Source organism: Pinus tabuliformis, chromosome 1_2 (genome assembly GCF_031772625.1).
Source record: "Pinus tabuliformis cultivar Carrire ecotype Pingquan chromosome 1_2, CPIR1, whole genome shotgun sequence".
NCBI lineage: Eukaryota > Viridiplantae > Streptophyta > Pinopsida > Pinales > Pinaceae > Pinus > Pinus tabuliformis.
The window spans coordinates 324,712,179-325,000,536 of record NC_142298.1 but is presented as its reverse complement, the minus strand read 5'-3'; the positions used below and the strand labels follow the sequence as shown (position 1 = coordinate 325,000,536).

Sequence of the window (288,358 nt, the reverse complement as noted above, 5' to 3'; positions counted from 1 at the left end):
CTAATGTATCTTCATTCATATTAATAATGACATAATTTATTGTTGATGGATGTGTTTGTAATAATTTGGAGAAATATCTAAGAGTGAGGACTTGCAAATTGAGAGTATTATTGTGTATGTGAGGGATTCCATAAAATTATGCTCAATTTAGCATGAAGATGTTTGATAAATCATGCATGTACCTATGTGGTTATGAGGTTTGGGAATTAAGCAAAGGATGTCTAAGTATTGAGGTGTTTACAAGTGTGTTATTCAATTTCTTGTTGAAATATCAAGCATGGGTGTCTAAGGATTCTATATAATGAGTAAATGGTTTTCCATAGGTAAAAGAGGAGACGGATATTTTTTACCTATAATGTACTATATGCCCAAGAATGAGTTTGTTTTTTGATAAGATAACTTGAGATTGAGTTAGATGACTATTGTGAGTACCTTAGTGCATGGTAATAGTTTATTTTATTTACCTTCATTCATAGGGAGAATGAATGATGCCTTGAAAATATGAAAAGTTGTAGTCATATAAAGCCTAAGAGTATCTTATGATCCAATTAAATAAAATAAAAGTATTAATGAGAGAATAACACACTTTGAGGGACACCCTCCTTGACCACTTCGGGAGGGTATTCTCCTTTTACAACAAAATGTACTTGAAAGATATTTGACACCTTTACAATGAATGGATCTCCATATTAATGTAATATAAGGGTTACCTATTTGAATATCCATGATCTTTAAGTCACACCTATTTGTTATTGTTTTTATTATTTGTTATTTATTAATGTATTATTTTTCATATCTATTGATTCTACTTTATTGTTAATATATATGTACACATTACCACCCTCTTTAAGATGATTTGTCTTGGAAGTGTGATAAGGTTATTAGCATGTAATGTGTCTTGACTTATGGCTTAACATACATTACACCTTCAAGGGCAGCAGGAGTGAGGGGTGGTTGAGGGTGGGGGAGTGAGCGGTGGTTGTTTTTAAACCAAAGGGGACAAGGGTGTATTCATATGCATGGATCCTTGGAGTGACTTCCAACAATGTGGCAAAATCCTATACTCTTCTTTAGGGGATAAAATTGGCATCTCTCATACAGATTTCAAAGTTGACAATGATGGAGGACTTTGTTGAAATCATCAAATCAATGTTATTTAACTGCGCCTCCAAATACTATCTCTCGGATTCCATTCTAGAGAGAATCTTATAGGAAAAAACCACCATCCCTTCCATTTTTTACTTCTCTATTCCTAGGCTTCAAAATATGGAAGTGGATGTTATTGCCAACCATGCCACTAAGGAAAACAAGGGTGATATTAATTAAGGCCATAAAACATGCCCAACTAATTTTGTAACCACCCCATGTCTTATCTCAAATGACCTAATACATATCAAAATCATGCTTATTATATGGAACTAGGTCGAACAATAGTTTAATGAGAGATGATTAAACTCATCCACTACCTTTTCATGCTTCTTGCTACCACGTCCTCTACTTATGATTTCACTTCAAACACACGACAAGAAGCATTTGGGATCTTCCTCATGGCTTCAGTTCTCACCCCTATATAGGATTTTAATTCACCATTACTTGTCTCATGAACAACCACCATACCCACAATGTCCAAAACTCTTTTTCCCTTGTAGCAAGCCTTTCTTGCCTACCTAAGGAGGATTCTTTCTGATCTATGTGCTCACAATTTATCATTGATTCTCCACATCCCTACTTTCCTTAGTCCTACCTTTCTCTTTAAGTTCCTCATTTGGCTTGGATACCTTCGCAAAGCAATTGGAACCATTAATTTCTATCAAAACTAGGAATCCACCATGAAGTGGAAATTTCCTCAGCACCCCCTTAAAGTGTTTATTAGCAAACAATGTGATTTAAGGGGACTGGAACACTCGTAACAAGAATTCTAATTCAACTAGTAGGAACTCGGAAGTCTATCTCCATCATCCTCTCATGGATTATTTAGAATTAATATGGGCAAGCAAGTAATTGATAATTTTTCAAATTAGATTGAGGATGCCAAAATTCAACTAGAGGAACTCAATTCCAATTTCAATCTAGGGCTCATGAAACATGTAGCGTTCATGAGCTTGTGGTGTAACAATCTCATCGACTTTCAACTTTGGAAGTCCAAGTTAGGAACATCTAGCTCCAATCAAATTAGCGGGCTAGACAGAAGTAAGCTCGGTTGTACTATGAGCTTCATCCTCACAACTCTAGTGGTAATCCTTAGGCAAAGCACATTAAAAACATGATTTGACAACACCCGTTGTCTCCAACTCTTCCACCCCAGCACAAATGGAACAACCGAGACTCTTCCCCCCTAAAGAATAAGGAAGTTGATGTGTGATATGTTTCCTTTGTCTTCTTTATCAATGTACTTTAAAGTATGTCTATTATCGGGACTCTTTTCCAAAAAATATGCATATAGGCATTTTAGGTCTATGAGGAATTGGAAAATTCCTTGTCTTGAATTAGCGGGAGAATGTTTTGATTATTATTATACTCTAATAGTTAGGCTTGAAACCTCATTTTTGTTCCTTAGGTATGAATCGTCATTGCATTTTTTATATTAATACAATTTTTTTCCAATCATGGTTAAAAGAGAAGCATGCATCACCCCCCCTTTAATTATTGAACACGATTCTTGATTGGCTATGGATAATGTTTTATGAAGAACTCAACTTCCAAAGCCACATCTTCTATTAGCAAGTTGTCCACTTGATGAGGTACTCAATTTTTTTTTTTATTCCATAGTTTCTTAACCCTTGTTTTCATGACTATCTCTAGTTTGGGTATGGTTTTTCCCTCTTCATGCAATCCTAGTGAAATAGTTTGAAATGGGATCTTTTTTATTAATTACCTTCTTAAGAAAGAAACATGGAAGATTGTATGTACGCGTGAAGAAGTAGGCAACTCTAAATGTAGGCCTATATTGCCAATTCTCTATAACACCTTCTAGGGATCATATACTTGTGTGTTAAGTGTGGTCCTTTTTTTGTTGCTCAATGAACATTTGTTTGTATGGTTGTAGCCTCAAAAATACCCAATCCCCCACTTTAGATTTTATTTCATTGCAATGTTGATCTATTTTATGTTTCATTCTATTTTGTGTTATATTCTTCAATAGTTGTAGAACAACTTGATGGTGCTCGTTGTGATCCTTCACTACTTAAATCTTAATTTTCCCTCTCAAGGGTAATATGATTAGTGATGATACCCATTAAGTTCCATAAATGGGGACATTTTTTATGAAGTATGGAAGGAATTGTTGTACCACCATTCTAATCAGGGTAACAACTTGATTTGTTGTGTATACTTATCATATGAAAGGCAATGAAGACATCTTTCAAGCATTTATTCACAATCTTGGTTTGCTCATCATATTGAGGATGATAAGAGGAGTTGTAAGCTAATTGAGTACCCACAAGGGTATCCATACAATCTTATATTAGATGGAAGGTTACCCAATTACAAGTGTAAATTATGTTCATGCACTTGAGTAGGTGAAATTTCCTTAGGTATGCAAGCAAATACCTTCGAATTCGTGTTAGTGAACCTTTTGAGACTCAAGGGAACAAAGTTCTTAGTTGTTTAAACCTCTAGTGAGCAGACATGTGATTACACCATGATGTCCCTTTTTAATAATTTTGTCATGTTGTTAGAGCTTGTCACTTTGGATGGTTTCCCTTGGATAACTCTAATTTCAATTCTCTTCCCTTCCAAATAAATTTCACGAAGAGTTCATTAAAATCAAAAGACACTAATCCCAATTAATGTAGTCATTGGATCCCAAAGAAGTTGTTTGGATTAAAAAATTTGGTCTATCCAAGAAATAATCCACCATAGTGAGCTTAATAATATGGAACTTCCATGAACAATTTATGGTACCTTCATATGCAATCATTACCTAAAACTTTGATATTAGATATGCAAAGTAATTGAGTGATTTGGCCAATTTGTAGTTAATGAAGTTATGGGTACTACTAAAATCAATCAACTCTATTACCTTCTTATTTTTCTTATATCTTTATATCTGTAAAGTTTGAGGAATGGTAATTCCAACCAAAGCATGACAAGATATGATTAGAGTTATATTTTCCATTTCTTGAGATGATTCCAATTCTTATTCTTCTTCCTTTTCACAATCTATGTAGAATAATTTGTTCTCAATACACTTATGCCCCTTATTGAACTTGCTATAATAGTTGAAACATAGTCCCTTGCTCTTCTTTCATCATTTGTTGAGGTGTCAACCTTGTAGCTTGAGTGGGGTTAAGAGTGGGAACATTTCCCTCTTTACTAGTGATCTGTAAATGAGGGACTTATAGCCCAATCACTTGACCAACATGGATCCTCTGTGAAAGCCTCTTCTAAGCTTTTCTCTCAAACTTATATAAAGAGATATGTCTCATTATTGTACAAAGTGTTATGCTTTTAGAAAGGCTATTGGACTTATGTGATTTTCCATGTATAAGGATCTTGGTTCTTCATTATGTTGGTTTCAAGGTCTTTGTTCTCAATGTAGCCTACACACAATAACAAATAAGCAATGGAAATAAGAATATGTTAAGACCAAAAAGGCTCAACAAATACTCTAAATCTATGTTCTCAGTGTAGCTTGAACATTATAGTTCATTGTCAATGTAACTACTAACTGTACTCTAACTGACATAAATAATTGAACTTAGGGTTGTTATTTTCCTATCAATGTAAGTAGAAATTCTTTGCAGTCTCTGGATGTGTCTATCTCCAATCTCAAAACCCTAATGCTACAAAGAATAACTTTGATAAGATCTCAACTACTAGGCCAGAACTCCACCAAGAGTAAAGCTATATGTATTTAAATGAGATAGATAATACCATCTATTGTCATATTAAAGGTAGGTCTATAACCATAAACTAATGTAACATGTGCCTAGCAATATATTTTTTCCCAAAATAATATTAATTAAGTATGCAAAGTATACATGGTAAAAAAAGAGTAAATAGACATATCAAGCAAAATTTGTAACAAAATCTCATGTTTTATCTACTACGCACTTCGACAAAATATAAAATACAAAAATCAAAACTCCATTTAGTATAACATTAAAAAAAAATCAAAACCCTTTAGTGTTGTTCACCCGTGTTTTGGTACTCTAATTTCAAACCTTATAAATAGAGTAAGAGCAACCACAACAACAAATCCATAAAGCCTAAAGAGTGTGTAGAAAACTCAGTCCTGCCAAACATTCAAGTTGTTTACATCAACCCACTAGACTAGTGTTCCCTCTTACACACTTCCATTAGCATTGTCTACATAAAATAGTGAAGTATAACTTAAAACAACTCTCACATTTTTTATTCCATAAATGTTATGTTGGTTATTGAGCTTGACAAGAGATAAGCATTCAATGCATAATGTACAGAGAGAGTGAAAATGGATAGTAATATCACCTATCTACCTCAGGTGATCCAAAGTTTAAAAAAATATATATTCAATATATGTGTGACGAATACAATGGTCCACTTCTTGAATTAATTAGTTAGAGCCAATCAAATCTAACAAATTAATGAATCAACCAAACTGAAGGGGGTAAACCTCAAGGAGAAAGAAAGCCACACAAGGTACGTATAACCCATGGATGAGGAAAAACAACATAGGGAGAATATGATTCGCTCTACTAAGTAAATTACACTCCAATGTGGAAGAAATTTTCCTCAACAAATAGGAAATATAATAGGTAATTAAGAAACAACTCATACAGGAAAAAATCTAACAATAAAAAAAAAACATCTCAGGCAATTGAAAAATGGCATAGCAAATTGAATTTGACTAAGAGACAATGCCATCACTCTCAATAAACAAAGAATATTTATAATATAGAGATCATATTAGAAGGTTGGCTATATTGTAACAAAATTAAATGCTTCCATTGTCATCAATTCGGGCATTATGTCATGAAGTGTCCAAACAAAAATACAAGCAAGAAGACCTTAGGAGGAGCAGTGGGTGAAGTCTTAGCTTCACAGTTCGAGCTTGAATTTACCTTTATCACATGCATGTCTAGCATAGTGATGGGGAGCGTGTGGTACTTGGGCTCAGGGGCATCGTTCCACATGACATGGTGTAGAGACTTTTTCAGTGACCTGGAGGAGAAAGACTTGCATATGCACATTGAGCTGGGAGACAATGGAAGGTATAGTGCAACCGAGGTTGGTATAGTCACTTTTATAGGGAGTCAGGCTCCTCTCTCAGGCCTAAGGATGTCATGTTCGTTCCAGGAGTAAAGAAAAATCTCATCTTTGTTACAATTTTGAAAGACCGTGGTTATGATGTGATCTTCAACAAAGGAAAGGCATTCCTAAGACACATAGCCACGGGACAGGTGAAGCATATCGAGGTTAGTGTGAAGAACTTGTATAAGCTAGATGTGGCAGACTATGTTTCATTAAGCACAAAGGTGGAGAAGGTGTAGAGTCGCAATGTCAGTGAACTTTGGCACAAAAGACTTGGCTATTTTCATTATGGTGCCCTGAAGATTATGCAACAAATAACCACATGCCTCCACAAAGGAGCACTTGAGCAGCAGGATGTGTGAAAAATATGTACCTTGGGGAAGTGCACAAAATCCACTTTCCATGATCGGGACAGCAAAGCACATGCATTCCTTGAAAGGATCCACTCTGATGTTTGTGGACCTTTCTCAATAGCCTCCACTGCCAAGCACAAATATTTTGTCATTTTTATTGATGACTTCTCATGAAAGAGTTGGATCTTCTTTATGTGGAATAAATATGAGACATTCTCCAAGTTCATAGAATTCAAGGCACTAGTTGAGAAAGAAATCGACAAGAAGGTGAAGGCTCTTATGAGCGATAATGGAGGTGAGTATGCGTCGAATGAATTTAAAATTTTCTATGCAAAAGAAGGCATTCGATGAGAGTTGAAAACACCCCACAACCCATAACAGAATGGGGTGGATGAGAGAAAGAACCATAGCATTATGGGAGCAATGAGGGTGATGTTCCATGACCAAGGCCTACCTTTTCATTTGTGGGTTGAAACATGCAACACAACAGTCTATTTGCGTAATTGGAGTCCCCATTGGATTCTTGACATGGTTACATCGAAGGAGCTTTTCTTGAGGAGGAAGTGAGATGTGTCACACTTCATGACTTTTGGAGCCTCCATTTACTGTCATGTCACCAAAGAATCAAGGAAGAAGCTTGAGCCGATAGCATAATTGGGGGTATTTGTGGGTTACACAGAAACTCCCCACAACTACCATGAGTACTTGTCATCCCTAAGAATGATAGTTGTGTGAAGGGATGTAAAGCTTGATGAGGAGAAAGCGAAGTGGTGCTCTCTTGAGAGGGAGCTTCATATCCCACCAGAAGAGGAGCTTTTAAATCCAAAGGAGGAACCTCGGGAAGTTGTGGGGCAACAAAAAAATGAGGAGCAGAGAATGGAGACACCCACTCAAGCAGAACCATCTAGAGAAGGTATAAAAAGAAGCAGGGAAGTTTATAGACTTGTGCAGGATGTGAGGGAGAATGTGGATGCTCCTTCAAATCAACGGAGACAGAGAAGATCACTTGATTAGTACACGGGCTACATGGCTCTAATGACTGAGCTTGTAGAAATTGAGTCATCCTCTTTCGAGGAAGCAATAGAGCAACCTATATGGGTTGATGCAATGGTGGAGGAATATGAATCCATTGTAAACAACAATGTTTGGGAAGTGGTTCCAAGACCAATAGATAAATCAATTGTGGGTTCGAGATGGATCTTCAAGGTAAAGTAAGCAAAAAATGGAAGCATAGAGAAGTACAAGGCTAGATTTATGGCCAAGGGGTACTCTCAAGTTGAGGGAATTGACTATGAGGAGACCTTTGCTCCTGTAGAAAGGTACTCATCCATTAGATCAATTCTTGCACTGGTTCCGCAGATTGGGTGGAAGATCCACCAGATGGATGTCAAAACAACATTCCTTAATCGAGTTATTAAGGAGGAGGTGTACATCGAGAAACCAGAAGGTTTTGGGACATTTTATCGAGAGTCTCATGTGTGCAAACTCAAGCGAGCATTGTACAGTCTCAAACAAGCACCCCGTGCTTGGTACACTAGGATTGATAGCTATCTCACTGGTGTGGGATTCACCAAAAGTGAAGTGAATACAAACATCTATCAAATCTCGGTAGAAGGTAAATTTCTTATTATTTTCTTATATGTTTATGATTTGATTTTAACTAGTGATGAACAACTGATCAGATCTTGCAAGGAGGACCTTGCAAGGGAATTTGAAATGATGGACATGGTTCTCATGCACTACTTCCTCGGGTTGGAAGTATGGCAAGGCAATGGTGAATAGTTTTTCTCTCAAGGCAAGTATGTAAATGAGATACTATAGATATTCTGCATCGAGAGTTGCAAACCCATGTAGAAACCTCTAGCGACCAATTGGAGGAAGGATGATGCCACTTGAGGTGAGGAAGCATGTGCTACCATTTATCGGCAACTAGTGGGTTCACTAATGTATCTTGTGAAAATGCATCGAGATATGTGTTATGCAGTCAACCAACTGAACCAAGTTATGGTTAGGCCAACCAAATCATTTTGGAAGGCAACTAAGCATGTTTTACGGTACCTTAGAGGCACTACCCAATTTGGACTATGGTACAAACAGACAGATGGAGTGAAGTTGTGTGGATTCACAGACATAGATTGGGTGGGGATTCCATCAGTTTGAAAGAGTAAATCAAGTTGAATTTTCAATGTTGGGTCCGTAGTTATTTCTCGATATAACAAGAAGCAAAAATCTGTGGCGCTCAGCTCAGCAGAAGCAAAATATATGGCTGCAAGTCAAGCAACATGTGAGGTGATCTGGATGAGAAAGATACGTGTTAGACTGTTTGGTCAAATGATGGATCCAACTGTGATCTATTGTGATAATCATAGTTGCATCAAGCTCTCTGAGAATCATGTTTTTGATGATCAAATCAAGCATATAGATATATGGTATCACCATTTACGGGACTGTGTGTAGATGCGATAATGTTGCTACAATACATTCTAATAGAGGAACAAGATGCTGACATTTTGAAAAAGGCCTTGTTAAGAGGGAAGTTCGAGTTCCAGGGGTGTAAGATAGATAATCCCTCTCTTACTGAGAGGGAATGTTGAAAAATGCAACAAGAAATTCTCAATTTGTTTTTGCCTTGATTAAATTGAGAAAATTCGAATTTCCACATCAGCAGACAACTTGGATGCAGTTAACTTGTGTGACATCGCTTGTGTCACCTAGTTTACTCTGTAAATTTGAGTTGGAGGAGTTATATTTCAGTTAAGCATGTGCGATTGCTAATTTGTAGCGATCAAAATCAGTTATCTCAAGTTTTTTTTTAATTAAATTAGTTCCAACTGTTGGAGGAACTAGTGGAAGGTCAGTTGTGTAGTGGGACTTCAGTCAAACTCAGTGATCATCTAATTAACTTATTAATCAACCCAAAATAGCTAGTGCATATAGAGAATTCAAGTTCCCTAGCTGTGATGAAGATTCCAAGGTAGTGTAACATCAGTTGTAGACTAGTCTTGAGTGTATAAGTGTTGCATGCAATCTGATGATCAACCTTGGGAATTGTGCAATCCATTTTGGAGAAATTCCTACATAATAGAGGCCTAATTTCTCAAGGAATTGTGCAAGGAAATAGGGGCTCAAGCAGAGGCAGAAATTGACTAATTTTGGGTCAGAGCTTCTGAGTGAGCATAGAAATAGGTTATGCAGGCTTGTAGGTTGTGCTCAGTTGAGCAATGAAATTGTAATACATCTTTATTCATCATATTAATGCAAGAAGGCATTGGGATTTTTAGCAGATTGCTTTCCCTAGGAAAAATATTGTGTGCATGTGTGTTATTCCTTATTGCATGTCTGAAATATTTCTTCTAATTTGCGAATTAACTTCCACAGAGTAGTAGAGTAGGTTTGTGTCTTGTGATTTTCATTAAAACTTCATGAGAAATTGCAAATCTACACCGTAATTCTACATGAATAAAAAATAATATAATGGGGCTCAATTCTCATTTCAACAATCTCTACTACAATATAGCTCTTGGCTCTCTTTCCATCCTCCTCTCTTGTCTAATCAAATGGCCTTTGAGACTGAGATCCGTCAAAGAAATAAAGAGATTTAAGTTAAAGGGAAGGGCAACAGCCATGAGCATTCATTTCCCTTTCCTCATTCTTTCTCTCCTCTCCTATATTTTTTTCTTTCCATTTAGTTCTTTTTTTCTCATATTTGTCTCATTCAAATTTTATATTTGATTTTATTTATGATGTTTGTTAACCTTCCATGTTGATAGTCAAGGAAACCAAGTTGAACGTTGGTCTATGTTTAGTGTGACCTCATCATATGCTACCATCACGTAACAATTCCACAAGGGAAGTGTGGTATCCATTCTTCTACTAGGTTCATTTGCTTTCGAGCATGGAAATAACTCTCCAATGCTTTCACATGTTTGCAAGCATGTCACGGAGTTCTCAATATCTCTCCCAAGGTCATTAACCTCTATGCACCATTCTCCTACACATCCTCAAGATGGGGTTCATTGGATGAAACATCAAAAACAATAACTATGTTGTGGCTACCCTTGACATCACCATGTTGCCTACCTTGTTAATTCCATTGACCTCCTATATTACAATAGCTCCTTCACTAGCTTCTCCTCCTTGCAATGTAGATTCAAACAACTCTTCATCTTCTTCAATCTTCAGTCTACACACTCATCTCTTGGATGTGTGTTTTCTAATGTGAATCTCTAAATGAAGTTATTGGTGCTTTACTTCTCAATGGGGACTCAAATCATAGAGGTGGAAAAAGTTCTTGGTTTTTCTATAAGCAATACCTGATGTACTACTCCTTTCTATGTGTTTTTGAGCTTGTTGTTGGATTGGAGAATACTTATTGTCCTTCTTCCTCTGAAACCAACAAGGCATGTGGCATATGGCTTTCCTCTCCTAGCAAAACAACTCCAAACGAGAAAATCTTTGAATATTCATAGTTGACATTGTTGTGGCACTTCCTCTTGCAACAGTGATAAACAACTAATGTATTATGTGTTGAAGGAAATGTAACTAGGCTAGCTCTTAATAAATGTACTTTTGATATTTGTATTTATTCAATAAAAGAAATATTATTTTTATAATATATGTAAATGATTTTCTTGCTCATTGAAATAGGTCTAGCACATGTTAAAGTGTTATAGGTTCGTCAAAGAGTAAAAAGAAATTATGGAAGACCTTAAGGGAATGTTACACCATGTATATTTATGTATTAGAGTCAAAAGAATACCTCCAAGCAAAGTCAACAAGTCTCCTCCATGCAACGACACCTACAGAGAAGCAATCTAAATTATATATGTCAAGTCAGTCTGCAGTCTTCTAGTTGGCCTTCAAGTCAGCCTAAAGGAAGGACAATCCTCTATATATAGAGGTTGTCCACTCCATCATTACATCAAGCAATCACCTCTAAAATCAGTGAAGGTAGGAATCTGAGAAAAGGGTGAAGAAGGACAAAGGAAGAGTCCCCAAGTGCAACACAGGAGGAATAAATACCGAGCCTTGAAAGTATGTTCTAGGGCTAAAAGACATTCACACGTGCGAAGAAGGAGAGGGTATCTCTGCTATCATAGCAACCCTCTATCACAGACACATAAACTTCATCATTTAGGTTAATAACATAGGTCTAAAGAGCGTCCCACTCAAGTGAAGAATCAAGGAAGAAGAGTGAAGGTAATATCGTTGTTCTAAATCCTATTACAGTCACACATGCGAAGAGAAGGAGGTTGTCTTTGTTGTTATAACAACCCTCCCATTTCATTCATACAAGTTCATTGGTTAGTGAAGAGAAGGAAGGGATCATCATAAGGAAAGGGTCTCATCAAAGGTTTCTCTTCTAGAGCAAGTGAAACAAGATATAGCAACAGTTGGAAGGAGGATGAAGTGCCAAGAAACGAAGTGCCGGAAGAAGGAAGTGTCGGGGAACAAAGTGCAAAAAGGAGGAAGGACTTGACTTGTGCTTGGAGGATATTCTTGTCAAGGGTCTAGGGTTTGGCATTGATCAATAATAAGCATCAATAATAGAAACTTACTAAAGGGTTTTCCTCTCAAGAGAAAAGAGGTTTTGGCAGTGGCAGAGAGCCAAAATCTTGTGTTCTTGTTCTTATGTTTTTTGTAGCAGTTTGATGAAGCGCACACACATGCATTAATAAGAAGAAGAATGAGATTAAGTTAACAATAAAAAGTAAAAAGACTCCACAAATTGTTATCAAGTATAGAAAATCACACTACACCTATTTTCCGTTGATTCTTCAACATGGTATCAGAGCTAAGGTGACACATCAAGCAAAGGGCATCTCAATAACACTAATCAAGGAAGGACATCTACTAAAGTTGAAGCATCTAGCCAAGAAGTCTCAATCACTTAAAGGACAAGAAAGTCTACCATCTATCATTCATCAAGGAAGACTACAAAGCAAGAAGAAGAGAATTACATAAAGGCACCTACAAGAAGAGCAAATCAAGGAAGGACCTACATCAAGCTACAAGCCATCAAACACACTTCATCATCAAGCAAGTCCACAAGGAAAAAGCAACTTGAAGAACATTAAGATCTAAGGAAGGAAAGCCATCAAGTCTTCAAGGAGAAAGAAATTCCACTACATCTCAAAATATATCAAGTAAGTATATGTCCCCTTCTGAATATACATCAATGTCTTTTTTCAAGGAAAGAAACAAATTGGTAGGTACCAATAACTTTCTTGCATGGAAGAAGAGGACTGATTTACTTCTCAAGGAGAATGAATTTCTAAAACACATCAAATGGAATATCACTATCCCTTCTAAGGAACAAATTCAAGCCTTAGCCAAGTACAATAAGAATGATACAATAACCCAAAGGATTCTAATAGAATCCATCAAAGAGTATCTCATTCCTTATGTCTCCAAGTTGGAGACATCCAAAGAAATCTATGACAAACTAGTAGATCTATTCTCGGTAACCACGGCTGGAGAAGTGATATCTCTACAAATTGAATTGTACAAGATGAAGATATCAAGGGAAGGAATGATTCCCTACTTCATGAAGTTCTTTGGGATGAGGGGTCAACTTCAAGAGCTAGGGGAAGTCATTTCTGACATAGAGATGACAACCATAGTACTCAATGCTATACCTGAGGATTGGGGCAACTTCACATCAAGCATATATGCCAAAAAGGAATCCACCCCACTAAGTGAAATGTGGTCTATATTCAAGATAGAGGAAACAATACTTAAAGCAAATGAAGATGTGGGATCAAAGGAGCAATCATTTGCTATCATGGCTAAGAGAAAGGGAAAATTTCACAAATTTGGTCCACGAAGAACAAACAACAGAGATATGTCCAAAATCCAATGCTATGGATGCCAAAAATATGGAAACTACAAAAGGAATTGTCCTAAACTGAAGAAGGAAAACAACAACAAAAGAAAAAGGGAAGAAGCTCATGTGACTCAAGAAATGAGAGAAGACAAGAAGCAAAAAAGGAAGATCCTTCGAATCTCTACTATGACTAAGTCAAACTCTTTAATTAAAGTCTCCTTTCAAATTTTTGAGTAGTATAAGAGCATGTAGGAATAGAATAAAATTGCATGGCTAGAAACATCTTCTACAATCTAGAAGCATGATGTACATAGAGTTCAAAATACTCATGTAAAAGGAGCATTTATAATAGAACAAAATGCATGGTTAGAAATATCTTCTAGAATATAGGAGCATGGTAGACATAGCTCAAGATATTCATATATAAGGAACATACCTAGTATAGGACCTCATCCACAATGAAAGAAAATTGATCATGATTAAGAATCTTAGAAGACCTCCATCATCAAAAGGAAAGAAACTTTTGCAGGGTAAGGTTCTTCAAGATCCTATGATGGAATCTTCAAAAGGATATTCATAAACAAAATCAAATGTCTCATTGGGAATCCCATTCATGGGATTCAAGAAAAGGATGATATGAAGTCAACCTAAGATGAAACAAGTAGGGCCACATCATGGACAATCAATTGAAGATAAGATGATCAAAGGAGAATCAAAATGAGTAATGTATGCATCAAAGTTTAGTCATGTTATCATATGTATATTATTGAGTCATGGGAATATTTCTATAACATGACCAAGTGGGAAAGAATCTCTTTCACCAATGACATGCTTGAAGGCATGTACTACAATGAAGGTCAACAAAATAAAAATACTCTCATGAGTATAAAAGTGTTGACTAAGAAGCTAGAAGATATGTTGACTAGTCCAAGATGAAGAAGTGATTCCACAAGGAGTAGAAGGTGACTGGCCAATCTATCCATGTAGAAGAAAATGAAGAAAAATATCATGCATGTGAAAAACACCATGATCACAAATAATCTCTTTATCTAACAAAGATACTTTGAAGACATCTCCTGAAAGAAGGCATGACAACTCTGACAAAGGAAGAAAAAGATCAAAAGACCCTTGACACTTGTGAAGGCCTTGGAGATATGAAAGGTGAGGATAATTGATTCTACTCTACAAAGATGTCATGATGAAGAAGACATCCAACAAAAGAACCATTTAATGTTGAAGAAATATCATGATGAAGTCATGAAGGGCTACTAAATCAAAGCATGGGAATATGTTGAAAATAGCAACAAGAAATGATAAAAATAGAATCTGGAATATTCCAATTTTAATTTGTCCTTGAATTAAAATTCGAATTTAGTCTCACCAGCTACTTGAAAATTAATTAATTAATTCATCTTGAGTTAATTAGTTGGAGAAATTCAAGTTAGAAGTCTTTCTTAAGTCATGCAACAGTTATCCCTTAATTAAGAAGATAAGATTGAGTTGTAATTAGTTAGCTCAGTTTACTGAGTTGAGTCTAGTTAAATTAGTTCCAAATTGTTTGAGGAACTAATTGTGAGTTCAGTCAGTTAATGCATGCATGCATCCAACTAGTGTACTCCAGATAACTAAAGATTCTCTCATCAGTAACTCATGCATGTCTATTTTGAGAAAGAACCAATTGATATTAAAGACAAGGACAGTGTACTATCAGTTGCATGTGTTTTCCTATAAACAAAACTCATGTATGCAGAAGGAATTCATTCCTTGAGGATTGCACAGTTCTGATAGTGTGCTAGAGCAGTGTTACACTGGGTGAAGGAGATCATCCCAGAGGTATCTGCACAAGGAAATAGGAGCTTGGAGAGCAGAGGAGAAGGCTTGTGAGAAGCTTTGTTTGCCTGTGAGCATCCAGAAGGATTGTACTGAGAGCTGGCTAGCTGTGAGAGCTAAGGATTTGTATAATTCTGATGCATTTCCACCTTGTATGATAATACATATAGTGGGGTTTTTAGCTGAGGCTTTCCCCTAAGTATTTTCTGTGTTTCATGTGCATTGATTCTTCTTCTTCCGATTATATGTGCTCAGCTCGATCTTGCTCTATCTTCAAGCTTCCGCAAGTTTGATAGTAGAAGTAGATTATAGTATTTTGCTTTGGTATATTGCATTATCGAGTTAATCTACAGTAAGATTTTCTACATAGATCTCAGAGGTAGATTTTTAGAGAATTTGCAGGAAATTCTACATGGTATCGGAGCCTAGCTTATCGGAGCAGTGAACAGTATACAGAGAAGAGAATTCAAAGTTTGAAGTTCGGGGTTGCAGGTGCAAATCGAATTCTTATCATACTTCAAGGTTGGCCAATGGCCTTTTATGACTTGAGACTCGAGTATGCCTTGGAAGGAAGCTCGAATTACATAGCATGGAAAGATCGCATAGAGGATGACATATTAGAAGACAACGGCTTGAAGGATTTCATTGATCAAGAAATCCCAAAGACATGTTCAACTAATGCACAAGAGTTGGCTAAATGGAAGAAGTGTGTGGCGAGGGTGAGACAGATAATCCTTGAGGGAGTTCGAGACTATATTGTCTCGAGTATCCATGGGAAGGATACTCCATATTCAATGTGGAAGACATTGAAGGACCTCTACCAGAACAGTAGTGACCAGAGGAAATTGACGTTCAAGGATAAGCTTCAAAGAATCAAGATGGAGAAAGGCGATACTATTTCCACATATTTGAACAAGCTCACCACCTATAGAGATGAGCTTGGAAGTGTGGGAATAACTACTGCCGATGATGATATGGTGAGCCTCGCTCTCCTTGGCCTTCCAAAGAGCTGGAATAACTACTAGGACTCTGTGAATGGAAGGGAGAAATTGCCGGATTGGTAACGACTATGGTCGGATCTCATGCAGGAGGAGATCAGGAGGAGCACTCGAGATGGTTCTTCATCCAAGGATGATGATGAAGAAAATCTGGCCTTAGCAAGTAAGGCAAGGAAAGGGAAGGGGAAGGTGTCCCATTCCGAATCGAATTCTTCTCATGGAGGGAAGAAGGGTGACAAGTCTAAAGTGAGATGCTTTAATTGTCACGAGATGGGTCATTATGTGACTAATTGCCCATCGAAGAAGTCCAAGAATGGATCTGAAGGTGAGGCATTAGCCTCTCAGTTTGAGATGGACTTCATCCTCATTGCATGCATGGTGTCATCAATGATGGGTTGTGGTTGGTTCCTTGACAGTGGAGCCTCATTCCACATGACCGGTGATAAAAGTTTATTCAGTACCTTGGAGGAGAAAGACCTCAAGAGGCGCATAGAGATGGGTGACGATAAAAGGTATAGTGTTTTAGGAGTGGGCATGGTTGCTTTTCAGAGGGAGCTTGGAGCTCTTATCACCTTGACAGATGTGAAGCATGTGCCTGGACTGAAGAAGAATTTGGTATCGATCGCAATGTTGGAGGGCAAAAGCTACGATGTTGTTTTTAGTAAGGGAAAGGTTTTCCTTAGACACATCACCACGGGACAAGTGAAATAGATCGGTTCACGAGTTAAGAACCTGTATGCACTTGAGGTTCAAGATGCATGCAAAGCCTTGAGGATCAAGGCAAATGTTAGAGACTTGGTGGTTGAGAGAGAGAGAAAATTACCTCTCAACATGCAGTCCCAGAAGAAGTCTCAGACAATTGTGGAGGAGCCACAGTTGGAGAAGTGGGTAGAGGGATCACATGCAACCATACCTCCAGGTGTGAGGTGGGGCGATGTGAAGTGATAGTCTCAAGAAGGCTCAAATTGGGTAGGGTCCATTGAGAGGTTTTATCTCATGGATCGTACCTTGATATGGGAGCCCAAAGTACATATTAGCGGGAGGAATCAGTGGGATTGATGCAGTCAGAGATCAAAGTGACAGAGGCTAGAGCAGTAAGATATTGAAGAGCGCAGAGAAGGATTGACAACAGTGCAGAAAGGTAGAGTCAATAGAAGCGCAGAGTTTTTCAGTTGACAGAGACAATAGTAGTCAGAGACTTTGATGACAGATGCATCATACTGATTCAGGTTGGATTTTTTTTGTTTCTAGAGTTGTTGGAGCAACAACACTAGAGAGAAGTGTTGCATGCATAACATTCCAAACGTTCGAGATCGGGATCAAGTTGAATTCCTTTCTTGTTGAGAGGAAGTGTTGAAAATAGCAATGAGAAATGATAAAAATAGAATCCAGAATATTCCAATTTTAATTTGTCCTTGAATTAAAATTGTGAATTAAAATTCGAATTTAGTCTCACCAATTGCTTGAAAAATAATTAATTATTTCATCTTGAGTTAATTAGTTGGAGAAATTCAAGTTAGAAGTCTTTCTGAAGTCATGCAACAGTTATCCCTTAATTAAGGAGATAAGATTGAGTTGTAATTAGTTAGCTCAGTTTACTGAGTTAAGTCCAGTTAAATTAGTTCCAAACTGTTTGAGGAACTAATTGTGAGTTCAGTCAGTTAATGCATGCATGCATCCAACTAGTGTACTCCAGATAACTGAAGATTCTCTCATTAGTAACTCATGCATGTCTATTCTGAGAAAGACCCAGTTGAGATTAAAGATAGGGACAATGTACTATCAGTTGCATGTGTTTTCCTATAAACAAAACTCATGCATGCAGAAGGAATTCATTCCTTGAGGATTGTGCAATTCTGACAGTGTGTTAGAGCAGTGTGTGAGAGCAGTGTTACACTGGGTGAAGGAGATCATCCCAAAGGTATCTGCACAAGGAAATAGGAGCTTGGAAGGCAGAGGAGAAGGCTTGTGAGAAGTTTTGTTTGCCTGTGAGCATCCAAGAGGATTGTACTGAGAGCTGGCTAGCTGTGAGAGCTAAGGATTTGTATAATTCTGATGTATTTCCACCTTGTATGATAATACAGATAGTGGGGTTTTTAGCTTAGGCTTTCCCCTGAGTATTTTCTGTGTTTCATGTGCATTGATTCTTCTTCTTCTGGTTATATTTGTTCAGCTCGATATTGCTCTATCTTTAAGCTTCCGCAAGTTTGATAGTAGAAGTAGATTATAGTATTTTTCTTTGGTATATTGCATTATCGAGTTAATCTACAGTCAGATTTTCTACATAGATATCAGAGGTAGATTTGTAGAGAATTTGCAGGAAATTCTACAGAATAAGCAAGTACAAAGAAGCATGCATGTGAAGAGTAGCCTGAAGCATAGACAAGATGACAAGGAATAACTAGATGATAAGAGAACCTAATATATGACAAGAAGGCCACCTTCCACGAAGGAAGCAATGTCATGACAAACCAGGAAGGAAAGTGATCGATGGATGGTGCCCTACCAAGTAGAAGTTTGAACAAATACTTCATGAAATCAAAGTTGGGAAGGAGATCAAGTAATTGGAGGACCCACAAAGAAGAAGTTATTGATGAATGGACAAGTCCCTAGCTAAAAGGGAGTTATAACAAGTTTCCAATTATAAAGGAACTTGGACAAGTACCTTGTCAGAGGATACTTTGGCATGTCTTCCTCAATTGAGAGGAAGTGATAGACACAACATTCTTCTCTTCACTTGGGAAGGAATAATGGGAGGATTAGGTAATCATATGGCATCTAATACTCTTTGAGCATGTGTAGGGCATCCAAGATAAGAGTAGGCAAGAGGACTGATATTCTTTGAGGATTGGGAACCCAAGATAAGAATAGTCCTAGAAGTTCATACTCAGTGAACACCCGGGTGTGTATGTATCTTGAGAGACAATGACTAAGGTGTGTATAAGTCATTGGTCTCGCCAACATTGTGCTTTAATCTATTGAGAGATAGAGTTGTCAATCAAGGCCTTGTTGTGGAAACAATGTTGGTTACTATGATTCTATAATAGATGGATTGCCAATTTGGTTTCTATTATGTGAATTCTTCAAGATTGAAACATAGCCAAACACCTTGTAATGTTTTATGAATACCTCCCTAGTTAAGAGGGAGTGTTGAAGGAAATGTAACTAGGTTCGGTCTTCATAAATTTACTTTTGATATTTGTATATATTCAAGAAAATAAATATTATTTTCATAATATATGTCAATGAGTTTCTTGCTCATTGAAATAGGTCTAGCACATGTTAAAGTGCTATAGGTGAGTCAAAGAGTAAAAATAAATTATGGAAGACCTTAAGGGAATGTTACACCATGTATATTTATGTATTAGAGTCAAAAGAATACCTCCAAGCAAAGTCAACAAGTCTCCTCCATGCAATGACACCTACAAAGAAGCAATCTGAATTATATATGTCAAGTCGATCTGCAACCTTCTAGTCGGCCTAAAGGAAGGACAATCCTCTATATATATAGGTTGTCCACTCCATCATAACGTCAAGTAATCACCTCTGAAATCAGTGAAGATAGGAAGCTGAGAAAAGGGTGAAGAAGGATGAATAAAGGGTCTCCAAGTGCAGTGAAGAAGGAGGAAGAAATATCGAGCCTTTAAAGTTTGTTCTAGGGCTAAAAGACAGTTACACGCGCAAAGAAGGAGAGGGTCTCTTTGTTGTCATAGTATCCCTCTATCACAGTCACATAAACTTTATCACTTGGGCTAAGAACATAGGTCTAAAGATCCTCCCACTCAAGCGAAGAAGTAAGGAAGAAGAGCAAAGGTAATAAGGATGTTCTAAAGCCTATTACAGTCACACGTGTGAAGAGAAGGAGGTTGTCTCTGCTATTATAACAGCCCTCCAATTTTAGTCATACAAGTTTGTTGGTTGGTGAAGAGAATGAAGGGATCATCATAAGGAAAGGGTCTCATCAAAGGTATCTCTTTTAGAACAAGTGATCTAACAACAGTTGGAAGGAGGACGAAGTGCCAGGAAATGAAGTGTTGGAAGAAGGAAGTGTCAGCGAACAGAGTGCAGAAAGGAGGAAGGACTTAACTTGTGCTTGGAGGATATTCTTTTCAAGAGTCTAAGGTTTGGCATTGATCAATAAGAAGCTTCAATAAGAGAAACTTACTAAAGGGTTTTCCTCTCAAGAGAAGAGAGGTTTTGGTCCTGGCAGAGAGCCAACATCTTGTGTTCTTGTTCTTATGTTTTTGGTAGCAATTTGATGAAGCACACACACATGCATCAATAATAATAAGAAGAAGATTAAGCTAACAAGAAAAAGTAAAAATACTCCACAAATTGTTATCAAGTCTAGAAGAATCAAACTACACCTATTTCCCCTTGATTCTTCAACATTATTTGATGCAGTTCTCTTGGTCTTCTTCTCCTTCTTACCATGGTTGATTGAATTGTTGCTTGTTCTAAGTGATGGTGCCAGTTGAGTCTTCAAGTTATTGTCATTGTTCCCTTCTTTAATTTTCCATAAGAAGGTTGAGGTGGTAGTGGATTTCCACCTTCACTTATTGTCACTCTTTCTCTTAATGGGTAGGCCAACTCTGACATGTCTTTCACCTTCATAAAAGTGGTCTTCATGGCCATGGGATTTTCCCTCTACTGTCAAAGCCTAGATCTTCATGTTTGACCCACGATGTAGCTATAATGGGGCTTGATATGCCTTGTATTATCTTTCCTAGTCCTTATCCATCATAGACCATTTTCCTTAAGAGTGTGGAACCAATGCCTCTAGTTTTCTTTTCAAATTCACAAATTTTCTCTTAAGAAATGTCTATAAAAAATGAACTGCATAAATTTATCTTGATCATCGTGTTGTCTTTAATAGTGGAAATGGAAAGTAGCCTTACCTCCTAATGCTCTTGGACAGTTGCTTGGAGTCTTCCTAATGCCTCCTCCTTATTTGCTAACTCTTGTTATAGCTTTGCCATCATCTGAGTGAGCCTATCTTCTTGCTAGTTATCCATCTAGATGATATTCTTACGAAGATGTACACACTATACTCTATGCTTGTCCCATTCTATCGTGACTACAATGAGGGATTCTTGGCATTCTTCAAACTTCTTTTAGTAATGGCAACAAATTAGTAGAGGTCTCAAGGTACTTCTCCATATTTTCCATCCTTTATTTGAACATTTGGACTTGCTCCTTCAATTGTTCATTGTATTTTGAAAGCTAAGCATCAATGGCCTGTATGTCTTTCAACCTTTCTCTATTGTAGGTTTTAACCCCGTACAGAAATTACCTGCATACGAATTCTAAAACACAGAAAATAAACAATGCGAGAGCATAACACGTAAAACACATATACACAGGGATTTTCCGCAGGATCCCAAAACTGGGACTACCAGCTTGATTTTTCATTATATTCCTTTCAATGTTACAATACACACTTATACATGCCGAAGCATCCAATACCATGGACCGAAAACCATCGCATCCAAAACCATGGACTGAAAACCATTGTGTCCAAAACCATGTGCGAAAATCATGCACAAAACCATAGGTAGGTCCGCCCAACCTAATATAGGGTCCAAAAAAAAATTCCCGGGGCACTGCCGCAAACCCCCCTGTGACCCCCCCTGCGCAATCGGCACAATGAAACCCCCCAATTCACTACATGCGCTAGTCATGGAAAGAATAACACAACCCAACATTCATTGTATTTTGAAAGCTAACCATCAATGGCCCGTATGTCTTTCAACCTTTCTCTATTTAATTTATTCATATTGAGGTGTACAATGTTCTCTTCAAAGTTTTAGTAGTTGTGTCATACTGAGGACTACATCCCTGCTCACTGTACTTGCGACCTGTGACCAACCTGGCCTTCAATAGCACAAAGCGCACCTTTAGTTGACAACATGCAACCCTCTATTCACTATAGATGCAACATGTGCTCGCAAGCCAACCTCTATTCCTGCATGAGCACACTGCACATTCTCAATAGCTAAGCTTCTAATCACTACCTCTTTCTGATGTGACCTATACTCAAATCAAGTCTCCCTCCTAGCCTTAGTGCAGAGAGCATTTCTAGTGGCTAGTAAAGTAACCTTTGCTTCAAAATTGCTTTACTGTGCTCAGAACCAGAGTAATATTCCCTCATAGTGATTGATTTTTGCATTAATAAACAAGATATAATAGGTGGATTTTGTGGAATTGATTTTTCATGCCATGAGCGAATTTCAATTCCCAAATGCTGCAAATCTAGAGCACGTCAGCTTATCATCTTCCACTGAAACTATGCCTCCAGTCACACTCAAAGGACCAACAAGGGAGGCTACTAAAAGCAAGGTCCAAGATGTTGTGGACATCTCTAGAGCCAAAGCACCTATTTTACCAGATACAAAGTGCTTTATAGATAAGTCAACCACTGTAATATGGAAAATGATATACAAAACTTTCATTGAGAAAGAGTTCCCCGAAGACTTGGAGGATAGAGAAGTATACAATATCAAAAGGTCTAGATTCCACATAATTTCTAGCAGGTATCCAGTTTTACCTTGCACAGAAGTGATAGGATGGATATTATAGCATCTGGACTCCAAGAATATGATCTTATGCAGTGCAAGTGGGTGAGAGCTCACTATGTATCAGCCCCATGATCTTCACTTTTATTACAAGTTGCCAAGTCCAGAAGAATACTCGAATTCAAAGTTTTATGCGTCTTGTTATTCTCAGTATGTTACAAAGGATTTTCTTAAGTCATGGTGGCAACAACTAGGAAAATTTCGCCAGAAGCCTGAGGGAATTTACAGAACAAAGTCATTAGGGAAAGTGTATCAATATCTCATGGCTATGTGTTGCAGGTTGTATGGGCATGAAAACACAAATTTCTTTGAAGAAGGATGGATTTATATGGCCTACCAAGTTGCTTCAGAAGGAAATATCTTTAAGTGGTCAGACATACTAGCCCAACAACTGTAGATGAATGTGGCAAAGGTGAAAAGAGTTTCAAAAGGCAAGCAACCTTAGTTATATATGTTTTCATACTTACTTGATGGGATTTGTGCCTGAAATGAGTTCTCACGACTAGAGTGGAAATGGACTAGCCAACTACCATCTATCAACATTTATTGCAAGCTACTATTAGAAGTAAGTTATGGGGGAGTATATGAAAAAATAGTTGAGCATTTTATTGCCATGTTTTATTAGATGATATTTGAGATTGAGCCACCTTGCATTACTAACAAGGCCAAAGAAGTTGTTGCCAAAGTTGTAGATTGGTTTACTTTTTGTCAAGGCACATATATCATAGTCTTTAGCTCTTATAAGCCTCCAGGTCTTATGTTGAAGTATCTAACAGATAAGGAATTGATGCAAGAGATTCACTACCAGTTATGCGCAGGATTGTCCCAACAGTTGCAGAAGTCGAAGAAGTCGCCTTGGTCTATCTTCCCTCTACAAGTATGGTCATATGAACTAAAGAATTTGAAGGCAGCAAAAACATAGAATGGGGAACTTAATCGCCTCAGGTTCTCCGAGATGAGCTTCCATCGATATGGCCCTAGGGGTGTATGCAATCGACATTTTGCAAAGTTGAGGTACACTTGTCCATACACTTCTGACTCTCAAGAACACAAAGACAAGATCAAGAACTGGTATAATACTTCTAGAGCAATTGGATCGGGTGATGAGGCAGGCCCTTGTCACGGAACTCATGTACCAAATACTAATCAAGAAGGGACCCAATAGAAAGTGGTTTCTTAGGTTAGTTTTGAGCCAGGGAGGAAGTTGAGACATGATCATAAAGAAGAGAGGAGAAAGAAATTAAAGATTGATCTACACACCAAGGGCATAGTCCCGGCAAAAAAGAAGAGAAAGGAGTGGTAAGAAGTGAGGAAAAGGGAGCAGGAGAAAGAGCGTAAATAGAAATAAGAGCAAGAAAATAAGAAGTGAGAGGACATGTAGAAGAGGAAAGAACAACTGAGAATTCAAGAACTTGTAAAGGAGTCGAGGCACTTCAACCTTTGTTGATGGTTGTTTTAGGTTCTTGTGATCTTGACAAGATTTATGAATAAGATCATATCAAATTTCCCTCACAACATTCTCTTGATAATTCGGCTGCGTTGATTGCAAATTTACTCTTCGTGGAACTTCAATATTTTCAAATGGGTTGTTTTAAATATCATGATCCAATCGTTGATTGGCTAGAAGAATCCTACCTGGCAAGCTCCATCACTAATATTAAGTTTCAAAATTCTTGATGTTTGCTAAGAATGAAAAACACGAACGAATGTAAATTTGCGAGAAGCTTTCAAGGTTTGTATGATCATCATCTTAATCAACGAGGTATGATTGTAGACTAGTTAAAGGAATCATTTATGTCACATCTTTCTGCTAGTATGTCAAACCTTCGGTTTCTTCTGATGGTCGTTCAGGTAAATCATTTCATTCCTCCACATTGTTTCACTGTGATACTAATTGCTTCTACCCTCGTGCTTACAAGTTAGGAGCAACTATTGTGGCTACACTAGAAATTTTACTTTACATAGTCCTAACCTTCCATTTGATAGAGTAGGTGTAGGTTTAGTTTTGGTTCTTTGTTTTATTGAATTAGTTATACTTTCTTGCATTATTTTAGTTTTGTGTTTTCTTTGATATGCATTTGAGTTTTGTCTTTTGCACCCTTTGTACAACTTTGCATGAGAATAAGATTTTGTATGAATGTTGTCTCATTTGGATATGAAGAAATTTGGAAAAAGTTTAAAAGGGAATTGTGATGATTGACAATGCTTAACTAGCTTTTAGCCCCCTTCTTTTTTTGGGCCTAAATATCTTTAAGAGTCCATGATGCTTAGATGGAAAATATGACTCATTCTAATCGAAATCCTTAGCAGATATATGATGTCAATACTCATTATATGATCTTCTTTCTTTGAATCAGCTTTTGTATTAATTGGTCTCTAACATGTCAACTCAATCAAGTAGAAAAGGGAAATGAGAAAGCTTAAGCGAGAAAACTAATTTCAGAGGTGTAAATAAGAGTCTTTGCAAAACAAAGAACAACCTCTCTTGCTCACAAGATAAGCTGGGATTCCTCTTTTGCACGTGGAAACATAAATGCCTATAAAGTGCGAATGTGCATAATATGATAAAAATAAATAAAGGGTGAAAGAAGAGAAAGGCTTCTTGTGCAAAGAGTTGAAGTGAACAACTTTGTTGGGGTATTAAACTAGCCTGCTGGAAACCAAGCAATGCTTGTGATTCCTTGAAGTGACTCCATCAGGGTACTGAACAGGCCTACTGGCACTGAAGAAACACCTGAGACAATACTAAAACCCTGAAAATCTTAAACTCACAAAACTTATACACTCCTTCTCCCTAATCAAAACAATTGATATTTGACTAGTTTTTTTTAAGTGTGTTAAGCCAACAAGAGGAACAAGAGAAACTACATCTATAACCAAGCTAAGTAAGGAAGTTAGGGTCATCTATAGGATGAGAAAATACTTCCTGAAGGCTAGACCTTGTGTGTAAAGTTATACCTAACTAGAGAAGTTGGGGTTCTTCTAGTGAATCACCAAGTGATCCTTCATTGCCCCTTCCTCGACCTTTCTCTCCTCTCCTCTCCTTTTTTTTTCTTTCCAATTATTCATTTTTTTCTCTCACATTTGTGTCTTTTGAATTTTTCATTTTATTTGTTTTAAAACGTTTGTTAGGCTTCATAAATTGTTAAATTTCTCTCGCAAATACTTAGATTTACAGCAATTCACTAGTTCAAATCCATTTCAAATCACTAGGAATTAGTGGCAACACGTAAAGCTAACGTTTTTACTTTCAACTTGGCTTGCCAAATTGAAATCATTCTCTGATTATTTAGGCTCCCAAGGAACACTTCATGTTGATTACTATTTTTTAAGTGCCTATAAAGAGATCCAACAAATGATCCTCTAGAATGTTCTTCAATCTAAGACTAAATTTTGGAAGTGTTGAATGTACTCTACAATTGGACCTTTTTTCTTAAGATTTAATAATTGTTTAAATGAGATGTTGTTCTTAATATCACCATATTGTGCTTATCAACTAATCAATATAAATAGACCAATAGATAGTGGAGCCCTTTTTACATAACGCAACAATTGGCACCACACAAATTGATCATGTACAAAATATTGTTGAGAAACCAAGTATAGTGTATTTTAATGCTTGGTTCCTCTTCTTGATAATTACTTTTGAATGTTATATGTCTTCTTATTACTTCATATGTCTTCTTCATCAAGCAATTATACAAATTTTCAAAACACAAAGATCACAATGAGACAAAAGGACACCATAAATTAGGCCAAATTCCGAGCAAAACCAACAAGAGGAAAACCCAAAAATCCTTCTTATAGGATCATAACAAAATGAGAGATATTCAAGACCAAGACTAAGACCAAACTGCCACAAAGATACCAAGTCAAACCCTCCTCCAATAGTCAAAGTCAACACTGGTCAAACTTCTTCAAATTCAGTCAAAATCAGAATTTTGGCCCTGTAGTAGAGGCCAAATTTTGGCCCTGCAATTACCTCATATTTTTTGCCCTATTCCACAGAAAATTTCACAAGAGTGAGTTGCAGTAGAGTGGAAATTTTGACTTTCTTCTTTGATATCCTTCTCTCTCCTTTAACTTTGACCTTCTTAGTTGTTGTATAGGTGCAAAAGATACTTGTTGATGAGATGGATGAATGAGCTCTCCAAGAAGTTGAGTTGTCTCCTATATATAATTGTTGAGGAGGGTCAAATAGGTGCCACTAGGCCGACTTGTCCAAGGAGGACCAACTTGGTCATCTTGTGGGATTATGACTCACAAATAAATTCAAAATCCTTTTCTTACAAATTTTCAAATGGGACATGACTCAAATAAATTTCATTTTGACTCATAATAAAATCTTTTTAGCCCTCTAACCATGAAGAACATGCTTTCATAGAAATATAATAAATACAAATATGATAAGTACATCAATGATAAATTTATATTATGAAGACCGACTCTAGTTGCAACTTCAACACTCCCTCTTAACTAGGGAGGTATTTATAAGGACTCAATAGGATAATCTCAAGTTGAAATATTCATATAAGAAAGGATCTAGATTGATAACCATTAATGATGGAAACATCATCATAACCATCATTGTCAAAATACAAAGGTCTTAACAAGTAAGCCTTATCTCTCCACTAGATTAGAGCAAAATGCTTGATGCATTCAATAGCACACCACTACCTCTCGAGGCACATACTCCACCTAGGTTCACCAAAATATGTCCTCATATGACCATTTCCTAATCCATTGTCACAATACTTGACACAAGGGAATGTAAGTCCTTCGAACAATTCATATATTAGATCAATGTACTTGACTTTTGACTGTTAGTCCTAGTCACAATACAGATTTGAAGAATGTCAGTCCTGTTGTAGTTGCTACAACACCCTCCAAAATTTTGCCTTTATTTAAATTTTGGAGCCCCTTAATGATCATGTGAACTATAATTCTAAGTCATTGAGGTCATCCTTCGTCATATTTTTCTAAGTGTTCAAGCCTTCTTCTCAAAATCCTAAGTGTCGACATTCCATGCACTAACATTCCTAGCCTATGATGCCTTCATAGCACACTTCTTCTAAGTGTGCTTAACGCACTTCTAGGAGAGAGTGGAGCACACTCCTAGCCACTAGGTAGAGCGCACTTCCGTCACTTTTGTTTATTTTAGTTCTTGCATGTGTCATTTTTAGTGTCTCTTCGCATTCTTAGAACTTTTGCATTCTAGTTATGATTATGGTTGTATATATGTATGAGTGCACGACATATTCTTCATTCTTATGGTTCTCTTTCCTTGTTCTCATTCAACATAGTCAAATTTCAAGCAGATCTTTGTTTCCATGCATTGCGCCAGCTTCAAGCTTTATAATCCTTTCACCAGTGCATTGCACTCTTCCAGGAAGTAAACTCTCAAACCCTTCTCACTACAGATTCAACACGCGCTCATCAAAGGATTTGTCCCTCTGCAAAATCGCATTATGCATTTCTAGTCAGCAATCCTAACATCCCTGCTCACTGTACTTACGACTTGTGACCAACTTGGCCTTCAATAGCGCAAAGTGCACCTTTAGTTGACAACATGCAACCCTCTACTCACTATAGATGAAACCTGTGCTCACAAGCCAACCTCTCTTTCTGCATGAGTGCACTGCACATTCTCAGTAGCTAAGCTTCTAATCACTGCCTCTTGCTGATGTGACCTGTAGTCAAATCAAGTCTCCCTCCCAACCTTAGTGCAGAGAACACTTCTAGCGGCCAATAAGGTAACCTTTGCCTCAAATTTGCTTTATTGTGCTTAGAACCAGATTAATATTCCGTCATAGTGATTGCTTTTTGCATTAATAAATAATATATAATAGGTGATTTTTGTGGAATTGATTTGTCGTGCCATGAGTGAATTTAAATTCCCAGATGCTGCAAATATAGAGCACGTCAGTTTATCATCTTCCGCTGAAACTTTGCCTCCAGTCACACACAAAGGACCAACAAGGGAGGCTACTGAAAGCAAGGTCGAAGATGTCGTGGACATCTCTAGAGCCAAAGCACCTACTCTATCAGATACAAAGTGCTTTATAGATAAGTCAACCACCGTAATATGGAAAATGATATACAAAACTTTCATTGAGAAATATTTTCCCGAAGACTTAGAGGAAAGAGAAGTATACATCAATATCAAAAGGACTAGATTCCACAGGATTGCTAGCATGTATCCACTTTTACCTTGCGCAAAAGTGATAAGATGCATATTGTAGCATCTGGACTCCAAGAATATGATCCTCAGCAGTGCAAAATGGGTAAGAGCTCGCTATGTATCAACCCCATGATCTTCACTATTATTACAAGTTGTCAAGTCGAAAAGAATACTCAAATTCAAAGTTTTATGCAACTTGTTATTCTTAGTATGTTCCAAAGGATGTTATTAAGTCATGGTGGCAACAACTAGGAAAATTTCGCCAGAAGCCTGAGGGAATTTCCATAACAAAGTCATTAGGGAAAGTGTACCAATATCTCATGGCTATGTGTTGTAGGTTGTATTGAAAACACAAAGTTCTTTGAAGAAAGGTCGATTTATATGGCCTACCAAGTTGCTTCATAAGGAAATATCTTTAACTGCTCAGACATATTAGCCCAACATCTATAAATGAAAGTGACAAAGGTGAAAAGAGTTTCAGAAGGCGAGAAACCTTAGTTATATATGTCTGTATACTTACTTTATGGGATTTGTGCCCGAAATGAGTTCCCAAGACTAGAGTGGAAATGGACTAGACAACTACCCTCTATCAACATCTATCGCAAGCTACTGTTAGAAGTCAGTTATAGGGGAATATATGAAAAAATAGTCGAGCATTTTATTGCCATGCTTTATCAGATGATCTTTGAGGATGAGCCACCTTGCATTACTAACAAGGTGTTGTAGCGGCTACAACCACCCTCCAAAAATTTGCCTTAGCACATTTTGGATCCTCCCTACCAACCATACATAGCACTTTGTCTTGCTTCGTCAAGTACACAAGCTTCAGTGTTTTTCATGCACAAAGGCAGCCTATTGAGCACAGCTTGATGCATTCCCCTCACAGGTTATTCACCCGGACTTGGTCCAGCTGCAGGCTGAGCAGCTTCCCCAAGAAAATTGCGCATTTCTAAAGGGAAACCAGCCTTCCCTCTAGAAATTGTGCAATTCTGTTTGGCAACCTGCTAGGCTCCAGAATTGCGCAATTTTTCCAGCCAACACTCTCAGCAGAAATTGCGCAAATTTCCCCAACAGGGTTGCTCAGACCAGAATTTGTGCAAATATGGGTAGCATTCAGCTGCTCTACCCAGAAATTGCACAAACCTCCTAGGCAGTAAGCCCAACTCCCAGCCGGAAATGCACATTTTTCTCAAGCAGTTGAACAGCTGCATGCATGAGCAGTCCGGTTGACCAGTTCCACTCGGGACCAAGGAAACTCGACTTGCATGCATTCATGACTTGTTCTTACCAGAATAGCAAAAGGAAACATGCAAAAGGAATCCCATGATTCAGGGATCTATTTTTAACAGTTGAGGGTTACATGCAAAGTTGTTTTAGAAGTTTCCCTCCAAGTGTCGATTTTTCCTAGATTTGTGGCATGCGCATCATGAGCGCATCAAATCTCATTCTTTCACATCTTGGAGCTCTGACATCCCACAACACATCCAGGAATCTTCGACACATCGAGCTCATCTATTCACGGGTAAGTGACCTCAACTTGTTCTTTTCAGGATTTCTGTCGCTTTTTGTGTATTCGCTTGTATGGGTGTTGTTTGCTTGATTTTTTTGAACGCTTGTTGTTGTTTACATGTATACTAGCTTGTCCTAGCTTTGTTTCAGTTTTCCTCGCTATCTCACTGTTGTCAAATGCATGAAACTATTTTGCATGAACGTTCGCCCAACAGGCGAATCACTTCACCCACATGCATGTTGATCTGTTTGTTGAATCTTTCATTCATGTTTTGAATGCACTGTCAATCACTTCTGCTATCACTTAGTGTCACCATACATTCACTATCTTATTTGCTTTCAGTTTCCCGTTGGCGAGTCGGGCCAACCTTGGCCTGGACTCTACTTCACTTAGACTACATTGCGCAATCTAGGGAAGGAAGGCTCTGCCTTCCTCTCCAGAAATGCGAATTTTTGCCTAGCACTAGCCTCTAGGAATGTTTTGCGCATTTCTGTAGGATAGTGACTGCTGGCCCAGGAAATTGCGCAAATCAGTCCTTGGGCCTACAGTCCTTCCCAGCTGGAATTGTGTATAGCGCAATCCCAGTAGCCAACAACCAGTCTAGATTGTGGATTGCGCAAATCCAGTAGCCAGTCTTGCCTCACAGACAATCCATACTGCCTTTTGCATAGTTTTGGCAGCCAGTCACCTAGCCTTCCAGAATAAATTACGCAATCTTGCTCATCAATTTCCCAGGTATTTGTTGTGTCATTCCCCAAAATTTTCTTTGTTTTCGTTGACAGATTTCTTGCAATGCATGTTGCTTGTCTCTAGATCTTTCAGGTGTTCATCTATCTCAATGGCTTCCAAGAGAACAGGATCTCAAGACACTAATGGAAATGCAACTGGAGCAGCAGCTGAGCAAGTGTCCTCTAGTCTGTCAATTTATGAAGATACAAAGTTGTCTCTAGACAAGGACATCAAACTGACTTGGCAAGAAGTTAATGAAACATTTGCATGAACTTTTGGGAACACTTCGAACGTTGTCAGGTGTACATGAACATTCACAAGTCTAGCTTGTACCTGATTGCATGCAGATATTTCATGTTCCCATGTGTGAGCATGATACACTGGATCATCTCTCACACTGATCCCGAGACGATGACCTTGAGCAGTGTTAGTGGGACGAATCTTGCGACCTTATGGGATCATGATTATGATGATATATATCAGATGTCAAAGCCCGTGATCGTCGTGGAGACTCCATTCAGCTTACCCAACAACAATGCTAACTCCAGAGACATTCTGAAGGATTTGGGTAAAGGAGCCAACGCGTTTCAGGATGACACCCAACCAGGTCCACAAGACAAAGATACTGAGGAAGGTGTACCAATACTTGATCATATTTTCTTGTCGATAGTATGGCCAAGCAAGCACAGAAACCTTCCCACAGATTTGGGTGGTTGCACTGGACCAAGTGGCTAGAGAAGGAAAGCCATGTAATTGGTCCAGCATACTGCTCATCAACTAAACGAACTAGTCACGAAGGCTCAACAGTCACCCAGAGGTATGCATGCAAAGATTTACATGTCCGCCTACATCCTGGATGCGGCCTATGCCCGACAGGAGTTCTTGGGCTTGGAATGGGCATGGTCATCGGTAGAGACTGTTGTGAACACATATTTCAAGTTGTTGTCCGAATGCAGCTTCAAAGGAGTAATCACACGGTTGTCCGATCATTTTGTCATCCCCTTGTACAAGACGATATTTGAACAACATCCACCCTGCATGTCAAAGGAAGCAATGGAGGCATTGATATGTATTGCAGATTGGTATGCATCACCGTCCGACACTTTCATCTGAAGGTTCGATGCGGAGAAGCCTTCGCATGTTCTGCCAAAGTTTTCCTTGGACATAGTGGTCATGCAAGAAATAGCCTATCACATCTTAGCAGGATTGACAGCTAGACTACAGTGGAAGAAGAAGGCACCTTGGCCCACTCTTCCATTGTGGAGTATCAAGCAAGTGGATGTCGAAGCAGAATTGATGAAGAAGTATCCGTTCGACCTCCGAAGCTACAATCTGTATGACCCACATTGCATTGTGAAGGATCACTACATGAGAGTTCAGTTCAACTGGATTTATGGGGCATTTCATTGGGTTGAGGAGGACCCATGGAGATATTGTTACAGTTTCTCTAGACCCAATGAACCTGTCGAATTCATTGTGGAGTGGTTAGCGAAGCAACGTGAAGCAGCATCACGGAGAGCACCAACAATAGCATTAGTGGCAGCAGAGCCAAGCATACAAGTGCGCAACAAATGGAAGAGGAAGATTGTCAATCGCATGGAGGAGGAACAAAGCTGCAAGTTTCGAGCAGATCCACTTGTAGAGAAAGTAACTATGGCTATAGAGGCAAAGAGGCAGCAGTGCGACAAGCAAATCGTGTGAAGGCAGAAGGACAAGAAGAGAATGGAAGAAGCAGAGGAGTTGCATGAGCTAAGAGAGCAACTCTGAAAGGAACAAGAGCAGCGCAAATAGGAGAGGGAAGCGCAACAGTAACAAATACAACAGGGGGCACATCATGTGCAAACAAATGAAGCAGCGCTCGTACAAGTAGTTGATTCATCTGAACAGCTGGCATCAAGCGAACAGGGTGAACCATCACAGGGGCAAGACTTTTCTCATGAGATAGAACATGCACTTCAACAGTTGGATGTATACATGGAGCAACAGGAGTTGGAATAGGACACCAACCTCATGCCTCACCACAAAGAGGTCAACTCACCCACTTCAATGCATCTAGAAGAAGAGCAAGTCTCAGATGACCAAGGAGGCACTGAGATCCTTAGTGATCAGGCAAAAGAAGAAATGCACAACATCTCGTTTGATGAATCCCAACATAGAGTTGTGCAATCTCGCAGAGTGTCAACTCTGGAGGATCAAACATCTCCTGCGCAAGTTGAAGAACGAGTGATCGTAACTGATGTGTGTAAGCATCCAGCAGCTTTGGCCAATGCAACCAGAATGTATGTCGAAGCCACTAGCTCAAGTGTTCATTTTCTTATAGTTGAGAATGAGCGAATGGCGAAGGAACTACAGATGGCCAAGAAAGGAGGAGACTTGGTGAAAATGTCTGCCCGAGCTGAACTGAAGAAGGCAATACTAGATGAAGTATTGTCCCTTAACACAATTATGCGAGTATTGTACTCCAAGTTTGGTACCGTGCATAAGCCATTCGTCCATCACAACGGATGGCAGCATCGATGTGCTAAGAAAGCAAACATCTTGACGAACATACATGTTGTTGTTGATGACATGCAAACATGGACGATGAAGTACAAGGGAGCCCCACTTCACTTGCCAAAGATGATGAGGCCAAATGCGGTCGAGCTGAAAGCACGTATCCAAAGTCAGATCCGGAACTATGAGGACCTCCCACAACTCATCACTAGCATACAATATTCCCATGCATGAGTATTCAAGAGCATGGATGTTGTGGTGCGCACACATGCGATCCCATCACTTGGGACTTTCACCCAGGCGAAGACCAAGAAGTAGGTCTGACTAGAGCTTGACTCGTACTTCGACGAGTTAATGCACATCGCCACCAGCCCATGCCTATCAGTGCAGACATCATGCACAAGTATGTTGTTGGTCCAACCACATTGAAGACAATGATGTGCATGCTTTCAGACAAGTTGGACAGAGGAGCCTGAGCAACGTACCGAGATGATATGGAGGCGAAGGTCAGGTTTCAGATGGATGTCACCGTGGAACACACATACACTATTAGAGACTACAGAGCTTGGCATCAATATGTTACTATTGATCAGCATGAGGATGTTGAGCAGTTGGACTTCTATAGTTATCTAAGTGAGAGTGATGTCTATTTTGGCTTGCTCAAGCCATTGTGTTCACATGGGTACAAGTGCATTGTAATGTTGAGTCATGTCAAGTGTAAGTCAAGTGTCAATAATGGATGTAACAGTGATAGAGTAGGTGAAGAGTCATGAGGGTAGTTGAACAGTCACAAAGGGGAATGTCAAGGGCCACCGCACCCTTTTCTATACATAGTCCCTCATAACTCATTGTATAGGCTTTTGGTCATCCAAGCTTCTGAAAAGACTATCTTGGAGAAAGCTTGGACAGTATTTTAACGCACCTTGGCTTCTCCACTGCACGGAGCTAGTTCATCTCTTTGGAGGAGCAGGCGGATGTGGCTATAACGCTTCACTGTTGGGGCTCGCAGGTTTACATGGATGTATTGTATGATTGGGACATACACTTCTTTATATAATAAGAGCTAGCACATTTTCATGCATGTGTTTTTATTGTAGTTGGATTGCTCCGATTACTTAGCAATATATGTTGTTTAACTTATGTATTTGTGTATGGACGGCTTCGTATGCAATTATATGAATCTTGTTGCAAATGTGATAATGGTTTAAGCATCACTTTGGATTGTCGATTGATCTACTTTCCAGCTTGTGATGCATCTTTGCTCGTGTGTTCCCTTCTGTTGAAGCCCCGAAAATCGGGTCTACAACAAGGGGGATACCCACCCGGTCCGGACCTTGGTTGGCAGCTCCTTTTCTGTTTGGTATGGTGGGTCCGACTGGGGATATGGGACTAGTTTCCCAATTTGTGTATGTGTGTGTGATGGATTGATATTTCTCTTTCTAACAGTTTCTAAATGGAATACTTCTACTTTAACTCTAATCTAATAATATAGAAATTGTATTCTAATAAGCAGAAATATCTAAGTAGTGTAACCCGGGGTGTAATCTTTCTTTTATGCGATCTAAAATGATTTCAAATAACAACTGGTAATAAAGATCATTCAACTGTTATGAGAAAAGAATTCAATAAAGATGAACCACTTCATATAAAAAGTTAGACGAAATAGTTGTGAAAAACATATCGCATAATAATCTATTCATACATTAAGCATAAATAAATAGCTATCACCGTACAAAAGTGCCAAATGATAACTCAGGCATTCATACATCAATATATAAACAACTGAACATGAAAATCACTTTAACACAAAAGGCAGAAATAGTTAAGAGATAAAAGTACCATTTATAACTAGTCCTACTCATGAGCTTCAAGCAATAACGATTTATCTCTTCTTGATCTAACATCCACTAAGAGTACAAAAAAGCAACATCAGTAGCAGATATCAAATGCAAATATCAATAAATCATGTTCCATTCATTCATCAAAACCTCCTCAGAGGGTACAGAAGTGCATGTTCTGGGGATAAGTTTTTGACAAATTTCAGGACCCTTCTCTAAATGCATGAGAAGGGTTTAAATACTACTAACTAAATCTAAAAATAAATTATTACAAAAATATAGGATGCAGTTTAAATGACCGTCCTCATTTCAGGCAAAATAAAACAAAATTAAATCTAAAATTAAAACTACTTCTATATTTGCTCCTTAAAATCGCATGCATTCAGCATCTGTTTGAGAAGAGTCAGCTAGCCGACTTTCAATTTTAGCTGAGCTGTGAAAACAGAATCGGCGAGAGCTAGCGCCATTTTCTCGGCAGAATTGATGATGCACTTGAGAGTCATCCATTGGATATGTGGCTTTACTAAGTATGCCCAGTAATAATCCCAGTTCAACTTGGTTAACCCCTAGATTGCTTACGCCTTTTCTTGAGCTTTCTGCCTCCAATCTGTTTGTAATTGCTTTCTTGCAATTTTTGTAGTTTGCAGGCGACTGAGCAATTAGAAGCTTTCCTTTTCGAGAAATTTTCTCAACGATGCACGATTAGCATTGGAAACTGCCTCCGTTTCTTGATCCGGGTTTCCTTGATGCGTTTTTTGCCTTTTGCGCTTTTTCCTTTTAGGTGATATAAAGTTCAAATTTTGTGAAAATAATGATTCCGTAAGCTCTTGACCTTGAGTTTTAAACTGTCTGTTTCTAATGTCAACACTGTCCAGTATCCACTTTACCATGTCCTTGCATGGGAGAATTTTGGGCCTTGCTGCTATCCGGTGCAAGAATGAGCAAGCTAGCTCTGTGATGGATGCCTCAAAAGAACTATGTGAGCCCGCAGTAGCAATAACTTCCATTACTCCGGGATTCTCCTCTTCAAGCAGATTATACATGCCTTCCCACGTAGCGATTCCTGCGTCTTTGTTACAGGTTGTGTCTGTATACAAGGGCGCCATTTCTTTTTCTTCAGAGCTCGGAGCTTTTCTTTTCTTTCCCATAATATCCTGCGTATTGCTTTGTATCGTTTTCTGTTCTTCGTTCCTGCAATTCACAAGTGAAGTGAAAATAATGGTAAGTCAGGGTGATGGGAAATTTTTAAAGGCCAAAGACACATCAAATATACCACCTTACGTGAGATGATCTTTCGATAAGTACGAAACCATATTCCATTAATAACTAGAACCTAACTCATTTATTAGCATTAAAGCGCATAACCAGGTGTCTGTTTATGGAAAATATTTTTTTTTTTAATAACGAGCCCGAAAGATCTGCGATGAAGCTATTTTGCGATTTGCTTCGCAATATCGCAGATTGCAATATCACGGAATCACAACATCGCAGAATCGTAACATCGCAGAGTTGATCACTTGTGACATCGCATTCTCGCATTGTCGCTGTATCGCGAAATCGCAATATCGCAGATCGCAGGAACTATTATATGACAATCTTTGTAAACCTGTTTTCTGCGCAACGCGATTTGCGATCGGCGTCATCGCATATCGGCAAATTAAAGTGTTTCAATGTAAGTTGTGATTGATGTATGCGATGTGATAATGTTTATTATCGCGAATCGCGATCTTGCAATGTTGGAATTCAGCTTGTAAGGTGGTATCTTGTCATCCTTTTGCGATGCAATATTTCATAAGGAAAGATTTTGTCTTACCTTATCATAAAACTTAGATTTTTTTGGATTTTGCAAGGGAGTTTCCTAAGTTTGTGTTGGTAAGCTTTTATTCGAAAAGGAAATTTAAGCACTAATTGATTTTTAACTTTTTAGCTAAGGGCCCCCACTTATTTAATATTAGGAATAACACTAAATAAGAAGGGGGGTTGTTGCTGGCCACAACAATTGGCGATTCACTTGGGAGAACCAGTTATCTCTGCTGTTCTTTTGAATTTTCAAAACTTCCAAAACAGAAAATTTTCCAGAAAATTAAACTTTACTATAGAAAGACTAAGTACATTATGCTTTTGCCTATCAATGATATTTCATTTCTTCTTTTTCCCAACTTTGATTATTTACTCCCTCAAGCCAGTCCTTGTATCTACATCAGTCCTTACTTGGTTTATAAAGATAAAAACAAAGTCTTCTCTGTAAATCAGTTTTAAATATGCTCATTTGTCGTAGGTAGAGCCTCTACTGCCAGCAAGCGTTTATAGCTTCGACAGGGTTACCTATTATCCAGCAATGATCCTATATCCTACTTAGAGAAATTTACAACTTTTCAAAGAAAAATCCATTTCCACACTTTTTGCTTTCATTTTCTTTTTATTCTTAAAGAACAATGTCTTGGTTTGGTAGCCAATTCATGACACAGTCATTCACTGATTTATAACTTTGTTGAACAAGCTGGCTCGTGATGAGACCCCTTGTCTTTTGATTTTAACAATCTTGAGTCATTGCCCTGTTGTGGTATGCAGTATTTGGCAAAGTCAGCAAGCTATAACATCTATGATCATGATAAGTCGGCTCGTGATGAGACCTCTTACTCTTTAAGTTAAAGTGTGTCTTTGGATCATTCTACGAATATTGTAGTTTCCTAGGTGGGGAGGAAGTCATTGTTTCCTTAAGACAGCTCTGGACGATAATGATAGAGTTTTTTGGAAAGAGCCTTTCTATAGAGAATCTTCATTTTGTTATTGATACCTTTCATTCGACTGAAATAAAACAATTTCTAACTAAAGGTGTTTTTTGTCAAAGTTTATAAAGTTGAAACTAGTATCATTTCTAGGTCTCGAGTTTTTAACTATATCTTTCAATAGTAATGATCAATTTTTCAGAAAGAATTATATTTATACAAGTGAAAAAACAAAATCTAGAAGAGAATTTGTGTCTTTTTCGTGAATCTCAAATGTAACCATATACAACCGGTTTTATTATGGAAAATAAAAACAATTACTTCTACAAAAATAGAAGAATGATCTTCTATGGAAAATATTTCTTAAGGATCTGACCATTAACAAGTAAAGAATCTCTTTTCCCTGTTAAATCTTGTAACATGAAAGTAGACGGACCTATGACTTCTATGATTTGAAAAGGACCAAGCCACATTCTTTGAAATTTTGTATGTTTCCCTTTCTCCTCATGAGCCTTGTCCCATTTTAAAACTAGATCTCCCATTTGAAAATCTTTTTTGGATATCATATTGGAATCAAAAGAGGCTTTCACCAATGCTTGATGATGAGCGTGAGTAATCTTAGCCTGTTCTCGTTGTTCTTCTAACTTAATTAATTCCAGTTGCCTTAGTTGTAGGGAAGAAGTTGGTGCTTCATCAATATATTGAACCAAGGCTAAAGAGGGAATTGCCAGATGTGTTGGAAGAACCACTTCTTTCCCATAAACTAAATTAAAGGGAGAAGTGCCAATAGAGGTTTTGTGCGTTATTCGATCTGCCCATAAAGCATATATTAAAGACTTATGCCAATTTTTATGATTTTGGTCAATGGCTCGCTTAATGATTCTGATTAAGTTCTTATTTGTAGATTCAGCTAACCCATTCCCTTGTGGGTAATAATTGGCAGAGTATTTAAGCTTGAAACCCCTTTTGAGTGTAAATTCAGTCATTGCATTACCAGAAAAATATGATGCATTATCAAACATTAAAGCGAAAGGCAACCCAAACCTGGTGATTATGAACTGATCTATGAATTCGATGATATTTTCAGCATTAGCCGTCTTGAGTGGAACTGCTTCTACCCATTTAGTAAAGTAATTTGTCACTGTAAGGATATATCTATGATGTTTAGAAGAGTGAGGAACGATCTCACCTATTATGTCCAATCCCCACTGATCGAAAGGTTGTTCAATGGTAACTGGTTGCAGTGGCAAGGATGGTTTCTTTTGTCTCAGATTGAATGCCTCATGTTCGTCTTGGCCCCATTTAAAATTTGCGTTCTTTTTAATCATTGCTTGTAAAGGAGATACGATTCTTGAAAAGTCTGGAACAAATCTCTTTACAAAGTTAATCTGGCCAAGGAAAGATTGCATGGCTTTCTTGTTGTGAGGTAGGGGTACTGCGGAAATTTCCTTGATTTTGTCAGGATCTATGTGAATTCCAGATTTTGACACTATGAATCCTAGAAGTTTTCCTTCACTTAATGCAAAAAAGGATTTTTTCGGGTTAAGCGAAATCCCATACCTTAAACAACGTTGGAAGATTTTTTTTAAATCTCTGAGATGGTTGTTTCATTTCTTGGAATAAACAGTTATATCATCCAAATAGATTACCACTGATTTATTAACTAACCCCTTGAATGCGATGTCCATGGCTCTCTGAAATGTGGCACCCGCGTTAATCAAACCAAATGGCATCTTTTGATATGCGTATGTGCCCCATTTAGTTCTGAATGTAGTTTTTAATTGATCGTCGGGATGTACCAACACTTGATTGTATCCTGAGAATCCATCCAAGAATGACATTAATTTTGAGCCCGCAACTGCCTGCAGTATTTGTTCCATGGGGGGCAAAGGAAAATTATCCTTTTGGCAAGCCTTGTTAAGGTTTCGAAAGTCAATGCAGATTCTAATATCTCCGTTTTTCTTTCTAACAGGTACCATATTGGAGACCCATTTAGAATGTCTAACGGGAAAGATTATTTTGGCTTTCAATAACTTATTGAGTTCAGTTTTAATCTGATTTTCTAAATTTGGATGGATCTTTCTCAACTTTTGTTGGACAAGTTTTTCATTATCGATCATTGGGATAGTATGTTGGATGATGGAGGTGTCGTATGTTTTGAGTTCATCGTAATTCCAAGCAAAACACTTTTGTGTTGTTTCAAGAGACGGATATACGCTAATTTTTCTTCAGGGGATAAGCCAAGGCCTAGGTTGATATTCTATGGTTTGGCATCAGTTCCTAGATTTACTAATTCATAATTCAAAGTTGAACTTTGGAGTTTTGAATTGGTAGATCTTTTGAATCGATCTTTCAAATCATAAAGGTCTTCTAATTTGACTACTGATTTAGGTATAGCATTGTTAGTACTATCCTATTGCAATTGTTGGTCATGTTGGTCTTCGTCAATTATTTGATTGGTGTAGGATCCTTCAGATGTGAGAAAACTCACGATATCAGGATCGTCATTGAAAATCCTCCAATTGGTAATGTTATCAAGAATAGATGGTCTAAAAATTAACTCAATTGAAAATCGAACAGGGCTAAAATCTTCTGAAGGAATGAGCTTGGAAGCTATGTTGGCTAAGAGGTCTGCGCTAGCATTCTGGAGTTTGGGAATTGATGAAATATTAAATGCTATAAAGTGTTCAGTCAGATCTTGAACTAAAGATTGGTAATGCTTTAAATGACCTGATAAACAATGTATAGTATTACGTACCTGTCTAATTACAATTTCAGAATCTCTGAAAACTTGCAGGTATTTGACGTCTAATCCGATTGCTTTGTATAACCCTTGGATTAGAGCCTCGTATTCTGCGGTATTGTTGGTGCACTCAAATTTGAGTCTGCAAGTTAGCATGGTTTTATCTCCCTCTAGGCTTACTAACATGCATCCTGCTCCTGCTCCTTCGTTAGACTTAGAACCATCAAAAAATAGTTTCCAAAACAAAGATTTATTTACAGGACTATCTATAAAATTAATGCATTTAGAACTATCTGTTTGAGAGAAATTTTCTACTTGAGATAAAATAGAATGTTCTAAATAAGGTGAAATATGAGCATTAAAATTTCCTAGGAAAGAATCTACTGAATAGTTGCCAATGATGTTATAATTATATGTTACTGGTTCATTTTCTCCCTCGAGTTCTGTTACTATGTATTTCTGATGTTTTTCCCGTTCAACTTTTATCTGATTTGGTTTACCATTGTAAGGGAGCCACATGTGCGACCAGTCAGTTGCAAAGTATCCATGAAGTTTTTCTGACTAATCTCTGCTAAGAATTAAGCCATAAAATTCCGGAATATCAGCAACTAAAATGTCAATAACTTAACATACCTTTGGGTTGGATGACAGCCTTATGGTAACCTGATTTAATTCGCCAATCACTTTGACTTGCGATCGATCTAGCTGAACTATGCACACAGTGGATTTCTGTGGTTGAACGTTCAATTTTGCACATATTGATCTTGGTAAAATATTCGATGAAGCTCCAGAATCCACTAAGCAATTATGCACGTTTTTATTGAAAATTTCATAAGTAAGGAGAAATGGGGGAGTATGCGATCTCGATCTTCCTCCAATTAATGCGATATCATTTGGATCAACTTTATTAATCGCATTAGTTGGAGGTCTTCCCATATCATGGGAAGCTTGAGAGATTACAGCGACTAGTAAAGGTGCAACTGGTACAGCATGTAATTCTTTCAAAAGTACTTTTTGCTGGTGTTTTAACTTGCTCAATTCAAAAAGAGTAATATTGGCCCTAGTCTTTTTCATGTCTTCTATGATATTATACTCCATTTCATCTGAAACAATTAGCGTTTTAGATGGAGTTGATGTGTCTGTTTGGACTGGGCTGGTTTGAGTTGCTTTAGGTGATGTTTTCTTGGCTGCAACTTTATCCTTAGTCATCGAGCTTGCGCTCTTTGGCTTAGGTGTAGTTTGAGGAGGATCAAGTTGATTTCTACTGCAAGTACTAACCAAGAATGCCACTTGATCCTCTTCATCTGGGAGGATGAAATCCCACATACCTTGTAACTCTACAACTTCTTCTTCATCGATATGTTCTTCAGTAGCGTTTTCCTCTTCTTCTTCTTCTGATTCAACATTTGTAATAGCGTTAGGGGGTTTGGAATCGGTTGAAGGATTTCTTTTAAAAGGCCTGTATGGATTTTTAGAAGAAGTTTTTGCCACGTGTTTCTTAATGTCGATCATCTCGTTACACATGGTCTTCAAAACTTTTTGTAATCCTTCTAAATACAATGGATCTTTTGATTGTTTTTTCTTGGGATCTTCTTTGAAAGAAACCTTCTTAGATTTTCGTTCCTATATGGCATTTTTCTTTTCTAGGGCCATAATATGTTTCTCTACTGCTATTGCTTCTTTCATATTTTCAACTAAAGTTGTTTTGTTAGCCCTATCAACAAATATTGTTAAGTTTGATGGTAAAGCAATAATGTACCATTCACTTCGCACTTCTTCACTAGACTGAGAAGCAGTAGGAATTTTGTTTAAGATTTTATTGAAACGTAAATTGAAATCTTTGATAGGTTCTCTTGACTCGGCCTTAAGGTTAGACAAGTCATTGATCAGTGTCGTTGTAGATGTATCATCACCAAACTTGGTCAGGAATTGTTCTTGGAAGATGTTCCAACTAGTAATAGATCCAGATGGTAATGAGAAATACCATGATCCGGCTGTTCCTTGCAGAGTATAAGGAAACAATCGAACAACAACATCTTCGTTAACAACTCCATTGAGATTTATGGATAGCATAAAGTTATTTATATGTTCTTCCGCTAACATGCCTGCCTCAGGATTAAACTTAGGCAGCCATTTTTTAGGATGGGCCGGTAACTGACTCAAGGGTGCAGGCATTAAGACTGCCCTGGGTTATTCCATGGAGATTGGGCCATTGGTGAACTACTAACAGAGGAAAGTGTAGAAGATGATCCCTGCGGTTGAGAATATGAGGATATTACGACTCCAGATGGTTGAGAAGGAGTTCTGGAAGTTCCAGTAGGCTAATGGACAATGATCTGAAGTGGAGGAGTGGATGGTTGACTTCGCGGTGAAGAGGTTGAGATGTATGATGATGATGAAAGAGTCTCGCTATTGGATCCTTTAGGAGACTTTCTTGTTTTTCACTTTTTAACCTGGTAAGAGGATGAGCAGGGTTATATTGCGAAGTCACACTGCCTTGAGATTTATCAGATTTTTGAGGAGATATAGAAAATCACTGAATTTTGTGAATCAAAGATTCAACTTCAGGAGGTTCAATAGTAGATTGTTCTAAAATTTCAGGGTTTGTTGCAGTGGCTGTTACTCCAGCGACTTCTGACTCTAGATTTAAATGCAACGGAGAAGTCGGGGGAGATGGTGAGGGCGATTTACTCTTAGAATGGTATTTAGATTTAGATTTACTTGCCATTCACGGATTGAGGCCCTCCTTCTAGCGCCAAATATGTTGAAGCCCTGAGAACCGGGTCTACAACAAGGGGGGTACCCACCCGGTCCGAACTTTGGTTGGTAGCTCCTTTTCCGTTTGGTATGGTGGGTCCGATTAGGGATATGGGACCAATTTCCCAATTTTTGTATGTGTGTGTGATGGACTGATATTTCTCTTTCTAACAGTTTCTAAATGGAATACTTCTACTTTAACTCTAATCTAATAATATAGAAATTGTATTCTAATAAGCAGAAATATCTAAGTCTACACTAACCCGGGGTGTAATCTTTCTTTTATGCGATCTAAAATGATTTCAAATAACAACTGGTAATAAATATCATTCAACTGTTATGAGAAAATAATTCAATAAAGATGAACCACTTCGTATAAAAAGTTAGACGAAACAATTGTGAAAAACATATCACATAATAAGATATTCATACATTAAGCATAAATAAATAGCTATCACCGTACAAAAGTGCCAAATGATAACTTAGGCATTCATACATCAATATATAAACAACTGAACATGAAAATCACTTTAACACAAAAGGCAGTAATAGTTAAGAGATAAAAGTACCATTTATAACTAGTCCTACTCATGAGCTTCAAGTGATAACGATTTATCTCTTCTTGATCTAACATCCACTAAGAGTACAAAAGTGCAACATCAGTAGCAGATATCAAATGCAAATATCAATAAATCATGTTCCATTCATTCATCAAAACCGCCTCAAAGGGTATAGAAGTGCATGTTCTAGGGATAAGTTTTTGACAAATTTCAGGACCCTTCTCTAAATGCATGAGAAGGGTTTAAATACTACTAACTAAATCTAAAAATAAATTATTACAAAAATATAGGATGCGGTTTAAATGACCGTGCTCATTTCAGGAAAAATAAAACAAAATTAAATCTAAAATTAAAACTACTTTTGTATCTACTCCTTAAAATCGCATGCATTCAGCATATGTTTGAGAAGAGTCGGCTGGCCGACTTCCGATTTTAGCTGAGCCGAGAAAACAGAATCGGCGAGAGCTTGCGCCATTTTCTCGGCAGAATTGATGATGCACTTGAGAGTCATCCATTGGCTATGTGGCTTTACTAAGTATGCCCAGTAATAATCCCAGTTCAACTTGGTTAACCCTTGGATTGCTTACGCCTTTTCTTGAGCTTTCTGCCTCCAATCTGTTTGTAATTGCTTTCTTGCAATTTTCGTAGTTTGCAGGCGACTGAGCAATTAGAAGCTTTCCTTTTCGAGAAATTTTTCTCAGCGCTAATCGCGCATCAAAAACTGCCTCCGTTTCTTGATCCAGGTTTCCTTGATGCGTTTTTCGCCTTTTGCGCTTTTTCCTTTTAGGTGATATAAAGTTCAAATTTTGTGAAAATAATGATTCCGTAAGCTCTTGACCCTGAGTTTTAAACTGTCTGTTTCTGATGTCAATGTTGTCCAGTATCCACTTTACCATGTCCTTGTATGGGAGAATTTTGGGCCCTACTTCTATCCGGTGCAAGAATGAGCAAGCTAGCTCTATGATGGATGCCTCAGAAGAACTATGTGAGCCCGCAGTAGCAGTAACTTCCATTACTCTGGGATTCTCCTCTTCAAGCAGATTATACATGCCTTCCCACGTAGCAATTCCTGCGTCTCTGTTACAGGCTGTGTCTGTATACAAGGGCACCATTTCTTTTTCTTCAGAGCTCAGAGCTTTGATTTTCTTTCACATAATATCCTGTGTATTGCTTTGTATCGTTTTCTGTTCTTCGTTCCTGCAATTCACAAGTGAAGTGAAAATAATGGTAAGTCAGGGTGATGGGAAAGTTTTAAAGGCCGAAGACGCATCAAATATACCACCTTACGTGAGATGATTTTTTGATAAGTACGAAATCATATTCCATTAATAAATGGCAACTAACTCATTTATTAGCATTAAAGCGCATAACCTGTGTCAGTTTATGGAAAATACTTTTTTTTTTAATAACGAGCTCGAAAGATCTGCGATGAAGCGATTTTGCGATTGCTTCGCAATATCGCGGAATCACAACGTCGCAAAATCGTAACATCATAGAGTTGATCGCTTGTGACATCGCATTATCGCATTGTCGCTGTATCACGAAATCACAATATCGCAATATCGCAAATCGCAGGAACTAATATATGACAATCTTTGTTAACCTGTTTTCTGCGAAACGCGATTTGAAATCATCGTCATCGCATATCGGCAAATTAAAGTGTTTCAATGTAAGTTGTGCTTGATGTATGCGATGCGATATTTGTTTATTATCGCCAATCGCGATCTCGCAATGTTGGAATTCGGCTTGTAAGGTAGTATCCTGTCATCTTTTTTGCGATGCGATATTTCCTAAGGAAAGATTTTGTCTTACCTTATCATAAAACTTAGATTTTTTAGATTTTTCAAGGGAGTTTCCTAAGTTTATGTTGGTAAGATTTTATTCGAAAAGGAAATTTAAGTACTAATTGATTTTAAACTTTTTAGCTAAGGGTCCCCACTTATTTAGTATTAGGAATAACACTAAATAAGAAGGGGGGTTGTTGCTAGCCACAACACCTTCTCATCTGAGTATTGTTACAGGTTTCCAAGGGGAGCACTCATCTCACCCCCATGTGTTAGAACCTCTCATTTACCTTCCTTGACTCACTACAGCGGTCACACCCTTGCTACTGACAAGGTTATCTTACTTGCCTCTATGCGACATCGCGGTCAAGGCATTACCTTACGACCCACTACTGGGACTCCTACACCAAACGGTCTGAGGTCTAATTGGGACTTCTTACCGGGGAGATCCCCTTGACATGTTGGCGGGTCCGGCACCGTCAACGCAAGGCCAAATAAGTTGTTGCCAAAGTTGCAGATTGGTTTAATTCTTGTCAAGGCACATATATCAGAGTCTTCATCTCTTATAAGCCTCCAGATCTTATGTTGGAGTATCTAACGGATAAGGAAGTGATGCAAGAGATTTGCTATCAGTTATGCGCACGATTGTCCCAACAGTTGCAGAAGTCGAAGAATTCACCTTGGTTTATCTTCCCTCTACAAGTATGGTCATATGAAATAAATAATTTGAAGGCAAAAGAAACAGAGAATGGGGAACTTAATCGCCTCAAGTTCACCGAGATGAGCTTCCATCAATATGACCCTAGAAGTGTATGTAATCGACACTATCCAAAGTTGAGGTACACTTGGCCATACACTTCTGACTCTCAAGAACACAAATACAAGACCAAGAACTAGTATAATACTTCCAGAGCAGTTAAACGGGTGATTAGGTAGGCCCTTGTCACACAACTCATGTACCAAATACTAAACAAGAAGGGACCCAATAGGAAGTGGTTGCTTAGGTTAGTTTTGAGCCAAGGAGGAATTTGAAACATGATCCTGAAGAAGAGAGGAGAAATAAATTAAAGATTGATATGCACACCAAGGGCACAATCGAGGCAAAGAAGAAGAGAAAGGAGTGGTAAGAAGTGAGGAAAAGGGAGAAGGAGAAAGAGCGTAAACATAAAGAAGAGCAAGGAAAGAAGAAGTGAGAGGACATGTAAAAGAGGAAAGAACAACTAAGAATTCAGGAACTTGTAAAGGAGTCGAGGCACTTTTGCCTTTGTTGATGGCTGTTTCAAGTTCTTGTGATCTTGACAAGATTTTTGAATAAGATCATGTCAAATTTCCCTCGCAAAATTCTCTTGATAATTCGGCTGCGCTGATTGAAAACGTACTCTCCATGGAACTTCAAGATTTTCAAATGGGTTGTTTTAAATATCATAATCCAATCATTGATTGACTAGAAGAATCCTACTTGGCAACCTCCACCATTAATAATAAGTTTCAAAATTTCTTGATGTTTGCTAAGAATGAAAACACGAACAAATGTACATTTGCGAGTAGCTTTCAAATTTTGTATGATCATCATCTTAATCAATGAGGTATGATTGCATACTAGTTAAAGGAAGCATTTATGTCACATCTTTCTCCCAGTATGTCAGACCTTTGGTTTCTTGTGTTGACCGTTCAGGTAAATCGTTTCATTCCTCCACATTGTTTCATTGTGATACTAATTGCTTCTACCCTCGTGCTTACAAGTCAGGAGCAATTATTGTGGCTACACTGGAAATTTGACTTTACATAGTCCTGACCTTCCATTTGATAGAGTAGGTGTAGGTTTAGTTTGGTTCTTTGTTTTATTGAATTAGTTATACTTTCTTGCATTATTTTAGTTTTGTGTTTACTTTGATTTGCATTTGAGTTTTGTGTTTACTTTGATTTGCATTTGAGTTTTGTCTTTCACACCCTTTGTACAACTTTGCATGAGAATAAGATTTTGTTTGAATGTTTTCTCATTTGGCTCTGAAGAAATCTAGAAAAGTTTAAAAGGGCATTGTGACGATTGACAATGCTTAATTAGGTTTTAGCCCCCTTCTTTGTTCATGCCTAAATATATTTAAGAGTCCATGATGCTTAGATGGAAAATATTACTCATTCTGAAACAAAGCCTTAGCATATCTATGATGTCCATACTCATTATACAATCTTCTTTCTTTGAATCATCTTTTGTATTAACTGGTCTCTAACATATCAACTCAGTCAAGTAGAAAAGGGAAAGGAGAAAGCTTAAGCGAGCAAACTAATTTCAGAGGTATAAATAAGAGTCTTTGCAAAACAAAGAACAACCTCTCTTGCTCATAAGATAAGTTGGGATCCCTCATCTGCACGTGACAACATAAATGCCTATAAAATTCTAATGTGCATAATATGATAAAAATAAATAAAGGGTGAAGGAGAGGAAGGCTTCCTGCAGAGAGAGTTGAAGTGAGAAACTTTGTTGGGGTATTAAACAAGCCTGCTAGCAGCCAAGAAATGCTTGTGATTCCTTGAAGTGACTCCATCAAGGTACTGAGCAGGCCTACTGGCAACGAAGCAACACCTAAGACGATACTAAAACCCTTAACATCTTAAACTCGCGGAACTTATACACTCCTTATCCCTAATCAAAGAAATTGATGTTTGACTAGTTTTATTTAAGTGTGTTAAGCCGACAAGAGGAACAAGAGAAACTACATCTATAACCGGGATAATTAATGATGTTAGGGTCATCTATAGGATGAGACAATACTTCTTGAAGGCTAGACTTGTGCATAAAGTTATACCTAACAGAGAAGTTGGGGTTCTTCTAGTGAATCGCCCAGTGTTGTAGCTCTACAACACCCTCCAAATTTTTGCCTTCATTTAAATTTTGGAGCCCCTTAATGATCATGTGAACTGTCATTCTAAGTCATTGAGGTCATCCTTGGTCATATTTTTATAACTGTTCAAGCTTGGATTTACATAAGAAGGATGGATTTATATGGCCTACCGAATTGCTTTAGAAGGAAAGATCTTCAATTAGTTTGACATACTAGACCAACAACAACAGATGAATGTGGCAAAGGTGAAAAGTGTTTCACAAGGCAAGCATCATGAGTTCTATTTGTCTGCATACTTTCTTGATGGGATTTGTTCCTCGAATGAATTCTTAGGTCTAGAGTGGAAATGGACCATACAAATACCCTTTGTCAACATCTATTGCAAGCTACTGTCAAAAGTTAGCTATAGGGGAGTATATGAGAAAATAGTCGAGCATTTTATTGTCGTGCTTTATCAGATGATCTTTTAGGTTCAGCCACCTTGCATGACTAACAAGGCCAAAGAAGTTGTTGTTGAAGTTGTAGATTCTACCTCCACCTGATGATAATGCCATGGACATTTCCAACTTCCCCTTTGATGAGATGAAAAACAAGATCATACAAGAAAGGAGAAGGTACTTTCCAAATTATCATGATCCTCATGCATTAGGGGAGTTTTGAGGTCTAAAATGGGTCTCCTAAGGAAATTATAAAATAATAGTGGAAATAATAAAATAAGATTAGATTACATCATCAAATTTTAGAGGGAAAAAAGAAAAAATATAATTTTCAACTCGTATTTCCAACTTATCTCCCTATGGGTCCACTCAAATTTCGAGAGGCAACACTCGTTGGATGTAGAATTCGATTCCTCATCCAAGGAGTACCCATGTTGCATACTTCCGATGGACCCTGCTACAAAAAAAAAATGATAAATACATGAAAAACATGATTGCAATCATGTTTTCTCATGTATTTCTCATTTTTTGTGTAGTAGGGTCCATCGAAAGTATGCAACATGGGTACTCGTTGGATGAAGAATTAAATTTTGCATCCAACGATTAATCTTGCTCAATATTTGAGTAAAACCTTAGGGAGATAAGTTGAAAATAAGAGTTGAAAAAATAGTTTTATTATTTTATTATTTTTTAATCCTTTTACTTTTTTACTCCAAAAATGGTGAATCATCCCCCATGGTTGACATCATCATCTTGAATACTATTGGTTCTTATAAAGTTTATTTTGGTTGTACGTTTTTCTTAGGAGGTCCATTTTAGACCTCAAAATTCCCCTAATGGTTGCCATCAATAAATAAAAGGTGATTTTGTTAAACACCAAGAGCAATCTTAGAGCAGTCACCTCAATGAATGCAAATTTTGCATTAACCGCTAAGAAGAACACATATTTTCTTACGCGAAAGAAGGAATTGGTTGGTGCAAAGTAGTAGATTGATCTTCTCATCACCGAGAATCAAAGTATGTATTCAACTAGTGCGGGCATAGAGGAATTATAGGTAACCATACTTGAAGAACTCAAGCCACTTGAAGACATAATGAAGCAAGTGTACGAAGAGATGATCACTTTGCATAAGGAAATGGCGCCCTTGTATGAATTACAGGAGAATTTGAAATTCTTGAAGAAAACTTATGCAGTTATAGATGTGATCCAGGAATGGGGTGCGAAGTATTTGAATGTTCCTGCAGAGTTGATTAGAAAATGAAGGAATGAAGTTGAAATGGACAAAGTAGAGATAAGAATGTTTATACAGGTCTATGAGTAGCTCAACAATCATATAACCAACACCACGTCAGCATATGCATGGCTATACAATGGATTGGAGGCCTTGGTGCAAAGAAATTTGAAGTCGGTGGTGAAGCCACAAGGGCAGATATCGATATTTTGTTTGAAAAATTTAAAAATGATATCATTAGCTCTTTGTCTTCACAATTGGATGTTTTGCAGGAAAAACATAAGTGGAAAGCACTTCCAATATTTTGCACCAACTATAGGAAGAAGCACTCCCTTAAAAAGTGTCCACTTAGCAGTCTTAAAGTTTGTGATATTTGAAATCAGGATCACTCAATAAATCATTTCCCATCGTTGCCAGGATTAAAAGAAGTATTCAAGGAATCAAGTGAGGAGACATAGTAGACGTATTTTAGTGGCTCTAAGAATTCATGGCAAGCCCCACCACCATGCATAACTCAAAAACCTTCATCATTATTCAATGCCTAGACTAACCTGTATGATTCTCAACAGGTTTCTCAGCAAATTCAAAATCCTACAGTTCCATGGCAAGCTCCTAGTCCTATTCTAATTCAAAACCCCACACTATGCCCGTAATGACCCTTTACTGTGAGTTAATTATTCCCGTGGCCTCAAGGATGGAATGGAGCCTCCTTTCTAAAGCAATTCCCTGTACAAAATCATCCACCTATGCAACAACAACTACTACTACTACTCTCATCTAATGCACCACCAAGTAATCATCCTCTACGGTCCCAACTACCTATGCAACATAATCCAAATCCAAACAATAAGGTTGTACAACAAGACAAAGCACATTTCTTTCCCACTTACTCCCCCATTGAATGTAACGACATGTATTTCAGATAAGGGAGAGGAGTAAATTCAAGAATTTCCCTTGTTACCACAAAGCATGAAGAAGATAATTCATCTCGAGAAGAAGACTTAATCTAGAGATCATCAGAGGAACAACACATAATTGGAACTTATTCTAAAAATGTTTTTACAATTGATACTGTTGTTAAAACTGTTGAAACTGCTTTAACAACTGATATTGTTGTTGTTGCTTTTACTACTCAAACTGCTATAACAACTCATGTTGTAGTTACTTATGAAACTATTGTAACATCGGATGTTCTAACAATGGATGTTGTAATAGCTAATACTGCTAAAACTACTTAAATTGTTGTAACAACTAATGGTGTTACTGTTGAAATTGTTGTAACGACGAATGTTGTAATAGCAGATGTTGTAACAGTTCTCCCTTTGAATCTATTGAAATTGTGACCATCCCAATCGGAAAAATGTCTATCATAAATATATTTGTATCTCAAGGAGGAGGACAACAACAACGGACTTATGAACAACATCAAAGGGAAGATTGGAAGGTTCACGAACAATATTGTGAGGAAAGCCCAAGAATTTTGTTTGCCCATTCTTGCCAATTTGAAGGAGAATAAATCATCTTTGAAGAGCAGATATTAGAGCCCGAGATTGAGGAATTTCTTTCATGCTTATCATTAGATCTGTTGAACATTCAAAAGAGCAATGAACAAGTCATGCAAGATGTGCATAGCCTAACACTAGAAAGATACACCAACATTCTTTAGTAAACTAAAGAGCCAAGGATACATAGATTACATTAAATCTTGGTTCCAAACAATTGTCAGCATATAATATTCCTCCATCATTCCACAACTCTGGGCACCCTATCAATTAAAGCAGCTAGTTTTTCATGCTTCGGTATGCATTAAAGTTTATACTTCAACTCTGAGTATGATTGCATTTCTATATCTGTTACGCACATGGTTGCACTGGAATTACTCCTACACTTTAAGGAGATATTCCTTTCTTTAAGAAAATTAGGATAGGATAGTATAGAAAATTAAATAAATATATATCTCTTAAAATAATATTTTTGCAACGTTCTCTAGTTTACATTGACGAGAAAATTATATTTTTGGGGGATCATATCGGCCCATTTCTAAAACTTGTTTCTATCTAAAGTAGCCCTTTGGATTTATTTTCTAATGCATCTTCAATTTTTATTTCTATTTTAATTTGGATCCCAAACAAAAAAAATTATTACCAAAATAGTGGTTGAACATAAAGTAGGTAGCTTAGGAACAGAGTCAGGACAGTCGAAATTTGAGAGTCTAAAATTGTGAATTTTTGGACCCTGTTTCTAAGAGAGATAAACCTTGATGTCTACTTTATAACCCAACTTTAATCACTCAATTTGGATCTGAAACGAAAAAGTTATGACCAAAACATTGATAGGGTGTATAGTAGGTAGCTCAAGGACAAAGTTGGAATGGTTAGTTTTTGGATGCCTAAATGGACAGATCTTGAAAAATTGTCTCTACGGTATATTATCCTATGAATCTAGTTTACAAGGAAATTTTAATCACTCAATTTTGATACCATATGAGAAAATTATGACCAAAATATTGACCGCCTATCATAAATCACCACTCTTAAAAAATTGTTTTTTTTTCTAACTATTCATTGGCATATTTTACCCTTCAATTCTTCTTGTATTAAATACCTAATTTTATTGAAGATAGCTTCATGATTCTACTTTAATCTCCAATTTGAATCAATTCAATTGAAAATCGAACGAAAAAATTATGCTTAAAATATGGACTGTTGGTTTAAGCTGGAAAATCGAAAACAACTTTATTATGTAGGTTGTTCTGAACATGTTTGACATATCATATGGAAGCATTTTTAAAACTTGTTTCTGCTAGGGATAACACTCTGAATCTACTTTCATATGGATTTGGAGTCACTCAAATCAGGTTTAGAACAAAAAAATTATCAACAAATCGCGTAGTCTAAGGCAATTGCCACTCCTCAGTAAGTAAAAATGAACTTTGTTTTGATATATTTCTTGGGGTTTGTTTTATTAATACTTCTTGTTATTTAATTTTCTTGTTTGGGATAGTAGAGATTACACACCTCTCTTCTTCCATGATCTCACATTTTATTGCAAGAAAGTGTTACTTTTTTGCAGATCCCGAGAAGATAACTAAGTTAATTCACAAATAAAGAGTAATTCTTAAAGCCAAAATTTTTACAAATGAGGTAAATACTAATTCTAGAAATGTTCCAAGCTTATTCCCACCAATAAGAAGCTTCACAAGCACTAGGGGTCATGTTGCAACTTCCTACCTAGAAGCACCACTATATCTATTGCTCTTCTACCACTTTCATCATTGCAGAATCTATCAATGCCATCATTAGATTAATAATCATTGATTGTTGCTTGTGTTAAATGCTCTTGTGATAAGCCTTGTCAGGTATGATCCACTCTTAATTCCTCATTATTTTGTAAATGTCTATAATTGGTTATTTACCTTCTCCATGTCACCTGCCCAAGATCATCAATTGAGTCAGTTTGGGGGGGTTTGTCACTATCATTCTGCATACTTATTATCCATAAGCTTAAAATGATGTGGCAAATTAAGAGTTGTAACAAACAATAATGGCACTATGAGATGAATAAATCATACAATTATAGTTTCTCTAAAAGTTGTTATCTAAGAAATCTTTCCAAGTTCCTTTAAAGGGTATTGTTGAAAAGCCTCCTATGGTGGACCGTTCATGTAGAACCTCAATAGGCTTTCACGAGAACTCTAGCATGACCACTAGAGGGACCTTTTAGTTATTATCTAAGATGCTTCATTTCACTACACATTAAATAGTTGAGATTTAAAACTATTATGAAAGGTGTCGCCCATGAGCAAAACTTGAATAATGAGTTATGTGCCTAAGAAATCTGAAATACTCTCGTACCACCGACTTCCTTACACTCTAAAAACCACCAATGAGCAATATACATTATTTCAAATATATTGAGTGGTATATTTGTAAAAAAATCTTCATGTGAAGAAATAAAAAATAATAAAAGGGAAGTATCAAGAAATACAAGTAAACCCACTAGGGTACTGAACAGGCATGCTGGCAACGGGGCTATGTTGGGTAAGAGAGATGAGGAACACACATTGGCACACATATAACTCACTTTAAGTGAAGGATTTGGGTCACATACTGAAACAATTTTCATTAAATTTCAAGCTAGGAAGAATAAACCTCATATCTTGGCTTTTGGGGAATGGCATTAAGTTCCTTCAAGTATTATGCTTTAAAGTTTTATCTTTTAGAAAATAAAGGTTTTCATGGAAGTAGGGACCCCTAGCATTGGTGATTTACTTTACCCATATAAGGGGGCTCATTTTATACACTTGGATAATGGTAAGGCTTTGAGAGACAAAGATAGAGATAAATGGCTCATCTTAAGAATGTATCCTTTGTCACCCTTTTCACCCTATTTATAAGCTCTTTTCATACATCTTTAATGCGATGGAATTCAACATGATTATGTCACTTTTATTTATAATGAGGTTATTGAGGTGATGATTATGACATAGGTTCCTCATGAGGTGTTTTGTAGAAATTTTGATGGTAGGGAAACTGTCTAGTTTGGAGGAAGTACTGTTGCAGTCTATGGGATGGTAAAAATGAATTTTACAGTAGTTCAACAACACTCTTTCATTCATTTTCTAGCAGTTGTAGTTAATAAACAAATTGTTGGATAGTCAGAGAAGCAACAATTTTATCCTTCACCCCTTGAAAAGCTTCAACAACCAAATTACAATGATTGTCATTAGTCCATAGGTGTTATTACTTCATTAATTTCAGGTGTTGTTATAGGATGACTATAAATATGTTTGTTCAGATCTTCCATAAGAAACAAGGTTTATTGGTAGCCTTCATCATACATCAGTGCTCTATTTTGGATCAGCTTAACAACATCTATGTTTCATCTTCATATTTCCTTTATCAGCGTGCCTGCCAACATTAAAATGTTGAGGTGAAACATGAGATAAAAATTAGCTTAAAACTTTTTGATTTGTTGAAAATTTAAGGGATAATGATAAAAGCTTATTGTGAGCTTGGCATTTCATTTTGTTCATCGTGTCTTTGTCTTTCAAATCTGTTTCAACCCTCATCTCTTACCAACCCATTGGTCTACATCACTTAACAAGCATATTTAATTATTTCCCAATTCTTTTTTAGTATCAACAATTTGATAATTTTAACTAAAACTCTACAAATGCATTTCTGACGGTGTCTTCCAAAGACTCACTTGATTCAGGACTTGTTTTGGGATCCCCACAAGCTACAATTGATGTAAAAAATACCTCAAATGCAAACTATGTTGTTATCTTGGGTGTTATTGGTCATATATTGACAACTCTACCTTGTTTGCATGATGTTAAAATCCGAAAGTTCTATGCAAAAATTTAAAATTTATTTGCGGAAACTTGAAAGTTCTATGCAGAAAACTGAATGTACTTTGCAGAAAGTTGAATGTACTTTGCATAAAATTGAATGTACTTTGCAGAAAGTTGAATATACTTTGCATAAAACTTAATGTACTTTGTAGAAAACTAAATGTTCTAAGTTGTGACTTGAAAGTACTTTGCAGAAAACTAAATGTCCTATGTTATTACAATTACTTAGAATGCATATTTCTTCTGCAAAACTTTTCAAATCAGTAATTGTAGGTAGAACATAAACTTAAGGATCATATGAAGAGAGCCAACCACAAATATGACACATTGAGATTTAGGTCCAATGGCTAGGGAAAAACCCCTCAAGGGGGAAAGCCCAAATGATTCTTCTTTTATTAGATTTGTTCAATTGTTCTACACGGTATAGAGAGAATGAAAATGAATAAAGACACTAATGTCTGATCAACTTGCAGTAGAAGTGATCTTGCTCTTTGCATGAAGATCTCCTCCTTCTCTTGATAAAATCTTTCCCTTCACACTTGCTCCAACTCTTCCCTTTCTCTTTCCCTTCACTTGCTCTCACACTTCTCTTGCACACACCCAACACTTTCTTTCCTTCTTCACAATGAACATGCTACACTCAACTCTCACTTGCTTTGCTTAAATAGATGAGAAGGGAAAAGAGTTACAAAATGAATTCATGCCTTGAGCCAACAATAGGAGAATTGAATTCCATGAGGGAGGAGTTAACTGAGGAGAAACATAACTCATCCCAAGAATAGAGAGAGAGAGAGGTACACTTGTCTCAAGGAGTTACAATTCGAATTAGGGAGAGAAAGAGTTACACTTGGACATCAGAGAATATTCAGTGAGAGTAACAAATCGAATTGAATGAAGAAGTTACAAGTGCATTTAATGAGGAGTTACACTTTTTCCATACATCGAATTAGTGAGGGACTTACATTCTCTTAAGAGTGGAATTTCTATTTTATTCTAAGAGAGAGGTTCAATTTTCCAAGTAAGATATTCTCAATTTAATTGACTTATTCCATGAGACTATTAGGAATCTGTTTTTTATTAATCAATTGAAGGTGAATGACTTTAGATTATTTTATAAATAATAGTATCATAATAATAATAATTCTAGTAAGGATAAAATATCAATTCTTGACTTGTATAATCATAATTTATTTGATTTTAAAGTGGATTACATTTTTCAAGATCATCCTTGATCATTTAGACATGACTTTATATTTTTGAAAAGTCACTTCCAAAATGAGATGTGACTTACTATTTTTGGAAAGTCATATTAGAATTGTGAGCGATGAAATTTTATATAGGTGGTTCAAACTGTTGGAAAATCAGAAAGGTAGTGAAGATTTTCACGATATTCATAATTACTTGTGATGTTTCTTATTATTACGATTCTTAATATCTTCTTTCTTTAGTTCATCAAGCAATTAACAAAAGCAATAGCACATGAAATAATGGAGACAAGATGTAGGCACATGCTAGGGCAAAACCCCACTTGAGGGGAAAACACAGTCAAAGTAATTCTTCCTTTCAATAGTATTATTTGAGACTCTTCACCCTAGACCAAGACCAGAGCTTTCCTCCACACCAAGTGAGCCTCCATAAGATTGACCTCTTCGTAGTAACTTCGACTATGCAGCAACTTGGATTAGCCATCAGCTTTTGGTAGCAGTCCAACTTGGAAGACTTCGATCTCCCAATCTAGAGCATGAAACAGAGAGAGAACACCACCAAAATTTCAATTTTCCTTGACTCCTTAGACTCCCCAAACTTACATTCACTTTGGCCTCCCGGCAACAAACTTTCCCAGCTACCCACTTTGCACTTCTGCCCAATAAACAGATTTTCACACTTCTACCCAGTAGATAAAATTTAAAATTGATCAGAAGTGACTCTCCAAATGAATTCGATGTAATTCTTATTATAGGCTTCTTATGGGATCGAATAGGGTCTTAGGCTGACTTGATCTTCCCTTAGGCCGACATGGTGTGGAGGTTCTATAATTCATATTTGACTTAATACTAAACCATTTTACATGATTCGAAAGCCCAAGAAGGGTGTCTTTAAATGTACAATAATTCTATAGACTTAGAATAAATCCTAGAAGTCCACAATAGGCACTTTGACCTAAAACATGGTGACCCAAGCATGAAACCCATGCTTTAGTAAGTCATAATAATAATAATAATAATTCTTTTCTTTATTCTTTTGACAAGTACATTATTGAAGACAAAACGCAGTTATTTTTTCCAACACTCCCTCTTAACTAAGGAGGTATTCATAATGTACATATGCAACAGAAGATCTTAAAATATATGAACCATGAAGGACATTAGGCACCACAATGCCATGGACTATATTCCTGACAAGGGAAATCTATCCAACCAGTCACTCAACAATCTAGGCACCACAATGCCATGGACTAGATTCCTGACCATGGAAATTATCCAGGTGGGACTAAGATGGACTCAAGATTTTATCCCCTCTAGGTACCATCAGACATACTTGCTAACCATCAACCCAAAATCCAGGTGCGTATCCAAAACATAGCTCTTTAATCAACACCACCTTTCCAACTTCGAGACTTAGACATCACAACTAAGTGCCAGCCAGATGTTTGCCCAGGCAATGCTTCACTCGCAAAGCCTCAACCCCCTTTGATCCAACAAATAAGGAATAACCAATATCTCCCAATCAAACTGATTGGTAACTAGCATGCTATCAAATCCCTTGAGAGATTCACCTATACAAACACAACCCCAATCAATAACATACTTTCACATGTACATAATAAAAAACAAACCTTCGGGATCTTCTAGGTAACAGATGTTGCTTCTCAACTTTCCATAGTAGGACTATCAACCGAGTCTTTGACAAAAGATTCCTCAATCATACATTATTCTTCCTACTTCATATGCAGCAACATATTCTTAAGTCGGATCCTACTTTCCTTCTTTCAGCAGCACTTCAAAATAGATTCTTCAATTTCATTTTCCTATTCATTGCCTTCACTCAGACTTACTGTTGTTAGTCCTGGTCTAGTGCATGACACATGAAGCAGAGAACCATATATGTCACTCCCTCTCAACCAGGAAGCACCTCTTTATCCGGGCTCCCTCTTAATCTTAGGAAGATATCTTCCATTCATTCTTCCTCCAGGAGATCAGCTTTTTCTTTTCGACATTGGAGAATCTTTCGTGGCTTCCAACCATTTCATCAAAGTTATCATCATCAAACTCAACCAAAAATTCTAATTTCAACAGTATATTCACAAATCTCAAATTATCATTTATAAGAGATTTTTATTTCGACTAAGGTTCAACTCCAAAACCTTAGAATTCAACAATCTTATACAAATCTCAAATCATCATATTCCATATATTTTACTTTGACTAAGGTTTAATTCCAAAACCTTAGAATTTCATTTCCACAATCTCAACAATCATTATATACATAGATCTCATATTTTCACACTAGACAATGTCACTACTAGGATTTAACTACTAAACCCTATATTTTTCAATTTCAACAATCATCTAATAGATTTCGGATTGTTATATCGCACATACTATAAAATTTTAACTTCACTAGGGTTTAGCTATAACACCCTAGATTTCCAAATATCATCATCCTAGAATCTGAGATGAGGACTTCCAATGAATCCTAAAACTCTTGACCATCAATGACTAGATCAAGGCATATATAGGAGATCATAACCATACATAAGAATATCATATGTCCAATCATAAATACATTAGACCTAGAGCAACCTAGGACTTCAACCAAAAGGACATATCCATATATATGCCTAGATTTTATCATCATGCAAATATATATCATATCATGTGTTAGTCAAACCCAACTTATCAACAATATCAAATAAGAGTTAGACATACAATTATTTTGATTATACTAGGGTTTGATCAGACAAAACACACATACCAAGTAAATCAATTCTAAGATAATATAAGTGTCTTGTTCACACATTCCACCAAACCCTAATGAGTTACAGTTCCAATGGAAACGTACATTCCAACAAACCCCAATGAGCTAGGGTTCCAATGTAGAACACATAGTGAACCCAATATTACTAAAACTTCAAAGGTTAAGGGATTTTAGACCTTATCACTCAATCCTAACATGTTAGGATTTCCTGATCACACCAAAATCCCAAACGTGACATCATCAATAAAACTTTAACTAGCATTTCACAATATCCCTAATCAAATTAGGATTTCAGACATTCACATTAACATACCCTTTGGTTAGGGTTGTCCAAAACCTATCTAAGGTTCTATAAGTTCAGAATATGAGAGAGGGTGGGTACATTTATCAAGAGATGAATCACCCAAAATAATCACTAGGATTCAATACAGCTAGTCATAACACAGTTAGTAATAGATAATCAAATGAATAATCCTTCCAATAAATTTATTCAAATCATACATTTGTTTCTTGACTAACATTGTCTTGAGATCCTTCTTCTTGGGCATGTTTTTCCCTTTGTTTCTCGACTAACCTTGTCTTGAGAGATCCTCCTTCTTGTAGATGTTTTCCCTAATCAAGACAATAGAGGGAGAATGGTGATTAGTATTCAATATAATCAAAACTGAATGAATACATGAACCCAAAACTGAAAATACATGAGATACTTATCTTTGGGAGTAGTTGAGAGCTCCCTCCAAAGCTTTAGGGAAACCTACAAACTTCCAACTGTTAAGACCTGCAGAAAATGCACCCCAAGAAGGTGGAAATCCTAATAGAGCAGTGATCACCAATTCTTTGTCTAGAACAATCTCTTCGATGGCCAAAATATCATCCATGATTCTATTTATCTTCACAAAGAAGGTTGCCACAATATCTTCCTTTGTCATCTTTGTATTCCTTAGCTCATTTTTTAAACTTGTTACTTGACTGATGTTCTTAATAGTGAATAGATTCGACAAGGCTTCATACATCTCCTGAGCATGATCGACGTTATCAATGAATGGGACAAGATTGTCTTTTATTCCTTCTACCATAAGAGTCATAACCACCAATTCTAGATCCTTGAATTTCGCTTTGTCAACATCACTGCCTTCTTCTATAGGCTTCTTTACATTTACTTTAACCAAGTATAGCACCTTGTTCTTCTCGAGGATTAGGTCAATCCTCTTCTTCCAAGATCTGTAGTTAGGTGCTCCTTCAAGCTTGTTCTAACCCTTGATAGAGTTATACATCTTCCTTAAATATGATAGACTCCTTCCCTAAGATAATGCCTACGAATGGATCTGCCTTTTTCTTCTTTCTTCACCAAAGCTTTGATACCATGTTGGAAAATCAGAAAGGAAATAAATATTTTCTCGATCTCGATAATTACTTGTGATGTTCCTTATTATTACGATTCTTTATATCTTCTTTATTTAGTTCATCAAGCAATTACCAAAAGCAACAACACATAAAATAATGGACAAAAGATGTAGGCACATGCGAGGGAAAAACCCCCCTCGAGGGGAAAACCCAGTCAAAGTAATTCTTCCTTTCAATAATATTCTTTGAGACTCTTCACCTAAGACCAAGACCAAACCTTCCCTCCACACTAAGTCAGCCTCCAGAATATTGACCTATTCCCAGTAACTTTGACTATGTAGCAACTTGCAGCAGCCAATAACTTCCAACAATAGTCCAACTTGGAATACTTTGATATCCCAATCCAAAGCACGAAACATATAGATACCACCACCAAAATTTTGATTTTCATTGCGTCCTTAGACTCCCCCAAACTTGGATTCACTTCAGCCTCCCGACATCAAACTTTCCCACCTACCCACTTCACACTTCTGCCTAGTACATAAAATTCAAACTTGATGAGAGGTGATGCTCTAAATGAATTCAATGTCCTTCCTTTTGTAGGATTGTTGTGGGGTCGAATAGGATCTTAAGTCGACTTGATCTTCCCTTAGGCCGACATGGTGGGGAGGTTCCACAATTCATATTTGTCTCAATACTAAACCTTTTTACATGATTCGAAAGCCCAAGAAGGGTCTCTTTAAATGTAAAATAATTTATAGACTTTGAATAAATCCTAGATTCAACAATGGGGAATTTGACCTAAAACATGGTGACCCAAGCATGAAACCCATGCTTTAATAAGTCACAATAATAATAATAATAAATCTTTTCTTTATTCTTTTGACAAGTACATTACATAATGACTCAAGTACATTATTGAAGACCGAACATAGTTACTTTTTCCAACACTCCCTCTGAACTTGGGAGGTAATCATAATGTACATATACAATGGAAGATCTCAAACTATATGAGTCGTGAATAACTTTAGGCACCGTAATGCCATGGACTAGATTCCTGACCAGGGCAATATATCCAACCAATCACTCAAAAATTTAGGCACCACAATGCCATGAACTACATTCCTGGCCAGGGAAATTTATCCAGGTGGGACCAAGGTGGAATTAATATTTCAACCCCTCTAAGTACCATAAGGCTTACTTGCTAACCACCAACCCAAAAATCGAGGTGCGTATCCAAAGCATAACTCTTTGATCAACACGGCCTTTCCAACTTTGGGATCCAGGCATCAACATTAAGTGACAACTAGATGTCTGCCCAGGAAACGCTTCACTCGCAAAGCTTCAATCCCCTTTGCTCCAGCAGATCAAGAATAACCAATCTCTCCCAATCAAACAGATTGGTATCCAACATGCTATCAAATCCTTCGAGAGATTCACCTATGCAAACACAACCCCAATCAATAACATAGTTTCACATGTACATAATCAAATACAAACCTCTGGGGTCTTCTAGGCAACAGATGTTGCTTCTCAATTTTCCATAGTAGGACCATCAACCGAATCTTTGATAAAAGATTCCTCATTCATACATTTTCCTTCCTACTTCATATGCAACAACATATTATTTAGTCCGATCTTGCTTTCCTTCCTTCAACAACACTTCAAAATGCATTCTCCAATTTCCTTTTCATGTTCATCATGGCCTTCACTCAGACTTATGGTTGTTAGTCCTAGTCTAGTACATGAAACATGAAGTAGAGAGCCATATATGTCACTCCCTCTTAACCAGGAAGCACATCTTTATCTGAACTCCCTCTTAATCTTAGGGAGATCTCCTCTATTCATTCTTCCTTCAGGAGATAGGCTTCTTCTTTTCGACATTGGAGAACATTTCGTGGCTTCCAATCATTTCATCAGAGTTATCATCATCCTCGTCATGCTTATCACATCAACGAGCGTCTCCACCAAGTTGGAGATTGTGTACCTGCACAACTTAAATAAAAAGTACAACCAAATCTATAGAAGCATGACGTTAGCCATATCAAAATCACGGAAGCATTTCATCTTTATACATATCAGATACCCGAACTCAATTACAAGCAAGAGACATATACTCTTCAACATCTTGCTAGGGACTTTGATATACACCCTAGACTACTTCATACCACCTTTTATTCCATCTTAGGGTTTCAATATGTCTTCCAAAGGTATGACATACCTTACTACAACATATAGCAAACCCTAGAAACAAATCTACAAAGCATCTAACTACCTTTCAAAATACATATGTTAGACTTCTCACTAAGGATTCATACAAATCCCAGATTTCGTACAAAAGAGTCAGTCAAAATCAATCACAGCTTAGTCAATAACCTGACTATCTTCCACTAGGGTTAGTTATAACTCTTAGATTTTCAATCAACCATCAAACAATAACTAACATGACCAACCATCACTAGGGTTAGTTTCAAACCCTAGGTTTCTTATCAATCATCAAACTCAACCAAAAATTATAATTTCAACAATCTCTTCACAAATCTCAAATTATCATATAGTCATCATATATCAGAGATTTCTAATTCGACTAAGGCTCAACTCCAAAACCTTAGAATTCAAAAATCTTATACAAATCTCAAATCATCATATTCCAGATATTTTACTTTGACTAAGATTTAATTCCAAAGCCTTATAATTTCATTTCCACAATCTCAACAATCATTATATACATAGATCTCAAATTTTCACACTAGACGATGTCACTACTAGGATTTAACTGCTGAACCTTAGATTTTTCAATTTCAACAATCATCTAATAGATTTCAGATTGTTATATCACACATACTATACAATTTTAACTTCACCAGGGTTTAGCTATAACACCCTAGATTTCCAAATATCATCATCCTAGAATCTCAGATGAGGACTTCCAATGAATCCTAACACTCTTGACCGTCAATGACTAGGTCAACACATATCTAGGAGACCATAACCATACATAAGCATATCATATGTCCAATCATAAATACATCTGACCCAGACCAACCTAGGACTTCAACCAAAAGGACATATCCATATATATGCCTAGATTTTATAACAATCCAAATATATATCATGTCATGTGTTGGTCAAACCCAACTTATCAACAATATCAAATAAGAGTAAGACACACAATTATTTTGATTATACTAGGGTTTGATTAGACAATACACACATACCAAGTAAATCAATTGTAATATAATATAAGGGCCTTGCTCACACATTCCACCAAACCCTAATGAATTATGGTTCCAATGTGGAAACATACATTCCACCAAACCCGAATCTGCTAGGGTTCCAATCTATAACACATAGAAAACCTTATATTACCAAAACTTCAAAGGTTCCAGGATTTTAGACCTTATCACTCAATCCTAACATGTTAGGATTTCTCGATCACAGCAAAATCCCAATCATGACATCATCAATAAAATTTTAACTAGCATTTCACAATATCCCTAATCGACTTAGGATTTCAGACATTCACATTAGCATACCCCTTCGGTTAGGGTTTTCCATAACCTGTCTAAGGTTTTATTAGTTCATAATATGAGAGAGGGTGAGTAGACTTATCAAGAGATGAATCACCCAAACAAGAATCACTTGGATTCAATATAGCTAGTCATAACAGAGTTAGTAATAGATCATCAAATGAATAATCCTTTCAATCAATGTATTCAAATCATACCTTTGTTTCTTGACTAACCTTGTCTTGAGAGATCCTCCTTCTTGCACATATTTTCCCTTTGTTTCTCAACTAACCTTGTCTTGATAGATCCTCCTTCTTACGAATGTTTTCCCTAATCAAGACAATAGAGGGAGAACGGGGATTAGTATTCAATATAATCAAAACTGAATGAATACATGAACCCAAAACTGAAAATACATGAGATACTTATCTTTGGGAGTAGTTGAGAGCTCCCTCCAAAGCTTGAGGGAAACATACAAACTTCCAACTGTTGAGACCTGCGGCAAATGCACCCTAAGAAGGTAGTAATCCTAGAGTAGCGATCACCAGTTCTTTGTCAGGAACAAACTCATCGATGGGCAAAAGATCATCCCTGATTCTAGCTATCTTCACAAAGAAGGTTGAAAGAATATCTTCCTTTGTCATCTTTGTATTCCTCAACTCATTTTTCAAACTTGTTACTTGACCAATGTTCTTAATAGTGAACAAATTCGACAAGGCTTCATACATCTCTTGCGCATGATCGATGTTAGCCACGAATGGGAAAATATTGTCTTTTATCCCTTCTACCATAAGAATAATAGGCACTAATTCTAGATCCTTGAATTTCGCTTCGTCGAAATCACTGCCTTCTTCTGTAGGCTTCTTTACATTTCCTTTTACCAAGTCTAGTACCTTGTTCTTCTCGAGGATTAGGTCAATCCTCTTCTTCCAAGATCTGAAGTTAGATGCTCCTTCAAGCTTGTTCTCACCCTTGATAGAGTTATACATCTTCCTTGAATATGATAGACTCCTTCACTAAGATAGTGCTTATGAATGGATCTGTATTTTTCTTCTTTCTTCACCAAAGCTCTGATACCATGTTGGAAAATCATAAAGGCAGTAAAGATTTTCTCGATCTTGATAATTACTTGTGATGTTTCTTATTATTATGATTCTTTATATCTTCTTTCTTTAGTTCATCAAGCAATTACCAAAAGTAGCAGCACATAAAATAATGGACACAAGATGTAGGCACATGCCCGGGCAAAACCCCCCTCGAGGGAAACCCTAGTCAAACTACTTCTTCGTTTTAATAGTATTCTTTGAGACTCTTCACCCTAGACCAAGACTAGACCTTCCCTCCACACCATGTCAGCTTCCAAAAGATTGACCTCTTCCCATTAACTTTGACTATGCAGCAACTTGCAATAGCCAACAGCTTCCAGTAGTACAACTTGGAAGATTTTGATCTCACAATCCAGAGCACGAAACAGAGAGAGACCACCACCAAAATTTTGATTTTCCTTGACTCCTTAGACTCCCCCAAACTCGCATTCACTTTGGCTTCCAGACAACAGACTTTCCCAGCTACCCACTTCGCACTTCTCCCTAGCAAACAGATTTTCACACTTCTTCCTAGTAGATAGAATTCGAACTTGATGAGAAGTGATGCTCCAAATGAATTTGATGTTCTTCCTTTTATATGCTTCTTGTGTGGTCAAATAGGGTCTTAGGCCGACTTGATCTTCCCTTAGGCCGACATGGTGTGGAGGTTCCATAATTCATATTTGACTCAATACTAAACCTTTTTACATGATTCGAAAGCCCAAGAAGGGCCTCTTTAAATGTACAAAAATCCTATAGACTCTAAATAAATCCTAGAAGTCCACAATGGGGACTTTGACCTAAAACAAGGTGACCAAAGCATGAAACCCATGCTTTAATAAGTCACAATAATAATTATTATTATTATTTTATTTATGCTTTTGACAAGTACATTACATAATGACTCAAGTACATTATTCAAGACCAAACATAGTTACTTCTTTCAACACTCCCTCTCAACTAGGGAGGTATTCATAGTGTACATATACAATGGGAGATCTCAAACTATATGAACCATGAAGAACTTTAGGCACCGCAATGCCATGGACTAGTTTCCCAACCAAAGCAATCTATCCAATCAATCACTCAAAAATTTAGGCACCACAATGCCATGGACTAGATTCTTGATCAGGAAAATTTATCCAGGTGGGACTAATATGGACTCAAGATTTCAACCCCTCTAGGTACTATCAGACTTACTTGCAAACCATCAACCCAAAAATCCATGTGTGTATCCAAAACATAGCTCTTTGGTCAACACCACCTTTCTAACTTTGGGACCCAGACATCAGCACTAATTGCCAATCAGATGTCTACCCAAGCAGTTCTTCACTCGCAAAGCCTCAAACCCCCTTGATCTAGCGGATCAAGGATAACCAATCTCTCCCAATCAAATTGATTGGTAACCAACATGCTATCAAATCCTTTAAGAGATTCACCTATACAAATGCAACCCCAATCAACAACATACTTTCACATGTACATAATCAAATACAAACCTTCAAGGTCTTCCACGCAACAAATGTTGCTTCTCAACTTTCCATAGTAGGACTATCAACTGAATCTTTGACAGAGGATTCCTTAATCATACATTTTTCCTCCTACTTCATATGCAACAAAATATTCTTTAGTCGGATCCTGCTTTCCTTCTTTCAGCGGCACTTCAAAATGCATTCTCCTATTTCATTTTCCTGTTCATGGACTTCACTTAGATTTACGACTCCTAGTCCTGGTCTAAAGCATGACACATGAAGCAGAGAACCATATATGTCACTCCCTCTTAACCAGGAAGCACCTCTTTATCCAAACTCCCTCCTAATCTTAGGCATATCTTGTTTATTCATGCTTCCTTCACGATATCACCTTCTTTTTTTCGACATTGGAGAAGCTTTCGTGGCTTCCAACCATTTCATCAGAGTTATCATCATCCTCATCATGCTTATCACATCAACGAGCATCTCCACCAAGTTGGAGATTGTGTACCTACACAACTTAAATAACAAGTACAACCAAATCTATAGAAGCGTGATGTTAGCCATATCAAAATCATAGAAGCATTTCATATTTATACATATCATATACCCAAACTCAATTACAAAAAATAGACATATACTCTTCAACATCTTGCTAGGGACTTTGATACACACCATAGACTACTTCATACCACCTTTTATTCCATCTTGGATTTTCAATATGTCTTCCAAAGGTATGACATACCTTACTACAACATATAGAAAACCCTAGAAAAAAATCTACAAAGCATCTAACAACCTTTCAGAATACATATGTTGGACTTCTCACTAAGGATTCATACAAATCCTAGATTTCGTACAAAAGAATCAGTCAAAATCAATCACAACTTAGTCAATAACATGACTAGCTTCCACTAGGGTTACTTCTAACCCTTAAATTTTCAATCAACCACCAAAGAGTCACTAACATGACCAACCATCACTCGGGTTAATTACAAACCCTATATTTCTTATCAATCATCAAAATCAACCAAAAATTATAATTTCAACAATCTCTTCACAAATCTCAAATTATCATATAGTCATCATATTCAAAGATTTCTATTTTGACTAAGGCTCAACTCCAAAACCTTAGAATTCAACAATCTTATACAAATCTCAAATCATAATATTCCAAATATTTTATTTTGACTAAGGTTTAATTCCAAAACCTTAGAATTTCATTTCCACAATCTCAACAATCATTATATACATAGATCTCATATTTTCACACTAGACAATGTCACTACTAGGATTTAACTGCTAAACCCTAGATTTTTAAATTTCAACGATCATCTAATAGATTTCTGATTGTTATATCACACATACTAGACAATTTTAACTTCACCATGGTTTAGCTATAACACCCTAGATTTCCAAATATCATCATCCTAGAATCTCAGATGAGGACTTCCAATGAATCCTAACACTCTTGATTGTCAATGGCTAGGTCAACACATATATAGGAGATCATAACCATACATAAGCATATCATATGTCCAATCATAAACACATTTGACCTAGACCAACCTATGACTTCAACAAAAAGGACATATCCATATATATGCGTAGATTTTATCACGATGCAAATATATATCATATCATGTGTTAGTCAAACCCAACTTCTCAACAATATCAAATAAGAGTTAGACACACAATTATTTTGATTGTACTAGGGTTTCATCAAACGACATGCACATACCTAGTAAATCAATTCTAAGATAATATAAGTGTCTTGCTGACACATTCCACCAAACCCTAATGAGTTAGGGTTCCAATGTGGGAACATACATTCCACCAAACTCGAATGAGCTAGGGTTCCAATTTAGAACACATAGAAAAACCTATATTACCAAATTTTCAAAGGTTCCGGGATTTTAGACCTTATCACTCAATCCTAACAAGTTAGGATTTACCAATCACACCAAAATCCCAAACATGACATCATCAATAAAATTTTAACTAGCATTTCACAATATCCATAATCAACTTAGGATTTCAGACATTCACATTAACATACCCTTCTATTAGGGTTTTCTAGAACCTATCTAAGGTTCTATTAGTTCATAATATGAGAGAGGGTGTGTACATTTATCAATAGATGAATCACCCAAACCAGAATCACTAGGATTCAATACAGCTAGTCATAACAGAGTTAGTAATAGATCATCAAATGAATAATCCTTTCAATCAATGCATTCAAAGCATACATTTGTTTTTTGACTAACCTTGTCTTGAGAGATTCTCATTCTTGCACATGTTTTCCCTTTGTTTCTTGACTAACCTTGCCTTGAGAGATCCTCCTTCTTACGAATGTTTTCCCTAATCAATAAAATAGAGGGAGAATGGTGATTAGTATTCAATATAATCAAACTAAATGAATACATGAACCCAAAACTGAAAATACATGAGATACTTATCTTTGGTAGTAGTTGAGAGCTCCCTCCAAAGCTTGAGGGAAACCTACAAACTTCCAACTGTTGAGACCTGCGACAAATGCACCATAAGATGGTGGAAATCCTAATAGAACAGTGATCACCAGTTCTTTGTCTGGAACAATCTCATCGATGCCCAAAAGATCATCCCTGATTCTAGTTATCTTCACAAAGAAGGTTGCCACAATATCTACCATTCTCATCTTTGTATTCCTTAGCTCATTTTTTAAGCTTGCTACTTGACCGATGTTCTTAATAGTGAATAGATTCGACAAGGCTTCATACATCTCCTCAGCATGATCGATGTTATCTATGAATGGGACAAGATTGTCTTTTATTCCTTCTACCATCAAATTCATAGCCACCAATTCTAGATCCCTAAATTTTGCTTTGTCGGCATCACTGCCTTCTTTTGTAGGCTTCTTTACATTTACTTTAACCAAGTATAGCACCTTATTCTTCTCAAGGATTAGGTCAATCCTTTTCTTCCCGGATTTGTAGTTAGATCCCCGTTCAAGCTTGTTCTAACCCTTGATAGAGTTAGACATCTTCCTTAAATATGATAGACTCCTTCCCTAAGATAATGCCTATGAAATGGATTTGCCTTTTTCTTATTTCTTCACCAAAGCTTTGATACCATGTTGGAAAATTAGAAAGGAAATAAAGATTTTCTCGATCTTGATAATCACTTGTGATGTTCCTTATTATTATGATTCTTTATATCTTCTTTCTTTAGTTCATCAAGCAATTACCAAAAGGAACAACAAATAAAATAATGGACAAAAGATGTAGGCACATGCCAGGGAAAAACCCCCCTCTAGGGGAAAACCCAGTCAAAGTAATTCTTCCTTTCAATAATATTCTTTGATACTTTTCACCCGAGACCAAGACCAAACCTTCCCTCCACACCAAGTCAGCTCCAGAAGATTGACATCTTCCCAGTAACTTTGACTATGCAGCAACTTGCAGCAACCAACAACTTCCGGCAGTAGTCCAACTTGGAAGACTTCGATCTCCCAATCCAGAGCACGAAACAGAGAGAGACCACCACCAAAATTTAGATTTTTCTTGACTCCTTAGACTCCCCCAAACTCGTATTCACATCAGCCTCCTGACAACAGACTTTCCTAGTTACTCACTTGGCACTTCTGCCTAGTAGATAGAATTCGAACTTGATGAGAAGTGATGCTCCAAATGAATTCAATGTCCTTCCTTTTATAGGCTTCTTGTGGGGTCGAATAGGGTCTTAGGCCGACTTGATCTTCCCTTAGGCTGACATAATCTAGAGGTTCCATAATTGACATTTAACTCAATACTAAGCCTTTTTACATGATTCGAAACCCCAAGAAGGGTCTCTTTAAATGTACAATAATTCTATAGACTCTGAATAAATCCTAGAAGTCCACAATGGGGACTTTGACCTAAAACATGGTGACCCAATCATGAAACCCATGCTTTAATAAGTCATAATAATAATAATAATAATAATTTTCTTTATTCTTTTGACACGTACACTACATAATGACTCAAGTACATTATTGATGACCGAACATAGTTACTTTTTCCAACACAAATAAAATTGAAAGATATGATTTCTTCTAGGAGAAATTCATCCCTGAGTTGCCAAATGTTAACACATGAGGAGATGCAAAAGTGCAGGCATGGGGGAGAAGAAATGCTTGCAACACATGGTGGCAATTTCTCATTTATTTAGACTATTTTTACAATAATAATAAAAGTGCATAAATTAATCTAAATATATCTCCCAACCCATGCATTGGATTGTTGTGAAACTTGGAGGATGACAACATTATGGTTATACAAACAAACCCATAAAGCTTCAAGAAAAACTAATTTATAATTTTCGAGAAATTAAGCACTATCTCCTACAACCATTTTCCTTATTTCTCAAGATTGGTGCATCAAATTTACATGAAACTTGGAGTAGAGAAGCATTAAAGTAATATGAACATACTTGCAAATTTTCAACAAAAACTAGTTTATAATTTTTGAGAAATTAAGCATCATCACCTACAACCATTTTCTTGTATCTCAACATCTGTGCATCAGATGGCGCTGATTTTTGGTGTGGAGAAGGATTAAAATATTAGAAACTTGCTCACAAAATTTCATCAAATCCAATTTGTACTTTGTGAGAAATTGCTTAACAATTTTTTTCTTACACATGTAAAAGTTTGTTGAAATTTTTGTCGCAGTTTATCTATTATATCTCAGGATTTGTGCAATGGTTTGCTATGATTTTTAGTATATAAAGCCATAATATGGTTATGAACACACCCACTGAAAATTATCTCATTCTGAAATATTGTTTGCATGAAATGTTATGTCCTTGACATTGTTGCAACTCCATGTACATATTGTTGCAACTACATGTACATATTGTTGCAACTCCACCAGAATTGTTGAAAGATTATCTTTGAAGGTATGATGACTATGAGAATTGAGAATAAGATTTATAAGTTGATATAGGTAAACATGGATTGAAATATCATAAGTTATATCACTTGTTTTTGTTCATGATTGGCTAATGGAGACATGTTTATGAGAAATGCAATTTTGACAAAAAGGGACAACCATTGTTTGAAAAAGTTTTGGGGCAGAAATTATTGTAGAAAGGTATCATGTATGTATGCCCAAGACAAAGACAACATTGTCACATAAGAACCTGTTATGGGAATAAGAGAAATGATCAAGTTCATCAACATTATTGGAATCATTCATGGAAGGAAAATGGACAAACAACAAGCAAATCATTCAAGGTAATGGACACACTGTTGACAAAGGTATTGGGTTGCATCACAATGGCAGTTTTTCCTATGTAAAAAATAATATTTGATATACTTGTTGTTAATGAGATGCCCAGTACATCCATGAAGGTTTGGTGCTTTTGAAAAGTTAGGGGACCCTTTGTTGTCTATGCTACCATGTTTTCATGGGGACATGCAAGTGGGAAAGCGTGGGGGAGATGTTGGGTCGTCAAATTGTCCTATTTTTCACCATTCTAAACACCCATTTTCATCACTTTACTGCATTTATTTTCCTGTCTATTATCCATCGCGTTATGTTTCCTCATGAATGTGCCACATTAAGCTTACAATGTTAGAGCAGTTAATTATGATTATTTCCTTTATTTTTGATAAATCAGAGATGATTATTGTTGATTTTGCTAATGGTGGTTTTCCTAGTGTGGTTGCAGTGGTTCCCATGCAGTAACAATAACAACCTCCATGGTTGACATATTTTCATAGCTCCAAATGAAATTATAGGATGTGGGTTTTATTCCTAAGGATATTGACATGGATTTGTGTTGCATAACTCATACCCGGGTCAAATCTGTTAGGCTCCAACTCATGTTATATAATTCAGACAGCCCAAGCAGGCATAATCAGATGACCAACTTTGGATGTGATTTGCGGACAAACTAAGACGAATTTCAGAAATCTGCAACATGGGTTTTTCTTAGAACATCCCCAATTAGGTGACTTGTATGCGATTTCTCCAAAATGTTTGTGGATTAGGAGCTATGTGCAGTTCTTTCAGCCATACCTTTCATGTTGCGACTGTTGATAGACTACATTCCAAATAGAGCAATTAGTTGGAAACTAAAATAGATCCAGCCTATTTTCAGTTGATTCTATAGCAAATAAATCTATTGTAATCTGATTTTGAGTTGTTTTCCAACTAAGATTTCCTAAAAGAAAATAAAGTCAATATTTTGTAATCTGTTAATGACCGTGACAACCCAGATTTGGGGGATTTGTTCTAATTCATCCCCATGTCTCTTTGTATAAAATGTATGGGAAGAGAACATGTTGGGGGTTAGTAAGTAAGCAATAAAATGAATAAGTTATCTTAGGAAGGAGAGGCACCATCATCCATGTAACAACACATCTTGTAACTTCATTTCTAAAGCTAATGCAATCTCTGTAAGTTGTGGCTTATCTCTGAATTGTTGATTTATGAGCTGTGAATCACCAGCCCCCTGTTGAGGTGGAAGGGCCCTCCTCTTTAGCAGGGGTTGTTGTGTCAGTAGAGGTAGTTAGCTATTACATATTAATTTATTTATGGGTTATGTTAACTCAGTTATTGTTATAATTTCAATTCTCATTATCACAAATTCTTATTGATACATTGTTGCTATTGTTGGTAAATTTAACTTGCAAAATGTTTAATGCAAATTGCTCATGTTTCAACATAGTTACTCCTAGATCGATCCTTACCAACTATGTGTTGTTGTCTTGTTGCTATTATAACTTTATAATTCACTGCTGATTCAAATTGTTAGCTGGTTTTTGTCACAAGTTAATGAATGAGTTTATTTTAGTTGGCTTAATGGTTGTGTGGTTGTGATCATATGGCTTTGTGAGGATTAATTTCAAGGAGTGTTATTTTGTTCTTGCAAACATGATTTCATTTCCAGCATTGTGTGATGAGTGTTATTTTTATGCAAATGAGGGTTTGATAGTGTGGATTTTGTGAATTGATTTCCAATCCTGCAAGTGTGAAGAGTGACAACTTTGTTCATATAGGAGAAAGCTTAGCATTAGGAATCAGACAATGGCAGTTAACTATTGTTGCCTGCATATATTTTGAACGATAACCTTGAAATAATAAATAAACCTATCTGAATCGATAATTTATGTTTGAGTGAATTGACTTGTTTTATTAAGCAATTCGTTTGCCCAACACCTGTAACCATTTGACTCAAGGATGGAAATAAAATTTATTTTGTCTCCTTTATCTTCTAAACAAGAAATAGAAAGTAAAATCTTTTTTCAGACCTAAAACATAGAGGATGTTGTTGAGATGAATGTTCCCACCAGATTCCAACTCAATGGAGGTAGATCCAATGCCTTTAACTAGATAATTATTTTTGTCTCCAAGTTTGACCTTATGAGAGAAGACTCCTTTTGATGGAGTTTTGAGATGTCCACATTCTTTTGTCATGTGCCTTGAAGCTCCATTATCGATTACCCATGTGTTGTCATCTTCAAATGAACCTGTGAGAGAAGAGTAGAGACTTCCATCCTTGACTTTCTTAGATAGTTTTGAAACAAAATTGGTGATATAATGATCAGGTGCTCATAATTATGCTCAAAAATCAAAGTCGTCAGAATGGTGTGGAACCTGAACAGCCGTGTAGTGCTCGTCACCCTGAATCTGTCGCAACTCTTTTTGCGTGAAACGGACTCTGTATGACTCCAGAAATGAGTTTTATCCACTTTCTCAAAAAGGCAAATTCCCCGGATGCGGGTGTGTAGTTTGGTGAGCAGTACGAAGGCAACGTGGAGGGTGGGCACATGGCTAATCGCCATTGCCATCCGTCCTTGCATGAAGTATGAGTTAATGTCTCTGGCCAACAACTTTAATGCTGCATTAACACAGCTCCTTCCCTCTCTCCAGAATGCTAGTTTATTTGCGATGGCGCTATGCTCGGTTTTCACTCTTGTTCCTCCCCTGCGCTCATGCCGGTCAAGCGTTGCTAAATCTCCTCGCTCACGAGACAGCCCAGGGTATGGTCTGGCTCTAGATCACGGTGTTGATACTTCTCTGTGTTTTCATGCTTCAAATAGTCTGTTCTGCATCCTCCTCTGTCGCCCCCTCTCTGTCTTTTCCACTGCTATTTGTTTCGCTTCTCCAGCACATTTCAAAATGCCCAAAGTGTGCTCAAGGATGAGCTACAGAAGAGGTGGCTCCCGGGGCCGCGTCACCCGCCAACCTTCCTCCACAACCTCGAACCCTTCGTCTGAAGCCTCAGATTTCTGCTTTTACACATATCCTGTGACAAGGAGTGGTCGTGGCCGGGGACGAGGGCAGCTTCTCACAGAAACGTGCTCTCATCATTCCTAATCTCATACATCTCACTTTCATTTCCCCTACACACTAAGCTCTTCCTACTTCATCGTGTCAGTCACTATTGAGCTATGTGAGGATACTGTTGGTTCGGGTGCTGTTAATCTAGGGGTTCCTTTGGAGCCAAGGATGGAAGACAAGAATGAAAACTCGCAGATTGCAAATATGCAGAGAAAGGAACCAAGTGACTCTACTACCCAGGATACAACCAACTAAGCAGGTCCGAGCGCTCCTACAGGTGGTGGTTCCCCAAGCAAAAAGGGCCATCCTTCTGATATTGAAGATCCCTACTAATTCGGGTGCCACATTGTTGAAGAATCACCTCCAACCTCTCATGAAGATTAAAAAGGACTGTGCCTACTGGTTTTGTTTCGCTGCTATAAGAAGATGCTGGGTTTATAGTCATTTCATGCTTTATAGCTCTCAGGATGAGATCTGTTTCCAATTTTGCTTTGCTGGTTTCCCCTGCGTGGGCGGCATTCTCTTGTTTTTTGGTCACAGTCTTGGTTCAATCTGTTTATTGGTCAGATTCCAGTTCTGAAAGGGTTGCGCTATACTGAGTATTTGATATACTTCTGGTTAGTCTTCAGTCACAGTCTCTAGATATATCAAGTCTTTAAGCAAGTCATTAGGCAAGTCTTTTTGGTTAGTTTTCAAGCGAGATTTTGTAAGCATGTCGTTTCTCGGGGCTAGAACTCTCGAGGCCTCTGCCTCTCTGTAATCATATTTTTGTATCAATATAGGAGTAGACAAATTCAGAAAAAAGAAAAAGAAAAAAGGGACAGGCCAGTCAACAGTCCGTACTACTGAAGTGGCGCTGACTACGCAGGTGAGGTGGACGTTGACTTGGTCAACAGGCTCCGTTGGTGAATGGGGTGTTGGCAAGTGGCTTCTTTTCATTTGTTGAAATTCTGTGATTTTTATTGGTTGGTGGAGTGGCCAACCACACGCTGACACGTGGCCCAACCGGAGGCCGCCATGTGGTAGCCTGGGAGGCCACCAAAATGTTGCTATAGTCCAAGTGAAGGCAACGGGGGTCAGACCTAAGACCTCCCAACACACAACGGAGCCCATTGCCAGTTCACCACGGGGATACGACTTAACAATATATGTCGCTCATTTTTTATAAAGTTTAGCCTCGTCAAGCTTGGAGGTTAGGCGGACTTAACTGCCACATGTGAACACTTCTGTCAATGGCTGCCAACATTATGTTTAACCACCACCGCCTAACCACCATTTCCTGACTGTCGAGGTCCCTTCCATGTGAACACCTTCGTTAACCGCCAGCAGTTGATGTGACCGCCAGAGGGAGGGGGCCAGTGCCGAGGGCTAGCCCCTAAGCGCATGGCCCCGCATACGACCCTATTTTCCGATTTTTAGGCCTCGGTAGCCAAATTAATTGTCCAACAAATCCGCCCGAATTTCGGCGGATTTGGTGGCTCGTTAACAGAAAATGGGGCGAAAATGGGGGTTCGGTGCCACATTTTGGGCAAATTGTAGAGTGAATAGTGGAGAAACTAGGAGAGGTCAGAACTTCTCCAATTTTCGACCAAATTGGGTGCAGAAAGAGGCTAGGTAACCATTTTTGGACATTTTGGACCCATTCAAGTAGGTTTTAGAATCATTTGAGCATTGTAAACACATCTTTTTACACATTTGAGCATAATAGAGAGACCCAAGCCATTGGATGTTGGACCAAGGAGATGTAGCCTAGGAGGGGTGAACTCCTTCATCATGTTCCTGTTGTGATGTGTTTTTGGTAATGTTCTGTACATATATGTTGTTGTTCAATTTCTATTTTATGTTAAATTTCTCATAAAATTAACATAAAAACTCATTTTTCACTTGCAAAACTCATGAATCCTTAAGCACATGAATATCATTTTGTTTATAATATGAGGAGGATCTTAGCACAACAAACTAATATTCCTAATCAGATCATTTTGGTATCAGAGCACTAGGTTTGCTTTGTGCAAGAAGGATTTAACTGTTTGCAAGTTTATGTCATGCTTACAAGGTTAAAACTCAAAAGAGGAGAAGGGAAGCTGGTTGGAAGCCCTGAAGTTGGGTCAAGGGGAAGGAGGGCAAGGTTGCCACAATCTCCAACACCAGTTCATCCTCAAGTTGCAATTGAGACTCTAATGAGAATGTCTCATGAAGGAGAACCTACAAACATGACAAAAGATGAGAAGGTCTTCAAGAAGGCTTTCTTTGATATGACAGAGATGGTAAAGGTCCTCTATGAAGAGAGGAATACCAAGCTGCAGGGTGAAAGCTCCAAACCTCCCAAAGGAGAAGGTTCTTCAAGAGGAGGTAATGGAAATGGAGGTAAACCTCCACCCTCTCCACCATCTTCTTCATCTTCTTCTTCATAGGCATCTTCACCCTCTTCCACTAACATAGCCCTTACTCATACTCGTCAACATACCTCAAAAGGAACTGGTAAACCACCCTTACTAAAACTTGATGTTAAATTTGAGCTACCCATGTATAATGGTGAATTGAATGCAGAGAATCTTGATAATTGGATTCGTCAGTTGGAGGTCTATTGCATAATTCAAGACGATGACATAAAGATTCAGTTAGCTTCCTTGAGAATGGAGGGTGAAACTATAGTATGGTGGGAATCAAAGACATAAGAGGACATAAAAAACATTGTAAGATCTCAATTTCTTGGTCTGATTTCATTGCTGCAATTAAAAGACAATTCTACCCTCTAGCTTATATGCAGAAAGCCATCATGAATTGGCAAAACTTTAGACAACTTAAAGGTCAAAATGTGCAAGATTACACCCAATAATTTAGAAAAAAAGTCTCTAATGTTAGGTGTAGATTTGCAATCACAAGACACGTTGCTAAAGTACATAGGGGGTTTACACAGTTACCTTAGGCATATTGTATTAATGTTTAATCCCAATAATCTAGATGATGTGTGTGTGCGAGCCACTCATCTTGAGGCAAGAGGGAAAAACACTCTAGAAGAAGGTAGTAAAAATCCATTTAAGGGTAAAGGAAAAGAAAAGGGTTTCAAAGGGAAAGAAAAGAAAAATGCATCTATCAAGAAGGAAGGAGAGAAATTAACATGCAGACATTGTTCCAAAGAGGGTCACAATGAAGCTCATTGTTGGAAGATTCATCCTAAAATGAAACCAAAAAAAATCAATAACAAGGGAAAACAAAAGAAAACTGCAGCCACTCAACATGATTTGGGATTCGATTAAGGTGATGAAACTAAAATTACAGCCATGGGTATGAAAGAAAAATAATCCATTGCTAGCTCTAGTACTTCAAATTCACATAATGAAACTCCAAATGAAAAGAAGAGGATATAAATTTTTCACATAAGGGTGATCTCAAAACATAGCAAAATTGATACACTTTTCGACAGTGGCTCTCAAGCCAATCTTATCTCCGAAAACATTGTCAAAAGTTTAAACTTGGAAACCATTCCACATCATAAACCATATCCACTCGGATGGGTATGTGACAATGCACAATTGCAGGTTACTAGAAAGTGTAAACTGAAATTCGCCATTACTGTGAATTTCATATATGAAGTGGAGCTTGATGTTGTGCCATTAAACATATGTGGCATAGTTTTGTGCAGCCCATACCTCTATGACCAAAAAATTATCTTCCATATACATGAAAACAAATACCATTTGTTCAAATATGGAGTAGAATATACTGTGAGAGCTCATAGCAAGAAACTAAATCTTTCACTTGTTAATGCAGGGCAGATGAAAAGACTAGTGAATTCAAGCAATAATTTTGTGCTTCTAATGATCAAACCCAATAATGATGTTGATAATGAAGCTTTTAAAGGTTGTGATTCAAAATTGAAATATGAATTGGTTGATGTAGTTAACCAATATGATGAGATGTTTCAAGAACCAAAAGGATTACCTCCCAAGAGAAGAATCCAACATGAGATATAGTTTGCAACAAGATTGTCCTCTTCCTAACACTGGCATGTACAGGATGTCAGTGATGGAAAGTGTAGAAATTAAGAAGCAAATTAAAGATTTGTTGGATAAAGGGATCATCAGGCAATCTTCTTCGCCATGTGGTTCACCTATTGTCTTGGTGCCAAAGAAGGATGGAACATGGCGCATGTGTGTGGACTTTCGTGCATTGAACAAAATTACAGTAAAGAACCGTTACCCACTGTCTAGAATAGATGATTTACTTGATCAATTGAAAGATGCAAAGTATTTTACTAAGTTGGACTTAAGGAGTGGCTACCATCAAATTAGGATTGTTGAAGGAGGCATTTGGAAGACAACATTCAAAACAAAACAAGGTTTGTTTGAATGACTAGTTATGCCTTTTGGTTTAGGTAATGCTCCTACTACATTCATGCGTGTGATGAATGATGTGTTGAGGCCATTTCTTGATGAGTTTTTTATAGTCTACTTAGATGACATCTCAATTTTTAGTAAATCTCATAATGAACATGTCACGCATGTTAGAAAAGTACTTGATGTCTTAAAGAAAGAGGTGTTGTATCTTAAGATGTCAAAGTGTGAGTTTGGCAAAACTTCTTTATTTTACGTGGGTCATATTGTTGGAGGAGGTTAGTTGAAAATATATCCCTCCAAGGTTGATGTCATTTTGAATTGGCCAAGGGCCAAGACAGTTACTGAGGTAAGAAGTTTTTTGGGAGCAGCCCAATATTGGAGGAAATTCATTGCTAACTTTTCTTCTATAGCAGCTCCTTTGCATGCATTGACAAGTGTGAAAAAGGTTTTTTAGTGGGGAGGCAAACAACAAAAGGCCTTTGATGCATTGAAGGAAAAGATCAGTTCAACTCTAGTACTTGCACTTCCAGACTTGAGATAGTCATTTGAGATTCAGACTAATGCTAGTGACTACGCCATGGGTGCAGTCCTCATGCAACATGGTAAGCCTATCCATTTTCATCCGGAAACTTCCAATGGTGTAGTGATTAACTATCCTACATATGACAAGGAATTGTATGCATTTGTGCAAAGTGTGAAAAAGTGGAAACACTACTTGATGGGTAAGGAAACAATTATTCACACTGATCATCAACCATTGCAATACTTGCAATCTCAATCAAAGTTGCAACAATCAAGGCACTTCCAATGGATGGGTTTTCTTCAACAATTTCACTTGGTAATTAGGTATAAGAAAGGTATCTACAATAAAGTTGTTGATATGCTTTCTAGGCCTATTGTTAGTGCAACTACTTTACTCAAGCATAATTATGTTTTGCATGAAATTTATATTGAGTAATATGCATTAGACAATGAATTTCAAGATGTTTATGCAAGCTTTAGTCAAGGTAACCAAGTAGAGGAATTGGAATATCATTTGCATAATAACTTGTTGGACCATCTTGGCAAGCTTTGTATTCCACAGGGAGAAAGAGTCAACATCATAAGAGAGGCAAATACTTCTCTTATTATTGGTCATTTCGGTGTAAGTAAGACGATGGCACATCTACAGAGGTATTGTTATTGGCCTCGTATGCTTGAAAGTGTGTCACGTTTTATTAAAGGATGTTCATTATGTGCAGTCAGTAAGCCTGGAAATAGGAAGTTAGGATTGTACACGCCACTTTTGATTCCTTCATGACCATGGGAGAGTGTTTCTATGGATTTTGTAGGAGGTCTTCCATTGTTAAAAAGAGGTTTGTACGTAGTTGTGGATAGGTTCAACAAAATGTGTGTTTTGATGCCATGTAAAAAGCAAGTTACAGCTGAACAGACTGCTGAGTTATTCTTTCATAATGTATGGGTGCATTTTGGATTGCCCACATCCATTGTTAGTGATCGAGGTCTCGCTTTGTTGGGAATTTTTGGTCAAGCTTGTGGGGATTCATGCACACCAAATTGAAAAAGAGTACAACTTTTCATCCGCAAACAGATGGTAAAACGGAGGTGGTGAACAAGACAGTGAACATCTTCTTCGTGGGTATTGCAACAAGCATCCTAAGTTATGGGATGAACATTTGCACTATATTTAGCATGCTTACAACCGGGCCAAGCACTCTTCAACTCAAACATCACCATTTGAGGCATGTGTTGGGATACTTGCCTAAGTCTCCATTGGATTTCATTTTTGGCAAAGATGTTGTTGCTGATGGTCATAGTGACATAGAAAAAGCAAGAAAGTTCATTGAACAAATCCAATTGGTACACTAAAGAGTTCAAGAACAACTTGAAAAGAGCCAAGGCAAGTACAAGGCAAGGCATGCCAAGCATCATGTAGATTACAAGTTCCAAGTCGGTGATGACGTTTGGCTTCACATTAACAAAGAGAGGCTCCAAGGAGAAGGTAAAAAGCTAAAACCAAATAGATATGCTCCATTAAGAATTTTGGAAAAGATTGGTAACAATGCCTTCAAGTTAGATTTGCCTTATACATGCAAATTTACTCTATTGTTAATGTTGAGAACTTAAGGTATGAGCCTCCTTTGATTGAAGATCAAGGAGAGAATGTTAAAATTCCATATATTGAAGCCTTTTCTCCATAATTCTTCGATGAGCTTCAGTAAGACACTATACTTGACAAAAGAACAAGGACATCGAAAAGAGGAAGTGTTGATTGCCTTCGAGTGGGGCTCAAGGGAACAAATCCTTCAAATGCCAAATGGATCGAGATTGGAAAGGTGAGGGAATTGTACCCTCACCTGCTGGACAAATGAAAGTGATCTTTTGGGGTCCAAAAGACTTCCAGTGGGGAGGAATGATTAGGTGCTCAGAATTATGCTAAAATATCAAAGTTGCCAGAATGGTGTGGAACCTGAATGACTGTGTAGTGCTTGTTGTCCTGAATTCGACAGAACTCGTTTCGCACGAAACAGACCATGTACGACTCTAGAAATGAGTTTTTTCCACTTTCTCAAATAAACAAAATTTCAAAAAAAAAGGACAACCCAGTTAGCAGTCCGTACTAATGACGTGGTGCTGACTGGGTAGGTGAGGTGGATGTTGACTTGGTCAACAGGCTCCATCGGCAAATGGGGTGCTGACAAGTGGCTTCTTTTCTTTTGTTTAAATTCTGCAATTTTAATTGGTTGGTGGAGTGGCCAACCACGGGCTGACACGTGGCCCAGCTGGAGGCTGCCATGTGGCAGCCTGGGAGGCCACCAAAATGTTGCTATAGTCCGAGCGAAGGCAGCAAGGGTCGAATCCACGACCTCCCAACACACAACAGAGCCCATTGGCAATGCACCACGCGGATATGACTTAACAATAAATGTCACACATTTTTTATAAAGTTTAGCGCCATCAAGCTTGGAGGTTGGGCGGACTTAACCGCCCCATGTGAACACTTCCGTTGATAGCTGCCAACATTATATTTAACCACCATCGCCTGATCGCTGAGGTCTCTGCCATGTGAATGCCTTCATTAACCGTCGACAGTTGATGTGATCGCCAGAGGTAAGGGGCTAGCGCCGAGGACTAGCCCTTGGGTGCATGGCCCCCCATGCGACCCTATTTTCTGATTTTTTAGGCCTCGGAGGCCAAATTAACTATCTAACAAATCTGCCCGGATTTCGGTAGATTTGGTGACCCATTACCAGAAAATGGAACGAAAATGGGGGTTCGGCGCCGAATTTTGGGCAAATTGTAGAGTGAATAGTGGAGAAACTAGGAGAAGTCAGGAGAAGTCATAACTTCTCTAGTTTTCGACCAAATTGGGTGCAGAAAGAGGCTAGGTAGCCATTTTTGGACATTTTGGACTCATTGGAGCAGGTTTTAGAAGCATTTGAGCATTGTAAACACATATTTTTACACATTTGAGCATAATAGAGAGGCCCAAGCCATTGGAAGCTAGACCAAGGAGACGTAGCCCAGGAGGGGTGAACTCCTTCATCATGTTCCTGTTGTGATGTGTTTTTGGTGATGTTATGTACATTTATATGTTGTTGTTCAGTTTATATTTTATGTTAAATTGCTCATAAAATTAACATAAAAACTCATTTTTCACTTGCAAAACTCATGAATCCTTAAGCACATGAATAACATTTTCTTTATAATCTGAGGAGGATCTTAGCACAACAAAATAATATTCCTAATCAGATAATATAACATTTGATGTATTCAAAGAGAATCCTTAGAGCCTTGAGACCTTCCTTCATTTCCTTGGCCATTGGAAGAGAGAGAGAGTTGCTACAAATATGTGTTCAATCAAGAGGGCCAACAATTTTGTGATCTTAAAGTTTCCTTTCTTTACCTTAGTTATGAAACCATGTTGAGAAACCAAGTGTAGTGTAGTTTAATGCTTGATTCATCTTCTTGATAATTACTTATGAATGTTATATGTCTTCTTATTACTTCTTATGTCTTCTTCATAAAGCAATTATACAAATGTTCAAAACACAAAGATCGCAATGAAACAAAGGAAACTAGAAGTTAGGACAAAGGCTAGGGAAAAACCCACAAGGCTAAGGCCCAATAATCATTTTTATATAATCAAATCAAAATGAGAGATATCCAAGACCAAGATCAAGACCAAACTGCCACAAAGGTACCAAGTCAAACCCTCCTCCAAGTCCCTTCTAATAGTCAAAGTCAACGCTAGTCAAACTTCTTCAAACTTGGTCAAAATCAAAATTTCGGCCCTGCAGTATAGGTAGAATTCGACCACATTCCACAAAAAATTTCTCATGCGTGAGTTGCAGTGGGGTATTGAATTTCTTCTTCGAATTCCTTCTCTCTCCTTTGACTTCAAATTTCTTCTTTGTTTTATTGGTGCAAAAGATACTTGTTGATGTGATGGATGAATGAACTCTCTAAGAGGTCGAGTTGTCTCTTATGTATAGTTGTCCAGGAGGGTCGAATAGGTTCCACTGGGCCGACTTATCCAAGGAGGGTTGACTTGGTCATTTTGTGGGTTTATGACTCACAAATAAAATTCATTTTTTTTTCTTACAAATGTCCAAATGGGTCACGACTCAAATAAATTTTCTTTTGACTCGTAATATTTTTTTTTACTCTTTTTGACTCTCCAAGCATGAAGAACATGCTTTCATAGAAATATAATAAATATAAATACGATAAATACATAAATGATAAAATTATATTATGAAGATCGACTCTAGTTACAACTTCAACAATATAAGGATACAATAGTTACCTTTTCTAAAGTTGGCACTTGGTACAAATCAAATCATTGCTCCATCTGACATATTTATGCCATGGGATCATGACCTTCAATCTTCCTCATATCAATATTTGGAATTAAGTAGCTCCTTGGTCTTGAGTTGAACCCATGATGATGTGTATCTTGGAGTAATGAATAATCAAGTATCATATTTTCAAGATCTTCCCTCATTTCCTCCCTTATTTTTTCAAGGTCATCTTCCTTTATAATTGCATATTCCAGGCTATTTGCTCTTTCTTCCAACTTTTACATGTTTTATTCCATCTCTTTGTGCTCTTCTTGTATTAGAGATGAACCTTAAAATGCCTTCCCAGAGTTGTATTAGGCTTATTATGTCTAGGCCTAATTGCGAACTTGTATGGACTTCCACATGTCAATACTTCAATTTTGAATCTATGATTAGGACACATTGTACTTCTAAGTATTCTCTTCACCCTACAAACTTTGCACCCTCGTATTTCCATTAAAAATATCGGAGTGAAAATGGTAAATGACTCATTTGAAGAAGTTAAGTCAAGGATCGTTTGCTCTTATACCAAATGTTAAGATCCAATTAAATATAATAAAACTTCCAATGAGAGAATGAACCATTTTGAAGGAGCAACATCCTTGACCACTTCGAGATGGTATTCTCCTTTTACAACAAAATGTACTTGAAATATATTTGACACCTCCAAAATGAATTCACCTACATATAAATACAATCTAAGGGGTATGAATGTGAATGGTCATGACCTTTGAGTCATGCCATTTTTTTTTAAGATAGTGGGAAAACCTATCATAACTCATTTTTCAAACCAATAGCAGGGATAACCATCACCAGTTGCTAGCTGTGAATGCAGGTTGACTCGTCACTGTTATTCAAGGAAAACCATGCCACCTGGAATGACCCGTTGGTGGTCCGTAAGGGGAAGCTTTCACTCCTGCTAGATGCCTCTATGTCTTGGGTCATTAACCTATTTCATTATGAAGCTCAACATTTCAATCGTCAGTGGCAACTGCTTAAGTTTCAACTCCAACAAATCAAAATTCTGAGATAGGAGCCCGAATTGGGCACATGATTCTAACAAATGCGTATCCTTGAGCATGGAGGTCAATAAAAGGAGAAATTCCATGGATGTTTCCATATGGGCTACCTAAGGGTTAATTTCCTCTACACTAACTATGGTATGACTATCCATTATGAACTCTGCTCTCCTAGCCTTCTCTTTTCCCTGACAATCGAGCATCTTAATTTTCAATTTGGTGTTGGCATGACCACAATGTCGCTTTTTGTAACCATATTGAGTTGTATTCCTCAATTCTTTACTTCCTATCATGCGTTTAATGCCAATCACACTCGCATACAAAGCTCGTTTGGAAGGATCTAACACCAAATGATTCATTTTTCAATTTGATACAATCGCTGAGGAGATAAAATATTGTGAGCACATGAGCTTCATAATGATTAAAATGATGAGATTTCTACATGCTTAGGCGTATTTCTTATTAGTGCAATATAGCCTCTATCTTTCCTTTGACAATATATTCATTGCGTAAGCGGTCCAGGTGGAAGCCTGATCCCATATTTAAACATTGATTAATCTAATCCAGAACATGGGAGTATTAATCTCATTTAATGAAAATCCATAGTATGATCTGGCTATGGGACTGACAACGACCCATCTATTTATTCGGGTTATTAATCCTTTGAGTATCACCATCATTTGAGTTTTATCCTTAATTTTCATGGCAAAGGCTTTATGTTAAGATCCTTATCATCCAAGATCAATTCTCCTTGATCCAAAGTGATGCCTTTGTTGGCCAAGGAGTCTGATTCACTGTTAAGGCGTCATTTTATATGATAAAATTCAATCTTTTCAAACCTTGATATTTGAAGATTTATTCTATGCGGGATGAGAGCTTGGAACTCATCAAAATTCCCATCAAGTTTATTCACCTATTGGATTGTTATCATTGAGTCCCCAAAGATCGATATATGATGAATATGCCTAGACAATGCCAAATCTAGACCTTGCCATAATGTTAAATATTCCGCCTAGTTATTGATTGATGCCCCTAATCCCCAAGCAAACTAGATCTCCCTTGCTTTAAAGCGAATCAGAGCCTAACCTTGAGGGTGTTGAGGAGAATTGACCCTGTGACCTCCCAATGGCGAGGTGATTTAGTAATGAGACCTTAACTAATTAAGCTAACCCACAAGACTTTTTATTAATGTATTATTATGTTATATTTATTGGTTTTCCTTTATTATTAACATATATGTACATAACAAAGTATGGTAGTTGAGAATAAAGGGTTGAGTTTTTGCTTCTTCCATGGCATACCACATAGATAATTATTCAAGTTGGGTGTAGAACAAGAGTTTTTTCTTGTAGCAGTTGATTAATGTTGTTGAGTGAACAATATTGTTGTCTAGCACTTAGGTTCATTAATGGTCATGCTGCACTATGATATGAAAGAATTTATGGGCCTCTCAACATCATATGGTATGGGAGAATAAATATATTGTGGGCCAAAGAGAAGGAGTGAAGATGTAGACGAAAAGAAAGCTAATGAGAGGAATGAAACACAAGTAGAAGTTATCAAAATGAAAGGGATGTAATGGAGTGAAGACCATTACAATGAGATGCTAGAAAAAGTGAAAGAGAAGACAAGGAAGCCATCGAGGACATGAGGGCATTGCCACTAAATTCCTCAAGGGTGAAGCTACCCTAGATTAAGTAGAGATGTTGTAAGGAAAATGCATAGAATACTCCCTTCGTGTAATTTTTAGCAAGAGGAGTTGGATGTATTATAGACATCAATAATATGCACATTTTGGTCGTGCAAAGAAGAGAAAAATAAGATATTTAAGGCATGAGGTTGTTTTTTGGTTTTGTAAGAAAGGAGATTGATGTAGGAGCATCTCTAAGAGCGCTAGTGGAAATAGAAAGAAAAAATATAGAGCTTTCACAGAAAGTAAGGAGAAGTCACATTGGGAAGAATGGTAGCGGCCATGCTCAAGAAATACATGGAGGTGGTTTATCATTTCTATGTAATAGCTACATTGAAGAAGTTTTGAACAATTACTAACATAGGAGAAGAAAAATAATGGTCTCTGTGGAATGCACATGGAAGAAGTGAACACGCATCTATTGTGTCAACTGATGAGCCCCATGATTGTCCATTTTTTTCATCTTTTATGGCCATTCACCCCCCCTAAAAACCTTGAACATTACCACCATTAAGCTTGATATATATTGAACTTTCCAATTTTGTAACCATTGATGGTTTATTGATTATTAATTGCAAGTGGTTATTTAGACCTCATTTGATGAGTTTTGCTTTCAAGCTTTCTGAGTTTTCATGTATGCTAATGAACATGTGTTAGTAATAGGTCCATGAATGAATTATGAATGATATTTTTACATGTTGTAGAATGTGTATTTGGTGAAACAAGGTTACTTACTTATTTCGTTACCATAGATAGTCTTTCACCTACATAAAATTACCAAACTAATGAGAACCATGACCTCAAAACAATAACCTTGGCCTAAAAACCCATATTTTTTAGTAAAAAACACCACAATCAACCCTAAAATTGAAAAGTGCCTCTACAATAGCACACTTTTTCGAGGAATGGTTAAAATTATGACTTGTTTAAAATCATGACATTGACAATCAATATCGTTATTGAAAATCTGAATCGAAAATTGATGCTTCTAGTAGCACTACTTTTATTTATGGAGTTAAAATTATGATTTAATTGAAATCACGTCCTTGATAACTAGTACCTTCACAAATAAGAGACTTAAAATTAGCTCGTAAATTGAAAATGGTATTATTATTATATTTACATTAAAAATTAATTTGAGAAAAAAACTTATGTAACCAACACTTAAAAAATTTGCATGACACAAATAAAATAAATATATATATATGTGTGTGTGTGGAAAAAACTAAATAAAACAAAAAAATGTTTAAAACATTTATTTATTTATTAACAAGAATCAAGAATAACTATTATATTATAAGACATTGAGATAAAGCTTAGTTGAGATACATGATTTACATAAGCAAGTTGAAACAAGTGGGCATGGTTGGAATGGAGTATGTATCAATGACCATCTACATAATTCCGACTTTGAAGCCTTTGAACAAAATGCTACAATATTTATAGTATTCCACTTATACATTTGATAATTCTGACCTAACAAAAACCAAAATTTACAAAGAATCAAAATGTTACATTAAACCATGAGGAATTACTCCTCTGCTTTGATTTATGAGTATCTTGATTAACCATTAACAAAGAGAGACATAACCCTTTTTCCCCTACCACCAAAGTTCACCTTGATTTAACCTTGGCCCCAAATTAGCCATGTGATCAGCCTAGGAGTTGTTTGATCTAAGAACATGGAGATATTTCTTTTTTGGCATAAAATGATACAACTAATAAATTAGCTTGAAAATCTGACTTAAATTTGTATATGAGGGAAGAGATCTTGAATATAATGGTTAATTATATTCAAGGAATCACCTCCTAAGCTCCCATCATCTATTGCCTCTCTACTTGCTACCACACCCACCCCCAAGCCCACCCAAGTCTCCTCCTCCATGCATGATGCCTCTAAAGAAGGCAACACATCCCCATTTGCATGCAAATTTGTGATTTTACATACAAAAACTACTTTGGAACATTTGATAGGGTTTCTCCTTCTCTGCAATCTTTATTTAGTATTGATCCGGATCTTGGGGGAGGCCCCCAAGATCTAAAAAAAAAATTTGAAATGGATCTTGGGAGGAGAGACCCCCAAGATATGAAAACTTGAATTGCCAAAAGAAAAAAAGAGGAGAATGCCCAATAAACAAAAACCACAAAGAAACTTTTTATTAAAATCGATAATAACTGTAAAGGCTACATTGTGGCAGACAATCTGTCCTTTTACAAAATGTGACTTCTTACTTATAGTATTTTTCAGGTACAATACCACGGGTCAATTCCATGGGTGAATGAATACCATGGGTGGATTTTACAATACCACGGACGGATGCCATTTACAATACCATGGGTAAATTCCATGGGTGGATGAATAATATGGGTGGATGAATACCATGAGTTGATGCCATTTTCCATTCAGATCATTCCTCCCTCCTTAAGAAGCAATGGTCCCCATTGCGTAAAATTCCCTCCTGCAAAGCCTTTGTTGAATATGAAGAGCCACTGAAGATAAGGGTTTTATGTGGTTAACCCATAACCATGATGAACGAAGATCCGAGGATAGAGATACCCTGTAATGCTTGTGACCAACTGTGATTCTGATAGTGTGCGACCTAGAAAATGGACTTCGATAAAGTGTGGGTTTGTGGATGACCCATAACCATGATGAACGAAGATCCTAGGGTAGAGATACCCTGTAATGCTTGTGACCAACTGTGACCCTGACAGTGTGCGGCCTAGCAAATGGACTTCGATGAAGTGTGGGTTTGTGGATGACCCATAACCGTGATGTTGGTTGCTGATGAAGTAGCAGGTGCCTACATAGCCTGGGGTGGGAGGGCACGTCTCCAAATAACCCAAGTCGAATGTTGCTATGTTGAAACTGATGAATGTGAAGCAGGTGCCTACTAAAGTGGGGTGAGAGGGCACGTCTCCAATGGAAACCCACTCCGAATGCTGCTCCAAAATTAAAATGGACATAACTCGGCCAATATAACTCCGAATATTTATTATAACCTGTTTTTAGAATTAGAAGGATCATTTTACATCTTCCTATGAGTTGGAAATCCTTATCTGGACACTCTGAGATCTTAGATTCGCGCTGCAACAGTTCCGCCGTCACAAAAATTCTGATAAAATAGCTGATTTTAAATCAGCGATATCTCCCACATCCGAACTCCGATTCGACCCATTTTTTTTTGAAATTGGGTGATTTTTTGAGAGGAATCTAGATCTGGTATTTGTTTTTGTAAATTTTGTACCAAATGTTTCAGATCTGATCTGCAAAGTCGCCGCCCAAAAAAAATTCCTGCAAAAAAAATGGAAAAAAGAAAAATTCTTCCTGCTTGACCCAAGAAAGTGCTCTGTGGAGGTTGTAGCACATGCCTGAAGTTTGTTGAATATTGCTACAAAATTTGAAACTGAAATATGCATCAAACCCTCATTCCCATGGAATCATAACCTGCTCCGATACCACTGATCCGGATCTTGGGGGGAGGCCCCCAAGATCTAAAAAAAAAAATTGAAATGGATCTTGGGAGGAGAGACCCCCAAGATCTGAAAACTTGAATTGCCAAAAGAAAAAAAGAGGAGAATGCCCAATAAACAAAAACCACAAAGAAACTTTTTATTAAAACCGATAATAACTGTAAAGGCTACATTGTGGCAGACAATCTGTCCTTTTACAAAATGTGACTTGTTACTTATAGTATTTTTCAGTTACAATACCACGGGTCAATTCCATGGGTGAATGAATACCATGGGTGGATTTTACAATACCACGGACGGATGCCATTTACAATACCATGGGTAAATTCCATGGGTGGATGAATACCATGAGTTGATGCCATTTTCCATTCAGATCAAGTATCCTCGTTATTTGGTCATGATATTGATCCACACCCATATCAATGAATATGACATTGCCATTTTGCACATTTATCCAGTTTTTTGTTTGGTATTGTTGACTATTGGAATTTGCTTTTGTTGCTTCTCCATCTACAAAAGTGTTGCAACAACAATGATAAGGGTTGAATATATTACCATTGCTTGTTATTGTGTCCAAGTGTTAAAGGGTGAAGGTGTTGAGTGTGAACAAAATATTAGTGTGAGAAACCCATATTTGAGTGGCCAGAGTCATGGAGTGGGTTTAGACAACATGGGATTGATTTATGTTTACTTTTTGTACATTTTTGTAGGTGTGGTAGTGAAGTGTGGAGTTATAACAAGTTGTATGGAGTTTAGAGGCAATTTGATTTGTGTAACAATGGGTAGAAAACCACTTCTTTTTTGTCATTCCGTATGTTCAGTACTTTTCTTATAGATATCTATTATTTTATATGTTGTATTTCACATGTGGTGTCAATTACTTGCTTGTAGATACTTGGAGCTTGTTAGCTTGATTTATTATGCTTCCAAAATGTGTGTAACCAATGTTGTTTTCTTGTGTAATTAATACATATGTAAATTATGAGTTGATACAAATTTAAAGATCTTTATTAATGGTTTCCATGTTATGTGAGTGTACTTTAATCCAATAAGAAGGTTAGGCACTCACTGTTACACTTTGGGGTGCGTTTCTCATCCCTAAAGGAAAAAGTAAGAATGTTGATGGAGATAAACTTATATGTGATTAGGGATTTCATGAATGCCTTGTTGCTTTGACAATGAGAATGAGGTGGCTAAATATACTATAGTTCATCATATTTATATCAACACAAATCATTTCATAAGAGGTATATTGTTTGGGTTTGGTGATCTATGATGCTCTAATGGACATTGTTATTGTATTTTTAATATTTGTTAGAGTTTATTCATATCAGAATTCCCAAGGAGGTTAATGGAATCAAACGTGTCAAGAAGTTTAAAGAAGTCATTTATAACCATATTGAAACTTTAAGTGTAGTAACTCAATTGAAAGTTATGCAATTTTTATTTTTTTGGACCCACATGCAAACATCCTTACTCTGTATTTGCAATGGGTGAATACATTAACCAAAACCTGTTTTGCGCATAGTTTTAAATCATTTTTTTAGTTTACCTGTCACTTCATAGATATCTATCATCTTAAAGATCACTTAGATGACCATAACCCAACACATAACCCAACAACCTTACAAATAAACAATTACTCTCATAGATGTTTCCTATCATATTGAAGTGGGAAAGTGTCATGAGTATTTGGGTTATTTTCATTATTATTTTAAGGCAACCATTAGTTTGAGTTGACTTATCTATTTGTTTATCATTGTTGCTTTGGGTTTAGGATGATTTGGATAGATAGTTTGTCTTCATGAAATGTGTCTTTTTTAGGTTGTGAGAAATTCTTTATAGGATAGCATGGGAAAGGTGCAATGTGCCATCCATACACTAATAGTATGAGTCACCACACACCACTCTTCAGACCTTAATACTCTCTCTCGTCCTTTTGCAATTACACCTAGTAGATTTATCTTTGTTATAGTAAAAGTTGGAAAACACTTTATTTAATTTGATTTATTTTTGTGCATTCAACTTCATATTGAAAATTTGTGATGCCTATCCCATGTAATGTCACCTTGAATTAAAATTCTATACAAAATTAATATCTCTCTCTCTATATAACATATCCCATATAATGTAATGCCACCTTTAATTTAAAATTTGTGCATAATTAATAAGATACACATATTTAAAGTACATCAATGTAGATCCATTTTAATTTGAGATCTTTTAAACACCAATATATGTATATCTCAATTGTTTTTTTAATTTCTTTCATTACCCAATAAATTCAGAGTTAAGATGGATTTATGTTTTGTTTTTTTTTTGTAGAAACTTTTATTACTTTTTCAAAAAAGCAGGTATTACAAGATTAACATTAAGAGCGAGATGGACTCAACCTGCCAAGTGGGAAACCAGATTTGTTGGCCATCTAGTTGCATTATAAGCCATCCAAAATCTAAATTGTTTGAGATTGTCTAGCACAACAATATAAACTTGATAATCCTTATGACTCATATTAACCAAAAGCCTATGCCATATGTAAAAAAATTCCTCGCTAATCAACTAAACAAGGCCATATTGAAACATCAGAATAACCATACTATGCTAAAGACCATACTAATCATCAGAAGACTCAACTGGTGTCGGGTCTTTGGCACTGGAGCCTGACAAATCAGTTTGGGGCAAGTAAGGGATGTGCTTCTCCATGTGTGCAAGGAAAACGTTTTCTTACAGAATCTGGTGCTGGATTAATTGGAATTCCTTGTGAATTTCTTGGATATCACCTGCAAAACCTGAGTCACTTGTAATGTTCATCATCAAAGCCTTCGCTAGGAGAGTCTTCACCAACCAAAATAAATATAAAGAATGTTGGTACTGAGTGCGACAACCTTGGGTATGGCTCGAGTTTAGTATTAAGTCCCCCAACTCCTCAAGAATTTCCTGGTCACTAATATTAGCGTTATTAACTATCTTAGCTTCCCATTCACTGATAGTCTGGTAGGCCCGAGGACGAGTGCTGGTCATATAAGCTCCGGCTACACTCGTGAAAAAAGTGATGCTTGGTCCCTAGAACCTGGTCTTTGGTGGGTCAGGACTGCCCCCGCCCACGGCCTCGACCCCACTCCTGACATATGGAGTGCAACCACGTTGCGAGGCTAGACGAGCCATAATCTTCGACTAACTGTTGTTGGGGAGGAGGTTAAGAGTTGCCAGATAGGCTGCTATCCAACCTTCGAATCCAACAATGATAACTGCAAAGTTGGGTTCTCGAGGACAACCAAGATGGAAGATACCACAAATCAAGGTAAATAATGAGCGTGCAAGATGTATAGAGACATATACATCGCAGAGAGAAACATTAAACCACACTCAAAGGAGCATCTCCACAATATCTTCATGGGTTTGTTTTAAAAGACCAACCCAATTCTCTTGCAGATGCCTTTCTACCCAGTGAATGGATTCATAATGTATACAAGAAATATCACCTGTAAACCAGTCTTGAATTGACTCTCCCAAAGGTTGCATGTAAAAAGAGAAGGAAATAGAGGTTGCTAACTTGCAGTCTTCCAAAAGGTAGGAAGGATTCTTACCCCAAAGATTTGAAGCTCCCGAGCAAGGGAAGTTCCTAAATTCAATGTTGGGTTTCCTATTGCGAGGCCTCCTGACCCTCGAAAGGTGGGTATAAGAGAAAACCCCATCCCCCCCAACCTCCAAAGGACTAAACTCAACCTTATTCCATAAGGACATGTCTTGACTAACCATCGAAATCCATATACAATACATACATATCACATAAATCATTTTACTCAGAAGGTGGTTAGTGTGAACATACCAGGAAAGGTTGAGACGGAGAGGTGATACCTTGCCCTCGACAACTTGGACCCGGGAACTACTTTCGCCACCCAAAACCTCCCTGGAAGAACTCCTATGCCATTGGAAACCCAGTGAGGGAGTCTGTTTATGGTTCTCATAGATCTGCCAGCTGCAACAGATCTGGTGGTCGCCGTTTCATAGCTCTCCAAATGTCTTTGCTCATGGTAATTATACTTCCTAGACATCTCATGCATGATGAAGCTTGTGTGGGAGTGGCCATGACACCTCCCCCGCATTACGTTAATTAATTGCATGACAATGGTACGAATCCCACCATGTCCCTTGCCTCGACTTTCAACCTGATCGAGTGTTGGTTAGTTTTTTTTTTTTAATCGATTATTGTTCTATGCATGTAATAATAATAGTTTTAATTTAAGATCACAATTTAGTCAAATGTCAAATTAATGTCTAAGAGTCCCTTGTCTATAGCATAAAAGACCTCCTTCACACAATGATTTCACTATTTAGTTTATGAACATGTACATAATCAACAACACGACTTCTCAGGAAAAAACACATATTCTTAATACTTAGATGTACCCACATTATATACACAAAATACCAATATACATTAACTCTATTGACAAAACTTTTTTGTATTCATAAAAATGAAAATTTAACACCATTATAATATTATCATCATAGATCCATCTCAAGTGTGAATCTACCAAGTGTCGAGAGATCAAATCTTTCAAGATGCAAACGTCTTTTTGAGTGCAAAATTTGAGGGAAGGTTTATCACTTCAAAAGATTTGATTCCTCTCGGTTCTTGGTAAATCTCGAGTTAAGATGGATCTACGTTGATTCCTTTTTTTTGTTTGCTGGATTATGTGAGTTTTGAGATGACTGACATGCCTAACCTGTGACTTAAGTAGCTGGGAGCCATGTGCATCTAAGCTTTCAAAATCACTCGGGGATCACACCCAACTTGGGCCACACTAGCCCTTAGCATGACTGGATTTTTACCCACGAAGTTTCAAATTGCACCATAGAGTGCCTTAGCATAACACCTTGTCTCCGCCTACTCTACACCCCATAAGGGATCTATGATGATTCTTAATAATATTATTTACATTTACATAAATTTCACATCTTTATATACAAAAACAGTTTAATTTTTAATTTTATTAAAATCTTTGATAATATATATGCTTATCAATTAAATTTAAATATAAAAATACTAATTATTATTTTAATTTATATTTTCTAATTATATGTTTCATGGATTTTTTTTTTTTTCAATTTCTCTAATCCATGTAGAAATTTGTTTTTCACAGAAAATGAATTAACAATACATCTATTCACCATCAATTTTTCTAATCCAGATAAAAATTCGCTTTTCACCAGGAAAAAATTAACAATATATCCATTCACCATTAATTTAAAACATAATAAACTTTCTTGATTCAAATTGTGTACTATTTTGAATTAATCATATCTTTGTTTTTAATTTGAATTAAATTAATAAAATATAACCAATTTCTTTTTTTAAATAATTCAATTTTACATTTAAAGATTCCCCCACTAAACTAAGCTGTATAACACCTCTAGAACACCACTCACTATTCCCACCAAAAGAACACCTCCCAACCCAAACCCAAAAATAATCAAAACCCTATCAAGTTGTCGTTGTCAATTTAACTAAAACCAGTAACCTACCCCTTGCAAGTGCTTTCACCACTCAAGGTTGAGTGGTGATCTCGATATCTAATAGAGGTTTAATACCTTGAGTGGTGATCTCGATATCTAATAGAGGTTTAATATCTAGGAGATACAATGGAAATCGTTTTTATAATACTTTGTCTGTCGCCCGCGGCGGTAGATTGCGATTAAAAGTAACAAGAGACTTCACTCGGTGGGGCTGTTGCTCTTGTTCCTCTCGAGTTAGACTACCCCTGACAATTGCTTTTACCTTTCAAGCTACTCTCAGTATCTAATGGAGGTTTGATATTCGACGATACTTGATTTGCGCAAATACCTAGTATACATAACAAGATATTATACTCTGTTCCTCGCCCTAGATTGCGATTGAAAGCAAGCGAGACAGTCGGGGGGCGGGGTTGCTGCTGTTGAAGGCGCCTTGGGCTGTATAGTAACAACACAGCCACTGAAATCATTGCTGGGGCGTTGGTAAAGTTGCAGAAGCAGCAGGACGACTAACAGGATGAAGCAGAAGCGAAAGGGCCATCAAGGTGATGACCCAAAATATTCTGTCCAAACCCCTCAAGAGGACGACACACCTAACGAAAGCGGCCCTTCTTCGGAAGAAGTAGAGAGTAGTGACGAAGAAGGCGGCAATAGCAGCAACATCGAAGATGATACTATTTATTCTTCTTCCGAAGAAGACCCCGTTGTTAGTTCTGATTACGAAGAAGACGAAGACGGAGAAGGTGATGCAGAGGGCGTGACTGCAGAGCAAGAGTTGGAAGGGGACATCGACAATGCCCTCCAAAATTATATGGGAACCCTTAATGTTCTTTCCAATTTTCAAGGAGAGAACCTTAAAAATGCCCAAGTTGAAGATACTTCTGGGGATGATGATGATGAGGAGGAGATGCCTAAAAGAGCTGAAGAGTCTGATTCTCCGGCGGACGAGGATGATGAGAGGCCTAAAAGAGCTGAAGAATCTGATTTTTCGGAGGACGAGGATGAGGAGAGGCCTAAAAGAGCTGAAGAGTCTGATTCTTCGGAGGACGAGGTAAAATCCTTATCTACATAGTATATCAGATGTTGACAGGTTTGGTTTATATGCTGTGGTTTATATGAACTTTGAAGTTAACATTACGTGGATGATGGGTAGGTTCCTTCCAGAAACACTGTTGGAGATGTTCCCCTCCGTTGGTATAAAGACGAACAGCACATTGGCTATGATATTAAGGGTAAGAAGATCAAGAAGCAGCCTAAAAAGGACCAGCTAGATTCGTTCCTCGCTAGTACAGATGATTCCAGTGACTGGTGAGTTTGAAATTTATTTATTTTCAGCAAAATACTAACTTTGACTGTTGATACAAAACGGAGATGTACACATTGGCATTTTATAAGAATGACTGCGCTGCCATCCTGCGGCCAAAAACACTAGCTATGTTCGAAATTGGGCAGCCTACGACCCAGAAACATGCATAAGTCCTGTTAGATCACGCAGCAGCAAGAGGGGCTAGCAATGGACAGCGGATTATCGTTGGCTTTGAATGTTGGCCCCGAGTTTGTAAACTCTTGTGTTCATGATGCGAGGTTTTTAATGTTTTCAGATTAGTCGCTGGTATTGGCACTTCTCGGACCGTAAAAAGCGTTTACAGCAACAATGTCCTATTTTTCATTCAAAAATATTGTTTATCTGTCTTTTCTTGGGGCCAATTTTATGGCTCGGTGGATTGTTTTCGATATTGTAGTCTGATTTATCTCCTATTGACAACAAACGTTTCAGATATGAATCCTTTGTTCAAAAAACTACATGGAGCCAGATAAGATATGATAGGATAATTTTATTTATGCCTTATGGTAAGTCAACGGGACTTAAAAGTACAACCTGTGTAAGTACAATGTGGGAGTGCAAATGCAGCTCCTAACCCTATAGATAATAATAATCTAATTTAAAGTAACAGACAAACATACCTTAAATTGACATACGGGATTGCCTTGTTTGTGGGACAAGGGACCCCTCCATGCAGTGATTTGACTGCTTAGTCCATGAAAGTGTACCCTAACCCCTTTGGATATGGATCCATAACCTCCAAGGAAGAAATACATGTTCTTATCCATTAGGTCCACTTAGAGTGTGTTTTCACAAAACCTAGCACCTTAATGCCTTTGACAAGCTGCTAAGACTAGTAGAATATGGAAATGTTACCACTATCACCTAGGCAACAACTTCCCTCTCTTTAAAGAAGGATGGGTCCTACACAAGGGGGACTTCTCTAGTAGCTTTGAGGGTTCCTAAGGCAAGAATAAATCAAGTCTAAGGACATTTATCTAACTACTAACAAGACCACCACTTAAGATATAATATTCAAAGCAAGGATAAGGTGGTTTATTAATGAATTTCCATATTTGAGAGGTGGATGATTCAGGTCAATTTAAGAGGCTTAGCAAGTAAATATATATCAAAGGAGGATATCCAAACACTACAAAAGAAGAAAATGTTATAGCTTGTGGCAAAACTTTCCTGAAAGATGATAAATTGCAACAATAAGACAAATTATAATTGCAACAAATGTATCAGCTCTTGGATAAGTAATTATTAATTAAAACTATGGTTTAAACAATGGATTAAACTAGGGTTTTATTAAACTAACCAGATCTGAAAATTGAGATGCATATAACAGCCCTAAATGACAAGACGTCTAGTCTTAATAGGGTTGTAAATGAAATCAGCAAGACAAAAAATATGATAATATAGTTAATTCTAAGTCTTTTAGATGTACAAATACCTAAAATGTTTTGCGTTTTTTACAATTGAAAATTTGTGTAAGGTTGTTGTCAACCCTAATCCAACCCTAAAACAAAAAAATAAAAGTTAGATTTTGAATTTTATGATGGAATATTGGGATAAAACTATTTTTTTGGGCATATGGGGATCAACTAAGGACTCCCTTGAGGAAATGAAAGTAGAGCAAGTGTGATGAATAGGGTTGTCCACCAAGCCGGTCACCTTAATTATCTCCTATGACAATTTATTAATGAATTTCCTAAGTCAAGACTTTAGACGACAATTTAATTTAATTGTTGGGTACTTTTTTTATAAAAAAAGGAAAATAAGTCAACGACAGATTAAGTCGTAGCCATTGAGCTCAGTTAGGTGAGATCTAATCTCAATTGTTGAGATTAGGGTTTTCGCTTGAGATTAGGGTTTGATTTTTTTAATAGGAGGTTCAAACCAAAGGAGATGCACATTCAATTTGGCACGAGTTGGGATTTAGTGGAGCGCAGTATTTGGCAGCGAGAGTGAGAAAAGGCTGGATCAGGCTAGCTAGAGCAAGATCAGGGCAAGTGAAATTGGTAGAGAGGTCAAGTTTTCTCTTTGGCCAAGAGGCCAAGTTTCTTTGTATGTCGAAGTTTTTTGTTGGGCCATGTGTGTGGGTCATACAAGAGCCAAGTGGGAGAAAGAGGGCCGAGATCTTTTGCTGGGTATTTCCCGAAGCAAATTCTTGTGTAACTGCTGTAAGAAAATATTCATTGTGAAAAAGATGTGGGATGCGCTCATAAAATTATATCGGAGTGATTATCAGAGTCGAAAATGATACTCAAGGACAAGTTGCGTGGTATAAGAATGTCCAAGGGTGAGAGCATACATCTTATTTGTCTAGGCTGACACGGGTCATGAATGCATTGGTTGTTGTTGGAGAGATGATTGTTGAGGAGGAGCTAGTGCATATAGCCTTGACTGGTCTTTCAAATCACTGGGAGGTCTTCGTCAAGTGTGTTATGGGCTGGGATCACCTACTTGATTGGGCGAAACTTTGGGAGACATTCTCTAATCAGAATAAGGTTGTTTTTTTCCTGAGAAAATATCCTGTAATTTTATTGTTGAAAACAAAAATGTGCTGAGACACATTCAAGATATAGCCAAAACAACCTTCACAAAAAACGAGCATAAAGCTCCAATATTAGTCCTCCAACGGAGGAACCTCATAAGTCCATACAAAAAATCACAACATAGTGCCAAACTCCCCAAAGAATACAATATGGCGCAAAGGCTCGCATAATCAAGCCCCAAGGGGATGAAGTTAACAAGGGCTGAACCTAGAAGGGTCGAAGCCAAAAGAAAACAGTAATTGGCCCATGATCCTAAGCAATTGCTGACAAAACCCAAGCCACTGTGCCATGAGCAACCATGCTACAAAAAAAGTGAACCCGCACGGAGGAACCACCAACCAGGTACCAACAAAAGATCCCAAACCGAAAGCCATGGAATGAGCAGCAAAGCGACCCATGACAGGCAGAGAGATGCAACAAACAACCCACTCCAATAGCAGCAACAACTGGCAAGAGCAGCAATTGGAACACCGGCTAGACTTAATAACCTTTTCTTGAAAGCTACTAAAGCACAAATAAAAGCAAAGTATTTTGTAATTCAAAGATTGAGCATCTTTGAGCAATAAAGCTTCTTTTGCCAAAAGTTGGTGACGAACCTCATCTTTCAACAATGAACTTAAAGTAGACAAAGCATTGACCTTTTGCTTGAAAACAGAGTCACACCAATGTTTCCACAAAATAGGTGACATTGCAATCCATTTAATGCCATTGTTTGTAAAAAAAACATAGTGAACAAGAGCACAACCATCCCCAAATAGAGCAACTTGCCAATGCCCTAAAAGAACATTGAGTTATGATCCTCAAACCAACTACAACAATGCTGGGCAAATAGACATTCCTATAAGATGTGCTTAATGGTCTTTTGGTACTGAGAAAATGGACATAGGCCATCCAATAAGACTAGTCTTGGTCAACTTGGCTTTAGAGAAGTTCCTCTGACAAATGAAAAGTCAAGCAAAAACCCTCAGCTTATAAGAGTGGTGCACAATCCATACATTGTGCAAATACGATACCTAACACTCCTTTGACTACTTGGATACCCATAGAGTAATGAGAATTGGAGAAAGCACAATGAATTAGAAGAAAACAAAAATAACAGATTTACACTTGATTTTCCACAAAACATATATCATGCAATCCACAAGCAATGCCATATGTTAAAATTTGGCAGCTCAGGGATGAATTTCTCCTAGAAGAAATCATATCTTTCAGTTCTGTTTGAACCACTTATATTAAAATTTCATTTCTAATAATTCTAATATGACTTTCCAAAAATAGTAAGTCACATCTCAATTTGGAAGTGACTTTCTAAAAATAGAAAGTCGTGTCTAAATGATCAAGGATGATCTTGACATATGGAATCCACTCTAAAATCAAATCAATCATGATTATACAAGTCAAGAATTAATATTTTTATCCTTACTAGTATTATTACTATTATGACACTATTAATTATAAAATAGTCTAAAGTTATTCACCTTTAATGGATTAATAAAAACAAATTCTCTCATGAAATAACTAAATTAAATTGAGAATCTCTTACTTGGAAAATTGAACTTCTCTCTTGGAAGAAACTAGTAACTCCACACTTAAGAGAATGTAACTCTCCCTAACTAATTCAATGTATGGCAAAAATGTAACTCACTAAATGCACTTGTAACTCCCTCCTTCAATTTGATTTGTGACTCTCACCAAATATTCTCTCATGTCTAAGTGTAACTCTCTCTCTCTCCCTAATTCAAACTGTAACTCCTCAAGGCATGTGTACCTTTCTCTCTATTCTTGGGATGAGTTACACTTCTCCTCAAGTAACTCCTCCTTCATGGAATCCTATTATTTGCTCAAGGCATGGGTTCATTTTGTAACTCCTCTCCTCTCCTTTTTCATCTATTCAAGCAAGAACAAGTGAGAGTTGAGAATAACATGTTCATTGTGAAGAAGGAGAGCTAGTGTTGAGTGTGTGCAAGAGAAGTGTGAAAACAAGTGAAGAGTAAGAGCAAGGGAAGAGCTGGAGCAAGTGTGAAAGACAAGATTTGATCAAGAGAAGGAGGAGATCTTCAAGCAAAGAGCAAGGGCACTTCAACTGTAAGTTGATCAGACATTGGTGACTTTATTCATTCTCATTCTCTTTCTCTCTGTACTTTGCTAAACAATTGAAGAAATCTAATAAAAGAATCATTTGGGTTTTCCCCTTGTGGGTTTTTCCTTGGTCATTGGACCTAACTCTTAATGTCTCATATTTGTGTTTGGCTGTCTTCATATGATCCTTAAGTTTATGTTCTACCTACAATATTTGATTTGAAAAGTTGTGAAGAAGAAATTTGCATTCTAAGTAATTGTAACAGCATAGTACATTCAACTTTCTGCAAAGTACATTCAAGTTTCATCAAAGTACATTCAGCTTTCTGCTAAGTATGTTCAGTTTTCTGCAAATTTCATTCAATAGTCAAATTGATGAAGACATCTATATAAGTGAAGCTTCAATTCTATGCATGTTAATTTGATGATTATTCCAATAAACAAGAAATAACTCATCCTAATTGAAGTCTAACTTATGAGGACAATTTGAGGTCTTCATTGGCTAAGGCACAAGCCAGAAGACTTTGCTCGCTACATTTTCAACACTCCCTCTTAGCAAGGAAGGAACTTTTGGAAGAACCTTTTCCACCTGCATCTGTCTTCAACACCACCATGTAATTTGTTGTTGCAATTGCTCCCTTTGAACTAGAAGACTTCCCTGCTTGTTGCGAAATCTGATCTGAATACTCATTGCTTCCAACCATACTCCTATTCTGTGAGTCTATCACCTTAGTCATAAGTGCCATGTACTTGTGTATCTCTGTGGCTGCTTACTTTGCTTGAAGGTGGTACTGGGAGGTCCAACTCTCTTTTGATCCTCCTTGAACAAATCTTCAACCCACTTGGCTTGAAGTCTCCTTATACTGGGAGTCATTGACTAAGTGGCTGCCTCCACTTACCTTGGGCTTTGCTCCTCATCATCTAGTTGGTCAACCCACTTGCCAATTAGCCAAGGCTCAAACTGTGATACTGGGTGAGGCTCCTTCTTGAGTAGCTTCTTCTCAAGTTCTCTAACTTGCTCTTTCTCTAAGGACTCCCTTAGAGCCCTGCTCTGTTGAGCCATCACTTCTCTACTCTGCGCACTCTATGTCTTGCTGCTCAAAGGCTGTGCCTGTCTCAACTTGTAGTAGATACATATTCTTCTTCCTTACACCTATCTACTTCTTACATCCAAAAGCTAAGTGTTGGAGGTAAGCCTTACCTCCATTGAAGATGACATCATAACTCTTGTCCTCAAGGGTAGTTACTGAAACAAGGTTGTGCTTCAAGCCTAGAACATAGAGGACATCTTTGAGATGGAGAGAGCTACCTGACCCCCTCTCAAAACTGGCAGTACCAACTGTTAGAGCTTAGATTTGCCTCAGGCTGAAAAGGTAAGGTTCTAGGTCCACATCAAACCACGCTCAGCCCTACGAGAACAGGAGAGGGCTCTCTCCGGGTCAATCTCAGCAAAAGATAATCGATGGGGCTTGAAATGACTGAAATATAAACTAATTTTAGGCTAGGTATGAAGTACAAGGATTTGTTTTGAGTTTTTGAGGGTTTTGTTGGAAAAAGGGAAAGACAAATTTTGGGTCCGGGGATGAGGCCAGATTTTTGCAGAGTTCAGGCAGGGGCAAGATAGGCAGTAGTTTTGATGCTTTGGATTGAATGAATGGGTGGATCAGACTGGTGAGGAGCCAAGGAGGGCAAGAAGGTCTCAAGAGTTCTCCTCAAACAGAGGATAACATGAAGAATTAAACAAAATACCAAGGCAGTCCAATGAATTCTACCTTAATCACTCATTTGTTTAATTGCAAAAGACAAGAGAAGGGAAAATGATACACATAAACATCAGAGCCACAAGGATCCCAACAAGTGATGCAAAACCCTGGTCTTTCCTTTGCCAAAATTGCAGAAATGAAATGTACAATGAAGTGCCAAAGCAATCCCAAGTGTCCAACTGTGAAAATGACTTAGAAATTACATAATATAGACAAACCTAACTCCTTCCCATGCCTCTAGGGTTCGAGCTCATCATTCTAGGAGCTGTTTGAACCAATTCTAAACGAGGAACTGAAATCTAAGTAGTCAAACAACTTACCCCTATATGCTAGGAAACTGATTCATTCATTTAATTTTCACGTTTTAGTGAATGAATCCTCTAGAACAAGTAAAAATGTGCTAATATTACATCATGGTTATCAAATTACATCATGAAAGGTCAAGACTAACATCAAGAAGCAAAACTGGTCAAAACTTGGCGAATTACTGAGCTGAACAGTGAAAATTAGGCAAAAATCCTTTATCAGCAGCGCCTGATTCTCTATGCGTCGCGCCACTTTGGAGCTGATTTTGAGGCACTTCCTAAAGTCCAAATTGAGCCCAAGTGTGCTTGTTGGAAAGCCCTGCCTGTCTACTTTCCAACCCAAGTGGAATTTCTGAATTTGGATGTCATTTGCCCCTCCAAAAATTCAATCTCCCAAGACTGCTTCTTGTGTGTCAAAATAGGGGCAGTGAGGTCATTTTTTGAGTGTTTTTGACCTCCTGAGGACTCAAAACTTGCCCAAAGTTCTTGGCCATGCACCAGCAACCATGATTTTTCATGACAAATCCAAAAATGTAAACTTTTTGCAATTTGGAGCTCCCTAGCAAAAGCGAGCGCCACGTGGCGTGGCGCATAGGGAGGAAAACCCTGTGTTAAGAATTTCTGTGCGTAGCGCCTTTTTGCAGACCAGTTTTGAGGGCCTTCTCGGTGTCCAAATTGGGTGTAGGATAGCTCGTTGGAAAGGTCTTTGAGTCTACTTTCCAACCCAATTGGAATTTTTCAATTTGGAGTTCATTTACCCTGTCAAAAGTCAAATCTCCCAAGACTGGTCAAAATGTGCCAAATGAGGCTGCCTCAGGGCAGAGTGCTATTGCAATCAACTTTTGAAGGTGTTCCTCAACTCCAAATTGAGCTCATGATAGCTCATTGGAAAGCGCTTTGTGTCTAGTTATCATTTGACTCATCAATCAAGTCATTTGGCCAACCAAGCTAGGAGAAAACTTGATTTTCCCAAGGTCACTTCAGAGGTGCATCAATTCTCCCGAGGCGACTGTATTTTTGACATTTCTCTAAAACCATGACACCTGTGTAAAAAGTGAAGGAGGTTTTTCTTCCTTGGCCTATTGTGGACAAAAACCTCTCTCAGTTTTTCCAAATTCATCTTTCCTTGCTCAGAAGCATCATTTGAGTAAAACCTACCCTGATGTGTGGAACAGGGGATTTGTCGAAATGAAGGGGATAAGGAATTTCTAAATTCTTGAGAAAATTTTGCGAGGTGGGGAGGGATGTTAGGAAGCAAGGGAAGTGGAATTTCAGAGATTGAGTGAGGGGAATGGGTCCAAAAGGGCAAAACACAGGCCTAGCCTAGAAAATTGCCAAGTTGTAGCAAGAAACTAGGGTTTGTGCGAAAATGAAGAATTTGGGGGATCTCAGTGATGGGAAGTGTTTAATAAGGTACATTAAGGATAGAGGAAGGTGTATGAACATCAGGATATAAGTTTTGCCGATGATTTGACCATCCAAGAGAAATTGCCTTCAAAACCCTAGGAGAGGGAAATGACCTTACCTAGGCGCAATTGAAGCATGAACAAGGCATAAAATGACCCAGTGAAACTTGGCATGATGATGACAACCCTCTGAATGATGACATTTTACCGAATGGTGACATGAAGCTCTTGGGACAGCCATTAGGGTTTGGTAATTTTTAACTAGGGTTTGGGATAATTAGGACTAGGGATTTGGGAAAATGGGAATTGGGGATAGGTATGACTAAATATGGGAGTTAGGAAATGGGCGATATGCTGAGAAAATAAATGGAGGAATGAAAAGTGAAGGAGTGGTAGAAGGCGGCAAAATGACAAGTACAAAACCCTAGGCAATGGCTTTTGAGAGATTGCAAGATATTAGGGTTTGGATTTTCTTTTACACAACCATCATAAACTTTAAGAAAAACTCCTTCACTAGCAAGGAAAAGAGCTTAGCTTACTTTCACATTAGAAGGTTTGAGTAATTTTGGCAATTTGAGGGAGTTTTGACAGTTTTGGGACCCTCTGGTTGTATGCGCCGCGCCTCACCAATGTGCCGCGCCTTTGTTAATTTACACTGTGCAACTCGGCCCAATGCGCCGCACCGACTGTATGCGTCGTGCCTGTGTAAAAATGCACTGAATGGTCGCACCCAGTGCGTCGCGCCTCCTGCTTAGTGCGCCACGCCTACAACTTGCAGTGATTTTTTGCCCAAGATTCTCACTTGCTCACCAAATTTGCTCAATCTTGTTTCTCCTTTGCTAATGAGCTTATGACATGAAGGAATAGCTTATAGACCAAGAGCTTTTGAAATCTTGGCTCATGAAACCCACTTTTGTAATGTTGCAGACTTTGGCACTTTCACATAACTCTGTTTTTGCTTCCACTTTGATTTTGGCTAAACGATGAAACTCTATCTATTTTTGCAGGGATGATTGGCATGTAATTTCAGCAAAGGATGACCAAGGCTGCGCCTGAAGCACCTTATGATTGAAGAACTTTAAAAATTACATATTTATTACAAACCGTAAATTTGATGATTTCTTTTTCAAAACAGAGTTTTGAAGAAGAATCATGATCAAACACATGGACGATGAAATTTTGCAATGAAAACTGATTTTGAACCTCCCTCATGTGCCTGTGGACATTATTAGACCTTTTGAAGACGAAACCCTAGACCTAATGACTAAAATGACGCTTTTGCTGACCAAGAGACCAAATGGGATTGTGAATGACTTTAAAATTGATTTTGATGTATAGACACGGAGCAACAGATACATGACACGAGGGAGATGAGTGACGAGACCGTTCCGTCAGAAAATCGATGCTCCTAATGGAATGCAAATGATCGAGCTGAATGAGACACCTAAAATGAAATGCAACAAAAGAGGTTTTGATCTCTGACGGAGGGCTGAATAGACCGACTCTAACACCAACTCCACTAGTTGTGTACATTCTATCATCTCCTAGCTCAATCTGAAACTGCATGTCCTTCTCCTTCAGGTGGTTGAAATACTCCTTGTTCTTGGTCATGTGGAAGGATACTCTTAAATCAATATACCATACAGTATTGTTTGTTGAGCTTTCCATGCAAGGTATCAATAAGAAATCTTTCTCGAACTTAGTAGAAAACACATCTACCTCAGCTGTTGCAGCGACATGATCCTTATTGGACTCCTTTCGATTAGGACACTTAGTGGCATAGTGTCCACACTCATGGCAATGGAAACACTTGATATTGCTTAGATCCTTCTTCTTCTTCTCGCCCTTCTGACTGGACTCAGCCTCTCCTTCTCTTGGTTCTACAACCTTTCCCTACCAGGCAAAAGTTCTCCTCGTCCTTTGTTGGAGCTTCTCTACTAGCTCTCGTCCCTCTCTAGATTTCTTCTTGAATGAAGTCACTCCATAACCTTTCCCAACTGGGAATATTCTCTCTGCCACTTACTGTACACTAGAAACTATACCAAGACTTATGAAGTCCTAGAAGCGCAAGACCCACAAGGTCACTTTTTGCGACAGTCACACCCACTCTATGTAGCTCATCTCGAACCTAAGTGAACTTTGAAAGATATGTGATGATGGGCTCTCCTTTGCTCATCCGGATGCTTCTTAGCTTCTCCTTGAGAGCAATCTGCTTGGCATCATTGGAACCCTGATATAGATCTAAGATGGCTTTAAACATCTCATATGCTGTCGTCCTCTCATGGAGACGAGGGATAATACGATCTTTGATCCCCTCAAGAATGATCCTCCTCGCCTTGGTGTCATTCTTGTTATGCTGGATCAATTGTTGGGCATCTTGAGGTGGAGCTATTGCTTGCTTCACATACTTGAGCACTCCATTATCTTCCAACACCATTGATATCCACTCCTTCCATGAGCAGAAGTTCGAGGCTCCCTCTAAATTGTGATATGACCCGAGTCATTGGAATGCCATACTGTTATCCAAAGGACTGCTATGCTCTTCAAACTTTAGCGCAAGCCTTTTGCTTGATTTGCGCTGTCCACTAACTAGTCAACCTAGCGTTGGTCTCTATACTGATCTCTACTTTGGTACCATGTTAAATTTCCATGAAACTCTTCAACTACTTAGATGAATAACTGCAAATTGAAATCTAGTTTACTTTCACCAAGATACAGAGTCTCTTAACAATTCATAAGCAACAGAATATAAACACAGAGATAAAAACACATTACACAAATTGACACACTTATTTTTCTCAAGAAACCCAACAGGTAAAACCTGCTTCCTTGATGTGGTGATTTATTGATTGTTCTAGAGCAATTGATTCTATTACAAAGCAATTTGTCTCTCTGAGCAATCATTTTGCTTCTCTCAAAAATCTCAACTTATATGGTTTATCTCGGCCTGCCTTGATCATTGCTTGATCTCGACCCTCTAGCTCGCAACCAATCCTTTGCTACCTCCTTGACTTGCTCTGCAAACTTTGCTTCGTTGCTCAATTCTGCTCCTCCTTTCTTGTGCACTGGAGGCCCTAAATCCTTGCACAATTCACCTATTTCCTTGCGCATTGGAGGCCCTAAATCCTTGCACAATTCACCTATTTCCTTGCGCACTTCAGGCCCTATTTTCTTGCGCTTTTGTGTCCTATTTCTTAGCGCACTTTCCACCTCATATTCATTAGGGCCCAACTCATATTCTCTGCGCACAATCACCTCCTAAATGCTTGTGCACTTGTTTCTCCTATTTCTTAGGAAACATTTCCTATGCTCTCCACAATCAAGGATCCTCTCACAAACTCATGAGTTGTCTTGTCTCACAAACCTTATGAAAATCCTTGTGCCTTTGTCCTCTTTATAGGTCCAATTCAAACATGCAAGGAGACCTAGCTCAAATTTAGAACTCGAGTTCTTGATTGATGAGTTAAGTAAGAGTGATACTCTTTCTCTTGTTGTAAAGTGTAACTAGGTTCAGTCTTCATAATGACATGTGTAATTGTGATTTTATGTAATTGATGAAAAGAATAAAAATAAAATTATTATTGTAATGCTTGTCTAATGTGTTTCATGAGCAAGGAATTTTATTTTAATAATGTCTCCCATTGTGAGCCTCTAGGTTCCGTCATCTAGTCATAAAAGTCAAATTGAGTCAATGTCATGTATGAAGGACCCTTCTTGGGCATGTTACATTTTGTATGTCATTAGGTAAGTATAAATAGCCCTCCAAGGTAAGTACAAGCATCTCCCTTCAAGTTAGCTTCAAAAAAGAATAATAATATCTCTCCAAATGACACATCAACCTAGGTGGATGACAAGTCGACTTATTATGAGGCTACAACAATTATAAATAGGGCAACACGTCCACATTTCAGAGCAAGAATTTCGGTGTAGTTCTGAAGTTTGTAAGTGATGCGAAGATCAACAAAATGGTCAAGGAAGGTAGCCTATAACCAACGAGTGAAAGAAGAAGAAGATTGAACCAATTTCAGATCTATTTTGGGCTCTATCTTGTCACACGTGCAAAGTAAAGAGGCAACTTTTGTTGCAGAAGTAACCAAGGGTATTAGTGGAGGATTCAAGGTTGGCAAGGTCACTTAAGAAGCTGAAGTCATCAAGCCGAAGTATGTGAGGGAGTCTCCCCTCCAAGTGAAGTGATGACAAGGTGTAGAAGTTGGTTATCATACTTCTCACATGCTGCAATTAGGGCCAAAATAAAGTGCAGGTCTAAAGTAGAAGGAAGCCGAGGTTGAAGGGTAGCTGAGAAGAAGGAAGGAGCAAAAGTTTGACTAGTATTGACTTGGGCATGAAGGAAAAGCAGTGGAAGGGAACTTTTGTCTTGCTCTTGGAGAGGCAAATAGGTCAAGGGTCTTGGTCTTGTATTCGTCAATTGGAATCTCTATAAGAAGAAGAATTTGTTTAGGTTTTCCTCTCAAGAGTGGGAGGTTTTGGCCCTGGATGATAGCCTATATTCTGTGTGTCTTGTCTCTTTATGGTTTATGCATTGGTAGCTGTTTGATGAAGAATAACATTATAATAACATAATTAAAAGAAGATCCTAATCAAGAAGTAAAAAGCATTCACAAGCAATTACTAATAGAAGAGAAATCACTTGATCTCGATGCTCTAGAGTTCTCAACATGGTATCAGAGCTAAGGTGAGAAAGTTAAAGAAGGGCATCTTATCAAGGGACACTCAAGGATAAAATCTCGAGGAAGGCATCAAAGCAAAGATCATCTTTAAGACGAGATCTGCAAAGGAAGCATTATAACCCTAGATTGAAGAAGGAGTCTTCAAAGAAGTCTTGAGATCATCATCAAGAAAAGAAGGCCAAGTTGAAGAGATCTATGAATCAAGGTCCTTACCATTGAAGACATCACCAAGAAGTCATCATTGATCTTCATCAAGGGATCCAAAGAGATCCCACTCTTTGTGGGATGAAGGATCATTCTTGAAGAAAACTACCTTCATCAAGGAGGAGTTTTCTATTCCCTATATCGTCATCAACATCAAAGAAGCAACAAGGAGAAGGAGCATCCTATCAAGTAAGTATATATGTCCACATCCGAATCTGTGAAAATGTCTTTTTGCAAGGAAAGCAACAAATTGTTTGGGGCTTCAAACTATCTTGCATGGAAGAAAAGGACAAATTTGAATCTCATTGAAAATGAGGTGATGGAACATGTCAAAGGATCTATCGCAAAACTAGGAAAGGAAGATGCTCAAGCTCTTGCAAAGTATATGAAAGGGGAAGTTAGGGCTCAAAGGAATCTCATAGAATCCATCAAGGATACCCTCATCCCATATGTATCTAAACTCGAAACTTCAAAAGAAATGTATGACAAACTGGTAGAGTTGTATTGCATAAGCACTATTGGAGAAGTCATCTCATTAAGGAAAGAACTCTACAAGCTGAAGATATCAATGGAAGATGGAATAGCCTCATACTTTATGAGGAAATTTGAAATTCGGGATCAACTACAAGATCTCGGAGAATTTATGTTTGATAGAGAAATGACTACATTTGTATTAAATGCACTACTAGAAGAGTGGGGTAACTTTACTTCAAATATTTATGGGAAGAAAGAAGCTACTCCATTCCAGGATCTATGGTCACTATGCAAAATTGAAGAATCTAGACTAAAGGTCAAAGCTGATGTGGGAATAGGTGAGCAAAATCAAGCTTATGCAACAATGACAAGGAGAAAGGGTGGAAAGTTTGGTTCTCGGAAAAGAAAAGGGACATGGCTAAGATTCAATGGTATGGGTGTCAAGAATATGGGCACTACTAAAGAGATTGTCCTAAGATCAAGAAGGACAATAGCAAAAGAGGAAGAGAAGAAGCTCATATCACCGAAGAAGTGGAGGAAGCTGAAAAGAAGAAGTCCAAGAAGGAGAAAGTAATAGATCTCGATGCCCTAGATTTCTCAACATCTCTCTCCAATAGACGCTGGAGTTCTTAACTCGTACTTCAATTAACGCTGAAGGCTAACTTGCTCTAACTAAACTGCTAACCACCACCTCGTTTTGTAGTCAAACTGATGAAAACTCCTATATAAGGGAAGCTTCAATTCTACGCATGTTAACTTGATGATTATTCCAGTAAACTAGAAATAACTCATCCTAACTGAAGTCTAACTTATGAGGACAATTCGAGGTCTTCACTGGCTAAGGCACAAGCCAAAACACCTTGCTTGCTACAGTTTCAACACAACAATCCCCAAACATAACATCTCACCAATGCAATCTGCCACGAAGCAACATAAAGTGATGATCCTCAAACCAATTCCAACAACGCACAACAACTTGACACACTCAGAAGATATGCTTAACAATATTTTGGTGCTAACACACTGGATAGAGGCCCTCCTATAGGCCAATCTTGGCCAACTTTGCCTTGGACAAAATCCTTTGATAAATGACAAGCAAAGTAGAAACCCTCATCTTATAAGAGAGCCACACAATCCACACACATAGACGTTGCACCTAAGACTCCTCTAGGTCATTAGATACCCATAGAGTATTACGAACCAGAGAATGAGGACATCTTAGATGAAGAATGAGTGCAAATGAGGGGAGTCATATTGTAGCTGTGGATGACCAAAGCTCCACTTCCAGTGTTCCCAAAGTGCCTAGGTATACCAATGTTCATCTTAAACAACTCATACTTCAAAATGAGGGCATGCGGTTTAATAATTGAGCAACGATTAGTGGTAAGAAGCTCATACTCATGAGTAAGAAGCATCCACTCTTTCTAGGAGGACACGTTAGGATCCATAAATCATGCTTGAAGAAGATGCCCTTTCGACTTAACCTTTGTGCTTGAAAGCATGTCACCTCTTCTATACAAACCCCTTGCTTGCTTTAACTCCAAATTGGATGACAGTCTAAATTCCAATAGGCCTAGCTGCCCTCCCATTGCCATTGCACCAACCTTGAAACACTATTCTAGGCTGACCAAATGTTCTTGAAGGTGAGAAAATCCAAAAATTAAAAGAGATGAGTGAAAACAATGTCACATAGATCAATTCTCTTTTGAACTCTTCCAAGATATTTTATTGACAACACCTACTGTTGAAACAAAACTTGCCAAGTTGCAAAACCCTCCAGGCATCACACTATCTACTTAGTTGCCAACATGCTTCCCTGTGATGCAACATTATTTGAACCAAGACCCCCTTGTCCTTGAGCATAGTGCAAACATCCCAAGGAGCCAAAGGGGTACCTTGCTTACCACCATACTTCAATGGCAAGTATGCCCTCGGGCATCACACTATCTACTTAGTTGCCAATATGCTTCCCTGTGATGCAACATTATTCGAACCAAGACCCCCCTTGTCCTTGAGCATAGTGCAAACATCCCGAGGAGCCAAAGGGGTACCTTGCTTACCACCATACTTCAATGGCAAGTATGGCCCCCAAAAGCTGATCAAGTTGTCGAAATTGAGTCTTATTAGGGTACCAACAAGAGAGATAATACATGAGTGAGGCCTAGGGAATGTGTGCAACCACAATCATCTCCCTTACAAATGGAAGGTCTTTATGATGCTAAACATGTAACTTACCTTGTAACCTTTGGAGACACCAATTCCAGATGGTAGTCGATGACAATGCAACCGTGAAAGGAATACACAAATATTAGACTATAACTCTTGGATGAATATGAGATGTGGTAGTAGAAATCCACTCAAGAGAGGAATCCTACCTAATAAGCCATTAATTGGTTTTATGAACATTGATCACGGTCTCCGAGGTGACACAAAAAGTGTGCAAGCAAGAGAGATCCCCATCAACAGACTCTCTATCAAGATTGACAAAAAGAAGGGAGGCATTTGCAAAACAGTTATTAACCATCTTTGAGCTATCTAGGAGTCCAACAAGTCTAATTTGCCTTGCAATACATGTTATCCCCAACAAATAACCCAAGGCATTTGTAGTGAAAACATATAAATAAGGATCCAAAGGGCACCCTTGACGAATGGACCAATGAAGAACAATTGTGGGGGCAAGGAATTATTGACTTAAACAAATGTTGATGCATTGGTGAAGAGAGTGTTCACCGACCTCAAGCAAGATAACATTGCAGTGATGAAGGACCAATCAATGTGTTAATAGACCTTATTGGAGCCTATCTTCGACATAAGGCAATGGTGACCAATTTTTTGGGCTCACTCCATAGCCTTTAGGTTGAAACCATGGTATCAAGAATGAATCTCCCTTTTAACAAACCCATTTTGCTTTGGTTGCAAGACATACTTAGCAACCCATTGGATATCCATAGTCAAGGCCTTAGCCTTGATTGTGTAATAAATTGTGAGAAAGGGGATTGGTTGCCAACCCTTAACAGAAACGATCGCTACATTTGGGAATGAGCTTGACCAACCTCAGATTAAGAAACTTAGTTGATTGAAGGCGATTGCTTTTGAAGTTAGAAAAATAAATGATCATGAATGGAGTCCCACATGGAATTGTTAAACTCACACAATAAACCATCACGCCTAGGGGACTTGCCATTTTGTTTGAGGTCAAGGTGGCGAAAATCTTATCCCTTGAAAAGTCTTGCTTTAATCTGTCTTGGTCACCACTAAAGCCTTTGCAAGCGATGACTTTGCAACAAGCATCTCGAGCAACAAGCACACCACTCATCAGATCATAGGGAGGAAAAATAGATTGAAAATTGGAACTAAACATACCTGGAACCTTAGAAGGATCCTTATCTAGAGAACCATTTGATTGATGAAGATCGAGCATGCTATTTGTAACCACCTTTTGCTTAAGGAATTCAAATTAAAACCTGGAACCCTCATATGCCTCATGGATCCATTGGAGACGAGAATGAACTCTGGTGCACTTGCAAATATAACGCTCACCTCACATAATTTTCACCTCCAATTTTGTAACTTCCTCTTGAAGAGTGACATTGTGAGTGCCGTCTTTAAGGAAAATGTGAACCTCCTCCAATCTTTACCAAGCCACCCATAACTCCTTTTACCTCTTGCAAGCTATCATTCTGCACCATCCTCTCATGAAGTTAATAGTATGACATACAACAAAGTCCCACCAAAGGATCCAGTTGTGTGCCCATTGTTTGCGGGGGGAGTTTCCAAACTTGTTGAACAATGGCTTAGAATTCTTCGACTCTAAATGTGAAATATTTAGTTTGAATTCTAAAAACAATGGCACATCATTTGAGTGTTGTGGAGAAATGAATGTTAGAATTAAAAGATGATATGATCTAGTCACATCTTTAGAACATCCACTGGGCGAAGCTTGCTAGAAAAGGCTATCTTTTGTCAAGGACCATAAAAGCGATTCAGTTGAGCTTGGTGCTCTTGCCTATAATAGGTCCTATTTCCTCAAAAGCTAGTAGGACTTGTGAGGGGAGCTCTCAAGGCCAACTCTAGACAAGTGACAACACTATGAGGTGTAGCCCTATTGCTACACAATCTAACAGGGGTCGTAGGAGGGGTAGCTAAGGGACAACTACTAGACCAAATGACAACAATGGGACAAAGACCCACTGTCACCTCAGTTAGTGTCCCCTGCTCTTTACGAACTTTCACCGATGGGAGGAGTCCCGGTATGAGGGAAATCACTTCAAATGATGGGATCAATGATAAGATATTGAGTGATTCCCAAGGCCCATTCAAAGGAGAGACTCAATTAGGGCTCAATGCTTCAAGAGAAGCTAATGGCTCTCCAAGAAAGACCTATGAGGAAGACCTAGACTTAGGGTTAGGGGTATTCAATAATGGCAAGAATGCCTAAGATCAAGGCTCCAAAGATGATAAGGACCTCTCAAGAAGCTTTGTAAGATGATTATATACCTTTAAATAGGCTTTCACTATGCTTGACAAAGACCTAGAATGGGACCACATGAGACCTAGGGTTTATTAATAACAGTGGGAGAGACCCTCCAAGGAGCTCACTAGGTCAAGATAGTGTAGGGAAAGGGTTTAGAATGATTTATGCCACCAAATACTATGTGCAAAATCCCTCAAGAAGACCTCTCACTATGACATTCAAGATGGGCATTCAAAGTTCGAGCTAGGGTTTGGGTTTTCTCACAAATGAACCATGGGAATTGCATGAAAAATTGAGGATTCCTAGAGGAGACACCAACTCAACTCCTTGTCTAATCGGAATAGAAAAATCCCCCCTTTAATGGAATTCACATGCAACCCCAGCTAGGCCGTCTACGAGAGAGACTAAAATTTTTAGGAGGAGAAAAAGAGAGATAAAAGGATGGTGACCACCAAAATTCCTTGGATCAGTGCCTTCCCCTTAGGCTATGGAGTCTATGTGATTCAAAATCCAGCTAAAATTTTTTTCAAGGAGTTAAAAAAATGATGCCCTAGTACCTATTTTTCAATAATTACCCACCCAAGATCAATGGAATTTCATGCAAGAGAAACAAGTTTTAATCCACTAGGAACATTCTTCTTCTTGTTATCAATGAGTAACATGCACAAATTTGCAATCTAACAACCTTTTACAATAATATTCAATAACTAGGGCACAAAAAAGAAAGAGCTAGTTGCAAACTTTCACACATTAGACATTATCATGAAAATTTTTCAACAAAATTCACTTATAAGATAACAAGAGGTATATCCAATCCAAGATCAAGAAAGCAGCTCCAAGAGACAACGAATTTAGCTCTCAAAAATATCAAAATGCATCAAAAGAGCTCCAATAGACATTTAAGAAAAAGTGCGAATTTCTCAAGAGAGAGATATCCAAGTGTGATGATGATGAACTCTCACAACGGGAGAGGTCTCTATCTATATGATCCTCTAAGAGTTCAAATTAGCCTAAGATGCCGCTAAGATTTTTTTAATGTGCAAAATAACGTAACTTTGGTGACAAGCCCACCAAATAACTCATAATGTAACAAAGAAGCCATCCCAAATGAGCTGAAAATGGTAAAATGGTGATGGAGAAGGGCCGTTGGAGGGAGTCGGTGAGTCCTCAAGGCGCTATAATGAGAGTGAGGGCTCCATGAATGAAAGACAAGGGGATGGCCCCTTGTTCTCCAAGCAAAACATCATATGGTGCTCCAAATTGGCTTTGAGGCACAAGTAGTGGTCTCATGGGTTTCCTGATGAAAGATAAACCTGTAAACTGCTCCAAATGAGGGCACAAAAGATGGTGCTTTCCCTCCCATGCCTCAAGGATGAGACAAACCTTTTATGGGCCTTGGATTAGCTATCAAACCCTGTGTAGAATGGTAAGCCGATTGGGGGCACTGCTGGCATAAGTGCATCATCTCTCATATAATGTGGGCAATGAACAAGCTGCTAAAGGCGCTGAGGTTGCTCATGGCATGAGATAATGCTTTATCACATGATGGAAACCATGGTTTTCAATGCTCCCCCTAAAAGTGTTAATATGATCCTCTCGTGAGTTTGGATCCTGTATAGGGAGGCCAAGCCCAAAGTGAAACCATTTGCCAATCTTGTATAAGATCCAATGTGTCCCCTTACCTTTAGATACAATAATCATTAGTGAAATTGAGTGAATAAGCTTGTTAATCAAGGGCAAAAGTGGAGACTTCATAGTGGGTTTTCTCTTCCATATTTGGGGCTTTGAACATGTAATGGTGTTACCTCCCACGGTAGGAGTAGCTAATAAACAACCCTATTAGGTGTTCCCAACCCCTAGAGGGAAGGATATGTTCGAGGTAGGTCCTTCAAGTGGTAGGTGTCATGTGGATAATGATGAGGTGGATGAGGACACAGGGGTCTCAAGGCCAAATGCTATGGGTTGAAGGGCGGTAATGATGAGGAGTGTCCACATATTTGGGTATATGAATGTAGGAGGAAGCAATCATGGTACGTGAGTTACCCCAACCTTTGTTTTTCCACCCTTCTTCACTTGCCTTTTATTGATTTTTTATTTTTTTATTTACTGCTCGGGGCTCTAGGAGATGGGAGCATGATGTGTATGATATAACAATGATTACCCCCTCAAGGTGGGGTAGATCATCGCCCCCAGAGGTTGGGACATACATGGGTTCATTGATGATGTAGGGGGCTCTCATAGGGGCCTTAGGAACCAGGGTGATGGCTATAATGATAAGGGGTAGAGCTCATGTTTGGATTTTGCCCATGCGCTAAATTTTATTGTCCCGACCATCTTTTGCATTTTGTGGTATTATTTCCTTTTGTATGTGGTGATCAAATGATTTTATCTTTTATCTTTTTCTTTTAGTTGCATAAACCTCTAAGGCATTGTTCCAGGCTTGACCTAGACATTTGGACAGGGGGAGGGGGGAGTATCAAAGCCTTGTGTACCCAATGGTCATGTGGACCCAGAGAGGGAAGATGATGAAATAGGGCATCTAATGCATGGAGGGGAGTGAAAAATATGAAATGAGAAAACATGACCGCACTACCAAAATCAGGGTTTCCCAAGTAGTGCCCATCTTAAAGTTGCAAGCCAGTAGAGGAGATCCCACAGGACTAGGGTTGAGGATTAACCCCCATTTAACGTAAGGGAACAAGACTGCAATCAAAACCCTTCTGTTGATTTGGTGTATCATCGGATGTGCTCTAGCCATGAAAATTGATGGAGAGGCTAAAAGCACATGAGATCTCCAAGACCCAGAAATGGTTTGGAGAAATTCCATCTGGTTAGAGAGATATTAAAATAATTAATATTTTTAATGGAGTTCCTAAGTCTAAACTTAGGAAAATTAAAATATTAATGGGTATTTATATAAAACTGGGTGAGAATGTTCTAAATGACATGGATCAAGCCAAATTTAATCTTAGCTGTTGATTAGAGATTTAATCTCGGTCGTTGAAGACTCAACATAAAAAGTATAAGAGGAGGCTTGAGGGTCAGTTGGAGAGACACCAAGATTGATCAGTCAGTTTGATTTTCTGGAGTGGGGTTTGTTGAGAAAATTCGAACAAGTGATCTGAGTTGCAACAAGGGGTAGTGAGTACATAACAGAGAGGCAAAGATAGTGCCTGAGGGTCAGCACAGTGACTAGAGAGGCTGACGCAGAGGCAGCCATAGCTACGCATAGGCAGTAGGAGCCACGCAGAGGCAGCCATAGCTACGCATAGGCAGTAGGAGCCACGCAGAGGCAGCGAGTGACTGCGCAGCGGCTAAGGGGCTTGCGTGGGTGACGCAGAAGGCTAGAGAGCTGATGCAGAGAGGCGGAGGGCTGACGCATGGGGTTTTAGAGCTATGTAGAGGCTAGCAGGGTTGACGCAGAGCCTTGGATAACTGCCAGAAGGATTTTCGTGGGGCAGACTTGCTGAATCTTTGCTTCCGAAAAGAGGTATTACTGCCAGATAGAAATCTCTGTTGGGTGAGCCAGTTTGGCACCCTAGATGTACTCAAGAAAGCTGCTTCATAATAAAACCCTTAGAACTGCTGCACCGGTTTGCCCAAGTTGGGTTTTTCTGGGGACGATTGTCCAAAAATAATAGTATCCCTTATGTGTTTGTCTATTATTTCAGTTGATGATTTGTATATGAGTTGAGACTGCATTTGTGTTTATTTTTAGTATTTATATGGTTAAATAACTTGTTAAGGAATAAACAAGTAGGTGAAATAAACCAGATAATGCAGGAAGAATTTCTGACGTGTTAGATTTAGAAATTTCAACAACTTCCTCCTTCCAAGTCACCCATTAATCCATACCCAAGTGTGCCTAAGAAAAACAAGCATAAACATCCAATTACATAATGAAAATCCATACCTTTGGGATGGCCCACCTTGAAACATACGATCTCGACAGATGGGCGAGGGGACATATGATTGGTTCAGGGAGTGGAGACATCTGGAACAATATCAGCTACACTGGTGGCTATCAAGGGCTGGTGGCTAAAGACAAATCTTAGAGAAAAATTTCTCTTATGGGGTCGCCATTGGTTGTGGGTAACAGGGCCACTGTCACCACAACCACTACCTCCTGCTCTTTAATGGATTTTCACCACAAGGGGGGCTTCCCTATGCCAGGTCACCTAATAGATATATCAAGTCAAAGCTTTGGAGGTGACAAAGATAGGCCTAGGAGATACTCAAGAACAAGGTTCAACTAGCTCAAACAAGGCAATGTGTACCCTTCAGAAGGCATATCTAGGGAACAAAGTGACCTAGGGTTTGTGAATAGGCAAGGTCAATAATCTTACCGAGGTGCACAAGGCCAGGAAAAGGCTTGAATAAATAGATATGATCAACCTTAGGAACAACAAGCCTTCAACAATCTCCAAGTTGAAGCCTAGGGAAAGACTAGAGTTTACCTAGGGCAAAAATTGCTTAGGGAAATTGACGTTAGCGCTATAATCGAAGAATTAGCCACGGGAAGGAGGTGATTTTGAGGCAATGACTTCATAACCATGTGTTAAACCCTTCCACAAGCCAATACATCTACTCTAGTTGAATTAACCCTAACGTTAGACTAGTGGCTAGAGAGAGAATTAAGTTTTTGGATGATTTGCGGCGTGATCAACAATGTGAATAAGGCCAGTGCTTGACCTTGGGTGATGGACTCTAATCGAAGATTTACTTAGAAGAAAAGACTAAACCCTAGGATGGAGTAAGGGAATATGAAAACCCTAGCTTCATACCCCAACTATCATTTTATGAGGGAACAAAGTCAATAAGGACAACTTAACATGAAGGATCACTCAAGGGATTGTCACACAAATTCTTAAAAGCATAATGTAATATCCCATTTAATTATTTCGATAAATTTCCCAGAAATCCGCTTTAGAAAAATACACCAGAATAAAAATTGTATAATTTTACCAGCACAAATAAAAGTGCAGATGAAAAAGAAACTCGAAATGCTGCAACTTTAAATAAACACGAGAAGTATGTAGCAAAAATCAACCTTATTTTATTAATTGGAATATGATATTACATGCCAAATCTGGATCAGAACCGTTAAACACCAACAAGATATCTAAATGGCTGACAATAACTCCTCCAATGTTATGCCCTTGCAAGAGATTTTATTGGCCTTTCCGCAAGATCACCGCATTAAGCCGAATGAGTAGATCTAATTTGATCCCTTGTCTTTGAATGGCTAGGGCATATCTCTCGATACCGAAACCCCTCCTCACTAGATTAGCTAGGGTGGATCACTGACCATTGAAACTAACCCTCTACATAATCTGGGCTCTCACCTAGACAAGCTCCAAGAGCTCAACTCAACAACAACCAAACAATAATCCTAAATGCATGCCTAAAAAGTGAGCTCTCATCTCCTTTAACAGTCATGTACTATCAGAATACCATGGGTAAATACCATAGGTCATCTAAATACAATCGGTCTTTTTCGTCTTTTATTAAAGTGAATTATAATATTTCTTTTTCTTTAGTAACTTTTAATTAATTAATTCTCCCATAGCCCATAATTAATTTTAATTTGTAACCTAGAATAATGAGATAATCTCCTTTCCCAATGTTTGGAAAAAGGGATGTTATAGGTAATGCACACAATACCATTGTAAATATTCCATAGAAATTTTTTCAATAATACTAGCACATAGGAACCCTAAAAATATCCATTCCATGCAATAGCCATGAAGATATTCAAATACAAAGAATTCTTACAAGAAAAATGCATGAACCAATTCTTTATTGCTCCAAAATGACATCTCCAAAGCAAGAGAATAGCTTCATAAGCCAAAAACTCCACAATAGATCGCATCTCCACAAGATACAAGACAAATTTTAGCCAGGTTGAAATCACTAAGAGGGTCGAATTGATCCATAAGAGACGATCAAAATGAAATGGAGGTAACCTCTACTTATATGACATCTACCCCAACTTTTTTTTCCCTAATGAAGCCCCTAATAACAAGTTTGACATAAATCAACTTGGGTTACAAGCCAACCCACTAGCTTAATGACAAATTAGACCATAAATGCTCACATGTGTGAGCCATAACCTCTCATAATGTTGACGTCATGCCCTATTAGGGCTGCAAATGCCATGCCAAGGTGTGCTGAGGTGTCCAAATGTCTCAAAGTGCCTAGATCATCTAAAATTTGAGGGAATGCCCTCAAATCCACCTCAAATCCTCCTCGGGGGTCCCAAGTGCAGCTAGGGTGCCATCTTGTGGTCTCCATGAATCTCCAGTGGTCCAAATAAGGCCTCCTCTCTCTAGCGTTAGGGCTTCTTCAAGTGCAACACGCCCTCCCTAGTCTCACAATGGGAGAACATCCTTATATGGGCTCTGAATCAAGTCCTCCCCATCAGGTTATGTCAAGGCCAACTTGGGGGCACATTGGGTTTAGTGGTGTCATCATGAAGAAGCCTCTGTGCTAGGTCAAGGTAGATCAACATCTTAGGTCTTGAGGGTGCTCTGGGACATGTAACACTTGCTCATGCTATTAAGAGGCTCAACTCTCTCAACACTATGTCTGCTAAGGCCATATACTTCTTTGAAAGCCCTGGGTACTTGTGGAGTGGGTGCCCTCAAGCCCTGGGTTGCTGTGGACTGCCTGAGAAAAACAGCATGAGCTCAAGTGAACGCAACCATCCATCAAAGACTAAGATCACTAATGCATCTAAGTGGACCAAACTTTAATGTTAATGACATGTTAATACTTCAAACAAGGATGAGCTTTATATATCTAACTAAACCAAGTCCCGTAAAGTTGTTTCCTCCTTGATGTAGGTGGCTAAAGGTGAACTCTATTTGATGCTTCCCACCCTCAAGGGGAAGTGATAGTTCCAAGGTCAACGCCTCAATCAATAGGTGTTAGTTCAAATATGTGGAAATGAAGGGGAAAAGGCTTCATGGCCAAGTGCGATGGTCAAAGGGAGCAACTGATGGAGTGTCCATATGTTAAGTTTTAGGTATGTTCTATGTTGAGAGCAAATTTACTTCAATTTTCCATATTAGCTCAATATCAATTCTAGATTAGCAATCACATTTAGCATGATAGTAAAATGCAGATAGAACATAAACATAAATCACAGAAAACAAGCCAAGACAAGAGGACACAAGATGTGGTGCCAGCCAGGGACAAACCCCAATGTTGGGAAACCCTTGATCAATTCTTCTTATCTGTTCTTCAATAGTTAAGCGGAGAGAGAGATAATGCATATACATCAGAAGTCAACATTTTGACTTATCAAAAATAAGAGCAGAGATCTTCTCTAAGAAGATGTCACATGAGGTAGCTGATCTGGACTCAGGTGATTCCATCACCTTGTTGTACCTATCACTGTGCTGCACCATCATACCATGTCCATCATCACTGTGCTGCACCATCACCATGTCCATCATCACCGTGCTGCACCATGCTGCACTATGCATCACTGTTTCAGAGATTACCACTGATGTAACCTTCATTGAGATCATGATCTTCAACTCCAAGATCATATCTTGTGCCTGTGCCTTACTGTAGAGTGAGACGATGTATTGTATCAAGGCTAAGGTTGTTACTATTCCTGGAAGTACATCAAGACTGCATCATACTAGATCCGAATGATACCTCTTGAGGCTGTCTGTCTACATTCATAGGTATGCCCAGGATCTCTTGTACATCTCTGAGACCTATTACGCCTTTAGAGTTATGGCAAGGTTGTAATACATATACATATACATAGTCTGATGTTCATTGTCTAGTGTTCACCATGATCAACATATGTCATGACTGCTGGTAGATCATTGTTATACTGAGATAGATATGTCGAGAATAACAACCTGTTGCTGCGTCCTTACACATGGTCATGGCTGCACCTAAACCCAAGACATTGGTGCAGTCAATACCCTTCTGTGGCTCTTTGTTTTTAGGACAACGTATAGACTTCTTTCGGACAACGTTTAAGGCTTGTTGGAACACCATCTCATGAGAACGTATGAATCCATATTGACTACGACTTGGAGATTGTGTTTAGGACAATGTATAGAATTCTTTTGGACAACGTTTAAGGCTTGCTAGAAACTCCCTCCTTGCTGCTAGGAGATCCTCATTTTGATTGCATATAAGACAATGTAGATGCCTTCTCCTTTTGACTGTAAGTAGGGCTAGGGTAACTCCTCTTAGGGCAGCGTATCCTCTTAGTGACTCCTTCCACCAAAACCCAAAGACAAGTGGAGAGGAAGAGACCATAAGAAGAGTGTGTCCAAATGACTAGCAAGCCACCTCGTTTTATACTTAAACGTTGAGCACAAGTGGGGGCAATTTTGTTGCTGGTCGACCATGATGAATTGTCCCATAACACAAATAAACTCATATCTCCATGAATACATGTCGGAATTGGATGATCTTTAGATCAATCCTACACTTCTCGACGAGAGGAATCCAAGAAAAATATCAGTTGCCATGAATAAGTAGACCCACATGGAGTTTGGCCCTAGTTGCCAATTTTAACACCATATCCTAAGTGTATGAATGTAAAGGAGGGAGAAATCGTGGAGACATGAATTACCTTGCTCGACCCGATTTTTCCACCCCTCTTGTGCGTCTTTTACTTCTTCATTATTCCTTGTACTACCACATATAGCTCAAGGGTTAGAGCTCGCTCTTTATGATGTAGCACTTTTATCACCCCCTAAGATGAGTCAGTTCATTGCTCATCAAGGTTGGGACATGTAAGAGTTTCTTTTGATGTAATGGAGCATCATGTGCTCAGGAACTATGTGATGGTTAATGAGGAGGTTAGAGCTCATGCTAGGCTTTCGCCCATGTGCTAATCTTATGTCTTGACCATCTTTTTGCATTTTGATTTTTTTCTTTTTCTTTTGTTGTGGCTATGATATGCTTTTTCATTCTTTTGGCTGCATCAACCTCTAGGGCAATGGTTATCTGACCCTACTCAAGGAATGTGAAGTTTGAACACATGGGTGCCAAATCCAAGTGAACCAATGACAAGTTAGACCTGAAGAATGGAGGTGAGATATGGGGCTTGTAATGTGTCATGGAGAATATTAAATATGGTGTAGGGGACAATGAACATGTTATCTCAATCATGGTTTTCCAATTAGTGCCCCTCTTATAACCCTATAGCCTTAAGGGAGGTCCCACTGGACTAGGGATAAAGATTAACCCCCCTGCTAATGTGAGAGAACAAAATTACAGTCAAGATCGGTCAATCTTCCAGATCACCCCTTCATCCATACTAAATGCCCAAATAAACAAGTATAAGCATCTGATTGCACATTGATCAAAGTACCTTTTGAATAACAACCCACCTTAATCCAAGTGTTAATGCCAGATGGTGAGAGACACATGGTTGATGCAAATGGCAGAGGCATATGGCATATCATCGTCAAGTAATTGCTGTCAGGACTCAGGGGTTGATGGTTGGCTAGCTGTCAAATGTAGGTGAAAAGTTTTCTCTTATGGGGTTACCCATTCTGGTGGGTAATAGGTCCAGGTGAACCAACCCTCACAGTCTAAGCCCTTTTGTCTAAAATTAAAGTAAAAAATGACAAGAACATCCTTGTATCGACACCTAGCTTGCTTCTTCAAACCATTGATCATGGTACCCTCGCCTTTACACTGGACCCCATCCCACTGCACCATGTTAAAACCCCCTCCAACATTCCACTCTATCTTTGAAATAGAGGAAGCCATTCGACACTAAAGGCAAACCCAGTTAGAATTGAGGTTAGTGGTGTACATTTTATAAAAATTGAGAACCTGATCCTGAATTAGAAGAGTGACCCAAACACACCTATCCTCATGGCTTTGACCCAAAGTAATCATGAAACTTTTTAGAGACAGAACAAGGGTGACCACTACTCCACTCCCCTGGCAATGCTCTGATCCCAAAAACATCCATTCCAACAATTATTCATCTGGTTCTGAAGCTCAAATCCACCTGTCACAAGTTCTTGTAGGAAGACCACATTAGGTCAGACACACTTCAAAACACCTCTATCAAACTGCATCTGACTGGTAATTGTCAGGCCTCACATATTCCATGATAGTGGGGAGAGCTTCATTCAAATGGGAGGTGAAGCTTTAAGATAATATATTGATTGGTCATCTCAAAACCCTTAGACATCCAACAATCTAAGCGCGCTTGAGCCATAGGCGATCTAGGATGGGTGATCTCCTGGGAAGTCCTGGCTACCGGGTGCAAGCCCCGGGAGTGATGATTGACGCTATGTGATTCATTTCACTAGTTTCAATCCCACTTCTTCACCCTTGTGAGCATCACCCGAGGCAATGAGTGCTAAGTGAACTATTCAAAAATCATGAGAAATTAGTCAGTTATGACTACCTCTCATGGAAATGGTCATAGGTGAATGACTTACTTAGCGCAATTGAATTCCTAAATGATATCTAATATAATGCACTGCGAAAACCCCTCAATACTTAAATTCAAAAAGAGTGGAGGGAACCCTACTTGAATGGTTCATGAGGCACAATACTTTCTAAGGTTTTGCAAATGGGGTAGCAAGCTAAGTGGGCTTGATTGTGGTAAAACTCCATAGTTAAGCGCGCTTGAGCCAGAGGTGATCTGGGATGGGTGACCTCCCGGGAAGTCCTGGTTACCAGGTGCAAGCCCTAGGAGTGATGATTGACGCTATGTGATTCATTTCACTAGTTTCAATCCCACTTCTTCACCCTTGTGAGCATCACGCGATGCAATGAGTGCTAAGTGAACTATTCAAAAATCATGAGAAATTAGTCAGTGACGACTACCACTCATGGAAATGGTCATAGGTGAATGACTTACTTAACACAGTTGAATTCCCAAATGATATCTAATATAATGCACTACGAAAACCCCTCAATACTTAAATTCAAAAAGAGTGGAGGAATATCTACTTGAATGGTTTATGAGGCACAATACTTGCTAAGGTTTTGCAAATGGGGTAGCAAGCTAAGTGGGCTTGATTGTGGTAAAACTCCACAGTTAAGCACGCTTGAGCCAGAGGCGATCTAGGATAGGTGACCTCCCGGGAAGTCCTGGTTACTGGGTGCAAGCCCCGGGAGTGATGATTGACGCTATGTGATTCATTTCACTAGTTTCAATCCCACTTCTTCACTCTTGTGAGCATCACCCGATGCAATGAGTGCTAAGTGAACTATTGAAAAATCATGAGAAATTAGTTAGTTACGACTACCTCTCATGGAAATGGTCATAGGTGAATGACTTACTTAACGCAGTTGAAACCCCAAATGATATCTAATATAATGCACTGTGAAAACCCCTCAATACTTAAAATCTAATGAGTTATGGGATTTCATTTGTTTCCAAAGACTCAGATTACTGTTGAGAATTATGGCTTGAACAATAACTTCCACATAGATTTAGTGTGGACATTGGAGATGTAGTTTGAGCTATTTACAAAAAGTAATTCTATTTTTGAAAAAGTAACTCTATTTTTTAATTCACTTTCGTAAAAAAGATGGAAGTCTTATATTTAGTTAAGTCTAAAAGAGTGTCTCATGCATGCATGACTTAGAGTAGGACTAAACTCAAAAAAATTAGGGTTTTGCTCTTTGCTAAAAGTATAAAGACAGGTCAAGGTAGAGGCTTTCGCACAAATGAGCAGTTGAGAGATTGTTGGTGGGGATAGGGGGAGGAGGTGGGATTCAGATAATCTAGGCAGCTTTGAACAGCCCATAGTATAGTTTCATACAATCGTATGAATGCGTACAATACAACACATGTTGTCGTACATACAGACAATGTAGGTGTACATACAGTTCATAGAGTCAGCCATACAGTCAATACAGCCAGGCAGTACAACTGTACAATTGGAACTACTGTCTCGATAGGTTGTTTTGCTCAGTTCAGTGTGATTTCAGTAACTATGCAGTGTTGTTTTCTGTGGGCATCTTGTGTAGGTTTCCTTGTAAGTTTTTTGAAGGAATTAAAAGCTGATTGTGAAGGAGTAATTACCTGTTTCTGTGTGAAATTGTGTTTTATGCTTGTGCTATTTAATCTCTAGCTATTGTGTGATTACCCATGGTTTGAATTTAATTTAAGCATTAATTAAATTCAACAATTTATTATTTAACTGAGATCATAAGGACATTAGTCATCTAGGCTTGGGAATTTTCACAATTACTTGTTGGCTTGTCCACGCTAGTGGGGTAAGAAATTCCCTTCCACTTTGAGTTTGACTTGCCAACCATGCTCAATTTCCGTACTATTGGACACCTAATGCGTTTCTGTCCTCTTGCTCTTAGGATATGAGGTTCAAGGCAGGTGAGGTTTCCCCACTTCCAAGGATGCATTGGGAACTGAAGGCTTAGCAGTTTGACCACCAGATTGTTTGGTAGCACACTAGATGCAGCAATAGAAGAGCCACTTGTACTTGCACCTGATAATTGATTGATCATAGTCAATACCACTAACTTCATCACCAAAGCCACCAACCGGAATGCCACCTACTCTTGAATCTGCACCACCATTTAAGGAATCCCTGGCCTGCCACTTGTACCCTTTGAATAGCCATAACCACCAACACCTGCTCTGAGGCCACAAAAGAACCCCTTGCCCTTGCACCTTGAGAAGAAGGGATCACAACAATGCTTGTACTTGTAGACTCCTCTAGAGTGGGTTTGTGTAGAGGGCAGTGACGAATCAAATGCCCTTCTGCTTGGTAGGAAAATCAGACATTCAACATGTTGAGATACTAAACATTCTGCTGTTTGAATCCGCCAATAGTGTAGACTGCAATGAAGGGGGAAGCTTCTGCTTCAAGTCCACCTCTACTCACACATGCGGGTTTGCTCAAAAGGAATTACGTCGACCATTAGGGATGAGAACTTTACCAAATTGATGGGCAAGGATCAACAAATGGAGGCTTATTTGTTAGAAGAGTTGGAAACTCTAACCAAAGTGGGTAATTAACCTTCCCACGATCCTCTGAGTTAAAATCTGCCCTCCATGAGTACAAATTAGCAAGGGAACCAGCATTGTTCCAAGCACCATCCTATAACAAATGGTGAGCTATAGGATGCGAGTTAAACAATAGATAGGCATATTTTGAACCTAAACCCCAGTAGGGGTTCAAGGATATACCCTTGGCCTCCCAGTTCAACGAACACCAATGATTGAAAGCATCTTCATTTGGCATTTGACATAAAAAGAATAGAATCACTCTTCGAATCTCCAAATGCATATGCCCCTCAACATACTCCTTGTTGTCAACAATGAAGAAGTTGAAGTTGTCAGGATCCATAGGGGTGGGACATCATTCTGGATGGACGATTAAGAGGGGATCTTGGTCTCTTCGAGCATGGGCACCACATGCTGTTGCTTTGAAATCTCAGTAGAGGCTGGCTTTTCTTCTCGTATCATTAACTCCACACTTGCAACCACCAAAGTTCTGTCTCCATTTGACACTACAAGCCCTAGACCCTCAGCTTGTGAAGTAGTGCCCTTTTGTTATAGAGGCCTGGTCACTGGTATAGAGATATCCATTGTCTGGTAATCTGCACTCAAGACTGTCATAAGCTCGCTTCCTAGGGTGCTCACGTTGCTTTCTAAAGAGGAAGCAGAACCCTTCGCTATACCTGAGAACTTTTCATTCAATGAGCACACCACTGTTTGAACACCTTCCTCACTCTCAGACGAATTCAGAGGAATATAGTAAAGGGGAAAAGGTTCTTTTGAGTGGCTACACGTCAATACACATAATTAAACCTAGGAAATTGAAAATGCTCACAATCTCCAAAGACACATCTTGTAGACTCTGCATCTTCATTTGGATCTGCAAACCCTTGCCCATCAAAAAATCGACTCAGTGAAAAGTATGCCCCTGTTGATTGGTATGACAACTGTACACCTGAATCATTACTACTATAGATTACATCCATATGGAACTGTTGTGAGTCTCCTTCAACTCCCAAATCCCTTTTCTCCTCCATTACTTTCCTTTTCCTTTCTCTTTCTTGGAGAGACCCTGCAAACTTGGATACTAAACCACTGAAGAAACCCCTTGTCAAACTACATGCGGTTGTATTGTCCTGTGTCGCTGCAGTATGAGCCTCTCGTGCATCTGTATGACAGCTTGCAACATCCCTTGTGCCATCTGTACCTTCGTTTGTACCCTTGTGGAGAATTCAACCGGTTTTGATATCCATATCTTTACCAAAAAAGAAAAAAAAAGATGTCACTGGATATACTGATCCGAATTGGATTCATATGAAAACGATTGGCTATCGGTTCAGGACCAGTGAGGACTGGTGCAAGCAAGGTTCAAGGCTATGGACAAAGTAGGGGATAGGCTTTATGGCATTAAGGGCCCAATCCCATCTTGAATAGTGTCCGCACTTGCAATAACATAGTCACCTCAATGTAAACATGGGAAAATTAAATATATGAATAGAAAAAATATTTTGCTCTTATGTGAGAGAGAACGAGAAAGAGAGAGAGAATGGTGTATTAAAAGAATAAAGAATGAAACACTGTTTCTTTAACGTGGTTAAAAGAAAAAGGACAATTGTCAATAAGTAGAAGCAAACACTGAGCTTGGGGAAGCTGAAGAGTTTTGGATGCCTGGTCTTCCAGCTTACCCCCCAGTTGAGCTAGGGGAAACTGAAGAGTTGGGGACGCTTGGCCTTCCAGCTTATTCTCCAGCTGAGCTATTCTCCTATTTACTCTTGCACCTCAAAAGAGAAGGGGCTCTTTGGCAAAGAGTGAAAAGAATTGCTGCTGAAATACCAACTGAAAATGGACCAGAGAGCCTGAGGGTACTGTAACCTGCACATTGCCAAGAAAGAAAGAGCCTGGCTGAAGCCAATTGAGTTCTGGTTTTCCTAGTTAGGTTTTCAGGGTGAATACTGAGTTTTCTTTCCGGTGAACTTCTCTATTGCTGTGTGATTTTCTGCTTATGAGTTTTTAAATGGATGTGCTGTATTTCCAGTGGCTGCTATGCAATCTTAATGGCTGTTGTGTTTACTTATTGATCTCAGATTTCATTCCCAGCTATAGAATTGGTGGTTTCCTTTATAGTTACAACTTTTACGAGTAAATGATTAAATCTAACAGCCCTGTATCTTTCTCCCTTCATCAATTTCTGAGATGCAAGATCAATGACTCAGATAATATGGCTGCTGCGTTAAATTGACGGTTGGTAGTAAGAGCAAACACCACTGTGGTTTGCCATGTCTGCCATGAGCTGTCTGTTGGTTTTTAGAGGCTTATGTGGCTACCTGTAGACTAATGGGGGCAATATACAGCCCAACACAGAGGAAGCTGTCTCGCAGCAGTATGGTCCAATCCTCAATGTTTGGGAGGCAATACAGGCAGTTTTCTTACCAGTACTGGGTCATATGGGCCATTTTATTATTAGTAGAGGGCTGTACGCCACAGCTTCCCTGCTCCATGGATGGTCACCCCTTTTCCTCATTCAGCATATGAAGTGGTGAAGGTAGCTGATTGGACCAGCTGTTAGTTGAATGGGCAGCCATCTCTTTGTTTTCTGATCCTCTGCAATTTTCGCAAGTGAACTCAGAATTCAAACTTGAGTTTCTTTTTTACAATTTTGTATATGAGTAAGTGTATGGGGTGGTGAGGGTTAGATTATGAGGTTCTTTAAAGGATAAGCATGACTTTCCTTTCCTCTGTTAATATTGTTTAACATGTTTGGCGTACAATGAGTATTGGCCAACTCTCATTTGCATTAACAGGTGATGTTTACAGGAATCTTTAGAGGAATCATCGATGTTCGAAATTGTATAAGGTTTTGTGTTAGTGAACCAGACAGGCTATGGGTCTACTGGTTACGGATCATATACATAGTGTGGATATAGATGTATTTTAAACTTACCTTCTTTATTGTTTTATAGAGTATCTATTTCCAGTATAGTTTCTAATTCGTGGGGCCCATCTGTTGAATTCTGTAGCTATGGTTGGTCTTCATAATTAATATTTTAGCCCTTAATGTATTTGTCATGATAAATATAAAGCATGCTCTTCATGCTATTGTCAAAAGAGAAATTTTAAGGCACGTTCTTCATGTTCTTTTCAAAATATAAAATTTGAAATTTAAATTTTTGGCTCCAAACAAGCCAAGTTAGCCCTCCTCGTAGTCAAGTCGGCCCAGTTAAAGAGGCACCCATTCGGCCAGCCAGAAGTGTATATATAAGGCACTCGACCTCCTCTCCTAGGCACAATTCGGATCACACACAAGAAAATATCTCTGTTCACTCAAGCAAAGGAGGAGGCTAGGAGGATGAAGAAATATGAAGATCTCTCTCTTATTTGACCTCACACTTGTGGTATTCTGTGCTGCTGTCCTTGCACCTGTGGAACAAGATCAAATTTCTGAGGTATGTCAGAGCAGCAGGACCGAATTTCTAGGTGCAGAAGGAGGCCGAATTTCAGCCTAATGAAATCAGATCAGACCAAGTTTGTTGGGCACACTTATGACTTGACTAGGAGGCAGTAATACCAGGTTTGACCAAGTCTACTTTGCTGGTTAGTTTGACCTTGTGATTGACTAGAAGATCTAGGTGTGTCTCTTGTTGAATTGAAGAATTTCTCTAAGGAAAAGGTTGCTGGGTTTTCCCCCATGTGGATTAATTTTTCCCAGGGTAAATGTTTGTGTTCTTGTTTGGCTGTCTCTTTATGATCTGACTGGCATTTAATTTCTACTGTTGAGATCTTCTGTGTAATTGCTTAATGATGAATATGAATGCAAGTAAAGAATAACTAAAGAAATCGTAAGAAGTAATTATCAGTTTAGAAGATCTTATGAAAAATCAACACCATCTATATCTCATTTAAAAAAAATTGCTTTTATGATATTTCCATAATTGATTTTAAAAATTGTTTTCCAGTATCTCCATACTTGAATCCACCAGAAAACATTCCCAAATGTTTCTGTGTGGGAAACTTTATGAAACATTTCTCAGAAGATTCCCAAGAGCTTCCATAAAGGGTCTGTAGTGTCTGTACCAGAAGCATTTTCCTTAAGGAAATGAGCTTAAAGTCCGCAAATTTTTGTCCAGATATTAAATAACTTCAAGTTATTGATTTCTTCAGTCTCAGGATTGGTTGTGTTAGAACTGGTATACTTCAGGAGATTCCCATGATTTTATTCATATCTCAAACCTATGCATTTATTTATATATTGAGTTGAATCAATATAATAGCAATTTGGAGTCCATAAAGTTATGAAGACGGAAGATAAAGAAAATAAGAGAGTTGGACTCTTGGGCATTGCTCAAGATAAGACAATTTTGGGTCATTTGCTCAAGCTACGACCTGGTGAATGTTTTAGTACCATCGGGAGTCTATTTGTACTTCTTATTATAGACTGTATAATGTGATAATGCTGTGTGTAAGCTACCCACTACTTGCAATGCAGGTGCGATGCTTTCATTGACAATCTCGTTGCCATTTTTGTGTAACATTCTCTCTATTCTTTTGCCTTGTTTCTTTGTGTGTGGATATTTTATGGGTGGATATGACAATTATCCTTTATTTGCTTCTAATGGGTAGTTCAAGTTTTCTAATGGACAATTTAGCGAGGGACTGTATGGGTATGTTGGAGGAAACATAAGGAATCTGGATTACTTCAAATAGTTTGTCATTAAGTTGTGCATTATCTGAAGTGTGTGATTGGTGGACAGGCGTAAGGTATACGACGAATATAATGATGAAGAGGTTGAGCTAACAAAGGAGGAAATCAAGTTTATTAGTAGATTACGTAAAGGCACAATACCTCATGCTGATGTCAATCCATATGAGGTTTGTTTTGCATGTTTGAGAATGATTAACGCTGAATTGTGTCTACCTGTTTTGTCCAAATGAATGTACGGTAGAGCTAACAGAGTTTTTCCATTTTGCAGCCTTATGTTGATTGGTTTGACTGGAAAGATAAGGGTCATCCCTTGTCTAATGCCCCAGAACCCAAGCGGAGATTTATCCCATCAAAATGGGAAGCTAAAAAGGTACATTTAGTTATCCATGCCTAGACTAACAAAGTTGGTGTTATTAATTGACATAATGTTCTAATGTTGATAGGTTTTTATATGAAGTACACATGCAATTAACTATATATTCAGTTTAGAAATAGGTTTTCTCAGTTGTACTCACCAAGGATTATTTTATTCCCTTGGGTATTTTGCTTATATTGTGAAGATGGTTTATAGGCATATCTTGAAATGCAGGTGGACTATCTTTTATATAAACATAGCTTAGCATTTCTGTATGATCTTGTAGTTAATAACCTCTCAATCAATAAATATTGAAGTTTTCTTCAGTATGGGTGTTGAAAATAGTAGCGAGAAAGGTCCTTCTTTGACTTGTGCCTTAGTCAAAGAGACCAAGAAGCAGTTTTCCTTAGCATGCACAAGTTCCTAAAATTTAGGACGAATTCCTATAAGTTAGGACAGTTCATGAAACCGTTTGTCTAATGTGTATAAGTGGAAGGCTCAGTTGTTGTCTTCTAGTGCGAGTTAAATTTGGGAAAAGGACAGTTATTGAGTCTCGGATCTAAATTGAGACTAGACGAGTTACAAGAGTCAGTTTGACTCAGTTAACTCATCAATCACAAATTGACTTCCTAAAATACAACTTGCCAGAAGATGACAAACAATGGTTATTAGCTGACAAACAATGGTTATTAGTTGTCTTGCAAAGTGGCCAATGAGAGACGGATGCCGATGCTGAATTGTGTGAGTTTCCCTACTATTGCTAGTGGGTTTGATATTCGTCAATTGAATTAGATGGGATTGCAGTTGGCATTGTTTCTTGTTAATATTTTGGTAATCTTGTCTTTGAGTTTAATCACGGGTGGAATCCATGGGACTAATGGCATATCAAGGTTGGAGTGAACAAAATTCTAATGGAAATCATGTTAATGACGGCTATACAAATTATGGTCACTTGAATCAAATATCTTCTAGTTATTAGCATGCTGTTTTGGAAGTTGGTGGCTATGTCTGGGATCAACCAGTTGAAGTATATGGGTATGCCTATGGAATCCATGAGACTTAGGGTGCTTTTCAATTTCTGTCTAGTGGATTTGCGGAAGATTACAACAATTCTTTGGAGGTGCTTGAGTATTTGTTGATGCAGTTTCAATATGATGAGGATGATAGATATACTAAACCACAAACCATTAAGTCTAATTCAATTTTATATTTTGTATTATATAATTGTGTTGAGGACTCAATTTTTAAGGGGATGACAATGCTATGAACATAATAATAATAAATAATAATATATTGATTTGTTGCTTTCGGATCCATCACGATATACTAAAAAATGATGAGTTAAATAGTCAATGAAAATATGTGTCTTATAAAAAAGACACGTCTCTTAGTATGAATTTATGAAAAGGCACACCACCTAGGTATTTATAAGGAGTTCCCCATCGTAATACCATAAATTCACTTATATATATATAGGTTAATATCCAATAAAGTCTCAAGACATAAAACACTTACTACAAATAAGCTATGTGAAATGAAGGATAAATTAGAGAGCAAACCAGGGATATAACTATGACAAAATTTTGATGGTTACTAAAGCATAAAACAACAAATAAAACCTTGACGTCAACCCTATAAAATGGTTGAAAATGCATGAAAAACATCAATTTTGCCTATCTAATGCACTTTTACACAATGTCTAATGCTTGGGCATGTATCACAAGTCATTAAATGCTGTAGATATAGGATTTTGTTGTAATGTTACCCTAATTTCCCATGAAGTAAAAAGGAAAACGATTTTAATATTTTGAAAGAATGGCACAAGATAGATGTGTTAGTTCCTTCTCAATCTAGCGCTGTTAATTTTAGGTATGTTCTATACTGAGAGAAAATTACTTCAATTTTCCATATTAGCTCAATATCAATTCCAGATTAGCAATCACATTTAGCATGATAGTAAAATGCAGATAGAACGTAAACATAAATCACAGAAAACAGGCCAAGACAAGAGGACACAAGATGTGGCGCCAACCAGGGACAAACCCCAATGTGGGGAAACCCTTGATCAATTCTTCTTATATGTTCTTCAATAGTTCAACAGAGAGAGAGATAATACATATACATCAGAAGTCAACATTTTGACTTATCTAAATAAGAGCAGAGATCTACACCATGAAGATAACGTAAGTAACTGATCTGATCTCAGGTGAAGGCATACTGCTTCAACTGAGCCTCCAAGGTGATTCCATCGCCATGCTGCACCCATCACTGTGCTGCACCTCATCATCATGCTGCACCGGTCACTGTGCTGCACCCAATCACTCAGCTGCTCTCATCACTGTGTTGCTCCCATCACGGAGCAGTACCTCATCATCATGTTGTACCCATCATCAACACGCTGCTGCAATGCATCGTGTTGCTGCTATACATCCATGCCTATCATCACCATGCTGTACCATTGCTCTGCACCATACTGCACCATACATCATGCTGCACTAATCATTGTTGCAACTAAACACGCTGTCTCTAACACCACGCTGCATCCAACATACACTCATCCATGCTTACTGTAATATATATCATTATGCTGCACATACAGCATCCAATATGCTGCAACCTATTTACAGTTACCAGCCTTAGCTGCTTGCTATGGCTTGCAGCCTAGCAAAGCAGCTAGGCTATGGTTGTTTAGGCTTCTTTCATATTCAGGCAGCGAAGAGCTTCTCTAGGACAACAACCAAGTCCTCTAACAGTCCTCTTTAACTGCCTCTAATAACCCTCCTTAATCTAACAGTCCTCCTACACAATCCTCCTTATGGATTGCGTCTAGGGCACCAACAGGACACATAAGACTGCGGTTAGAAGCTCAAATGGATAGGTCAGTGTTACTTGGGAGTGGGAGCGACATTTTCAGAAGCTCCGGGTTTGGGAGCGAATCCCGGAGCGTTTTTTATATAATATATGTATATTTTTATATTTTGATACATATATGTCAACAAAAACATGTAGAATGATGAATTAGATATAAAAAACATAAAAAAAACATAGATTGAACCATATAACAACAATCATCTAGAAGTTATAATCTTCATCAACCACGTCCACAGGTTAGTAACATAGTAATATACAACATATTGAGTCTCATGATTCATCAATCTTAAAGTTTCAAGCTTTCAAAATTCAATATATAACATTTATCATCATTGATCACCAAAATTGTACTTGTAAGCTAAGTGTAACCATTACAACAAATAATATCTAACGTGAAATGAAATGTTATAAAATGAAATGAAACAACTTTCAACTTTCATGAAGCATCATATTCATAATTCATTACTAATGAGTTATAATTGCCAACTTCAAACTTTTTTGTTTGTTTGTGTAAATCAGCTTTTGATATTAACAAAAGAAAATATAGTACAAAACTTCTGCATCTGCAAACTACGGGCCGCTTTACAGCAGGCCTAACTTCAGGAGACTAAAAAGAGTAGACAGAGAAACTGAAAACTAAAAACAGCACACTTCGCAGGGCGGCAGAAAACCAGAACTATCTGAAGGACAAAACATAAGAAGACCTGTCGGAGAAGACACTAGACACCAAAAGGATCTTCATCAGAACCCCGAAGAAAACGGGCAGCCGGAAAGGATAAACTATCCACCTCGGCCCCGAAGAGAAGTCAAGAAGTGAGCAGTGCTAAGCAGGAAGAAACCAGCAGAACTGAGAAACAAGAGCAGAACCAAGGATTCTACTCATCGTGGGTAGAATCATTTGTTCGGCCTTTTTTACCTTTCTTTTTACCAACTTTGACCCAACCAAGATGACTCTGCTCGGCTGGCATGATTTGTAAACTGAGCTGGGCTGATGGAGAGATCTCCTTGTCTGAATCCGAAGGAGATGACTCATGAGTTCTTTTCTGTGAATTAGGAGGGACAGTGGATTCCTCAGGAACAGTCGAGGGCAAATCCTGTGCCAGCGTTGCGTCCATGTCTTCCTCATCCTCATCCTCTTCATCTGAGCTGGAAAAAACATCCATTGGGGGAGGATCATGAGGTTTCCAGCTTTTGGATTTTGGCTTAGAGTTGGCTTTCTTTTTTTGGGCAGGGATCGATGGACACGAGCTTTGAAGGTGCCCTGTGAGACGACAATTTCGGCAGCGAAAGGCTGTGTTCTCGAAACCCAAGGTCTGAGTCCAATGAAAGTCTCCAATTTTGAGAATAATTTGATCAGGTAGACCTTTGCTTATGTCTATTTCTGCACAGATTCTAGTGAAGGTGTATATGCCCTTTTCCCCTCTAGAGGTGTCTGTGTCGAGAAAGCGTCCTAGAGAATTGCCGATTCCTTGAAACACAGCAAAGTGCCATAAATGCGCCGGGAGGTTGGGAAGTCTGACCCAGATAGGGAGTTTGGTGATGATTGCTGTAGAAGGATCGAAATTTGGGAACCAAGGGGTTAGGAATAAACCCGCTGAGTCCCAAAACCATGGGCCTTCAGTTAATACTTTTTGGTTGTCCTCACTGCAAACAAATATTACAATGAAGAAACCTTTTGAGCAGAGAAGAACCTTGCAATTGTTGGTCCAATTAGAGTGAATCCATTGGTATAGATCTGCTGTGCGTGGCCATAGCCCATTGAACCTGCAAATAATGCCAAGCTCTGCAAACAGTTGGTATTGCCTATCCATCGTAGGATGCATTATTTCAATGAAGGGGGTTTCCTCCAGTTTGTCCACCAAAAAAGGTTTTGGAGCCTTAGCTGGTGGAGCTGTTTTCTTGGGCATCTGAGCATGGACAACTTCTTTGTATGAAGAAGCTGTAGCTGAAGATGACTGTCCAACAGCTCCCCCTCTCAAACAAAGGGAAAAGATGATGGATGCATTTCTTTGAATGTTGTAAAAAGAAAGGGGATAGAGATCCTCCAGTTGTTTACCTTCGTGGAGGAGTCGTTGAGATGCCGAGGGAATCCGCATCTTAAGTTCCAGGATTTGCTTGAGGTCATGCACTAGATCTAAAGAGCTCACCCACTGTAGCAGAGTTTTACCAGAGAGGAGCACAATCATGATCTGGAACGATGCAGAGAAATCTAGTTTCTGCTTTCCTCTGCAAATCTGAGACGAGAGGAAGCTGGTGCATGCACAGCTTGCTGAGGGCCCAAACTGTGTCTGTTTCTTTTTTTCCTTTGCAGGGTAGCTCGCGATTTTAATCGCTGGGTTTGGCTTGCATGGAGTCGAGGCCCCTCTGAAACTCACGGCTCCATTTTCTGCAGGGCCAAGCATAGGCCATCTGGCAGCTGAACACTGCATCTCACGCAGGTTTCTCAAAACCTCTTCAGAAAATCCATTCTGTGCATAGAATGAGATCAGGCCCCTACATGAGACCAAATCTCAGTAAGGCATTTCGTCAAACAATTGCCTCGCATCCTCCTTGGATTTGATATATGAAGGCATCCGTTGCTGGTCCAGGAAATCCACAAACCGATATCCCAAAACCTCCAAGTTCAGCATCTCTGCGTCACCATTGTTTTGCACCAGCTTAAAGAACCTCAACAGATGCTGCTGCTCCACTAAACTCAGCGTCCTGTCTTGGAAAATACTCGCACGGGAATCCGGCACCGGCATTAACCCTTGGCCTCCCGACCAAGTGAAGTTGGCCTCCACACTTTTAAATACGAGATAGTTACTCTCACCGGCCTTCACTGACCAGTCGACCAAGGTCCCTCCGCAGAATGCAATCTTCGGCCCCGCTATGTCCAGATTGAAGTCTCTGGCAGGACTTAAAGGTTCCGAGCCCAGGCTTGAGATCTTAAAGTTTGAGTGCAGAACTCGTTTGGTTACGGGTTCGATTTCTAGGTCCTCACCGTCGGGTGCTTTGATGGGTTTAGCCGAGCCATTGAGTTGTGTAAGACTAGGAGGCGTGAATGGTAAACTTCTACCTGCTGTAGCCCATGCCGTGAAGTCATCGAGAGATAGAGAAGTCTAGTGGAGGCCATAGAAGGGGCATGGAACTAAATGAAGGACGCTGTGCCTTGCCGAGGCCGCTGTGGCAGCCTGCAGCCCAGTTCCTATGACGGTCGTGTCGAATGTTGTAGGTTCGAACCCCGGGAAATCGCCTGCCATTGCTGATCGCTGCGTATAGACCCTCTATTACAATTCCTAACTCATCCAACTTCAAACTTAAATTGTCATATATTGTTTAAAAAAATATGATAATAAATATGAAAGAGTCAATAGTTATAAAAACTACTAGAAACTAGAAAAGACAAGTAAATCTATTATCTATTGCTTATGCTTGGGCCTCTTGCCACCACGAGAAATGTCTAATTTTCTAGCCTTGTTGGAAAATCAAGATCTTTGTCATTAATATCACCCTCTAAGCATTAATATCCAGAGGTATCTTTGTCATTACCTCTGTATCTGTATAGTGATCTTTGTCATTAATATCACCCTCTAAGCATTAACAAAAGATAGAAAAAGCATAGCATGCCAAGTCAAGGTTTTGTTTGAGTGACGCGTACATTTTTAGGAGGGTCATGATAGAGGAGTTCGACAACCAATGTCACTAACATCAAGGTACATAGAGGGATTGGTGCTCTTGATTAAATACGAGTTCCATACACTAATACATGACAAAATTCAATGGAAACATTGCAATCCTGAAATCCTGAAAAACTGCTAAGTCTGCTGGATTTTGAATGAAATCTAAAATTCTACTTTCTCCATATGAAATCCAATGAGGTCGGAACCACTCTCAAACATCCTGAGTCATTTCATGGTAATGTTAAAAATTTAAGTAAAAGGATGAAAATGAAGATTAAGGAGAATGTCACTTTTACTTTAACAATTTTACATTATCATGAATCGCATATCAATACTAGGGCTATAGGCTTGATCATTAAGCTGTCCCACTCAAAACTTATTTGTTTCTTTGAAAAAAAATTGCATTTGGAACATTACTGCAAATTTTTTTTTGCAAAAAAGGTTAAACACTCCTGAAAAGACATGGAGCGTTTTTTTAGGGAGTGCGCTCCCGAAATCGCTTCCTTCTCAGGAGCGATTTCGACAGCGCGCTCCCGAGTCGCTCTTGCTCGGAGCGCGGATTGATAACGAGATCGAGGGGGGGCGCTCCCTCGCAACATTGGGATAGCTGCTATAGTCCTCTATTTTGGTGACTGTAACCTTCTCCTTTTACTGTGGCCAGGGCAGTTTTGAGACTGCAGATTAGGAACCATTCAGGCAACGTGTTGTAGCTCTAGAAATCCACTAGGACTGTGGCTAAATCTTGTCATTTACAACGGCTAGGGTAAGACTGTAGTCCTCCCATTAGGACTGCGGTAGGGCTAGCACTCACAGTAGTTAGGGCACATGAAAACCCTCCAAAACCTGCGGCCTAGAATAGCGTATTAACGATCTCTTTTAGGGTCTAGATAAGGCAACATGTACATCGTTAAAGTCTTCACCATGACTGCGTTTAGGTCCTAGGGCATCCATTTAGGTTAGAGACCCTTTTCTAGGATGCGTTGAGGGCTTACACCACTGCCCTTCTTGACTGCGTATTAGACCTATGTTAGGGCTTCTCCATAGGGTAGTGTTAGGGCTTCTTGTGGCTGAGATAAGGGTTGTCGTCCATGACAACGTAGAGTTTTCCACAGCTTCTAGGGCATCTCCTATGATAGCGTAGAGCTTTCTCTATTAGGGCAGCGCTGACTCTTAGGATCTCTCCTCCCACCAAAACCCAAAGACATGTGGAGAGGAAGAGATCACAAGAAGAGTGTGTCCAAATGACTTGCAAGCCACCTCTTTTTATACTAAAATGTTGAGCACAAGTGGGGGCAATTTGGTTGTTGGCCGAGCTTGATGAATTGTCCCATAACCTAAGTTGCAGGAAACGTGGGGGTAGGGGTTGTTTCCCCCCTGAAACAGAAACAAAACCAGGAAATGCGTACTGTACGGCCTGGAAACGCGTTTCCGGCCGTACTGGCATGTTTCCCGAAATGAAAACGTGGCAGTACGGCCGGAAACGCGTTTCCAGGCCGTACGAGCCATGTTTCCCTAATTTAATGTGTTGTTTTTAAAATTTTTTTTTTAATTGGTTTTTAAATTTTTTTTAGGTTTCCGGAAAATTCTAGAAACCTATTCTAAAGTTATAAAAGAGCAGTTTGTCTCATTCTCTCATCACACTATTCAGCAAGTCGTTTCTCTTGGAGACTGGCAGTTGTTTCAGCTAGGGTGTTTTGAGCAGTGAGCAAAGTAGATTTCAGCAGCAGGAGAAAGAGATTTCAGCAGCAAGAGAAAGAGATTTCAGCAGGAGATTTCAGTAGCAGCAGATTTGGCTCAGCTACAACCATATTTCTCTTCTCTTTTCTGGCATTTCGGGGTAGTCTCAGCAACAAAAAATTAATTTGGGTAAGCCACATTCATTTTTTTAGTTTTTTCTTACTATTTCTTCAATTTTTCTAGGGTTTAGGCAACCAAAAATATGAAAAACGTTTTTTATTTATAGATTTGTTTTTTAAATTTATTTTTGCAGTAGATTTGGCTCAGCTACAACCATATTTCTCCTCTTTTCTGGCATTTTAGGGTAGTTTCAGCCACAGAAAATTAATTTGGGTAAGGCACATTCATTTCTTAGTTTTTTCTTACTATTTCTTCAATTTTTCTAGGGTTTATACAACCAAAAATATGAAAAACGTTTTTAAATTTTATTATTTACAGATTTGTTTTTTTAATTTATTTTTGCAGCAATGGCTTCCAGCCAAAGTGTAGCTGCAAGTTCAAGCCCTAGGGCCAACCCAAGGGCTGAATATTATCCTCTTTGGAGGCATGTGAAGAAGCTTCAAAGATGTGGAGGTGGTGGCTCATGGGAATGGCGATGCAATCTTTGCAATAATACGTACAAGGGCTCCTACCCAAGAGTGAAGGCGCATCTATTGCATGGAGGAGGACAGGGGATTTCAGGTTGCACAAAAACATCAGATTCGTTGGCAAGGAGGGCATATCAAAGAGAGCAAGATGAGGCGGATGGTACTAAGAGAAGGCATGATGAGCTTACTCAAGCTCCATCTAACATTGAGCCAAGGATTGTAGCTGAAGCAAGAAAGAGGAGAGCTAGTCACACTAAACAACATGAACAACCAGCACCCAAAAATACCAGAGGCCCAAGGGCATCCCCTTCAGTTCAGGATAGCAGAATTGCTAGATTGGTGAATGTGCAAGCAAGAGAAGAAACTGATTCCAGAGTGACTAGGTGCATTTATGCATGAGGTATCCCATTCAATGTTGTTCGCTCTCCTTACTGGCAAGATATGATAAGGGCAGTTAACAAAGCTCCTCAAGGGTACAAGGGGTCCAACTATGAGAAAGTCAGAACCCAGCTTCTCAAAAATGAGAAGGACCTTGTGGAGGACATTTTAGCTCCAATTCGTTCTTCCTGGAGTAGCTCTGGGGTTACCATAGTCTCAGATGGTTGGACAGATATGAGGCGCAGACCATTGATAAATATCATTGCCACTTCCCCCAAAGGAGCAATGTTTATCAAGGCAGAAGACCGCTCAGGAGAGGTGAAAGATGCACAGTACATTGCTGATGTTATTATAAAAGCTATTGAACAAATAGGGCCTAACAAGGTGGTGCAAGTTATCACGGATAATGCACCGGTTTGCAAAGCTGCAGGTTTAATTATTGAGGGGAGGTATGACCACATCTTTTGGACACCATGCATTGTCCATAATCTGAATCTGATCTTAGAGGAGATCGACAACAAAGTTTCCTGGATAAAGGAACTCATAGGGGAAGCAAGGGAGATTATCAAATTCATCACCAACCACCACCAGTCTCAGGCCATATCATGAGAGTACTCCAAATTGGAGTTGTTAAAAGTTGCTGAGACAAGATATGCCTCAAACTTCGTGATGTTGCGCCGCCTTGTTGAGGTTAAGCATGCATTAGTTTCTATGGTGGTGAGTCAACTTTGGATTGAGTGGAGACAAGCAGATTCAGAGCGGGGATCTATGGTGCGTAGATTGTGCCTTGATGAGGATTGGTGGAGCAAGGTAGATTTCTTGCTAAAGTTCACAACCCCTGCATTTGAGCTTCTCCGGAGTGCTGACACTGACCAACCTTTCTTGGGAGAGGTATATGATGGCATGGATTCCATGGTTGAGAAAACTATGGAAATCATTTCGCAGGAGTCTCCACAACTTTTGTTTGTTGATGATCATTTTGCTGGTTTGATGAAGAAAATCATTGTTGACAGGTGGAACAATTTCAATACACCATTGCACACTTTAGCACATGCTTTGAACCCCAAATTTTATGATGAGGAGCTTATTGCTAAAAGCAATGGGAAGAGGAAGGCACCCCATAAGGATAGAGAGGTGGCTACTGGGGTGAAAAAAGCACTTATGAGAATGTTTCCTTCTCATCTACATAGGGAGGTAAAGGAGGAATTTGCCAGTTTTGCTGTAGGAATAGATGATTATGCAGATATATCAGCTTTGGAGGAGAAGCACCATGAATCCAGTTAGGTGGTGGATTTGTCATGGAGCAAATGGTGTACATTTGCAAAACCTTGCCATTCGTATTCTTTCACAAGTGGCAAGCTCTTCATCAGCAGAAAGGAATTGGAGCACTTATGGTTTTATTCATTCTGTGAAGCGCAATAGGTTGGGCTCATAGAAAGCAGAGGATCTTGTTTATGTGCACTCCAACCTTCGCCTTGCATCTCGTAGGGGTCCATAATACAACAGTGGTCCTTCTAAAGAATGGGATGTGGATGCAGAAAATCCTGATTTGGATCTCTCTCTTGCTGCCCCCTGAATATTGAGGCCGAATCTGGAAGTGGAATTGGTGCATCATCTTCTTCAGCACCACCATCCACTGTTGAGCATTGTGCTGCTTCTGTTTTTGATGAGGATTGTGATGATGAGGATTAGTCTTTTGTGACTTGTCTCTATAGTTGTTGCAGCCTTATAGTCTTTATTGCACTTGCAGCCTCATATACTAATATAAATAAAGGCTGATTTTGGATTTTCTTATATTTTTATTTTCATTATGTGATCATTCATGACTCATGAGTAAATGTGATGTAAATTTAATCTTAATGTTTAAATGTAATAAATTATAATCATATAATGTAAATGTATCATTAATGCTTTATGATTGCACATATATATATATTAATAATTTTTAAATATTTTTAATATATATATATATATATATATATATATATATTCGCGTTTCCCCGTTTCCAAAATTTGGGGAGGTCGCGTTTCGTATCGCTTCCCGTTTCGGAAACTCGTTTCCGTTTCCCCGTTTCGTGCAACTTAGCCCATAACACAAATAAATTCATATCACCATGAATACATGTCGGAATCGGATGATCTTTAGATCAATCCTACACCTCTTGATGAGAGGAATCCAAGAAAAATATCAGCTGCCATAAATAAGATGACCCACTTGGAGTTTGGCCCTAGTTGCCAATTTTAACAAGGGCGTATGGAGTTTAGGATACAAACAATTGTAGTGTTTCCTTGGAGTGATACTGAATCCAAACAAACACAAAGAAACCAAATTACCCTTCGATTTGAGTGTTTGGCCAATTTAATGTCTTTAAATTGTCAATCATAAATTGTCAACCAAGGTACGTGTACTAATGAAGTACAGGTGCACTATATGTGCTAGAAGTTATTCCTTATGTCGTTATGTTCTTGTTAGGGTCTAGACTTAAAATTAGTATGGAGATGGTGTCGTTGATTATATTAATGTCTCAATGCTTAAAGTTATCAGCTAATTTCTTAGGAGTTATTCTCTATTGAATCAGCTTATGGATGATATGAGAGTGACTCTAAATTCTACTTGTGTTAGATTATTTTGGATTTTTGTCTTGAATCTTTAGGTTGCAGCTCTAATTCACTAAGTGCAAGAGAAATCTATTTTATCAAACTGTAAAGAAGTACTGTCTGAATTCAATTGTTAAGAAGAAGGCTCTCACACTTTTACTTATTCAATTTCATTCAAACAAGACATCCTGAACAACATCTATACTTATGAAGTAAACACAATTGGACTACTCTAGATAAAAAGAAAATGAAAGAACCATGCTGTACCAGGTAAAAAGCAATTCAAATAGCAAATTAAACTAGGTATAAAGTAGATGGAAGTACTCATGCATATAACGATTCACTGATGAACTCGTCATATTGCATTTCTCACACAAAAATAGAGTATTCAAACTTCAAAGGGATGAAAAGAAATCCAATTGCGTTTGGTTAAAGATCTATGACTGTCGTAGGGGCCCTCCACAGTTCAGTCGATAATCTCCAATCAACGCAACGCATACACACACAAAACCAATTCTATTGCTTGCAAACGAAATTTAACAAACTGTTTCAAAATTACATCATCCGGCACGCACCAAATCACAGTGCGGCCATAGTTTTTATAACAAGTCTTTGGCATAATAGTCATGAGTAATTTAAGCCTAAATATATTTATTCTAACTAACTATATCGCTAAACCTTCGATTTGCTATTCCGAAAGCAAATCGATAAGGTTTTGATGAAACTCGGATTTCGTTCCGGCGACAATCCTGTGGTTGACTTTGGGGTTTGACTGTGATATCCTGTGCTCATCTTGATGAATTGGTTCAAGGGGATAGGAAGGGATCCATGAGGGGACCATTCCTTATCCATTCGTATACTTCGTCGCTGACCTAGAGCTTCTGAACCTTGCAAACAATGGAGACAGCTGCAGAAATCTAGATTAGTTGCGGAAATGGACCAATTCTGTAGCCAATTGCATTCTTTAACAAAACAATAGGGTATATAGTCAAACATGAAGAAGAAGACATATTATTGCTTACCTTTATCAAAACCTGGTGGATATGGCATTATTTAGGTGGTAAAGGTAGGAAAAGAGAAGAAAGATAGGCAAAAAGGGGTGTCATGGTAAGACAATCTTTGGACTCTACATTGAGATATAGGTTTTCAATTTTCTGGATGGTTAAGGGAAAGAAAAACCTATCTCCATTCCTCAAATTCTTAGAGGAAGGGTTTAGTTCAACAAGGAACAATGAAGCAAATACCAATTAAACTAACTTAGCACAAGAGCATTAATTTCTTAGTACATAATACCAAGAGAAAGCAAATAAACTAACTTTATCATGCAACATCCAAGACCCACCATAAGCATCCATGAAAAGTGATCACATCACATCATCCGCCTAGGAGAAGTCGCTCAACTAGGCCTCCATAATGCACAAGAGAGAAGAATCACTAATCAAGAGAAGTTATTATCCAGGTGTGACAATGAATCCAAGAGACAAATCATTCCCCAATTTATACCAGGGTAACCAAGTGATTTGTCCCTAATTTAGTCTAAAGCTCACAAAAATGTGAAATCCATGATTTAAGGTGGATGGGTCATTAAGCCGATCCCCAAAGACAACGAAAATAATGAAATAACATGGAAATAAGCCTCAATTAGGCCCGCATGTATGAGCAAGATACCCACCAAAGGTGAAATCATCTACAAAAGTCATGGCTCTTCATGAAAAGTTGCAAAGACAACTTAAAATGCATGTCTGATCCCACAAGTCATGTCTCTTCATCTCCTAAAGGTTCCTCATCACCAAAATAGCCCTTCCAAGCAGTGATTCCACCCTCCAAAAGTGCTACATCATCATCATATGTAGGACATGGTTGATGTCATCAAGGTAGTGCATGACATCATCATAGTAGATGGTGCAATACCCCCCCAAAGGGGTCTCAAGTCATTATCATCGTCAATAATCATTTGGAGAAGAAAGGTCCATCAAGAAGTTACAATGCAGTGTGGGGGTGTCCTATCATCTCATGGTACACCTGTTCTCCAAGCAATGTGCAAGGTCCTGAGGCTGAGGGAAGGTCTCATCAACTCTGCCAAGTCAACTTGTAGGTCAATGGCCGTAAAAAAATGATGAACATCTTTTATCAAAGAGCTCTTTGTCATCATCAGATGTGGTTAGACGTCATCTTTGAAGTGTTGGATAAGTGTCATATCATGCCTCAAGGGATCCTAGCTGCACATGGAAGAGCCATCTAGCACATACCCAAGGAATCAAGTGAGATCAACATCATGGGTAGAAGAACCATAAGAGCATCAAGGTGAATGGTATTTAATGTCAAAGTCAACAAAATACTTCACAAATATCATCTTCAAATGTCTTACTAGCTTATGATTGTATTACATATCATTGTACTTAGGTATTGGAGGGTTGTCATGTGACCCTATTAGGTGCTTCCAACCCTAAGGGAAGGAAAAGTTTCTAGGTTGACCCTTTCAAATGATAGGTGTAAGTGATAGGTGTTATGGCTCGGGGTTTACTTCATGAAAGGTGTCATAGTCTTGTACCAAGTTATGTAAAAAAATAAATTATTATCCTTAAATGTCTCTGTAGAGGCAACTCTTAACTGCTTCAATTACCTTCCCTTGCCTTTGTTTTTCCAAGACCTCTTATTTGCCTTTTTCTTCTTTTGATTTTGTTTGTTTGATTACTATGCAATTAAGATTATATAATCCTGCTTTTATGATGGGCAATTTATCACTTCACCAAGGTCAGGATTTTCCTTGAGAGTTCCTTAAGCTGCTCAGCCTTGTGGATGTAATTAAAATCATTCATTTTGTTTCATTTCATTGGTGCGATATGTATGGATACTCTTGGGGATGAGTGGTTATATAAGAGTGGGTAAAGCTCAAGCTATAATTGGCTTTTGATTGCTTCACATCCCTTGCCATTCTCTTGCATTTTAACCTTTGGCTTATGCTTTTTCTTTCCTTATAGCCGCATCAACCTTGTGTATTTCAGCCCCTTCTTCTCATAGGACAAGGTATATAAGGAATCAATATGAGCCACTAACAACGGCCAATCAAAATATGGGAGAACGAAAAAAAGGAATGGCAACAAGTGTTAAGTATGAATATCATGGAGCGCTATCATAGTTAGAGCCTCCAATTAGTGCCCCTCCTGGATAGTAAAAGAAAGACCGTAAGGAAGGTCACACTGAAATAGGAACAAATGATAATCACCAAGGTGAAGGGAACAAGTGTACGATCATAACAATCTACAATGCAATTTCAGCTCGTGATTTGTACTGGAATTCATTAAACATTAAATAAAGCACCTACATGTAAAAATGGGTAATGTACCTCATGATAGATGACCCACCTTCATCATATGAGTAGGCTAGGCAAATGAATGTACTGATTAGAGAATGGGTGAGAGACCTCTGAGGCTGGCTATATGTGGATCATGGTAGGGGTTGCTGGGAGTCTAGCTACATCATAGGAGAAAAAAATTCTCCTAGGGTTACCCATGTATGTGGATGGGTAATAGGACCATATGTAATGCCCAACCTAGTGAAATCAATGCACATATATACACATAACATTTCGCATACCTTTCACTAATTAAAAGTAATATTTTTTTCATCTCTAATTGCATAAACATGAGAAATGAGTTATGAGAGCTATACCTGAAAATGATGAGATCAATTCACTTACAATCTATGTGAATGTAGAACCCTTGAGCTCCTGCTATGGGCTTTGGTGTTAGTAACCACAACCATGTGTGGGAGATGAATCTTCTCCCAACAAACCTTTCAGTCAACATGATTGAGTGCTCACATGAACCCTCAACCAACTATCCATGGCATCTTCTAATACTGTCATATTAAGATTTCCCAAGCAAGAGATATCTCACTACCTTCTTCCTTTCTAATCAATTAGTTATTTATCATGTTATTATTATTTATAACTTTATTTATTATTACTTATTATTATTTTAAGAGCATTTATTTATTTTCCTCATCTAGTATTTATTACTTATTATTACCTTAATCAATTAGTATGAGGCATTACATAAATAATGATTAGGGCTAGTGTGTGGTATGTGTTGCTGCACAAACTAGCAGGCCTTGTAAAGAGGCAAAAGCTAGAGGGCACAACAACACTTGGGACAGAGGCCCACTGTCACCACAGCCTAAGTCCCCTACTCTTCTGTGATTTTCACTGATAGGAGGAGTCCCATTAATACTCACTTGTGACAGATGTATATTTGTGATAGGTTTGAAGTGAGGGAAGATGGCTCATTGAAAGTAAAGGTTCAACAATAATTTGAGCTTTGGCAGAAGCTAGTAAGACCTTCCATGAAAGCCCCTTTAAAAGATGGCTACACGAGACCTAGGGTTGAGATATATGACAAGATATGAGTGCATCCAAGGTAAAGGTAGACAAGAGAAAAGGCAATGTAAGATTTATTTCAACAATTACCAAAGCACATACCTTCAAAGAATCCCCAATTTGAAGGATTAGCTTCTAGGGTTCCCTTTTGATGCAATGGCTAGGGCATCAAATTTCGGGAAATTCCATCGTGCTAATTTCACCAAAAATTGAGGATCACTAGAGGAGACGCAAGGGAAGAGATCTATCCAATCAAAATTCAAAACGTCCTCCTCCAAAAATTTTCGCACCAAGCCCTAGGGAAGCCTCTTGATCCTTAAGGGGACGAAGAATAAAGGTGAAAGAGAGATAATTCTTTGAGTTCGAGTGATCACCAAGGATCTAAGATTAGTGCCTAACTATTGGGAGGTTATGCAGTCAAGAATAACCTCACTATTGGCAACTCGCTGTTTAGGGAGACCTAAAGGAAGTAGCTTCGCAACCCCTAATGGAAGCAGGTTAGCTACACCTTTTTGATATTTATACTTCGATGACTCTTGTTAATGGAGTTTTAAGGACGCAAATGCAAGAAATCGCCAAGAACATTCATTCATTCAATATCTATGAGTAATACATGCAAAATCTCCCAATAGTTACAATGTTTAGACAATATTTCATCAATTAGCGTATATTAATAACCATGAGACAATTTTCCATGCATTAGACATTAACAAAATCAGAAATTCATCAATAAAGAGAACTTACTAGATAGTGAAGAACATAACCATCCATAACAATGGCAATTAGAAGCTCCAAGAAAGAGGCAAAATTATCCAAACATCAAAATTCATCCAAAATCTCCAAAAACCATCCACAAATTGTAGGTCTGAAAATCTCTAATGAGGTATTGAAAATCCCGAGTGTGATGCTAGGATGAGACTAGGTCTCTCCTATTTATACAATAGTTATGAGTTAATTTTAGAAGACAAAGCCACTTTAAATGCCTAAGATGCTAAGTAACCCACCCATGGTTACAAGCTAACCATGATTCATGCCCCTCTTAAGCATATGCAAGGTTGATGTCATGCATGTGTGGCGGCTTAGAGGGGTAGTGTGGAGGGCTCATGTGCCAAGAATGTGAGAGTGGGCCTAAAAAATCATGATGAAGAGGGGGATGCCCTCCATATGCTGCAAAATATCTCCAAACCCCTATTTGGGCATTGTGGGCACTAGAAGGGTCTCATGGGTCTGCAAGTGGCTCAAATCAAGTCGATGCTCCATCAATGAAGGCTAGAAGATGGCACATGCCCTTCCATGTCCTCCTAGGAAAGGCATAACCTCCTCTAGGCCTTGGAACAATTGACAAGTGTTGGGTGCAATCTGTAGTCGGCCGGGGCAACGTGGTTCAATAGCATCATAATATCTGAATAATTGGGACACCTGCAAGCAAATGGTGGTGCTGAAGAAGCCCATGGTGTAGCAATGTTCTGCATGAATGGAGGCCCATGGCTCTCAAGCCTCACCCTACAAATGCCATTGTGATCCTCTGGAGGGTTTGGATTGTGAAGATTTCTAAATAGAAATCCAACTGCAATAACTAATATTATTTCTTCTACTTATTAATTCAGAAATAAATTATTCATGGTGTTCTATAGTAAATATCGAAATAAATTCTACTGTAGCCTTCATAATTGAAATACTGCAAAAAGTAAATGCAAGGAAAAATACTAGCACAAGTATAGTCACAATGACACAATTATTTTTGGACAATTGTCCCTGGAAAAACCCAAAGTGGGAAAACCCGTGGAGCAGATGAGGGTTTCTTTATTGATCGTCAACAAAAATCTCATGTACAAGATACAACCATCATAATAGAAGAGGAATTTTTGTGAGAAATTTTACAATGTTCCCATGCTTCTCAGTGAGATTCTGACTCTGGAGAGGACTTGCTGCCCTCTCTGCGTCAGCTTCTGCGTAGGGCCTGCGCAGTCACAACGTCACAACCTCTGCACTGTCCCTCCTCTGCTCTTCATTTTCTTTCTGCTCCTGCACTCCCGACTGATGCTGATGCCCTCTCTCCTTCTCACTTGCAACTCTCCCTCTGATTCGATTTCCTCTTGCCAAACTTCGACCAGTGAGAAAATCAATCTTACTTGGGTAACTGAGTATCTACCTGGTGTATTTTCCAAATGCCCATCAAAGTCCTTATAATCCTCCAGTTGAGTAATCAACGACCCAGATTAGATTCTAATCAATGGATCAGATCATATTGACTTGATCCTCATCTTCTTCTAGAAGTTTCACCCTCAGTTTAATTAATACCCTTTAATTATTTTAATTTCCTAAGTTTAGACTTAGGCACCCATTAAAAATAACTCGTTATTTTAATAAATCTATCTGCGGTTGGAATTTCCCAAAACGATTTTTGGGTATTGTGGAATACATGTGTCCTAGCTTCCTTGCAAATTTTGAGGCTTAGAGCACATCCGATGCTACTATAAATCAACACTCCCTCTTAGCGAGGAATGTGCTCTAGTAATGCAACCTGCTGAAGCATCACTCTGATTCTGTGACATCTCCCTCTGTGCTACTGATGTCTGACACCACTGTCCATCAACTACTGCACAAATGCTGCATCTGTATTATTGCTGGCCCTGCCACCGCCAACACTGCATCTGTACTGCAACTCCCTCTCATTTCCTGCCACTTCAACTGAGAAACCACCTATTTCTGCTACTGAAACAGATTCTCTACCATACCTTTTGCTCCCTGAACTAGATGAACTTAGCTCTTCCTAGAGCTTTTGTGAGTACGCCTGCTACCTAATTACATGTGGAGACATACTGCAACTGTACTGCTCCACGTTGAATACAGTCTATGATAAAGTGACATCTGATATCAATGTGTTTCGATCGATCATGAAATACTGGATTCTCAGAGAGTTTAATACAACCTTGATTATCGCAGAAAATACTGGTCGTTGCCATCCTCCTCCTTAACAAACTCACAAGCAATTTTCTAAGCCATATAGCTTCGCACGTAGTTGTGCTGGCTGCCATATATTCTACTTCTACTGAGCTCAGAGCTACTGACCTCTGCTCCCTGTTGCACCAAGAGATCATTCTTGATGCAACGATGAAGCAATACTTGAAGGTACTTTTTCGGTTTACTAGACTACCTGACCAATCTACATCTGTGAATCGATTCAATTTGACGTCATCTCCTCGGGTGTATTTCAACCCATATCCGATTGTTCCATGCACATATCTAAGAATGTGCCTAGCTGTTGTCCAATGCACCCTTTTCGGTTCCACCATGAACTGACTAAGGGTGTTGACAACGAAGCAAATGTCTGGCCTAGTGTTGACCAAATACATGAGCGACCCAATGAGCTGTCTATACAAGGTGGGGTCCACCTCCTTGTCTCATGATGCATCTATTTTCTTCTAGTTGGTGATCATGGGCATAGCCATGGGTCGGCAATTCTGCATTGTGAATCTCTTTAGAATCTTTGTAGCATATCTTCCTTGCCCAAGGAAGATCTCCCTGTTCTTCTGCCAAACTTTCAACCTTAGAAAATAATGCATCAACCCCATATCCTTCATGTCGAATTCTGCTTCAAGATTCTTCTTGCAGTCCTTTATGCGCTGAGATGACCCTGTTAGAAACAAGTCATCCACATATATAACCAGAATGAGTGGCTCATTCTCTTCCATTAGATAGTAGAGATTGGGATCAACATCACTCTTGACGAATCCCAACTGCTGCAAGTAATTATCAATCCGACCATACCATGGTTTGGGTGCCTGCTTGAGTCCATACATGGTTTTCTTTAACTTGCAAACATGAGTTCTCTTTTCATGACTTTCGAAGCCATCGGGCTGTTTTATATACACCTCTTCTTCTATAACCCCATTCAAGAATGCTATCTTGACATCGATCTGGTGAATCTCCCATCCCAGTTGAGTTGCTAGGGATATAACGGGGATATAACGGATCTAATAGAGGTGTATCTGGCTACTGGGGCGAAGGTCTCCTCATAGTCTATTCCTTCCTTTTATGCGCACCCCTTTGTCACGAACCTAGCCTTGTACTTCTCTGTACTGCGATCTGCAACATACTTGATCTTGTAGATCCACCTTGATCCTACAACTGATCTATCCTTTGGTCTACGTACCACTTCTCAGACATCATTCCTCATGATAGAACTATACTCTTCTACCATGGTATCCACCCAAACTTGGTGTTGTACAACTTCCTGTAAGCTTGAGGTTTCTTCACCCTGTACTACAAAAGCGTGGTACCTGTCAGGCTGTCTACACTGCCTCTTCTCGGTTCTAGGAGCTTCGACAATTTCCTCTGCGCCCCTCATCGTCTGTTGTACTTCCCTGCTGGTTCTACTAGTGGTGGTGGGAGGCTCAATTAAATCCCCCTCCTGTTCTTGCTGTTCCATCTGCTGAGAACTGCCTGGATTTCCTGCTTCTGAGGAAACACTGGTGCTAGTCACTGTGCTTGATCCAGGTGTCTGTCGTCTTGCTTGTCCTCCTTGCTGCCCCTGCTGCTATTGGACTAATGGAACATCTACTGACTGACCTTCGGCTGGCATCTCTCGAGATTTCCTGAAAGCTCTATCCTCCATGAATTTTGCATCCTGTCTTACTACAATCTTCCTGTTGATAGGAATGTAGATTCTGTATGCCTTTGAGGTCTCGCTATATCCTACAAGGTACCCCTTTTCTGTAGTCCGAACCAGTTTACTACGTTTCTCGTTTGGAATGTGACAATATGCCACACTTCTGAATATCCTGAGATGACTCACCTCCGGCTTCTTCCCTGTGAAGACACCTTCAGGCGTTTTCTTCCCCAATGCTCTGTGAGGAGTTCTATTCTAGATATACATTGCTGTGTTGCAAGCCTCTACCCATAAGAATCTAGGCAAGTCCTAGTCATACAACATAGCCTTTGCCGCCCCAACAATAGTTCTATTCTTTCGCTCTACTACTCCATTCTGCTCTGGATTATATGGAGCTGTCCATTCTATTTTGATGCCCTCCTTTGCGCATAAATCTGTGAAGTCTTTGTTCGTATACTCTCCACCATTATCTGAATGCAATACCTTTATCTTTTTCCTTGTCATGTTCTCTACGAGAGCCTTAAACTCTCTGAACCGATCAAAGACCTCATCCTTGGTCTTTAAGAAATAGATCCAGGTTTTTCTAGAGTGATCATCAATAAAGGTGACGAAGTATTCGCCACCACTAAGAGCTCTTGTGGACATTGGGCCACAAATATCTGAGTGTATCAATCCCAATACGCCTTCTGCTCTGTTGTTACTTCTGGAAAAAGCTGCTTTAGCGTACTTCCCTAGTACGCATCCTCTGCATACATCATCATGCTCAATACTAAGGACTAGAACTCCTGTAACAGTCTCTCTGAGCATCCTCAGTGCTCCATGGTGTAAGTGTCCCATTCGCTTGTGCCACAGTTCATTTAGTTCCTTTTCACCATTATGATTGTTGCCTATTAGTGCCATTGGAGACTCGAGCTGCAATCTATACAGTCTGTTGCTTCGAGCTCCAATTTGTCTCTTCTTCTTCCAGCTTGGATGTTTGACGTATACTTTCCTTCCAATGAAGTATACATCGTATCCCTTGTCCTGTAACTCGAACACTGAAACCAGATTCATTCCTAACTCGAGTACATGCATAACATTAGTGGCTCTGATGCTGGTTCTTGCTTCTGTCTGAAATGCTATGGTGCCTCTCCCTACTGGAGTACAGTTCGTTTTGTTTCCCATAGTAATCTGGAAGTCGATTTGCTCTTCCTGATAGCTCGAGAAATATTCTCGTACTTTAGTGATATACGCTGAAGCCCCATTATCAATATACCAAGCATCTGCTAACGTTGAACTTGACAAGCATGCGAATTCTTCTTCCAATTTGGAAGATAATTCAGAGACATCTTGATTTTCCATCCTTCTTTTTTTCCTATTGATTTTTGACGCTTTTCTGCCCCAACAACTGCTGCAGAAAAAATTCTTCTTCACAGGAAGACTTGCTCTGCGCTGAAGCTTCTGCGTCGCTCCTTCCATCACTGTGAACCTTCGATTTTGGAAATCTTCCTCTTTGTCGATTCTCTCAGAGAGAGATTTTCTTATAAAAATTTTGCCCTCTTAGACTGGAGTCATAGTTTTAAAATTCGGCCGAATCGAATCCGAAACGGCCGAGTTGATCCGAGTCATTGAAGAATTTTATGACTCGGCAGAAAAACTAGTTCGGGAGGCCGAGTCATGACTGACTCGGCCGAGTTATTGCATGACTCGGCCGAGTCAATCATGACTCGGTCAACCCGGCCGTTTCCACATCTACTCGGCCGAGTCATTAAATCTAGCCAGTCCCCACAAAAAACAATGATTTTTCTAATTTCTTTTGAACTTTTTAACATTTATCTAATTGTTGGGGACTCCAAGGTGTTTTCTAAATTGGTTAAGTGCTATTTGGGGTCCATTCACCTCTCCTAGTATTGATATGCTACTCAAATTTCATGGTAATGTTAAATTCTTAAAGTAAAAGTGACATTCTCCTTAATCTTCATTTTCATCCTTTTACTTAAATTTTTAACATTACCATGAAATGACTCAGGATGTTTCAGAGTGGTTCCGGCCTCATTGGATTTCATATGGAGAAAGTAGAATTTTAGATTTCATTCAGAATTCAGCAGACTTATCAGATTTTCAGGATTTCAGGATTGGAGGATTGCAATGTTTCCATTGAATTGTCCTGTATTAGGGTATGGAACTCGTATTTAACCAAGAGCACCAATCCCTCTTTGTACCTTGATGTTAGTGACATTGGTTGTCAAACTTCTCCAGGATTCGCTCCCAAACCAGGAGCTTCTGAAAATGTCGCTCCAGCTCCCGTTTTCGCTCTTGCTCCCCACTTTCGCTCCCGCTCCCAAGTAGCACTGAGCCAGATGATGTTGGCAACTCTAGCAATAGCCAGTAGTACTGGTCACAGAGTTTTGTTGTAGAGGCCATTTATAGCCTCCTTGGTTATTTGTTTTTGTTTTGATCTCTATATCATCATCGTGTATGTATTGGACAATGCACTGGGTGCCATTTTGATATAATGGATATATTCATGAGCCTACTTTGATAATATGTTGTCTTCTATCTATATTCTAATGCTGTGTTTGGAAACATGAATGAAAAGCTTTAAAATTATGTGTTTTTATAAAAAATAAATATTAAATATATTTTTTACAACGACTGAGTCATTGAAATCGAGCCGGCCGAGTCGATACCAAGTCGGAGTCGGAGTCGGAGTCGACCCTCGGCCGAGTCGGAGTCGGAGTCGGAGTTTTAAAACATTGGACTGGACTGCGCAATTCCTCTAGGGATTTGATTTTCTGCCTATGCAGCGATTTCAAACTCCCTTCCTCTCTTCAACACTAGCTCTACCGGTATGCACTCCTGCTTAACTCAGCTTTGATACCATGTGAAAATTTCTAAATAGAAATCCATTTGCAGTGACTGATATTATTTCTTAAATTCTTCTACTTACTAATTCAGAAATAAGTTATTCACGGTGTTCTACAGTAAATATTGAAATAAATTCTACTGCAGCCTTCACAATTAAAATACCGCGGAAAGTAAATGCAAGGAAAAATACTAGCACAAGTATAATCATAATGACACAGTTATTTTTGGACAACTGTCCATGGAAAAACCCAAAGTGGGAAAACTGGTGCAGCAGATGAGGGTTTCTTTATTGATCTTAAGAAAAATTTTCATGTACAAGATACAACCAGCAGAATAGAAGAGGAATTTCTGTGAGAAATTTTACAGACAATGTTCCAACGCTTCTCAGCGAGATTCTGACTCTGGAGAGGAACTGCTGCCCTCTCTGTGTTTAATTGCGTCAACTTCTGCGTAGGGATTACGCAGTCCCAACGTCACAACCTCTGCACTATCCCTCCTCTGCTCTTCGTCTTCTTTCTGCTCCTGCGATCCCCACTAATGCTGATGCCTCTCTCCTTCTCACTTGCAACTCTCCCTCTGGTTCGATTTCCTCTTGCCGAACTTCGACCAGTGAGAAAATCGATCTTACTTGGGCAACTGAGTATCTGCTTGGTGTATTTTCCAAATGCCCATTGAAGTCCTTGTTATAATCCTCCTATTGAGTAATCAACGACCTAGATTAGATTCTAATCAATGGCTCAGATCATATTGACTTTATCCTCATCTTCTTCTAGAAGTTTCACCCTCAGTTTAATTAATACCCTTTAATTATTTTAATTTCTTAAGTTTAGACTTAGACACTCATTAAAAATAATTAATTATTTTAATAAAATTGTCTCCGGGTGGAATTTCCCAAAGCGATTTCTGGGTATTGTGGAATACATGTGTTCTAGCCTCCCTGCAAATTTTGAGGCTTAGAGCACATCCGATGCTACCATAAATCGACATGGATCCCATGTAGGGAGGCCAAGTCCAAGATGAAAACCCACTTGCAGTCCTGTATAAGATCCAATGCGTCTCCTCACCTTCCAATACAATGATTCATTAGTGCAATTGAGTAAATACGCTGTTAATCAAGGGCAGAAGAAATAACTTCATAGTGGGTTTCCCTTCCAAATTTGGGGCTTTGAACATGTACTAGTGTTACATTCCTGGGTAGGAGATGTTAATGAAGGACCCTATTAGGTGTTTTCAACCTCTAAGGGACTGATAGGTCCAAGGTACACACTTTAAATGGGAGATCTCATGTGAAATAATGATGAAATAGAGTGGGAACAAGGGGAAGGCTCCAAGCCACATGCCATGGTACAAGGGTATCTATGATGAGGAAGGCCCACACCTTGGGTATATGAATGTAGGAGGGAGAAATTGTTGTATATTTCCTATGTTTGTTTTTCCACGTTTCCTCATTTTCCCTTTGCCTTTTATTGATATTTCTTCATTTTACTACTCGGGGCTCAAGGGGATGAGAGCATGATGTGTAAGATATAACAGTGATTACCCCTTCAGAGTGGGGTAGTTCATCCCCCACTAGGGGTTGGGACATTCATGGGTTCCTTAATGATGCTAAGGGGCACTCATAGGGGTCCCTAGGAACCAAGGTGATTGCCATATTGATAGGTGGTAGAGCTCATGCCTGGCTTTTGCCCATATGCTAAATTTTATTGTCCTGACCATTTTTTGCATTTTGTGGTACATTTCTTGTTGTATGTGGCCATGTTATGCCTTTATTCTTTTTTTTTTGTAGCTGCGTCAACCTCTGGGGCATTGCTCTAGGCTCGACCAAAAGTGTGGACAAGGGGAATGGGAGGCTAACACCTTGTAAACCCAACCGACAAATGTGGACTTAGATAGGGAAAATGTGAAAAGGGCTTGTAATGAGTGGAAGGGAGTGAGATATAGGGTATAAGGAAGCGGGACCAGACAACCAAAATTAGGGCTTCCCCATAGTGCTCCTCCTAAAGCTAATATCCAATAAAGGAGATCCCATGGGACTAAGATTCAGGATTAACCCCCAGATGAGGTAAGGGAACAAGAGTACAGTCAAAACCCTTCCTTCTTCCAAATCACCCAATAATCCATGCCTAAGTGTGGCCAAGAAAAACAAGCATAAACACCCAATTACATAATGAAAAATCATACCTTTGGGATTGGATGGCCGACCTTCAAACTTACGATCATGACAAATGAACGAGGGTACACAATGGTTGGCTCAGGTGTTGTAGATAAGTAGCACATCAAAGCTATCAGGTGGCTGGTGAGGGGCTGTCGGCTGAAGACAAATCTAGGAGAAAAATTCTCCTATAGCGGTCCCAACTGGTGGTGGGTAACAGTATGGAGTATTATTTGTCTTTGCATTGGACGTGCTATGTGGTTTTTTTTTTTGCTTTTTTGTAAATTGGACAATTCTTATATTATATCATATCGAAAATACAACCGTATATAGTCTTGCTATGTTTACTGGTCTTCCACTAAGGAACCAGACAAAGTAGCACAACATTGATGTCTTAAACCAATTAAATAGACTAAACCAAATAACACGGCTTAACAATTATTGTAAACAAAAAGAAGCACATCCTATGCTGAAGGTTGGAGTGCCTTCTTGAGATGAATATTCAACAAGACTATGATTAAATATCATAACAACATAAAGCATGAACAGGATTTAGGCAATGTGTGAATCCCCCACCTACTCTGACAGTGCCAAAGCATGATTACCATCCAGAGAGTTTAAATGTTCTCCCACCGAGGGGGAGGGAGATCAACATGTGCCGATTCCATGCAGTGTGACCTGCATGGTCCCTGATTGAGGTCGGTCCACTAAGATTCCAGTGAGCCAATACTGAAAAGACCCCCCTCATTTGCCAAATTATCAGGTAGTTTGTTCCCCAATCTTCTCACATGAGATAGAGGCTGTTATTCTTAGGAGAAGCGAGTGAATCCTTTCCAAACCTCGTTCAAATATCCCAACATTTTGAAACATTGGTGGGGGGCTTCCTTTTTGCATTTTCTTAACTATACTTATGATTAAATGAGAATCCCCTTCTGTAATTGGTTTCCTATATCTATTTCTAATGGCTACTCAAAGGCTCCTGCTCTTGGTGATTGAGGGTGAAGGGGGCGATCAGCATGTTGGCTCACTGTTGGAGTCATTGGGTGCCATAGTGGGATCCGAATGTACGATCTTGCGGGGGAAGCAGGAACAAGGGAGCCCTTTTCTCCCGCCATCCAGTGTTAAGGAAAGAAGCATCAGATAAAATCCTGTCTACTCTGCTGAAACTGGGAGGTAGTTTGATGGGTAGGAGGCACTTTGCTTTGGATCTCTTCATGGTTAGTCCATTTGTCAGAATAATAATGTGTTAACAATGGTCTGGTCTAACACCTTTGAACTAGTCTCAAGGATATCAATTATTTCTCCTAGGCGGGGAGAGAGAACTTGGAAGGTTGAGGGGAGACACAAGGTCTCACCTCTATATGGTCTGGAACACTGAAGATCCACAATGTCTCTTACTCGATCTAGTGGGGAACATGATTATATGGGGTGATCCTCTTGGTTGTCTTGTATAGTGTAGCGTGCACAAGAACTGGAATTTGTGGCCAAGTATCTCCCTAATGAAGAGGGATAGGCATCTTTGATCATGACACCGGAAGAATGTAGAAACAGAGCTCCCTGAATTCTTATGGAGGCTTTGGTATTTGCCTTTGATCTCATAGCAGAAGGGACACCTAAAAATGATGTGCATCTTTATTTCTGGTTCCTGAAGGTGACCTGGAGTCTGTGAGAGCCAACTTGGAGCTGGCCCAGAGAGATCCTGAGTGAAATCCAGTGTCTATATGTGTATGGGGATGGACAATGATGCCATCCTGCAACTCCAAGTAGTGTTCTAGATAGAAAGACATCTTCGAGCTTAGGTTATCTGGAGGTGAGGTCAAAGAAACTTGGATGTACAATTTATAGATATTACTGAGTGATGTACATGAATCAAAAGATAAGGATATTATCCAATCAAGTAATCCAAGTCTATGAAGTGCAGCAGTCATGGTGGGGCCTTCAGAGTATATACTGTAAAAATAATATTATGAACACAAATAGTATTTTGTCATGTAGGGTGATAAAGTGATGTGCACCTTGTGGTTTTGGAATTGATACATAGTTTCTACGAGATATGGGACTATTAACCTTCTGGGACAGAATCTATACATAGTTTCTACGAGGAATGGATCATGGGACTATTAACCTTCTGGGGCAGCTGTCCTTTTCACTATGTATAACCATTGTTGTTCTATAGACATGCTAAAATACAATGTATGAGTTCAATTCAGTTGGTTTACCTTGGAATCTCTATTTGTTCTGCAAACAATCTATATCTGAATCTTACCTATATGTGGAGGATCCTTTGAAGTAAATTTATGGTTCAAACACTGTTTTGCCTACTTGTGCTTAAGGTCCAGTAAATGCATCTTTGGTCATTAACCAATTAATTTCAGGTGTCATGGGCTACATCACTGATGGGACTGGACCCTTTCCCCCCTTTGCAAAATTCCTTTTACATTTGCATGCGTGCTAAGTGCATAACTCAAAATAATACTATCTATGTAACCTACACATGTAAAACTATTGTTTTGAATACATCATAGCACAGGGCCTATTTATTACTAACCCATCTAAGCAAAATTCTTTCTTCTTTTCCTATTTTTTGTTGATAGTATGAATTACTCTATTTTGCAAATCTATAAATTCTTCCCTGTATCTTTTTTTTTCTGTTCTCATGACTTTTACTATAGAGTACTCCAAGGCTTGAGAACTGGTGTGGGTCTTTGTTTTCAACATTTCGTGCATAGATACATGCAGTCCATCATCAGGATGATCACACTATGTAAAGTGGAAGGAGAGAATAGCAAAATCATTCTCCACTTATTGATATATGTCTAGTGAGATGTATATGTGAAATTCTTGATGAGTGGAGTTGGCCTAGCAAAGTTAAGTCAACTTCTTCTCAGTATCCACACTCCACAAGATGAGAGGTTACATGTGATATTGACCTCCAAGCTTGTTGATGTACATGTCTCAAGGAATTTGCACACACATGCACATGAGCAAGCTGAGGTTAATATCATGTGTAACTTATTATATTGTGGCAGGAATTATTGTGGATATTGAGAAGAAGTCGGCTTAACTCTAGCTGGCAGACTGCACTTATCGAGCACTCCAGATATACATTATCCATAGAAAAATATAAACAAGTGGAGTGATTTTTCTATTCTCTCTTTCCACTCCACGTTGTGTGAATATCCTGATGATGGACTACATATATATAAGCCCAAAACCTGACTGATTTTTCTTTTATCTCTTCTCACTTCACATTGTGTGAATATCCTGATGATGGACTACATATACAAGTCCAAAACGTTGAAAACAAAAAAAACCAAACAGGTTTTCGTCAAGCTTTGTGATTATTTCATTTTGTTTATTTTTAGTGCAGAGTTCTTTTTATATATTTTCCCACAATCCTATGTCTTCTGTGAGAGCTTGGAAAAGCAATAGAATGGTATACAAATGTGAAAGCTAAGTCACTTATTGTGTTTAACCTGATCCTAATTGTTGCCAATTAATTGTCACTGCTTCAGGTTGTGAAGCTTGTGAGAGCAATTCGGAAAGGATGGATAACGTTTCAGAAAGCTGAAGAAAAGCCTCGCTTCTATTTGATGTGGGGAGATGATCTCAAACCATCAGAAAAAATGGCAAACGGGCTGAGTTATATCCCAGCGCCAAAACCAAAGTTACCTGGTATATGCCATATTGCAATATAAGAGATATTTACTCAGATAATTTTTCATAATTATTATTCTAGTTAGAAAACTCTTGGAAAAATTAGGTTTTGTTATTATTCTAATATCAAGAAGATGCCATGTTTTTCCGAAATTGGTTTGCTTTCAATGGTGGATCCGATTATGTTATGAACCTTGTTAGAGTAGATACTTATAATGGGTATATGTTGTAATATAGCTCAACTTAGGAGCATATGTTAAGAATACTTTATATTGTAATAAAGTAAGGCTATAAAACTAAGCTTTGATGACTTAAGCTAATGAAGTCATAAAAGTATGCCTTACGAGGCTATGCTATGTAATATTATGCATACCTTTTGTATGTCTTCCTCACTGAGGCTATGCTATGTAATATTATGCATACCTTTTGAATAACGAATCATATTAAACCTTCTCTCTCTCTCTCTCTCTCTCTCTCTCTCTTTTCTGCAATTGTGTATGTATGTAATTTTTATATGGTAAGTTGGTAATGGAGATATGGAATCTTAAGGATAAGGCATCTTGAAGAAAGCGTCAAGCATGAAAGAGGCTGAGGGATTGTGTGGGCACATAAAACCCAATGAGGCTTGGGATTGGCACATGTTTGGGGTAGAGGGTAGGCAAAGTCACACATAATTGCATGGCTGACATATGAGATTGCACACACACAAAGAGATAAGTTTATATTTAATTTGCTAAATTGAGTTCAATAAATTAAAAGCTATGTTGCCAGGAAATGCGGGTACGGGGACGGGGACAGGGACGGGGACGTCATTTTTTGAAACAGGGTGCGTGGGTTTGTCGGGGGTATATTATAATTTATATATATAATATATAAATATTATATTTTATAAATTATAATATATATGAATTTGTATATTTTTCAACTTTAAACAAGAAAACTAAAATATTTATTATTTAAACTTTAAAGATTTAAACATGCACATCATTGAACATACAATATTCACATTGAAATTTGAAAATTTCTAGTTTGATATCAAGTGCAAATTGGAGTTTACATATTAATAAGAATCGTGATAATTGATATATTTCCATTGTCATACTACATTCAAAATTTGCCTTAAGGCATCTCCAAACATTAACTTGGAAATTTTAAAATACTAAAATAAAAATAGCTAATAGTGAACAATGGCTTCCTCAAGCCATGTCATCAGCATCACTCAGATCTTCAGTTAGCATGCTGTCCAGGTAGGAATCACTCTCATCTTGAGGCTCCTGCTCATCCATAGCAACTGGAGGTAGCTCAATAAGGCCATCTGATTGTATCTCCTCGTCCACACACAACATCATTTGTGTATTGGTCCCATCTCTTGAAAAGACCCTCCTTGTACCCAGAGTCTTTTCGAGATATGAGACGAAGTGTGCTATGAATGTACACTAAGTTCTCTACCTTCTTTGAGCGCAACCTATTTCTCTTTACTGAATGGATAAAGGCATAAGTACTCCAATTCTTTTTGCAAGATGAAGAGCCGACTACCTATAATATTAGGGGAAGCCCATTAAATTAATTAAAAATTTAAAAAATAAAAACTAAAATGAACCCCAAAGAACCCGATTGCCGAGAAAATATCGTGATATTTTCTGTTTTGAAAATATTGCGATATTTTCAAAATATCGGCAAATATCGGAAAATATCGGCAAAATATCGCGATATTTTGAAAATATCGGCTATATTTAAAAATTTGAAAAATTTATTTTTTATGCTTGCCGATATTTGCCGATATTTTTGCCGATATTGCCGATAAGATATTTTCTGTTTTCAACACTGGTTCTAGGTACCCATCATCGGGGTTCTCCATACCTGTCAAGACAAAAGAACCCAATTTTATTTAATGGAGAACCCAATTCTTCATAGAAGAATCTAGTTCTTATGGGTTCTTCTCAGAAACACTCGTACCCGAATCAGGTACTTGGGGACGAGAACCTGGGACGGGTTCAAGAACCCCACCCTCGGGTTCGCGAACTCTTGCAACATAGATTAAATGGTTCCTAAGATTTAAGACTCGTGATAAAATAAAATGGATTTTTTAAAACTTATGGTGAGGAGAAAAAGATGTGACTAGTGACAATTTTTTTTTCTTCCATAGATTTCAAGGATATATGGTTGTTTGATGGTTAATCCAACATTATGAGGCATGGATTCCTTCCAAAAACACATCTGGCCTACTTGATAATCTCAACAATGGAGCATTAGGCCAAAATGCCCGCTTGCGTGGAGCAACATTGACTGAGGATGTAAAGAGAACAAGAACAAGTGAACCTATGATGATTTGAATGGTTTCGTTGGTTGGTGGCTTGGTCAATGTATGCAACAAAAACATGATATGCACTTTCGATTGATAAAACATTCTTAGACATCCTACTAGTGTGTGATGTCCCCTCTAATTAAAATCAACAAGCCTTCAGTGTTCTAATTGCAATTTTATATTCATGTTTAAATCAGCAATGAACATGGGGTTTGGGCATTAAACATGATGAGTAAAACAAATTGAAACCGGGTGGCCTACAGGATATAAAATTTCTACATAAACTTGCCTTAAAAACGATTTAAATTAGGCCACAAGCCAAGTAAATTAGAGCAGTATGTTTCAGCCTTCAGATGCAGAAATATGAAAATCTGAGGAAAATTACAGCCACTTACTATGAAAAATGCATCCACAAACTAGCCACACAATATGATCAAACTACCCTAAGTGAATGCAGATTTTTGTACCAGCAAGATAGATTTCCACACAGCACAATTTCCAGCTTAAAGAAATAGAATTCTACCAAGCAACCTAGTGATTTTAGGGCCGAATATTTTGTATGGAAGTAACATAAAGTTCCAGATTTACTTTAACAAAAAGAAAAGAATGAATTTAAAATTTTTGTTTGACTAAAAGAAGTGACTAGTGACTAGCTACCAATTTGGGCATATGGGGTCAGCTAAGGCTCTTCTTGAGAAGCTATAGGTGGACTAAAGTGATAGATAGGGCTGAAAGGTTCAAACTTTATCAAATTGTTTAACTAGGCTAAATGACTTCAAGAATTTGAAAGGAACATTCTAGAGCATAAATTTTCAGTGATCTTGAGAGGGAATCTACCAAGCAAAAGATAACCTCTCCTCTTGAGAGGAATGAACATGGGGTTTGGGCATTAAACATGATGAGTAAAACAAATTGAAACCGGGTGGCCTACAGGATATAAAATTTCTACATAAAGTTGCCTTAAAAACGATTTAAATTAGGCCACAAGCCAAGTAAATTAGAGCAGTATGTTTCAGCCTTATGATCAAACTACCCTAAGTGAATGCAGATTTTTGTACCAGCAAGATAGATTTCCACACAGCACAATTTCCAGCTTAAAGAAATAGAATTCTACCAAGCAACCTAGTGATTTTAGGGCCGAATATTTTGTATGGAAGTAACATAAAGTTCCAGATTTACTTTAACAAAAAGAAAAGAATGAATTTAAAATTTTTGTTTGACTAAAAGAAGTGACTAGTGACTAGCTACCAATTTGGGCATATGGGGTCAGCTAAGTCCCTTCTTGAGAAGCTATAGGTGGACTAAAGTGATAGATAGGGCTGAAAGGTTCAAACTTCAAACTTTATCAAATTGTTTAACTAGGCTAAATGACTTCAAGAATTTGAAAGGAACATTCTAGAGCATAAATTTTCAGTGATCTTGAGAGGGAATCTACCAAGCAAAAGATAACCTCTCCTCTTGAGAGCAATGAACATGGGGTTTGGGCATTAAACATGATGAGTAAAACAAATTGAAACCGGGTGGCCTACAGGATATAAAATTTCTACGTAAACTTGCCTTAAAAACGATTTAAATTAGGCCACAAGCCAAGTAAATTAGAGCAGTATGTTTCAGCCTTCAGATGCAGAAATATGAAAATCTGAGGAAAATTACAGCCACTTACTATGAAAAATGCATCCACAAACTAGCCACACAATATGATCAAACTAACCTAAGTGAATGCAGATTTTTGTACCAGCAAGATAGATTTCCACATAGCACAATTTCCAGCTGAAAGAAATAGAATTCTACCAAGCAACCTAGTGATTTTAGGGCCGAATATTTTGTATGGAAGTAACATAAAGTTCCAGATTTACTTTAACAAAAAGAAAAGAATGAATTTAAAATTTTTGTTTGACTAAAAGAAGTGACTAGTGACTAGCTACCAATTTGGGCATATGGGGTCAGCTAAGGCTCTTCTTGAGAAGCTATAGGTGGACTAAAGTGATAGATAGGGCTGAAAGGTTCAAACTTTATCAAATTGTTTAACTAGGCTAAATGACTTCAAGAATTTGAAAGGAACATTCTAGAGCATAAATTTTCAGTGATCTTGAGAGGGAATCTACCAAGCAAAAGATAACCTCTCCTCTTGAGAGGAATGAACTGTTGGCATTATGATTCAAGTGTTGTCCTTGATGGCAACTCACTCAGAGGTTGGTACAGATGCTCAGAAGTTGGTTCAGGTGATGGCAACTTACTCAGAAGACAGATCCTAGTACAGCTTGCCAAGGAAGTTCATACACGCAGGTTTGGTAAGCCCAAGTCGCGTGTACACGCAGGTTGGCTTCAGAAAAAGCGCGTGTATGTGGAAAAGCTCCTTTGGTCCATGGCGGTTAGTCCTTGGAAGTTGTGCCTATGGTTTCGGACCATTGTGTCTCGACGGGCGTGTCGATCCCTAGTTTTGAAGTTGATGGTATTGTGTTTCTATGGTTTTGGCTCTTGGTATTGAACAAGGCCTAAGGCTATATAAGGAGAAGATCACTAGGCAAAGAGTAAGTGTGTGTGGGTGTCTGACGCAGTGAGAGGATCTGGTATTGCTGGTTATCTGTTCGGGACGCTTGACAAGGGTCGGATCTGACAGCAAAGGCAGAAGTAATCATTTCTAGATCTGCACGCGGGTTGCCTTTGGAGAAAGCGCGTATACACGCGGTTTTGGTACAGTTAAGTAGCGTATGCATGATAAGGGTTGATATTTCAGGTTGTTGCTGATTCTGGTGGTTGTTGCAGAGTTCTAGATTCTGGTTTGGGTTCTGTGCTCTTGATGACAGGGTTTCAGTGATTCGGTATTGGGTTGTTTAATGAATTATGATGCAAGTATAAGTTGATGATTGTATTGCGGTAATGTTTGCTTTGTACTCTTGGATCCAGTCTGAAAATTGATGAAACGTGGTCCCTGAAGGTTGTAGGGTCAGCACCTACGTACTAGTAAATGGATCAGCTAGTACAAGAGCTGAGGGGGTTGTAGCTCCCTTCCAGAAGTAGTTGGAAAACGAAAGAGAGGGTTGTAGCCCTCTGCAGGTTGTAGCCTGCATACTGGTAAAGGACTGCACCAGTATATTGTAAAAGAAGTTTCTCATTAAAGAAGAAAGAGACGAATTGCAGCAGGTGGTTTTCACCCACATTGGGTTTCCACCTTATATCATGGTGTTCATGTGTGTGGCTCTTGTGTGATGTTCTGTTCTGTTATACTGCACCTGTTTACTGTTAAATTGCTTAATAATGTTCTGATGCATTTACTGAAGATAAGACTAACTGAATCATAAGATATCTGCATATACGCTAGTTGCTTTAGACACAGTCGCGTGTACACGCGGATTCACTTAACTGAAGTCGCGTATATGTTTCTGAGTATGAAATTGAAAAGGTTTTATTGATCTGATAATACTGATTCACCCCCCCTCTCAGTATTATTTCCAACAATTGGTATCGGAGCAGGTCCTTCAGAGGAAGCTTGATCGCTTGAAGGAAAAGATCCATCAAGATGGCTAATCCAGAAAGAGAGGCACACATCAGGCCACCAGTCTTTGACGGGAACAATTTTACTCACTGGAAGATAAGAACCACTGCATATCTACAGTCTCTTGGAGCAGAAGTTTGGGGACTCGTAGAAGGAGGATACAAATTCCCATCAGCAACTCCTACAGATCCAGCAGAGAAAAAGCAATATGAGCTCAATGCCAAAGTAGTTAATGTCCTATTGAGTACTTTGACTCAATCAGAATTTATGAAGATCATGCATCTCAAATCAGCTAAGGAAATATGGGACAAAATCGTTACAAGCTACGAAGGAGATGATCAGGTAAAAATAGCGAAGCTTCAAACTCTCAGAATCCGGTATGAAACTCTTAAGATGCGAAGTAATGAAAGCGTAGCTAATTATTTCCTGCGTATGGATGAGATTGTGAATTGTATGAGGGATCTGGGTGAAGAATTTGAGGAAGTTGTCTTAGTTCAAAAGGTTTTGAGATCTTTGTCTACTAAATTTGATTCTAAAGTATCTGCCATAGAAGAAAAGGAGAATGTGCGGAAAATTACCATGTCACAGCTTCACGGGATCTTAACTGCTTTTGAAATGCGACAAGAGGTACCACCAGAGGCCGCATTCGAAGTGTCAGAGGAAGAAGATGAGGTAAATTTTGTCAAGAATCTTGAACGGGGAACTGGACGGTTCAAAGATAAGCTACCTTTCAAATGTTTTCTATGTGGTAGAGTTGGTCACTATGTTGCTAGATGTCCTCATAACAAAGAAAGGATATATGAAGAAGATGGTAGAAGCTATTATTCCCATATTAAAAGTTCATTAAATGATAGTGAAGATATTAGAAGTCTCATGGCGCACAAGAAGAAGAATGCTTCATCCAATAATAGCGAGGATATTAAAAGTCTCATGGCACATGAAGAGAAGAATGCAGAAACTGAAGAAGCTGCCAAATTAAAAGAACTATTGGAAACAGAAACCAGGGTAAGGGAGAGATTGCAGGATATAGCAAAAGATCAGAGCACAACTATTCAGAGACTTGAATCAAAGATCCTCTCTCTAAAAGAAGATCTTGAAGATCAAGAACATGAAGTGATCAAACTAAAGCGACAAGTGGAAGAAGGGAGCAAAGTTGAAGAAGACCTAAGGAAGCAGTATCTGAAAAAGGAAGAACAACATCAGGTTGAGGTAAATATCTTGAAAGGTAAACTAGAAGAAAAGGATAAGCTCTTACGATTTCAAGATAGTTCTAAAGTCTTGGATGATATTCTTAATAGTCAAAGATCTCCTGCTATCAAGACTGGTCTTGGTTTTCATGAATATGGTGAAGGTGAATCTAGTTCACAAGGTGAGGCAAGAAACTCTAATGAGAAATCTGAAATGCTCAAGGAACAACCAAGGAAAGAAATTCCTCAAGGAAGATCCTTTACTCCTAACTATGGACGTGACAGACGATTATTTCCTCCGCTGAATAATGTTGAATGTTATGTATGTCATAATTTTGGACATGTTGCAGCCAGATGTAGAAGTAGAATGGTTCAAGAAAGATCATCGCATCCCAAGTATTTCAGAGGGTATTGCTTTGCCTGCAATGCATATGGACACAAAGCAATTGATTGTGATAGAAGGAACATGAAAAATATAAGGTGTTATACATGCAACAACTATGGGCATAAAGCAAGGGAATGCAGAAGCAGATTTCAAAATTCAAGACAAGGGGACCATACATCATCACAGTTGCAGGAATTGAAGAAGACAGAGACAGAAAGGTGTGGGACAACTCAGTCAGCTGACATAACAGACACAGGGGAATCTGAAAGTGATGAGATTCAGTATTCCATCCTGCATACGCTGAGATAATGAAGACAAGTCGGGTATATACGCGAGTTACAGGCTGCAAAGTCGCGTATATGGAGAAAGGGCAGCAGAACAGACCCAGGTTCAGTCATGGTTGGCTCAGGCTCAGGGGGAGCAGAACAGACTCAGGAAATGGTTCAGACATGGTTGGCTCACACTCAGGGGGAGAATATTCTTCAAATAATGCATTGTTGGCATTATGGTTAGAAGTTGTTGATAAAGTCTATGAAGCTAAATGATACATCTTACTGTTTAGGAATGGTATTGCAGGCTGATGCTTATATCATGATGCTGTTGGTGGCTTTCATAAGTCTTGGTCTAGATATTTCGTCTCTATGTCATGTATCTCTTGTAATATCTCTTTTATGGTGTCAAGGTCATGTAACGGCCTATGTTGGTTTCCCCACTATGCCTGGGATGAATGATGAATGTATGTTGAGTCTTTTGGTGATAGGAAGGTCTTCTATGATGTATAAGTCCTTGTTCTTCTTGAAGAACATCTTTTGCAGATCTTGCCTACAGTCAAGGGGAGCATGAACAACACAATTCAGCAAGAGCAGGATGGATAGATTGGTACACTTTGGCATACACAAAGGGGGAGCATAGTTGGAGATTTCAGCAAGTACTCAGGGGGAGTATGGACAGCAGAAGGTATACCAAAGAAGAGAATATCTTGGTCCGCCCTTTGCCCTTGATGTCAAAGGGGGAGAGTGACTTGGTGTAGTGGTTGCCATCAAGTCCAAAGGGGGAGATTGTTGGCATTATGATTCAAGTGTTGTCCTTGATGGCAACTCACTCAGAGGTTGGTACAGATGCTCAGAAGTTGGTTCAGGTGATGGCAACTTACTCAGAAGACAGATCCTAGTACAGCTTGCCAAGGAAGTTCATACACGCAGGTTTGGTAAGCCCAAGTCGCGTGTACACGCAGGTTGGCTTCAGAAAAAGCGCGTGTATGTGGAAAAGCTCCTTTGGTCCATGGCGGTTAGTCCTTGGAAGTTGTGCCTATGGTTTCGGACCATTGTGTCTCGACGGGCGTGTCGATCCCTAGTTTTGAAGTTGATGGTATTGTGTTTCTATGGTTTTGGCTCTTGGTATTGAACAAGGCCTAAGGCTATATAAGGAGAAGATCACTAGGCAAAGAGTAAGTGTGTGTGGGTGTCTGACGCAGTGAGAGGATCTGGTATTGCTGGTTATCTGTTCGGGACGCTTGACAAGGGTCGGATCTGACAGCAAAGGCAGAAGTAATCATTTCTAGATCTGCACGCGGGTTGCCTTTGGAGAAAGCGCGTATACACGCGGTTTTGGTACAGTTAAGTAGCGTATGCATGATAAGGGTTGATATTTCAGGTTGTTGCTGATTCTGGTGGTTGTTGCAGAGTTCTAGATTCTGGTTTGGGTTCTGTGCTCTTGATGACAGGGTTTCAGTGATTCGGTATTGGGTTGTTTAATGAATTATGATGCAAGTATAAGTTGATGATTGTATTGCGGTAATGTTTGCTTTGTACTCTTGGATCCAGTCTGAAAATTGATGAAACGTGGTCCCTGAAGGTTGTAGGGTCAGCACCTACGTACTAGTAAATGGATCAGCTAGTACAAGAGCTGAGGGGGTTGTAGCTCCCTTCCAGAAGTAGTTGGAAAACGAAAGAGAGGGTTGTAGCCCTCTGCAGGTTGTAGCCTGCATACTGGTAAAGGACTGCACCAGTATATTGTAAAAGAAGTTTCTCATTAAAGAAGAAAGAGACGAATTGCAGCAGGTGGTTTTCACCCACATTGGGTTTCCACCTTATATCATGGTGTTCATGTGTGTGGCTCTTGTGTGATGTTCTGTTCTGTTATACTGCACCTGTTTACTGTTAAATTGCTTAATAATGTTCTGATGCATTTACTGAAGATAAGACTAACTGAATCATAAGATATCTGCATATACGCTAGTTGCTTTAGACACAGTCGCGTGTACACGCGGATTCACTTAACTGAAGTCGCGTATATGTTTCTGAGTATGAAATTGAAAAGGTTTTATTGATCTGATAATACTGATTCACCCCCGCAGTATGTTTCAGCCTTCAGATGCAGAAATATGAAAATCTGAGGAAAATTACAGCCACTTACTATGAAAAATGCATCCACAAACTAGCCACACAATATGATCAAACTAACCTAAGTGAATGCAGATTTTTGTACCAGCAAGATAGATTTCCACATAGCACAATTTCCAGCTGAAAGAAATAGAATTCTACCAAGCAACCTAGTGATTTTAGGGCCGAATATTTTGTATGGAAGTAACATAAAGTTCCAGATTTACTTTAACAAAAAGAAAAGAATGAATTTAAAATTTTTGTTTGACTAAAAGAAGTGACTAGTGACTAGCTACCAATTTGGGCATATGGGGTCAGCTAAGGCTCTTCTTGAGAAGCTATAGGTGGACTAAAGTGATAGATAGGGCTGAAAGGTTCAAACTTTATCAAATTGTTTAACTAGGCTAAATGACTTCAAGAATTTGAAAGGAACATTCTAGAGCATAAATTTTCAGTGATCTTGAGAGGGAATCTACCAAGCAAAAGATAACCTCTCCTCTTGAGAGGAATGAACATGGGGTTTGGGCATTAAACATGATGAGTAAAACAAATTGAAACCGGGTGGCCTACAGGATATAAAATTTCTACATAAACTTGCCTTAAAAACGATTTAAATTAGGCCACAAGCCAAGTAAATTAGAGCAGTATGTTTCAGCCTTATGATCAAACTACCCTAAGTGAATGCAGATTTTTGTACCAGCAGGATAGATTTCCACACAGCACAATTTCCAGCTGAAAGAAATAGAATTCTACCAAGCAACCTAGTGATTTTAGGGCCGAATATTTTGTATGGAAGTAACATAAAGTTCCAGATTTACTTTAACAAAAAGAAAAGAATGAATTTAAAATTTTTGTTTGACTAAAAGAAGTGACTAGTGACTAGCTACCAATTTGGGCATATGGGGTCAGCTAAGGCTTTTCTTGAGAAGCTATAGGTGGACTAAAGTGATAGATAGGGCTGAAAGGTTCAAACTTTATCAAATTGTTTAACTAGGCTAAATGACTTCAAGAATTTGAAAGGAACATTCTAGAGCATAAATTTTCAGTGATCTTGAGAGGGAATCTACCAAGCAAAAGATAACCTCTCCTCTTGAGAGGAATGAACATGGGGTTTGGGCATTAAACATGATGAGTAAAACAAATTGAAACCGGGTGGCCTACAGGATATAAAATTTCTACATAAACTTGCCTTAAAAACGATTTAAATTAGGCCACAAGCCAAGTAAATTAGAGCAGTATGTTTCAGCCTTATGATCAAACTACCCTAAGTGAATGCAGATTTTTGTACCAGCAAGATAGATTTCCACACAGCACAATTTCCAGCTTAAAGAAATAGAATTCTACCAAGCAACCTAGTGATTTTAGGGCCGAATATTTTGTATGGAAGTAACATAAAGTTCCAGATTTACTTTAAGAAAAAGAAAAGAATGAATTTAAAATTTTTGTTTGACTAAAAGAAGTGACTAGTGACTAGCTACCAATTTGGGCATATGGGGTCAGCTAAGGCTCTTCTTGAGAAGCTATAGGTGGACTAAAGTGATAGATAGGGCTGAAAGGTTCAAACTTCAAACTTTATCAAATTGTTTAACTAGGCTAAATGACTTCAAGAATTTGAAAGGAACATTCTAGAGCATAAATTTTCAGTGATCTTGAGAGGGAATCTACCAAGCAAAAGATAACCTCTCCTCTTGAGAGCAATGAACATGGGGTTTGGGCATTAAACATGATGAGTAAAACAAATTGAAACCAGGTGGCCTACAGGATATAAAATTTCTACATAAACTTGCCTTAAAAACGATTTAAATTAGGCCACAAGCCAAGTAAATTAGAGCAGTATGTTTCAGCCTTCAGATGCAGAAATATGAAAATCTGAGGAAAATTACAGCCACTTACTATGAAAAATGCATCCACAAACTAGCCACACAATATGATCAAACTACCCTAAGTGAATGCAGATTTTTGTACCAGCAAGATAGATTTCCACACAGCACAATTTCGAGCTTAAAGAAATAGAATTCTACCAAGCAACCTAGTGATTTTAGGGCCGAATATTTTGTATGGAAGTAACATAAAGTTCCAGATTTACTTTAACAAAAAGAAAAGAATGAATTTAAAATTTTTGTTTGACTAAAAGAAGTGACTAGTGACTAGCTACCAATTTGGGCATATGGGGTCAGCTAAGGCTCTTCTTGAGAAGCTATAGGTGGACTAAAGTGATAGATAGGGCTGAAAGGTTCAAACTTTATCAAATTGTTTAACTAGGCTAAATGACTTCAAGAATTTGAAAGGAACATTCTAGAGCATAAATTTTCAGTGATCTTGAGAGGGAATCTACCAAGCAAAAGATAACCTCTCCTCTTGAGAGGAAAACCCACAAGAACTCTTCTCTTCTTATAGAACTTGAAATGATGAATTCCAAGACCTATGACCCTTGACCAAGATCCCTCCAAGACCATGTCAAACCTCTCTTTGATGAGCACAAAGTCAACTTCAATCAACCTAGCCTTCAAATAGCTGCTTGCTTTCTCTTCAAGCTCGATTTTAGACCTACACTTTTGACTGTGATTCTCGACCCTCATGAAGCAACCCTAATTTGCATGTGTTACATAAATATGGTAGAAATAGTCTCTTTTCTCCTTTGCTTGGGCAACAATTCCTTCTTCAATAATTCAAGTTGTATACTAGAGTGATATTACCCCACAACTTGACTTATTGCAAAGACTGTAATTCAGTTCTACTATAGTTGTATGGATGCCCTAATTCCCTATTTGCATGTGTGAAAAATTTAGCCCAAAGACAGTCCAAAAAACTGATTTCTCCTTCCTTTTGTCTTCTCTTTTCTTCGTTCGATCTTCTTGTGTTTTTTGTGCTTGAGATTGAATTGATTAGATGTTGTCATAAATGAGGTCAAGCCCTTTATATATAGGTTTCCTGTCCCAGCTGTAGGTTGACTTGATATTGCCTCTAGGCCGACTGATCATCTTTTGAAGGCCAACTTATTGTAGCACTTGTGATGAGGCCTTGGAGGGTCTTTCACTCAAAATTGACTTCTAAATTTTTCTTTTACAATATGTAACATGCCCAAAAGGGTCTTCCATACATGAAAATGACTCAATTGACTTGCAGACTCAAGGATAAGCCCTAGAGCATTTAGTGGGTGCTTGAACTAAAAATAAACATTCCTTGAGCATGAAATCCATGTCTCAATAATGACAATAATAAATTTATTTTTCATTTTACAATAAATACAGAAAATCATGATTACATATGTCATTATGAAGACCGAACCTAGTTACATATTTCAACACTCCCTCTTAACTATAGAGGTATTCATAATCTATATAAGGTACTTGGACATTCTGAAACTCAAGAATTCTCAAAAGAATAGTCGGATTGGTAAGCCATATCATAAGTTGTTTCCTTAGCTTATGTCAGAGCATCTCATCATACCAACCAACATTGTCACATAGCAAGGCCTTTACTAACATCTCTATCTCTGCACAGGATCAGAGCACAATGTTGGCGAGACCAATGACTTATAAACACCATCATCATTGTCTCTCAAGGCGCATACCCACCCAGGTGTTCATAGTAGGACAATTCCTATCTTGGAATAACACATCCTCAAGGAATTTCCTCTTTGATTATTCTTACCTATTGGATGTCCTACCACATCCTCAAAGAGTATAGAATCAATCTCAAATGCTTACCCAATCCTCCATTCTTTCTTCACAACATGTAGACAAGAATGATGTGCCTATCTCTCCCTCTCAACTAGGGAAGATATACTCATTCTTATAAAAGGAATATACCCAAGCTCCCTCTTACTTGGGGACATGTCCAAGGTCCCTCTTAACTAGGGACTTATTACCAACAACAACTATCTTCTCTTTGGTGGAGATCATGGTACTATCAATTGCTTGTAAGGCTCCTCCTTTTGATGTCATGAACTTCATCTTATTCATTATGGAGTCTTCATCTTCTAGATTTTCTTCGTAAGGCACCATCCATCCATCACTTTATTTTCAATGAACAATAGTCTTGTCATCCTTCTTTGCATCGAAAAGTGATCTTCCAGTTCACATCTGGCTTTTCTTCACATAGCTACCTCTTCTAAGTCATGCTTCTTTCATGAAATTATCCAATCTCATGAGTGCTAGTTGTAGGTGACATCTACAACTCTCTCTTGGTAGATCTGTTTCAAGCCAACCATATGTTTTCAGAAATCAAAATGAACATCAAATCAAAGTTACCTTTTCATGGTGGCCTTTCATTATGACATCTCCTTCTTGCAATATCAACATCTTGCACATTTGTAAACACATCTCCAAGACTTTCAATGTTAAGGGTCTCCTTCCTTTGCAAACTTTATCAAAGTCTTCATATCTTCTCTATGGAGATGTCATAGCTAATTATTCTATTTATTGGATGTTGATCACTTATCTTATCTTTCGTGACTATAGTTGCAATTCTCACAAATTCTCCTTCCTTTCTTCACATATTGTTTCCCAGGAACTTCTATACATAGTTCCTTCATCTTGTCAACCACCTCATATTCCATATGGGGAGATATTATGTTGATTTAATCTTATCAATATGTGAACTAGTTCAAGGTATATGCCTTCATGCATCTTTTCTAAAGGAAGAGATCTTTCTCCTTTGATCATGCTCATGAGATAGAGCATTGAACCATGCTTATCAACAACTATATGATGACATGACTTTATCCATCTATTTCCAAATATATACATACCTCTTCCTTCATGTGGTCATCTAGACTTCCTTTCCTTTGAATACTAAAGTACTTCAACCAACTTGACATGTTGCACATCTTCGTCATCATACTTACTTATGGATCCCACACAAGGTGGACCATAGACGATTAGCGAGACGCTTCTTCCAAGTAGAGATGAACCTTCTAATGAAGATTCCAATGGAGGATCTTGATTATCCTCATCCTACAAATGCTCCTTCCTAATGTATGATGATTTCTTCATCTTCTATTATGCTAGATGACTTTCTTTAAACCATACATATTGCTGCTATGGTTATCCTTTAATGCTTCTACTGGAGATACCATTAATTACTTTCTTTCTATGAAGACTGTTACAACCATGTAGACTTTCTACTCCAGCTATGCTTCCATGCCTTTTATGATGAAGTCATCTCTATTTTAGCTCTAGTGTGTCCTATCATCCTTGTGATGCTTCCTATCATGATAGCTATCTTTTACAAAAATTGAGAAGAACTAAGTGAAGGAGATTATCTCAGTCATAGTAGAGATCTTTCACTTCCTCCTCCTTGGATTTCCTTTTTTTTCAGGTTCTTCCACTTCTTTGGTGACATGGGCTTCATTCCTTTCTTTCCTTTTCTTGTTTTCCTTCTTGAGTTTAGGACAATCTCTCTTTAAATGACCTCTATGAAGCAAGCCAACGATCTCCTCCACATGCCTAGACGAATATCACAACTCTTAGTGTCACAATGCTCGACATGGTATCAGGACTCTTGATGCAACGTCATAATGCTCGACATGGTATCAGGACTCTTGATGCAACGTCATAATGCTCGACATGGTATCAGGACTCTTAATGCAGTGTCAGAATGCCCAATGCAATATCACAATGTCCTAGGCAGAGACACAACTCTCAATGCAAGTGCTACAATACTTGAGGCATGGTTACAATGCCCAAGGCATGGCACTCCTCAAGATTGTGAGATTGCGTCCAAATATGTGTCAAGTTGGATGAACATCACGTGACATCTAATAGTTGAATGGCCCTTTTAATTTTTATGCCTTCCTAACTTGAATATGGTGTGCGTTGAGAAATCTAGGGGCATCTTAATTAGATGATTTCTCTTACTTTGGTAACTGTTTTTGATGTCCTTTTACTTAACTTGATTAGCTTTTTCTTCAACTTGATTATTATTGTGTTTTCTATTGTCAAACAACTACCAAACAATAAAGATCAATGAGACAAGAGGACACATAATGTAGGCTGTAAGCCAGGGCCAAAACCTCTCCTCTTGAGAGGAAAACCCACAATAATTCTTCTCTTCTTGTAGAACTTCAAATGACGAATTCCAAGACCTAAGACCCTTGTCAAAGACCCCTCCAATACCAAGTCAACCTTCACAACTTTCAACAACTTTTCTAACAACTTTGATGCCAACAAACTTCTCTAACAATTTGGACCTTCCCAACAACTACTTTTGCAAATTTGACTTCTCAAACAATTTCTTCTGCAACTTCGTTTTCTCCAGCGAATTCTTCTGCAACTTTGATTTCCCCAGAAACTTATGCAATTTCGGTCTAGCAGCTACTTTAGAAACCCTAACAAGAGAGAGAAAGAGGTCCAAAACTTTGATCTTGCTTTTCTTCTTCTTTTCCTTGATTTTCGTCCTTTTCCAACTTCTTTCTTGAGGACATCAAACTGCTTCTTGATTTATCGAATTGTTGTGCCAAATGAAGTCGAGGTTCCCTTATATATAGGCTTCTTAGGAGGTCGAATAACTATCCTTGAGGCCAACTTGATCCTTCTTGTAGGTAGACTTGTTTGACAAGATCTTAGAGTGTCTTTATGACACTTCTGACTTTCAAAAAATTTCTTTACAAGATACAACATATGCCCAAAGGAGTTTTATATGTATGACAATGACTCTTTTGACTTCATAACTCTATGACAAACCTAGAAGCACTCAATGGGTGCTTGAACTATAAATAAATTTACCTTGAGCATGGAACCCATGCCTCAAGAATGGCAATAATAAATTTCCTTTCCTCTTCACGTCAAATATAAACTCATGATTACATGACATTATGAAGACCGAACCTAGTTACATATTTCAACACTCCCTCTTAACTATGGAGGTACTCATTATCCATACAAGGTACTTGGACATTCTCATACTGAAGAATTCTCATAAGAAGAGTTTTATTGGTAAGCCATCTAATAAGCGCTATTATTTCAGCTTATCTTATTACATCTCATCATACCAACCAACATTGTCACATAGCAAGGCCTTGCCTAACAACTCTATCTCTCCACAAGATTAGAGCACAATGTTGGCGGGACAGTGACTGATAAGCATCATCATCATTGTCTTTTAAGGCACATATCCCGAATGTTCACAAGGTATGTTTTTTTAGGACTATTCCTGTCATGGAATAACACATACTCAAGGAATTTCCTCTTCAACTACTCTTACCTATTGGATGCCCTATCACATCCTCAAAGAGTATCAAAATTCAGATGCTTACTCAATCCTCCATTCTTTCTTCATAACATGAAGACGAGAATGATGTGTCTATCTCTCCCTCTCAACTAGGGAGGATATACTCATTCCTATAAAAGGAATATACCCTAGTTCCTTCTTACCTAGCAACTCGCCCAAGCACCCTCTTAACTAGGGACTTGTTTCCAACAACAACTATTACCTCTATGGTGGAGACTATGGTAGTATCAACTATTGGTAGGGCTCCTTTCGATGTCATGAACTCCAACTTCTTCATCATGGAGCCTTCATCTTCTAGATCTTCTTCATAGGGCATTGACCATCTCCTTCATAACTTTCCTTTAATGAACCATAGTGTTGATCAATAGTCATGTCATCCTTCTCTTCATCGGAGAGTGATCTTCTAGTTCACATCTGGTTATCCTTCATGCAACTACCTTTTCCAAGTCATGTTTCTTTTAGGATCTTCCATCCAATATCATGAGTACTAGTTGTAGATGACATCTACAACTCTCTTTTGGTAGCCTTGTTTTAACCCAACCAGATGATTTCTCAAAAATCAAAATGAACAGTAAATCAAAGTTACCTTTTTATGATGGCCTTTTGTCATGACATCAACTTCTAAAATCAACATCCTGGACATGCATGGATCCATCTCCAAAACATACATTACCAAGGTTTTTCTTTTTCTAGCACACACATCAGGTTCTCCATAGCTTCTTCATGGAAATGTCATAACTAACCTTTTTAATTAATATCAGATGTTGATTCCTTATCTTATCTTATAGATGCATCTTCCCACGAACTCGTCTTTCATTTTTTTCACATATTGCTTTCCTCATGATCTTCTTTTTCAACATAGAAACCATGATTGTCAATTACCTCATATTCTCCATGAGGTCACTATTGATTCCATCTTGTCGATATGTATAATAATTCAAGGCACATTGTGTACAAGTCTTCATGCATCTTCCTAATGGAAGAGATTCTTCTTCTTCAATCATGCTCATGAGATAGAGCATTTAACCATTCTTTTTGCAACTATATGATGACATGACTTTTATCTATCAAATATATACATACCTCTTCCTCCTTTTGGTCATCTAGACTTCCTTCTAGCAACTTCCTTTCTTTGCTTGAAGATGAAAGTACTTCAACCATCTTGACATGCTGCACATCTTGGTCATCATACCTTACCAGTGGGTCCCACACAAGGTGGAATGTGGACTATCTACGAGGCACTTGCTTCTTCTTAGTAGAGGTGAACCTTCTAATGAAGATTCTAGTGGAAGATCTTGATGATCCTCATTCTTCAAATGCTCCTTCCTAGTGATGGTGTATGATGATTTCTTTATCTTCTATCTTGCTAGATGACTTTCTTCCAACCATATATATTGCTACTTCGGTTTCCCTTATTTGCTTCCAATGGAGATGCCATTTTTGTCATGATCACTGCTACAATCATGTAGACTTTCTACTTCAGCTATCCTTCCATGCTTCTATGATGATGTCATATATCTTGCTATAATGCATCCTATCATACTTGTGATGCTTTCTATTCTCTTGTATAACTGAAAAAAAATAAGTGAAGGTTATCTCAGTCATAGTAGAGATCTTTCACTTACTCCTTTGATTTCTTCTTTTTTTTTCTTCTGATTCTTCCACTTCTTCGGTAACATGGGCTTCATTTATTTCCTTTCTATTCTTGTTGTCCTTGAGTTTGGGACAATTCCTTTTAAATTGCCCATATTCATTACCTTTGTAGCATTGTATCTTTGACATATCGATCTTCTTCTTTTTCCGAGAATCAAACTTTCCAAACTTTCCTTTTCTCTTGGCCATGGTAGCATATGTTTGAACTTGTTCATTTGATCCAACATCGCTCTTAGCCTTCAACCTAGTTTCTTCAATCTTACATAATGACCAAAGTTCATTGAATGGAGTGGCTTCCTTCTTTCCATAGATACTAGATACAAAGTTGCCCCGTTCATCAAGTAGTGCATTGGGCACAACGATGGTCATTTCTTTATCGGACATGATTTCTCCTAATTCTTGTAGTTGATCTCTTATTTGAGATACCCTCATAAGGTATGAGGCTACCCCTTCATCCTTAGATACCTTCATTTTGTATAATTCAGTTCTCAATTATATAACTTCTCCTACAGTGCTTACGGAAAAAATTTATACCAACTTTTCATAGATATCCTTTGATTTCTCCAACTTTGCTACATAAGGGATGATGGAATCCTTGATTGATTCTATGAGGGTGCTTTGAGCCCTTATTTCCCTTTTCATTTGATAGTGCTTGAGCTTGTTCTTGAGATGGTTTGGAGATTGAACCCTTAACATATTCAATAACTTCGTTCTCTATGAGGATCAAATCTATCTTGTTCTTCCATGCAAGGAAATTTGATGACCCAACTAGTTTGTTGCTTTCCTTGCAGAATGAAGTCATGTTGATAGTAGATTCAGACATAAATATAAAGATACTTACTTGTCAGGTAAAGGTGCTTCTTTGATGATGATATCTTCAACTTGACGTATTCTTGATGATGATGACAATTAAAGGTGCCTTCTTGAAGATGATTGGTTCCTCGATTATGTCTTTTCTTCTTCAAAGATGACAATACTTCTTTTCTAGTTGATATGCTTGAGTTGTGAGACTTTCTTTAAAGAGAGGGAAATTACCTTGATTTCTTTGATGATGATGATAATGCTTCTTCTTGCCTCCTTTGGATGTAGAAATGTAGAATATGGAGACTTCAAGATGCTTCAAATGTGTATTCCTTCTTTCTTTGAGTGGAGGTAGGGTCCTTGAGGTCTTATTCTCCTTGTGATGATGTGATCCTTGAGATGAGTATTCCTCCTTGGTGCTTCTTAGTCCTCCTTAATGATTTCCTTGTGTTTGGTCGTTATGTATCCTTCTTCAATGGTGTGATCTTCAGGCTGCCTTTGATACCATGTTGAGAAATCTAAGGGCAACTTAATTAGATGATTTCTTTTACTTTGTTAACTGCTTGTGATGTCTTTTTACATGACTTGATTAACTTCTTCCGCAACTTGATTATTATTATGTTTTCTATCATCAAACAAGTACCAAACAATAAAGATCAATGAGACAAGAGGACACATTATGTACTCTATAAGCCAGGGCCAAAACCTCTCCTCTTGAGAGGAAAACCCACAAGAATTCTTCTCTTCTTATAGAACTTCAAATGATGAATTCAAAGACCTAAGACCCTTGTCAGAGACCCCTCCAAGACCAAGTTAATCTTCACAACTTTCAACAACTTTTCTAACAACTTCGACCCCAATAACTTCTCCAACAACTTTGGCCTAGCAGCTTCTAGTAACTTCGACCTAGCAATAAATTTGACTTTTCAGCAACTTCGACTTTCCCAACAACTTCTTCTGCAACTTTGACTTCCCAACAACTTTGACTTTCCTAGCAACTTCTTCTACAACTTCGATTTCCCTAATAGTTTCTTCTGCAACTTCGATTTCCCTAGCAGTTTCTTCTGCAACTTAGATTTCCCCAGAAACTCCTGCAATTTCGGTTTAACAACTACTTTAGATTCTAGAAACCCTAACAAGAGAGAGAAGGAGGTCCAAAACTTCAATCTTTCTTTTCTTCTTCTTTTTGTTGATTTTCGTCCTTTTCCACAACCTTTCTTGAGGAGATCAAACTGCTTCTTGCTTTATCGAATTGTTGTGTGAAATGAAGTCGAGGTTTCTCTTATATATAGGCTTCTTAGGAGGTTGAATTGTTGTCCTTGAGGCTGACTTGATCCTTCTTGTAGGCCAACTTGTTTGACAAGGTCTTGGAGGGTCTTTATGACACTTTTGACTTTAAAATATTTTCTTTACAAGCTACAACATGCCCAGAGGGGTCTTACATGTATGACAATGACTCTTTTGACTTCATAACGTTGACAAACCTAGAAGCACTCAATGGGTTCTTGAACTATAAATAAATTTACCTTGAGCATGAAACCCATGCTTCAAGAATGACAATAATAAATTTCTTTTTCTCTTTACATCAAATATAAAATCATGATTACATATGACATTATGAAGATTGAACCTAGTTACATATTTCAACAATGTGGACATTAATGACCTTAATTACATGCGAAAACCAAGACAAGATGCATTTCCTAGAACTCTTAATTCAGGTGTAGGGATGTGATGAGTGTGTCATTAGGGAAAAGGTGCTTTCCTGAGTTAACCTTCATAGTCGTGTAAAATGAGTGAATAGGTCTTTCCCTTAGCTTTAAAGAGCTGAGGTACCAGGGGTTATCATTAGATGTTCCACATGTGTGCCTTTAGAGGCAGTGCTTAGCCTTGAGTTACCATTCCCTAACCCTCTTTTTCTTAGTATCACTTTTCTTTCTTTTTTGATTTGCTGAGTCCCTTCTTTTCCTTTTTTTTAAATTCGAGAATGGAATTTTGGGAAATTGGGCTTTATAGTAAGGTGGTGTAGCTCATGTATACAATTTAACTTTAGTTTCTTCAACCTCGAGCATTTTAGCTCTTTGTCTCTTTTTATTTAGGTCTTTTCATACATGGGAACCTTATATTGGATATTGCGACAATGACATATGATAAGTCAATCAAGAAAGGGGAATATGAAATGCATGAAAATGTTGATGACATGAGAGGGTGTGAAAAATGACCGGAAAATGACATGAAACTCCTACCTAGTCGCTAGTGGTACAACTTAACTCATAAGTTGACATACCTATCTAGAGGTAAATTATTGATAGTACAATCTAGTAAGAGAACAATTTTGAGTGTTATGAACCATTATATAATTTATAGATAATCACCATGTCCCATGAACCACATTGAAAAGTCAACATCATCATGTGTGAACGGAAGAGCATAATATACAACACTGCATGGTGCAATATCCATCAAAGTCATATCATAATGAGGGTTGGCTAATGAAATATAAGGAACATCTCTGGCAAATATCCATGGATAACCATAGATCTCATCTGTGGAACTGCTGATAGTGATACAAATCACAAGTAAACTAATTCTCTAGTTATCCCCACATGTCAGGGGATAACATTGTTATTTTCTGATTTCTTAAATTTTGACTATGATTTCTTAATTTATTACTGGTAGATAACTACAAGAAGTGTGAACTTGAAATAGATTTCTGCAACATGCACCTTTTTATTTCTTCTCTCTTTTTGCTTGTTGAATACATTGCTTTGCTACAGGGCATGAAGAATCATACAATCCTCCACCTGAGTATATTCCAACACAGGAGGAGATCAATTCATACCAGCTTATGTATGAGGAAGACCGTCCTAAATTCATCCCTAAAAGGTATGGTTATTCAATATTTAAATCTTGAAGTGCATATGATTGTTTTAGCGTATGCAAAATTAAAAATTATAATAGAAAAAGTTCTTATAGTAATTTGTGCCATGTCTTGACAGGTTCGACTCATTGAGAAATGTTCCAGCTTATGACAGATTCCTTTCTGAGATATTTGAGCGATGTTTAGACCTATACTTGTGTCCAAGAACTCGGAAAAAGCGTGTAAGCTCTGGGATATATCTGTTTCTTTTATATGCTACAGCCTACAAGCATATTAGACACAATGTTGCAGAATTTATTCTATTGCTATTATTCTTTAAGGTTTATATATGCTGGTTGGCTGCAGATTAACATTGACCCCGAATCATTGATACCTAAGCTTCCTAAGCCTAAAGATCTGCAGCCTTTTCCCTCTATTTGCTTCCTTGAATATAAAGGCCATACAGGCGCTGTTTCATGTATATCTCCAGAGTCATCAGGGCAGTGGCTGGCCTCTGGTATGTGAATATCATGTAGATATAAGAGTATCCTTTGAAACGTTCTTTCAAAATATCACTAAATGCCCCCAGTCGCTTTTTTAATTGTCTGTTTACTTTATGTGCCTACTTTTCAGTAAAATCCTGCTGCATCAAATGGACTAACCATGATAGATTGTATATGTTGTCAAAGTTCAGTACTGCTAGAAGCAGATGGTCATATTGTGGTATTCTCGGTGTATTTAAACAGCTTTCGTATTTTACAAGTATGATGGGCAAGCTTTGAAAAGTTATTAAGGAAAGCAAACAATATATGAACCTTGGTGTTTGATGTGCTTACTATCAGTAATAAATTATATAATCATTCTATCTGATGACTTCAGAAACTTTTGTTCAGGATTTTCTACGAGCCTTTTTGTTTGTTATAGTAGCACTGTGAGTTGTATGGTTGAAATAGTTTTTAACAGGGGATGTGCTATTGGGGAATAGGGATTTGGTTCACATCCCTTGTGTTTCCTACAGAGCAAGGATGGGTAGAGAGCAAGGATGGTTCCTGGGAACACCTCTGGGCTGTCCACTGGATTTGAGAGTGCAAACCAGCCAAAATTACTAGTTTGGAACTTTGGAATAATAATGATAGAGTTATTCAATAAATAAGGCAAGAATTATCATGAAGCTCTTTTTCAACTCATCTATTTATTTAAGTATATATACAGGATGAATATAAATGGAGGTGACACATGATATGCAACGAGGACACCTCCATTTGTTTTGATGAATCGAGAAAGCAGTCCTCTTTACGCACACAAGATCCTGTATATGATGGTTTGGGAATACTGTTCACCCAACTTACTAGGCCTTCTAGGACTTAACCACGTGTTCATAATCACCCTATGATTTAACTCACAACCCACACTATAAACTAATAAGACATAAATAATGAGATCTCTAACTGACAACCCACACTATAATGTAATAAGACTTAAATAATGAGGTCTCTGTTGATCACATGTCATGAAAGACAAAACAGAATACAACACAAAACATGACTTAATAACCAGCCTTGGGTGAACATCTGCCCTTCCATAATTGTTGAGCATCCTTGCTTATGTCTTCATCATAGTCATCTACTGTAAATGCCTCTTGTTCATTTGTCAATGCCTGCTACTGGAACCATGATTCCACTTGAACTGACCTGCAATCTCATGATGAGAATCAGGATTGTTACTCTTCTTTTAAAGTGATATACATTCATTATCAATTTATTTATAAATCAGCATTTAATGTCTTTCAAATGCTTGCTTTCGTACTTCACTGAAAACTGACATCCTTTCTAGTTTACTTTAATTGACATTAGAAAAGTTCTTGGTGTGTCTGACATTGACAAAGATTTAACATCACTAATATTCGACAAACCATCTAAAGTATCTGCAAATCTGAAGTGCTTGGTGAATGTTTGAAGTATCATCATGACTACATCTTTGGGGACAACTGTAATAGAATTTCTCTATATTCCATTGCCAGTCTGACTCAGAATTGTGAAAAATAGATTGTGGTCTCACACTACTTGATTGATATTTTAAAATTTATTCTACAAGTTTCTGGGATTCAGGCATACGTGATGGGAATTATTCTGCCTGCTCTGCTTGTATTGCTTAATCTTTGCCAGCTTCCTCTTCTGTTACATCCTTTCCCCTGAACAAATTTCATCAAGGAAATCTTGCTTTTCTTTCCTGTTACCAACTACACACATTCTAATGCATTCTTATTTCATGCCTTCTTACTGTATGCTTTGCATTTACTGCCTGTCCTCTTGTTACTTGTCTCTTTTCTAGCATAATGTGGTCTTCCTACCTGACACTGTCATCTCTTATGATAGTCTTACAACATATAACATGATTTTTCATAATATCCTCCACAGTCAGGGTGGACATGATGGACACAGTGTCCTTTTTAAACACAATTTTAATTTTTCACTACAAGTAAGATACCTTTCTCGTGTATGACATCCACTCTAGATAGGATGTCCTTCTGCTTTTCCTACTCCCAATCTTCCCTTATGCAATGCATTTGTCATTAAATGGGCTCTCCTAGTTGTATTGGTGACCCTCGAAACACATTAAATAAACATTGTTCATGAAATAGGACTTGTAACTTTTGCAGGCTGTACTCCAATATTGCGAACATCAGCATCAGGATAAAATCAGCAAGAGTCTGAAAAACCAAAAACTTATAAAAATCAGGAAAATATCGGTAAAAAATCGGCGAACATCGGCAAAATTAAGATACCATTAAAATATTTTTAAAAATCGGCAAACATCGGCAAGGCCAAAAAATCGTGATTTCAAGATAAAATCGGGATGTTATTGATATGTTCGCACCATACACACCATAATATGAGTAATTTTGTCGTGCTAGGATATCCTTCACATGTCACGACTCATCATAATTATGAATGTTTACTTCATTATGCAGGCCATGCCAGTTGTAAAGGCCATCATTCTTGCCGTTGATATCAAAATGCTGCAAGTTTTATCCATAAAATATGTTGTCCTTGTCATGCATGCTGTCCTCTGTGTTGGAAAATGTAATTAGGTTCGGTTCTGCCTATAGCAGCACCTCTGTTTCCGGCTCATCCAGGAAATCATGCCAGACGCTAGGCTATAGCAGCACCTAGATGTGCTTTTCCTGTCAACAACATTTTCAGTCTCAGTGAGCATCGGTGTAAGAAAGAAAGAAATTACTTTAACGTCCACGAGGCTAAAGATAGCCTATGGGACAGATTGCTTCTTCATCTGCTTGATGTATTCGGCCCTTTTTCTGTAAAGATTCACAATAAATGCTCCCAGCTTCTCGACAAACCCCTCTAAATAGATTATTCCAAGAGCTAGCTGCTAGCATACCTGCATAACTTTCCCTGTTGTCTTTGAAGGCCTCACATTCTAAAATGAAATGTTTTTTTGTTTCCACTTTTCTGGAAGAACAAAAAATGCATACCCTTTCCTCCCACACTTCCTTTGGCCTTTTCTAGCGCCCTGTTTCACAATGGAGTTGATGAGAATTAGTCCTTAACTGAGCAATAAGAATTTTGGCTCTCCAAGAGATATTGGCCTCTATGTATGCTTTTGTTTGATGATTATGAGTGGGATTAAACACTTTAATATAGTAATTTTTCTTTCTTCCTAGCTCCTTATCCCAAGTACGTTTGTGGAATTTTTCCATAACAAAATCTTTTATCTCTTCGCTGTTTATGGGACACACGTTCAAGCAAATACCCCATTTACTAAACCATTTGTTATTTTGCTGCATCCAAGTTTTTTTGCTCTTTCACAATCTATCATTAAAGACAACCTTAGGCCATCTACCCTCTTCCATTTGCTCAATTTTTTTTAAATGCCTTATGACTCGCACCATAGCAATTGCTTCAATAGGAGCAGTCCTTGTTTCACTTAACAAGATATCATAAGAAAATGCACTTTTAATCTTAAATTTGTTTGTAATCAAATGCTTCTAAATTTTCTCAATTTGTCTCCATTGCATGTTGGAGGTACTGCTAGCCCATAGTTCACAACCATAGAGAATCACCGGAATCACTAGAAGCCCAAAAAGAGTTTGAGTGGTCTTCCACTCCCATAACTCTGCCTCTCTACACCTATTTTGAAAAGCATAAAATGCTTTCCAACCCCCCAAAGTTCTTTTCTTTCTACAACCATTCCAGCTTAGATTTTTGTTGAAGTCAATTACGAGGTATTTGTAATCTGCAACTTCTTCTAGAATGTTGCCTTCAAAGTAGAACTTATGCTGGTTATGTTTTCTTTTCTTAGAGAAGACCACTACTTCCGTTTCGCTGATATTGACTTGCATCTCCACACTTCTACAAAAATGCTCAAGATATAGCAAGTGCTCTTGCAAACCAAGAGCTGATTTAGCAATCAGAATAAGGTCATCTGCATACAAAAGAAGCCTTATAACAAACTTGCACAAATAGATACCATCACCCCTGTGCGAATTTAACCACTCCTCAAGCTTGTCGATATATAAACCAAAAAGGGTAGGAGAGAGTGGGCAACCTTGCTTGAACTTGATATTGCTTCTAAAACTTTCAGAAATGCCTGTTGAAGTTCTAATTTTGACTTTCACCTCTTCATACAACCAATGCACAACTGCTTTCAAATGTTTAGGAACCCCAAGTTCCTCCATTCACTGCCAAACTTTATCCCTAGGAACTGAGTCAAACGCTTTTCTGAAATCAACAAAGCAACAAAAGACTTCTTCCTTTTTCTCCCAAACTTTTTCAATGATGTGCCTTAAAGTTATGCAATGATCATCTGTGGAATGTTTAGGTCTAAAACCTGCTTGCCCTTTAGCATGCTTATCTCTTTCTTCTGCGCACTTGTTAATTTTGTTTTCTAGCATGCTTCCAAATAGCTTTGCAAACAAAGGGTTTATCATGATGTCCTATAATTGGAGGGATTATTGACTTCACCGCTCTTGAAAAGAGGTATTGCCAGACTAGTTGTCCAATCTGTGGGGAGCCCTTGTTGTATGATGTTGTTGAAGATTTCTGTAATGTGAGGTGTAAGAATCTTTGAGCCCCACTTTAGATATTCTACTTGGAGTTCAGCGAAGTCTTTTTCTTTTCCAACGCCCAACTTCTTGATACCCATCTCTACTTCTTGTACTGTGAAGAGTTCAGTATCAGTGTTGACCAAGGGGGGAGGGTCAACCTTGGGAACCTGCTCATAGAGTTGTCTTGCATAGTCAAACCATTTAGATGCTGTAATATTATTTCCAATTTGTATCTTTTTCGGTTGGAGCTCCTTCCAAAATAATTTGGGATTATTTTTCCCAAGGAAGATTAGTTCTTCCGTCCTTGAAACCATGAAATTACCTTTTTCTTGCTTAATAACTGCTTGTAAGATTTGAGCTTTATGTTATCTTTGTTTGACTCTTTCCACATTCTCCTTGCCTTTTTGCATTCCTTTTCAAACCAAGCATTAACCAGAAAGCAATTTGTTTCAGACTTCTTAATTTTTGTTCTTTTGCACTTTGCAAGTGCGCATTGAATTAAATGTGTTAATTCATGACTATGAAGGCTGTGAATTGTAATTTTCTCCTTCTCAAAGAGTCTCCCTAGCGTCATTTTGAAGGTGTTACAATTTTGTAGGGTCAAAAGAATTCTGCCTGTGGGAGATTTTGTTGGACATGCTGAATTTTTGACTCTAATTGTTTCTTTTCAATCCAAGAGAAACATAAATAAATTGGCTTGTGATCTAATTTCAAATTCCACAACTGATCTCCAACCAAAACTTCTTCCATTTTCTCACACAAACCATGCGAGCAAATTACATAATCTCCATTGTAAGTATTGCAAGTGAAATTACCAGACTTTTCCCATCTAGTCAAGCCATTACAAATGACTAAATCAAAGGCCTCACATAGAGTAAGCAATTGTTCACCAAAGAGATTGCAACCCTTGTCCTCATTTCATTCTTTCCCATTGATGATTACTTTCTTCTGTAAGCCAAATAGGGTCACAATCATCTTTACAACAAAGAATGCTAGCTTGCTCACTTGCAGTCCTAGCATTGAAATCACCCACTATAAGGACTTCACCTAGCCGCGAATATGTTGCAATATCTTCTTTTAAAGCTAAAAATGGATCTTTGTGGTCAAGCCCTCTACCTTTGTAGATTTTTGAAACCTGTGGCGCAAAATAGCATGCTGCAATTCTGATGTGGTTTCCATTTTCTGATATTTTAAACCAAATGAATTGCTTATTTGAGTCTTCTTCTACAACTGAATGAGACGACCTTCTTTCTCCCTTACTAAAACCATGATACCTCCATGCCCTTTGCCATTCCCTGCTGCCTTGTTCCACACTGCCATCTTCAGTATCCTTCAAACAAAAGTGTCTTGCACCCTTCATGCTCATGTGTTTCTATGAGGTAAATTATGTCTCTATTTTCCGCAATAAGCCCTAGCCCAGGTCCTCGTCTCCATGGGTAACCTCTGCAGTTCTAACAAACTAATCTTAAGGAAACTTGGGTATGACTTGATTGCTATTTATTTTGACATGCAAGACTCACTTTTGAGTCTTTGTCCCTGTTTTCTCATATTGACCTTGCTTTCTGATTTCTTGTGGAAGACTTTGTTGCCGCTTCTTTATTACCATCTTGCTGCTCTGTTCTGGAAGGAGGTCCAAATTGCGCTATCACAACTTTGCCTTTATAAGTCCATGCTCTCTTTCCTTCATCTATTACTGCCCTAACGTTTAAAATTTCTCCCTTCTTTCCTCCTGTTTTTTTACAGTTAAATCTTCTTCTAGGAAAAAATGAGAACCCCTCAAGAGATGTTTCTTGCTTAGAATAATATCAAGTTTCCTACGGTGTGTCTCAATCCATGAATGACTGTATCATCCAGGTATCTCAATACATGTTCAGGCTCTATCATGCTCATAGTACATGATGCAAAGCAAGGATCCATTTGATTGTTTGCTCATTATGGGATCCATCAAATCTAAATCTGAAGAGGAGTCTCTCTCAACTGCTTCATTGTAGTCCATCATGCTACGTCTCAAAATACTTCCCTTAACTAGGAAGTCCTCATCATCTCTTTGTTATATTTCTAATATTAGGGCCTAGAGGTCAACTTCCTCTGGCATTAAACACGAAGATGATTTGATCCTGTTAGAAGTAATTGCTAGCATATATAAAACCAAACATCAGAAAGATACCTTCAACCTTCAAAATAGGTCAGGGTATGCAGCAAGTGTTCATCAATCCAAGTATGCCAAGTCCAACGAACTTGCTTGAGTCTATATGGGACTTACTTCGATATTTGATAATAGAGAATCTAGCAATAGGAGCTAGATTCCTCTCCCTCTAAGAGTATATTCCTTATCATTGATGAATTTAACATTATGGAGGCATTTGACACTGCTGCATCTTGTTTTCTAAAAGTTCGTTGCATGAAGGAGATATAGCTTTCATCATCTCATTAGACAGTTACATCTAACCTGACAATCTACTGCCTATGAATAGGAAGCTTCTTCAATCGTTGACTTCAATCTCGGAGATCCGAGCTCTTGTCCAATTGTCAAGTGCCTATTCTAATGATGGGATGGCTCTGCATCCTTCTCAGTCTCAATATTGAGGACTAGGTCCTCACATTCATCAGATGTACTTGTTGATCCCAGAACAAGAGCAAGGGAAATAATGTTGAAATGTGGTTGTCATTGATCCCAACCCAAGTGGCACCACTAGAAGCCTTGCCTTTGTTAACCAATAAGACATGGAAAATCACCTTTTTCGAAGTCAAAGAATTTTTTATTGGACTCTCTCGTCATTCTGCTTCCAATGGTGTACAACACGTCTTGTGAGCTTGCATGATTATGAAGATATGGATTTTTTTTAAAGATAATGATCTTGGTCCATAATCCCAAGTGCAAAGTCTTGTTTATCGTGGAAATAATTCTTATAACTCATAGGAAATGGCAGTTGCATTTTACTTTTTTCGCTAGTCGAAAGGTTAAAATGTTAAGAGGGGTTTATCAATCCCTGTTGACAAAAACCAAAAGAAATCGATTTTCAAAACGATTTTAGTTTTGGTCGAAAAGGAATGTTTGGATTCCATATACTATTGACCAACGCTATTGAAGGAATTATTATTAAAAGGATTCCAATATTTTTGGCTACATTTCAAATTCAATTTCTAACTTAAATTTATGAGGTTTCCCTCTTGAAATGCCTCAAGTCGGTTGACCTTCTTATGTGCCCTCAAAAACTATTTAAAGGGCATTCCTTAGCTCTGCTGTGGCATGAATTGAACACTCATCATCAAGTAAGATTGATTTGATTTTCTTGGCCCCTGTGGAGACATTGATACATCAGACAAGAGGGTTTTGTGAATTTTTTTGGCATTGAATTTTTGGGGATTCGTTTGGGCTATTTACTTGTAGGTGAAAAATCGAGGTTTCAATGTTTATCTCTCTGTGGTTTCTGTCCTTGTTAGGAAAACCAGTGTTGTGAACGTCGTGATAAAGTCATGATTTTTTTGCGTTGCCGATAAAATCGCCTAATAAAATCGATGAATTTTTCGGCTTGAAAAAATTGCAAATCGACTTGAAAAAAATCACCGGGCCGTGCGACAAAGTGATTTTAAAGGTAAAATTTGGTTTATTTTCTCTCATTTTGCAGATAGAGGGCAAAGTTGAGAGCGAAGGAGGAGGATAACTCATCCACAAGGGCAAGAGAGGAGAAAAGTGAAGGAATTTAGCACCCCAAGCAAAACAATTTCAAGTTTGGGCCCAGTTTCTTCAGTTGAGCATGGTTTTCAGGTATGGGCATCAAGTTTGGCCCTATCTTTTTTGTTTTTTCATGTTTTTCCTTGGGTTCTATAACCCATATATTTTCCATGATTTTTGCTTGGATTTGAGTTTGTTTTTTTGTCATTTTTGTTGCATTTAGTGGAGAGGGTTTTTTGGTAAAAAATGCAAAATCCTTGATTGTTAGTTTTATTTGTTTAATTTCTTTTTGTGCCCTAGTTTTTTTCCATGATTTTTGCTTGGGTTTGAATGTGTTTTTTTGTCAAAAATTCAAGAATCAAAATGTTGTATAATTTTTTTTTTTCCATTGTTTAACTTGCAATTCTTCTTGTGCCCTAGGTTCAAACTTTAAACTTCAATCTTACACTAAAACTCAAGATTCAACAAAGTTACAAACATGCCAAGGAAATTGGACCCTCTGTGGGAATTTGGTGAACTTGATAGATCAGGCTTGACTTGCAAGTTATGTGGGCATCATATGACAAGGGGTATATAGATTGAAGGTCCACCTTGCACTAACTCTTGTACATGAGGTAGGGCCTTGCTCAAATACAAATCCAGAAGTCATCTGAAGAGCTCTCAAATCATTGGAAGACATAGAGACAACCAAATAGTCCAAGGTAGCTTTGAAGAGTCAAATGGCAAGGGGTGGAGTGGCACGATTGGGGGTGACCATGAGAGTGGTACTGGTTCTTCTTCACCATCAACATCTACACCCAACCTCATAGCTACCTCATCATTTTTTGTTCCTAGAACCACACCTGGTGCACAACCATCTATCACGCCAGTTCTAAAAAAAAGGGAGAAGGAATAAGCTGACAAACTGTTAGGCAAGTTTCTTCTTTGAGTGATATTGCTTTCAGCATTGCCAGGAACAATCCATTTTCTAGCCTGCGATTGATGCTATTTGTGTTGTTGGCCCAGGGTAGAAAGCCCCTTCATATGATGACTTTAGAGGGCGCATTCTTAAGAATGAAAAGATTGGCTGCACTAAGATATTGGAGGAGTTTGGACACACACATGATGCACTGCGATGTCAGATGGTTGGACCGATCAAAAGGGTAGAAGCCTTATGAACTTCTTAGTTAATTGTCCCAAGGGGACAATGTTTATGAAATTTGTTGATAAATATAGCCGTTACCTATTAATATTTTCAATAAATTAATGAAATAATATCATTATTTAAATATTTTTTTCAAAAACTAGCCGTTTAATATAGCCGTTACTTAATAATATTTGTTTTTAATATATTAATAAATTAATATTATAATCTAAACATTAATATTCAAATATAGCCGTTACTTGAAATTATGTCTCTACATTGCTTTCTATTTAAGCCTTTGCCATGGTTTGCCTCTTCATCTGGTCCTGATGATGAACCACACTAGTTGGTTCGAAACGCGTCGGCCGAAAAATTCTTTCATGTGATTTCTAGCGAAAGACTTTGTTTAATTCATTATGGATCACAGAAGCTTGAATACAAAAGTATGCGCATATAAAAAATGCACGGTTATTATGTGATTTGTTGTAAGTGTTCATTCAGGAGGTGGGTCCACAACATGTTGTCCAAGTCATAACGGACAATGCTGCAAATTATGTTGTTGCTGGCAAGATGCTTATGGAGAGGCATCCTAACTTATTTTGGACACCTTGTGCTGCACACTGTTTGATTTGATGCCTTGAAGACCCTTCTTTTACACCTTTGCTCCTCTCCCAAACGATAGAACAAGAGCTAAGGTATGCGTGCTCACTTATTTCCCTAAATGGAGGGCGAAGTCATCCTTTTTATAGCCTTTTGTGTGGCTCCTTAAGCCTACATAAGGCTGACTTTACAAGTTGGATGACTTGATTCTTTTTGGAGTGCTAGACATTTCTAAAATACAAAATAAGGTTTTTTTCTTTGATACATGTGCCTATAAGGGTCTTTTACAATATAATGATGACCTTCGACTCATGACAAACCCTATAAGCATACAATGGATGCTTTGACCATTGACCCAAGCATGAAACCCATGCTTTATAATAATTTTCTTTCTTCTTTTGATCAATAAATAGAGATTACATCATTACATGAGTCAAATGATAATTATGAAGACCGAAACTAGTTACATTCTCCAACACTCCCTCTTAACTAGGGAAGTATTCATAATGGTATAAGGACAATATTCCCTTTGAAAAGTTCTCATAAGAAGAGTTGGATTGATAAGCCATCTTGTAAGCATCAACATTATGATTAACCAACATTGTCTCTAAGGCCTAATTAGACAACCTCTACTTTATTCTAGAGCATTATGCTAGGAGGCTTTATGTGTGATACCACACTACCTCTACAATTCACATACCCCATCTGGATGTCCACAAGGTATGTCCTTGTAGGACTATTCTTATCTTGGATTCTTGTCCCGTATCCTCAAAGAATGTCGGTCCTCTTCGCCCACTCTTATCTTGGATACCTGTCATATCCTCAAAGAGTGTCGGTTCATGATACTGCTTCCTATCTTGGATTCTCAATCCTCAAGGAGTACTAGTCTTAGATGCTTATCTAGTTCTCTGGACACCATTCTTCCTTATGTCTTTCACTAAGACTTATGACTGTTAGTCCTAGTCTAGTGCATGCCACATAAGGATAAGAACTATTCACCATCATTCCCTCTCAAACAAAGATGATATCTTGCTCCTATTCAAGGAGACTCCTTTTACTCCCTCTCAAATCTAGAGGAGATTCTAGACTTCCACAAGTTCTCTTACTTGTCTTTTCATCTAGTTATCAGTTCCTCAAAGCTTGCATGGATACCTCTTTCCTTCACATCTCATTATATTGAGCATGCTTTCTTTTTTGTTATCTAAGGTCACAGAGCCATCTTCTCACGACAGGTTCCATGTAGTATACCTAGGGGGGATATTATGGGGTACAGAGGGAAGTACCCAAGGGAATAATGTAATAATGTGATGGGCCATAGTTAATAAATAAAGTGGTTAACTCGCATCATGTAAGGGACTACAAGTAATTAGCAATAATGTGATAAGCCCATTGTATTAGATATATGGTATTGAGAGACCCATGGTAATGATGCATGGCATTGTATGTATTAAGCCTATTTAGAGAGGCTAGAGACTCCCCATTGAGATGTCAAAGATTATTGTATTGGCAAGCATATGGCTTGTGGAGTGTTCTCCTTCCTTAAGGAGTGATTGTATGGTGTTACCCTACCTCAAGGGTTTTGATATTAATAAAGATCTGAAGTTTATCTGTTTTTCTCCTGTATTGGATCTTAGGTTTAATTGCAGTATTGGACATATTTCCATTTTCATATATTTGCAGGTTAGATCTATTACAAGTGGTATCAGAGCACTTTCTTGGGCAAAGTGGAAAGATTTTTATTTTTGCAGGAATTTTTTGGGGTGATGAGTTTGCAGATCAAATCTGAAACTTCTGGGGCAAAATTTGTAGAAACAATTTGCAGATCTTGATTCTTTGTGAAAAAATACCCAAATTCAAAAAAGAAATCGACCGAATTAGACTCCAGATGAGGGAGATATCGCTGATTTAAAAATCAGTTGTTGTAGAAATTTTTCTGACAACAATTCGTGGATTGCGATTCTCCAGTCAATTTTTGTAGTTTTTGTGGGGAATTTTGAGAAATAAATTGCAGATCTGGATTCTTTGCAAAAAAATACCCAAATTAAAAAAAAAACCGGCCGAATCGGAGTCCAGATGAGGGAGATATCACTGATTTAAAAATCAGCTATGTTGCAGAAATATTTCTGACGAAAATTCGTGGACCGCGGATCCTAGTCAATTTTTGCAGTTTTTGTGGGGATTTTTGAGAAACTAATTGCATATCTGAGATCCTCTTGAAAAATTATCCATTTAAAAAAAATTGGTTGAATCAGAGTCCGGATGAGGGAGATATTGTTGATTTAAAATCAGCTCCCTTATTTTCAGAATTTTTTGTGACAGCGAGGCAGTGGCAACGCGAATATGAAATTCCAGAGTGCCTAGATCGATATTTCTATTGCACAAGAAGATGCATAATGACTGTTCCATTTCCAAAAACAGGCTATAATAAGGCTTCTGAGCCATATTGTTGGAGTTGTGGCCATTTTAAATTTGCCTCATAAAGTCGGTAATTTTTTTTTCTCATTCTACTTCATGGCTTCTACTGAGCTGATTTTTATAGGAAAAGATGATGGCCTTACTATTGAAGAATTCATAAAAAGGAAAAGACAACCTTTCAGCAATTTTGGAAACCTTTAGTGTGGATTAAGTTTAGAGATGAGGTTGCCAAATGGTAGAGATCACTAGACCAAACAAAGTTTTTAAGCCTTCCCGATGAAGAAGTTGAGAAAACCCTTTTAGAAAAATGGTCTCATTCTAGAAAATAGGAGAATGAAACACGAAAAATGTTGCTTTCTGATGATATCTCGATTCTTCTTATTACAGGTTCATGGATGTATTCAGAAGGAGAAGATCATTGTGTTTATAAATCCTAGTTGCAAGTATAATTTTATTAATATTCATTTGGGTAAAAGATTGCAAGTCTTAGCCAAACAAATGGAACACACACAGGTTAATAATGAGGAGGTGCAAGTTTATAAAGATTTGAAGATTTTCATGGACAAGTATGTATTGCATTCTGATTTTTATGCTTCAAATATGGCTAATGTGGATGCTGTTTTGGGATACCCTTGGATGGAATTTGTTGGTACTATCAATATTAATGTGCAGAAGAAATTCCTGAAGCTCTGGTATAAAAAGAAGAAAATTACATTATAGGATATTTCCATCAATAAACAGGTAGAGTCCAAGGAGGTTGAAGCAGAAGATGTTCTAGGTACTAACACATCAGATGAGGAATTCGTGGTTGAAGTAATACTGGAAGATAAGCAACAACCACAGGCGCCACAACATGTACCAGATACCAATCAGGCTCCATTAGGTGGTGAATTAAAGAAAGATACACCATTGGGTAAAACTTCAACATATCACCACCCACATCAGCCAACAAGAAAACATCCAACAAGATGGAAACGAATCAACAACAAGGACAACAACCCGTGCATGACAGATAAAGAAGTGCGACAATCCACCCATAACACATAGGAACTCCCAGTATACATGCATGGTACCAATGGACTACTCTTTTGAGTAGATCTTATTATTTGTGTTTTTCTTATGTTTCGGGGACAAAACATGTTTAAGGGGGTGGAATGTAGTATACCTAGGGGGGTATTATGGGGTACAGAGGGAGGTACCCAAAGGAATAATGTAATAATGTGATGGGCCATAGTTAATAAATAAAGTGGTTAACCCGCATCATGTAAGGGACCACAAGTAGTTAGCAATAATGTGATAAGCCCATTGTATTAGATATATGGTATTGAGAGACCCATGGTATTGTATGTATTAAGCCTATATAGAGAGGCTAGAGACTCCCCATTTGGATGTCAAGGATTATTGTATTGGCAAGCATATCGCTTGTGGAGTGTTCTCCTTCCTTGAGGAGTGATTGTATGGTGTTACCCTACCTTAAGGGTTTTGATATTAATAAAGTTCTGAAGTTTATCTATTTTTCTCTTGTATTGACTCTTGGGTTTAATTGCAGTATTGGGCATATTTCCATTTTCATATATTTGCAGGTCAAATCTATTACATTCCAGGTCATCCATTTTGCACATCACTTTCATCTTGTCTTAATTAATGATGGCTTTCTGTTGAGCCTTCCCAAACTTTAAGCTGATCATAGTTTCCTTGAAAGTGATTTTCCTTCTCGTTGTATGAACTTTGACCTTTTGGTTATCTTCTCACACTGCTACCTTCTAATCCCAAGATGAGCACATCTTGATCTTCATAGTTTCTAGGTATCAGAGATTGAGTTCCTCTCCATATCCTTCACGTATTCCATCCATACAGTTGAACTTGCCTCAATTATCATCATGAATGCCTGCAACATTCCTCTAGGTAGCAAAACAATATGTTAACTAGATAACCAATAATAGATATTAACAACACACTTACCTCATCATGATGACCTTCTCAACAAGGCATCAACATCTTCATAGACCATCTCCACACGAGTCTACCTTTATACATCAGAGTGCCCAAGGATCCAACTTGATTACCAAGTTACCATTCTCTTCCGGAGATCATGTTAGATGTTGAACATATAAATCTAATGAGAAAGTCTTCAACATTCCATTCTTTCTAGAGTAAGTCAATTACATCTTCCTAAGCATCATAATGACCAACTTTTCGTGCAGGATTTATGCAAGTCCCACTCAAAATTTATTTCAAATATGCATTCTTATGCTTTCATTCAGTCATCTAGTTATCAACATCTGATACTTGAAGAGAAATTGATCTCTTTCCTCATGAGACTGCAACCCGACTAACCGCATTTTGTCATCCTTCAGGAGTTTATGTCATAATGCTTCTTCCAAGAACCTCCAAAGTGATTGTTCTTATAGGATCTTGAGGATCCACCTTAGCAAAATGACAACCTCTAACATAATGTTAGATAATGAGAGGATGAACCTTATGCAAGTTGATCTCAAACTTTAAAGACTAGATGATTCTTATAAATCAATCCAATCAAGTAGATTCTAAATATGCTAATATTACATGATGCCATACTAAACCAACAAAATATAAATATGCATGCTTACTCCTTTAATGAACTTGGCATTATCAATACTTCCAGGGTCCTTATAGTTCCCTCCTTCCATCATGCTCACCAAAGCATAAGAGCTGCTTTGCTTCTCATTTTGCTTCCTTCATTTTGTACCTGCATTATTCATTGACAAGAACAACCAAGCAAAATATACGATAACAAGAGCACAAAGACAGTTTTGCCGATATAGGGTTTTCATGGAATTCGAGAGGACGAATTCCTAGGGTTTTCAAATACAAACCCTAAACAACTCAAGAAATTTGATGTCATATTCTAGATTACATCCAATTCCACCATTCTACCATATACCCTAGATTACTTGCAAACCCTAGAAGACATGAGCTAGGGTTTCTACGAGGGAACAAACAAATTAGAGATTAGTATTTTCTCAAGACTAAGGTTTCCAAGTACTAACTAGGGTTTATAATCCCTAGATACCAACAACCTTACACAAGATGAAGACTACAAACCCTAGAATCAAAATATGCAACAAAACCCTAATATATTCTATGTAGAACCGTTATAAAACAAATATATGTACCTTATAGACAAGGACTACATACCTTTGTCATTCATGATCATTGGAAGTTGCTACAAAACCTTCTTCAAGATTTCAAAAATGTTGTCATCTCCACTTGTTGTCACGATCTTCCTACTGTTTTCAAGTCAAGATTTGAATAGTATGGTTCAAACTAGACTTTTGCTACAACTGCTTGCTCCAAGCAATACTTGAAGAGATCCTTCCTACATCCCAAGATGAGATGATTAAATGTTGCTTCTCTTGCAACATTACTTCCCATAGATACCTCTGGAATTGTTACTTCTAGAGAATTTCCAGTGACTGCAAGCCTCAAACTAAGGCTTGTTATAGCCACAATAAAATGCTTCTCCAAAAGATGCGAGCGTGTCTCTTTTTCAAGTTGCCACACCGAAGGGTTTCTTCTAGCCTCGATAATTTCTTGAAGAGGACTTAGGTCTTATAAATAATCCAATGGATCTAGCACAAAATCCAACCTCGACCCTCATTGTAATAACTTTTCATAACAGATCCAAGACGCTTACTTTAACTTTGGCCTTTCATTGTCTTGTCTTCAAAGAATCTTCTTCGTTGGCTAGAGGGTTGCTTCTAGAGTACCGAATATTTTCATTTGAACTTCTGGATGGGGTTTCTTACATTTACTGTATATACTTTTAGAACAGGCCCATAATATCTTCCATACAAGTCGGCCTAGTCTCTTCTACTTGGTGTTTCTTCTTTCTGACTAGAATGACTGTTTATTTCAACAATTGTTCTCTATTGCAGAACCTTAGTCTTCTCTTACAGGACCCTCTAGACTAGACCTCTTATTCTGCCTCTCGGATTCTTGAAGATGATGATAACACTATCTTTGTGGCCTCTTCTTCACTTCACAGGACCTGCGACCCTTTATTCATAGTTCTGTTTACTGTTTCGGAGGTTTCGACCTCTCTTTTTCATCATGGTGAAGTTGTTACAATGTTGTTGGTCCTTCTTTCAACTAGAGAGCAAGACAAGGCATGTAGACTTCTTTTAACTTTTAAGATAACCTTTTCATTGGCTTTAAATATTGTTTCCAGACCACCGATAGGTCTTAACCCTTCTTTGATAAGGTCTTGTTACAATGCTCCTTAGGTTTGGCCTTAAAACACAAAACTTTGGCCTAATTACCATGCCTTTTTTTAACTCCTCGGCCTTCTAGTACAACTTTTACGATCTTCGAATAGGCATCTTATATGCCTCAAAGCCTTCCATAGGTTCTTCTTTTCGTCCTTCTCAAGTCTCACTGCACAACTAACCCAGAACAATTCAGATCTTGTTCTAGGAGGCTCAAACTTACAAACAATCCTTTTGTACTGAGACAAAGATAAATCCTTATTCTAGTGATCCTTCAATTGCCTACAACGTGAACTTAGCTCTGATACCATGTTGGAAAATTGATAAAGGAAACATTTTAAATTCATTTTCCATTACATGACATTTATTTGTGACATTATATTCTTCTTCTTATATTTATGCTTATATTATTATCATCAAATAAATGCCAAACCATAAAGATCACAACCATAAAGAGAGAGACACCAGAAATAGGCTCCAAGCCAGGGCAAAACCCCTCCAAGGGGAAAACCCAAAAGAACTTTTTCTTCTCCTTGAAACAACTTGAAAGGAGACTTCCATGACCCAAAACCAAGACCCTTAGCTTCCTCCAAGACACAAAATGAATTTCCAGATAATCCAAGAGATCTTCAAAGACAACAACATAGAAATTCACTACAAAAGGGTTCTCTTAGTCATCTCAGACCTGAGGTAACCCTAGGTCCCTCATATGACTAAATATCTCCTCTTTTGCATGCCTTGAAGACGCTTCCTTTACACCTTCGCTCCTCTCCCAATTCGAAGACCAAGAACAACGATATGTGAGCTCACTTATCTGCCTAAATGGAGAGAGAAGTCATCCTTTTTATAGCCTTTTTATTGAAGAAAAGTGTAACTAGGTTTGGTATTTGTCAATGTAATTTTGATCTTTGTACTTGTCAAGAAAAAGAAATATTATTTTTATAAATTATATGAATGAGTTTCTTGCTCATTCCATAGGTCTAGGAAAGTCAAAGAATCAAAATCATGTCAAAGAGCTGTTCTTGAGCATTTATGTAATGTACATGGGTCAACCTAGTGTCATGTAGCCCTCCAAGACAAGCACCATCCTTCAAAGAAGAACACTGCAAGCAAAACAATGAAGAGAACATAATGTCGGCCTCAATATATATATATATATATATATTGATGTCATGTCAGCTCATATAAAAGATACAACGATTCACTTGGACAAGTCAACGCAAAATGAAGACATAACACCTATATATACCCAGCTGGGGTATCCACAAAAGTACAGGAAGAATCTCGGACTTGTCTGAGATTTCTCGGAAGTCCACTACAGAATCTTGGATGACATATTGGGTACAGAACTTCGGACTAGTCTTACAACTTCAGATGAAGAGCAGAAACTTGGAATCTCTCTGAACTTCGGATAGGTACAGATCTCGTTAATGATTATAGAGCCTCCTCCTTGATGGTACAGATCTCGTTAATGATTACAGAGCCTCCTCCTTGATGATACATATCTCGGTGAAAGAATACTACAGTCTTGACTTAAGGGATCTCAGTAAAGTAGTCTCAGCATAGTTATGGCAGGGAAGATTTCGTTGTAATGGAAAAACATAGTCACAGTCTCGGTGAAGAAGATGATTTCAGGGTCCCACAGTGGCACACATAGTCTTGGCATAATCATGATGAGAAAACATTCTGTCTAAAAGGTGCAGCCATGAGACAGTCATGATCTCGCTAGAGTTAGGAACAGATCTCAATCATATATATGAAAACCTCGTTGGTATGGTGAAGATCTCAATGGAGCAGTCATGGTATAAGATAATGATCTCAACAGTGACAAAGGAAGAGATTGGTGTCTTGATCTTGGAGTGGCCTAATAGGTAAAGGGTCATGGTTTTGGTATTCATCAATTGGAATCTCTATAAGAAGAATTTTGTGCGGGTTTTCCTCGCCATGAAGGCGAGGTTTTGGCCTTGGCAAAATGGCAACTTCTTGTGTTCTTGTCTCTTTGTTTTTGGTAGTTATTTGATGAGATAAGAAACACACCTTATAATAATGTCAAAGGGAAGGTCGTGCTAATAAGAAAATTAAAAGGCCTCACAAGTAGTTATCAAGTCCAGAAGAATCTCATTAACTACATGTGCCCTAGATTTTTCAACACTTTTGTGTGGCTCCTTAAGCCTACATAAGGCCGACTTTACAGGCTGTACAACTTGATTGTTTTTAGAGTACTAGACTTTTCTAAAATACAAAATAAAGTTTCTTTCTTTGATACATATGTCCATAAGGGTCTTTTACAATATAATGATGACCTTTGACTCATGACAAACCCTATAAGCATACAATGGATGCTTTGACCTATTGACCATTGACCCAAGCATGAAACCCATGCTTTATAATAATTTTATTTCTTCTTTTGATCAATACATAGAGATTACATCATTACATGAGTCATATGATAATTATGAAGACCGAAACTAGTTACATTCTCTAACACTCCCTCTTAACTAGGGAGGTATTCATAATGGTACATGGACAATATTCCCTTTGAAACAGTTCTCATAAGAAGAGTCGGATTGATAAGCCATCTTGTAACCATCAACATTATGATAAACCAACATTGTCTCTGAGGCCTAGTTAGACAAGCTCTACTTTATTCTAGAGCATTATGCTGGGAGGCTTTACGTGTGATACCACACTACCGACAATTACAAAGGTAAGCTCTCTCTAAAATGCTTTAGTTGTGGGAGAATTGGTCATTTTGCTTCAAAATGTCCCTATGCCAAGCTTTCTGACAACGGTGAAGAAGATGAAGCTCGCAAGAAAAAGAAAAAAAGGGGAACAAGGAACAATGTAAAAAGAAAATTTCTAAGAAAAACTTCTACTCTAAGTATTTTGCATTTGACAATGATAGCGACAACGACTGTGATTCAAAACATGTATTATTTATGGCTTTTGAAAATGAAAATGTCGCTGAGGAAGAAGAAAATGTGGAAGGAGAAGTTGACTTGAAAGGCGAATTGATAAGTGCTCTTGATGATTTGAAGGTAGAAAAGAAAAGTGTCAGGAAATTGAAATAGAACTAAGTAAATTAAAACAACAGTCGAAGGACTTTGAAAAGATCATCATCAATCTGAAAACACAATTAAAAGAAGCAAATAAGATTGAAGAATCACTCAACAGAGAATTGGAAGAAAGCTCCAAGAGAAGAGAAAGATTGAAGCATGAATAGTCTCCCTCCAAAAGGAAGCTTAGAAGAAAATTGTGCAATAAAATTTCATGAACAACTCAAAAATACTAGAAGAGATCATAGGTAATCAAAGGTCATGTGATGACAAGACCAGGTTAGGATATAATACAAATTTTGTTAAGGGATCAAGCTCCATGATAGGGAAGGAAGATGAACAAAATGGTTATGTTGAAGCTGTCAAAGAATCCATCCGAAAGTAGTAGTCATCTTCAACTCAAGATCAACCAACTAGAAGAATGCCCAAGCAACAACCAACTGACAACTCACAGGAAGGTTCATGGAGAAGTGCACCACCAAGAAGATTCTCTTCCTCCAAGTATCAAACTATTTTCCTTGGTGTTTTTTATTCTTGCAACAATTTTGGGCACAAGGCTGCGAATTGCAATGCTAGAAATAGAAGAACCTATGATAACTATGTCAGGAGACCTCGTGAAGATCACAATCAAAATAGTTTTGCATTACTGAACAATGAAGTTGAATGCCATAAGTGTAATAATTTTGGACATATAGCCCAAGATTGTCAGATGAACGCTTCTTTGAAAGAGAGCCAAAATTTAATGCTCCTTCAAAAGTATGGAAAAGGAAAGATGAGATATGCATTCTTGCATTTATTGCAGAACACAAGAAACATGAATGGTTAGTTGACAATGACTGTGACAAGAGACAAGGACAAGTTTATAGACTTGCAAAAGGACAAAGATGGAACAATATATTTTGGAAATGATGGTTAATCCAAAGTTTTGGGAAAAGACATAGTTAAGCTTAGAGGTAAAGGTGCCAAGGTAGAAAATGCCTTTCTCATTGAGAACTCGAATCATAGTTTGTTAACTGTCAGTCAGATGTGCGATCAGGGGCACACAATTCTTTTTGACTCCAAAAGGTATGAAATAAGAAAGAAAAGGACAGGTAAAGTAGTGGCTACAACATCTCGTGAACATAATAACCTGTATTATCTAGATGAAAGTGGAAGGAAACATTTTGTGTAGTAAAGGAAGATGAAAGTTGGCTATCACACAAAAGAATCGGTCACATTCTCTTTGACAATCTTATCGAAGTTAACAAGACGGAAGGAGTCAAATAAATACCTGAAATCACTAAGCCTGCAAATGCCATATGTAAACATTGTTGGCATGGAAAACAAACAAGGGCTGAATTTAAGACTAAAGAACACTCGAACTCGAAGCCATTGGAGCTAGTGCACACCGACTTATATGGACCAATGAGAACTAAAGGGATGAAAGGTGAATTATACTTCGTATTGTTCATTGATGATTGCACTTGAATGACAACTATCAGTGGCATTAAGAAGGAATCAAAGGCTTTCAAGAACTTCAAAATATACAAAGAAATGGTTGAAAATGAAACTGATATGAAGATAAAGTCCCTAAGATCGGACAACGGAGGTGAGTTTACATCTAAAGAATTTCAACACTATTGTGAAGAACATGTCATAAAAAGGCAGTTCTCAGCAACCAGGACACCTCAACAAAATGGAGTTGCAGAAAGAAAGAACATGAATGTAGTCGAAATGGTGAGGACCTTGTTGAGTGACTCAAAATTAAGCAATACCTTTTGGGTCAAAGTAGTTGAAGCCGCAGCTCATATTCTAAACTGAGGAATGCTTAGAAGTAATAGTGATAACACTCCTTATGAATTGTGGAAAGAAAGACGAGCCAATGTCAAGCACTTCAAGGTCTTTGGAAATAAATGCTACATAAAGAGAGATGACCAAAGATTGACAAATCAGATTCCGGAGTGGATGAAGGCAGACTTGTTGGGTACTCCACCAAAAACAAAACATACAAATGTTACAATATGAGACTCAACAAAATAGTAGAAAGAAGCAATGTGACATTTGATGAAGGATGTAAGACAAACTAGACAAGATTCAACAGAACCAGAAATAGAAGAACCAGGGAAAGAAGAGAAGGTGATGGAAGAGCCATTAGAAGAAGAATCAGAGGAACCAACAAATAAGTAAGTTGAGACTGATTAGCAAACATCTTGTAAAGCACGTAAGAAATGGTACCAAAAAATTCATCTGCCAGAACAGATAATTGGAGACATAGATGCAGGAATTGGAACTAGAAGAAGGCAACAAGCACATGTGGCAGAAGAAAAACACTATGCCTTGCTATCCACCTTTGAGCCTAGCAGTTTTGATGAAGCTAGCCATGATGAACACTGGGTCAAGGCCATGAATGAAGAACTTGATCAGATTGAAAAGAATGACACATGGGAACTAGTGCCAAGACCAAAGGACAAGAATGTCATAGGCACAAAATGGGTCTTCCAAAACAAGACAAATGAAGATGAACAAGTTACCAAATATAAAGCCAAATTGGTTTGTAAAGGATATGCACATGTAGAAGGAATTGATTTCGAAGAGACCTTCACTCCCATAGCCAGAATGGAAGCCATCTGGATGTTCTTGGCATATGCTTGTTCCAGAAAGATCAAAGTATATCGAATGGATGTCAAGTCAACCTTCTTGAATGGAGATTTGGAAGAAGTTTACATAGAGCAACGTGAGGGATTTATACTGACTGACAAGAAATACTACGTTCGCAGGTTAAAGAAATCTCTATACGGTCTCAAGCAAGCCCCAAGAGCATGGTATGCCCGCTTCGACAAATATTTGCAGAAGCAAGGTTTCGGAAAAGGAAGTGGCGACATCAACTTATATTTTCAGATTGAACAAGACAACTTAATTTAAGTATGGGGGTTTACGCAGTGCATTATATTAGATATCATTTTGGGATTCAACTGCGTTAAGTAGGTCATTCACGTATGACCATTTCCATGAGAGGTAGTCGTAACTGACTAATTTCTCATGATTTTTGAATAGTTCACTTAGCACTCATTGCATCGGGTGATCAAAAAGAGTCAAGGGATCTCTACTTGAATGGTTCATGAGGCACAATACTTGCTAAGGTTTTGCAAATGGGGTAGCAAGCTAAGTGGGCTTGATTGTGGGGAAAAACTCCACAGTTAAGCGCGCTTGAGCCAGAGGAGTTCTGGGATGGGTGACCTCCTGGGAAGTCCTGGTTACCGAGTGCAAGCCCCGGAAGTGATGATTGATGCTATGTGATTCGTTCTCCACATTTCACTAGTTTCAATCCCACTTCTTCACCCCTGTGAGCATCACCCGATGCAATGAGTGCTAAGTTAACTATTCAAAAATCATGAGAAATTAGTCAGTTACGACTACCTCTCATGGAAATGGTCATACGTGAATGGCCTACTTAACGCAGTTGAATCCCAAAATGATATCTAATATAATGCACTGCGTAAACCCCCATACTTAAATTCAAAAAGAGTCAAGGGATCTCTACTTGAATGGTTCATGAGGCACAATACTTGCTAAGGTTTTGCAAATGGGGTAGCAAGCTAAGTGGGCTTGATTGTGGGGAAAAACTCCACAGTTAAGCGCGCTTGAGCCAGAGGAGTTCTGGGATGGGTGACCTCCTGGGAAGTCCTGGTTACCGGGTGCAAGCCCCAGAAGTGATGATTGATGCTATGTGATTCGTTCTCCACATTTCACTAGTTTCAATCCCACTTCTTCACCCCTGTGAGCATCACCCGATGCAATGAGTGCTAAGTGAACTATTCAAAAATCATGAGAAATTAGTCAGTTACGACTACCTCTCATGGAAATGGTCATACGTGAATGACCTACTTAACGCAGTTGAATCCCAAAATGATATCTAAGACAACTTAATGCTCATTGAAGTCTATGTGGACGATATCATCTTTGGTAGTGATGATGACAAGTTGAGTAAGAAGTTTGCCGATGACATGTGGAAGGAATTCAAGATGTCTTTACCTGGAGAACTGACTTTCTTTTTGGGACTTCAAATTTCTCAGGAAAAAGATGGAATATTCATCTCTCAATCTAAATACATAAGAGACATGTTGAAGAAATTTTGAAAGGAGGATGGCAAACCAGTCAACACTCCCATGATGAGAGGCTGTAATCTCAGTAAGGATCTTGAATCTAAGGAAGTTGATCAGAGATTGTATAGATCCATGATTGGTAGCCTATTGTATGTGACAACTTCTAGCATAGATGTGATGCAGGAAGTTGGATAAGTTGCACGATTCGAAGCAGCACCAAAAGAATCTCATGTCCTTGCTGTAAAAAGGATCTTCAGATATCTCAAAGGGACAACTGATTTTGGTCTATGGTATCCTAAAGGGAATAATTGATTATTACACTGATACAGATTGGGTAGGTTGCATTGATGATCGCAAGAGTACCAGTGGAGTATCTTTTACTTAGGTAGATGTCTTGTATCGTGGTTTTGTAAAAAGCAGTCTTCAATTTCCTTATCTACGACAGTAACAAAATATGTCACAGATTAGCATGTTGTACTCGGGTTCTCTGGATGAAATAAATGTCGCAGGATCTGTAAGTGAAGGTGGTGTTAATTTCACACTGCTCTATGCTATTTCAATTACTTTAGCCCAAATCACTTCTTTAATTAGTAATCTTTTTTTCAGTAACAATTAATTCTTTCAATTCAATTCAGTAACTGAAGATAGAACAATAGATGCAATGATAATAGGAGAGAATCAAAACATCGACAAGAGATACAGATTAGGTCAAAGACTAGGGGAAAACCCCACAAGGGGGAAAACCCTTCTTTTTCTATTAGATTGTCATCAAATGTTCAGCAGAGAGTACAATGAGCCCAAATCCAAGAGTCAAAGTCAAAATTTGACTTATCAATAAATCAACTATCCAAGATCCAAATGCTAATGAAGAAAAGCCAAATCTGTCCAACTATCATAATCTGCAATTTTGGTCAACAATTAAGGATAGTCAAAGTGCCCTAACCAATCCACAAATCTGCGGTCAAAATGCTCCAATCAAACTTGGTCAGTGGTCAAAGAGTGCGGCCCCAAATGCTGGTAAACCAGAGCCAGAAAGAATCCAAAAACATCCAGTCAAACTTGGTCAAAGGAGAGAAAATTCTGTGGTCAAGTCTGCAATTTTTCCTGCAGTCAACCCAAGTCAAACTCCACCAAATTCCTCGATTTTTGTGCCAAAAGATGCGGCCCGCCCAAACAAAAATTATCCCAAACGATCGAACCCAAATCAACTCCATGAGTCAAAGTCAATGCTGTTCAAAGTTGCATAAATCTTTAGATTTCGACCCCCTATAATTTTTTCCTCCTCCACACGTCTGAGAGAAACCCTGCAATTTTGCAGATGTATCGAACCGAAGAATAGACGATGAGATGATGTGATGATGGTGTCCAAATGCTGCTCCTTGACTTGTATTTATAGGCGTTGGAGGAGGGACAATTTGTCCTTTAGGCCGGCTTGATCAAATGTGATATTGTGGGCCTCATTAAAAAAAAGACACTTTCCCTTATCGAACTTCAGTGCTTCAAAGGTCAAATTTGGTCTTCTCAAAATGAGCAATCGAGTCCAATGGTTGGAATTTGTCACTACGCTGCCAAATTGACACTTCCTCTCAGTTAGGGAGAAATTCCAACTACAACATGTGATCATCGCAAGTATCATGTCCCATCTCTGCTCAACTTGATCTGCTGAATCATTCTAGAATATAAAGAAGAAGAATAATAGGGGGCTTCAGCTACCAACCTCTATATGGAGCAATAGGCGAGATACAACTTATCGAGCAAGGATCACAACCATCCCATTATGCAATTAGTGGGCAAGATACCACTTGTTATATAAGAGGTAAGGATCGCATCCATCCTATTTCCTATTGATCTTCCCAACAATGACCCTTAAGATTCATGTTGTAGAACACCTGCATCATAATCCAAGCTTGGGTGAGATACCCGACTTACCAAAGGTAAGGATCACACACCCCCAAGCCTCCTCAACCCGTTGGCAAGACGGGAGGGATAATCCCAACAAGCCCGACTTGTGGGTATGATGCTAACTGGGGTATAATATTCTAGACCAAGATAGGGGGAGATACTCGACTTGTCAAAACAAACAAGTATCACGCGCACCCTATGGGTGACAATAGGGGAGATACCTGACCTTCTGTAAGGATAAAGATCACACACAACTATTTTGTAAAGTTCTCTTAACCCTAGGAGCCCTCAACACTCCATTCCCAACTTGGGAGCTCAACCAAGGGGGGAAGAGCTATGCTCAATGTTCTCAATGAACGAGTACCCTTATTAGGAGAGGTCATATCCATCAGTGCAAGCTGCTCTCTGAAGACCAATAACTTCCCTTTCGGCAAAGCCTTGATGAGAATATCAACTATCTGCTCATCTGTCCATGTCTTGAATGTCTCAAATGTAATGATATTTGATCTCTATGTGCTTGGACTTGTTATGAAATACGAGATTCTCTACCAATCGAATCCCACTCTTCTTGTTGCAATATATCACAGTAGCGTCTAGAACTTGCTCAAACAGCTCTCCAAAGAGCTTTCTCAACCAAACTGCCTCACAACTAGCCATGCTAGTGGTAATATACGATGCCTCGATGGTACTCAAAGCTACGAACTTTTGTTTTCTCCTCATCCAAGATATCATGGCGGATCAAAGGCTAAAACAACATCTTGAAGTGCTCTTCCTGTCAACAACATTTCTTGCCTAGTTAACATTGGTATATCCATGAAGTCTCACGTCTCCAACAATTTATCTCAAATCAAGGGTAATCGACCCATGCAAATATCTCAAAATATGCTTGGCAACAACCCATTGTGCATGGAAAGGGTCGGTCATGAATTGACTCATGGTGTGCACTGCATAGCATATGTTTAGATGAGTGTTCACTAAGAACATCAGAGCCCCAATCAACTATCTATACTAGTGTGGATTCGCCAAAATCGGGTCCTGTAGCTTTTTATAAAAGTCCCTTTGGCGGGAATGTGTCTCTTGACGTTCTGTAATGTGTTATGAAGCCAATGTGACCTCTTCTTGGTAGGGGAAGCACTTGGAGGAGGATCTAGGGGGTGCATGGGCTCCATGGGATCATCAACAATGTCTCTCTTGAATTCAAGCATGGAAGGACCTTCTAAAATATCCATATCATCACATTCCTTCTTAGGAGGAGGAGGCAGAGGAAGGTCCCTTTCTTTTCCAAGGGCATCATCTTCATCGAATGTTACATCCTTGCTAATTTCAACTTTCCTTTGACTAAAAATATATATTCTAAATGCTTTGGAATCTTCACAAAACCCAACGAATGTACCTTTTCTTCCAGTGGCTTCCAACTTGTTTCTTTTGTCTTTCGACACATGGAAATATACTCGGCAGCCAAATATTCGGAGATGGCCACTGTCGGGCTTGACACCTGTGAATACTTCTTTGGGAGTCTTGTTGTCCAATGCTTAATGAGGAACCCTGTTTTGAACATATACCACTGTATTCATTGCTTCACCCCAAAGGAACTTAGACAACATTTGTTCATGGAGCATGGCTCGGGCAACTTCCACAATAGACCCATTCTCTCTTAGCCACTCCATTTTGTTTAGGATTATAGGGCACAATGGTCTCCTTTTTGGTACCTTTCCTCTTGCAAAAGTTTATGAACTCATATGAAATGTTTTCTCCCTTGTTTGATTTTCTTTCTTGTTTGATTTTCTACGAAAGCATTGAAGTCCTTGAACATATCGAAGGCCTCATCCTTGTGTTTCAAGTAATATATCCATGTCTTTCTAGAGAAATCATCGATGGAGGTTAAGTAGTAGAGATGGCTGCCAAGTGATTGTATAGGCATTGGACCACATATGTCAGAATGAATGAGTTGGAGGATGTCATTAGTCTTATTCTTGCTAGAGGGGAATGGTCCCCTTGTCTTCTTCCCATTGGCACATCTTGGACATACTCCATCATGCTGGATTGAACATCAGGGATCCCAAAGACCAACTTCTTCAATTTCATAAGAGGTTCATAATGAAGGTGTGCCAATCTTCGATGCCACAACTCGCTTTGATGATTAGTGTCGTGTACCATTGCTAGAAGGGGTCTTCCAGTGACTATAAAGTCCTTCAAATCTACATCCCAATGGGAAAGCATCTCTCATAGGGGATCCCATAGGCCAAGTAAGTACTTTTCCCTTGATGAAGGCGACTCTTATTCCTTTGTCCTCCAAGGTAGATATAGATACCAAATTCTTCTTTAAGACCAACACATACATCACATCATGAATAAAAAGAGATTCCCCATAACCCAAATAAAATTTAATAGAAGCAAAGCCCTTAACAGGATGAGTGGAGTTGTCTTCAAGAATAATCTTTAAATTGGACTCCCCTCTCTACCAAGTTCGAGAGAAAGTCTTTATACCCAGAGAAATGATGAGGGGCCCCACTATCAACCAACCAACTATCCCAAGTATCCGGGGGAGAGGAACTAGAATGAGTAGAAATAAGGATATATTCAAATTGACTAGTAGCAACATTACTTTCATACTTGGAATTTCTTGGCTTATTTTGAGGACAATGGTCATCATTACGATCATTTAGAGCATCTCTTCTTCTTCTTCTTCTTCTTTCATTTCTTCTATTACGATCATTCCTTCGATCATCTCTCCCTCTTTGATTATTGAACTTGCTATTGTTGCTTCTAGTGTTGTATCTTGGAGCATTGTTCTTCTCATGGCAATCTCGAGCATAATGACCTTTCTTGTGACAATTTAGCATTTGATGTTAAATGATTCCTTTTCTCTTCCATTCCTTCTATTAGAATTTCGGGGAGCAGGCTTCCTTGAACTTGATGAACCTCCTTTTCCTTTCTTTTTCTTGTTATGAGCAATTAAAGCAACGAACTCTCCTTCTTCATGCTTTTGTATCTTGTGTCTTGAGATCATCTTGGATTATTCTTGATTGAGTTGTCCAACGAGCTCATAAAATGACGAGAAACTATTGTTGTTTCTTATGGTGGTAATGAACGTTTCTCAAATAGGAGGGAGACCTCTAAGAGTTACCAACACCAACTCCCTGTCAAGTACAATTTCTCCAACTCTCTACAATTGATATTTAAGATGAGATATCCTCATGATATAGGACTGCACAAATTCTCCTTTATTCATTTTCATATCTTTGAGTTGGTCTTTCAACGAGATGATTTCATTCAAATTGGTAACTTCATACAGGCCAACTAGTTTATCATACATATCGTTAGACTTCTTCAAATTTCCAACATAGGCAAGTAAATGATCTTGTAAACCATCAACTATAATTTTCTCTTCTTTTAACTCACCTTTCTTGTTCTTGTTCTTGGCAGCATCGAGAGCATTTTTCGGAGGCTTAACAACTTTTCCTTGAATGTACTCGAAGAGATTGTTGTCATCTGATATGACTTCCAATGTGATCTTCCAAGCAACAAAGTTAGATGAGTCACCCAACTTCTCGTTTTCCTTGAAGTAAGAGGTAGACATCTTGAGTTGATTAGATAGGCTCCTTCAACTTTTCCAAAGATGATTGCTCTAGCTCTTGTCTCCTTTGGGTTTGTCCTTTACCTTAGCTTTGATACCATGTTAATTTTGCATTACTCTATGCTATATCAATTACTTTAGCCCACTTCACTTCTTTAATAAGCAATATTTTTCAGTAGCAATTAATTCTTCCAATTCAATTTAGTAATTGAAGATATAACAATGGATCCAATGACAATAGGAGACAATCAACCCATTAAAAAGAGACACTGATTTGGTCAAAGGCCAGGGGAAAACCCCACAAAGGGGAAAACCCTTTGAAAATTTTCTTTTATTAGATTGTCATAAAATGTTCAACAGAGAGTACAATGAGCCCAAATACAAGAGTCAAAGTCAAAATTTGACTTACCAATGAATCAACTATCCAAGATCCAAATGCTAATGAAGAAAAGTCAAATCTGTCTAATTGTCATAATCTGCAATTCTGGTCAACGATAGTCAACTTAGACTAACTAGTCCACAAATCTATGGTTGAAGTGCTCCAACAAACTCGGTGCATGGTCAAAGAGTGTGGCCTCAAACGCTGGTCAACCAGAGCCTAAAACAGTGCAAAAACATCCAGTCAAACTTGGTCAAAGGAGATAAAATTTTGCCGACAAATTTGCAATTTTTCCTGCGGTCAACCCAAGTCAAACTTCTCTAAATCCCTCGACTTTTGTGCCAAAATATGCGGCCTGCCCAAATAGAAATTATCCCAAAAGATCAAACCCAAAATCACTGCCACAAGTCAAAGTCAACACTGTAGAAAACTTAAGATTTCAGCCACTTGTAATTTCATCCTTCTTCTCCTTCGCATGTGTGAGAGAAACCTTGCAATTTTTCAGATGTTTCGAACCCAAGAAGAGAGGATGAGATGATGTGATGATTGTGTCCAAATGAGACTCCTTGACTTGTATTTATAGGCGTTAGAGGAGGGACAATTTGTCCTCTAGGTTGGCTTGATCAAATGTGACATCGTGGGCTTCACATCAAAAGTACACTTTCCCTAATCCAAATTCAGTGCTTCAAAGGTCAAATTTGGTCCTTCCGGAACAAGGAATCTAGTCCAATGATGGGATTTTGTCACTGAGCTGCCAAATTAAAACTCCCTTTCAGCTAGGGAGAAATTCCAACTGCATATTGTGATCATCGCAAGCATGATGGCCCATCTCTGCTCAACTCAATCTGCTAAATCATTCTCGAACCTAAAGAAGAAGAATCCTAGGGGAGCTTCAACTACCAACCTCTATATCGAGCAATAAGCGAGATAGAACTTATTGAGTAAGGATCACAACCATCCCGTTATGCAATCAATGGGTGAGATACCACTTGCTATATAAGAGGTAAGGATCACATCCATCCTATTTCCTACCGTTCTTCCCAACAATGACCGTCAAGAGTCATATGGTAGAACACCTGCATCACAATTCGAGCTTGGTTGAGATACCCGATTTACCAAAGGTAAGGATCACACACCCCCAAGCCTCCTCAACCCATTCGGCAGACAGGAAGAGACAAACTCAACAAGCCTGACTTGTGGGGGTATGATGCCCTTTGGGGTATAATATACTAGACCAAGATAGGGGGTGATACTCGACTTGTCAAAATAGACAATAAGGGAGATACCCAACCACTGTAAGAATAGGGATCACACACAACTATTGTCCAAAGTTCCCTCAACCCTAGGAGACCTCAACGATCCATTCCCACCTTGGGAGCGCAACCAAGGGGGGAAGAGCTATGCTCAATGTTCTCGATCAATGAGGTCCCTTATCAGGAGGGGGCACATCCACCAGTCCAAGCTACTCTCTGAAGACCAAGAACTTCCCTTTCAACAAAGGCTTGGTGAGAATATCAACTATCTACTCATCTGTCGATATGTGATTGAGTGTAACTGCTCCTTTCTACACCATGTCTCGAATGTAACAATATTTGACCTCTATGTATTTGGACTTGATATGAAATACAAGATCCTCTACTAATCGAATCCCACTCTTGTTGTCACAATATAACACAGTAGTGTCCAAAACTTGCTCAAATAGCTCTCCAAAGAGCTTTCTCAACCAAATTGCCTCACAACTAGCCATGCTAGCGGAAATATACTTTGCCTCAACATTACTCAAAGCTACACACTTTTGTTTCTTACTCATCCAAGATATCATGGCGAACCCAAGGCTAAAACAACATCCTGAAGTGCTCTTCATGTCAACAACGTTTCCTGCCTAGTCAACATCGATATATCCATGAAGTCCCACATCTCCAGTAGTGTATCTCAAGCCAAGGGTAATCGACCCATGCAAATATCTCAAAATAAGCTGGGAAACAACCCAATGTGCATGGAGAGGCTCGGTCATGAATTGAATCAATGTGTTCACTGCATAGCATATCTCCGGACGGGTGTTCACTAAGAACATCAGAGCTCCAATCAACTGTCTATACTCGGATGGATACGCCAAATCGGGTCCTGCAACTTCTCCACATAGCTTCTTGAAATACATTTCCATTGGTGTGGGCAGGGACATACATTCTATCATTCCAAATATTTCCAACAACTTCAAGACATACTTTCCCTATGAAAGGAGAATCTCATCAGGATCTTTGCCATACCGCAAAGCCTAGGAATTAGTGCATGAGTCCAAGGTCTCGAATGCAGAGGTCATCTCACTCTTACACTCGATCGTTAGAGGCTGACTACTTGTCAAAAATAAATCGTCAGCATATAAAACTAAAATGAAGGGCATACCATTGATCACCTTGAAGTAGAGGTTGGGATTAGCACTTCTTCTTGTGAATCCAAGCTTCACCAGGTAACTATCAATGCGGGCGTACCATGCTCGGAGGGCTTGCTTCAAGCCATTCAATGCCTTCTTCAATCTGCAAACATGAGTCTTTCAGTCTTCCACTTCAAATCCCCGTTGCTGCTTAACGTAAACTTCTTCTTGTAACATGCCATGAAGGAATGTCGTCTTCACATCCATTTGGTGAAGGGTCCATCGTTGACTTGCGGCGAGGGCAACTATAGAGTGAATGGTGGTATATTGGGTCATAGGAGCAAAAATGTCATCGTAATCTTCTCCCCCTTTTTTGGAGAATCCTCTTGCCATGAACCTCGCCTTATATTTTTCAATGCTTCCATCGACTCCATGCTTGATCTTGAATAGCCATTTTGAAGTCACCACAAATTTCTCCTTTGGTTTCAGAATGACATCCCATACATCATTTTTCATAATTGATTCGTATTCTTTGGCCATAACATCCTTCCAGACTTGTTCTTTCATGACTTCTTCAAAGGTGTGAAGCTAAGCTTGAATCATGTTACTCATCGCTATAACATATCCATGATACCTGCACGACTTATCTCTTTCTCTAAAAGTCCCTCTGGCGGGAATGTGTCTCTTGACATCTTGTAATGTGTCACGAAGCCAAAGTGGCCTCTTCCTGGCAGGGGGATCACTTGGAGGAGGATCCAAGGGGTCCATGGGTTCCATGGGATCATCAACAATGTCTCTCTCGAATTCAGGCACAGATGGACCTTCTAAAATATCCATATCATCACTTTCCTTCTCAAGAGGAGGTAGAGGAAGGTCCCTTGCTTTTCTAAGGGCACCATCTTCATCGAATGTTACATCCCTGCTAAGTTCAACCTTCCTTTGACTAGAAATATATATTTTAAATGCTTTGGAATCTTCACAATACGCAACGAACGTACCTTTTCTTCCAAATATACAAAGATGGCCAATGTCGGGCTTGACACCTGTGAATACTTTTTCAGGAGTCTTGTTGTCCAATGCGTGATGAGGAACCCTATTTTGAACATATACCGCTTTATTTGTTGCTTCACCCTGAAGGAACTTTGACAACTTTTGGTCATGGTGCATGTCTCGGGAAACTTCCACAATAGACCTGTTCTTTCTCTCAACCACTCCATTTTGTTCGGGATTATAGGGCACAATAGTCTCCTTTTTTATACCTTCCTCCTTGCAAATATCTATGAACTCATTTGAAATGTATTCTGCACCGTTATTAGACCTGAAGATTTTAATTTTCTTCCCTGTTTGATTTTCAGCCAAAGCCTTGAAGTCCTTGAACATACCGAAGGCCTCATCCTTGTGCTTCAAGTAATATATCCATGTCTTTCTTGAGAAATCATCGATGAAGGTTAAGTAGTAGAGATGGCCACCAAGTGAATGTATATGCATTGGACCACTTATGTCATAATGAATGAGTTGGAGGATGTCATTAGTCTTATTCTTGCTAGAGGGGAATGGTCCCCTTGTCTTCTGCCTACTAGCACATCCTGGACATACTCCATCATGTTGGGCTTGAAGATGAGGGATCCCAAAGACCAACTTCTTTAATTTCGGAAGAGCTTCATAATGTAGGTGTGCCAATCTTCGATGCCACAACTTGCTTTGATGATTTGTGTCGTGTACCATTACTAGAAGGGGTCTTCCAATGACTCTATAGATTCCTTTAAATCTAGATCCCAATCTGAAAGCATCTCTCATAGGGGATCCCATAGGCCAAGTGCGTTCTTTTCACTTGATGAAGGCGACTCTCATTCCTTTGTCCTCCAAGGCAGATATAGATACCAAATTCTTCTTTAACCTCGACACATACATCACATCATAAAGAAAAACAGATTCCCCAAAGTCCACATGAAATTTAACAGAACCAAAGTCCTTAACAGGATGAGTGGAGTTGTCTCCAAGAGTCATCTCCCTTCCTTCGATCATCTCCCTCTTTGATTATTGAACTTGCTATTCTTGCTTCTAGTGTTGTTGCTTGGAGCGTTTTTCTTCTCAAGGCAATCTTGAGCATAATGACATTTCTTGTGACAATTTAGCATTCAATGTGCAACGATTCCTTTTCTCTTCCATTCCTCATATTAGAATTTCAGGGAGCAGGCTTCCTTGAACTTGATTAAGCTCCTTTTCCTTTATTTTTCTTGTTATGAGCAACGAAAGCAACAAGATCTCCTTCTTCATGCTTTTGTATCTTGCGTCTTGAGATTGTTGAGAAATCCAAAGGGGTGGCAGTTAAACTGTTTCTCCTATTATGACATTATCTTGTGATGTTTTGATTATTATTCTTTGATCTTTCAAATTATCTTTTCTTATCATCAACAATAACGCCAAGCAACAAATATAAGAGAACACAAGATGTAGGCACACTACGGGTGCAAAACTGTTCTCTTGGGAAAAAACCTAGTCAAAGTTCTTCCTTCAGTAGATTCAAGATGAGATGACCAAGACCCTTACAATTTAGACTCGAGACTACCTCCATCAAGGCATCCTCCTTTCGCTGTGTTTGCATAGCAAGATCCATGACACCGAATTCTTGTCACTGAGTTTGCATCGAGTACTTGCCACTGATTTTGCACCAAGACATCATTACTCCAATGCCAGTGAGATCGAGATCCTACCACTGTAATATTGCTGATATCTTATCATAGTTATAACACCGAGACCTTCTCACTGTTGTGAACCCTCATCACTGTAGTTACATTAGGACAATGATTGCATTGAAACCGTGTTAGCATATGACTTTTGTGATAGTACCGAACTACAATCCGCATCACCATTTTGAGGCTGACTGTAATTGCATCGAAGTCTGAGATTATTCAAATTGTTTCTTCTGTAGTAGCACCAAAAAACATCTCTCTGAAATCTGCAGTTTTCTTTGAGATCCACGAGTTGATTTTTGTGATTTTGGTCGAAGGATGCACTCCTATTTATAGTAGTTTCCCTCTTGTAATGAGCCAACATGAAACCTTGAAGAGATGTGTCTTGTAGGCTGACTTGTTGATGTATTGTTTTTGAGGCCGACTTGAAGGAGACTTGATGGAGGAGTCTTTGACCAATAAAAAAATTGTTTTTGACCCAAATAAACTATGTTGGCAGGAAATGTGGTTTGATGACGGGGACGAGGACGGTGAAGGGGACAGGTACGTCATTTTTGAAACAGGGTGCTTGGGTTTGTCGGGGGTATATTATAATTTATATATATAATATATAAATATAATATTTTATAAATTATAATATATATGAATTTGTATATTTTTCAACTTTAAACAAGAAAACTAAAATATTTATGATTTAAACTTTAAATATTTAAACATGCACATCATTGAACATTCAACATTCACAATGAAATTCAAAATCTCTAGTTTGATATCAAGTGAAAATTGGAGTTTACATATTAATAAGAATCATGATATATGTCCATTGTCATACTACATTCAAAATTTGCCTTAAGGCATATATAAACAAGAACTAGGAAATTTTAAAATACTAAAATAAAAATAGCTAATAGTGAACAATGGCTTCCTCAAGCCATGTCATCAGCATCACTTAGAGCTTCAGTTAGCACACTCTCCAGGTAGGAATCACTCTCATCTTGAGGCTCTTGCTCATCCATAACAACTGGAGGTAGCTCACTAAGGCCATCTGGTTGTATCTCCTCGAGGCTCCTGCTCATCCATAGCAACTGGAGGTAGCTCACTAAGGCCATCTGGTTGTATCTCTTCGTCCACACACATAACATCTTCTTTGTGTTGGTCCCATCTCTTGAAAAGACCCTCCTTGTACCCAGGGTCTTTTGTAGATATGAGACGAAGTGTGCTATGAATGTACACTAAGTTCTTTTCCTTTTTGAGCCCAACCTATTTCTCTTTACTGAATGGATAAAGACATAAGTACTCCAATTCCTCTCGCAAGATGAAGAACTAGCTACCTAGGATATTAGGGGAAGCCCATTAAATTAACTAAAAATTTAAAAATAAAAACTAAAATGAACCCCAAAGAACTCGATTTTTGGGGTTCCAAGTACCCATCATTAGGGTTCTCCGTACTCGTCAAGACAAAAGAACCCAAAATTTTTAATGGAGACCCTGATTCTTCTTAGAAGCACCCGTACCTGAATCCGGTACTTGGGGACGAGACCCTGGGATGGGTTCACGAACCCCACCCCCGTGTTCGCGAACCTGTTCAACATAGCAAATAAATAATCCTAAAGCCTACAATGGAGGCTTGACCTATGACCATTGACCCAAGCATGAAATCCATGCTTTAACAAGTCGATTAAATCAATAATAAAAATTCTTTTTGCTTTCTTTTGACAAATATATTACATTTGACTCTATTAAGTTTAGGTATTTTCTATGCTTAGAGCAATTTATTTCAATTTTCATAGTTAGCTCAATATCTTTTCCAGATTAGCAATCACATCAGCATTAAAGTAAACTGCAGATAGAACTTAAACATAAATCGCAGAAGAAATGCCAAGACAAGAGGACACAAGATGTGGTGATAGCTAGGGACAAATCCCAATGTGGGGAAACCCTTGATCAATTCTTCTTATATGTTCTTCAATAGTTTAGCAGAGAGAGAGAGAGATAGAGATAGTACATCTACAACAGAAGTCAACACGTCGAATTTTTAGATAAGAGAATCGATCATCTCTACATGAGATCAATTGAAGACATGCTGCTTCAATTGATTCTCCATGGCGACTCCTTCACCTATCATTGTGCTTCATCTCGTACATGTGCTGCACCATGCTACAATATCATACCATGTTCCTGAGCTGCACCATGCTGCTCCACTGCTGAGCTGTACCTCATCACGCTGTACACAACTTGCTGCACACATCATGCTGCTGCACTCACTGTCACTGCTTTATGAGATAGGCCATCAACATTCAATGCTCTTCCTTCATACAGTCAACAATGCAGGTCTTCAAGGGGAGGCTCTACCACTTGAGCGATCCTTAGATCAAACTGTGCTGTTGGATATGGCCTATGGCCTAGCCCAACAAGAAGTTAAGCCTATGATTATTGAGTGCAACAAGATTTACTCAATCTGAATATACACAAGCACTGTTTTCTTCATTGTAACGACAACCTTATAAACTGTCATCATGAACAGCCTCATCACTGCACTGTCACCACACTTCTATGACACAGTCTTTGATGATGTCATGATGACTGGTTAGGGCACTTCTTGGTTGTAGCTTAGGGATCCAAACAACCCTAAAACATCAACCTCTAGTTCCTCCTTATTGCGGATTCTACTGCCCCTCAAGAATAACATTAACTTGCCCAAACAGTCCTTAAATAGGCCACGCTGTCACCTACAACAATGTGGCATTATGACAACTTCTTAGATGACTATAACAGGTCTCTTAGAGCTGTGTATAAGGTCTTCTTGCTGCGGAATAAGTGTTGCACATAATGGTGGCTAGGGCATCATCCTAAATTGTGTCTAAGACCTTTCCTTGACAGCGTTTAGGAGGAGCTTCTTCAGGCAGCATATAGGTCCTCCCTTGACTGTGTATAAGTCTCCTTCAGGATTGTGGATTAGGGCTCCTCAACAGCAGATAGATTAGGTCTCTTTTGATAGTGTTTAGTCCTCCTTTGTGCAACGTATAGAAGCCTCCTTCAACTGCGGATATAGGGCTGTATTTAGACATTCTTTTGCTGTGTAATGGGACCTGCGGTAGGGCTCCTTCCAATTGTAGCTATGCCTCTTTTGTGACTCCGGCTAGAGCTTATTAAGGCCTCCTTTATACAACGTATAAGGATCCTCCTTGACTGCATCTATAGGGCCTGCGTCTAGATGTCTAGCATATGATTCTCTCCATGGCTGAAGCTTGATCTTCATTGGGGCAGCGTAAAGGTCTCCTTCATGACATTGTATAGGATAGGGAATCCTCTAGGGCAGGGTATCCTCTTTAGGTCTCTCCACCCACCAAAACCCAAAGACAAGTGGAGAGGAAGAGATCACCAAGAGGATGAGTGTCTATATGACTTGAAGTCCTCCTTTATTTATACTAAAACATTGAGCACAAGTGGCGTTTATTTGGTGGCTGCCCAACCTTGATGAATTGTCCCATAACACAAATAAATTCATATCTCCATGAATACTTATCGGAATCGGATGATCTTTAGATCAATCCTACACCTCTCGATGAGAGGGATCCAAGAAAAATATCAATTGCCATTAATAAGATGACCCACATGGAGTTTGGCCCTAGTAGCCAATTTTAACAGACTCAAGTACAAATTATGAAGACTGAACCTAGTTACATTCTTCAACACTCCCTCTTAACTAGGGAGGTATTCATATTTACATATAATCAAAGAGGTACATGGAAGATCTCAAAGCACATCATCTATGAAGAAGTTTAGGCGCCACAATGCCATGGACTAGATTCCTAACCAGGGCAATCTATCCATTGGTTTCTCAACAATTTAGGCACCACAATGCCATAGACTAGATTCTTGATCCGGGCAATCCATCTAGGTGGGACTAAGATGGACTCAAGATTTCAATCTCTCTAGGTACCATCAGGGTTACTTGCTAACCATCAACCCAGGGACCTAGGTGCGTATTCATGGTCATAGCTCTACGACCCATGCCACCTTCCCTACTTTGGGACCTAGACATCAACACAAAGTGTTGACCAAATGTCCTGCTAGGCATTACTTCACTCACAAAGCCTCTCCTTGATCCAGCAGATCAAGGACAACAAATCTCTCCCCATCAAACTGATCGGTAACCAACATGCTATCAAAACCGTCGAGAGATTTACCTGTACAAACACAACCCCAATCAATAATTTACTTTCGCATATTCATAAATAAACACAAGCCTTTGGGGTTTCCCTGTTGTTGCTTCTCAAGATAGTAGGCCTATCAACTGAATATTTCCTTTTCAACTTCACATACAACTACATATCCTTCAAAATTCATTCTTTAATCAAAACTATGCTCTCCCTCTCAACCAGGGAGATTTTCTCTAACCAGGCTCCCTCTTAAACTAAGGGAGATCTCTTCTATCCAGGCTCCCTCTTAACCCAGGGAGATCAACTTCTTCTTTTCTACAACGAAGAATCTTTTGTGGCTTCCATTCATCTCATCAGAGTTATCATTACCATCACTGTTCATATGATGCTTGTCACATCAGCTTTTCTTTTAATCATTTTCACCATCTTGAAGATTGTGTGCCAGCACAATTTAGATAGCAAGTACAACCAAAACTATAGAAGCATTTAGACATATAAGAATCTTATAATAATGGAAGCATTTTACAAACATAATTAGCAAAAGACTATACTTCAATACTTCAACTTCTTGCCTAGGTTTTGTTTCAAACCCTAAATCACATCCACAACTCATCAAGATATCAAACTCATTATGTCTAGGTTTTCAATATTCTTTCAATGACATGACACAATATTTCATATAGCAAACCTTAGAAACAAATCAGATTAATGTATCTAACAATTTTCAAATTTCATATGTTAGACTCCCTACTAGGATTTCATGTAGACCCTAGATTTTATATATGAGCTCCAATAATCAAAACCAATCACAACTTAATCAACATCATGACTAGAATCTACTAGGGTTTGATGTAAACCCTAGATTTCTTATTTACACAATCTCAACAATCACTATATAGATAGATTCTAGATTGTCATATCACACATACTAGAGAATTTAACTACTACTAGGGTTTAGCTGCAAAACCCTAGATTTACCAAACAACATCATCTTAGAACATCAATCTTTGACTAGGGCTTGTTTCCAAACCCTAGGAATCAAGACCATCAATAATTAGATCAACATTCATATCGAGGAATTCATTATCATGCATATCATATGACAAAGGACATTAATACATTAGATATACATTGACCTAGATCAAGCTAGGGTTTCAACCAATGGATACATATATATACCTATGGTTTCATTCCTAGGACTCTAAATACATAACAAGGGTTTTGCTTATAGACCCAACCAAATCCTAAGGATCTAGGGTTTCAATTCATAACATAACAAACCCTACTTTATTAAAACTTCAAAGGTTTAGGATTTCAGACAACACCATTTCAACGCTTACAAGTTAGGGTTTTCATGATCATATCAAAAACCCCAAACATGACATCATTAACAAAAACTTCAAATAACATTTCCTAATAACCCTAAGCAGTTTTAAGGTTTCAGACATTAACATTACCATACCCTTAGGTTAGGGGTTTTCAAAGAACCTGTCTAGGGTTCTATAAGATCAATTAAAGAATATGTGGAGGGTAGATTTATCAAGTGATGAATCACCCAAAACAAGAATCATTGTGATTCAATACTGCTAGGCATAACGGTGTTAGTAATGTAATGCAAACTCCAAAAATAATATGATCATACTTTAAGAGAATCTTATAAGGTGTATAGTTTAAGGTATACCTGGAGATGTTCCTTGGCAAACCTAGTAAGATTTCTTGAAGTGTTCTCTTTGTATTAAGCCATCATCTTTTATATTTGAAAATTTCAGAATCTAACAAGTTAGAAATCCTACTACAGTGATCTGATTTGCATTACCTACTTGTGTTATTCATTTTAACAAGTTATTTTCAGAAATATTCAGAAAATATTAATGCAAATACACTGCAACCTACACCAATATACAGATCAAGTACTGAAAAACAATAAATGAGATCGCACAAAGGACACACTTATTTTTGGACTAAACGTCCCCCGAAAAACCCAGTGTGGGAAAACTGGTGCAACAGAAATGAGGGTTCTGAATACAACTAGGGTTCCAAATCCGGCTTACCCAATAGAGAAGAAACCTGGCAGAAGTACCTCTATCTGGAGACAGATATTTTGGCGAATCCAACCACTGGATGAACAAACCCCACATGTGATTGCGCTGTCCCCGGTGCTGTGCAACGATTGCTGCTCCTAGGTCTACGCTGGAATTGCATCACCTCTGTTAATTTAGTTGTCATTGATGTCAATATATTGAAGAAGGCAGGGACATGGTGGCAATCAATGAAGAAACCAAACGATGAAGAAGCCCAACACTCAAAGACACTTTGCCCTGCCTCCATTTCTGCACTATTGAATGATCAATCACATGAAATAATATTTTTCTCTATCTTAGAAAAGGAATTTCATCATGAGACTTGGACCATCTGAAAGGGCATAATTTTACCTTTCTAATGAGCTATTATGTGTCCCGAAATTCCAAATAACGAGAGAGAAATTGATTTTTAAAGATTAAATTAATTCTCTGCCTATTGAGCCGACCTGTATTAAGACAAGTCATGTCGGCTTGACCTAGAAGACGTGACTGTTCATTGTGAGGACGCAAAACATGTATAAATAAGAGGTTAGTCCTCTGTTTCAAGGACAAGAATTCGGTGAAAAACACAGTCGAGGAATTCAAACTGTAGAAGAAGAAGAAGGAACAAAAAGTTCACATCTTGTGAACTTGATATCAAAGGCAAGGGCAGTCTCAACACAGAACGAGGATTATCTACACCAAAGGAGTGTGAACTTCTGAACAGATCCTGTGGCAGTTTCAATGCGGTCTAGGGTTATAATTTAGTAGTAAAATATTGTGGACTGTACAACAATGAAACTCTTTTGTTAATGACTACAGTCTAGTGTAAGTATGGACTAGGGACAGCATGAAAGTGGACAATATTAATTGTGGGCTTGTGATAGCGTGAGAGACACAATTTAAGAATATATCTCTTAGTCTAGGGACAGATTTGGAGGAGCATCTGCGGACTGTGATAAACACTTGTGCATCATTAATTCAGATTCAGTGGTTTACACCTCAGTCCTGTAACAACAATTTCCTTGCACGAATAACAACGTACCCTTATAATGGTGACCTTTTTTGCTTTGACTGGTGTCTCCATACAGAGGTGTGGTAATTCATCTTGAACAGGTTTAGATTAGGAGTCAAGCTGAACGGTGAAGACAGTGAAGCATTTCAAGTAAGTTATATTTACATTCTCTATTAAAAACAACAGGATTGGTGTCCCTAGAGTTGGTGCTCCTAAATTCAAGGTAGGTGCCTTGGATGAGATAGGGTTGAAGCCCTAGAGGTCGGAGCCTCATCAAAAACCAGGTGGTGCTTGGGAATAATTATCATACATTGTATTTATTCTTTTATACTCAACAAAATTATTCTTATACGTTTCTCTGATTAAATTGTGAAGAATCTAACTAGTAATAATAATAATTGAAAGAAAATACTGATTCACCCCCCTCTCAGTATTTCCAACAATTGGTATCGGAGCCAACTTCTTCATAATCAGCCTAATAGCTGGAAGAAGGATTGTTAGTCACAATGAAAAATCAAGAAGTGTCAGAAAGGCTTCCTTTGTTTGATGGCACAAATTTCGGTTTTTGGAAAAAAAGAATGCCCTACTACTTAATGCCCCTTGGACTTGAAGTTTGGTGGTTTTGAATGGGTACATTGCTCCTTCCACTCTTCCAACTGATCAAGATGAAAGGAAAGCTTACATTGCAAATGCAAAAGCCTTAAATTCCACCACTAGTGGAATCACTGATTTTGAATTTACAAAAGTCATGAATTGTGACTCGGCGAAAGAAGTATGGGATAAGCTGGTTAGATGATACGATGGGGACTTCAAAGTTAAGAAGGCAAAGCTTCAAACTCATAGAAGGCAATTCAAAAGTCTGAAAATGGATGATGAAGAAGATATTGCATCGTACTCTCTCCGAGTAGCTGAAGTGGTCAACTCTCTTAAAGGATTGGGAGAAAAGATTGAAGAAAGCACTGTTGTTCAAAAGGTCTTAAGATCTCTCCCTGACAGATTTGACTCCAAAGTAAGTGCTATAGAAGAATTGAAGGACCTAGATACTCTCAAGATGGATGAACTTCATGGAATCCTCATTGCTTATGAGATGAGAAAAGGAATCCCAAGTTCCAAAGATGTAGCATTCAAGGCCTCAAAATCAAAAAAGGGGAAAGGATGGAATACCAATAGTGATGACTTCGACGTTGAATCCGAATTAGTGCAGTTCGTACGAAGACTAAAGAAAGGATCCAAGCTAAAAGGTAAGTACCCTCTTATTTGTTTCAAATGTGGAAGAATAGGTCATTATGCTGCAAAATGTCCTCATAAGCATGATAGTGATGATGAGGAGGATTCTAAAAGGATGGTATACAAAAAGAAAGGGTTTAATAAGAAGAATTTCTTCTCTAAGCAAGATGAGTCTGATGAAGATGAATTTGTAGTCATAAAAAAGAAATCAACTAATCATTTCCCTCATCGCAAAGGAGGTAATGATGAATCAGATGAAGAAAATGACTATGCTGGAAGCCAAGAAGTATTATTCATGGCATTCACAAATGATGATGATTCAGGACTAGAAGGAAATGTAGATGAATTGTTAATGAGTGCCATTGAAGAAAATGAGAAATTACGAAATAAAATCATTTCTCTCAAGGTAGAAAAGGAGGAAGCAAAAAGAAGGGAAGACCTCTTGAAAAATAAGCTAAAAGAAAAGGAAGAAATTTGTGAAAATCGTGAAGCTGAAATAGTATCTCTGAGGAAGGAATTGGAGCAAGTCAAAAAGAGTTGGGAAAGCTCTCAAACACTTGACATTATCCTAAATGCTCAAAAACCTCAATATGACAAATCTGGGATAGGTTTTAAAGGAGAATCATCAAGTACTAAGGATAATGCGAAAAGCTATGCCAACATACTTTCCAGCAACCCAAAAGAAGAAAAATCATTTCATCAAAGGCCCATCTCAAATCCAAAGAATGAAGAAAGAGTAACTCAAAGGAAGAATGTTGATTCAAATCATGGCTATTACAACAGGTACCAAACTAGTTATTATTGTTAAAAATTTGGTCATCGAGCTAAACATTGCATGGCTCGTAAGAATGAAACACCAACATTAAAGGATCAAACAAACAAACCATATGGTCTCAAAGGGCAAGGACAAATCAAGACCTACAACTCTTTTGATCCTTTGGCCAAATTTGATCCAATTTGCTCATTATGTAATGATAATGGACATAATGAACAAAATTGCCCCCTCAAAAGAAGAGAAGCAAAATATGAGAATCCCAATACGGATAAATGTGGCCTAGCTCTATGTGCTCATAGTGATGAAAATCATTGGTTTGTGGATAGTGGGTGCTCCAGACATATGGCAGGTGACAAAAGGAAGTTTGTCTCATTGAACAAAGAGGAAGGAGAGGAAGGAAATGTATCCTTTGGAAGTGGATTTGCCAAAATTGTTGGAAAAGGAACTGTTACCCTTATTAATGGAAAAGGAAAGGCTCAAAATGCTTTGCTGGTAGACGGGCTCAAACACAATCTCTTGAGTGTTAGCCAAATCTGTGATCAAGGACATAATGTTGTCTTTAGCACTAAAGATTGTGAAATAAGTAACTCTTCCTCAGGAGAACATGTGGCAAAATGAGTTAGAACATCAGATAACGTCTACATTCTGAACAAAATTCACGAAGATAAATGTTACCTAAGTCAAACAGATGAAAGTTGGCTATGGCACAAGAGACTGGGACATACAAGTTTCAATAACTTTATCAATATCAACAAGATTAATGTAGTGCGAGACATCCCAAAGTTATTCAAGCCAAATCAAGGGGTATGTGGTCCATGTCAACATGGAAAGCAATCTAGAACTATCCACAAGACCAAGGATTTCTCTATATCAAAACCTTTGGAGATCATTCATGTTGATTTATGTGGACCAACTAGAACTCCAACACTCCAAGGAGAAAGGTACTTTTCTTTATTTGTTGATGACTATACTAGAATGATGTGGGTATATTTCATAAAATATAAATCCGAAGCATTTGAATGTTTTAATAATCTTAAAGCTCTTGTAGAAAATGAAAAGGATTCAAGATTAAATGCCTTAGAACAGATAGAGGGGGAGAATTCACATCAAAAGAATTTGATGAACTCTGTAAAGTACATGGAATTGGAAGAGAACTCACTCTTGCTAGAACACCCGAGCAAAATAGGGTAGTTGAAAGAAGAAACCGAACTGTTCAAGAAATGGAAAGAACAATGTTACTAGCAGCTGACTTGCAGCCAAAATTTTGGAGAGAAGTAGTCAGGACAACAGTTTATACCTTGAATCGAACTCAACTAAGACCAAATAATGAGAAGACTCCTTATGAATTATGGAAAGGAAGACTTTCTTCAATAAAATACTTCAGGATTTTTGGATGAAAATGCTTCCTAAAAATCAATAATGACTCACCAGGAAAATTTGATTCTCGGGTTGACGAAGGAATATTCCTTGGATATTCTACTAGGAGCAAAGCTTACAAGTGCTACAATAATCGACTACAAAAAATAGTGGAAAGCATTGATGTGAAGATTGATGAAGCCCTTCCAGAAAAGGAAATTGAAGATCATGAAGTTGACCCTCTCATTGAAGAAAATGAAGAACCCGAAAAAGAGGAATAAGATCAAGAAAAACAAAAGGGAAAAGAACCATCTCAAACTCCCTCAAAGGTGAAATTCTTCCAAAAACATCACCCGGAAGAGCAGATTATTGGCAATGTAGATGAGGGGATACAAACTTGAAAAAGGATGACAAGTACACCAAGGAAAAATGATGTTGCTCTCCAATCTATGATAGAACCAAAAAATTTTACTCAAGGAAGTAAGGATCCTCATTGGGTGGAAGCCATGGAAGAAGAAATGTCTCAAATCGAGAAGAATGAGACATGGGAGCTGGTACCTCGTCCAAAGGATAAAAATATAATTGGAACCAAGTGGGTGTTCAAAGACAAAATGAATGAAGATGGACAAATCATCAGAAATAAGGAAAGGCTTGTTTGTAAAAGTTATTCACAAATTGAAGGAATCGACTTTGAAGAAACCTTTGCACCAGTAGCTCGTATGGAAGATATAAGGATGTTCTTGGCATTTACTTGCTCAAAAGGATGTAAAGTCTATCAAATGGACGTAAAATTAACATTTCTGAATGGGGAACTCAAGGAAGAAGTCTACATGGAGCAACCAAAAGGGTTTAATCTAGCAGAAGGAAAAGACTTTGTTTGTAAGTTGAAAAAGGAATTATATGGGTTGAAGCAAGGTCCCAGAGCTTGGTGCGCAAGATTAGATCACTATCTACAACAACAAGGCTTCAAAAAGGGGGTGGCAGGAAGTAATCTCTACATGAAGATAGATGAGGATAAGTTACTTGTCAATCTTGTCTACGTTGATGATCTGATTTTTACTAGCAATAATGATGAGATGAGCCATGAGTTTGCTCAAAATATGTCAAAAGAGTTCGAAATGTCGATGATAGGAGAGTTATCTTAATTCCTTGGACTACAAGTATCTCAAACCACAATAGGCATGTTCATATCTCAAGCAAAATATCTTAAAGACATGCTTAAAAGATATGGAATGGAAGACTGTGCAGCCATGAGGACACCTATGACCACAGATTGCAAATTAAGCAAAGATGATGACTCTCCTTCGGTAGATGCAACTCATTACAGGTCAATAATTGGAGCCCTCCTATACTTAATTGCTATGAGACCTGACATTATGCAAGCAGTAGGAATGTGGGAAGATTTCAATCAGCTCCTAAACAATCCTATTTGTTGGTTGTAAAAAGAATTCTCAGATACTTGAAAGGAACTCCTGATTTTGGTCTTTGGTACCCTAAGAGCTCAACTCTTATTGTGACTGCATACATCGACGCTGATTGGGCCAGAAGTGTCGATGATCAAAAAAGTACTGGTGGAAATGCATTCTTCCTGGGAGATTGTCTAGTATCTTGGCTTAACAAAAAAGAAGCATCCATATCACTATCTATAGTTGAAGCGGAGTATATAGCTGCTGAAGATTGTTGTACTCAAATATTATGGATGAAGGAAGCTCTGATGGATGTCAACATAGATACCAATCAAACAATCACCATCTATTGTGATAACACAAGTGCCATCAGTCTCAGCATAAATCCAGTGATGCACTCAAAGACCAAACATATACCAATCAAGTATCATTTCCTTCGTGAACAAGTAGCTGAACAAAACATAAAGTTGGAATATATCAATACCAAGGAGCAGATTGCTGATATTTTCACAAAACCTCTTCCTTGAGAAGCATTTGAACATCTTCACCAAAAGATGGGGGTTATTGCTCTATCATCACACTAAGCTGATTCTTAAGATGCTGCATGACAGGCAGAGCAGTTCGACAGGGGGAGTCCTTGTGCAGTCCTTTGCCATTGATGTCAAAGGGGGAGAGAAGAAAAATATTGCCATCCAATGACAAAGGGAGAGATTGTTAATTTAGTTGTCATTGATGTCAATATATTGAAGAAGGTAGGGAGATGGTGGCAATCAATGAAGAAACCAAACGATGAAGAAGCCCAACACTCAAAGAGACTTTGCCCTGCCTCCATTTCTGCACTATAGAATGATCAATCACATGAAATAATATTTTTCTCTATCTTAGAAAAGGAATTTCATCATGAGACTTGGACCATCTGAAAGGGCATAATTTTACATTTCTAGTGAGCTATTATGTGTCCCGAAATCCCAAATAATGAGAGAGAAATTGATTTTTAAAGATTAAATTAATTCTCTACCTATTGAGCCGACCTGTATTAAGACAAGTCATGTTGGCTTGACCTAGAAGACGTGATTGTTCATTTTGAGGAGGCAGAACATGTATAAATAAGAGGTTAGACCTCTGTTTCAATGACAAGAATTCGGTGAAAAACACAGTCAAGGAATTCGCACTGTAGAAGAAGAACAAGGAACAGAAAGTTCACATCTTGTGAACTCGATATCAAAGGCAAGGGTAGTCTTAGCACAGAACGAAGATTATCTACACCAAAGGAGTGTGGACTTCTGGACAGATCTTGTGGTAGTTTCAGTGCGGTCTAGGGTTATAATTTAGCAGTAAAATATTGCGGACTGTACAACAATGAAACTCTTGTGTTAATGACTACAGTCTAGTGTAAGTATGGGTTAGGGACAACGTGAAAATGGACAATATTAATTGCGGGTTTGTGACAGCGTGAGAGACATAATTTAAGAATATATCTCTTGGTCTAGGGACAGATTTGGAGAAGGAGCATTTGCGGACTGTGATAAACACTTGTGCATCATTAATTTAGATTCAGTGGTTTACACCTCAGTCCTGTAACAACAATTTCCTTGCACGAATAGCAACATACCCTTATAGTGGTGACCTTTTTTGCTTTGACTGGTGTCTCCATACAGAGGTGTGGTAATTCATCTTGAACAGGTTCAGATTAGGAGCAGAGTCATAGATTGATGTAAATACAGTGGCTCGGTCTCCATAGCTGAATTATACCAGGATTCTTGAATGAAGTAAAGATGGTGAAAAATTCCAGTCAAGCTAAACGGTGAAGATAGTGAAGCATTTCAAGTAAGTTATATTTACATTCTCTATTAAAAACAACAGGATTGGTGTCCTTGGAGTTGGTGCTCCTAAATTCAAGGTAGGTGCCTCGGATGAGATAGGGTCGAAGCCTCATCAGAAACCAATTTGGCGCTTGAGAATAATTATCATACATTGTATTTATTCTTTTATACTCAATAAAATTATTCATATACGTTTATCTGATTAAATTGTGAAGAATCTAACTGGTAATAATAACAATTGAAAGAAAATACTGATTCACCCCCCTCTCAGTATTTCCAAGAACCTCCTCTAGGAGCTGTGTCACCCTCCCAATGAGCCTTCCTGGCTTAGAAATCGATTTGCTGGATTGATGCTTGATCTGCCTCATAGAAACCTCAGCGCTGCCTCTAAGTGACTGTGTCAGCCCTCCAGCCCGCCCTCCAGCCTTTGCGTCACCCTCTTGGAGCTGCATTGTCTCTCCCTAGTGCTGCTCTGCATCTTTGTTATGCATTCTCGGCCTTGGACGAAAGTCCCGCTGCCGAACTGCCCCTCTCTGCGCTAGAAGCGTACTTCGAAATTCTTAGCAAACCACGCCCCAGAATTTCGATCTAGCTCAAGTGCTACTCTCACTGTGGGTGTTTTCCAACTGACCTCGAGCCTTCCTTTATACTTTTCCTGTTGAGAAATCAACAGGCATGATCTAATCTCTAATCAACGGCTAAAATTAAATTAGACTTGATCCTTGTCTCTTAGAAGCTTCTTACCCATATTTACATTAATCGCTTTAATTATTTTAATTTCTGTTAAGTTATGGTATGTTCTATGCTTATAACAGTTTACTTCTTTTTCTTATTATATTCCACAGATTAGCACTCCCTCTCAACTAGGGAGAACTTCATCTGCAATCTGTCTATTGGTCGTTACTATTCATCCATCAAGTGCTCTGCCTTGTACAGCCTGTCCCTTGCCCTGCTTTGCTCTATTTTCCCTGTTCTGCTTTGTCTTGTTTTGCCCTGTACTGATCTGTATTGTTTTGCTCTGTTCTGCGCTTCTCTTGCATTGTTCTGTTTTGCTTTGCTTTTTTCCGAATTATGAAGAAGAAGAAATGATCGAGGATGTATCATACTGACTCAAAGTCAGTCTCAGAGTATGTACCACTGGTCCCAAACCAGTCTCAACCAATCCGAATTCAGCGTCATAGTGAGTACAACTCCACTGGTCTCAGACCAGTATCATCCTCCACTGACTCAAAGTTAGTCTCAGAGTGCGTACCACTAGTCCCAGACCAGTCTCAACCGACCCGAAGTCAGCTTCATAGTAAGTACCACTCCTACCACTGGTCCCAGACCAGTATCGCAGTCTCAGAGAGTGTACCACTGGTCCCAGACTAGTCTCAACCGACCCGAAGTTAGCGTCATAGTATGTACCACTCTCACTGGTCCCAAACCAGTACTGCACTAACACGAAGTCAGTCTCGAAGTATGTACCACTGGTCCCAAACCAGTGTCAATCGACTCAAAGTCAATGTCATAGTATGGTACAATTCCTACCATTGGTCCCAGACCAGTATCATTGATCCCAGATTAATCGAGGTCATCCTAGCATAGGGAGTATGGTAGATACAACGATGCGTCCATCAGTACTACTATGGTCCCTAACTTCATTTCCCTGCTCATTGATCAGATGAGAGGTACTTCCCATGAGTCCCAGACTGCATGGGTAGGATGCCTCGACAGGAGAACTAATCAATCCTGTCCTCACAGGCAGTGTTGTTAAAATCGCGATAAAATCGCGATTTTATCGGAAAATCGCGATTTTTTCATCTTGCCGATCAAATCGCGATTTTTATACGAAAAAATCGCCTACTTTTTTTTTGCCGATTTTTACTGAAAAAATCGCGCTTTTTTCAAAAAATCGCGATTTTTTCGAAAAAAGCGCGATTTTTAACGAAAAAATCGTGGGGGCTCAGGACAACATAGTTTTATAACTTTTTTTGGGTTTTTTCATGCAATGTTTTTTGAAAGAAACAAATAATTTTTGAGTGGGGTAGCTTAATGATCAAGTCTAGGCCCTAGTATGGATATGCTATTCATGGTAATGTTAAATTCTTAAAGTAAAAGTGACATTCTCCTTAATCTTCATTTTCATCCTTTTACTTAAATTTTTAACATTACCATGAAATGACTCAGGATGTTTGAGAGTGGTTCCAGCCTCATTGGATTTCATATGGAGAAAGTAGAATTTTAGATTTCATTTAAAATCCAGCAGACTTATCAGTTTTTCAGGATTTCAGGATTGGGAGATTGTAATGTTTCCAGGTGACACCACCTGCCCGGGCTACCCCTGCCACCAATAGAGGACGTGGTCTACCTCCTATAGCTCCTACTTCTAGTTCTTCAACGTCTAGATCACATCAGACTCCACTGCCATTTCCACCTGCACGGGCACCAGCATCTACATCTAGAGGGAAAGGGAAAGCTGTGGCATTTTCTCGCAAGAGGGGCAGAGGAAATCAATAGGATTAGACTTTCATTTTATTGTATATGACATTATGACATGATGAGATACATTATCATATTTTTTGTTGATATTTTGAGGCTGAGTTGGGACTTACTATTCAGGACATGATTCAATGTTATGTGTGATTTTAGCGCTAGAAATGATATTAAACATCTTATATATTAGTTTTTTTATCATATTTATGTGTCAATGTATTTATTTTATGTTGTAGATGGTTTAGATATCAAAAAAATTGAAAAAAAATGAAAAAAAATGAATATTTTTGTGCCAAACGCTTTTTTCCCGCTTTTTTCCGCTTTTTTCCCGCTTTTAACGATTTTTTCCGCTTTTTTCCCGGCGCCGATTAAATCCCGCTCGCGCTTTGTGCAACATTGCTCACAGGAGAATACATCAATCCTGCTACAATTGCCATGGAGAACATATCAATCCAGGCCTCACAGGAGAACACATCAATCCTGCTACAATCTCACCACGGGGTGTACATGTATACCACTAGGGGATAGTGAATCATCCTTTGGTCATATGCTGCTCCAAGAAGCACCCCGCACCCTCCTGGAGCTCCCAGAGTTCAATGCATCATACATGACCCTCATCGGAGGGTCTTTGAACAACTCCAAGTTGTTCTCGGAAAGTCAGAAATTTAACTCTCCCAAGGGGTTTTGTGAGAATGTCGGCGACCTGTTCATCTGTACCGATATGTTGGAGCCTTATAGCTCCTCGCTGCACCATATCTCGAATATAGTGGTATCTGATATCAATATGCTTGGAGCGATAATGAAATACGAGATTCTCTGACAAACGAATCCCACTCTGGTTGTCACAAAGGATCACGGTGGTATTCAATGTAAATCCAAATAGCTCACTGAAGAGCTTTCGCAACCAAACTACCTCATAGGAAGCCATGCTGGCAGCAATATACTCTACTTCGACAGTGCTCAAGGCCACCAACTTCTGCTTCCTACTCATCCAGGATATCGAAGCAGATCCCAAGGAGAAACAACGCCCGGAAGTGCTCTTACGGTCCTCCACATTGCCTGCCGAGTCAGCATCTGTGTATCCAAATAGTCTCACATCTCCAACAGTGTATCTTAACCCATAGTGACAGGAGTTTACTAAGAACATTAATGCTCCGACGAGTTGCCGATACTCGGTAGCATTTCGTAAAACAGGTCTAGCAGCACTACCGCTTAACTTCTTGAAGTCAAGCTCCATCGAGGTAGTTACAGGCTTGCAGTCCACCATACCGAATCTTTCCAATATCTTCACCACATATTTTCCATGAGATAGGAAAGTTTCTCCTGGATTCTGCCACACTTCAAGTCCTAGGAAATAGTGCATCAGTCCTAGGTCTTTCATTTCAAATTCAGAAGCCAACTCCTTCTTACATTTGAGAATGAGAGGGTCTGCACCTGTTAGAAAGAGGTCATCCACATACAACACCAGTATGAGAGGTTTATCATCTTCAACCTTAAAGTAAAGGTTAGGATCGGCTTCACTCCTAGTGAATCCTAGCTTCATCAAGTAGCTGTCGATCCTCTCATACCATGCTCGGGGTGCTTGCTTCAGCCCATAGAGAGCCTTCTTCAACCTGCGTACATGAGATTTCTGATCATAAATTTCAAATCCTTTGGGTTGCTCCACGTAGACCTCTTCTTTGATCGAGCTGTGCAAGAATGCAATCTTGACATCCATCTGATGTAGGTTCCATCCTTGTGAAGCGGCAAGGGCTATGATCGAGCGGATGGTCATATATCTGGCAACAGGTGCAGCTATCTCATCATAGTCTATACCTTCCTTCTGGGAGAAACCACAAGCAACAAAATGAGCCTTATACTTTTCCGTACTTCCATCTGCTACATGCTTTATCTTGTAAAGCCATTTGGAAGTAACAACTGTCTTGTCCTGGGGTCTGGGAACTACTTCCTGGGCATCATTCTTCATGATAGACTCATATTCTTCGGTCATAGCATCCTTCCATACTTAATGCTTGACGGCAACTGAGAATGAAGAAGGCTCATTTTGTATGATCATGCTCATGATGGTCAGGTATCCCTGATACCTATTAGGTTTCTTACTTTCACGAAAGGTTCGTTGGGGTGCAGCATGTCCTTCAGCATCATCAAGTAGCCCCCTAAGCCATGAAGGCCTCTTCCTAGAAGAGGAAGGCTCATGTGGAGGAGGATCAATCGGATTCATGGGTTCTTCTACATCAGGCATTGATTCATCATCCTTTTCTTTCGGTTCCTTGGTGTCGGCTTCTTGAGAGCTCCTCAAAGTCGGAAGATTGTTCACCTTGCTGAGAGCCATATCTTCATCAAAGGTGACATCATGACTAATTACGACTTCCCTTTGACTGGCTACATAGATTCTATAGCCTTTAGTATTTTCACCATAGCCCACGAAAATTCCCTTCTTTCCAGATGCACCCAATTTATTTCTTTTCTCTTTCGGCACATGAAAATATACAGGGCTTCCAAAAATCCTAAAATGAGAAACATCAGGTTTCTTACCGGTGAGCTTTTCTTCAGGAGTCTTGGAACCCAATGCTTGATGAGGGCATCGATTTTGTACATATACGGCAGTGTTTGCAGCTTCAGCCCATAGAAACTTCGGAAGTCTTTGACCCGGACAGTTTCCACACCATTCTGTTAAGGAGTATATGGTGTAGTAGTCTCTCTCTTGATTCCAGCCTCTTTACAAAAATCATGGAACTCATTAGATTCATATTCAGTGCCATTATTAGTTCTTAAGATCTTGATCTTCTTTTTGGTTTGATTCTCGATTAGGGCTTTGAAGTGTCGAAACCAAGAGAACACTTCATCCTTCTTTTTCAAGAAGTATATCTAGGTCTTTCGAGAATAGTCATCAGTAAAAGTGAGATAATATGAATATCCTCCCAAGTAGTTCACAGGCATCATACCAGATATGTCTGAGTGAACTAGTTGTAATATATCGGAGGTCTTGCTTTGACTTGAAGGGAATGGTCCCCTTTTGAGCTTTCCTTCGACACATCCCGGACATACACCTTCTTTCTTTACTTGGAATTCGGGCATCCCTGTTACCATCTGTCTTACATTAGGTAGAGCTTTGTAATGAAGGTGGGCAAACCTCCGATGCCAAAGTTTGGATTGAAGAGTTGTGTCACAAGACATGACACCTAGTGGACTTCCATCAACCTGATATAAAGAATCAACTCGAAACCCAAGAGTGAAAGCATCTTTAACATTATTTTCCATATATGTACCTTCTCATCGCTGAAGGCTACCTTGTAGCCTTTGTCTTCCATTGCCGAGATGGATACTAGGTTCTTTTTGAGATCAGATACATATAATACATCTTGTAAGTGAATCGTATTACCTTGATTCAATTTGAGAGAAATATTCCCTACACCTTTCACGGGGTATTTCATGTCATCTCCAAGGACAATTTCCAGGTTAGTTGCCTTCTCTACCAGTTTATGGAGTACTTCTTTGTAACTAGTGAAGTGTCTTGAGGCACCACTATCAATGAGCCAAATTCCCATTGAGTCCGAAGGAGCGGAGGTAGATAGAGCAGCTAGTAGATAATATTCAGCCTGCTTATTGTCAACAGTGTTAGATTCATACCTGGAATTTCTAGTCTTCTTGAGTGGTTGCCCTCTTCCTTGATTTCCAACATTCCTGTTACCTTCACTGTTGAATTTTCCATTCCTTCGATTACCATGAGAGGGATTTTGATCATTGTCACGGTGAGAGTCCTTTCTATCAGGGCATTCCCTTGCATAGTGACCTGCTTTATTGCAAATGAAACATCGTCCTTTTCTTCCACCCTAACATCCAACCTTTCTTTTCGATTTAGACCCATAATTATTTCTTTTCGTAGCATGAGAAGAAAAAGCAGCAGGAGGACCTTTAGGTAAGGGAATTTCTTGCTCTTCTACCCTTGTTTCTTCTTGAATGCATCTAGTCATTAATTCCTCGAAACCTGGAATTACATTATTGTTCAGAAGAGTAGTCTTGAACACATACCATTCGGATGGTAATCCTCCAAGAGTTGTGAGTGCTATTTCTGTTAAAATTGGCAACCAGGGAAAAAATTCATGTGGGTCATCTTATTCATGGCTGATAATATTTTTATTAGATTCCTCTCGTCGAGAGTTGTAAGATTGATATAAATATCATCCGATTCCGATAAGTATTCATGGAGATATGAATTTATTTTGATTATGGAATTATTATCAAGCCGACCTACAACTCATGTAGGCTCAGAAGCCCAACAGTCGCATCTATTCACCCACCAACGTTGTGTATAAATATAAGAGGACTTTTCCTCATTTGGACTCATCTCACCACATCTCTCTCTCTCTACTGCGCAGATATGAGTCTCTTCTCTACTGCGCTGAAATGGGTCTCTCTCTCTCACACATGTGAAGCCGGAAGCCGTTGAATTTGAAGCTGCAACTGCAGAAGTAAAGATTGACTTGCGTGGCCTAGGAGATCTCCTCCTTGGAACTGCACTGTAGGTTCATTTGAACCTCCTTTGAAAGCCGCAACGTTTGGTGGTGGAATGAAATCAATCCGACGAACGGTTTGCAAGATATCGACTGCCCTAGTTTGAAGCCGGAAACTACTAAAACTGAAGCTGCAACTGCAGAAGTAAAGATTGACTTGCATGGCCTAGAAGATCTCCTCATCTCAACTGCGCTCTAGGTTCATTTGAACCTCCTCTGGAAGCCGAAACTTTTGGTGGTGGAATGAAGTCAATCCGACGGTCGGTTTGTGAGATATGGTCTGCCCTAGTTTGATAATGAAGCCGCTAATGCTGATGCTGCTGATCTAGGGTTTGCTACTGCTGATATGAATCAGATTTATTGTACTATTTCTCTCTGCTGAATTATTGAAGATAAAAGAAGATTTGATCAAAGGGTTTCCCCACACATTGTGGGGTTTGTCCCTGGCTAGCCGCCACATCTTGTGTCTCTTGTCTTGGCTTGTTTTCTGTCGATCGTTTAATGTTCTATCTGCACTTTACTTTATGTACATGTGATTGCTAATCGGTGGAATATAATAAGAAAAAGAAGTAAACTGTTATAAGCATAGAACATACCATAACTTAACAATTTCTCTGTCAGTAATAGTCTCCCCAATAGATAGGAGATCATTCTTGATCTCGGTGATTCTTAAGAGGTATGCTTGCATACTCTCATCTTTACCCTTCTTGATTTCCCTCAGCTTATTTCTAAGAAACAAAACTTGATTTGCATCATTAACTTTAAATAAACTCACCAGTCTATCGTAGATTTCCTTGGAGGTGTCTAGATCAGAGATGTAGGCCACCAAGCGCTTGTCGATAGAGTCCCAGATGATCTTCTTCGCTTTAATTTCTCCGTTCTTCCATTTGTTCCTGGCAACAAGAGGTGCATTTGATGGAGGCTCAACAATATTGCCTCTCACATGATCCAACACTCCTTGATCCTCAAGGGTTAGATCGATAGACATCTTCCATCTGTGATAGTTAGCTTTCTCACGAAGCTTGTCTTCGGCAGGAAAGAGTGTTGAGGACCCCATCATTCTTTTAGGATAGCTTTGCCAATCTTCTCTTCGGTGATTGCTCTTGCTCTTGCTTGGGCTTTGTCTTCACCTCAGCTCTGATACCATGTTAAGTTATGGTATGTTCTATGCTTATAACAGTTTACTTCTTTTTCTTATTATATTCCACAGATTAGCAATCACATGTACATAAAGTAAAGTGCAGATAGAACATTAAATGATCGACAGAAAACAAGCCAAGACAAGAGACACAAGATGTGGCGGCTAGCCAGGGACAAACCCCACAATGTGTGGGGAAACCCTTTGGTCAAATCTTCTTTTATCTTCAATAATTCAGCAAATAGAAATAGTACAATAAATCTGATTTATATCAGCAGTAGCAAACCCTAGATCAATAGCATCAGCGTTAACGACTTCAGCATCAAACTAGGGTAGACGATATCTCACAAACTGACCGTCGGATTGACTTGATTCCACCACCAAAAGTTGCAGCTTCCAGAGGAGGTTCAGATGAACCTACAACGCAGTTCAAATGAGGAGATCTTCTAGTCCACGCAAGTCGATCTTTACTTCTGCAACTGCAGCTTCAGTTTCGGCAGTTTCCGGCTTCAAAATAGGGCAGTCGATATCTTGCAAACCGTCCGTCAGATTGACTTCATTCCACCACCAAAAGTTGAGGCTTTCAGAGGAGATCCAGGTGGACCTACAATGCAGTTCTAAGGAGGAGATCTGATGGTCAACGCTGGTCAAACATTGGATCTGCAGTTGCAGCTTCAGGTTCAACAACTTTCGGCTTCACATGTGTGAAAGAGAGACCCTTTTCTGCGCAGTAGAGAAGAGACTCATTTTTGCGCAGTAGAGAGAGAGAGATGTGATGAGATGAGTGAGTCCAAATGAGGAAAAGTCCTCTTATATTTATACACAACGTTGGTGTTTGAATAGATGAGACTGTTGGGCCTCTGAGCCTACATGAGTTGTAGGTCGGCTTGATAATAATTCCATAATCAAAATAAATTCATATCTCCATGAATAATTATCGGAATCGGATGATCTTTATATCAATCCTACACCTGTCGACGACAGGAATCTAATAAAAATATTATCAACCATGAATAAGATGACCCAAATGAAGTTTTGCCCTAGTTGCCAATTTTAACAATTTCCTAAGTTTTAACTTAGGCACTATTAAAAATAATTAATTATTTGAATAACATGCAGTCTGGGTGGAATTTCTCGAAACGATCTCTGGGTCTTGGTGATCTCATGTGTTCTAGCCCCTCCACAAAATTTCGGAGCTAGAGCACATTCGATGCTACCCAAAAAATCAACACTCCCTCTTAGTAAGGAATGTGCTCTAGCAATACTTCCCAGCAAAAGTATCACACTGATCCATGACATTGTTCCTCTGCGCTGCTGATGCTTGGCCTGCTACCCTTCATCCATTGCGCTGCTGCAATCTGTACTGCTCCCCATGACATTGCCATTGTCACTGCTGCATCTGTACTACAACTCCCTCTCAATATGCTGCATCATGTTGCCCATAGCACTGCCATTGCTAACTGCTGCACTACAACTCAGTTGCTGAGAAGTAAGGAACTGAAAATCCACGCAAAAGATGACATGCTGGTTAGTCTAGATGCCCCTTGATGCTAAAAGCTACCTTTGCTGCTAATCTGTGCTGCTCCTCTGATGCTACTACACTGCTGTTGTATCTGCTCTGTGCCTTCTGCACTACTGCAACACTCCATTGTGCTGCTTTAGACTTTGGTGCTCTAGCTCTGCCAGTGTTGCTCCATCATCCTTCACACCAACTAACTCTCGTTATTCTGCTATTGTAATTAAGGGCTCCTGTAGCTGTATGTGATCCAAGAGTTTGGGCACCTCAAGGATCCTGCCCTTATATGTAGTCCTCCTGACTACAGCTCAATATCGCCCCACCTCTTCTCTAGAGTTGCATGAGCACTCATGGCGCAATCATCATCGTCCTCTCTGTTAGTTTGCGTTGGAGCATCCTTTGAGTCAGACTTCTCTTCTTTGCACTTCTTCTTTTGAAGGCACTGTGCGGCGAAATGACCCATTTCTCCACATCTGAAGCATTTGACTTTGGATATGTCCTTCTTTTGTTTCTGCTGCCCTTGTTGTCCCGCTGATGCGATAGCCACATCCTCCTCTTCCTCCTTGATTTTGACCCCTTTGATGCTACTACCCGCCTTGGTCCATCGTCTGATCTCTTCCTGTCGAAGAGCTGCCCACATCTCCTCCCAACTAGGAAGATAATCCCTGCCCAAGATGCTTTGGACAAAGGTTTTCCAGTCTTCAGTCACTGCATTCAGGGTAGTCCTAACCATAAATTCAACATCTGGTGTAGCCCCTACAGAAGTTAGCTGGTCATGGATCCTTTGCAACTTGAGAAGGAAGGGATCGATTTCTTCTCCCTTCTGAATCAGAAACTGTCTCAGTCGACTCTCAAGCAACATCTTCTGCTGAACGGAAGTTCCCTCGTACAATGTGGTCAAGGCCTCCCACATTTCCCTTGTTGTGTCCTTCTCAACAATATGTGGGATCACATGATCCTTGACCCCGTCCAAGATCATGCACTTTGATTTTTCCTGAGCTTCCTCATACTTTTGGAGAGGATCAACATCAACCGGAACAACAACAGTCCTCAAGGCGTAATCCTTGACGCGATTTTATCCAAAACTGCCAGGATCTTGCCCTTCCTGATGATGAACTTGGATTCTCCATCCAACCTGTCCTGATCCCTCAATCCGTTAATGACCATCTTTGCTTAAATAAATGTTGAACTGGTTCTCTTCTCTCTCTTTCGCTGCTGCTCCAACAAAACTTGGATCTGGATTTCTTTGCTGCTAGAAATCCTCTAAGGGACAAGCTCCCTTTGAATTTCGATTTCCTTCACAGAAATCCTTCTGCCAACCACTGTCGAACCACCCCTCTGATTTATCTTTGCTGCTTCTCAACACTGGATCTAGATTTCTTGGGAAGAAATATTTTGAGGAACTGATTCCCTCTACTTTGCTTCTGCCCCACTAGGTACTGTTCTGCACCAACAGAATCAACACCCCACTAGCAACTCCAGATAAAATCTGTGTTGCACCCCCAACAACGAGAAAACCGAGACTCAATAGTCCCTGCACTGGCCTAGTAACCACCGCGTTGCCCTCTGCAGCAACATTGTTACCTAATCAAATTGATGCAGGCTCTGGATGAGCCTCCCTTGGTGATTGCGCCACCCCTCCTCTGCTCTCTTGGCCTGAAACTGCGTTGTATCTTGGGACAACTGTCTTGACGCACAAATTTTTCCTATGTCCTTTCGCTGATGGCTTTATTACTCCTTGATCTGCAATCGCTTTGATATCATGTGAAAATTTCTGAATCTAACAAATCAGAAATCCTACTGCAGTTAACTGATTTTCATTACCTACTTGTGTTATTCATTTTAACAAGTTATTTTAAGAAATATTCAGAAAATATTAATGCAAATACACTGCAGCCTACACCAATATATAGAATAAGTACTGAAAAAATAAATGAGACAACAACACAAAGGACACACTTATTTGTGGACTAAACGTCCCCGGAGAAACCCAGTGTGGGAAAACCAGTGCAACAAATATGAGGGTTTTATTATTAAGCAGATTTTGGAATACAACTAGGGTGCCAAATCTGGCTCACCCAACAGAGAATAAACCTGACAGAAGTACCTCTATCCAGAGACAGATGTTTTGGCGAATCCAACAACTGGATGAACAAACCCCACAGGTGACTGCGCTGTTCGCAGTGCTGTGCAGCGATGGTTGCTCCCAGATCTGTGCTGGAACTGCGTCACCTCCTCTAGGAGATGTGTCACCCTTCCAGTGAGCCTTCTCAGCTCATAAATCGATCTGTTGAATGGATGCCCGATCTGCCTCACAGAAACCCCAACGTTGCCTCTAAGTGACTACGTCAGCCCTCCAGCCTCTGCGTCACCCTCTTGGAGCTGCCCTGTCTCTCCCTGGTGCTGCTCTGCCTCTCTATTATGTATTCTTGGCCTTGGACGAAAGTCTCGTTGCCGAACTGCCCTTCTCTGCACTAGAAGCTTACTCCGAAATTCTCAGCAAACCACGCCTCAAAATCAATCTAGCTCAAGTTATGCTCTCACTGTGTGTGTTTTTCAACTGACCCCAAGCCTTCCTTTATACTTTTCATGTTGAGAAATCAATGGGCGTGATCTAATCTCTAATCAACTGCTAAGATTAAATTAGACTTGATCCTGGTCTCTTAGAAGCTTCTCACCCATATTTACATTAATTCACTTTAATTATTTGAATAACATGCACTCTGGGTGGAATTTCTCCAAAAGATTTCTTGGTCTTGGAGATCTCATGTGTTCTAGCCCCTCCACAAAATTTCGGAGCTAGAGCACATCCGATGCTACCCAAAAAATCAACATTATACTTGTAGTACATACTTACAAGCACAACATGTGATACCAAGGACATAATTTAATTTCTCAAGTTAGATCTTCTACATAATCATGGAGGATGTAATCCTATGATAAGCTGTTCATTCTTTCAATCTTCAGCAGGACTTTTACTTGACATCCCAGATTATTTGTAAACTCTTGCGAACAAGTATTAAGGTTCTAATATTTGGTTTTTTGTATGATATCTAGGGAGTACTATCTTTATCCTAGTCTGGATATAAACAAGGATCATATGAACCATTTAAAACACTTGTGAACATACGTACCTTGTGAATTACATACCTCTGATTTTATTATACTTGTTGCAAGTGCATCTTAATACTTGATTTTCTTGAGCTGGTACCTTGTGCTCTTCATAGGACAGACTTCGGGTTCCCTTCAAACTAAATACTTCTTGTAGTCAATAGATACCTCAGATCATTGGTAGATTTCCATAGGCAGCTATTCTGGGATCCTTTTCTTCAAACAAGTTGTAGACCGAATGTACTACTTCACTGTATATATCATTGCTTCAATATTATCACTGCTTCAATATTATCACTGCTTCAACAATTAGTGCTTCAACTATAAACATATCAATGAGCTTGAATTCTTCTTCATGACTGTGACTCTGACTTCACCCTATCTCTGAAGATGTTTTCAATAGGTCCAAACTTGAGGTATACCGGAATCCTCTTTCTTCTGGATTGTGATTTTTACCAACTCCTTCATTGTGATACTACTTCACTGTGATGTTACCAAATCTCCTTATTGTGATATATCACCAAGAGTCTCCACTGTAGTGCGAGTTCTGTGGTCATTGTAATGCGAGGTCACTGTGTTGTCACCGAGCACCGAACTTCTTCCTTGCACAATCACCGAACTTCCTTACTGAGGTTTACTGAAATTCATCACTGTGGTATTGAACCTGAACTTCTTTTCTCTGAATTAGGTCCAAACTTGTCACCTTGAGGGATCTTGATTTAACTGTCATGTTCTTTAAGACAAATGTAAACAGAACTTCTCACTGAGAATGCTTCAAAGATGTATGAGTGTTCTTCAAACTGCCTTTGAACTTAACCATAGCTCTGTTACCATGTTGAGAAATCCAAAGAGGTGGCAGTTAAACGATTTATCCTATTATGACATTATCTTGTGATGTTTTGATTATTATTATTTGATCTTTCAAATTATCTTTTCTTATCATAAAAAAATAATGCCAAACAACAAATAGAAGAGAACACAAGATGTAGTCACGCCGCCAGGGAAAAACCCCTCTCTTGGGGAAAACCCAGTCAAAATCCTTCCTCCAGTAGATTCAAGATGAGACAACCAAGACCCTTACAATTTAGACTCGAGACTACGTCCATCGAGTCGACTTATTTATGATGGGCAACTCCTATATATAGGCACCAAGGTACTTCGCATTTCCTCAGTTTAGGAATTTGGATCATCCTCTGAATTTGGATGGGTAATAACAAGAATACAGTTCAGATCCCTAGAACAGAAACTAATTCGGATGGAAGGAGCAACGAGAAAAGATGATAATGGAACAATGAAAAGGTCTAAGGGCTAGCTACAAGTACAGTGATTCAGATATCTCTCTCTGATGTTCGAATGAGGCTACAATCATCTCTGAATTCAGATGGGCAGAGGCAGAATGAGGTTCAGATACATCTTAGTGTTATTCGGATGGGCAGTGGCAAGATCCCTGTGGAAACTACAGAACAGAGCTATCTCATAGTCAAGGGAATTTGGATCCCTCTGAGATTCGGATTACAGAGAAGGGAGAGCAGTTCAGATGGGTCAGCAAGGAGTGATGAAGGGATAGCGAAATTTTGGAGCTATTGTTCAATGTTGTATCAATGTGTTTCAGTGTTGCTGCAAATGTCACATTTTGGTGACACTACATTGACATGTCTCGGTGCGATCTTTAGTGAATCTACAACTCATTGAGGAGATGATCTCAGTGCTAAGTAGGTCGAAGAAGAAGAGGAATCAAGAAGAAGAAAAGAGCAAAGAGCTAGTGTCTTGGTCTTGGAGTGGCTTATAGGTCAAGTGTCTTGGTCTTGGTATTCGTCAATAGGAATCTCTATAAGAAGAATTTGTGTGGGTTTTCCTCGCAAAGAGTATAAGAGGTTTTGGCCCTGGTAGAGAGCCAACATTTTGTGTTCTTGCCCCTTTTGTTTTGGTAAGTATCTGATGAAGTAAAAGAACATACACTAATAATAAGAGAAGATTGTGATAATAAGGAAAAAGTAAAAAGTTCCTCACAAATAGTTATCATCGTCCAAAGAATCTCACCCTAACCTAAATGCCCTAGATTCTTCAACATGGTATCAAAGCTAAGGTGCTGAAGTTAAAGGAAGGGCATAAGAGAGACATTCAAGGATTAAGTTTCAAGAAGGGCTTCTAAGTTATGGTTACAGTGACACTCAAGGATTGGTTTACAGTCATGAATGGAGATAAAATCACCTATATATACCCTCGACATATATCACAGTTCGGTACACAGTCTCAAATGAAGAACTGTCTTGAATAGGCTTACAGGAAGAATCTCAGACCTAGACTACAGTACCTCAACTCAGATTAAGGCTATAGGACTGTAATTTCGGTTGGATATTACAGCAAGACAATTTAGGATAAGTACTACAGTGAGACTGGTTTGAATCCATATCTGAAGTTCTCAGATAATTTCATAATAATAGTCTCGGGTACATGGCAGCAGTTTCGGTCTATGTCATACCACGGTGATCTCAATAATCTCACAATGGCATGATCTCAACATACCAGTGATAGTCACAACCTCGGGTTGAATCCTCTCTATGAAAAGTACAGTCTTGACAACTCAGATTCCCATAGCTTGATACATACTCGATAGCATATAGAAGCAGATCATCTACAACATAGTGCTCAGTGATAGGTCTCAGTTCTATAAAGTGATGATCATAGCAAGTGACCTCAATGCTCTATGGTTCTACACGATGTTTCAATTTCAATAGAATGCTACAAGGTTCCATAGTCCACTTGTGTGATAGCAATACAGTGCCATCTCAAGTATGTCAACAATTTGTTAATCATAAGGATCAGATGTATAAGTCAAAGTATCTTGAGGAAAGAAGGCAAGCTTCCATCATTGCAACAATGTTCTCACCCGTAGGAAGCATCAATGCATCTGCTTCAACCACCTTCAACATGATCAAGGTGAAGATTTCATCTTCACGTGCCAAGTAAGTATCTTTCATGCTTATAATCAATTTTGGTTAAATGACTTCGTTTTGCAAGGAAATCGATAAGTTGGTTGGGTGACCGAAGGTCCTTGCATGGAATAAGGAGGATTGTCATAGTCCTCGTAGAGAAGTGAAGTCATTGAACATATCAATGAAAAAGGTCTCCTTCAAATTCATGGGAAGGAACTCTTAAGGTCCTCTCACATAAACAATATTGGAGACATCAAAGAAGCTAGAAGAAGAATTATGAACATTACAAGAAAAGAAAGTTCATATCACTGGAAAGGATAGGAGGAGTTGAGGAAAGGAATTCCATGGTAAGAGGGAGTAAGAAATCATTAAGATAGTCTCTCTCACTATAGGTCTCTTTATGGCTCCTAGATCCTGCATAGGTTATGTCTACAATAAAATGCGGTGTGACATCATGGAAGCATTAAAAACAAGAACTCGTGACATCATCACGAGGATAACAAAATTCATGGGATAAGTAAGTTACCTCATTCAACTCGTGATTTCTATCCAAGATAGAATAAGACAAGTTGAGGGCAAATGTGCGGAGGACTTAAACATTTATTGAAGGAAAGGAAGTTTGGAAAATTCTAGTACTTAGAAAAGGGAAAAAGAGCATAGCTGAAATTCAATGCTATGGAAGTAAAAGATTATGTACTTTACAAGAAAGATTGTTCTTAGCTTAAGAAGGACAATAACAAGAAGAATAGAGAAGAAGTCCATTTCACTGAAGAAATGGAGGAAGCTGAAAGAAGGAAGAACAAGGAAGTAGAAGCAGTAGAAGTAAGAGCTCGTGACACCACCATAGGAAAACATGAAGGACCACTGGAACAAAATCTATGGTAGTCAACTTTGGAAGATATAGCTCTTGGTGACCTCGTTGGAAGATCAAAGGAAGAAGTCATCTAGGACAGATCTCATCATACATCAGTTTAAAAGGGAAACATCTACTGAATAAGAATATGCGAGATATAATTCTCATTGAAGAATTCATTGATCGAGAAAGGAAGCAAGTGTTTCATCAGAAACTCCAACTTGTGGAGTTCATGGGATGATGGTATGATGACATGAGAAATGAAGCAGATCAAGGGGTTGAAGATCTTTTCAATCAAGGAAGCTGTTGAAAGAAGCCTAGATGACCTAAAGGTAAAATGAGGTATGTATGCTTGTATTTAATATTATAAAGTCATGTCGTATGGTTGTAGGTAACATGGATCACTACTTCTATCCTGATAAGCATGATCAAGGGAAAATGATCTCCTCCTCTGAAAGCATGTAGGAAGGCATAAGTCACACTAGATGAAATCAACATAATATGTCCTCATATGAAGTATGAGGTGGTTGACTACAATTAAGGAACTTTGATTGGAAGCTCCTGAGAATGGAATGTGTAAGGAAGGAAGAGATCATGAGATATGCAACCATGATGAAGGTGATCAACATCCAAAAGACCAAGAAGATTTGACTAGGAAATCTCCTGGAAAGATATGAAGACTCTGATGGAGGTCTGAAAAAGATGGTGACCCTTGACAATGGATATCTTTGGGTGATGTGTCAATGTGTTTGCAGGATGCTGATACTTACAGGAAGATGTCATGATGAAGAGCCATCTCATAAGGTACTGTTTGATTTAGTGTTATGCATTGATTTCTTGAATAATATCTGGATGGGTTCATGCAGGGCTACTGAAACAAGAATTGTAAGTGCAAGTACCACTAGCATTCATGTGGTGGATGAAGTAGCCATATGACGATGGTTCCAGATATGTATGAAGAAAGGAATGACATGATAAACCAAGAAGGTAAGTGATGGATGGCTAATGCCCTACAAGGAAGAAGCTCGATTGAATTCCATGACATCAAGGAAGGAAATTGATCAAGCAGTTGAAGGACCCACAAAGAACAAGTAGCTGATGAAAAGAGAGGCCCCAATTGAGAGGGAGCTCTAACAAGTCCCTAATTAAGAGGGAGCTTGGGCAAGTCCCTGATCAGAGGGAGCTTGGGTACATTCCTTTACAGGAATAGGCATACCTTCCCTAGTTGATAGGGAGAGATGGACACAAGATTCTTGTTTTCACTTGGGAAGAAAGAATGGAGGATTGGGTAATCATCTGGCATCCGAAACTCTTTGAGGATGTGGAGGGCATCCAAGAGAAGAGTAGGCAAGAGGACCGATATTCCTTGAGGGCTAGGAACCCAAGGTAAGAATAGTCCTAGAAGGTCATACTCAATGAACACTCGAGTGGGTATGTACCTTGAGAGACAATGATGAAGGTGTCTATAGTCATTGGTCTCGCCAATATTGTGCTTTGATCTGATGAGAGATAGAGCTGTCAGTCAAGGCCTGGCTGTGGAAACAATGTTGGTTACTATGATGTTATATAGATGGTTTACCAATCAGATTCTTCTTATGAGAAATTCTTCAGATTGAGAATGACCAAGTACCATTATGAATACCTCCCTAGTTAAGAGGGATTGTTGTAAAATGTAACTAGGTTCGGTCTTCATAATGACATGTAATTGTGACTAATGATGTAATGAAGAAAATGAAATTATTATTGTAAGCCTTGCTTCATGGGTTTCATGAGCAAGTGATTTTATTTTAGATGGCTCCCATTGAGAGCCTTAGGATTTATTATTAGAGTCATAGAATTAATGTCATGTATGAAGATCTCTTCTTGAGCATGTATATGAGTCAACAAAGGTGTCTAGAAGCCCTCCAACGACAAGCACTAGTTCCACTCCTCATGTCGGCCTTGAAATGAATAAGGATCTCATGTCGGCTCACTATATAGAGACACATCCCTTCATACACTCAAGTCGGCTTATTTATGATGGGAAACCACTATATATAGGCACCAAGGTACTTCGCATTTCCTCAGTTCAGGAATTCAGATCATCCTCTGAATTCAGATGGGTAATAACAAAAATATAGTTTGGATCCCTAGATTCGAAACTAATTCAGATGGAAGGAGCAGCGATAAAAGCTGATAATGGAACAACAAAAAGGTCTAAGCGCTAGCTACAAGTACAGTGATTCGAATATCTCTCTCTGATGTTCGAATGAGGCTACAATCATCTCTGAATTCGGATGGGCAGAGGCAGAATGAGGTTCAGATACATCTTAGTGTTATTCGCAGTGTTCCACCAAGGTTTCGGGACGAGGGGGCGAGGGAGCGAGGGGGCGCGGGAGCGGCCTATGCAAAAGCTCCCTACCATTTTTTAGGAAACGTGGGGGAGCGTCAGGGTCTTAAAAATTTATAAATATAAAATATAATTTATTAATTGAGTCCACTATGACAATTTGCCAATTTGGTTTGAATTGAAAAGCTGCAAAGCATAGCGTAGGCCTGTTCATGGTGAGATATGCATTAAACTGTTCATGGCTGTTCATGGTGAGATATGTATTAGACGTTGTTCATATATCAAACGCTGTTCATATATTAAACGATGTTCATGAGGCTGTTCATGGTGTGATATGTATACAAACGATGTTCATATATTAGACGCTATTCACATGTCAAATGCTGTTCATGTCATATGAATATGGAACCACGTTAATGCAATATGGAGTCCATACATGGCATATACGCTGGAAATATATACATTGAATATATATGCTGGGCATTCATATAATACACCACGCAGTCATACACAGTCATGAGGATATCAGCGCTGCTGATGAGGATGAGCCACACAATAGATCCATTGACATGATACAGCCGCAGGCATAGATGGCAGCCACGCAGATCCGTTGTCATATAGCCATAGTAAGGAAAGAAATTTAAAACACAGTCATGAAGGGAAATTACACGCAGATCGGGGAAACTTCTACGCAGTCTAAGAGACATGTAACTTACAGCCAAAAGAAGAACTGTTCATGCTGAAAAATGACAGGTGTGGCAGCCGCAATCAAAGTTATAAACTCAGGTACAAGGTCCCACATTAATGGCACGTAGCTGTAGATGACAGCGTGGTAAATCCAAGGCTGTCTATAATAGTCTTGACATCTGATCTCGGTGGTTCTTCTGTAGCAATTTAAGCATGTTGGACAGCATAATATAACAATGATTAGAAGATGAAAATCTCGGACGAAGGGACTGTGTTATACACAACAGTCGTGGGATATCTCGGTAAAATCTCAGTGCCAGTACAAACATCTTGTACAACAAGGAAACACCCCCTCAGGGAAGGGAAACGCCCCCCTGGCACGTCCCCCTGAGTTTCCTCATTTTAGGAGTGTGGGGAAACGTCCCCTTCTAGTCCCCAAGTCCTCGGAGCGCGGGGGAGCGAGGAAACTAGACCCCTAGGGGGGGGGAGTCCCCGTGGAACACTGGTTATTCGGATGGGTAGTGGCAAGATATCTGTGGAAACTACAGAACGAAGCTGTCTCATAGTCAAGGGAATTTGGATCCCTCTGAGATTCGGATTATAGAGAAGGGGGAGCAATTCAGATGGGTCAGAAAGAAGTGACGAAGGGACTATGAAATTTTGGAGCTATTGTTCAATGTTGTATCAATGTGTTTTAGTGTTGCTGCAAAGGTCACATTTTGGTGACACTACATTGACATGTCTCGGTGCCATCTTTAGTGCATCTACAACTCATTGAGGAGATGATCTCAGTGCTAAGTAGGTCGAAGAAGAAGAGGAATCAAGAAGAAGAAAAGAGCAGAGAACTAGTGTCTTGGTCTTGGTATTCGTCAATTGGAATCTCTATAAGAAGAATTTGTGTGAGTTTTCCTCTCAAAGAGTGAGAGGTTTTGGCCCTGGCAGAGAGCCAACATTTTGTGTTCTTGTCTCTTTTGTTTTGGTAACTATTTGATGAAGTAAAAGAACATACACTAATAATAAGAGAAGATTGTGATAATAAGGAAAAAGTAAAATGTACCTCACAAATAGTTATCATCATCCAAAGAGTCTCACCCTAACCTAATTGCCCTAGATTCTTCAACACAATGGAGGCTTGACCTATAACCATTGATGCAAGCATGAAACCCATGATTTAACATGTCAATTAAATCAATAATAAAAATTCTTTTTGCTTTCTTTTGACAAATATATTACATTTGTCTCAAGTACAAATTATCAAGACCGAACCTAGTTACATTCTTCAGCAAAGATCATTCTGGATTCTTCTTGAGTGATTTTTCCAACGAGCTCATCAAATGATGGGAAGCTATTGTTGTTACTTATGGTGGTAATGAAGGTTTCCCAAATAGGAGGGAGACGTCTAAGAGTTACCAACACCAACTCCTGTGAAGTACAGTTTCCCCAACTCTCTGCAATTGATCTTTAAGATGAGATATCATGATATAGGATTGCACAATTTCTTCTTTATTCATTTTCATATCTTTGAGTTGATCTTTCAAGGAGATGATTTCATTCAAATTGGTAACTTCATACATGCTAGCTAGCTTATCATACATATCCTTAGACTTCTTCAAATTTCGAACATAGGCAACTAAATTATCTTGTAAACCATTAGCTATAATTTTCTTTGTTTTTAGTCACCTTTCTTGTACTTGTTCTTGGCAGCAACGGGAGCATTTTCCGGAGGCTCAAGAACTTTTCCTTGAATGTACTCCAAGACATCATTGTCATCCGATATGATTTCCAACCTGATCTTCCAAGCAACAAAGTTAGATGAATCACCCAACTTCTAGTTTTCGTTGAAGTAAGAGGTAGATATCTTGAGTTGATTAGATAGGCTCCTTCAACTTTTCCAAAGATGATTGCTCTAGCACTTGTCTCCTTTAGGCTTGTCCTTCACCTTAGATCTGATACCATGTTAATTTTGCACTACTCTATGCTATATCAATTACTTTAGCCCAATTCACTTCTTCAATAAGCAATCTTTTTCAGTAACAATTAATTCTTCCAATTCAATTTAGCAATTGAGGATAGAACAGTGGATGCAATGACAATAGGAGACAATCAACATATCAACAAGAGATACCGATTTGGTCAAAGACCAGGGAAAAACCCCAAAAGGGGGAAAACCCTTTGAAATTCTTCTTCTATCAGATTGTCATAAAATGTTCAGCAGAGTACAACGAGCCCAAATCCAAGAGTCAAAGTCCAAATCTGACTTGTCAATAAATCAACTATCCAAGATCCAAATGCTAATGAAGAAAAGTCAAATTTGTCCAATTGTCATAATCCGCAATTCTGGTCAACGGTCAACGGTAGTCAACGTGCCCTAACCAGTCCACAAATCTGTGGTCAAAGTGCTCCAATCAAACTCGGTCAATGGTCGAAGAGTGTGGCCTCAAGGCTCAAGCGGTGGTGAACCAGAGCCCAAAACAATCCAAAAACATCCAGTCAAACTTTGTCAAATGAGATAAAATTCTGCAGTCAAGTCTACAATTTTTCTTGCGGTCAACCCAAGTCAAATTACTGAAATGCCTAATTTTTATGCCAAAAGATGCAGCCCGCCCAAATAAAAATTATCCCAAAGGATCAAACCCAAAATCAGCTCCAAAAGTCAATGTCAACTTTGGTCAAAGATGCAGAAAACTTCAGATTTCGGCCACCTGTATCTTTGTCCTCCTCTTTTGCACATGTCAGAGAAACCCTACAATTTTTCAGAAGTATCGAACCCAAGAAGAGCTGATGAGATGATGGTGTCCAAGTGAGGCTCCTTGACTTGTATTTATAGGCGTTGGAGGGATAATTTGTCCTCTAGGCCGACTTGATCAAATGTGACATTGTGGGTTTCATTTCAAAGATACACTTTCCCTTATCCAAATTTAGTGTGTTAAAAGTCAAATTTGGCCCTCTCGGAATGAGGAATCTAGTTCAATGATTGGAACTTGTAACTGAGCTACCAAAATAACAGGTGGATGAGCCCATTGCAATGTTCTGTGACAACACCAGCACCATAAGTATCTTCAAGAATCCTATCATGCACTAAAAATAAAACACACTCCTATCAAGTATCACTTTGTTCAAGAGCAGGTGGCAGAGAGGAACATACTAACATAGAGGTGGAATATATTGGGGCAAAGGAGCAAATAGCTGACATTTTCACCAAACCTTTACCTCGTGAGACATTTTAGTAGCTTAGACAGAAACTTTGGATTTTTCCGAAGCTCACATGGAAATACTCTTATACAACCAAGCAGACAAGGGGAGCAAAGACAATTTACAGATATACAACAAGAAGTAGGTTGTCAGGGGGAATCACCCTTTGCCATTGATGTCAAAGGGGGAGAGAAAGCATGTCAGGAAGATCAGAGGCATGAAGTTAGGGGGAGCAATGATCACAAAGGGAGTACGTATGTTGCCATCAATGACAAAGGGGAGATTGTTGAAATGTGGTTGTCATTGATGTCAACCCAAGCAACACTACTAGAAGCCTCACCTTTGTTAACCAATAAGGCATGGCGAATCACGTTTTTCGAAGTCAGAGATTTTTATTGGACTCTCCTTGTCATTCCATTTCCGATGGTATATGGCACGTCTCGTGAGCTTGCACGGTTATGAAGATATACTTTTTTTTAAAGATAATGATCTTGGTCCATAAGCCCAAGTGCAAAGCCTTGTTTATCGTGGAAATAATTCTTGTAACTAACAATAAATGGCAGTTGCATTTTAATTTTTTAGTTGGTCCAAAGATTAAAACGTTAAGAGGTGTTTATCAATACTTGTTGACAGAAAAAAATTGATTTTCAAAAGAGTTTTAATTTTGGTCCAAAAAGAATGCTTAGATTCCATATATTATTGACCAACGCTATTAAAGGAATTGTTATTAAAAGGATATTTTGACCAATATTTTTGGCTTCATTTCAAATTCAATTTTTAACTTAAATTTGTGAGGTTTCCCTCTTGAAATGCCTCAAGCTGGCTCGCCTTCTTACGTGCCCTCAAAAACTATTTAAGAGACATTCCTTAGCTCCGCCGTGGCATGAATTGAACACTCATGTATCAAGTAAGATTGATCTGATTTTCTTATTCCTTGTGCAGACGTTGATACATCAGCCGAGAGGTTTTTGTGATTTTTTTTGGCATTGAATTTTTAGGGATTTGTTTGGGCTATTTACTTGTATGTGAAAGACTGAGGTTTCAACGTCTATCTCTCTGTGGTTTCGGCCCTTGTTAGGGCAACACCACTGTGCATAAAGTGTTAGCTAAGTGTGACCAAGCCCAAAGCTGTATTATATTATCTTGTTCAACGGTCAACCTATTCACTGCACCTTGACTTCGTGACACTCCATCGTATATCTGAAACTTCGCACAAATCACAATTGACTTTTGTGGAAAGATTTTCGATTCAAATCTATTTCACTTAAACTTGTTTCACACACATTGTTCTTGGCTTTCCGTTACATTAAGTCTTGCAAGAAAATTATGACAATTCGATGCAGAGATTATTGTCCATCCTTGTGACCTATCCCTGGTAAATCCTTGAAGTGATTCGGCTTATAAACAACGACTAATCGTGAAGTGTTGCGGGGCATAAGGGCGTGTTATTTTATTCATCTCTGACTTGCGAAATCTCTACAATTTGAACGTGTATCTTGTAAAGGGAAGAGCTTTGTACAGGAGGGCTTCCATTTCTTATCCCTGTGGCTCTTCAAAACCAACAAGGCTGTTTCATGCGTCGGCCTTATCTCTGCATAAATTCAGTGCTGAGATTGCAGTGGCATAATTGTGGTGAAATTAAAGGTTTGATGCTTATCTTGTGATTGGCATTCTCTGTGGCATCTTGGTATTGCATTCCTCAACATAATGAAGTGAAGTTTCGGCCTAAAATATGAGAAGTCTCCATGGGATATGTATATGTATGCTAGCAGAAGAATAATTAAGAACGCAGTTTAAAGTGATACTCAATCTTGTAGCCCTGTAACCGCTGTATCTACTTAAAGATCTGGTTCTGTTGACGAGAATTCTGATTACAGTGACTCAACACAGGAATTTTGCATGGTATTATCAATTTGCAGTTAGGGTTATCCCGTCCTGAGCATTGCAGTGAAGAATTTGAAACATAAAGGCAACGATTAATGGTAAACAGTGATTTGCCATTTATGAATCGAAAGTTTGGTTAAGCATACACAGAGTAGCAAATGGTGTTGTATATTTCATGGTGGTATGGACTGTGATAACAATGGTTTTATTATCACTAGGAACAAGCATATGGACTTCATGCAACAGTAGAAGTTTTGAAAAGGTATCTCCTCATCCTACAACAGGGCTTGATGATCAATAGTTTCTCTATTGCAGTAAGAACAAAGTAAACTTTCCATCATCAGTAAACAAGGATTCATTTTTCACAGTTGTCTCATCATTCTCAAAAATTGCTTCAGCATAACTTCAGTGCATCAAATTGAAAAGGTAAATCTGATAGGAAGAGTTATGTACAGTAAGGGTTTTGTCTGGGTTGCAATTGAAGTAAGGGTTATGACATTTTGTAAGGGTTTCATTGTATATCTGATGAAAATTGGCAGTAAGAGTTTTGTTGAAGATCACTATATGTGGGTCATTATCTCTGGTACAAAAGCCCACAATTGTTTATCTATTTTACTATAATTTTCAGGGTGGTTGGGTGGTGCTAGGCAGGTGATTGTAGTCACCTTTTGGTTGTAGCTTGAAAATACTTTAGGGTGGCAGGGTGGTGCAAGGGCAAGTTGGAGTTTGTAGGGCATTGGAGCATCCTTTCAGTGGGTGTTGGTAAAGTAGGGTGTTGAAGCATCCTTTCAGGAGTTGGAGCTACCTGATAAAACTTGAACGCTTTCTCTAGAGTACTAGGGAGTTGGGGCTGCACTTTTCAGTTGGAGCTGAGTCACTTATTTACTCATAAAATTTTTAGAGAAGCGCTCGGTGGTTTTTCTCCCGAAAGGGTTTCCACCTAAACTTTTTGGTGTCTACTGTCTGTGATTCTGTGCATTTATGATTTTAATTTGATGATGAAAATAATTAATTCTCTGAAAGAAAAGATTAACTAATTGTAAGTGGAAAACTGATCCCCCCCACCTTTCAGTGTTTCGAACAAATAATAGCAAAATAAATAAACATAGCAAAAGTGTACCCGGTAATGAGGTAGGACTGACTTTCCCTTTTAGATATGAGACTGGCTTCTTCATTGTTTGGCCCTCTTGGAGTTTACTCTCCTTGCACTATTTTGCATCCTAATGATCCTCAGGATCTGCTTTCCTTGATCACATCCTCATCAAGAAGTTAGAAGCATTCAAATAGTCATGCAGGAAGAATAAATAATAGTCTAAAACAATAAATGTAAAGAAGAGTAGAAAATAACATAAGTCTTGAAAGTACTTATCTTTCATGAGGATTGTAGGAAGCTATCGACTACCTCTTGATCCCGCACCATGGGCCATCAACCATATGTCGAAGTCATCTGCAAATGCATCCTCTTGAACACCACTGGTATCCTTGATCTGTTTCATTGGCAGCTAAACCCAACCTATGAATGTACAAAATGATCACGAGATTTGTATCATGTCATCTCCTATTGGATAGGAGATAGGTCCATCTAGGGCTTCTTTGAATTTGTCATAGGTACATGAATAACTGAATGGCTTCTTATTGATTACATTTTATCATTAAAGATTTTGAATCATAACAATCCCTTTTCATATCAAGGCCACTCCTAGGGTTTCTCCCACACCCTAGCTTTTATTTGTAAGAACAAAGGACTATCCTAGGGTTTCCTTCAAACCCTAGCATTCTTTTAGGTTTTTGACATATTCATCCCTATCACTCTACTTGCTCAAGAAATCCATCATAGGTGTCTTAGGGGTGATCTCAATGACTTTTCTTTAGCCTAGCTTTGATACCATGTTAATTTTTCGGGCTAGATTGTTCTCTACTGTAGATAATTGCATTTTTCAAACTTTTTCAACACTTTCATATAATATTCACCCCATAACATCATATCATCATTATCAATTATGTAGAGAGAACAATAACATCAACAATGCAGTAGAACAATAAAGAGCAGTAGAAGAAAAACATGCACAATAGAGACACCAGGATTTAGGTCAGAGACCAGTGCAAAACCCCACAAGGGGGAAAACCCAACTAGATTATTCTTCTATTAGATATTCATCAAATGCTCAATTGAGATACAAGGTACAATACGGATGAGACACACCAATCACATCATGCCTCCTAGGGCCAACCCAAGTCAGCTCATAACTATGTTGTGAACTGAACGATCTGATCTCTAGAGAGTTGTTGCTATATCATAGTCACAAGAGGTAACATCCATGTCATAAGGAACATCATCACTGTCACGAATCGGTACTGTTAAATGTCATCAAATGTTATCAAGAATCATCATAAGAACAGGTGCCATCACTGTCAAGTGTCATCATAGAGAGACACCATAGATTAGAGTGTTGTTGTCATATCAAAGTTGTCACTGTTACTACCACTGTCAACAAGGTCAGTGCCATAGTCAAGGTTACTGTCATGCCGCTTATCAAGGTCACTGTTATGCATATACATCAAGAGCACATATGCATCAAAATCGCTATCATATATATAGGGTTAATGCCAAACTTCAATATATCACTATCATGCATCAAAATTTTACTACCATAAATTTTCTTCCATATGCTTATTGCCATATTAGGGTTACTTTCATATACATATATCTAAGTCAATGTTATACTACAGGATTATTATAATATCAAGGGTATTGCCATATCTCTCGTTCCTTATTTCTATGATCATCTTCAACCATTCAACATTGTCAAGATAGCAGATGATACTACCATTCATCAATATGCAAGGCTCGTAAAAGATGTAATATGAACCATACCATAGAGCGGGTCACTATAGACAATGCAGGCACTGTATAAACGAACCATACCACAGAGCGAGTCATACTGCATAGCGAGCCATATGCAGACCACTGTATAGACGAGCCATATCATTGTAATGTGAACCATCACAGAGGAATATGTGTCACAAAGGCATATAATTATGCTACTATAACCATAGAGATAGCGAGCCACCAAAAGTGTGAACCATTGTAACCACAAAGATATATATATAAAACAAACCACAAGCCAAAGTATATATAAATGTGATGCCATTGTTACGTAATGCAGTGCCAGAGTCGAGTGATGCCACAAGAAACAAACCACGAGCCACGGTGTATATAAATGTGATACCACTGTAATGTGAGTGATGTCACTGTTATGTAATGTCATGCCAGAATCAAGTGATGCCACAGGAAATGAACCACAAGCCATAGAGCATTTGTGCGAGCCACATGGGAGTCATTATAGAAGGCGAGCCAATCGGACCTCAGAGATTATCAGCGAATCATGCAAATCACAAAGTATAACGATGCGAGCCTTTTTCATTTGATGATCTTTGTCAAGTGAGTCACAAAGATTCTCTTTATAGATAATTCGATGAGGAGCCAAAGGGGTGCCTAAAAGCTAACATGACCATTCTTTTGGTGAGGCCGATTTGGAAGAAACCCTTGTAATTTGATCTTAACATTATTCAAATTTATTTGCCAAATACTTAGATGAAGGTTTGCCAAATAAATTTGTCACACAATATAATAATATGAAGAGTGCCCACACATTAATAAATAATATTTTACCTTTCTCCAATTTGAATTCTTCTTTAGGGCTTCTGTTGGGGCAGTTGGGTTCCTATGGAAAATTTGTCCCATAGCTGCCCAAATTTCAACACACAAAGCAAACTATACAGGCCACTTTTTCACACACCTTTGGCTAAGACTCTACCATCCATTTGGCTGCAATCTATTATGATGATTTTCTTATTATCAAACTCAGCCACACACTTCAGATCTGTCCTGGTTAAAACTGAAGGAAGATTCTTGAAACGACACCCTTACGAAGACATCATTCAAATCAAGAACGTCACCTGATGGCACACAGAAAGAAAGAAATCTCATTCTGGCAACTGGATATGTGGTAACATTGCTTAACTTCACTTGTAAGCTGGCATCTTGCTCTTGAAGTCTGCTCAAAGCCTTCTTATTGAATGTCATGTGTTTGTATGCTCCACTGCCCACATGTAATATGCTGTAAAATTATTTAACTAAATTTCCCAGAAATTTGCTTTAGAAAAATACACCATGAATTTCTCTCTAAGATATAATAAAATTGCACGATTCTGCACAGTAGAATTACCAGCACAAATAAAAATTGCAAATGTAAAACCCAGAAATTAGAAAGAGATGCTGAAACTCAAAATAAACACAAGAAATAGCAGTAGAAACTCCACCTTATTTTATTAAATATGGATCTGGGAAATACATGCCAAATATGATTCTGAGAACCTGTTAAACACCAGCAAGATATATGTATGGCTGATAATGGCTTCTCCTACATTATGCTCCTTTGAGAGATCTGACTGACCTCTTGTGATCTCCACATTAAATCCCAATGAGTGGATCTGATTTGATCCCTCCTCTTTGAGTGGCTAGGGTATATATTCTCAATACTGAAGGTCTGTTGACTGCATCAGCTCAGGTGGATTACTTACCACTGTAACTAACCCTCTCTCCTAAGGGTTCTCACTCAAACAAGCTCCAAGAGCTCAACTCAATAACAGAGCAATCATCCAAATATGCATGCCCAAGGAATGAGCTATCATCTCCTTTAATAGTCATGGACTATCGGAATCCATTGGTCATCTGAATAGCATGGGTCCTTTTCTTATTTTATTGAAGTGACTTATAATGTTCTTTTTCCTCCGTCACTTTTTAATTAATTAATTCCCAGATATTACATCATTACCTTTTAATCCGTAGCCTTTGGGAATGGCTAGGCTACTGAGTTAGTCGCTTTTCCTAGACCAGAGATGGTGTTAGTGGAAAGGCATGATACTATGTAGAAATCCTTCTCAAGCTTGGATGTTAACTCATCCACTCAGCAAACTTCTGTTGGTTGTTCTTTGCCTCTTCCATCTCAGGACACTAAGACACATAGTGGCATTTGAAACATTTCTCATGACTCTAGTCTTTCTTCCCATGCTTTGATGAACATGAATGTCCCTTCTGGCCCTTCTTCGTTCCTTCCTACTTTAAAGGTTAAAATGGTGGGCAATTTTTAAGCACACACATATAGGAAGACATGAGTTAGGAGTAGAAATGGAAAGTCATTGACAATACATTCCATTATTTCACCTGTTTTTTGTTTTTTAACCTTGTTCTGAGGTGCTTTCCATACTTGGTGCATCAAGTGGTAGTAAAACCAAATCAGTAGGAGCCTCTCTGTGTTGTACTATTTTATCTGTTCCTATGGAGTACATGGTTTCACTAATTTGATGCTTTTTTCTCACAGGTTCAAAAGATGGTACTGTGCGTATTTGGGAGGTGGAAACTGCACGTTGTCTTAAAGTTTGGGATATTGGGAGGCCCATACAGCATATTGCATGGAATCCAGTTTCTGAGCTTTCTATTCTGGCAGTTGCAGTGTATGCAATATTGATCATTTTAATTTGAAGAACATCATCAAACTCTTTTTTGTGTTCTGTATTTATATTAATCATTAAATTGCTTTGTTGGCAGTTGTGAAGCGTTCTTCATGGAAATGATCATATTTTTCTTCTGATGTTGGGTGGTTATGTGCATGTCATTCTGAAGGGATGAGGAAGTGCTTGTACTAAATACTGGACTTGGAAGTGAGGATAGTCAAGAAAAAGTTGCTGAACTATTGCATGTGAAATCAAAACCTGCATCAGCTGATGATTTGGGTTAGTTTAATTTTATTGCTCTTTTTTCTTGTCATTAGATTTGAAGTTATTCTTTATTTTCAGAATTTGGCATGAGTTTGAATGGTGGTATATTTCCTTCATATTTCTAGATGTTGCTCTGAGCTTTTTTTGTCACTTCAGGTGAAGACCCTTCTCTGACTAAGTGGATTAAACACGAAAAGTTTGATGGGATCAAACTTACCCATTTGAAGGTATTTTGAAACTAAAAATCTTGCATATTTTTGGCTTTTGGTGCCAGTTTGTGTGTGCGCATAAAATCTCTAGTGGATAATTTTTATTCTCAACCTGTTCAGAAGATCATGTTGAGTGACATCCATTTATACAATCAAGTATAATTGTTTCTCTTTCAATTTGTTCTGGCAGCCGGTGCACTTGATATCTTGGCATCATAAAGGAGACTACTTTGCGACTGTTGCACCCGATGATATCCTTTGGTGTTTTCATTTTGTTGTCTGCTAGGTGAAATGTCTGTATGTTATTTTATGGCTGAAAGGTTAAATATGCTTTCACTTCAATCTCCTTACTGAATAAAAAATGACATCCAAGGATGCACATAATTGTTATTTGACATGGTGTGCTCCTAAAGGGCAAATACCTGATTGGATTCTGACCTACCATTCTGTCTTCTCCCATGAATTTGTGACTTAATTTGCATCCTTCGCATCAGGAACAAGGTGTTCTTGAGATGCATTTTTTCTTTTGTGAAAACATAATGAGCACCTTACTTTTTAATTTTTCGCATTTTTGGACACTAGCTGGTTCTTTGATGGGCTTTTACGTTTGTAATGAAATGCTATATAAACTATATCCCAGTTTCACTGGTCAAATGATTCTTCTGTGACAATGACATTAAGAAAATACATGTTTTCAGCACTCAATAATTTGCTTCAATTTCTATGACCATGTTATTTGTAAAAAAAATGAAATTTTAATCTGATATGATTTCTAAAAATTTGGGGTGTTTGTCATTCTTGGAGCAGAAGGATTCATTTTTTATCTCCAATTTGGTTTTTAGCTTGTGCCATCTACGTTCCCTTAATTTACATACTAAATTGATTTTATGGATTTATCTCTATATGAAGTACCAACCCTTTTTAGTTTGTTGTAATATCTGTGTTTTTTACGTTATACTTGTTTCAAAAAATGATTGTTGAAGTGTTTTGCATCATTCAAGCTGAGTACTCCTTGACCTTTTGTGACACGTAATACTAGGGCAGTACTTGTGCACCAGCTTTCTAAGCAGCAAACTCAAAACCCTTTCAAAAAGATGCAAGGGCGTGTTGTTCATGTTCTTTTCCACCCTAGTCGAGCAATTTTCTTTGTTGCTACAAAGACACATGTCCGGGTTTTTGACCTTGTCAAACAACAGCTTGTTAAAAGGCTTGTGACAGGTCTGCATGAGGTTTCATCCATGGCAGTGCATCATAAAGGTAAATAACAACTGAAAACCTATCTTTCATGAATTTCAAGAGATAAAGAAACATGATTTTTCCTTTTTTACAATGTTTGGCAAAATTCTTGTCCAGTTTCATCATTTTTTACTTCTAATGTTACACTGGTTCACTTGAGCAGGAGATAATCTTATTGTTGGGAGCAAGGAGGGAAAAGTGTGCTGGTTTGATATGGATCTTTCAACAAAACCTTACAAGACTTTAAAGTAATGCTACAGCTTAGCATATACCATATGTCTGATCTTACAATTCTGATAATTATTTGATGCACTTGTGACTTAGACAGATCTAGAAGCCATATCTATATACACGAGTTATCTGAGATTCGTTGTTTTTGTTTTGCACAGGAACCATTCCAAAGATATTCATTCTGTTGCATTCCATGATTCTTATCCTTTGTTTGCATCATGCTCAGATGATTGCAAAGCATATGTTTTTTATGGGTTGGTGTATTCTGATTTGCTTCAGAATCCATTAATTGTCCCTTTAAAGGTGCTTCAAGGTCACCAGAGTGTAAACGGCATGGGTAAGTGGGTCAGCTTTAATAATCTTTTAAAAGTTTTGAAAATATGCTTGCAAGATGATTGTAAACAATGTGACTCCCTGTTAGTTTTCTCTGTTTCAAAGAACAGAAAGTGTTTTGCATTGGCTCCTTGTGTAGGCTGAATCTGCCACTCTGGTTGTGACCTGTTGTGTCATACATGTAGCCTTTCTGTTTCTTCCACAACTTCCTTGTAAGCACTTGCAAGGCTTTATGTAATTTTCTTTCTTGTTGTATGTAGGTATTTTAGATTGCCGGTTTCATCCTAAGCAGCCGTGGTTGTTTACAGCAGGGGCTGATTCAGTTGTAAAGCTATATTGTAATTAATTTATCATCCCTTCAGCAGAATCAGTCAATATGAAGGGGACATTATTGTGCCAAGTTCACAAATTGGGAGGGTAAAAGACTACCGTGTTAATAATTTTGCATATGTTCAGGGGTATTAAAAATGCAGAGGATAAATTTCCTCACTCTCGAGTCTTAGATGGGTTTATTGGAGAAAAAAGACAGTCAATTCTATATCAATATTTGAAAGTGGAGGCTTGTTGGAGGTTGTCATTTATAGAAAACAGCTCTAATATGTATCGTTATATCGAAGGGAGAGATCATTAATGCTTTTGTATCAAGCATAGGGTGATATTTTGACGTGATGTTCAATATTATTGTAGGCATATGCCGGGATTTTTGACAAGGCCTCAGGTTGTTTCTCGAGATGCTACATGAAGATTTATGTTTCAAGTTCCTATTTTTTTTGGTTTAAAGTTACGGTATTTAGATATGCCAAGAGCTTGATTGGACCTTAGGTAAGTGGAGGTAACAAAACATCTATAAAAATGAATATGTTCTGAATCTTGATCTTAGTGATTTTGATATGTACTTCAATAGAGTTAATATTTCGGATCTTGATCTTAGCTATTTTGTTAGAGTATTTCACTAGAAAGGAATATAATTTTGGATTCTCCTATTTTGCAAAGCAGCTTTAGTAGTCCTTGCCAAGCAGGGACGTTCAAGGTCAAACTGTATTGACTCGAATTAGTTTGTTAATTTAAAAAAAAATTCAGTAGTGTTTTTGAATTATTATTATTTGGTAAAATAGATAACCATTTTGCTATTTCTTTATTTTATGATTCTTATATTTAACTAAAAACGTTCTATCCATTCTCCTGGTGGACGGGAACTCCCAAGAACCATAGCGCCAAATGAACCATAAAACGGTGAGGCTACCCCAAAGAGTCCTCCGAGTCCCCCTGAGAGAAGCCAGGCACCAGGTTCTGGTAAGCATTTCGACCCTTTATTTTGTTGGTGGTAGTAATAAATCAGAGACTGGTGTTGGAGTTTTGTGGTTATTAGCTAAGAAGGGCTTCTTGTACTTTGCATAAAAGCTGAATTTTCGGATCACAATTGGTTAATGTGACTAAACTCCCTTGTTCTCGTCACAATTCTCTTACTGAAAATTCATTTAAACACTAAATTTAAACAAACACTTGAAAATGGCCATGTTTCCTCTTTGCATTGATTTTACAATAAATAAAGCTGTAGAATCTTTATTCACATTAATTTTATGATACTTCAGCTTCTTGCTATTTTCAGCAGGCCACTCCTCGCGGCTGCGGCGATCAATAATCTCTGAGCATGTACTGCAGTGTGGTGCTGTATATGTGCCATTAAATATCTGGGTGCAAAGATCTAACAGCACATATACTGCACCGAGCTATATTAAATGCTCTGCAGCTCTGTGCATGATGTTTTTCCCTTGCAGCGATTGCTTGTATGATGGTTATCATATATATGATCATCTACATGCTTTACTATGCCTACGTATGCTGTCCTATGCCCATTGCTATATTCAACCGGCATTTCACAGTAAAATAGTGGGCAGAATTAAGTGAAATCAACACTTCGCTTTAAATTATGTATGATATACTAGTCCCTTGTAGTGTTGTTTTCTATTTTGTTTTTTTGTTTTTTATGCATCATTATAGTAAAGGGAACACGTGTTGCCTTATGGATACACGTCCAAAAAAAATCTAGTAAAAAACTTTAATTTCTTTTCAGAGAAAAAATAACTTTTTTGTTATTTTTTTTTTTTTTTTTTTAAGTGTGGTTCACGGGCACCGGAGTGGCCGCTACGTCCACATAGAGAAGCGGGGCAGCTCCACCCGAAGGGATCTGCCAGTCGGCCATATCAGGCCTAACCCCGAAGGCGTCGAGGAGATTTGACCCCGTGACCTCCCAAACTGGGAGAGTACTTAGCAACAGGAACTCGACCATTTGAGCTATCCCTCGGGGCTCCTGCGCAGGCAAAGCCCAACAGATTTCGAGTCTGTCTCCTTAACCACTCGGACATGTTGACAAGCCTACTTTTTTGTTATTCTATTGAATGAAAAAAAAAAAGTACATTTCTATCTGATATGATTTGAGATTTTTCTCCTCCTCCTCTTTTTACAGACTCTGTAAAGAGAATAAGCAGCTCTAAAGGACTGGTGTTGCTGTCAGAGAAAAGTTTTTAACTAAAAAACAGATTTCAATGTCTAGTTTCTGATTTAGAACAGAAAAGTAAAAATGCAAAACTTCTGGAAGATTTTTTTGTGACAGAGGATACATCAATTCTGCTGCTAACTTCGAAAAAGGATCTGTATGAAATAGTACTCTTCAGTCTGAAGAAGTCCGACCTTCCTGAGCAAAATTTAGACCTAAAGTCTGAGAACAGGCTGCCTTCCAAAACACTGGAGATAAAACTGAGAGATGTTCTGGCTTATGGGCAGCCAGTGAGTGCTTTGAATAGAGTTTCCAACCCTCTCTTCAGAATAGATGTAGCTCGACTCCAAATCAAGGGCTTATTTTGATAGCAGGTCTGCAGCTGAGTTTAGTTCCTTGGAGATGTGTGTGGAAGAAACTAATTTTAGTAATTTTTTCCCTTATTTCTTCAAGTTTCTTTTTCCAATCAGCCAGATTCAAAACTTCCAGGTGGGCTTTGCTAGCTAGCTAATCTATGATACGTTTGGAATCCCCCAATAGAAAAAATATAAACAGCTTTAATTTACACATACATGGAAGTGTTAATTGATTTTGATGTTTTTTTAATATTTCACTATATAATGTTAAATGAAAATAAGGAACAATAAATAGTACAGATTATTATTAATACTCAGATTCAACTACTTATCTTAGAGGCTTGGCACAAAGAAAGACTACGCGTTTTGTTGTGTTACTTAATCTATACCAGTGTTGTAAACAATTTGATTTTATCGCGATAAAATCCCGAAATCATGACTTTTTGGCATAGCTAATATTCACTGATTTTTACAGATATTTTCCCAATTTTTATCATATTTTAGTTTTCTGGACCCTAGCCGACTTTATTCCGATGCTGATGTTTGCAACATTGTTCTATACCCTTCATGCAAACTAACATTTGTAATTCAATCTATTTCACAACTTTAATTCTAATGCATAGCAAATCCAAGTTCTTACACTGATTCAATGGTAATTCTTCCTTAATGCACTGCAGGATTATAAAGATTATGTGAAGGATTGTCAGACATTTTGCAAGGGGATTCCCGTTATAAAAATGACAGGTATTTGCTTATTAATATTTATTCAGATGTGCTGTTGCATTGCTTTTTAGTATTTCTTGGGAAATGGAAATTGTAGAAAGTGAGAATGAAAACTTTCCACCTCTTTCTGGGGCTTTCGAATTCTATTGTAGCCAAGCTTGTATCTCATGATAATTGAACCTAACCCAACCATGCAATTTCTCATACCTATTCGATAGGGACTGTATATGAACATCATTGCATCTTGTTACAAATGTTGTCTCAGTCTTATTATTTCTTTGGAAGTGTCACCATTGTAAACTAATCTGAGAACCCACTGAGGTAATTTGAGAGCAACATTGTTGTCCTGTATCTTGAAAGTAGTAGCAAGCCTAGTGAGTACCAAACTGACATAGTATACTTTACATAGTGTCAAAACTCTGCCCAACAATAATAAAGACCAAAAAATTAAATGAAAAACATGCATTTAAAAATAAACTAGAACTAAAAATGCCTTTAGTTAGATCAATATAATCCTAGCCCATGACTACCTTGGTGCATTGTTGTATTTACTAGGGGATTAATGCCTCCAAGGGAAGAAGAAAACATGCTTCTGTTGAACAAAAGAATTTCGATTACATTTAAAACCTCAAACTATGTATACATATCCATAACCATTCAAGGTACAAAATGCACAAGATGATAAGAACACATTGGAAACCAAATAAGGACCATGCAATACGTGATTGTGGAAAGGTTGATAGTGATGAGGAGCATGCTATTATTTAACATGGAATTTTCAAAATAGCTGTGATGTCTCTTGAGGTATCTGAGTTGAACCTCTATTGTGTGCTTTTGGACCTTGAAGATATATGAGGACTCTGTGCCCCACTGTAGATGATTGATTTGCCTACCATTGTAGATTTTGTTATATTTGGTTGGGAGTTATGGATATATTTGCATTGTTAAGTAGGAATGTTAGTTTACATAAATAGCTTTTAAGTTTACATAGATCAATAAATTTTTCCTGGGTTGTATACCTTGTTTGCTTGGTTGGTATACCAAATGAATTACAAGCTGGGCCTCCTCTCAGTTTGGTATAAATAAAGGGCTTTGTCTAGCATTTCTTCACAATACATAAATTCAATGTTTCTTCACAATATATAAATTCATTGTTTCTTGTTTTATTATTTGTGTATGGAGTTAAGCTCATTTATGATCCAGGTTAAATTCAGACTTTACATTTTATCAGAACTTTTCAATGCGTCTTTGGTGGATCTTCATCACTTTCAGTTGCACGGAATTTTCAATGTCGGTGTTACACACATTTAGTGTGCTTTTGAATCTTATTCTTTCACATGTTTGGTTATTTATTTATTATTATTATTTACTTTGGAGTTTTTTTTCCCTTTGAGGTTTTCTCATTTTCTTCACTTATTAGGTCTGTACTTTGAGGTTTTCTCATTTTCTTCACTTATTAGGTCTGCACTTTGAGGTTTTCTCATTTTCTTCACTTATTAGGTCTGTATGTAGCTACCTTAGCAAGCCTTGAGTAGATTTTCTGATGAGTTTTGCTCTAAATCTGGAATGGCAGATTTGAGTTGTTAAATCTATGTAGATTGAGTTCCTTGGGGGTTTTCAAGATTTTGAATCTGTTTGTGCATTCAAAAATGCATTCCAAGCAACAAAAACTAGAAATTTCACCAAGAATTTACTATCTGATTCTAGTGAAAAAGGAAAGAATATAAAATAGTTTGACTTTCCCTTCATGAAATACTAAATGTGTAGCATTTGATATCATCAATACTTTTAGTCTTTAAAAAATAAATCACATTATTTAAGATCATAATGGAGTCACAGTGAAATGCTATAAACATTTTATTTCATTAATTCTTTTAAGAGAAAAAATAAATGATTGTTATAAAGGTTATATAGTAAATATTAATTATAATTATTTTTATTTTTAGCATTGTTGTAATTATACTTATTTTCTATAATTTTTAGTCATTTTGTTAGTTTCAATTTATTATTAAATATAGAAAATACTTTGTGGTATATTTAGTCAAATATGATATAGATGTAAATGTTTTGCCACTACATTATTTATTATGTATGCAAGAGGATCTAGACCTTTCATTATTATTTTTAACTTTCACCTCATAACTCTACATTACTTGGAAGCTATAATTAATGAGATAATATATGCTGAGTTTCTCTAGATCATACAACTTAGTGAAATGTGGCGTACACTTTTACTAATTTAATTTCTTCCCTTGGAGGCCTATTTTAGACTCCAAGTTTACTCTTATTAGGATATCTCGACACATAGGAAATAGTTAAGTATAACTTGGTCTAGTGTATAGTTAGGTAAAGTGTGTTTATTTACTATGTACTTTTTGTAACTTACAATCTGACGGTCACGATATGTTCTAGACATGAAGTGATCTGACGATTCATTCTCTCTTTGGTATTACCGACAATTGATTTGTGGCTTAACACCCGATTGGTCCATGATCTCTATTTAAAGAGCATGGATGGTCATTTGTAAGGTGACCATTCATGAGAGAATCTTATGTAAATTTTCTTTATTTTACATTAATAAATTGTGTGAAGTCGCTGCGTTGGCTCAGACTGTATATTGTTTCCCTCTTCGAGGATTTAACCACGTCAAGAATACTAGTGTATTGATCTGTGATCTGTTTGTGAGCGGTGCCCCTTGGTGTTCTATATAAGGAATTTACCTTGTAAATTCCTACATGGTATCAGAGTTATTTGAGGGTCGCATTCGTTGGTGATTTAAATCCGAAGTCGGTGCAACTGCATCCCACTATCGTTTTGTAGATATACTGTTTTTGACCACTTTCGGGCCGAGAAGACTGCTCTGTTGTGTTAAGAGCATTTGTTCCAATGAGGAACCCTTTTCGTTTCACGCGAAAAGGTTTCCGTTAGCCCTAGCTACATCATTTTTAAGATCTGGAGGTATACAATTTTTATTTGTAGTTTTGGTTATTTATCTCTCTGTTTATTTCGGTTTATTTCTCTCATTTATTTCGGTTTACTTATCTTTCTGTTTTTATTACGGATCTATACCTTTCATTTCTGTGTATGCTCTTTGCCTTGCGACTTTGTGTGATCTGAGCAAATCAAAAACAAGAAGGAAGGATTTTTCTCATGCATATGCTCTTTTTTGCCGCGCCTTAGTGTGATCTCGGAAAATGAGAAATGTTGAGGAAAATATTTGTTGTTCGGCGAAATCTAAGTTTAAGCCATAAAGACTTATTTTTTTGCATGTTCATTTTGGGTTGTGTGTTTTTTTGTTTTGCATGCAAAAAAGGCTTTTTAAGTAAGCACACACCCCAAAGCTTTAGGGAGAAAAAAAATTCCTTTCCTCTTTTCCAAAAATTACTAACCTTTTAAATTAGTTCACTTGGTCCAAAGTTACTTTATGAGAATAGATGCCTTGGGTTCAAATCTTTCTTTTTGCTGTAGTCTAACGAGATTGTTTTTTTCCTTGAAAGTCATGGAAATTCCAGTCATATTTTGAGAAAATCCGGCAGTGATTTTTGTAAATCCAAGTTACAATTGTTAAACTTTAAAATTTTAGGTGCTCTAGACATTTTTGATGGTGCTGAATCCATTTCCACCATCAAAAACATGATTCGAACACTGCCTCTACAAGATTTTTTGCTTGGATTCTCCCCACTTTTGGCCGTCTGGGCAATTCCTCCGCTTTCTTAGACGTCTCCCTTTCTTTTTGTTGAGTTACGTTTTCAAAAAGCACATGTAACTTATGTTTTAAAGCTACTTTATGTAAACGTGTTCTCACGCATTATAAAAAGTGAGTCACTTATAATTTTGAAGTCACTTGATCTTTTATTGAAGGTACAATTTAGTGGGTAGTTCATACAGTACACAAGATTTTTTGAATTGTTTTGCCAGGTTTCCGCCCACTTTTGGTCGTTCGAGCAATTCCTACGCCTCCGTAGATGACTTTTTTTCTTTTTGTTGAGTTATTTTTTTAAAAAGCGCATGTAACTTATGTTTTAAAGTTACTTTATGTAAAATTGTTCTCACCCATTATAAAAAGTGAGTCGCTAATAATTCCAAAGTCACTTTATCTTTTATTGAAGTTACAATTTAGTGGGTAGTTCATAAAGTACCATTGTAAAAATGACTTTGACTTATTTATAAAAGTGAGTCACATAAAATATTTTTTTTTAAGAGTGAGCTAATTAGATTAAGTTTGGATGGGGAGGGGAGCGGGGGAATTTTTTTTTAAAACATAACATTATCATTCACTTTCCAACATTGATGTAGTTTATTGGCATCTTCAACAACTTTTCTTCAAAAAACCAGAACTTTTTCATCTGAAAGCCGTTTTTAGAGTTGTTTTTCTTTAATCAGCCCAATTTTTCGAGATCTTTCCATTAGAACACTTAGTTTCAACATCTACAACTTCAATTTCTGTTAAAATGGAAAGTCCATACCAAGTTATTCTTGACAACACCAACTATTTCCAATAGTTGTCTTACATTGTGGATTTACTTAGAAGTAAAGGTCTTTATAGAATAGCCTCAGGCAAAGAGTCTAAATTTAAAGATGAAGATAAGCAAGCCAAATGAGAAAATAAGCAAGATCAAACACGTGGGTTGATAGAGATGTCTATTTTTCTAGACTTTAGATTCCATATCGCAGAACTTGATACCCTTGTTGAAACAATGAAAGATTTCAATAAAATTTTTGGAATTAAAAATGAAATTATAGTCCATCAACTCGAAAATGAGTTGCTTACGTTGGACCCCAATAAGTGTGTTTCCATTGAAGTTTTTTTTGTCTAAGTTCAAAACCCTTAGACTCATTTTGGAAGGTGTTAAGGTTAAGAAAGAAGATGATAGCCTTATCTATTCCATTCTTAAGAAATTACGACCAACTTACTCTGTGTTTGTTTCCACCTTCCATGCTACTAGAGAAGCCTTTATTTCTCAAAGACAAGCCTACAAGCCCCCCTCTTTTGATGCCTTTTGTGATTTGAGAACAAGAAAAACTCTTACATCTTGGTCTTCTACTGGAAACTCTTCTAAAAAAGCCTTATTAGCCCAGCAACAACCAAATTCAAAGAATCCTAAGAAGTAATATCCTAAAAAGAATGGTCCTAAACCAAACAAGGGTCTTAAGCAATTTCAGTTTCAAAATGAAAAATCAATTCAACAAAATGATAAAGGTAAATAAAAACAAAGAGAAGAAGACTGATAGACATTGCGACTTTTGTAATCGTGATGACCACTTAGAATCCAAATGCTTTAAGATGGAAGCCTTAGAAGCAACAATGAAGAGACATAACATCCATTTGGAGCACTCTTCAACTTCAACTTCATCTTCAGGAATAACACTCTCTGCATGTGGTGGTCAAGCTTTTCGGTCTGGTTATGCACTAAATGTATCTTCTTCTTCTCATTGTCATGAGTAGCTCATTGATTTTGGAGCTTCTTATCACATGGCCAAAAACAAAGCCATGTTTTCTTCTTTAAATGATTGTAACACCAAAAATATATATGTTGGTGATGATAGATCTCTTAGTGTTGTAGGGACTGAAACTATTCATCTAGACAATGGTTAATTTAATGATGTATTATGTGTTCCTATCTTATCCTGCAACCTTCTATCTGTATATCAGATAACTCATTCAGGGGAAGGTAGAATTGTTGAATTTTCACCTCATGATGTTGTAATTAAGGACCTAAGAGATCCTAGACAGATTTTAGCTATTGACATTGTTGGTGAGTCTATAAGGTTGTATAAGTTTAACAACTTTGGGTCATCAACTCTTCCCTCGATATTTGTTGCTCATAATGATGAAGTTAACAAACTTTGGCATGAACAATTTGGTCACTTAAACTATCGATCCCTTCAAAATCTATGTAAAGAAAATATGGTGACAAGTCTTCCTATGGTATCTTGCAAAGATGGTGTTTGTTCCGGATGTGTACTTGGAAAACATCACTAGGATAGTTTTGAAAAACGTGCCTCTTGGCACACCTCAACCCCTTTACAACTTGTGCATAGTGATTTATGTGGTCCATTTCTAGTTGTTTTATTCTCTGGCTACAAGTATTTCTTAACTTTCATTGATGATTTCTCTAGATGCACTTGGGTATACTTCTTAAAACTCAAGAGTGAAGTTTTTAACATGTTCTTGGCCTTTGTTGAGAAAAAATCTGGAGCTAAGATCTAATAATGGCAGAGAATATGTTAACAACAAATTCATAAAATTTTGCACTGAGCATGGAATTCAATTGCAACATACTGGTACATATACTCCACAACAAAATGGTGTAGTTGAAAGGAAGAATCACACCTTATAGGAAATGACTATTTTTATGTTTCAATCTAAAAGACTGAGTCTTAATTTTCGGGCAGAAGCAATTAAGTGTGCAAATTACATAGTAAATCACACTCCTACTAAGGTTTTAAAGAATATCACTCCAAAAGAAGCATGAAGCTCAATTAAACCAGATGTAAGCCATTTTCGTGTTTTTGGAAGTGAAGCATGGGCCCATATTCCAGATGAGAAACATAAAGCCTTAGAATCTAAGAGTGAAAAATATATTTTTGTAGGATATTCTGAGGATATCAAAGGATATAGATTTCTTCCACCTAAATCCAAAAATGTTATCATTAGAAGAGATGTAAAGTTTGCTGAAAATATATCGTCCTAGGAGCCTAGTTCGACGGATGTGCCATCTCTCTCTATCCCTTACTTTTGAAAATATTTATTCTTCAGATGATGACAACGAGGATGACAATCCTCCCCCACCTTCTCGGGTTCCTCCTTCAGTGCCTCAACTTCCAAAATGGGTCCGCTCTACTCGGGATGCATCAGGTGCTCTTGCAGGTGATCCTACAGATCATCATTGCACACGTTCTCAGTTCGATAGAACCTTTTTTTTACTGGCTCAAGCTTTAGTGAATTATGATCCTGACACCTTTGCAAAAGCTTATGAATGAAGAATATCGTTCACTATCGACAAATGATACATGGGACCTTGTTCCTCTTCCAAAGGGATGAAAATTTGTTAGATGCAAATGGGTTTATAGAACCAAGTTTGGACCAAATGGAAAAGTTGATAAGCATAAATCTCGTTTTGTTGCTAAAGAGTTTTCACAAGTTGAAGGCATTGACTATACTAAAACCTTCTCCCCTGTTGCCAAAATCAACTCTATATGCCTTGTTCTTTCCCTTGCTGCCTCTTTCAAATGAAAAGTCCATTAAATGGATGTTAAATCCGCCTTCTTTCAAATAGACTTCAACCTTGTATATCGGCTTAAGAAATCCCCTTATGGTCTCAAGAAAGCCGCTTAGGCTTGGTATGCCAAAATGGATAGCTTTCTTCTAGATATTGGCTTTTCTAGGTGTCATTCTGACAATACTGTCGACACCAAGAAAGTGGGTGAGTCTCTTATTATTTTTGTTCTTAATGTTGATGATCTTATCCTTACTAGTAGTGATCCCAACCTTATAAACCATGTGAAGTTCAGCCTTAAAAAGAAGTTTGAAATGACGAACTTAGGACGCTTGCATTATTTTCTTGGTCTTCAAGTCTTGCAATCTAAAGAAGGTATTTCCCTTTCCCAGTATATGCCTATGATCTTCTACGCCACTTTCACATGGAAGACTGTAAGCCAACCACTTCTCCCTTTCAGTATGGAGCCAAACTTTCAGTCACTTGTACTTCCCCTGAAGTTGATTCTACCTTATACCGTCAGCTTGTAGGAGAAATTTTGTATTTGACCCATACCCATTCTGACCTTTCCTTTGTTGTTGGCCTTATTGATCGGTTTATTCAAAACCCACATGAAAGTCATTGGAAAGAATCTAAAAGAATATTTCATTATGTTCGAGGTAAATTTCAGTTTGGGATTCATTACAGTGCAGAAGCATCTCCTCTATTGGTTGGTTTCATTGATTCCGATTGGGCTTGTGACTCTGATGATCAGAAGTCTATTGCAGGTTATGTCTTCACTCTTAGTTCTGGACCTATTACATGGTGTTGCAAGAAACAAAGTGCCATTTCTCTTTCTTCAGCAGAAGTAGAGTATCATGGCGCCGTAGAAGCCAGTAAGGAAGCCCTGTGGCTTCGTCAGATCCTGTCAGAGTTTGGTTTTCAGCAGGAGCATCCGACTACACTTTGGTGTGATAATCAAAGTGCCATTCAACTATGCAAAGATCCAGTCCAACATCAGTGCAACAAACACATTGAAATACACATGCACTTGATCAGAAAGCTCATTCATGACCATGTTCCTGAAGTGCAATATTGTTCAACCAAAGATCAAGTTGCAGACATCTTTACAAAGGCTCTCACAGAGGCGAAGTTTACTAAACTTTGATTTATGGTTGAAGTTTAGGAAGTTGTCACTAAGGGGGTATAGGCTCTAATGCCTCCTTCCTTCTCCTATTGCGTCATCTTTGTACATCCTTCAATCCTATCCCAAGTTGTTCTTAAGGGGGGATGTTAGGATATTCCGACACATAGGAAATAGTTAAGTATAACTTGGTCTAGTGTATAGTTAGGTAAAGTGTGTTTCTTTACTATGTACTTTTTGTAACTTACAATCTGATGGTCATGATATGTTCAAGACATGAAGTGACCCAGTGGTTCATTCTCTCCTCGGTATTACTGACACTTGATCCGTAAGCATGGAGGGTCATTTGTAAGGTGATCGTTCATGAGAGAAGCTTATGTAAATTTTCTTTCTTTTACATTAATAAATTGCCTAAAGTGGCTGCGTTGGCTCAGGTCGTGGACTGTTTCCTTCTTTGAGGGTTTTAACCACGTCAAGAATAATGGGGTACTGATCTGTGATCTGTTTGTGAGCGGTGTCCATTGGTGTTCTATCTAAGGAACTTACCCTATAATTTTCTACAACTCTAATGCATGGAGGGAATTATTAGTTTCTAGTAATGCCCTTTGGTAGTTGCAATGCCCCATCTATTTTTTAGAGCCTCATGAACACACTCTTTTGTCCATTTCTACTCGACCTTTTGCTATATTTTTTGATGATATATTGAACTAAAACATGATAGACATGTGAAAAACATTGATTAAGCCTTACATATGATCTAGAATAATTAGTTATTCATCAAACATTTAAAGTGTTTTTTTGGTACTTTTTGTTGAGAAATCTAGAAGGGTTGCAATTAGGATGATTTCCCTTAAACTTGATACTACTTGTGATGTTTTTTTACTTTTTCTTACTTATTAGCTTCTTCTCTTATTATTATGTTATTCTTATCATCAGACAACTACCAAAACAAGAAGATCAACAATACACAAGAACACATAATATAGGCTGCAGGTCAGGGCCAAAACCTCTCCACTTGAGAGGAAAACCCACAAATCTCTTCTCTTCTTATATATTCTTCAAATGAGGAATTCCAAGACCTTTAAACCAAGACCAATACCCTTCCAAGACCAAGTTTGACCTTCTTGACGATGTGCTTCCTCTGTCAAAGTCAATCCCACTCAAATCTCATTAATCTGCATAATTTCGACCCAGAGCTACAAAATTTCAGCGTCCATTGCAGGTATGAAATTTTCGGCCCCTGCAACAGTTGCTGCTTCCACATGTGAGCAAATGTAGGGCTTCCAAGGCTTCCTTTAACCTTCGCTTGGGTTTCTCCTTCTTTTAGGGCTTGACACTAACCTAATATAACTTCCTTCAACTTTCTTTCTGCAATTTCTTCAAGTTCGATCTTGCAACAACAAAACCCTAGCCTCTTTCCTTCGCATGTGTGAAAAGAGAGAGAAATAACCCAAAGCTTCATCCTTCATCCTTCTTCCTTCTTCGCTAGCCTTCTTCTACTTCTCCTTCGCATAGATGATGAGAAGATGAGTGAGTGTCCATAGGAGGTCAAGTTCCCTCCTATTTATAGGCTTTCAAGGAGGATGACATGCCCTTTTTAGGTCGAATTCTTAGTTGCCAGGGTAACTTGGCCTTGGAAGGTATTTTGACATTTTTAAATACAAAAGTAATTCTTTTTACATGTTACAATGTGGCCAATGGGGTCTTCTTAATATGACAATGACTCTAACTTCTTGACATTAGGACAAACCCTATAAGCACTCAATTGGTGCTTTACCTCTAAATAAAAAGACCTTGAGCATGAAACACATGCTACAAAAATAACAATAATAGATTTTTTTTTCTTTTTACATTATACAAGAATGAAGAATACATTTCATATTTATGAAGGCTGAACCTAGTTACACATTTCAACACCTTTAATGTAGAATATTTGGATCACATTGTAAGTTGTGACAAAGTGTGTTTTGACCTATGAGAAGTGAGGCAATGAAATATTGGCCACAACTAAATATTCTCAATAGCCCATGTGGTTTTCTTGGCCTTATTAACTACTATGAGTAATTCATAGACAATTATAAAAGAACTGCAGTGCCATTAACACCCATGCAGAAATAAATTCCTTCATTTGAAATGATGCAATAGGGTAGATCTTCCATACCTTAAAGGAAACTATGTGTGCTACTTTTGTATTAGCAATATCCAACTCCCTATGACTTTCATCTTGGAATGTAATTTTGATGAAGGGAAGCAAATCACAAGGCAATTCCTCCTTCATATACCAACTATCGATCGTGGACTTATGGTTATGCCCACAATCATCTATCGAAAGCGTTGTTAATGTACTATTGCCTTAAAAACCCGACTATACAACTTTTTCGGAATACACGGGAAAACCCGCTCAACACACATAAGCCAGACTTCGAAATAATTACACCCGTAATCATAATTATCGGCGGGTCCACACCTTCTAGCCTTTCTACAGCGCTATTCCTCTGAACTCCACATTGCACAGAAACACACGGAAACCCGTTTCGAAAGCTTAGGGCCAGAACTCAAATGGAATTAAATATGCTGTATAAAACCCATCAAGTCCGGATTTGGAACTAACATTCGCACATGTTCGCGCCCGATATCTGTCCGATCGTCCATTCAACTGACGATCCGATCACTCCGGGATTTCAATTCCATTAAACCACGACTCATAACCTCATCGGGTCCGATTTTTGGAAACCGCTTACGGCTTTTGAGGCCACCTGATAATCCACTTACCACCGTTGAAAACCGCCTTCGCTACTTAACATCTTTCCGAAGTGCGATCAACGATTTGATCTCCGCCATTGATCAACTATGTGATCCGACGGTCCACGCTTCATCGCCTTATCGCAATCGCTCAGGCTTGAGGCCGAGGTTCTTTGTTCCCACTATTTTCCTCCGATGCGATATTAAACTCCGCTCCGCTCTTGCAATCTAATCTTGACCATTGATTGTGAAGATCCAACGGTTGATGAGCATTAGCGCTTCACTTCTCTTCACTTGGTTTTTACACCACTCTTCAACGATTTCTCTGTGTTTTGGTTTATTCTGGGTTTCCTCGTCCTTCCACCATTATGCGATGCGACTCCCTCCTGAGCTTAACTTTGCAGGTTCTTTAATTAATGTCCCTCCAAAACATTACTTGGTTCTTCAAATGGATTCAACGATCCATCTCATTCCTTTCTATTCTTCTCCTCTGTGTTTTGTCTGGACTCTGTCTGCACACGCATATTATACAGAATACTTTGATCCCTACATAACTCTAACATTCAATACACAAATTTCACACTTATATAGTTTAGAACCAATCACTATATATATATAAAACACCTAATTATACAATTTCTCTATCTCTGGCCTGATCTTCTCATGTAAATGGCCTTTGATTACAATCTGCCCGTAGGCTTAGAATCACACCCCTGCTCTTCTATCTTCTCTCTCGCTAACTCTTGAATAATACAAAAAGATCACAGTTTATACAAAAGTGGATTCATGAATCAATTCTAGTTCAGATCTAGAAATCTCTCACTCTCTCCTAAAAAGTCTCTTCAACTCCACTCTTTTCTAAACAAATGCTAAATCAAGCTCTCAAATCCCTCATATCCTATTCAAACCAAATAAATCTAACTATTTGGCTTGATCTCCACACAAGGAGGATCAATCAACCACTATACCCTTTTTCTCATATTTTACAATAAATAAACACTCACACATTTAAATAAATAAAATTAACTAATCTCTTATCTTCCAACCCCTTGTTAGTCACAACATGTGATCATGCCATCACATTGCTAGCTAAGGGCTAAATGCTCCTGCATCAGACTCCCAAAGTTGAAAGCTTTCATGACCTCCTAGTCATGTGTTTCTTCTGCTGATCATCTAATATCCCAAACTTTACCTTGTAATTGGTCATCACTTTCATCATGCTGCTGACTCAATTCTTCTGCCACTGTCACTTCTGTTCCTCCAGGATTCCAAATCTTATTTTGCTGTTGTCCTCTTTCCTTGCCGATACAAATTCCTTTTGTTAATTTCTCTTCCTTGCTGTCCCTCTTCTTCAATGACTTCATCTTCCAAAATTTCTCAATTTCCTCCTTACCATTTGTTCTTAACTGAACTCCTCTGACATCTGTTTGTTGTACATTCTCCTTTACCATATAAATTATAAAATTTCTGTCCAAATCTTCTTTGCCTATGTCATTTACAAAATGTTGTTTGTATTCTACAGCTTCCCTTCCATTATCATTAAAGATAACACTTTCCTCTATGTTATCAGGTTCATCTAAAAATCTTTCCAGAAAAATACAAATTCCTTCATATTCAATAAGCATGTCATTTTCATATGACTCCTTCCTGTATAAAATAGAATTTCCCTCACAATTATCAGATTCAAAATAACTATGGGTTTCAATCTTCATAGGTAATTCTGCCATCAAATCTTTATACTGTTCTTCTGCATAAGTTATGAAACTGTCATCAATTCTCATTGCAGTACTTTCCTCTGCATTACACAGTGTTCCTTGTTCTAACACAAGACTATCATTCAACAATTCAATAGCTAGGATTTCTTGGAGCATATCATTGTGAAGTATCCTTTCATCCTCTATACTTATACCATTGCAACAAAATGATGTTGTTTTATCTTTTTCTACAACAGAAACAAAATTTTGGTTTTCTAAAGCTTCTTCATGGTTTACAAATTTATAAAAATAATCCACTTTAAAATCACAGAATTCCTGAACTTCTGCATTTGTCAACATCATCATATATTCCTTCACAATTTCCATAGTACTTTCATTTTGATTCTCTACTGAAGATATTTCATTCTGGTTATCATCACAAACTTTCATTTTCTTATCTTCAGCTTCTTTAATCATGACAATTTCCCTGTCAATACCATCATTCTCAAAATTATTAAATACATGCTCAAAATATATTTCTGTTTCAGCCATCTCTTCCAGTAATCTCACTTCTTCATCAACATGCATAAGCACATTGTCCAATTGCTGTTCATCACCTGTCAAACCTGAAAACATACACAACATGTCAGTTTCAAAAATACAAGGCTCTTCTTTTGAAGCCTCAGTGATCAGCTCCTCATGCTTCTATGAACTATTCTGATAGTTCACTAAGTTATTGAGAAATCCTTCCTCAACATCTCTGATTTCTTCCTCATCAAATAAAACTTCTGGGACTGCAACTTCTTGACTACGCTTGGCAACTTCATCATACGTTTGTAGAATACCTTCCCGTTCTACACAATTTCTTCCAACGCTCAGTTTATCCAAATAAGATAACAATGTCTCCTCCTCTTCTATGATAAGACTTTGATCTTTCAAAGATTTCCTTGACTTAACTTCTTCAACTAAGTTCTCTGTGTCAACGTTCCTTTTCTTCACTTCACAAATCTGCAATGCATCTGTTTCCTTTCCTTTTTCCATTTCCCATTGGTCTTCTATCCATGCTAAAATTCCTTCAAATATGATCCAATAAGTTTTTACTAAGAGAAGACACAACCATTCAGCCATACCTTTTAATTTCTTCCACCAATTGAAGCCTTGAAAGTCTTTATGCATCTCCTTTTGTGTTTGTCTTGCCTTTGCCCCTTTCACCTTTTCATACACAGGTTCAAATTCATTAGGCTGCATACCTGCAATAAATTTACATTCACTAATAATTAATCTAAAAAATATGAGATCCTCTTGTCTGTGAGGATGCTACCAACACATTCCTCTCATCTCAACTGTTTGAAGTATTAATTTCTCAGCAAACAACTCTTTGATAGGCCATTTAACTCCTCTTCCCACATAAAATCCTTGTTTCCATTTTTCTCTAATTCCTTTCAATACCAACTTCTTCAAACGACTGAGTTCTGCCTTCATCTCAACCAACTCTATGTTCCTTTCTTCTTTACTCATTCCTTTGAGTCCAACTGCTTCAACACTCTTTTTCCTCTGCTTTTGACTTTCCTCTGTACCCCTGCCATGACTATCAATAGTCAATTCCATTTCTTCCTCTGGTGAACCTTCCTTGTTCACTAGTGAGCTGCAACTAGCCTTTTTCATTTCACCTGTAACAAGTCTCCTTCATGCCTCACCAAACTTTCCTAAGTTTAGCCTTTTGGCATTTATTGGTTCTTTCCTCGAACCTTTTATTGACTAATAATTCTACCTAGCGCTCCTCTTGCTGGAATTGTTATCTCCTATCCACAATCACAATTGTGGAGCTACCTCAACAACTTCTACCCAACCACAGTTGGAAGTTGTTCTCATCTTCTCTCGAACACTCCTTGCTTTAGGCTCTGCATCTTCAATTGCTCACTTCCTTCTTCATTCAGTAATTTCATTCACTATCAAGTACTGTCACGTTTACTCATCTTAGAGTTCTTCTTGCTCTATCTTCTTTAACATAGCTCATATGCTATGAAGCTGGTACAATTCATTCTATCTTTCAACAATTCCACTGACCTGCACAATCTTATCTCAAGATACATCAAAGTACCTTTCAAACCTGCAATATTTCCTTCAAAGATGTCTTAAAACTAATTCCCATTCCATCAGTTAAATCTTTGCCAATGAATTCATCTGTTCACTATTTCATTTAGATTTCCCATTCAAAAGACTCCACACAGCCAACAACTATTTCCCATTTTACTTTTCATAATGGACTCTTGAGTTTTCAAGATCAATTAAGATTAGATCTGAATTTCAATTATATTACCAATTCATGACAGACACTATCAATTCCTTTTGATAACCTGTTTATAAGCAAATTCTATCTTTCTTCTACAAATTCCAAAATTCATTCCTTGTAGTGGTTCTTCTTTTAGTCCTTTTAAACCCAATCTCTGTGCTTTCAATCATCAATATCATTGCCTTCAACAATATTTTAAGCAATCCTCAATCATTCTCAGTTTTCACAAAATTCTTCAAATCATTTAAACGACTTCAATGCCATAGCAAACCACTCTTCAATTCAGCTTTAACTTCTAGACCTTTCATTTCAATTTACCTTTTAAATCAAATCAATCATACAATAAACTTACACAGAAATTTCATTTTCCTGAAAGGAATACATCTTCTCCTTTGAAATTTCAACCCTTTGTTGCTCTTCAGACATTCAAAACAAATCTCTGCAAAATTATCAAAATAAACATTCTTACCAGGCCTTCATCAGAAGTTCACTGCTTCCCCATTCTGATCTCAGTGTCCTTTGTAGTCTGATCCCCATCTGTATCAAAGTCACTTCAGTGCAATTTTACATATGTTGAGATTTAAAATTCAATTTCCAAACCAATCTTTACAAAGCATTGAGCTAGCTCTGATACCACAAATGATGCAGGGAAGCAGATCAAAAGGCAATTCCCCCTTCATATACCAACTATCAATCGTGGACTTATGGTTATGCCCACAATCATCTATTGGAAGCGTTGTTAACGCACTGTTGCCTTAAAAACCCGGCTATACAACTTTTTCGGAATACACGGGAAAACCCGCTCAACACACATAAGCTGGACTTCAAAATAATTACACCCTCCAATCATAATTATTGGCGGGTCTGCACCTTCCAGCCTTTCTACAACGCTATTCCTCTGAACTCTGCATTACACAGAAACACACAAAAACCCGTTTCGAAAGCTTAAGGCCAGAGCTCAAATGGAATTAAATCCACTGTATAAAACCCATCGAGTCCAGATTTGGAATTAACCTTCGTGCATGTTCGTGCCCGATATCCGTTCGATCTTCCATTCGACGGACGGTCCGATCTTCCATTCGACGGACGGTCCGATCACTCCCGGATTTCAATTCAATTAAACCACGACTCATAACCTCATTGGATCCGGTTTCTAGAAACTGCTTACGACTTTTGAGGCCATCCGATAATCCACTTACCACCGTTGAAAACCGTCTTCACTACTTAATGTCTTTCCGAAGTGTGATCAACGATTTGATCTCCACTGTTGATCAACTATGTGATCCAATGGTCCATGCTTCATCGCCTTATCGCAGTTGCTCAGGCTTGAGGCCGAGGTTCTTTGTTCCCATTGTTTTCCTCCGATGCGATATTAAACTTTTCTCCGCTCTTGCGATCTAATCTTGACTGTTGATCGTAAAGATCCAACGATTGATGAGCATTAGCGCTTCACTTCTCTTCACTTGGTTTTTACGCCACTCTTTAATGATTTCTCCGTGTTTTGATTTATTCTGGGTTTCCTCGTCCTTCCGCCATTATGCGATGCGACTCCCTCTTGAGCTTAACTCTGCAGGGTATTTAATTAATGTCCCTCCAAAACATTACTTGGTTCTTCAAATGGATTCAACGATCCATCTCATTCCTCTCTATTCTTCTCCTCTGTGTTTTGTCTGAACTCTGTCTGCACACACATATTATACAGAATACTCCGATCCCTACATAAATTTAACATTCAATACATGAATTTCACACTTATATAGTTTAGAACCAATCAATGTATATATATCTATATATATATATATATATATATATGTATATAACACCTAATTATACAATTTCTCTATCTCTGGCCTGATCTTCTCATGTAAATGGCCTCTGATTACAATCTGCCTGTAGGCTTAGAATCACACCCCTGCTCTTCTAGCTTCTCTCTCGCTAACTCTTGAATTATACAAAAAGATCACAGTTTATACAAAAGTGGATTCATGAATCAATTTTGGTTCAGATCCAGAAATCTCTCACTCTCTCCTAAAAAGTCTCTTCAACTCCACTCTTTTCTAAACAAATGATAAATCAAGCTTTCAAATCCCTCGTATCCTTTTCAAACCAAATAAATCTAACTATTTGGCCTGATCTCCACACAAGGAGGATCAATAAACCAGTATACCCTTTTTCTCATATTTTACAATAAATAAACACTTACACACATTTAAATAAATAAAATTAACTAATCTCTTATCTTCCAAACCCTTATTAGTCACAACATGTGATCATGCCATCACATTGTTGACTAAGGCCTGAATGCTCCTGCATCAAATTCCTTAGATAAAGGCCTTTTGACAATGTTCAACAAGGACGCCCATTGGTGTTCACCAATGAATAGTTGTGTGATAAAAAATTGGATAACAAAGATACACTAAGAATGGCAAGTTGATACCAAGGTTATTCAACTTGTTCAACAACTGTGAGAAGACCAAAACCATCCTATAGGCCACACTAGAGAGAATGACACGTGACAATGTAAAACATTAAGTGACAAATCTTGGTGTAGATTTCCACTTTAAATTAATGGTGTTAAAGAAATTTCATTCATC

The 288,358-nt window shown here is 38.2% G+C and overlaps 1 protein-coding gene across 1 annotated transcript; it reads left to right on the top strand.

Annotated features, from left to right (window-relative positions):
• Nucleotides 1-96,774: 96,774 nt before the first annotated feature.
• Nucleotides 96,775-267,876, top strand: LOC149205696 (Transducin/WD40 repeat-like superfamily protein). The gene is made up of 16 exons (XM_089395138.1): nucleotides 96,775-97,640; nucleotides 97,743-97,897; nucleotides 133,595-133,712; nucleotides 133,814-133,915; nucleotides 163,238-163,397; nucleotides 185,598-185,706; nucleotides 185,820-185,922; nucleotides 186,047-186,197; nucleotides 264,711-264,843; nucleotides 265,013-265,122; nucleotides 265,264-265,334; nucleotides 265,507-265,567; nucleotides 266,346-266,573; nucleotides 266,716-266,800; nucleotides 266,942-267,120; nucleotides 267,377-267,876. Exons 1-16 carry the CDS (start codon nucleotides 97,107-97,109, stop codon nucleotides 267,460-267,462), a joined length of 2,385 nt encoding a protein of 794 aa, XP_089251264.1. The 5' UTR covers nucleotides 96,775-97,106; the 3' UTR covers nucleotides 267,463-267,876.
• Nucleotides 267,877-288,358: the final 20,482 nt, after the last annotated feature.

Coding starts and splice junctions, on each gene's coding strand:
- LOC149205696 (XM_089395138.1), top strand. CDS start 97,107: ATGAAGCAGAAGCGAAAGGGCCATCAAGGTGATGACCCAAAATATTCT. Junction 163,398..185,597: donor GCCAAAACCAAAGTTACCTG/GTATATGCCATA, acceptor GCTTTGCTACAG/GGCATGAAGAATCATACAAT. Junction 266,801..266,941: donor AAACCTTACAAGACTTTAAA/GTAATGCTACAG, acceptor TGTTTTGCACAG/GAACCATTCCAAAGATATTC.